This window comes from Schistocerca americana, chromosome 9, assembly GCF_021461395.2.
Source record: "Schistocerca americana isolate TAMUIC-IGC-003095 chromosome 9, iqSchAmer2.1, whole genome shotgun sequence".
NCBI lineage: Eukaryota > Metazoa > Arthropoda > Insecta > Orthoptera > Acrididae > Schistocerca > Schistocerca americana.
This window is the reverse complement of record NC_060127.1, coordinates 158,874,006-159,143,790: the sequence shown is the minus strand read 5'-3', so window position 1 is coordinate 159,143,790 and position 269,785 is coordinate 158,874,006. Positions and strand designations below refer to the sequence as shown.

At 44.0% G+C, this 269,785-nt stretch overlaps 1 protein-coding gene and 1 pseudogene across 1 annotated transcript; both read left to right on the top strand.

Annotated features, from left to right (window-relative positions):
- Window positions 1-5,535: 5,535 nt before the first annotated feature.
- On the top strand, window positions 5,536-5,653 carry LOC124551584 (annotated as a pseudogene).
- A 97,772-nt stretch (window positions 5,654-103,425) lies between these two features.
- LOC124550768 (organic solute transporter alpha-like protein) lies at window positions 103,426-236,545 on the top strand. The gene is made up of 6 exons (XM_047125492.1): window positions 103,426-103,592; window positions 155,979-156,130; window positions 192,545-192,786; window positions 211,338-211,434; window positions 231,285-231,531; window positions 235,357-236,545. Exons 1-6 carry the CDS (start codon window positions 103,445-103,447, stop codon window positions 235,602-235,604), a joined length of 1,134 nt encoding a protein of 377 aa, XP_046981448.1. The 5' UTR covers window positions 103,426-103,444; the 3' UTR covers window positions 235,605-236,545.
- Window positions 236,546-269,785: the final 33,240 nt, after the last annotated feature.

Here is a 269,785-nt window from a genome sequence, read left to right as displayed (position 1 = left end):
ATTTAATTTAGATCGGCTGATGGCCACATCGAAAATCTAAGGCAGAAGGCCTAACCAAGGAATTGAGCTACAGGAGTTCTTCTGGAGGTTTCACTTCTTTAGAAAATTTTTTTTATCTTCAATATAAATAGGCTGAAAGCCTTAGCTTAAATTTTTCCCGCAGAACTTGGCTGAAGGCCTCACATTAATCAAGAACAGTGTTACGGCTTAAGGACGAGACAAAGATTCTCAAAGTTCAATCTAACTAGGCTGAAAACTCGGCTGAAGGCCGCATATCAACAAAACAATTTAACATGTTAAGGCCTAGGAAGAAGAACTTTCAGTTTGAAAAGGTTGAAGGCCTTATCTTAAAATACTTCCTGTAAAACTCGGCTCAGGGCGCCTATTAACTATCTTATGACTTAAGGGCAAGACAAGGACTTGGAATGTTTAATTTAAGAGAGATTAAAGCTCGGCTGAAGGCCACACAGCATGCAGAAAACGATTTTACGGTTTAAGGCCTAAAAGGAAGAGCTTCTAAATTTCAACTAAAATAGGCTAAAGGCTTTATGCTAAAATATTGCACATAAAACACGGCTGAATGCCACATACGAAACCAAAACAATCTCACTGCTTAAAGTCCAGACAAAGAAATTTCCTATTTTTAATTTAAGCTGGAAAACTCGGTTGAAGGCCACATACGAACTAGAAAATATTTCCTACGGCTTAACACCTAGACATAATTTATCAACTTTCGATTTGAATAGGCTGAAAACTCGGCTGCAGGCCTAGGCACAAGGAAATTTCAGTTTTAATTTTGAAAGGCTGAAACTCGGCTGAAGGCCACAAACCCAACAAAAAACCATTTCTTTACGGCTTAAGGCCTAAGAAGAAAAGGCTTTTAATTTTAATAAGCTAAAACTCGGCTGAAGGCCACACAGAGTACTTAAGACTAAAAAGGAAATCACTATGTAAAACACAAGGAGCGGAGCTCAGACGGTTCCAAGGATCGGCCTGGGAAGGTAACACTAACGCACGTTTATGTGTGACAGGCAGACAGACCGACAACCTCTTAATCGGAAGGCAACCCAACCGAAAGCTAGCCGACAGATCAGTTCTGCCCAGCAAAACAACAACGAGATGTCAATAGCACAACGTTCTGGATACTCGTGTCCAATCCAGCCAAGTCAGAATAAACGCCCAAAACTACCAGCAACACCTCAGCTGTCGAACTACACGCCGTGCTGGACAGCAACAACACGAAGAGGAAAATACACTGCCGGAAACTACGTCAACGACCAGAGCAGGTAACCGGAACGTCAACGGTCGCAAGGCAGAAGAAACCGCTGGTACACTTCATTAATGAAGGAATAAATTAAATTAAGTTGAACACCTCACAGGAAGACGGCTTCAATTCTAGCCGACTTCAATGCACACATTGTTCTACTATTTTGTCTAAAACTGACGTGATGAGACTGTGGTAGTGTACAATTAATGTAGGTTAATTCTTACAAAGAAGAAAACAGCAACCAGCCACTTTAATACAGCTATTTATTTAGGTAAATAGCACCGTTACCGGTTTCGAACTGGCGAGTTCATCATCAGACGGCTGTTCACATGATTTTCAAGATCCACTTTACATTATCGTCCGTTTTCGATTTTTATTATTCCACTGTGGCGACGTATTTTTGGTGTGTTGTTGCCCTACGGTAGAAAAACAGTGTTAGAAGCGCACTGTGTGAAAATAATTAACCTCCAAACGATGAAATACAGCGTAAATAAATATGTAAGGTTAAGTGGTTATGGTACTTACGTCGGAAATTCCGCGCGATTTTGTTGCGAAGTTGCAGGATTGTATTTTCCGCATGTTCCTAAATATATCCAGCACTTACGATACTTGTGTATCACTAAAGTGTGCAAAGCGCCACACACATACACACACACACACACACACACACACACACACACTCACACCAAAAAGAATTTGCCACATGTGAAGTTCTCACAGAGATTGCAGATTTACAAACACAACTGTGTCAGAGACGTTCTCTCTCAGAGACATCACAATATACATGTTGCTTTGATTTCACAGAATGACTGTTTTTAAAGAGTAACATAACTTAATGAAAAGTAAAACATAAAGATAAACCTTACATTATGAGTGTATAATATTACAAATGAAGTTGGCAGATGTAGTAACCAGATTGTGTGAATGCTACTTATACGGTAGTTTGTAAATACTGTGCTATATACAAGGAGCAACATAGAGGTGAGATAAAATGAATAATATGACAGTAACAATTGTATTAATATCTATCTATGGTGCACTGAAATTTTGAATCAAGTATAGCAGCAGTAACTTTTTTTCCAAGAATCAAGGTAGTATTACAAGTACATTACAAGTATTTATATTACAAAGAATACCATATTCAGTGAGCATCAATTACAAATAAACTGGGAAAATGTAATGCCCAGTTGTATGAATGTTACTTATATGGTATTGTGTAAATATAGTACAATAAACAGGTGACAACATTTACTTGAGATACATGAAAATGTGACAGTAGTAATAATATAAATGTAGTATGGTACACCACACATTGTTGCTTGCGGGAATCTCCCAGAAAGCGACAACCAGGATCAAACGAAGAGATGCGATAGCAGTTGAAGCTTGATAGTAGGTTGACATGGGTGACACACTCTCCTTTAGCGTCCAGGATCGGTTGGTGACGAACTTCGTAACTCTCGCAAGAAGCGCCTCACATTTCCAACCGCGCGTGCACGCCGCCACAGTGTGCGATTTGTGGTTTTACCAGTGGGGGGGGGATGTCTTAGGGGGTTAGTGTAATTACATACGAGGCCTGTTCAGAAAGTAAGCTCCGATTGATTGCCAAATTGAAACCACAGTGAACATCAGAAATGTTTTACTTGTAACAATTAGCTACACCTTTCAGCTACTTCTCTACGTAGTCGCCGTTCTGACTTAGACTTTTGTCATAGCGTTGTACCAACTTTTCAATAGCCTCATCATAGAAGGCAGCCACCAGTGCTTTCCGCCAATTCTCCACGCTGGCCTACACCTCGTTGTCTGTGTCAAAATGTTGTCTTCAAAGACAGCGGTTCATGTGACCAGAGATGAAACTCAGGGGGAGACAATTGCGGACTGTATTGTGGGTAATCTAACATTTCCATTTGAAAACGATGCAGGAGCATCTTCATTGCCCCTGCAGAATGCGGCTGAGAATTGTCGTGAAGACGAAACAGCACGACAGTTATGTAATGTTAGCTGCATAGCTTCAGGCGAAATTTCTCACCAGTCCCTCGTACTTGGTGGCAGACACTATTTTCTAGACATCTTTACGCACTCACTGCGAGCTCATAAATGAGAAGAGCGACGTGATGCTAACTGGGGTTATACCAGAGACACTACCCAACACATCTGTGCAAAGCTTTATCGGATTTTCATAGTCGTTTCCATTTTGCGACCGATCGGAGCTTACTTTCTGAACGCCCCTCGTATATTACTAGCTTGGACCGTGGCGTTACCCATGGTTAAACAGTTATTTATAAATAGATGTTAATGCCGCAACTCACTATCAGAAAAGCCATCCCTTGTTATATCTTTAAAAGTACATTATAGGTAAAGCTTATTTACAAAATCATCTACGTACAGGTATACGACGGGAATTCAAAATGTAAAGGCACATTTGTGAAAAGCTGTACTTATTTTGATGATAGAAAACTGAAACATGCGTTATTTTTCTACGTAACCTCCCTGGACTTCAATGCAGTTTTACCGACATTTTACGAGTCTTTTTTTTTTTTTAATTTCATCAGAAAATACTTTTTTCGGTTGCACCTGTAACCAATTTTGCACCGCAGCAATGACGTCTTCACCACTTTCAAATCTTCTTCCCTGTAGTGCTTCCGTTAAGGGTCCAAACATGTGAAAATCACTTTGAGCCAGGTCTGTACTGTATGGTGGATGTTCCAGCACCTCGAATCTCAACTCCTTTATTGCGTCGGCTGTCCGTTTGGAAGAATGTGGGCGAGCGTTATCTTGCTGCACGATGACACCTCATCACAGTTTTCCACGACGTTTGGATCTGGTTACATGTTTTGGTTTCGTACGCAACGTATCACATCCACCATACAATACAGACCTGGCTCTAAAGCCTCGTTTACGCTGGGGCGACGTCTTGCAACACTGTGGCATGCTACGGAAATGTGGCGTGCGTCGTCTTGTAGGATGCTACAACAGGCAACGTCTTGCGGCGTATGTCGCATGCGGTACGTTAATTTATACCAAAGCAACAGAATTTGTGCCACACGTGTGTCGGTCTTGCAGTATAAAGGATGATAAAGTATCGCAGCGGCGGCCTACTTGGTACTTGGTACTTGCACATGCAGCTAACAACGGAAATGAAAACCAAAGGGAAAGATAACGATGTTGGAAGAGAAGAGTATTTAAAGAAGGTCCACGAAATAGTATCCTAGGAACTAGAGGCGCCATACCGTTGCCAAAAGGTGGCCTAAAGGTAAATGTTCGCACAGGTACCGGGCCGGTTACCACCCTGTGTCAGGGCCTGGGGTGGGACTTTCAGCCCCCAGCTCACCCAACTCTGCGGTATGACTGCTGCTTGATGACCGCCACACTACTTCCCTCGCAAGCTCCAAAGTAAACGGATGACGCACCTTAGACGAAAGCAACAATGACAAAATGAGAATGATGATTCAGTTCTAAATGTTTTGAAATGCTTAACTACTACATAACACTATTTCAAAATTAATTAGCAAACATATTAATAGTAAGACTGTATTAAAAACTTTCAGTGTTTGGCTCCACAAATTTAAATTATATGTAAAGTTTTACTCCAGTGCGTGGGAAATAAACATCCCAGGTTGGGATGCATAAACTAAAATCAGAGGAGGGGATGGTCTGATGCAGACCGGGGGGGGGGGGGGGGGGGAATCCCCCCCCATCCCCCCCTGCAAATCGCACACTGCGCCGCCAGCGGCTCCGGCCTGACCATGCACCACGGAGGCTTCCTCGCTGCTCTGCCCCAACCGACCGACACCCTCACACATGGAAACGGTCAAAAGATCAAATACACATCAGCCAATGAGACGACCGACCGTACGACCAACCAATGGTCGCTCCTGCTCCTTTCGTCACACAGTGCCTCTGTATGACCCCAACGGTCGGCAAGTACTGTCTGTCAGCACCTCACTCGCGCTCTATCCCCGACTCTGCTCTGTGTCCGAGGCCGCTCCTGCTCCAACTGACCTCCAGACACATGACGACCCGGAAATACTATCGATCGCTCCAGAGAGCAGTGCACTTATCGATAAGTGCTGCTGCTGCCACTCACGGGCAAGTAGGGCAGAAGTCACTGACGCCAGTAAATGGAATAAGAAAACGAGGCAGCGGTAACGTAAAAGAAGATAACAAACAATAAATGGCACGAACACGAGCCGCGCACGGCTCAGTGTTAACCGTGATTCCTATCCGGGACATTTTCAAATACTGATTTTGCATTTATCTTCCTTATCTGTGGCAACTGCCATGCCGCAGTGGATACACCGGTTCCCGTCAGATCACCGAAGTTAAGCGCTGTCGGGCGTGGCCGACACTTGGATGGGTGACCATCTGGGTCACCATGTGCTGTTGCAATTTTTCAGGGTGCACTCAGCCTCGTGTTGCCAATTGAGGAGCTACTCGACCGAACAGTAGCGCCTCCGGTCAAAGGAAACCATCATAACGACCGGGAGAGCGGTGTGCTGATCACACGCCCCTCCTATCCGCTTCCTCACCTGAGGATGACACGGCGGTCGGATGGTCCCGACGGGCCACTTGTGGCCTGAAGACGAAGTGCTTCCATACCTGTGCCTTGTTAACTTTGTCTTTATTCATATCCTTATGATGCTAAATCGAAACTTTTCGTTTTATGCATCTTGTTGAAAGATAACGTCATGGAGACCTTGAAAATATCGCACAACCACTGGTCTTAACAGCATATCGAATGTCGCTGATTTTTGTGGTCAGTTTTTTGAGGTTTGAATGTTTGTGCTATGTTTCACTTACGGAACGATATGAGGCTTTTTATCGTCCTACAGTGTGTTGCCGTGGTAAGGATAGGGTCATATGAAGCTTACAAGGTATGGCGCTTGAGAAATGGACGTTCTGCGGTAGTGGTATCACATGAATGAAGTTTCATGTACCGGAGACTGAGGCAAAACAACAAGGTTAATCATTAAACATTTGTAATCAATTCATTACTGTTGTCTCTATTTGTGTGTTTTAATTGAATGGTAGCAAAAATCTAGAAGCATCCACGTCTATTTGACCGACAGACGTCACATATGGGAAAGTTAAAGAGATTTTCGGAGAAAGAGGAGCACCTGTATGAACGTGAAAAGGACAGATGGCAAACCAGTACTGATCAAGGGGGGAAAAGCTGAATGGTGGAAAGGATAAATGGAAAGGCTATGCCAAAGAAATGAACTTGAAGACTCTGTTATGGGAAGAGAAGAGAAAGTAAATGAGGTCCATTTTGGAGATATGATACAGGAATAAAAATTTGCCAAAACACTGAAAGATCTCATTCGATACAAGACCACTGGAGTAGACGTCATTATCTCAGAATTGTTTTAACCATTGGCAGGTCCAGTTTTGACAGAAGTATTGCACTTACTATGCGAGATACATGAGACAGTTAGAATATCCTGAAGCCCTAAGAAGAACTTAATGATTCCAAATACAAACAAGACAGATGCCGGCTGGTGTGAATATACCAAACTATCAATATTATTAGTACCGCTGCAAAACACTGAAACGCATTACGAGGGCTATCCGGAAAGTAAGCAACGATAGGTCGCGAAATGGAAACAACAGTGTTTTATTTGCAACAGTTAGCTACAACTTCCAGCTACTTATCTCCATAGTCGCCGGTCCGACTTAGTCTGTCGTAGCGTTGTACCAACTTTCCAGTACCCTCGTTATAGGAGGCCATCGCCAGTGCTTTCCGCCAATTCTCTACGCTGGCCTACAGCTTGATGTCTGTTCCAAAATGTTGTCTTCATAGCCAGCGGTTCATGTGAGCAGAGATGAAAGTCAGAGGGAGACAATTACGGGCTGTATTGTGGTTAGTCGAACATTTTCAATTGAAAACGATGCAGGAGCATCTTCATTGCCCTTGCAGAATGCGGCTGAGAATTGTTTTGAAGAAGAAAACGTACGACACTTATGTAATGTTGGCTGCATAGCTTCAGGCGAAATTTCTCACCAGGCCCTCGTACTTGGCGTGAGACACTGTTGTTCTGGGTATCTCTATGTGCTTCCTGTGTGCCCAGAACTAAAAAGAACGACGCAACGCGATCGACGGGCGTACTAGAGACACTGCCCAACACACCTGTGCAAAACTTCATCGTATTTTCACTGTGGTTTCCATTTCGCGACCGATCGTTTCTTACTTCCCGAATAACCCTCATATTTGCAGAATAATGGAAAGATGGGTAGAAGCGGACGTCAGAGAAGATTAATATGCGTTCCGAATAAATGTAGAAATATTCTCGAAGCAATACTGACCCTTCGACTTACCTTAGAACGTAAGTTGTAAATCTGCTTTTATAGCAATTGGAGGTTTAAAGGAAGCTTTAGATAATTTTGACTGGAATACACTCTTTGAAATTATGAAAGATAGCAGAATAAAATACAGGCAGCGGAAATTTGTAATTACAAGTCCTTATTTGTACATACTCTAGGGACTGATAGATGAGCGGATATGGAACAAAAAAGGTCTAGTGAACTTATGATCGGAAATGCATGGTTTCCATGCTAGAGACCATTTATTCAATCATAGATTGTTGCAGAGACAGCGGTCTAATACGCGCTGTACCATCCAGCAACAGTTACTGTATGCATGGTTTTCTCCTAGAGGGTGATACTGTTCCTCATACGTAATGCCCTACCGCCCTCTCCTGCCGTAATAATTGGTAATGCTGTGTCCGGTTCATTTCTCTTTTTGCCACGCCTTGTAGTCGATGTGATACGGTGTTGTACACAATTTCTCTGTTTTAGAATCGAGAGCTTGCCAACTTGGTGTTTACTTACGGAAAGGAAAGCAGCAATGGGAGGCGGGCAGCAAGGTTGTATCAGGAGACCTATCCCCGCCGACAGCAACCGCAGCATTTAATGTTTGCAACAGTGTTCCACCGTTTGTCTGAGACATGGTCGTTTAAGGAAGTAGGAAAACATGAAGGACATATTCGAAATTTTCGGACACCAGACTTGAATGAAAATGTGATTAACACTGTGGAAGACGACCGCCGTGTCAATTCCAGGCAGTTGATGTGGAACGTTCTCCGTGACAACTGTTACTAACGTTATCAGTTACAGCGCGTGCAGGACTTACTAGTGGTAGACTTTCTATTATCAGGACAATTTTATCACTGGTTTCCGGGATTTGCGACATTCATCCTATTCATAGATGAGGACTCCTCTTAGCGGAGTGTATCTTCCACTTTCATAACAGTCTTCTGTGGGATAGTATGCAGAAACCCCATGGTATGGTGACAGCTAATAGTCAACATCGCTACAGTCGGAATGTGTGGGTCGGGATAATTGGCGATCTTATTTTGCGACCAGTCTTGCTTCCACATCGGCGTTTCTTGCGGGTGACTTTGCCTCCCCAGCTGGAAGAAGTGCCATTGATGATTCGATGGGTTATGTTCTAACATTCTGCGTGGTGTCTGTTTGTTTTAAGTCGTGTCTCCCTACCACTTTTGCGCAACGACGCTCCGAACGTGTTTTTTTTAGCGAATTGACTAGTTTAGTTTGAACCTGGGACCTGTTGCTGGTAAGGAGACGCCAGACCACACATGACATGTAGAGTTCAGAAGAGTTCAGTCAGACTAGCGGTGATATAATGAAATACTTAATGATTTCAGCGTCAGCTCCACTGCACTCCCTGGAAAAGAATACCAACTAAATTTAGTGGAAGGGGTTCAATGCTTTCCTATTTTTAGTTAGCTGGTAAAATAACGTATAAAAAGCAGTTAAGTTTACCATTGGAAATTTTATTCTACTCACAAAACATTGTTTATAAATTGCACTATTGATAAAAGGAAATATTTTATTACAGGATGATAAAAAGCAACTACGTTCAACAAAAATGTGAAAGAATATTCCCTGAATGGGTTTCCAAGTTCTACAATGGATTGAAGGATGACCTATGCTATGTCACATCTATAATCTAGGTTTAAATTAAGTTTCATAAAAAATAAAACTGTCAAAATGGTCTACAGTGAACTTCAATTATCTTTAATTACTTATTTAACTTGTCATAAATTACAGTGGCTGATGTGGCTTCTCAGTAATTGTTTAACAGAAAAATCATCGCATTTCAAATTTTAACTTCAATTAGCAAATGTGAATACCATGAGCTTTAATTGACGATCGACACTAGTATTACGCAAAAAGGGGATGTAACAGATGAGACTTCTGCAGTTCCGTGTGAAGCCTTATGCACTCTTATGTGGCATCGCGGTCGTTCATTACCTTGTCGGTTAGGCAGCGTCAGGGGGCGGCGGGCGGCGCAGCTCCACGCACCTCACCGTCTCGGTAGAACCTCGCTTTAACTTCTCTTTACTACAATTTACTGAAGTTGGTTTAAGAAGAAGGTATCTGGCTGTGTTTTCAACTGACCAATCAGGGTCTCAATGTTAACCTTAAGCTCCGCTTACAAAAATTCTGTCTATCCAATGAGAAACGTTATACTTTTCATGCTGGGGCAATGTTTTTAATGTTTGCGACGGCAACGTAACAGAGACGCGAAAAAGTCTCACACTAAAACTTGCAGCTGGTGTGGCCCCTTTAGTGTTATCGTAAGATCTATACTGTTCTTCTGGAGGGCTCTAGCTTTTAACATGGGCTGGGGGGTGGTCCAGGTGGTTAGCTGGCGACGTGGGTGTCCGTCCCTTATTGTAGGGCCTTCTAGCTTAACAGTGTTCTGCTCTCGGCTTCTGTTCTCGTTTCTCCCCTCGGAACTGCGTCTGTTTCACGGTGGGAAGGTATGACATGCATTTACGCGTTCTTGTGTTAGTTTGTGGTATTCCATTTGCTCACTCTTTGATCATATATTTCTGTTTGCTGATGACACCAGCTTGATAGTGAAGAATCTTGTGTGTAATATTGAAACAGTAACAAATAAAGTAGTTCATGAAATAAGTTCGTGGCTTATGGGAAATAATTTGATGCTAAATCACAGTAAGACTCAGTTTTTATAGTTTCTAACTCACAATTCAACAAGAACCGATATTTTCATCAGACAGAATAGGCATATTATAAGCGAGACGGAACAGTTCAAGTTCCTAGGCGTTCGGATAGATAGTAAGCTGTTGTGGAAAGCCCATGTCCAGGATCTTGTTCAGAAGCTAAATGCTGCTTTATTTACCATTAAAACAGTATCTGAAATAAGTGACACTTCAACACGAAAAGTAGTCTACTTCGCATATTTTCATACGCTTATGTCGTATGGTATTATTTTTTGGGGTAGTTCTTCTGATTCAAAAAGGGTATTTTTGGCTCAAAAACGGGCTGTTCGAGCTATAAGTGGTGTAAGTTCGAGAACCTCTTGTCGACCCCTATTCAAAAATCTGGGAATTCTGACATTGCCCTCACAGTATATATTTTCTTTAATGTCGTTTGTTGTTAGCAATATTAGCCTATTCCCAAGAGTTAGCAGCTTTCACTCAGTTAATACTAGGCAGAAATCAAATCTGCATGTAGAATGCACTTCCTTCACTCTTTTGCAGAAAGGAGTGCAGTATTCTGCTGCATCCATTTTCAATAAGCTACCACAAGAACTCAAAAATCTTAGCAGTAGCCCAAACACTTTTAAGTCTAAACTGAAGAGTTTCCTCATGGCTCACTCCATCTATTCTGTCGAGGAGCTCCTGGAAGAGCTAAAAAATTAAGCAAATTCCAGTGTTACATTGTTGATTTTCTTCATTTAAACTTACGACTTGTCATCTGAATATGTTTTTTTATATTTCATTTTATCTGTTTCTAATATCGTGTTATAATTTCATGTATTGACTCGTTCCATGCAAATGGAGGCTTCTCCTTAATTTGGTCCCACGGAACAATAAATAAATAAATAAATATTACTTTGGTTAATGTCAGTATTTATTCGGAGCTATGTGACATACTGCCGGATTTGCTATCATGTCAGGGTTTTCATGAAAGGTGTTGGATTTGCCTGACACCATACAATATGGCTGCCACATGATGGAGCTCCAGCCCACATCGCCGTTAACGTCCAGACGCATCTCAATCGTGTCTTCCCTGGTGGACGGGTTGGACGAGGGGGTCCAGTTGCACGGCCTGCTCGTTCACCGAATCTCAACGCGTGTGATTTCTGGTTATGGGACCATCTCAAAAGCATCGTGTATGCAGAGCGCACTCCAGATGTGGAGACACTGGAGCAGCGAACTCGTGTTGCCTTTGACACTGTTGTGATTCAGCCTGGCTAATATGAACGTTGAGGCAGCAAGGGTTGCTTTGAGGTACATGGGAACCATTCTCAACACATACTGTGACTCTGGCTGCAAGGTACGTGAGCCGTGAATCGACTAGTGCTACACCTTGTGTTTAGATTGTTTTGGTTTTCCTTTTATTCCCCTGACATGTTTGTTTGATATGTTGTCTGTCATTAAGTGGCTGCTTGGTTGTCTTTGCTATCGATATCTGCGTTTTTGCTTCCGGGAAACTGCTTTGGAGGAAGTGAGATCTTTGACCGGTGGTAACCTCGTGTGGTGGCGCGGAAGTAGGGGCGTTGCGCGCAGGGAGAGTGGTGGACACGGGAGGGAGTGTGGCTCTCCAGCGCGAAGCAGGCGTGGTCGGTTGTACCGAGTCGCCACGTGATGTATGTCGGTTGTGTGTAACGAGCTGGTCGAGTTGACGGAAGAGCTCCCCACGGGTTGGTTGTATACAGAATCGCCCCACGAGTAGTCGCTGTTCATTTCGCCTTGGTGGGACGTCAACAAGCTTCTTTAAATCCTCCGTTTCAACACTGGAGTTTAAAAGGAGACACCTAACATGAAGGAGCGGTCACTACCTGTCAACGTTGCAAAGAAGACGCGAACTCCGGTGACAGAGCGTGTTGCCGCGTGACCGTGGCGTGTTGGGTACGTTGGCAACGCGTGTGGATCCTTGCCATCGGAGGTCGTGTACTGCCTGTTGGAGCTTAATTGCAAGTTAAGTTCGTGGAAGGTTTAATCATTAAGTAATAATTTTGTGTAACCAGCGTCTCTTCTGCCTTGTGGCCGCCGGCGATCGGGTTTCCTGTCCCCGGCACCGGTGTAATTGAAGACAGTGATCTTTCCTCCTCCTCTCGTTACTGTCCGATGGGAGGTGTGTGGTGTCACCGCCAGACACCACATTTGCTAGGTGGTAGTTTTAAATCGACCGCGGTCCATTAGTACATGTCGGACCCGCGTGTCGCCACTGTGTGATCGCAGACCGAGCGCCACCACAAGGCAGGTCTCGAGATTCGGACTAGCACTCGCCCCAGTTGTACGGACGACGTAGCTAGCGATGCACACTGACGAAGCCTCGCTCATTCGCAGAGCAGATAGTTAGAATAGCCTTCAGCTAAGTCAATGGCTACGACCTAGCAAGGCGCCATTAGTAACATTGCATGTATCTAAAGAGTCTCACTTGTATCGCCACAATCTCCAGATGTACCACAAGGATGGATTAAAGTTAAGTATTCCAGCAGCTACGTACTTTTCTTTATAGCATTCATTACGTATCCTGTTTCAGACCTCACGCCATCCTGCTTTATCTTAGCGCGTGCCTTTCGGCTTCCTCTCATTGTGTCTAGGCTGTCTTGTCTAGACACAACAAGGTGTAGTTTTGGCAGTCTAATTGTTTCGCTATTCTGTCGCGAGTTATGAGTAAATTCAGGCTTCTTGTTGGTTGATCATGTGGTCGCTCATTCAAGACTGTGTGATGTAATGTTTCCTTGCACGAGGTTAGCTCTAATTCTGTCAGCAAGTTCAGCCACCTTATAACAAGTTTTCGCTGGCTAAAAGTCGTTGCAGTGACCAGCCTGAGAGTGGCAATTCTGTTTACGGGCGTATTTAAATTGAGTATTCTGCCTAGCCTGAGCATCCCTGAGTGGGTGATTTGTGGCCGCCTTACACGGGTCCGTCACATCTGTTATGTTCTAATGATATTCCAGGACACTTTTGTTTAAATTTTTTTTAATTCCTCCAAGTTTGTAAATTCCTTTTATTGCCATTAATCGTGTGTTAGCTGAGACCTGTTTAATCTTTTTTATGGTGGTTTTGTTAGCTTCACTACCTCACCGTACCTTATTAACAAAGTTCTGTATTTACTTTAGTAGCCTGTTTACTAATGTTCTTTAAATTTTTTAAATTGTTGTGTTGCTATAAATTATTTGATTGTCGTTAGCGGCGTGTTTACAAAGCTGTTTATTGCCGTACTGCTAGTTTCTGTAAGACACGAATAAAACATTTGTGAAAATCTCAACTCGACAGTAAACTACTAGAAATTTGGCCCCGTTTCCCAACTTGTGGTGTGGCTTGTAGTAACCGTAACCATTGTGTGTGTCAATACGGTGCATATTAGACCACAGTCTCTGTAGCAAAATATGACTTCATTAGACCTGTTTTGTTTCGTATCCTCTCATCGATCAATCCCTAGAAGCTCTACACGATGGAAGACGAAAGCCAAGTACGAAAGCGAAATGTGGACGCCAAACAGTTCGGACAGGAAGGAAATAGAAGTTTGTGAAATGTGCTGCTACAGAACAATGATGAAGATAGTTTGGGGAGATCTGATAACTGATAAGGATGTACTGTATCGAATTGGGGAAACAAGAAATTCATGGCACAACGTAATTAAAAGAAGGGATCTGTTGATAGGAGACATTTTGACGCATCAAGGGTTCGTCAGTTTTGTAATGGAGGTACCTGTGAGGCGTTAAAATTGTAGAGGAGGACAGTAAGCTGGTTCAAGTGGGTACAGTGTGCGATAGGAACGAAGAGATGAAGACGGTAGAGTGGGGAGCGTAAGATAAAACGAAGAAGAAACAGTTTTCTGATTTTTTATCTTTATTTCTGCGTAATCAGTATTTAAAAGATAATTGTCGTCTTTCCCCGATGTCGAGGCAAGTTGTCTGTAACCATGGGGGAAGATGACAATACTCATAAATATACAATGCGTTTTTATTTTTGAGAAATATAAAACGATACATTAATTAGCTGAACATTAATATTTCTCATTGAATAGTAAGTAATGAAAGGATTTTTATTTTGAACTGTGTTAAAACTAAAAAACAGCGTTGTTTATTTATTAGGTTGAGGAATGAGTTCGTAGAATTTTTGTTTTGCATGTTGGTATTCCAGTTTTTACGGGTTTATGTTTAGATTGCTATTTTTTATTTGTAGTTCACTATTGCTATCTGAATTTGTATATTCTCACTTTGTCTTTGGGGATAGCGAGCGGAGCGGTGGACGCTAGAAAATTATGTGCCATGTATTGAAATGGGAACCTTTCTGACATATTCTTCGGTTTGAGTTCAGTAGAGGGATTACAGCAATAGAGGGAACGAGCAACATTTGCGCCGAGAATCCGGATTATTGCATTGGACAGAGAATGGCAAGAAAATGGTTTTATCGTTTTAAGGAGGGTTGTTTTGGCACTAGTGACTCTCCACGTTCGGAAAGACTTTCGGTTTGATGAAGATCGTTCAAGCGCATTAATCCACAATGACCACCCACACGCCAGTGTCCTCGAGAATTGGGAAACGTGATGAACTGTGATCAGTCTACCATCGTGCGACAGCTGCATGTAATCGGAAGGTTCAAAAATCGGGTGTAAGTATAGCATTGTAGGGGTCGCCACCGGCGCCAACCTTGTGTGAATGCTCTGAAAAGCTAATCATTTGCATATGACAGCATCTTCTTCCTGTCGGTTAAATTTCGCATCTGTAGCACGCCATCTTCGTGGTGTAGCAATTTTAATGGCCAGTAGTGTATCTGCACTTGCTCATCGTCAATAGGTTCGTGAAGGACACCGACCTTTCCTATCCTGCATCGTTACTGGTGACGAGAAATGGTGTCTTTATGCTAACTCAAGGAATAGAAATGAATGGTTGAGCCAAAACTATGCAACAACTGCCCGCACAAAGATCTTCACCCATACGCAGACATAATGTTATGCATGGAACAGCGACGGTGTGGCGTACTGTGGATCGCTTCCGCGATGTGTAACAATCAGGTCTGACATTTACTGTCATCAGCTGAGACGTCTTGCAGACGCAGTCCAATAATAACGACCAGGAAGACTGAGTGAAGTGACGCTACTCCTCGATACTCCACGATAACGCCCGCCCGCATACTGTTAGACTGACAAAAAACACTGTACAGGAGTTGGGTTGGAAAGTCATACCCCAGCCACCTTATTCACCAGATTTCGCGCGTTCAAGATTTTTACGTTTTCCGCTCTTTATGGAACACATACTGCCTACAGGAAAATTAGAGAGACCTTTGGAGAAAAGAGAACCACTTGTATGAATATCAAGAGCTCAGATGGAAACCCAGTTCTAAGGAAAGAAGGGAAAGCAGAGAGGTGCAAGGAGTATATAGAGGGTCTATACAAGGGCGATGTGCTTGAGGACAATATTAAGGAAATGGAAGAGGATGTAGATGAAGATAAAATGGGAGATACGATACTGCGTGAAGAGTCTGACAGAGCACTGAAAGACCTGAGTAGAAACAAGGCCCCGGGAGTAGACAATATTCCATTAGAACTACTGACGGCCTTTGGAGAAGCAGTCCTGACAAAACTCTACCACCTGGTGAGCAAGATGTATGAGACAGGCGAAATACCCTCAGACTTCAAGAAGAATATAATAATTCCAATCCCAAAGAAAGCAGGTGTTGACAGATGTGAAAATTACTGAACAATCAGTTTAATAAGTCACGGAAGCAAAATACTAACGCGAATTCATTACAGACGAATGGAAAATCTGGTAGAAGCCGACCTCGGGGAAGATCAGTATGGATTCCGCAGAAATATTGGAACACGTTTGGCAATACTGACCCTACGACTTATCTTAGAAGCTAGATTAAGGAAAGGAAAACCTACGTTTCCAGCATTTGTAGGCTTAGAGAAAGCTTTTGACAATGTTGACTGGAATACTCTTTTTCAAATTCTGAAAGTGGCAGGGGTAAAATACAGGGAGTGAAAGGCTATTTACAATTTGTACAGAATCCAGATGGCAGTTATAAGAGTCGAGGGACATGAAGGGGAAGCAGTGGTTGGGAAGGGATTGAGTCGGGGTTGTAGCCTCTCCCCGATGTTATTCAATCTGTATATTCAGCAAGCAGGAAAGGAAACAAAAGAAAAATTCGGATTTGGAATTAAAATCCATGGAGAAGAAAAAAAAAACTTAGAATTACAATGTCATCGGCGAACCTCAGTCAGAGACAGCAAAGGACTTGGAAGAGCAGTTGAACGGAATGGCCAGTGTCTTGAAAGGAGGATATAAGATGAACATCATCAAAAGCAAAACGAGGATAATGGAATGTAGTCGAATTAAGTCAGGTGATGCTGGGGGAATTAGATTAGGAAATGAGACACTTAAAGTAGTAAAGGAGTTTTGCTATTTGGGGAGCAAAATAACTGATGATGGTAGAAGTATAGAGGATATAAAATGTAGACTGGCAATGACAAGGAAAGCGTTTCTGAAGAAGAGAAATTTGTTAACAGCGAGTATAGATTTGTCAGAAAGTATTTGTATGGCGTGTAGCCATGTATGGAAGTGAAACATGGACGATAAATAGTTTGCACAAGAAGAGAATAGAAGCTTTCGAAATGTGTTGCTATAGAAGAATGCTGTGAGATTAGATGGGTAGATCACATAACTAATGAGGAGGTATTGAATAGAATTGGGGAGAAGAGGAGTTTGTGGCACAACTTGACTAGAAGAAGGGATCGGTTGGTAGGACATGTTCTGAGGCATCAAAGGATAACCAATTTAGTATTGGAGGGCAGCGTGGAGGGTAAAAATCGTAGAGGGAGACACTTAAAGTAGTAAAGGAGTTCTGCTGTTTGGGGAGCAAAATAAGTGATGATGCTCGAAGTAGAAAGGATCTAAAAAGTAGACTGACAATGGCAAGGAAAGCATTTCTGAAGAAGAGAAATTTGTTGACATCGAGTATAGATTTAAGTGTCAGGAAGTCGTTTCGAAAAGTATTTGTATGGAGTGTAGCCATGTATGGAAGTGAAACATGGACGATAAATAGTTTGGACAAGAAGAGAATAGAAGCTTTCGAAATGTGGTGCTACAGAAGAATGCTGAAGATTAGATGGGTAGATCACATAACTAATGAGGAGGTATTGAATAGTATTGGGGAGAAGAGGAGTTTGTGGCACAACTAGACTAGAAGAAGGGATCGGTTGGTAGGACATGTTCTGAGACATCGAGGGATCACAAATTTAGTATTGGAGGGCAGCGTGGAGGGTAAAAATCGCAGAGGGAGACCAAGAGATGAATACACTAAACAGATTCAGAAGGATGTAGGTTGCAGTAGGTACTGGGAGATGAGAAGCTTGTACAGGATAGAGTAGCATGGAGAGCTGCATCAAACCAGTCTCAGGACTGAAGAGCACAACAACAACATGGAACAACCTTCAAGGACTTCCCTCTCCGGATGAAAATGCCCTTCGAACATGGCTCGACGAGTTCTTTGCCTCAAAACCACACTATTTCTACAGTCGCGGAATAGAAAAGTTGCCTCAGCGTTGGAAGACAATTGTAAATAGTGAAGGAGAATGTATTATTGATGAGGAAATATTCTGTTACGTTTATCTGTTGTGTTTATTAAAATTATGGAATGCACTGCGAACGTATGCACCAACCCAATATTTAAAAAAAAATGTTAGGCCCAGTGATCTAGCTGTAAAGAGCGTGCGTGGAACCGAGAGTTTGCCGAATCGTATCCTGCCCGGATGACAGAAATTTTGTTTGCCGTTAGTCTGGCCTTCACTTCTTAACAGTGTGAATACGGAAGGACTCGTGATTCGGATTCCATATTAGATTGTGGGCCCCTTTCTCCTGTACGAATGCTGTTGTAGGTCAGGGGCAAGTCACCGAAGCGGCGTACAATCTAAAGGTGACGGTGTTGGGTTTGGGGGGCGCTCAGCTGCGCAGTCATCAGCACCCGTACAAAGTCCCAATTTTTTCACAGTCCAATTTTTTACTCAGTCCAATCTGGCCACTGTCACGAATGATGATGAAATGATGAGGACAACACAAACACCCAGTCCCCGGTCAGAGAAAATCCCCATACCGGACGAAAATCGAACCAGGGACCCCGTGATCCAGAGGCAGCAGCGCTATCCGCTACATCTACATCTACATACATACTCCGCAATCCACCATACGGTGCGTGGCGGAGGGTACCTCGTACCACAACTAGCATCTTCTCTCCCAGTTCCACTCCCAAACAGAACGAGGGAAAAATGACTGCCTATATGCCTCTGTACGAGCCCTAATCTCTCTTATCTTATCTTTGTGGTCTTTCCGCGAAATGTAAGTTGGCGGCAGTAAAATTTTACTGCAGCCAGCCTCAAATGCTGGTTCTCTAAATTTCCTCAGTAGCGATTCACGAAAAGAACGCCTCCTGTCCTCTAGAGACTCCCACCCGAGATCATGAAGCATTTCCGTAACACTCGCGTGATGATCAAACCTACCAGTAACAGATCTAGCAGCCCGCCTCTGAATTGCTTCTATGTCCTCCCTCAATCCGACCTGATAGGGATCCCAAACGCTCGAGCAGTACTCAAGAATAGCTAGTATTAGTGTTTCATAAGCGGTCTCCTTTACAGATGAACCACATCTTCCCAAAATTGTACCAATGAACCGAAGACGACTATCCGCCTTCCCCACAACAGCCATTACATGCTTGTCCCACTTCATATCGCTCTGCAATGTTACGCCCAAATATTTAATTGACGTGGCTGTGTCAAGCGCTACACTGCTAATGGAGTATTCAAACATTACAGGATTCTTTTTCCTAATCATCTGCATTAATTTACATTTATCTATATTTAGAGTTAGCAGCCATTCTTTACACCAATCACAAATCCTGTCCAAGTCATCTTGTGTCCTCCTACAGTCACTCAACGACGACACCTTCCCGTACACCACAGCATCACCAGCAAACAGCCGCACATTGCTATCCACCCCATCCAAAAGATCATTTATGTAGATAGAAAAGAACAGCGGACCTACCACACTTCCCTGGGGCACTCCAGATGATACCGTCACCTCCGATGAACACTCACCATCGAGGACAACGTACTGGGTTCTATTACGTAAGAAGTCTTCCAGCCACTCACATACTTGGGAACCAATCCCATATGCTCGTACGTTAGGATTCTGCAGTGACTAGACCACGAGCTGCGAACTACAATCTAAAGACCTGCACTCGGCCATTGAACCACACCTAATTATTATTATTTACAAAATTCACATAAACTTGTCTGCTTCAAAGTTGGAGCGATGCTCGTGCCTGCCACCACGTGTGACGTTTCCCGGAGTCTGTCCAGTCTTCTGGTGGAGGGTCGGCCTACCTCTCACCACGTGCAGGGCGCTGCTCTGTGCTTCCTTTGAGAGTTTCCACACTGGGACTTCCTCATCAATACTGTAACACCGCCTTGGCTCTCTCTTTGTCTGTCTGAACATACTAATCTCCAAAACTACTACACGAATTTTCATGAGGTTTCCACATGTAACTTGATTACGGCTTGGTACTACGTATAGGCTTTATTTCATCAAAACAGGATTATGGAAAAAAATCGTGATTTTAAGGGGGGTAGGACGTGAAATGGGCCGACTTGGAGCAGGAGAGGCACCACAGGACATTTTAATTTACACTGTCTATACTTTTGCAAATAAATTCATAAAACTTTGTTAGTGTGACCAGGAAGGATTCAGGATTCAAACTCATAGCAGAGGAAGTTCAAAAACATAACAAAACAATTTTTTTACATGTGAAATTTCATCATTTTTTCACTTGGTATTGGCTGCATTTGTTGCTATAGGTACACTTTTCTTCATATGTAAGAGAGATTCTTCGATGAATTTTACACAGCATGCAAACCATACTTACAGGTGTATGAAACTCTAGAATCTCCCAAATCTGTTAAAAACTGTGGTATAAATTGAGATAATTAACTATAAAATTCGAGTTTTCACTAAACACGAAGTTTAAAACGTAACAGCCCATTCATTTTTCCATAGATTAAATAAATTCTAGAGTTTCATACACCTGTAAGTATGGTTTGTAAGCTGTGCAAAATTCATCGAAGAATCCCTCTTACTTATGAAGGAAAGTGTACCTATAGCAACAAATGCAGCCAACAGTAAGTGAAAAAAATCATGAAATCTCACATTTAAAAAATATTATTGTTTCGTGTTTTTGAACTTCCACGGCTATGAGTGTGAATTCTGAATCCTCCCTGGACATGCTGACAAAGTGTTATGAATTTATTTGAAAAAGTATTGTCAGTGCATATTAAAATGTCCTGTGGTGCCTCTCCTTCTCGAAGTCGGCCCGTTTGACGTCCTACCCCCCTTAAGCTTCATTTAAAATCGTCTGCTCAGGTTACTACTTGAGACGATTAATTGTTATGGCGTAGAACACTAAAGAACAAATAGATGGTGCTGTTAGTTTTTTAGTACGTTAAACAATCAATAGATGGCACCGATAGATTAAAAACACCGACAGATTAAAAACCACTAGAAAGCCAAGATCGACAAAAATATTTTTTTTTTTACTCAAGACAATCAGTTTCAACAGTCTTAGCTGTCATCTTCAGGTTTTAACATTTTTATTTTACTCTGAAACCCATGCACAAGATGTCAACTTTGGAAAAACGTTGCGAACTTAAGCACCAAGCCAATATTTACAACCGAGAGTTTGCGGAATCGAACCCTGGTCGGACGACAGAAATTTTGAGTCTACCTTTAATCTGGCCTTCACATCTAAACAGTGCGAATGTACCTTGTACACCGTTTTAAGTGGATTTGCACTGTTTGGGATCTGTTCGGCACAAGTAAACAGATTTCTGTTGCGTACCATATTTATATCATGCAACAAGCATCTGTGAGCAACATGTATGTGGACATGTCCTTCTGGACAAGGTGCTCTGTGTTTTCAAATATTTCACCGATGACTAACGATAATAATACGCTGCATTTTATCCACTTGACGTCTTTGGCATGAGGTTTAGCGTAAAATGATCATGGTTTACCATAAGAAAATGTTTATGGCCTGAAGATGATAGCTAAGATGATCTTGAATAAAAAATATTTTGAACGATCTTGGCTTTTGAACGGTTTTTAACAATTAAAATAGATCGCCTTTAATATTCTCATAATGAGAAATCCAATCAGTGGCAAATCTATTTTGGGGCGTTTAAGTCATTGACAGAATTAAGGCTGCATTTTATCTTTGCGAATACAAACTAACAACAAACTCTCTTGGCTAGGATATCCCAGTTATTGATCCCGCTTTGGGTTTAAAAATCTTAACGACATTGCTTTGCTTCTTTCGACATGTTGTATTTATGTTGTTTTATCGGAAAGACCACTTTATTCAATTTGTTTTCTGATACGAGTGCCTACTCATTACTTTTGATTTCGTCTTGTTTACGTACAAAAATGCGTAGAAATCAGTCAAGTATTTCTGAATAAGCCATAATGGCTAAAGAGGTGAAGACTATGCAGCCTCAAGAATCCAGTGAGTCCCAGAAATATTTACCCTTGACTCTTTCTTTGGAAACTTCGCCCGAAAGCAAGATGCGACATAACTCCGACTGAGAGCGTCATGTGTTATCTCGCTTCTCAGAAACCTTCATTAACAGAGGCTCCAAGTACTTTGTCTCCAACGTAATATCATAAAAGTGGAAGTTGTTGCGAGAAATGGGTAGACGAGCGAATTTTTATAGCCGTTTCGCTTTAAACGTGCACAATTCGCGGTAGGCTCACCGTACGACATGATGATAAACAAAGCGCAAGGCCATATGCTGTGTGTGGCGTGCTCGGACGTTAGTGTCAGTAGCTTTTTTCACAGCCAGTTCTAGGTGGCTCTCTCACATGTACGTGAAGCAAACAAATTCTTCGTTCATGTCCCCAGTCATACTGCCTCAAACTTGCGCACAAAAAAGCTTTAAAAATAAATTCCATTCATACCAATTCTCAGGCACAGGTATAAATAAATGGGCGGGGGCGACGCCGGGTTTCTGAGCTACTAAACCAATATACACTATGTGATCAAAACTATCCGGACACCCCCAAAAACATACGTTTTTCTTATTAAGTGCATTGTGCTGCCACCTCCTGCCAGGTACTCCATATCAGCGACCTCAGTGGTCATTAGACATCGTGAGAGAGCAGAATGGCGCGCTCCCCGCAATCCACAGACTTCGAACGTGTTCAGGTGATTGGGTGTCACTTGTGGCAAACGTCTGTACGCGAGATTTCCACACTCCTTAACATCCCTAGGTACGCTGTTTCCGATGTGATAGTGAAGTGGAAACGCGAAGGGACACGTAAAGCACAAAAGCGTACAGGCCGACCTCGTCTGTTGACTGACAGAGGCCGCTGACAGTTGAAGAGGGTCGTAATGTGTAATAGGCAGACATCTAACCAGACCATCACACAGGAATTCCAAACTGCATCAGGATCCACTGCAATTACTATGACAGTTAGGCGAGAGGTGAGAAAACTTGGATTTCATGGTCGAGCGGCTGCTCATAAGCCACACATCAAGCCAGTAAATGCCAAACGACGCCTCGCTTGGCATAAGGAACGTAAACACTGGACGATTGAACAGTAGAAAAGTGTTGTGTGGAGTGACGAATCACGGCACACAATGTGGCGATCCGATGGCAGGGTGTGGGTATGAACGTCGTCAGCCAGCGTGTGTAGTGCCAACAGTAAAATTCGGAGGCGGTGGTGTTATGGTGTGGTCGTATTTTTCGTGGAGGGGCTTGTACCCCTTGTTTTGCGTGGAACTATTACCGAACAGGCCTACCCTGATGTTTGAAGCATCTTCTTTCTTCCCACTGTTCGAGAGCAATTCGGGGATGGCGATTGCATCTATCAACACGATCGAGCACCTGTTCATAATGCACAGCCTGGGGCGGAGTGGTTACACGACAATAACATCCCTGTAATGGACTGACCTGCACAGAGTCCTGACCTGAATCCTATAGAACACCTTTGGGATGTTTTGGAACGCCGACTTCGTGTGAGGCCTCACCGACCGACATCGATATCTCTCCTCAGTGCAGCACTCCGTGAAGAATGGGCTGCCATTCCCCAAGAAACCTTCCAGCACCTGGGAGAATGGAAGCTGTCATCATGGGTGGACCAACACCATATGAAGGGAGCCACAAACTTGTAACTCATTTTCAGCGACGTATCCGGATACTTTTGATCACATAGTGTATATTCCATAGATAAGCTTGTTGAAGCATTTGTATCTTTCGTGCTGTGACTGAACCTCTTTTTCACTACAAAATCATACGCATTAACCACAAGGGGGTCATAGAGTTCGACTGATCATTCTTGACCCCATCAACTACGTTGTCGATTGACGGTGCCTTGAAGTAAGCAGTGGTCCACAGCTGCTCAACAGGTGACGACGCCATAAATTACCCGGATCATCCACATACATACTCCGCAAGCCACCGTACGAGGCGTGGCGGAGGGTACTCTGTACCACAAATAGTCGCTTCCTTTCCTGTTCCACTCACAGACAGAGCGAAGGGAAAACCACTGTCCGTATGCCTCCGTATGAGCCTTAATTTCTGGCATCTTATCTCTGTGGTCCCTACGCAAAACGTATGCTGGCGGCAGTAGGATCGTTCTGCAGTCAGCTTCAAAGACCGGTTCTCTAAACTTTCTCAGTAGTCTTCGAAATGAATGCCTTCTTCTGTCCTGGGATTCCCACTTGAGCTCCCAAAGCATATCTGTAAGAGTTGCATGCTGATCGAACCTACCGGAAACAAACCTAGCAGTTCACCTCTGAATTGCTTCAGTGTCTTCCTTCAATCTGACCTGGTGCGGATCCCACACACCTGAGCAGTACTCAAGAATAGGTCGCACTAGCGTCCTATATCCGGTCTTCTTTACAGATGAACCACACTTTCTCAACATTCTCCCCATAAACCGAAGTCGACCACTCGCCTTCTCTACAACAATCCTCACATACTCATTCTATTTCATATTGATTCGCAGCGTTATGCCCAGATGTTAAAACAACAGAACTGCGTCAAGCACGACACTACTAATGCCGTATCCGAACATTACGGGTTTGCTTTTCCTACTCATCCACGTTAACTTACATTTTTCTATATTAGGAGCCAGCTGCTATTCATCATATCAACTGTAAATTTTGTCTAGTGTAACTGGGTTTCCTCTTTTGATACTAGTCAATTGTCAGGATGAGCATTACTGCAAAGGGCATTTGATTCTAAAGCATTATGTCACGGTGAAAAAACACTAAATAAATTAGTTTTTCTCTCAACAACATGTGGGCAGGGTGGGTTCTTCCTTAGCTCGGGTATGAGGTAGAATGAAACAGCATTTTTACAAAAGATAACTTTTATTGAAAGTTTTGTACAACGGTTTCCTTACTGGATTGTTCTGGCTGGGAGAGCGGCAGCTGTGTCGTCTGCGAAGCCTTCTGCTGCGGCAGCGGCGGCGTCAGATTACGCGTGGCGGTGTGTATCTCGTGTCACTGTTTCGCCCGGTTGACTGGAGACGCACCTCGTGAGGTGTCCCGTTTAATTATTGAGAACAAAGTCGTGAATCGGACGGTGATACCTTCGATGTGGCGTCCCAGTGTTTCTCTTCTCTATGCGGCCGCATCTGTCCGTGCTGTGCGTCGGCCAGCGGAGCGGCGAGGCGGGGGAAGGCCAGCATCCCAGACTCGAACAACGGACTCCCGCTTGCCAGTCTTCGGCTGTCAGATCTTCATCCCAGCTCACAGATGACTGCTGATGTGAGGCCGTCTCCTTCCCATCCTCACGAGTCACCCGGGTACGTAAAAATCAGTCTTCAAATACCTTCTAGCTTCTGTCTTCTGGCGGCGAGGCTGTTGCTTTCTATTCAATTACAGCGGCAGACTTGGTGCTTCTGTGTACGATGTAGTCTCTTCCTGCATGACGATCTTCAGCACCTAAACTGAACTGAAAACTACTACTCCTCTCGGGCCCACTGCGTCTCACGTATTTATTCACTTCAGTTCACTGGAGGTGAACGACTTCAGGGCCATTGCCTCTCCTGTCACATTGAAAAGCTTCTCGAAGAGTTTTTTTAACGTCGATCATTGGCTCTTGGAATGTAGGCGAGGGCCTTTGATCACATGTAATAGTTGAGAAACACGTGAGCCGTTCGGGCGATGCCCTGACGGCTGGATCGACAGCTTCCGCTTATGTGGGGAGGGCGATGGCTTCTCCTCAACGTGCTGACTTCACGGTCATTGCCTCTGCTGCTCTGCCCACTGTTTGCCAGTATTAAACTAAACTAAGTTTATCATTTATTTTCTAATTTCTTCACATTGATTTCACTAATTTATTTACCTATCTTAAGTACCACTCAACACTAGGCCATCTTGTATCTACAGTCACTTAACTTCGACGCTTTCCTGTAGACCACAGCATCATCAGCGAACAACAAGAGATTTCTGTCCGCTCTGTCTATCATTTATGCGTATAGAAAATAGCAACTCTCCTGTCACACTTCCCTGGACACTCCTGATGTTATCCCCGTCTCCGATGAATACTCGTGGATCTATTACTTAAGACAAACCATCCTGTTGGACGAACATCCGCAACTGAGCATTGTACAAGAGGTTGATGAACCGTGGTACTACCCAATTCTTTAGAAAATCAAAATCACATTCTCACGACAGTTATTTAAAGGAAATAGGAAGCCCGGGATCACTGGTGATGGACAAGCTTGTGATTCTTTTACAATTTTAATTTGACTCAAAACAGACTTTATTATAAACTTCAATTCGGACATTTTCCCTCTTACTGATGCAATAAGCAAATCTTCACTTCAATCGAATTACATAAACAGGAATAAGAATTATATTTTGCGTCTGGAACCAAAATCATAGATAGTAGGCACGGTGAAAAAAATGGTTCAAATGGGTCTGAGCACTATGGGACTTAATATCTGAGGTCATCAGTTCCCTAGAACTTAGAACTGGTTAAACCTAACTAACCTAAGGACATCACACACATCAATACCCGAGGCAGGATTCGAACCTGCGACCGTAGCGGTCGCGCGGTTCCAGACTGAAGCTCCTACAACCGCCGGCATAGGCAGACTGAATAATCAATGATAAACGATCGTTCTTGTTTAACGATATCTCAGAAGACTAGTAACACTGTACACTTCCAACCCAAAGTTACACAACCACATAATACAACAACATCATAAATAACAAAGAGATCTTAAAGCTTGATAAAACTGAACTGCCCACATAAATGTCCACAGTGAAACATGCTTATACTAAAAATATAAAGTGGGCCAACCAAGGTAGCAAAACTTGCACACAGAAATAATAACAAGTCGCACGTTCATTAAAGATACACAGATGATTAACATAAGCTTAAATAAGGAGGGATAGTAGTAACTCAACCAATAAGATGACTTACAGAAACGCCAATACTAACATGGTGGCCTCTCTTAACTAACGGACATAATGGCTCAGAATGATTCCCAAATTGCACTTAACTTTAGAGAACACCGTTAGCGCCCATAGCAATGTTTGGAAGCAATAACGCTGAGGCTGGCAGCCAATACCAGCGTTCACTCCCCACGGCTTGTGCACAGGGTCAGATAACAGGCGGTATGTATTTATATATAATTCGACCGGCCCCACAATGAGGGTCCTGACAAGAATCCATAGCCGCGCCGACGCCATGGAACGAACAGTCTTAACAAATGGCCTGCGGCCTGCAGCACGAATAGATTGCAATGAAAACAAGGTCAGATTATAGCCACACTGGAATATACAATAAGGACGCTCACAAATTCTTATGGAACAATACTCTAACATTACCTGTCTCCCAGTAAATTAGCAGGAAACGTAGAGATCGCTTCCAGTTGCATTAAGGCACTTTCAACATTAAATAAACATACCAAATGCTGAATGAAATTTTCACTCTGCAGCGGAGTGTGCGCTGATATGAAACTTCCTGGCAGATTAAAACTGTGTGCCGGACCGAGACTCGAACTCGGGACCTTTGCCTTTCGCGGGCAAGTGCTCCACCAACTGAGCTACGGAAGTACGACTCACGCCCCGCCCTCACAGCTCTACTTCCGTCAGTACCTCGTCTCCTACTTTCCAAAATTTACAGAAGCTCTCCTGCGAACCTTGCAGAACTAGCACTCCTGGAAGAAAGGATATAGCGGAGACATGGCTTAGCCACAGCCTGGGGGATGTGCTAGTTCTGGAAGGTTCGCAGGAGAGCTTCTGTAAAGCTTGGAAGGTAGGAGACGAGGTACTGGCAGAAGTAAAGCTGTGAGGACGGGGCGTGAGTCGTGCTTGGGTAGCTCAGTTGGTAGAGCACTTGCCTGCTAAAGGCAAAGGTCCCGAGTTCGAGTCTCGGTCGGGCACACAGTTTTAATCTGCCAGGAAATTTCATACCAAATGCTCCCGTGACAAATGATTAAACCATTAACTCTACGGCTGCCGGGAGCGTACACAACCGCAACCAGTCCCAAAGCTGACAATATGTCCTGAAACAAGTTAAAATTTGTATGAAAACCACTTAAAACACACACTCCACAGATGATGAGAAACGAAATGAGGATCATCAGCCTCCTTAAAATAGCCACTGTGGAACCAAGTTCAGAACCATCTCTGGTAGCTACCCGTGCCGCAATAAGTTTCATCAATCTTCTTAGTTAAACACAGAATAAAAGCCATACGTAACTTGGGGCTTGCAAATTACGAGCTGGGAACCTGTTCAGAGTGAGACGGCGAACCCACCACAGTTCTGCACGTCAAGGCGCCCAGTGATCGGCACCGTACATCCGGCGTGCGCCAAAAGACGAGGGGCGGCGAGCACGGCGAGGCCCACGCACCACGGTTAAGCCGTCGGCACACGGGCCGTGCTGTCGAACGTTAACGTTGAGCGTGCCAAGTTCAACGTGCTGCTGAACGCTCAGAAATTATGTGACTTGTGCATACGATACACGGGCTCCAACATGATATACGCGATCGCAACGCACTCCAGCGGCAGTTTGAGGGATGTTTCTAGTACGTAAATCACACTGTTTACTCAAAGGGCGCTCGTATAATTCCCACGTTAGCTGTATTAAAACGCACATTTCCTCCATCGTCCACGAAAAGGAAAGTACGATGTCCAATCAATAAGGACACAGGCTTATAAAAGTTCCATTACAAACATTGCGGTACGAATTTGGAATACTTCTCCGCATAAGATAAACATATTTCATCATTCCCACATTTTAGTAAAACTCCAAGGTCACTCTTACTTGATCACTGTTCCTACCCGGTAGCAGAATCTTTGTAACATATGAATTACGAGGGGTAGAAAAAAAAGGAGCAAAATATCTTTATACAAGTAGCGCAAGCTGCCCTGGAGGTTAAGCCAATCGAACACAGTCACCCCTCAAAAAAAAAGGTGTACTCATATTTACATAACATCAAATATTATAGCTTCTACTTATATTAAACTAATAATAAATTATCAGACGCTAATAAAAACGCGAATGTTAGGAAAAATAATGTGGAAGTGCTAAGAAGCGAACCACCGCCCCAACTAAAACTCAGTACTGGACCAAGACGCTATTCATTACGCTTTTCTTTTTTACATTTTTTTGGGGAAAAAAGGAAAAACCGGGTTTCGAACTTTTTTTTTTGTTAGTACAATTTTTTTTGAACTAAAAACAAAAAAAAAACAAAATAAACCTAAGTGCCACCGCCACTTTTCATCCTATAACAAAAAAAAAAAAAATCTGGTCCACTTCGGGCGTTGGCTCCTGACTATACCTACTCCAGAGAGCTGCCTATATACCCGGGGAAATATGGGAAATCAAGGTTAGGGCTATCCTTACAAACATAACAAAATCTTCCTTTTTCTGAATTTTATTTTTATTTTTATTGTTTTTATTTTCATTTTTATTTTCTATTTTCCTTTCTTTTTTTTTCTTTTTGTTGTGTAATTGATCAGAAGCCTTCTGCACCCCGCTGGTAGTATGTTGAGTCACGTCTTCTCGAAATTGATGTGTTCCGTTTAATTGTTCAGAAATGTTCATTGGTTCAAACAGGAAACCTTCTTCTCTCTTGGCTTAACACATTCCAGCTGCGAGGCGGGTCGTGGAAAGCACTCCCAAGGAAGTTCGAGAAAAATTGTCTGTATTTTGCGTGACGGACAACGACATAATGACGGCCATTGAGGTATGTCCAAAAATCGAGTACAGAGTCGACAGTGTGTTCAAATAGGTAGTGAATGGCATGTCCGCGAATCCAATTCACAGCCTTGGTCATTGTCCGAGGAAAATAGTCACGTTCCGGAAACAATAACGAAAGGGGAGTAATCCGATCCGGAATGTCCCGCGTTAGAAAAGCCACAATACGACGAACCGAGTGCCAAACCTCCGCCGCCGGTCCGCAAACAAACCGATGTTCGTCATTGTCTGGCACTCAAACGTGGAACATAGAGGTGATCGGGCGAGGTGCATATGATGAAGGCGAAATTGGTTCATTTGCTTACCATTGACAGTTAGGTACCAGACAGATTGAACATTCGTGTCAAGGTAACAGGCGAACACTGCGCGCCATACATGACGCCAGTCAACTTGGGGGGAACTTTTGTTCAATCGGGTTAGGTGGACGACCTAATTGGAGGACATTGTATACCGCCTTTGTCTTGAGTAAAAGTTGTCTTGGTAAGGTGAGGCGTAGATAACTGAGTTCAAGAAAGAAGTATCGCATATAATGGAACTGCGGCGGAACATCCGAGATCATCACTGTGGCTGACAGTGAGACCGGCGAATATGCCGACAGGAGGAGACCAGTGAGGCTCGTTGGGCAACGTGTCCATACCGTCATCTGGGAGCTGACAAATAGGGCGCGAGCTCTACCCGGCACGTGAAACAGACCTACCCTACCTCGTTCACAGGGAAGAGTAAGGGTTGCATAGTTAACTCTGAACAACAGCGCAGAGCTGACGAAAGATGCCATCGCTGCCAACATGCGACACGCCACAGTAAGCGGGAAAGGTAGAACTTGTGCTACATGGGGAACTCGGGATGCGATGTATATATTTACATATCGAGCTCGTTGGAGAATATCTAGGGATCGAATGCGATGGTCCATAAGACCTGCTCTGATCATTAAAAGGAGGCATCGGCAGTTGATGGTGGCTGAACGCTGGAGATCAGATGAAAAATCTATTCCCAAACAGCGAATGGTATCAACGGTGGTGAGAGGTGTAACGCTCTTCACGGGAAGTCCCGTGCCAATGAACATAACTTATAACTTACGTACGTTTAAAGAGCTACCTGATGCCTCACCATAAGTCGCTACCCACGTCAAAACAGCTCGAACCTCGTCAAAGCTCGAGCCTCGTCGGCATTACGTAAACAGATGACTACATCGTCAGCATAGGCCGTGCAACAGAATCGGTAGCGATCTATGGACAACCCTACCAAACGTTGTCTTAGTCCACATATCAAGGATTCGAAGGAAAAGGCGTACAAAATCGCTGATAGAGGGCAACCTTGACGTACGGATCGACCTATTTTCATCGGAGGAGTGAGTCTGCCATTGTACATAATCCTGGATGAAGCAGCCCGCAGAAGGCGCATCACTACCGTGATAACGGCGACTGGGAAACCCATACGGTGGAGAACGGCCGTAAGGAACGAATGGTCAACCCTATCAAAAGCTTGACTAAAGTCCAAAGACGCAAGTGCCCCAGGCAGGCGTTGTGCCTGGGTAACGGGGATCATATCCCTGCAGCGGCATAAAGCCGTGCGGATATTATTATCCCCTCCCAAAGATGCTTGGTCTGGCGACACAACATATCGGGCAACGTTTTTAAGTTGTGCCGCCAAAAGGCGAGTGCCACCATGCGGTTTATGTACAGGAATAATAATTCCTTCCATGAAAGCGTCCGGCACAGGTACTTTCGGAGACATCAGTTCCCGACAGATGGAGGAGAAGGTGGACTCTAACAAATCGCGGAAGGTGCTATAAAATTCGAGGGGAAGACCGTCGGGTCCTGGGGAGCGATTGATGGTTCCTGCGCGGATCGCATCGCGGACTTCATCATCAGTCACCTCTGACATCAAGTCAATCGCCGCATCTCCTGGGATACCACCGAAGTTGTGGGCGTGAAGCACATTCCCTATTGCAGATTGGGTTACGTAGTGACGCCCTTCTTGGTCTGTTAGGACGTGAATCAATTTTTGGCGTCAATTTTGGCGTTCTTGGATGATATGGTACATCGACGGATGAGGCATGCGATCAGCAGTACGAGATCGTACTATCGCTCCTTCCAAATGCCTCCGCATGAGATTGGAGATTTGTGCCTTAGCATGGTTCATCCTTGTATGGCGCTCAGGGGAGGCTGGCATCGTGGAGCATTCTCGTAGGATCCTGTAGTAAAAGTCCATAGTGCTCTTCCTCCAGGCTACAACATCTTTGCCATACCGGATCAAAGTTTTTAGAAGAGCAGGTTTTGCACACTGGATCCACCAGGATATGGTAGACGGATACGTGGGACGGCGTATATTACATGTGATCCAAGTGTCTTCTATTAGAAGTCGACAGTCAGGTGAATTAAGAAGTGTCGTGTTCAGCTTCCATAAACCACGTCCATGCCATACTGCGTGTCTTGTGAGAATAACATCACAGAAGTAAGCCTCATGATCTGAGAAAGCAACAGGCCAGATTTCAGCCTGTCGAGCATGTTGAATTAGGGATCGCGAGATGTAGATGCGATCCAGTCGGCTAGAGGAGTGCGCAGTGTAGTACGTAAAGCCCAAAAGATCACCGTGAACATGTCTCCACGTGTCATGGAGACACGTGACGACTGTTTCCAGAGCTCTGCATGGTGAGTGACGCGGCAATTGATCCTGAGGTCGCTGGGTGCAGTTGAAGTCACCACCCATGACCCAGTCATCGTGTAGTCCCATAAAAAGGGGTGTAACTTCATCCGCGAAGAAGGCATTGCGTTCACGACGGTAGCTGGAGCCCGACGGCGCATAAATGTTGACGTTGGGGAGGCATAGGACATCTTCGGCAGGAAGACCTTCTCGTAAGATGATGGCAACACCACTACCGGTGTCCGAAGCGGGAGAAAGATGCGCCGTGAAGCCGTGTGGTGGTGAAAAATCAGCGACATGCACCTCCTGAAAAAGCGCAATATCTATGTCCGCATCATAAATCATATCGCGGAACAGCGCTAGTTTGTGGGGCGCACGAATGGTCGCGAGGTTAATCGTTGCGACACGATAATGCTGGTGTTGGAGTCCCACAGGCACAGGTGGGGCTCCTTTTTCAGGAGCGAGAGGTCGTCGATCTTGCCGGTCCGCTGAAGAGGCTGCTATTGTGGAGAGTTTGCGGGTGCGGGCGCAACCGATGGGGGCGCCCCATCATCAGCACCGTCCACCCGAGTCCCTTCGATCTCCACGTCGTCTGCCCAGGAGACTGATACTGCGGTAGGGCATCGGCTGTGCACATCATCCACGTGGAGAGGAGACGTAGTTTTCGGCTCAGCGGATAGGCTCTCTTCAACGTCGACCTGTGGGGGCGACGGCGCCAGTAAGGAGGGGTGTTCGTTGCCAGTGGTCGCCTGTGGCAGGTCGTTCGCATCAGACTTTTGGTCATCAAAGAACGGTTTGTCGCCCATCTTCGGGTCTGCATCCCTGGTATCCATCCGTAGAATGGATTCATCAGGGGGTGTACGGCTACGTTTCTTTCTCTTTCGTGTCGACCCTTGTTTTCGAACATGTCGTTCAGAGGCTGATTGCAGGTGGCTTTCGTCTGACTCCGGACCAGTCTGAAGGAAAGCAGAAGTAGGTACCACTCCCGAATCAACGACCATCTCAGTAGCATTTTCAGTCACAGTGCTGCGAAGATTCGGCAGGTCAGGATCTGGCGTCTGTGGCACCTCAGAAGGAATCTCAGTAGCGGTTGCATCTACCTGATCAGACGACGTCAACGGAGCCGGAAGACCCTGTGTAGAGGTGCTACCTTCCTGGGCAACCTTGGCATATGTGACAGGGATCTGAGTGATCACCGCTGGGGACGCTTCCTCGCCGACCGGCATCTGGATCAGGCGGCGTCGCATGCAGGCGGATCTGACATGGCCTTCTTGTCCACAACCCGCACATGTTCGGGGTTGGCTGTCGTACATGACAATGGCTCGCACCGTGCCAATTGACAGGTATGACGGTATATGTTTTTTCAGTTCGGTTTTGACCTGACGCACACCATTAGGGACATGGTAGGTCGTGAAGGTTTGCCATTTTCCTCTACGTAACCGATGACGTTACCGTATGGTTGTAACGCAGAGACAACTTCGTCCTTCGGCACTTCAAAAGGTAGTTCAAACACCCTAATCGTGCGTTGACCGTACTCTATTACTCTAGACAAACGACATGCCGTTTGTGTGTAATGATATTCTATTAACCCATGCTAGAAACGTTAATAGTAGATAATTATGTTACTAATTGAAATTTAATTATAAAAAATTGTACCAAGAACAATGCGTTTTGGGTGGATCTTCCGTGTGTCGGTGCCTTCAAATAGCCTACTCTCATAACACGCAAGTTACAATAATTCTTTTAGCACGAATATGATGTTTCTCATTATTTTATTGGTACGAATCACACAACTAACAAGGCGTTTTGCAGTGATTCTCAATTTTCTGGTGCTCAGAAACGGCATATATACATACAGGCTTGAAATGAATGCCAATATGGCGCCTCACAACTCTGTACCGAAGGGAGACGGCGTGTGTGTGACGTAGGTGGCGTTGTGCCATCTCATTGGTCAACGCTCAGACGCACGCTCAGAATATCTGACTTGCTAGATATTGCTCTGCACGTTCGGAAAGACTCCCGAACATGCTATTCCACGCTATGACGTCAGAAACTCGGCACGCTCAACGCTCGACGTTTGGATGCACGGTCCGTGTGCTGATGGCTTTAGGGACGCGGGCTTGTTTTCAACACAAGTTGGCTCGTTGAACGCCGACCGGAGACTCCCTCGTAACAAGTTCACCCCGAAACCCGGCAGGGGGAGCAGTAAAAGATAGAAAGACAGCCGAATATCGAAATCAGCGATGCAAGTCGAACAGCCCAACGCCAGCCACCACAGCTCAGTTGAACGCTTGAGTTGTAAAGTTCTTTTATTATCACACGACCGGTTTCGGTCTCTTATAATTCCATCTTCAGGTTTCGTAACTTGGTGCTGTGTCCCCCGAGGACCGCGGTGGACCTGTACTAGGCGCGGCGTGCTACTTATGAGCGCAGGACTCCCTGTTCGTCGGTCATAGGTATCACACCGAGCCTAGTACAGGTCCACCGGGACACAGCACCAAGCTACGACACCTGAAGATGGGCTTATAAGAGCCCGAAACCGGTCGCGTGATAGTGAAAGAACTTTACAGGTGAAGTGGTATATTCTACCTATGGTATTACTTAAGAAGTCTTCGAGCCGGTCACATATCTGGGAGACTATTCCGTATGCACGTATGAACCGTGGTAAAAATTTGCTGTTTTGAAGAGCGCGCCGCAGCGCGTAGTGTGAAGGAGTCGCCCTCCGTTTCTGGCGGTGGCGCCGCTGTGGCAATCGCAGCTTTGGTGTCTCCTTCTGGTGTGAAAGGGGAAAGGTTGCTTGTTCACGCGCATTTAAGGGATGCTATGAGCTCGTCAGTGAGAGTCAGTCAGTCAGAGGCAGTTGGTCAGCCAGGGCAGTCTGTCAGTCTGCTCAGTTGGTCAGCCAAGTTAGTCTGGGTCTGTCTGTCGTCCGCATTGGAGAGGCGTTTAGCGTCTGTCGGTCGTCCGGAGTGCTAGTATGTGTTAGGCCGCCAGTCTGCTCGAGTTTTCTCGGCACTGGCGGTTGGATCGATCGGTTGGTCGATCGCGCACTGGGACACAAGATGACTCGTCCGCCTGGAGCGTCAGGGCATGTGAGGTCGCCACGTCAGTCCAGTGGGCCGCGGCGTATAGTGAAGCGTAGTGGCTTCGTGCCCGACACGAGAGCGAAAGGAGTCAACCCACGACATCGGTCTGGCCGGGGCGAGCTGCGACGCCGTGAGACGGGAGATCGGCGCGCCTTCCTGGGTCCGTTGAAGCGGCTGGCAGCGGACGGTTCGGGAGATCGTTTTGGGGTGCTACGCCAGGTCTTCGCCAGAAATCGCAGTTTATTAGAAGTTAAGTGGTTGGAGATATGTTATTTCAGTTAGTTGTTAAATTTTGCTTTTCTTGGTCAGTCTCTCGTCCCCAGCTTGCTCGTCTGTCTCCCGGCCGCATTTGTTAGGCATTTAGTGTCTGTCTGTCTGTCTGTCTGTCTGTCGGTCTGCCGTACGTTAATAGCTGCCTCTGTCATGTTTGTCGGATTCGGTGTTAACGAATTTATAGAAATAAGGTAATAGCCGAATTCCTGACATACGTTTTCATCTTGCCTATCATCTTGCAAGGCGGTATATGTGTAATGTAAAGCATGTTGTACACTTAATGAAAGTCTGATTCCATGGGTAATTTTTATAAAGTTGCCACCCTTCCACCGTAAGAGCCCTTTTTAGAACAAATTGCACTTTTGGTGGCAAATAATTTCTTAGTGTGAGTGTTTGTACCATTTCCGCTCCTCTTAAGGGGTGCATAGTTAATGTGTTTGTGTGAGTTGTTAAAATTTTTTACTTTAAAGTAATCTGGTGTGCTGCAGATTTGCACCAGTGTACTCTTTCAGAGGTTGTTGTCAGCGGCCGTGACCACTGCCGTGTTGAAAGGGAGCAGGGAAGCTTCTCAGCCCGGAGGCTCATACTGTAACAAAAAAAAATTGTTATTATGTCTCTGAATAATTGTAACTGGATATTTAGAGGGTGATTTCTGATTGTAATTTTAAATCCGTTTTTGAAAAGACTTTTAGGAATAAAATTCACATTTATTAAAGGTAATTTTATTTTTCGTCAGTTACTTCCTGGCAACTACTTCCACGCTCACCTAGTGTGATTAAATGTGTTAATGTTCTTGTTGAATCGCTAGCAAATAAAGTAAATTCGTTAAGAAAAGATTTTGAAATATAAAATCACGGTTCAATGTACCTTCGTTAGCAGTCTGCAGTGGGATGCCGTGTCGAATGCTTTTCAGAAATCTAGAACTATGGAATCTCTCTGTTGTCCTTCACCCGTATTTCGCAGTATATCATGCGAGAAAAGAGTAAACTGAGTTTCGCACGAGTGATGCTTCTAAAGCCGTTCTGGTTCGTGGACATGAGCTTTTCGGTCTCTATGAAATTTATTATATTCGAGCTCAGAATACGCTCTACAATTCGGCAGCAAACCGATGTTACGGATGTTGGTCTGTAATTTTGCTGGTCTGTAATTTTACCTTTCTTATATACAAGAGTCCCAAGCGCTTTTTTTCCCAGTCGCTTAGCACTTTGCGCTGGTCGAGAAATTCGCGATAAAAGCGAACTAAGAGGTCAGTGACGTAGAGTACTCCTTGTAAAGCCGAATCGGGATTCCATCGGGACCTGGCGACTTGTTTCCAATTATTTGAGTCGTTTCTGTGGGGTCTTGCCCACTCGTCGCTAATAGGGCGCTTAAGGCATGCAGCGTTCTCGGAATGTTATACAACAGTTCAAACAAATAACATTAGTAGTGAGCCCTGGCGCTCGTTACTGGCGCGCCAGTCTCTTGGATGTCCATTATCGTTCCTTCGATGTTTCTTATCTTTGCTTGTCTTGTTGTTTTCGGCATTCGCGGGGCGAGCGGCAGTTTACGTTTGCTCGGGCTACCTGCTGAGACGCCGCGAGGTACGAGGTGGAAGCAACCACGTATACGTGGAGTTGGTTGTACGCGGTCTGCCGGTTCGGCATGGAGGATATGTGTTGGCTGCCTGCATGTCTGCTCTCCTGATTTTGCTCGCCGTGCCTTGCGACCTCCTAGCTTGGGTTGCTGCCCGGTGTATCCTACACGAGCCATACCGGACGTCCAGCAGAAGCCAGCAGAAGTTAAGCAGCCTTGCGTTTCTTTAAAGAAAAGGAGCAAACGTATAAGACCTTTTGTGACCAATTTTGGTGGCCTCTCAAGTGTGGCCTTCGCGTTTACACTGCCTTTGGGGAGAGCTAATTCTTTTACATTTAAATAGTTGGGGTTCCCTGTCCTTTATAATCTTTTGGGGTTTTATTTGAATTTTCTCTTTCGGGTTCCTTCCTTGTGCTTAGTTAAATGTTTACTTGTATAGCGGGAAGTGACTCCTGGTTAAAAGTCGAAGAAGGTGTTTTATGTTACTGCCGCCCCCGGTATTCGTCTTTTCAATGAAGTGTTGTCATCACTTCGAGCGACCTGGTGTCAGTCCTCGTTAATTATGCTGGTTTATGCGTACTTAATTTTGAATTGGCCATTTAAATTAATATTTTGGGGCGTAGTATAACACTAAGGCAACCTCATTGTATACCACCTTGTGCCCCGGTCTAGTACCTTAATTTTCAGTGGCACGAGTTAGCTCCACTACCGGTTTTACTGATGTGCTCTCTTCAAAATCTTGTCTTGTGTAAGTCTGCCCCATGTGTGTCTGGGAACACAGAGATGAGCTTTAGTGTGACTTCAGTGCTAGTCAGTTAATGGAATCTTCATTTAGGCTTGGCTTCCACTGAAGAGTTTGAGTGGAGCGTAGTGTGTTTGATTTGTTTTTCTTTTAATTACTTTAAGTTTGTTTATTTAATGGGGAGCAAGACTTTTAAAGCCTGTTGGTATAACTCCCCTAGTTGCGGGGTGTTGCTAATTCGTTCCAAATGGCCTACTACTTATTCAATGGTAAGGCTGTTGATTAGTTGGTTACTGTGAGTACAAATTCACGCTATTTATTTGTTACCGAAATTGTTGAAGTGTCTGAGTCGTGATTCAATCACTAGCTACGTGTTTGAGCTAAATTGATATAAACCTTACATTGATTCCTTAAAATTTATTGCCAGCAGAAACCCCTTAAGAGAGCTAAATTATGTCACTGCTTACGTTAACCTTACTGGGAGCAATATTTCATGTAGATAAATTTTGTCTTAAAATGTGTATTTCTCTGATCTAATAAACGAGTGATAAAAGGAAAAAGCAAAGTGTCCTGGTCCTTCGTATTGTGTCCGGTTGGTAACACGTATCAAGAAGTTTTATTTCTGGAAAGCAGATTGACAATACTTAACTTTGATTACAGCAAATGTCGCTATCGAGAGGTGACATGAGAACGGTAAAGTTCTTGCCATACACACAGTCCAAGTAAGCAGTTGATGCGGATCACGACAATCTGACGGCGTAGCACAAATGCCCGTTGCAGACTGGGTCGATCTGAGCGGCTGAGGCTAACAGGAGCCTCGCTTGTAATCACTTCTTCCAGGTGTCGCTTTTGGGGCGGTGCCGTCCAATTCCGCGCACCACTGGCCGATGTACGAGGGTAATCCCAAAAGTAAGGTCTCCTATTTTTTATAAGTACATAGACCTGTTTATTTCTACAATGGTTTACAGCAGTTTGCAGGTTGAACATTTAGCTATTTTTCGACATAGTCACCATTTCTGTCGATGCATGTTTGTAGACGCTGTGGCAGTTTTTATATGCCCATGCCGCCATGCCGCTCAGAAAGTTATGAACCTCTTCTTTCACCTCGCCGTCGGAGCTGAATCGCTGGGACCACAGTTAACGCTGACATGTACTGTGAGACTCTGAAAAAACTCAAACGGGCAAACCAGAACCGGAGAAGAGGAATGTAGAGCAAGGAGGAGGAGGATATTGGTGTTTAACGTCCCGTGGACAACGAGGTCATTAGAGACGGAGCACAAGCTCGGATTAGGGAAGGATGGGGAAGGAAGGCAGCTGCGCCCTCTCAAAGGAACCATCCCGGCATTTGCCTGGAGTGATCTAGGAAAATCACGGAAAACCTAAATCAGGATGGCCGGACGCGGGATTGAACCGTCGTCCCCCCGAATGCGAGTCCAGTGTGCTAACCACTGCGCCACCTCACTCGGTGTGTAGAGCAAGGGTGTACATTTTCTCTATGACAACGCTCGCCCACACATCTCTCGGCAAACCGTTGCTCTCCTGCAACAGTTTCAGAGGAACGTAATCACCCACCCACCCTGTAGTCCTGACGTGGCGCCCAGTGACCATCTCCTGTTCCCTAGGTTAAAAGAACATTTGGCCAGAAAACGATTCAGCTCCGACAGCGAGGTGAAAGAAGAGGTTCATAACGTTCTGAACAGCGTGGCGGCGAGCTGGTATGACAATGGCATAAAAAAACTGCCACAGTGTCTACAAAAATGCATCGACAGAAATGGTGATTATGTCGAAAAATAACTAAATGTTCAAGCTGTAAACTCATGTAAACCAATGCAGAAATAAACAGGTCTATGTTCTTATAAAAAAAAGAGACCTTACTTTTGGGATTACCCTCTTATCCTCACTGCCTTCTCTATTCTTGCGTACTGCATCTTCGTTCCGGCGCTTGTGGTTACGCCAGAACAGTTTCTCTACGTCAGGAACGCTCATTACTGTGTCATCCATAAGGGACACTGTACGATCTACATCTACATATATACTCCACAATCCTCCATACTGTGCGTGGCGGAGGGTACCTCGTACCACAACTAGCATCTTCTCTCCCTGTTCCACTCCCAAACAGAACGAGGGAAAAATGACTGCCTACATGCCTCTGTACGAGCCCTAATCTCTCTTATCTTTTCTTTGTGGTCTTTCTGCCAAATGTAAGTTGGCGGCAGTAAACTTGTACTGCAGTCAGCCTCAAATGCTGGTTCTCTAAATTTCCTCAGTAGCGATTCACGAAAAGAACGCCTCCTTTCCTCCAGAGATTCCCACCTGAGTTCCTGAAGCATTTCCGTAACACTCGCGTGATGATCAAACCTACCAGTAACAAATCTAGCAGCCCGCCTCTGAATTTCTTCTATGTCCCCCCTCAATCCGACCTGAAAGGGATCCCAAACGCTCGAGCAGTACTCAAGAATAGATCGTATTACTGTTTTATAAGCGGTCTCCTTTACAGATAAACCACATCTTCCCAAAATTGTACCAATGAACCGAAGACGACTATCCGCCTTCCCCACAACTGCCGTTACATGCTTGTCCCACTTCATATCGCTCCGCAATGTTACGCCCAAATATTTAATCGACGTGACTGTGTCAAGCGCTACACAACTAATGGGGTATTCATACATTACGGGATTCTTTTTCCTCTTCATCTGCATTAATTTACATTTATTTATATTTAGAGTTAGCTACCGTTCCTTACACCAATCACAAGTCACCTTGTATCCTCCTACAGTCACTCAATGAGGACACCTTTCCGTACACCACAGCATCATCAGCAAACAGCCGCACATTGCTATCCACCCCATGCAAAAGATCATTTAAGTACACTCCTGGAAATTGAAATAAGAACACCGTGAATTCATTGTCCCAGGAAGGGGAAACTTTATTGACACATTCCTGGGGTCAGATACATCACATGATCACACTGACAGAACCACAGGCACATAGACACAGGCAACAGAGCATGCACAATGTCGGCACTAGTACAGTGTATATCCACCTTTCGCAGCAATGCAGGCTGCTGTTCTCCCATGGAGACGATCGTAGAGATGCTGGATGTAGTGCTGTGGAACGGCTTGCGATGCCATTTCCACCTGGCGCCTCAGTTGGACCAGCGTTCGTGCGGGACGTGCAGACCGCGTGAGACGACGCTTCATCCAGTCCCAAACATGCTCAATGGGGGACAGATTCGGAGATCTTGCTGGCCAGGGTAGTTGACTTACACCTTCTAGAGCACGTTGGGTGGCACGGGATACATGCGGACGTGCATTGTCCTGTTGGAACAGCAAGTTCCCTTGCCGGTCTAGGAATGGTAGAACGATGGGTTCGATGACGGTTTGGATGTACCGTGCACTATTCAGTGTCCCCTCGACGATCACCAGTGGTGTACGGCCAGTGTAGGAGATCGCTCCCCACACCATGATGCCGGGTGTTGGTCCTGTGTGCCTCGGTCGTATGCAGTCCTGATTGTGGCGCTCACCTGCACGGCGCCAAACACGCATACGACCATCATTGGCACCAAGGCAGAAGCGACTCTCATCGCTGAAGGCGACACGTCTCCATTCGTCCCTCCATTCACGCCTGTCGCGACACCACTGGAGGCGGGCTGCACGATGTTAAGGCGTGAGCGGAAGACGGCCTAACGGTGTGCGGGACCGTAGCCCAGCTTCATGGAGACGGTTGCGAATGGTCCTCGCCGATACCCCAGGAGCAACAGTGTCCCTAATTTGCTGGGAAGTGGCGGTGCGGTCCCCTACGGCACTGCGTAGGATCCTACGGTCTTGGCGTGCATCCGTGCGTCGCTGCGGTCCGGTCCCAGGTCGACGGGCACGTGCACCTTCCGCCGACCACTGGCGACAACATCGATGTACTGTGGAGACCTCACGCCCCACGTGTTGAGCAATTCGGCGGTACGTCCACCCGGCCTCCCGCATGCCCACTATACGCCCTCGCTCAAAGTCCGTCAACTGCACATACAGTTCACGTCCACGCTGTCGCGGCATGCTACCAGTGTTGAAGACTGCGATGGAGCTCCGTATGCCACGGCAAACTGGCTGACACTGACGGCGGCGGCGCACAAATGCTGCGCAGCTAGCGCCATTCGACGGCCAACACCGCGGTTCCTGGTGTGTCCGCTGTGCCGTGCGTGTGATCATTGCTTGTACAGCCCTCTCGCAGTGTCCGGAGCAAGTATGGTGGGTCTGACACACCGGTGTCAATGTGTTCTTTTTTCCATTTCCAGGAGTGTAGATAGAAAACAACAGCGGACCTACCAAACTTCCCTGGGGCACTCCAGATGATACCCTCACCTCCGATGAACACTCACCATCGAGGACAAACGACAGACGTTTGTATGATTATCCTGCGTGAACGATTCAAACGTGGAATTTAAAACTTCGGCCTTCGTTTTGCTATCTTCTAATGCCAGGCCACACAGGTAAATGAATGATTGGATGAAAGCCTTAGACCCGCTTAGAGATTTTACGCAGAGCCAGAATTTTCTCGTGGTCTCGGCCAGACTTTTAGCCAAGGTATGATGCTGGTAACTTGTATGTTTGTAAAGGCTTCGTCGCTAGTGCTATGGAGGCCCGACTGCCACTGCTTTTAGATACTTCGAGCTTATGGGTTCATGAAACGGCTCCTGGTGCATTACACCACTAACCAGGAAAGTACTTGGACTCGAACAAACGCAAATACACCAAAATCGTGTGAGAAATAATGTAAAGGTCTCTTATTGCACTACTGATACTCCCGCATCTGCAAAACTCTGCAGTCGTCCGTTAGAGGCCTCTGTGTATGCCATGCCGCATTGCACGCTGACCTGCCGGTACGCCAGTCGGGACCAGTAGGGACGGTGCAGTGTGCCTCTGAAGTTGCGTTTTGTGACATTATTTTTGTATTGAAGCGTCAGATGGCTCGGCGATTGGTAATCAGTCGTGCTAATGTATTGCGATTGGTTGAGATGAAGTTACGAAGAACCCTTGTTCGTGAAGATGGTATTGGTGTAGAAGACGAATATTCGCATGCAGAAATATGAGCATAAGTTAGAAACAGATACTGTCGTAACACTAACACATAATGATGATGATAGGGATGATAATGACGAACAACTCATTGCAGACGGCAGTGCTACGGCAAGTGCGGGAAGAGGCGATGGAAGCAGTGACAGTGAATACCAACCGTCTCCCAAGAAGAAGGTTAAAGTTGCAAGTATCATCACGGCGTTTGATGACAACACACCGGAGAACATGTACGATGATTATTACGTAAGAGGTTTCGACACATACGACAAGCTTCTGAAAAGATACCCTAAACTGAAGTGTAAAAGCAATATATAAAACATACTGGATTACGTGGCAAAGAAAAGAGAAGGGAATACAGTTTTCAAAGGAAATCGAACACTGCTGTTCAAGACCATCAAGGAGCGTGCAATGGCGAAATTCGATGAAGCGCGAGAATGCGGTTCCGCCGTTCATTATTGGCATTTACAACATTGGGCGCTGGACGTAGCCTGAAATCTCGGGTGTACAAACTTTACAGCTTCACTAGGATTTATTACTAATTTGAAAAAGGAGTTTAGGATAACGTCACGCCGAATCAGTATGCTCCAAGCACGAAAAGATAAGGATGACGAAGAAGAGCTGATTGAAAGAGCTCAAACGTTTGTTGCTGACGTCAATGAGCATATCACGGGAGAAAACATCGATATTAGTTCTGTATGGAACTGTGATCAGAGTCAGTTCAACTATGAACTTTCTTGTGACAGAACACTATCCATGAAAGGGGAGAGAAACACTATCGCGATGTTGCAATCAGTTAACTGTGCAACACATAGTTACACTATCGATGTTGCTATATCAATGGACGGTTGATTCGCAGACAAACTCTATATATGCTTCCAAGAATCCAGTGGAAGGTTTGGACCCCGCGTGTCAAGGGAAACAGATACGCGGTGCCCTCCAAATGTCTTCGTCGATGCAAGTGTGAGTGGGAAGATAACGAAACAACATCTGAAGACATTTTTTCTGTCAGTTTTGAATCCTCATTTGTCAAGAAAGTCATTAGTGCTTTGTGACTTCTGGTCTGGACATAAGGATGAACGAGTACTACTGGAAGTATCTGGAGGAAAACATGTAGATTTAAAAATCATTCCGCCTAAAACTACAAAATATGCACAGCCTCTGGATGTGTATTTCTTCAGGCAATATAAAATATATGCCAAGAGAATAACAGACTTCATTAAACTACGTTCCAGTAATATTCAGCTGAAATTGCACGACAGATTCTTTATCATGCATATGCATTCTGTCATTTACAATCAGTTATCTGCGGGAGTATACAGACCAATGCTTCGTTACGCGTGGCAGAACGCCGGCTTCGATATTGGTGAACCAGTGAACAACTTCAAAAGTGTCATTGACGTGGCGTTCAACACTCATATTATAGAATGTGCAAATACGCCATGCGATCAACTTGCATTTCTCCACTGTGCAGTCATTCGTATTGCTCGGAGCATTTTATTGACATTCCGCATTCACATTTATAGTTATGATTGCTGCATTGCATATGGCGTCTACAATTACATCTACAGTGATATCTAGAGCATGACTGCAGAGTTTTGCAGAAAAACGACACCCACCAGCACATTCAGAGGTACATAATGGTCCTGTAACCCAACGTTCATACAGGTCTGTTTGTTCGAGCACCAGTACTTCCCTGGTAAGACCATTTCTCCTGCCACTACTGCACAGCTGTGCGCCAAGGTCAGGCAATAGGACAGGAGAACGATTTTACCACACTCTAACAAATCAGTAAAAAAGGTCTCCCTGTCACTATTGCATAGCTAAGCCGCAGGGCCAGATAACAGGATAGGAGAAGGAAGATTCTACAACACTCCAACGAATTAGTAACAGAATCATACAAATATCTTAAAAAGGTTTACTTATCTTTGCGAGTAGCTGAATGATTAAGTCAGAAACACTGCTTGTAATATAACACAGAAAAGGTTCTCAATGGCTAAGTGCAAATAAACGTAGATAAACTTCACCTTACGTAGCAAATACAATTACAACTGTCTGTTCACTTCTAAGAGTTCACTAAACGACGTTCCCTGTCTAAGACAGCCCTGGACGCTGATCTGTAACCTAGTGGGCGAGGGCCGGTCTTCTATCTTCCGAGTAGGCTTCTGTCCGTTGTTGTCCAGTCATTGGCGGAATGTAATCGGCCGGAAATTGGCCGAGGCGAAGTCGATATCTTCATCCTCAGCGCCGCCCGAGGCGCTTGCAACACCTCCGTTTTTATCCCGACCTGATCTGATCGAATAGCAGCCCAATATTTATTATTAACATGACTGTGAACCTAATGGGGCTGGTAATCGGAATTGACTGGTACGGAAGTTGTTACTTTCCAGTTCGTCAAGTTCAATACTATAATACTGAAAGTATGGTAATAAGGAACACCAACACAGTTTTACTAATTACGAACTTTTATTCTTCTCAAAAGACAAAAAGGAGACAGCCACTGCCTTTGTCAAACATATCTAATTACGGCTAATCTCAGCACAGGCTTTCTTCATTTGGCATTATCGTCACACGCTAATCCATCACTGCATCCAACACTGCAGTCCAAGGTTAGGCCGGCGCGGTAGACGCGAAACTAAATATCTGCACTAGTAACGTCACTGATCACTTTTATAAAGACACTTCATCACTTTCTCGGTATTTATTTATTATTTAGGGGTCTAACCACAGCGATGGTGACACCCCTCTCGGTTGAAAACTCTGTATTCCAATAATGACCTCCACACACACACCATTCCCGCCAACCACTCTGGCGCATCTCGACACTCGCTCTCGCAACACGTCACAATCGATTGTTCGCCCTATCGACCTGTGCCGAGTGCAAAGTTATAGTAAGGGCCTACGGACCCCTTACACGCTGGTGGAACACGCGCAAGTAGTGAGTCTCTACTGCACTGGCACCAGCTCTCATCTTTGTGCTTGTGGTGTTTTTGCCCTGGCTGTGTCTTGTTCGGACGATAAAATGCTTCGCGCATGGATCTTTTCACAGACGCACGACTCCCTACTAATCTTTGCCTGTCGTCATTTGCGCGTCCCCTTTGGAACCGAGAGTGCAACGGCCTTTGTTTGGTCAGCATTTTTCGAATTTCGTTATTAAACCACGGTGGGTCTTTTCCGCCGATAAACCACTTGCTTGGCACATTTCCCTAGTCGGCTCCGTTAGAGCTCTTTGATTACGGGAGAAGATTAAGAGTTATAAAACTTGGAAGAATAGTGACTATGGAATGTACGTTGTCTAAGAAAAACACATATAGCAATGAATAGCCAAATAAATTCAACGGACGAAATATCAGTGACTCTCTTAAAGAAGCAGCCTGGACGTCTTGGGGTGCTGTATGAGGTGTAGAGTCGACCTGTCACACTTACCAATGACGTGGCAGCGACGCGAAGCGTACGAGGGTGGACCCAAAAGAAACCGGTCTCTGAGGACGCTGCCACTCGTGGACGTAGTGCAGGGTTCTCACGCTAGATGGTGTCAGTAGAGACCTTCATGAAACAGCTGTGCAGACGGCGTCAGTGTAGAGCTGAACGTGCAAGTGTGGTATTTTGTTTCTCTGACTGTTGGCGGGTTACCTCTGCGAAGTCGTTATGGCAACTTTAAAAGAACAAAGAGTGTGTGTGAAATTTTGTTTCCTGCTTAAAAAAAACTACAATGGAGATACACCAAATGCTCCAGTAAGGTTTGCAGGAGGACGCTATGAGCCGCACACAGGTTTTCGAGTGGTTTGGGTGAGATGTGTGTTGAAGACCAAGCTCGTTCTGGACACCCTTCAACATCGCGAAATGAAAACAATTTAAAGTCCGCCAGAAGACCAACGAGGATCGTTGCCAAACGATAGACCAAATTTCATCAGAGACAGGAATCAGTTGGAGCTCGTGCCCGCAGATTGTGAGTGAGGATTTGAACATGAGACGTGTTGCTGCTAAATTTGTTCTGCGCCTTCTCACACAGGAGCAAAAAACCATCCGCATGAATGTGTGTCAGGACTTGAAAACAGCGATTGCACGTGATCCAAACTTCTTGAACAAAGTCATTACAGGGGATGAGAGTTGGTGTTACGGGTATGATCCAGAAACCAAGCAAGCGTAAAGCTAGTGGAGGACTACCAACTCTCCCAGACCAGAAAAAGCAAGGCAAGTGAGGTCAAATTTGGAGACGATGATCATTGTCTCTTTTGATGTTCGTGGAATTGTGCATCGGGAATTCGTACCCCCTGGCCAGACTGTTAATCAGCACTTTTACTTGGATGTTTTAAGGCGTCTGCGAGAGGACGTGTGCAGGAAACGCCCAGAACTTTGGCGATCAGGTGACTGGTTTCTGCATCACGACGACGCTCCAGCACACACGGCCTTACGAGTGACCCACTATTTGGCATCTCAGAGGTGGTCTGTCGTTCCCTACGCTCCGTATTCGCCGGACCTAGCTTCGTGCGACTTTTTCCTATTTCCACGAATGAAAAAAACGGTAAAAGGGGAGCGTTATGACGATCTGGAGGCGGTAAAAACAGCTTCGCAAAGGGTGTAAAGTGTCAGGCAAATCCAACACCTTCCATGAAAACCCTGACATGATATGCAAATCCGGCAGTATGTTACATAGCTCCGAATAAATCCTGACATTAAATTAACCAAAGTAATAAGATCAACGAGTGAGCAAATGGAATACCACAGACTAACACAAGAACGCCTAAATGCCTGTCATACCTTCCCACCGTGAAACAGACGCAGTTCCGAGGGAAGAAACGAGAACAGAAGCCGAGAGCAGAACCGTGTTAAGCTAGAAGGCCCTACGATAAGGGACGGACACCCACGACGCCAGCTAACCACCAGGACCACCCCCCAGCCCATGTTAAAAGATACAGCCCTCCAGAAGAATATATCTTACGATAACACTAAAAGGGCTACACCAGCTGCAAGTTTCAGCGTGAGACTTTTTCGCGTCTCTGTTACGTTGCAAACGTTAAAAACATTGCCCCACCACGAAAAGTATAACGTTTCTCATTGGATAGACAGAATTTTTGTAGGCGGAGCTTAAGGTTAACATTGAGACCCTGATTGGTCAGATGAAAACACAGCCAGATAGTTTTCTTTTAAACCAACTTCGGTAAATTGTAGTAAGGAGAAGTTAGGGGGTAGTTGCTTCAGAGACGGCGAGGTGCATGGAGCTGTGCCGCCCGCCGCCCCCTGACGAACACTGACAAGGTAATGAACGCACGTGATGCCGCATTTTTGAGCGCATAAGGCTTCACTCAGAACTGCAGAAGTCTCATCTGCTGCATCCCCTTTACGTAATACTAGCGTCGATCGTCAATTGAAGCTCATGGTATTCACATTTGCTATATAAGTTAAAATCTGAAACGCAATGATTTTTCTATTATATAATTATTGAGAAGCCACATCAGCCACTGCAATTTACGACAAGTTAGATAAGTAATTAAAGATAATTGAGGGTCACTGTAGAGCATTGATAGATTTCTCTTTTGTGAAACTTAATTTAAACCTAGATTATAGATATGATATGGCATAGGTCATCCTTCGATCCATTGTAGATCTTGGAAACCCACTCAGGGAATATTCGTTCACATTTTTGTTGAACGCAGTTGGTTTTTATCGTCCTGTATTAAAATATTTCTCTTTATCAATAGTGCAATTTATGAACAATGTTTTGTGAGTAGAATAAAATTTCCAATGGTAAACTTAACTGCTTTTTCGACGTTATTTTACCAGCTAACTAAAAATAGGAAAGCCTTGAACCCCTTCCACTAAACTTAGTTAGTATTAAGATTCTTTTACAGGGAGTGCAGTGGAGCTGACACTGAAATCATTAAGTATTTGGTTATATCATCGCTAGTCTCACTGAACTCTTCTGAACTCTACAGGTCATGTGTGGTCTGGCGTCTCCTTACCAGCAACAGGTCCCAGGTTCAAACCAGTCAATTCCCTAAAAAACACGCTCAGAGCGTCGTTGCGCGAAAGTGGTAGGGAGACACGACACCACGCAGAATGTTAGAAGGGCACTGGACAATATCAAATTTGAAGAGCTCCAAACATGCTTCCAACAGTGGGAAAAGAGGCTTGACAAGTGCATCGCATGTAATGGAGAGTATTTTGAAGGTGACTGAAGTAGTTTTGTAAAAAGGTTCATCAATAAATTTTTTGTGACAACAATACGGTTTCTTTTGGGTGCCCCCTCGTATGCGACAGTCAGTTATATGGAACCAACCCACGTGGACGCGTGACAAAAGAGCAGAAAGTACTTATCCACTCAGTGACCAAAATACCTGTAGCTGCCGAATGGGACGACTGAAATCAGTATCCCGTGGAATACGCCCTCTGCACAATTCATTCGATCATTCCCTCATCAGTTTACTACATCCAGCTTATAGATCTCCCGTTTGTACTCGCAATGTAGGACATGCACTGCTTGACAATTGCTAAGGAGCAACTGTCAGCTGCTGCTACAGAACAACCGACAACTGCTATGGAACATCCCACCAGTGTTACTAAAAGGAAATATAGAGAACAGGACGTGTTAACTGTTTCGACGTTTTTGCACCAACGCTCGGTATGCATTCGACACTTCATGCAGTACCGTGTTTGATGAATTTCGCTGTCGAACTGATTAGTGCGACATTCCGCGTGGTACTATAACATTCTTTGTTTATGGTTCATTTAAATTTTTATAATATTTTGCTTTAAAATTTTCACATATTGATACTATATTTTCTGTATATGTAAAGTGTGTTATACTGGAGTTAGAAGTTCTTCGCATTGTCTGTAAGTAATGTATGTAAAATACTATGTAAATTGTTTACTGGGTTAAATAATTTTCTGATGACGTTTTGTAGTTAAAATATTTGTGTGTATAAACTGTTCATGTTGATGTAAATTTAACTATTGTATGAAATCGTCACACTTAGGAACACTGTGAGAAATAGGTGTTACGTAAAAGCCAGTGTGCTTTTATTTGAAACGGACGTGGCTGTGGGGAGTGGAAAAGGTGACAATGTCGAGATGGAGCGCTACAAGCACGGGAAGTAAGTCACACACTCAGTAGCTAGCAGTGATTGGGGCAACACCTTTGTGGAGCAGGAGAAGCTTTGCCTGCAAATTTCCACAAAAATGCCTCGGATGAAGACTGCAAACGGCTTACGGCATAGCTGCGACTTGTTGGGGAACTGTACGTAAAATTGAACGACGCCAGAAACTGAGCCCATACATCATGATGCATGCAGGCCGTTCTGTCGGTAGTGTAGCCGCCATGATGGTTCGCCACTCCCAAGCCTACAACCACCAGATAATATTTTTTTTGTATTTTTTCTTTTGTACGGCGTGAACTATTAATTTAAACTGTGTTTTAGTAACCATTCTTAAACTTTAAAGAAACTGTTTCACCTTGTTGCCTATATAGAGTTCCTTCCTGGTGTTTGATTAATCCGAGTATCCTGTTTTACAGACTTAGACATTATGGTGCTAGGAGCCGTTACCCAGGCTGCTCCATCTCTACAACTGCCCCTCAGATACCCTTACAGCAGCCACGAACACTTCATCTCCCGCATGTGGGAGAATGGTACTGGCCACCATAGGTTGCCGAAGGCCCCCTGAAATATTCACGACACCCATGACCAGCGTTGCTGGTGTTAGTATTCCAGATTCCCGAAAAACGCAGGAGAAATTTTCCGATACCCCACGAATTCTCCACATAATACGATATTTGAGATTTTTCCGATACTCGTCTTCAATAAATTACTGATTACAGCATTTCATGCTCATAATATGCTCATATGCTTCATAAATTAAAGTATTTACGAGATAAAACAGAAATTCAAGTAATTCGAAAGACCACAAAAAGTTTTTTATGTGGCGTAATGCTTTGCCCTAGACATGCGCTCAGCAGCTTTTCTCGCAGGCCCTCAGCCATTGTTATGTCCAGTCTCGCTTAAGTAATATCTGTAGGTAAAAGAGTATTTATCTACCCTGTTTATATGATATTGCTTGAAATCTTCTCTGTGAAACTCATTCTGAGGTCCTGAAAATCATTAGACTCAACACCAGCAACAAACTCACCAACCATCAAATTATCGGTGCAACAGCTACGATATAAATTGTAAGACGTTAAATTTCCACATAATGACAATCCCCAAAAATCCCTAATCGAGCTGAAATTCCTCACAGTTTGGGAAATTCCCCACGAATTGGCAAAGCTGCCCATGACATACTTTGATGTGGCTGAGTCGACAACAATGTGCACCTTGTTGATCGCGTCCTATGTGGGCCAAGCCTTCCGGAAAACTTACTGCCAATCACTCATGCCGCACAAATCTCTGTGTCTCATCAGTCTGTCTCTTAGCAACTTCTCGAAGGTCTTGCTCAGGAAATTGAGAAGACATATTGGCCAGTACGATTTTGGCATCCTTGTCGGGGCCTTTCTTTATTCTCACTACTTCTGCTACTTTCCAGTTAGTCGGAATGTAGCCACTCCGACAGGTCTTGTGACGCCAAATATTGGAGGACTTCTGCCGGAATTCCGTCCAGACTGACCGCTTTCAGTCTTGCGAAAGTATAAACCGCCCCGTCGAGCTCCTTGAGAAAGGGTATATGTTAGCACCATTTTGATACTCAGGTTCCACGCCTCCCTGATGGCACCCTGCTCTTCTTCTGGATTTTCATATGGTGACAACTTCTGCAACAAAAAGGACAGTGTGACAACAAGTTGAGCACCACAGACTGCCAACACGGTGAACATTGTTGCGGCATCTCTTAGACGCTGCAGCGGAGACAGGTGGTGCGTGCAAATACAGCACTGGACACATCGCTGGCACTGCATTGTCTTATCAGACGAGTCTCGCTTCTACACACAGCAACACAATACACATATCAGAACGTGTACGCTCCAACAGTGCTTAATTTCAGAACATTTAAGTGCCACAACATACTTCCTCAACAACACAACCCTTCGCCACCTTCCCTTTCCCCCCCCCCCCCCCCCCCCCCCACACACACACACACACACACACACGAGCACACACACACTTACCCATAGATAAAAGTCACAGGTTCAAAGTTTTGAATATTTGTGGTAAAACTTGCAAAGAGCTATTTTTTACAAAATACTGTTCTGAAATTCAGGTTTGTGGAAGATAACCCCTTATAATCAAAACAATAAAACCACAAGATTTAAAATAAACAACAGCTGCTGCCGTCTGTCCCCGTACCACTGTCATATTCAGCTCGATACAATGCGGCAGAGGTCGGTTGTCTTCGAAAATATGACGTCATGCATTTAACTGCAGTCAGCCGCAACGTTCAAACAACTACGTTCTAGCTGCTCAGTTAATTGTAGCTGCTCAATGAACGTGTGTCCCGTACATAGGTGCATGCAAGGAAGGGGGGGGGGGGGCTGGTGTGTGTGTGTGTGTGTGTGGGTGTGTGTGTGTGTGTGTGTGTGTGTGTGTGTGTGTGTGTGATTTCCTAAGGCACCAAACTGCTGAGGTCATCGGTCCCTAGACTTACACACTACTTAAACTAACTTATGCTAAGAACGACACACACACCCATGCCCAAGGGAGGACTCGAACCTCTGGCGGGAGGGGCCGCACACCTGTGACATGGCGCCTCAAACCGGTCGGTGGGAGGGGGGTAGGTAAACTGGACGGAATATATCTTCCTGATATCTGAGAAAACGCTTTTTATTCATTATCCAATTCTCTCACTTTATAGCAATGGTTATCAGCGACTCAGCTGCACACTAGGCTAATTACTGCTATAGTGTGCGTCATTTACAACGGCGGCCGAGTTTAGGTTCGTTCTGCGCATCTGACATCACAAAACGCAGTCAGCCAATGAACAGAGAACCACGTTGCCAGAGGTAGACTGCAATGCAGAGCACGGACGAGTGTCTTCAGTTTCAGAAATGTTCAGTCATAAATAAAGTAATTGAACAAACGCAATGTCTTGATAGCAGACTTTCTAGTACAGAAAGTTAGGAAAAAGCATTCTTTATACAAATTGCTTCATATTCTATTAATTAATTAAACCAAACAAGCAATAAGCGGCGTAATTCAGACGATAGCAAGGAAAGATGTTTGTATTATTCTCACAAACCGCTTTTTCGCAATAAAGAACAGCGGTAATTGTTTATTTTGTGCTGTACTTCGACGAAACGTGAATAATTCTTAGTCAGACCAACAGTGTTTATCGGTATTTGGCGTGATGTTTTAGAGTCCTCCACGATTTCTGTTGAATGACAAGCTGCGTTAGCATAATGGTTCAGACGTTTGGCTGCTATATCATAGGTTCTGAGTTCAAACCTTGATCTGTGCTCAATATTTTCTTTATTTAAAAACAATATCGAAGTGTCTTACTTCATGAATTTTTTTCGTTTGAATGTAATTTTTTGAAATTTCTAGTGCTTTGTCTCTTCATTATAATCATAATAAGTTTCCGGTTTTTCTAATTTTGACTCCCAATATTTCTTATCACAGCAATTAGAAACAATGAAAAGGCACACATACAATATTCATGTTATCTGTTCTGTTTGTATATCTGCTCTTCCGCAGTCGCTGTTTTACTATTCATATTGAGATATATTCTTTTGTGACAGTATTAAAAGTATTATTTAGAGCAGAATATCGGCTCGTATGTTGCCGAGCTTCTTGATTGTCTGACTCAGTTCTTTGCTTCACTGCTTTGGCAACATCGTATTCAATGTTTTCGTCGACTGATCTATGTTTTGGCAAGTATTTGTTGTCCGTTGTGACAAACACAAATTGTTTGCACACTGCACCTCACTGACAATATATTTTAGTTTCTATGTTTTATTACGTCCACAATCACTTTTGTGTACTTCGCCAACTTTGGTTTAATCAGAACGTTTTAGAAAAAAGCGAAATGACTCTGGTACAAATAAAAGTTTTATTACAGTCGCTGAAGATGGAATATTTCCCAATATTACATACGACACCTATCTCGTACTTAAATTAAATGAGACATTGTTATACAGTAAATTTTATAGGAAATTTAGGTATTTTGTTAACATTTCATTCTCAACATTGTGGCAACTAAAATCGACCATACGGAAAGTATACACTATGGACTTTTACCTCTGCAAACTCTTCAAAATTTCGTGCAATGGTTTACTACATTTAATGCTGTACAATAACTGCGTTGAACATCGAAACAAAATTAAGTCATTTATGGGGGGAAGGTATCAGTCAAGAAGATGTGTAAAAATCAAATTTTTGGGATAAATAGTTTTTGTGAAATCGAATGATAAAGTGTGTCAAAGCAGTCGAAACACCATGTGTCTGCACAGGCGAGCAGTGCAATGATGACAAAATCGCGCACATCGCGGAATGCGGGAAGCACGTCTCTGTAGCAGCGAAAGGGTTAATGCGGCCGTGGTGGCTTTACTTAATAAACTGTGCGCTCCCCCCTAAACGTAAGCTTGCGAACTATACTATACTATGGCGCTGCTTCTATTGGCGCGTGCGTCGTGTGCAACTGGCAACGTAGCAATCTCCCGCGTCTGGGCGGGCATGCGCGAGCCGCCAAGATAAAAGAATTGAACTATAGTCCGACGGAAAATACTGTGACTTTAGCAATAACTATATACATATATACTAGATTTTTTTCCTTGCATCTCTGTAAGATGAGAAAATTCCAGAAATTAGAGCTAATACAGCAATGGTGGGCGATAACCTCCGGCGTAAGAAGTCACGCTTGTTCTGCAACGGTCTTGTCAAAATGGGAGGAAGAGGGGACAGAGGTTCAGGGCACTCTCTTGCCCTTTCAGAGGCTGAGTTCCGCAATAAATTTCAGCTAGTAAGAGGGGAAACTACCCCTACAGGCGGGAGAAACAGCAATGATCAATGGTATGAGGATGCAGAAGGCAATGGAGATCACTGCATTAAAGACCCCCCCCCTGCGGGTCCGGGGATTAGAATAGGCCCGAGGTATTCCTGCCTGTCTTAAGAGGCGACTAAAAGGAGTCCCACCCCCTCAAGGGGGTCGTTAGCGCCTGCGTCCGGAGACGGACGGTTCCACGACCTCTATTTGCGGTCATTTTGCTTTTTCACTTCTCGTTTCTTCCTTCCTTTGTTTGGTTCCTTTCTTTGCTCTTTTCCACCTCACTGTCTTCCTTACTCTTTCCCTTGTCTTCTTCTCCTTGCCTTCTCATTGCCTTCTTCTCCTTGGTTCTCCTTGCCTTCTCATTGCCTTCTTCTCATTGCCTTCTTCTCCTTGCCTTCTCATTACCTTCTTCTCCTTGCCTTCTCTGGTCTCCGCCTCGGCGTTTGAGACAGTCTGTCCTCTCTCTCCTTCTCTCTCTTCTTTTTCCTCTTCTTCCTTCCTCCCTGTGCGTGCCTGAAGGCCGACCCACGCGTTCGCACGCATAGCCGGTGACGGGGTAACGCGTAATTCCCCGCCCTGGGTAGACATGTAAGGCCCGGGGAGGGGTGATTGGCTGAGCTGATACCTTCTGACCATGCCGATTGGTCCCTCCGTCTGTTTCTCGGGAGGTGTGACCTGAGGTGTAAACATTCACCTAAGGCGGGAGTGCCCTCTGAGAGGGTCCCCACAAGGAAGGAGCGCGCCATCGGAGACGCTGGCAATCATGGGGGATTCCTCCGCAATGGCTTTCACTCCATCTGTCTCGACTTCTGCCCAAAAACGGAAACGTGACCAGCCACCAGTGACAAAAGTACTACCGCCTGCCCCACAGTTCCTCGTCGTTTCTCGATCTGAGGACGGAAAGGATTTTTCCTCTGTCAACCCTTTCGTTATCCAGAAGGGTGTAGATGCCATAGCCGGATCTGTCAAATCTTGTACCAGGTTGCGTAACGGTACCTTATTACTAGAAACTGAGAGCGCCTTTCAGGCACAAAAACTGCTTCGGGCCACACTCCTGTACATGTTCCCTGTGCGGGTGGAGGCTCACCGAACTTTGAATTCGTCTTGTGGTGCGGTCTATACTAGCTCCCTCGACAGATTGACTGACGAGGAGATTCAATCATTCCTCGCTGAGCAGGGCGTGACGGCTGTCCATAGGGTCATGAAGAAGGTCAACAATGACCTTGTACCGACCCGGACACTTCTCTTGACCTTCGATAGTGTTAAGCTGCCATCGCGCATCAAGGCGGGCTACGAGGTTATTTCTGTTCGCCCCTATGTCCCAACACCTACGCGCTGCTACCAGTGTCAGCGTTTCAATCACACTCGACAGTCTTGTTCCAATGCGGCTAAATGTGTCACTTGTGGCAGGGATGCCCATGAGGGTGACTGTCCACCTCTGTCTCCTCGTTGTGTGAACTGTCAGGGTGACCATACCGCATCCTCCCGCGACTGTCCTGTCTATAAGGAAGAACGCTGTATCCAAGAAATTCGGGTCAAAGAGAAAGTGTCCACCTCGGCTGCTCGCAAGCTGTTGGCTAGTAGGAAACCCACGCTGCTCCCAGTGGGGAAATACAGTACTGTCCTCGCCTCTCCTCGGACTACCAGGGAGGTGGCAACCCAGACATGCGATCTGCCCTTCAGCACCACGGTCGTCCGTTCGGACAGTGCTAAGATCGCCCGGTCAACGTCTCCTCTTCCTCCCGTCACCCCTCAGCCACAAGCACCTTCATCAGCTTCCGCCAAGACGAAGACCCAGAAGTCCAATGCACGGGCCTTCAAGAAGGAACCGTCCCGTGCAGACTTCCTACGTACCTCGACCTCCCAGCCTTCGACCGGTCCTTCCACCAAACGTCCTTCCAAGAAGGCTCATAGGAAGCACAGTTCTCCTTCTCCGCCACGGCGCATTTATTCTCCCGCGCCACCCAGCGGTTGCCGCCCCAGGCCGTCATCCGTTTCGCCTGGCCGCACCGCTGGTAGCCGAACATCTGGCCGTTCACCGGCGGAGGAAGCTCCCCCTCCCGGTCATCTTCCCAAGATGGCCGATGAACCTATAGACCCAATGGACGATGACTGTCCGCCTACTGATAGCGGCGGCAGTGCTCGCTCGTAGCCAGGCCCTCAGCGGCCTTCGAGGTGACCTCTTCTTTCGTCTTTCTTTTCTTCTTACGATGGCACTTATTCACTGGAATATTCGCAGCATTCGCTCCAACCGAGAGGACTTGAAGTTGCTGCTCCGCTTGCACCGTCCGCTCGTCGTAGCCCTCCAGAAAACGAAGCTACGCCCATGCGATCAAATTGCCTTGGCACACTACACCTCTGTGCGTTTTGACCTACCCCCTGTGGTAGGTATCCCGGCCCATGGAGGGGTTATGTTGCTGGTCCGGGATGATATTTACTACGATCCCATCACGTTGCACACCGGCCTGCAGGCGGTAGCCATCCGCATTACTCTCCCCACTTTTACATTTTCCATTTGTACCATTTACACTCCATCGTCATCTGCCGTTACCAGGGCAGACATGATGCAACTTACTGCTCAGCTACCTGCACCATTTTTGTTAACTGGAGACTTCAATGCCCACCATCCCCTTTGGGGCTCTCCAGCATCCTGCCCGAGGGGCTCCCTGTTAGCAGACCTTTTCAACCAGCTCAATCTTGTCTGCCTCAATACTGGCTCCCCTACTTTTCTTTCGGACACATCTCACACCTATTCCCATTTAGACCTCTCTATATGTACTCCCCAACTTGCACGCCGGTTTGAGTGGTATGCACTTTCTGATACATATTCGAGCGACCACTTCCCGTGTGTTATACATCTCCTGCAGCATACCCCCTCTCCGTGCTCCTCTAGTTGGACCATCTCCAAGGCAGACTGGGGGCTCTTCTCTTCCAGGGCGACCTTTCAGGATAAAACCTTCACAAGCTGCGATCGTCAGGTCGCACACCTCACGGACGTCATTCTCGCTGCTGCTGAATATTCCATCCCTCACCCTACTTCTTCTCCACGTCGCGTACCGGTCCCCTGGTGGACTGCAGCATGTAGAGACGCTTTACGTGCTCGTCGACGTGCTTTACGCACCTTTAAACGCCACCCTACAGTGGCGAATTGTATCAATTATAAACGATTACGTGCTCAGTGTCGTCGTGTTATTAAAGAAAGCAAGAAAGCCAGCTGGGCTGCTTTCACAAGCACCTTCAACAGTTTTACTCCTTCTTCTGTTGTCTGGGGTAGCCTGCGCCAGCTATCTGGCACTAAGGTCCACTCACCAGTTTCTGGCTTGACGGTCGCGAATGACGTCCTTGTGGCCCCTGAGGATGTCTCCAATGCCTTCGGCCGCTTTTTCGCCGAGGTTTAGAGCTCCGCTCATTACCACCCTGCCTTCCTCCCCCGCAAACAGGCAGAGGAGGCTAGGCCACCTAACTTCCGCTCCTCGAATCGTGAAAGTTATAATGCCCCATTCACCATGCGGGAACTCGAAAACGCACTTGGCCGATCACGGTCCTCCGCTCCAGGGCCTGATTCTATTCATATTCAGATGCTGAAGAACCTTTCTCCTGCGGGTAAAGGTTTTCTTCTTCGTACTTACAATCGCATCTGGATTGAGGGACATGTTCCCGCATGCTGGCGCGAGTCTATTGTTGTCCCGATTCCTAAGCCGGGCAAGGACAAGCATTTGCCTTCCAGTTATCGACCCATCTCGCTTACCAGCTGTGTCTGTAGTGATGGAGCGAATGGTTAACTCTCGATCGGTTTGGCTGCTCGAGTCTCGACGCCTACTTACCAATGTACAATGTGGATTTCGTAGGCGCCGCTCTGCTGTCGACCATCTGGTTACCTTTTCGACCTTCATTATGAATAACTTCTTGCGGAAGCGCCCGACCGCGGCTGTGTTCTTTGATTTGGAGAAGGCTTACGACACCTGTTGGAGGGCGGGCATTCTCCGCACCATGCATACATGGGGCCTTCGCGGTCGCCTCCCTCTTTTCATTCGTTCTTTTTTAATGGATCGACAGTTCAGGGTACGTGTGGGTTCTGTCCTGTCAGACACCTTTCACCAGGAGAATGGGGTGCCACAGGGCTCAGTTTTGAGCGTCGCTCTCTTCGACATAGCGATCAATCCAATAATGGATTGCCTCCCAGCTGATGTATTCGTAGACGATTTTACCATCTATTGCAGTTCGCTGCGTATGTGTTTCCTGGAGCGCTGTCTTCAGCGTTCTCTTGACCGTCTTTACTCCTGGAGTGGCGCCAATGGCTTCCGTTTCTCTGCCGAGAAGACGGTCTGTATTAACTTCTGGCGCTACAAAGAGTTTCTCCCACCGTCCTTACGACTCGGTCCCGTTGCTCTCCCATTCGTGGAGACAACAAAATTTTTAGGTCTCACATTTGACAGGAAACTTAGTTGGTCTCCACATGTGTCATATTTGGCTGCTCGTTGTACCTGTTCTCTAAATGTCCTCCGTGTTCTCAGTGGTATGTCGTGGGGAGCGGATCGAACCGTCCTGCTTCGTCTATATCGGTCGATCGTCCGCTCCAAGCTGGATTATGGGAGCTTCGTATACTCCTCTGCATGGCCATCCATCTTACGCCGCCTCAACTCCATACAACATCGGGGTTTACGACTTGTGATCGGAGCGTTTTATACTAGTCCCGTCGAGAGTCTTCATGCTGACGCTGGTGAGTTGCCACTCACCTACCGGCGCGATATACTGCTTTGTCGGTATGCCTGTCGGCTACTGGCAATGCCCGACCACCCGTCTTATCGTTCCTTTTTTGATGACTCTCTCGACAGTCAATACGGGTTGTATGTCTCTGCCCTGCTACCCCCTGGAGTTCGCTTTCGTCGCCTCCTTCAACGCCTTAATTTTTCACTCCCTGCAACCTTTCGAGTGGGCGAGAGCCACACGCCACCTTGGCTCCAGGCTCAGGTTCGCGTCCACCTTGACCTCTGCTCGCTCCCTAAGGAGGTTACCCCAGTTCAGTCTACCACTCCCGTTTTGTCGAACTTCGTTCGAAGTTCCTTAATATGACCTTCATTTATACAGATGGCTCTAAGACCAATGACGGGGTTGGATGTTCCTTTATTGTCGGGGCACACAGTTTCAAATACCGGCTCCATGGCCATTGTTCGGTCATCACAGCTGAGCTCTTTGCCCTCTACCAGGCTATCCTTTACATCTGCCGCCACCGACATTCTGCATATGTCATCTGCTCCGATTCCCTGAGCGCTATCCAGAGCCTCAGTGATCCGTACCCGGTTCACCCTTTCGTGCACCGGATCCAACGCTCTCTTCAGCAGCTGGTGGACGTCGGTTCTCCGGTTAGCTTTATGTGGGTTCCTGGCCATGTCGGTATCCCTGGGAACGAAGCTGCAGATGCCGCGGCCAAGGCTGCGGTCCTCCAGCCTCGGACAGCATCTTGTTGTGTCCCTTCGTCAGATTGTAGCAGGGTAATTTGTCGGCGCATTTTATCGCAGTGGCATGCCGATTGGGCTGCACTTACAGACAACAAACTTCGGGCCCTGAAACCTCTTCCCGTGGCTTGGACGTCCTCCTCACGCCCTTCTCGGCGGGAGGAGGTCGTTTTGGCCCGGTTACGAATTGGCCACTGCCGGTTCAGCCATCGCCATCTGCTGACGGCTGCGCCGGCGCCGTTCTGCCCCTGTGGGCAATTGCTGACGGTCTGCCATATTTTAACGGTCTGTCCGGATTTTAACACCCTGCGTCTTGATCTTGGCCTGCCATGCACTGTAGAAGCCATTTTAGCGGATGACCCACGAGCAGCTGCTCGCGTTCTTCATTTTATCAATTTGACAACCCTCTCAAAGGACATTTGATTCTGCTGTTTTCCTTTTTTAATCCTATGCCTGTCTGTCTGTCTTTTATCGTGTTTTCCGTTTCGTTGCTGTTTTAAACTTGTGACTCGCGGTGCATTCCTCACGTAGTCTGGGCGCTAATGACCGTTGAAGTTGTGCGCCCTAAAACCACAAAAAAAAACTGCATTAAAGACACGTAATGTGTATCCATAGGACATGTGGCGTGTAACTGAAAAAACGTCTATTGGCAAAAGATGAGGACTAGTCTCCCATTCGGATTGCTGGGAAGAGGCTGCCAAGGAGGGGGTGACCACGAGAAAAAGATCGAATAACCGACGAAAGGATAAAGTTCTGCGAGTGGTGGCGTGGAATGCCGGAAGTCTGACAAGGCAGGGAAGCTAGAAAATCTTGAGCGTTGGCAATACTCTCTTAGGATTTAAAGGTTGGCTACAGCGCGCATACACAAGCTCTGGAATCTAAGATATTGTTGTCGCGCTTCGCAGCGCACCGATTAACTAGTGGCAGTTTTTGAAGCCAGTGTAGGGGCCCACCTGCTGTGGTGTGCACGTGTTTTGGGCGACGGGTCGTCGCCGAACTGCCGTACTGCCGTGTCCGCCAGCAGCGACACAGTATTGAGTTGATATTTTTTATAATTTGCAGCGCGCTTATTCATTTAAAGAAAAGGGTTTGTGTATGCGCGTAGCAGCAGACGGTAATTCTGATAATGATAGGAGTTGGATTCTTAACAGTAGCCATTGTTAGGCGAATAGATTAACTATTGATTTCTGTCATTGATTTCTTTTGTAATTGTCAGGGAATTGTTTCACTATGCATATAACTGAGAAGTAATTCAGTCTCTCTCAAGAGTTTGATTAATTTGTAATATTACTTTAATGCCACTGGGGCAGATTTACATACGAAGCGATGTTCAAAGAGCTTCTAGCGTTTTGTTAATGGAATGAGAAAGAATCGCTTTCAAAATATAGTTTTTTTTTTAAAAAAGGGAATCACGTGTTTGGGTTATCATTTATCGAGTTTAGATTTGACCAAACCCTTTCTCTTGAGTTATATGTAGTTGTAGTAAGCAGCAGCAGCCGCAGCAACAGCAGCAGCCGCCATACAGAACATGCATTGCACTCAGCATGAATAATAGGTTTTTTATGTTTTTGTTAAATAATGGAATGCAGCAGATCAAGCAGTGGCAGCAGAAAGTAAGCTATTTGTTGCGCACAGGACCAATCAAAAAAAAGTAAAGTTTAGGCGATCCCTGTAATAGTAAAGTTAACAATAGTACAAGCACGAGATTTTCAGTGGAAAACACGAGATAAGAAGAAAGGGCTCGTGACGTTCAATCTGAAAAGGGAAATGCTAAGGCTCAGTTTAGATGTGGTAGGGATAAGTGAAGTAAAATGGAAAGAAGACAAAGATTTCTGGTCATATGAGTGTAGGGTAATATCAACAGCAGCAGAATGTGGTATAGCTGGAGTAGGATTAGTTATGAATAGGAAGGTAGTGCGGAGAGTGTGTTTCAGTGAACAGTTCAGTGATAGGCTTGTTCTCACCAGTATAGACAGCAGATCAACACCGACGACGACAGTTCAGGTATACATGCCGAAGTCGCCAGAAAAAGACGATGAGGTAGAGCAAGTATATGAGGATATTGAATGGGTAATTCAATACATAGAGAGAAATGAAGTCCTACTAGTTATGAAGGATTGGAATGCGGTTGTAGGGGAAGGAGTAGATCAAAGGGTTACGGAAGAAAACGGGCTTGGTAATAGGTATGCGAGAGCGGAAAAGTTAATAGAGTTCTGCAATAATTTTCAGCTAGTAAGAGGAACAGTCTATTCAACAATAGCAAGAGGAGGAGGTATACTTGGAAAAGGCCGGAAGGTATGAGAAGATTTCAGTTAGGTTATATTAAGGTCAGACAGAGATTCCGAAACCAGATATTGGCGAACCTATGAGCAGATGTAGACTCCGATCGCAGTTTAGTTATGAAGAACAGTAGGCTGAAATTTAAGACACTACTTGGGAAGAACCAATACGCAAAGAAGTGGAATGTAGAAGTATTAAGGGATGAAGAGACGCCTGAAGTTCTGTGAGGCTATAGAAACTGCGACGAGGAATAGCTCAGTAGGCAGTTCAGTTGAAGTGGAATGGATACATCTAAAACCGGCAATCACGGAAGTTGGAAATAAAAACAAAGGAACAAATACGAGAACTGCGAACAAGCAATGGGTAATAGAAGAAATACTTCAGTTGATCGATGAAAGAAGGAAGTACAAAAATGTTTAGAGAATTCAGGAATACAAAGTCACATACGAATGAAACAAACAGGAAGTGCAGGGAAGCTAAGGCGAAATGGCTGCTTGAAAAATGTGAAGAAATCGAAAAATAAATGATTATCGGAAGGACTCACTCAGCATCTAGAAAACTGAAAAAACCCTTAGGGGAAATTAAAGGCAAGGGTCGTAACATTAAGAGAGCTGTGGGGGTTCCATTGCTAAAAGCAGAGGAAGGAGGCGGATAGGTGGAAAGAATGCACTGAAGGCCTCTACGAAGGTAAGACTTATCTGATGGCCTGATAGAAAAAGAAACAGGAGTAGATATAGAACAGATAAAGGATCCAGTATTAAAATCAGAATTTATGAGGGGAAGTCAGAGTAAAGGGACTTTTGAGAAAAGGAATATTTATACTGTTGTTGTTGTTGTTGTTGTGGTCTTCAGTCCTGAGACTGGTTTGATGCAGCTCTCCATGCTACTCTATCCTGTGCAAGCTTCTTCATCTCCCAGTACCTACTGCAACCTACATCCTTCTGAATCTGCTTAGTGTATTCATCTCTTGGTCTCCATCTACGATTTTTACCCTCCACGCTGCCCTCCAATACTAAATTGGTGATCCCTCGACGTCTCAGAACATGTCCTACCAACCGATCCCTTCTTCTAGTCAAGTTGTGCCACAAACTCCTCTTCTCCCCAATTCTATTCAATACCTCCTCATTAGTTATGTGATCTACCCATCGAATCTTCAGCATTCTTCTGTAGCACCAAATTTCGAAAGCTTCTATTTTCATCTTGTCTCAACTATTTATCGTCCACGTTTCACTTCCATACATGGCTACACTCCATACAAATACTTTCAGAAACTTCCCGACATTTAAATCTATAACAAATTTTTCTTCTGCAGAAACGCTTTCCTTGCCGTTGCCAGTCTACATTTTATATCCTCTCTACTTCGACCATCATCAGTTATTTTGCTCCCAAAATAGCAACATTCCTTTACTACTTAAAGTGTCTCATTACCTAATCTAATTCCCTCAGCATCACCCGACTTAATTCGACTACTTTCCATTATCCTCGTTTTGTTTTTGTTGATGTTCATCTTATATCCTCCTTTCAAGACACTATCCACTCCGTTCAACTGCTCTTCCAAGTCCTTTGCTGTCCCTGACAGAATTACAATGTCATCGGCGAACCTGAAAGTTTTCATTTCTTCTCCATGGATTTTAATACCTACTCCGAATTTTTCCTTTGTTTCCTTTACTGCTTGCTCAATATACAGATTGGATAACATTGGGATATGCTACAACCCTGTCTCACTCCCTTCCCAACCACTGCTTCCCTTTCATACCCCTCGACTCTTATAACTGCCGTCTGCTTTCTTTACAAATTGTAAATAGCCTTTTGCTCCCTGTATTTTACTCCTGCCACCTAGAGAAGTTGAAAAGAGAGTATTCCAATCAACATTGTCAAAAGCTTTCTCTAAGTCTACAAATGCTAGAAACGTAGGTTTGCCTTTCCTTAATCTTTCTTCTAAAATAAGTCGTAGGGTCAGCATTCCCTCACGTGTTCCAACATTTCTACGGAATCCAAACTGATCTTCCCCGGGGTCGGCTTCTATCAGTTTCTCCATTTGTCTGTAAAGAATTCGCGTTAGTACTTTGCAGCTGTGACATATTAAACTGGTAGTTCGGTAATTTTCACATCTGCCAACACCTGCTTTCTTTGGGATTGGAATTATTATATTTATATTTGTATTTATTCTAATGTTAGAAAACTGAAACACGCATTACTTTTCTCTATAACCTCCCTCACCTCAACGCATTTTGTCCATCGTTTCACAAGTTTTTTGATTCCGTCGGAAAAAAAGTTTTTTGATTGCATCTGTAACGAATTTTGCACCACATCAATGGCTTCTGCATCGGTTGCGAATCTTCCTCACCTTAGTGTTTCCTTCAATGTTCCAAACGTATGGAAATCGCCTGGGCCCAGGTCAGTGTTCCACCAATTCGGTTCGCAAATCATTTATTTTTTCCGCCGTCCATTTGGCAGAATGTGGCCTAGCCTTATCTTGATGCAGGATGACACCTTATCGCAGTTTTCCGCGACATGGATCTGATTGCAGGTTTCTTTTTAGTTCGCAACACATCTCAATGGTTCTCACTGTCCACAGTTTCGTCTCTTGGGACGAAACTAACGGCTACCACGCCTTCCAGGTCCTAGAACAGTGTCAGCATAATCTTACCAGCTGATGGTTGACGTTTAAACTTGTGGTGACGATGGGTGTTTCCAAACCAACCTTACTTTCCCGTTCGTGATGATGCAACCTTTATTACGTCTACAGTAACGAATTGCTGTAAAAATCCATCTTCCTCAAAACCGTAATGGGCCAAACGGTTACAAGAGATGTCTATCCTTGGTGCCTTATGCTACGCTGGCAATTCTTCCGGTACGCACCTTGCACATGCTTTCCGAAAATTTATCGTCTCGTGTAAGATGGAATACGCTGAACCGTAACCGATATGTGAAGTATTGGCGATTTCGTCCACTGTGACTCGTCTGTTTTTCCATCACCATATCAACGACTTCCACATGTATTTAATTATTGCTATTTTGTACTCAATAGAACGTTATTTATAATGATCAAAGGCAAGAGTTTTGTATTATTACTGATAAGTGCGAAGGTTGTTGATGAATAACAGAAACATATTTATATATACTCGACGAAGGACTGAAGTTATGTTTCATATTTTTTTTTCATTTTTTTAATTTAACCTTTTTTTAGAAGCTTGTATATATTGTAGCGCTACTTGATAAACCTGTATTGGATTATTTTTATTTTTGCTATAAATTTCCTCTGTTTCACGTTACAAATCAACAATTTTCGAATAAAACCAGAGTTAAACATGCTCAATTTCATTGTTGGTATAAATACCGTTTATGTTTAAGTAACAGACAGGAGGATAACTGTGTAGAAGACAAACGTTCCGTAGGTTACGCAGCCCTTTATATATCCTTTGTTTATAGATGGTTCACTGATTCCGGTTTCTAGAGGAATCTAAAAAACACTGATCGCATACGAAAATAAAGCGATCGAAAGAAGGTAACGCCCGATATGTGTGCAAAACACCTAACGTACGGGGAACGTGGGTATGATCTTAACTAACCAAAGCTACTAGGAAAAGTACCGTAGTCTACTTCTGATAGTCGATAGACTTGTGCAAACGAGGAAACCGATCCTGAGGGAAATACTTAGAAAAATCTGGAATTCATTATATTCCCTGCTGCAGTGAGGATCACTTATTTCTAGCTGCATATCGGGCCTCATGAACCATGGACTTTGCCGTTGGTGGGGAGGCTTGCGTGCCTCAGCGATACAGATAGCCGTACCGTAGGCGCAACCACAACGGAGGGGTATCTGTTGAGAGGCCAGACAAACGTGTGGTTCCTGAAAAGGGGCAGCAGCCTTTTCAGTAGTTGCAGGGGCAACAGACTGACTGATCTGGCCTTGTAACACTAACCAAAACGGCCTTGCTGTGCTGGTACTGCGAACGGCTGAAAGCAAGGGGAAACTACAGCCGTAATTTTTCCCGAGGGCATGCAGCTTTACTGTATGGTTAAATGATGGCGTCCTCTTGGGTAAAATATTCCGGAGGTAGAATAGTTCCCCATTCGGATCTCCGGGCGGGGACTACTCAAGAGGATGTCGTTATCAGGAGAGAGAAAACCGGCGTTCTACAGATCGGAGCGTGGAATGTCAGATCCCTTAATCGGGCTGGTGGGTTAGAAAATTTAAAAAGGGAAATGGATAGGTTAAAGTTAAATATAGAGGGAATTGGTGAAGTTCACTGGCAGGAGGAACAATACTTGGTCAGGCGAATACAGCGCTATAAATACAAAATCAAATAGGGGTAATGCAGGAGTAGGTTTAATAATGAATAAAAAAGTAGGAGTGCGGGTAAGCTACTACAAACAGCATAGTGAACGAATTATTGTGGCCAGGATAGACACGAAGCCCACGCCTACTACAGTAGTACAAGTTTATATGCCAACTAGCTCTGCAGATGAAGAAATTGAAGAAATGTATGATCAAAGAAATTATTCAGATACTGAAGGGAGACGAAAATTTAAGTCATGGGTGACTGGAATTCGAGAGTAGGAAAAGGGAGAGAAGGAAACGTAGTAGGTGAATATGGATTGGGGGTAAGAAATGAAAGAGGAAGCCGCCTGGTAGAATTTTGCACATAGCACAACTTAACCATAGCTAACACTTGGTTCAAGAATGATAAAAGAAGGTTGTAGACATGGAAGAAGCCTGGAGATACTGTCAGGTTTCAGACAGATTATATAATGGTAAGACAGGGATTTAGGAACCAGGTTTTAAATTGTAAGACATTTCCAGGGCCAGATGTGGACTCTGACCACAATCTATTGGTTATGAACTGTAGATTAAAACTGAACAAACTGCAAAAAGGTGGGAATCTAAGGAGATGGGACCTGGATAAACTGATTAAACAAGAGATTGTACAGAGTTTCATGGAGAGCATAAAGGAACAATTGACAGGAATAGGGGAAAGAAATACAGTAGAAGAAGAATGGGTAGCTTTGAGGGATGAAGTAGTGAAGGCAGCAGCGGATCAAGTAGGTAAAAAGACAAGGGCTAATAGAAATCCTTGGGTAACAGAAGAGATACTGAATTTAACTGATGAAAGGAGAGAATATAAGAATGCAGTAAATGAAACAGGCAAAAAGGAATACAAACGTCTCAAAAATGAGATCGACAGAAAGTGCAAAATGGCTAAGCAGGGATGGCTAGAGGACAAAAGTAAGGATGTAGAGGCTTCCCTCACTAGAGGTGTGATAGATACTGCCTACAGGAAAATTAAGGAGTCCTTTGGAGAAAAGAGAACGACTTGTATGAATATCAAGAGCTCAGATGGAAACCCAGTTCTAAGCAAAGAAGGGAAGCAGAAAGGTGGAAGGAGTATATAGAGGGTCTATACAAGGGCTATTTTCTTGAGGACAATATTATGGAAATGGAAGAGGATGTAGATGAATATGAAATGGGAGATATGATACTGCGTGAAGAGTTTGACAGAGCACTGAAAGACCTGTCGAAACAAGGCCCCAGGAGTAGACAACATTCCATTAGAACTACCGACAGCCTTCGGAGAGCCAGTCCTGACAAAACTCTACCATCTGGTGAGCAAGATGTATGAGACAGGCGAAACACCCTCAGACTTCAAGAAGAATTCCAATCCCAAAGAAAGCAGGTGTTGAAAGATATGAAAATTACCGAACTATCAGTTTAATAAGTCACGGCTGCAAAATACTAACGCGAATTCTTTACAGACGAATGGAAAAACTGGTAGAAGCCGACCTCGGGAAAGATCAGTTTGGATTCCGTAGAAATATTAGACCACGTGAGGCAATACTGACCTTACGACTTATCTTAGAAGAAAGATTAAGAAAAGGCAAACCTACGTTTCTATCATTTGTAGACTTAGAGAAAGCTTTTGACAATGTTGACTGGAACACTCTCTTTCAAATTCTGAAGGTGGCAGGGGTAAAATGCAAGGAGCGAAAGGCTATTTACAATTTGTACAGAAACCAGATGCCAGTTATAAGAGTCGAGGGACATGAAATGGAAGCAGTGGTTGGGAAGGGAGCGAGACAGGGTTGTAGCCTCTCCCCGATGTTATTCAATCTGTATATTGAGCAAGCAGTAAAGGAAACAAAAGGAAAGTTCGGAGTAGGCATTAAAATCCATCGAGGAGAAATGAAAACTTTCAGGTTCGCCGATGACATTGTAGTTCTGTCAGAGACAGCAACGGACTTGGAAGAGGAGTTGAACGGAATGGACAGTGTCTTGAAAGGAGGGTATAAGATGAACATCAACAAAAGCAAAACGAGGATAATGGAATGTAGTCGAATAAAGTCGGGTGATGCTGAGGGAATTAGATTTGGAAATGACACACTTAAAGTAGTAAACGAGTTTTGCTATTTGGGGAGCAAAATAACTGATGATGGTCGAAGTAGAGAGAATATAAAATGTAGACTGGCAATGGCAAGAAAAGCGTTTCTGAAGAAGAGAAATTTGTTAACATCGAGTATAGATTTAAGTGTCAGGAGGTCGTTTCTGAAAGTATTTGTATGGAGTGTAGCGATGTATGGAAGTGAAACATGGACGATAAATAGTTTGGACAAGAAGAGAATAGAAGCTTTAGAAATGTGGTGCTACAGAAGAATGCTAAAGATTAGATGGGTAGATCACATAACTAATGAGGAGGTATCGAATAGAATTGCGGAGAAGAGGAGTTTGTGGCACAACTTGACTAGAAGAAGGGATCGGTTGGTAGGACATGTTCTGAGGCATCAAGGCATCACAAATTTAGCATTGGAGGGCAGTGTGGAGGGTAAAAATCGTAGAGGGAGACCAAGAGATGAATACACTAAACAGATTCAGAAGGATGTACGCTGCAGTACGTATTGGGAGATGAAGAAGCCTGCACAGGATAGAGTAGCATGGAGAGCTGCATCAAACCAGTCTCAGGACTGAAGACCACTACAACAACAACATCTGCGGGTATTGCATAGTGAAATAGTTTTCATTTCCCTTTCAGTTGCGCTAAAAATTCTGATTTATGTCCCAAAATGACTGAGGCTCCATTTTCAGAAACATAAACGAATAATTCTCCGCAAGAAACCAAAGTTTTCTACATTATCTTCAATGCCGCTAAGAATGTTACATCCAGCTGAGTTGCCTACAGTTTCACAGGGGGCTAAAGAATATGCAGCAGACTCTTTAATCAGATTTTACGAGCTGCTCAGAACATTGTCGTATGATTTTCATGTCTGATAACGGCAAGATGCGAATGTGATCTGATGGGGACGGAAATATTACTGCTGCAACTACCCAGTACTGTTTTATTAAATCGCTATTCGTGAAATGGCTCTAAGACCTTGGCAAAATTAGTGCAACTATACGACTTCGCTTTGAGTTTTGTACTTGGTCAGGTCCTTGCCACTTTTGATTTCTGTATTCTCTAAAAACTGAACTTACTGCCGTGTGCCGCAAGTCTCTAGAGGAACGGAAGGTTCCAAATTATTGGGAAACAGCACAGGTAGTCCCGGTCTTCAAGAAGGGTCGTCGAGCAGATTCGCAAAACTATAAACCTATATCTCTGACGTCGATCTGTTGTAGAATTTTAGAACATGTTTTTTGCTCACGTATCATGTAGTTTCTGGAAACCCAGAATCTATTCTGTAGGAATCAACATGGATTCCGGAAACAGCGATCGTGTGAGACCCAACTCGCTTTATTTGTTCATGAGACCCGGAAAATATTAGATACAGGCTCCCAGGTAGATGCCATTTTCCTTCCGGAAGGCGTTCGATACAGTTCCGCACTGTCGCCTGATAAACAAAGTTAGAGCCTGTAGAATATCAGACCAGCTGTGTGGCTGGATTGAAGAGTTTTTGGCAAACAGAACACAGCGTGTTGTTCTCAATGGAGAGACGTCTACAGACGTTAAAATAACCTCTGGTGTGCCACAGGGGAGTGTTATGAAACCATTGCTTTTCACAATATATGTAAATGACCTAGTAGATAGTGTCGGAAGTTCCATGCGGCTTTTCGCGGATGATGCTGTAGTATACAGAGAAGTTGCAGCATTAGAAAACTGTAGCGAAATGCAGGAAGATCTGCAGCGGATAGGCACTTGGTGCAGGGAGTGGCAACTGACCCTTAACATAGACAAATGTAATGTATTGCGAATACATAGAAAGAAGGATCCTTTATTGTATGATTATATGATAGCGGAGCAAATACTGGTAGCAGTTACTTCTGTAAAATATCTGGGAGTATGCGTGCGGAACGATTTGAAGTGGAATGATCATACAAAATTAATTGTTACAAAACACTTGTTCGACCTATACTTGAGTATTGCTCGTCAGTGTGGGATCCGTACCAGGTCAGGTTGACGGAGGAGATAGAGGAGATCTAAAGAAGAGCGGCGCATTTCGTCACAGGGTTATTTGGTAAGCGTGATAGCGTTACGGAGATGTTTAGCAAACTCAAGTGGCAGACTCTGCAAGAGAGGCGGTCTGCATCGCGGTGTAGCTTGCTGTCCAGATTTCAAGAGGGTGCGTTTCTTGATGAGGTATCGAATATATTTTTTCCCCCCTACTTACCTCCCGAGGAGATCACGAATGTAAAATTAGAGAGATTCGAGCGCGCACGGAGGCTTTCGGGCAGTCGTTCTTCCCGCGAACCATACGCGACTGGAACAGGAAAGGGAGGTAATGACAGTGGCACGTAAAGTGCCCTCCGCCACACACCGTTTGGTGGCTTGCAGAGTTTTAATGTAGATGTAGATGTAGACTGACAGAATTCAGTGTCAACACTAAAATGTTTAACATAACCACCTTTTTTGTGTAAAAAGATGAAATTCATCGCTCTGCGATTTGAAATGCCGAGACACTGTCGGTATTATACAATGCCGACTCGTCATTCGTGCTACTAGAGGGTACGGTTGGCACCGGGCCAACGAGAGCCGAGGGTCTCCCAGTGTGTCACAGCACTTGACTGATACTGCGTGTTGTCTCTGGAAGGGAGGCAGTTATTACTTCAGACGAGTGTGACAATACAGTTTTGTAATACAGGCTGACAATTATTGAACTATGTGAAACAAAATTGTCATAACTTCTGAATGGTTTGCGCTAGGACTTCCAGACTGCACGGTTGACCGCGGGGCATGATGGGAATTAGTATGCGCGTGTGGTTTGGTTTAGCGACGAAGCCCACTTTCATTTCGATGGAAGAGCGATTTGGGGACCGCATTCTGGCTCTGGGGAACCCAGAGGCCACTGAAATGGGCCTCGATAGGCCGCGATATGAACACATACGACTTCTTTTTGTGGGGCTCTATTAAAGGCGAGGTGAACAGCAATAACCCCAAAACCATTGCTAAGCAGAAAACAGGTATTCTGGAGGTCATCAACATCATCGATGTTATGACACTTCAGCGGGTCGTACAGAATTTTGCTATTCGTCTGCGCCACATCATAGGCAAAGATGGCAGCCATATCGAACATCTCATAAAGTTAACCTGAACACCTGCAGTGACGTTTATTTGTTGAATAAAGTGTGTCCACGCCGTAGTTTGTAACTAATTTATGTTTTTACCCATATACTTGAACAATTGTCACCCAGTACATGCTAGCTCTCGACAGCAGACGACGAAGTTAAGACCTTCAGTGACATTGATTTCCTGCGAGCCCTCCCCGAACCTGAGCATCTGTATTGTGTTGCGGGCCAGGCGACTAGTGTGACGTCACAAGTTCGTTGCAGGGCCCATATTTCTCGTGAGCCCCACGCTGTCAAAATTGATACTCCCCTATTTCGCAGCTGGCGCTTCTCCCATGTTGTCGTAACCACGTGGCGTGCACGCATCATGCTCACTACCCGGTACGCTGCTCGAGTCCGCAGCTCCTGGCCTAGTGCCTAGGGTTGCTGCCACTGGATCACAAGAGTCCTGGATTCGATTCCCGGCCGGGTGAAGATTTTCTCCACCTGGTGAATGGTTGTTTCTGTTGTCCTCATCATTCTGTCATCATTCAGGAACATGGTGAGAGTCAACAGTGTAAGGAATGGGAATTTGTACAGGCACTGATAACCATGGTGTCGAGCACCGCACAAATCAAAAAGTCATCACCAAATACTCTGTGACATCTTGGTTTTCGCAGGACAGAGCGGATCAGGATTATAGTTGTGGAAAGGGGCCAAGATCAGTTACTGTTAGTTGCAGAAACACACAACCTTTATTTGCTAAAAACACTTAATCAGAGGTCGCACAGGATTAGCCGAGCAGCCTGAGGCGCTGCAGTCATGGACTGTGCGGCTGGTCCCGGCGGAGGTTCGAGTCCTCCCTCGAGCATGGGTGTGTGTGTTTGTCCTTAGGATAATTTAGGTTAAGTAGTGTGTAAGCTTAGGGACTGATGACCTTAGCAGTTAAGTCCCATAAGATTTCACACACATTTCAACATTTTTTGAACTTGCAATTTGAGCAATCAGAAACAATATGGATCAAGGCACAAATACAAGTTATTAAAGACATCTTAACGAATACACATGGCTGAAGGCCTTAGTTACCAAACTTTTACATAATACACGGCTGAAGGCCAGATCTTAAAATATTTCACATAAAGGTCGGCTGAAGGCCATATACTGAACATAGAACCATTCAAGGCTTAAGGCCTGGATGACAAAATTACAGACACAGGAAAATTCTCAAGGTTTTTAACAAAAGATTTTTCAAATTTTAATTTACGACAGCTGAAGGCCTTATGTTGAAATATTTTACGTAGAAGTTCGGCTGAAGGCCGCATACTGAACATTAAAACAAACTAAATTAATACCCGCACAGTATTTGAGAATAAAAGAAAATCACAATCCAAAACAACAGCGCAGCGGTGCTCAGAAGTACTCGAAGGGTCGAGCTGCGGAAGTAACTCTAACATAAGTTTAGGTGAGACAGGCGGCCAAGCGTAATACTAAATAAACGGATTGCAACCCGACTCAGGGACGGCTGAAGGACCGACCAACAACCTAATCAATTCCCTACTGCCGACCAACGGCACGTCAACTGAATATGTCAGTGAGCGCGAAGATACCAGCAACACTACGTCTTCAAATATGGGCATCGAAATACAGCCAAGGCACAACCACCACTGAAAAATATGAAAAACGACAAGGCTGTAGAACTACACGCCATGCTGGACAGCATCAAAACGGCGAGGAAACTACAGACGCTATTCTCGGTTGCAACCGACCTACTGGCTATTCCAGTACGCAGACAGCATTGATCTGCTCAGTGGAAATCACAGAAGCTATAGACGGTTCCACGTAAACACTTGCACCAAGAACTCTACAATCCTAAAACCAATCACCTTGGAACAGGGAGAAATGACAAGTCGACACACAAGTTTGCATAAGCGGTCCGCGAGCAAACACACGTCATCCGATGAGACGACCGACCGAACGACCAACCAAGGTCGTCCCCATTCAACTTATGTGTGTCGGCAATGGTCGGGCGAGACACGGCTGTCTGGAACTCACTGCAGCTCCATCCCGACTTGGTGTCCGTTCGGAACTCAGAGACACAGCGACCCGGGCACACTGGTTCGGACCCAACCATACAGTAGGAATACTTGCCCATTGGGCACCCGAGATCTCTGCACGAGGAAGGAACTGACCCACTTCCGGCAAGATGACCAACTGACGAGGCCCAGGAACGGTCAAAAGACCAAATACATGTCACCCAATGAGACGACCAACTGGCCGTCATTCCCACTTCAATCTCCTTCCGTTGGACAGTTTATGTGTGCGTGGCCAGCGGTCGGCGAGTACAAGCTGCAATCCTTCGCCCTTCCTGTCAACTACGTCCGTCTGATCGGGTCCTTTCTTTCCCAACGTCCTTCCTATGTCACCATCCATAACACGGATTACTACACCTTCTTCCCCTCTGCCGGTGTACCCCAAAGTTCCATCCTCTCCCCTATTCTGTACCTTTTGTATTCGGCGGACATACCGCCATCTTCACCCCCCATCAACCTTCTCCAGTGCGCTGATGACACCGCCTTCCTTGCCCTCACCCCCACCCTGCAGCGCTCCCAACACCTACTCCAATCCCATCTTGATCGGTTCACCACTTGGTGCAACCAGTGGTTGCTTAAGGTCAATCCTTCCAAAACCCAGCCCCCTCCCCCTCCCCCCCTGCAGTTCCGGGGGTAAGAATAGGCCCGAGGTATTCCTTCCTGTCGTAAGAGGCGACTAAAAGGAGTCCCTCCCCCTCCAGGGGGTAGTTAGCGCCTGCGTCCGGAGACGGACGGTTCCACGACCTCTATTTGCAGTCATTTTGCTTTTTCACTTCTCGTTTCTTCCTTCCTTTGGTTGGTTCCTTTCTTTGCTCTTCTCCACCTCACTGTCTTCCTTACTCTTTCCCTTGTCTTCTTCTCCTTGCCTTCTCATTGCCTTCTTCTCCTTGCCTTCTCATTGCCTTCTTCTCCTTGCCTTCTCTGGTCTCCGCCTCGGCGTTTGAGACAGTCTGTCCTCTCTCTCCCTCTCTCTCTTCTTTTTCCTCTTCTTCCTTCCTCCCTGTGCGCGCCTGAAGGCCGACTCACGCGTTCGCACGCGTAGCCGGTGACGGGGTAACGCGTAATTCCCCGCCCTGGGTAGACATGTAAGGCACGCACGTACCCCCTGGTAAAGGCCAGGTCCAGGGAGGGGTGATTGCCTGAGCTGATACCTTCTGACCATGCCGATTGGTCCCTCCGTCTGTTTCTCGGGAGGTGTGACCTGAGGTGTAAACATTCACCCAAGGCGGGAGTGCCCTCTGAGAGGGTCCCCACAAGGAAGGAGCGCGCCATCGGAGACGCTGGCAATCATGAGGGATTCCTCCGCAATGGATTTCACTCCATCTCTCTCGACTTCTGCCCAAAAACGGAAACTTGACCAGCCACCAGTGACAAAAGTACTACCACCTGCCCCACAGTTCCTCGTCGTTTCTCGATCTGAGGACGGAAAGGATTTTTCCTCTGTCAACCCTTTCGTTATCCAGAAGGGCATAGATGCCATAGCCGGATCTGTCAAATCTTGTACCAGGTTGCGTAACGGTACCTTATTACTAGAAACTGAGAGCGCCTTTCAGGCACAAAAACTGCTTCGGGCCGCACTCCTGTACACGTTCCCTGTCCGGGTGGAGGCTCACCGAACTTTGAATTCGTCTTGTGGTGTGGTCTATACTAGATACCTCGACGGATTGACTGACGAGGAGATTCAATCATTCCTCGCTGAGCAGGGCGTGACGGCTGTCCATAGGGTCATGAAAAAGGTCAACAATGACCTTGTACCAACCTGGACTCTTTTCTTGACCTTTGATAGTGTTAAGCTGCCATCGCGCATCAAGGCAGGCTACGAGGTTATTTCTCTTCGCCCCTATGTCCCGACACCTACGCACTGCTACCAGTGTCAGCGTTTCAATCACACTCGACAGTCTTGTTCTAATGTGGCTAAATGTGTCACTTGTGGCAGGGATGCCCATGATGGTGACTGTCCACCTCCGTCTCCTCGTTGTGTGAACTGTCAGGGTGACCATGCCGCATCCTCCCGCGACTGTCCTGTCTATAAGGAAGAACGCTGTATCCAAGAAATTCGGGTCAAAGAGAAAGTGTCCACCTCAGCTGCTCGCAAGCTATTGGCTAGTAGGAAGCCCACGCTGCTCCCAGCGGGGAAATACAGTACTGTCCTCGCCTCTCCTCGGACAACCAGGGAGGTGGCAACCCAGACATGTGATCGGACCTTCAGCACCACGGTCGTCCGTTCGGACAGTGCTAAGATCGCGCGGTCAACGTCTCCTCTTCCTCCCATCACCCCACAGACACCAGCCCCTTCATCAGCTTCTGCTAAGACGAAGACCCCGAAGTCAGATGCATGAGCCTTCAAGAAGGAATCGTCCCGTGCAGACTTCCTACGTACCTCGACCTCCCAGCCTTCGACCGGTACTACCACCAAACGACCTTCCAAGAAGGCTCATAGGAAGCACAGTTCTCCTTCTCCGCCACGGCGCATTTCTTCTCCTGCGCCACCCAGCGGTTGCCGCCCCAGGCCGTCATCCGTTTCGCCTGGCCGCACCGCTGGTAGCCGAACATCTGGCCGTTCACCGGCGGAGGAAGCTCCCCCTCCCGGCCATCTTCCCAAGATGGCCGATGAACCTATAGACCCCATGGACGATGACTGTCCGCCTACTGATAGCGGCGGCAGTGCTCGCTCGAAGCCAGCCCCTCAGCGGCCTTCGAGGTGACCCCTTCTTTCATCTTCCTTTTCTTCTTACGATGGCACTTATTCACTGGAATATTCGCAGCATTCGCTCCAACCGAGAGGACTTGAAATTGCTGCTCCACTTGCACCGTCCGCTCGTCGTAGCCCTCCAGGAAACGAAGCTACGCCCATGCGATCAAATTGCCTTGGCACACTACACCTCTGTGCGTTTTGACCTACCCCCTGGGGTAGGTATCCCGGCTCATGGAGGGGTTATGTTGCTGGTCCGGGATGAAATTTACTACGATCCCATCACGTTGCACACCGGCCTGCAGGCAGTTGCCATCCGCATTACTCTCCCCACTTTTACATTTTCCATTTGTACCGTTTACACTCCATCGTCGTCTGCCGTTACCAGGGCAGGCATGATGCAACTTATTGCTCAGCTACCTGCACCATTTTTGTTAACTGGAGACTTCAATGCCCACCATCCCCTTTGGGGCTCTCCAGCATCCTGCCCGAGGGGCTCCCTGTTAGCAGACCTTTTCAACCAGCTCAATCTTGTCTGCCTCAATACTGGCGCCCCTACTTTTCTTTCGGACACATCTCACACCTATTCCCATTTAGACCTCTCTATATGTACTCCCCAACTTGCACGCCGGTTTGAGTGGTATGCACTTTCTGATACATATTCGAGCGACCACTTCCCATGTGTTATCCATCTCACTGCTGCTGAATATTCCATCCCTCACCCTACTTCTTCTCCACGTCGCGTACCGGTCCCCTGGTGGACCGCAGCATGTAGAGACGCTTTACGTGCTCGTCGACGTGCTTCACGCACCTTTAAACGCCACCCTACAGTGGCGAATTGTATCAATTATAAAAGATTACGTGCACAGTGTCGTCGTATTATTAAAGAAAGCAAGAAAGCCAGCTGGGCTGCTTTCACAAGCACCTTCAACAGTTTTACTCCTTCTTCTGTTGTCTGGGGTAGCCTGCGCCGGCTATCTGGCAGTAACGTCCACTCACCAGTTTCTGGCTTGACGGTCGCGAATGACGTCCTTGTAGCCCCTGAGGCTGTCTCCAATGCCTTCGGCCGCTTTTTCGCAGAGGTTTCGAGCTCCGCTCATTACCACCCTGCCTTCCTCCCCCGCAAACAGGCAGAGGAGGCTAGGCCACCTAACTTCCGCTCTTGGAATCGTGAAAGTTATAGTGCCCCATTCACCATGCGGGAACTCGAAAACGCACTTGGCCGATCACGGTCCTCCGCTCCAGGGCCTGATTCTATTCACATTTAGATGCTGAAGAACCTTTCTCCTGCGGGTAAAGGTTTTCTTTTTCGTACTTACAATCGCATCTGGATTGAGGGACATGTTCCCGCATGCTGGCGCGAGTCTATTGTTGTCCCGTTTCCTAAGCCGGGGAAGGACAGGCACTTGCCTTCCAGTTATCGACCCATCTCGCTTACCAGCTGTGTCTGTAAAGTGATGGAGCGAATGGTTAACTCTCGATTGGTTTGGCTGCTCGAGTCTCGACGCCTACTTACCAATGTACAATGTGGATTTCGTAAGCGCCGCTCTGCCGTTGACCATCTGGTTACCTTGTCGACCTTCATTATGAATAACTTCTTGCGGAAGCGCCCGACCGCAGCTGTGTTCTTTGGTTTGGAGAAGGCTTACGACACCTGTTGGAGGGCGGGCATTCTCCGCACCATGCATACATGGGGCCTTCGCGGTCGCCTCCCTCTTTTTATTCGTTCCTTTTTAATGGATCGACAGTTCAGGGTACGTGTGGGTTCTGTCCTGTCAGACACTTTCGCCAGGAGAATGGGGTGCCACAGGGCTCAGTTTTGAGCGTCGCTCTCTTCGCCATAGCGATCAATCCAATAATGGATTGCCTCCCAGCTGATGTATCCAGCTCCCTTTTCGTGGACGATTTTACCATCTATTGCAGCGCGCAGCGTACGTGTTTCCTGGAGCGCTGTCTTCATCGTTCACTTGACCGTCTTTACTCCTGGAGTGTCGCCAATGGCTTCCGTTTTTCTGCCGAGAAGACGGTCTGTATTAACTTCTGGCGCTACAAAGAGTTTCTCCCACCGTCCTTACGACTCGGTCCCGTTGCTCTCCCATTCGTGGAGACAACAAAATTTTTAGGTCTTACATTTGACAGGAAACTTAGTTGGTCTCCACATGTGTCATATTTGGCTGCCCGTTGTACCCGTTCTCTAAATGTCCTCCGTGTTCTCAGTGGTATGTTGTGGGGAGCGGATCGAACCATCCTACTTCACCTATATCGGTCGATTGTCCGCTTCAAGCTGGATTATGGGAGCTTCGTATACTCCTCTGCACGGCCATCCATCTTACGCCGCCTCAACTCCATACAACATCGGGGTTTACGACTTGCGATCGGAGCGTTTTATACCAGTCCCGTCGAGAGTCTTCATGCTGACGCTGGTGAGTTGCCACTCACCTACCGGCGCGATATACTGCTTTGTCGGTATGCCTGTCGGCTACTGGCAATGCCCGACCACCCGTCTTATCGTTCCTTTTTTGATGACTCTCTCGACCGTCAATACGGGTTGTATGTCTCTGCCCTGCTACCCCCTGGAGTTCGCTTTCGTCGCCTCCTTCAACACCTTAATTTTTCACTCCCTGCAACCTTTCGAGTGGGCGAGAGCCACACGCCACCTTGGCTCCAGGCTCAGGTTCGCGTCCACCTTGACCTCTGCTCGCTCCCTAAGGAGGTTACCCCAGTTCAGTCTACCACTCCCGTTTTGTCGAACTTCGTTCGAAGTTCCTTAATATGACCTTCATTTATACAGATGGCTCTAAGACCAATGACGGGGTCAGGTGTTCTTTTATTGTCGGGGCACAAAGTTTCAAATACCGGCTCCATGGCCATTGTTCGGTCTTCACAGCTGAGCTCTTTGCCCTCTACCAGGCTGTTCTTTACATCTGCCACCACCGACATTCTGCATATGTCATCTGCTCCGATTCCCTGAGCGCTATCCAGAGCCTCAGTGATCCATACCCGGCTCACCCTTTCGTGCACTGGATCCAACGCTCTCTTCAGCAGCTGGTGGACGTCGGTTCTCCGGTTAGCTTTATGTGGGTTCCTGGCCATGTCGGTATCCCTGGGAACGAAGCTGCAGATGCCGCGGCCAAGGCTGCAGTCCTCCAGCCTCGGACAGCTTCTTGTTGTGTCCCTTCGTCAGATTGTAGCAGGGTCATTTGTCGGCGCATTTTATCGCTGTGGCATGCTGATTGGGCTGCACTTACAGACAACAAGCTTCAGGCCTTGAAATCTCTTCCCGTGGCTTGGACATCCTCCTCACGCCCTTCTCGGCGGGGGGAGGTAGGTTTGGCCCGGTTACGAATTGGACACTACCGGTTCAGCCATCGCCATCTGCTGACGGCAGCGCCTGTGCCGTTCTGCCCATGTGGTCAATTGCTGACAGTCCGCCACATTTTAACGTCCTGTCGAGATTTTAACACACTGCGTCTTGATCTTGGCCTGCCATGTACTCTAGAAGCCATTTTAGCGGATGACCCACGAGCAACTGCTCGCGTTCTTCATTTTATCAATTTGACAACCCTCTCTAAGGACATTTGATTATGCTGTTTTCTTTTTTAATCCTATGCCTGTCAGTCTGTCTTTTATCGTGTTTTCCGTTTCGTTGCTGCTTTAAACTTGTGACTCGCGGTGCATTCCTAATGTAGTCTGGGCGCTAATGACCGTTGAAGTTGTGCGCCCTAAAACCACAAAAAAAAAACCAGGCGATCATTGTAGGCAAAACCACCCGTTCCTTCCGCCTCCTCGACTTCCATGTCACCATCTATGGCCGTCCTATCACCCTCACCCCCACCCTTAAGTACCTTAGCGTCACCCTTGACCGTCGCCTCTCCTGGACTCCACATCTCCGGACAATCCAAGCCAAGGCACGCTCCCAACTCCATCTCCTGAAACTCCTTTCTGGCCGTACATGGGGTCTGACCCCTTCACCATCCTCCACACCTATAAATCCCTCACCCGCCATATCCTCTGCTTCGCCCATCGTGCCTGGATCTCCGCCCCTCCTACCTTCTACAAATCCCTTCAAATCCTCGAACGCCATGCTCTACGCCTCACCTATCACATCCATCTCCCCTCCCCCACACGGATATTGTATGACCTTGTCCCGTTCCCCCACCTCCTCCTTTTCCTCGAACGGATACGGATCCTCTACACCTCCTGTAAACTAGATCCCCCTCACCTGTTTGTCTCTCACATCCTCTCCCACCCCCGTCCACTGCCGGGTCTGTATTTCCATGTCCCACCTGCTCTCCATCTCTCCATACCAAGGTGGCTTTCGCCAGCTCCCCCTCCCTGATGATGCCCTCCTCCCCTCCATCTACCCCTCCTACCAACTTTGATCCTCCCTCCCTCTTCCTGTGTTTGTTTCTATGGGCACCCTCTCTCCCTTCTCTCCCCCTTCCCTCCCTCCTCCCTTTCTCCCCGCTCTTCCCCCGGGCTTCCCCTGCCTCCATACCTCCTACCATCTCCTCTGCCATTGGCATCTTTGCTCTCCCCCCTCCCTCCCCCACCCCCCTCTTCCCCTCTCGGCAGGTCACCGGACTCACACACGTTGAGTGGACCTTTGCGCGCCATAGATCATCGCCATCAGTTTTTCGTGTGTGTGCCGTCATGTTTGTGATTCGGTGTTTTTCGCCGCCCACGCTCCTTCGTTCACCTGTGTTGTCTAAATCATCAGTGTTTGTGCGCAGTGCCGACAGTTTTCTCGTTTTTCGTCGAGTGTGAACGGCTTCATGTTCTTTAATTACTGTATCTACTGATTTTTAACCACCATTATGTTACTTGTATGTCCTCATTGGTTTTTTCACTTATTGTACTGCTTGTGGCTGAAGAGCGGAGTAAAATTAACCGCTGCCAGCCCACCTTGTATGAGGTGCAAAATGACAATAAAGGAAAAAAAAAAGTCGGCGAGTACTGGCTGTCCGCGCCTCACTGGCGCTCCGTCCCCCGACTGACTTCCCGACAGACGACGACCTGTAAATACGGTTGCTCCAGAGATTCTACGACAGTGCACTTATCGATAAGCGCTGCTGCTGCTACCACTCACGGTCGAGCAAACCAGCAACTTAGTGACGCAAAAGAAATTGAATGAGAAAGAGGCGACAGAACCATAAAAAATAAGATGACGAGCAATAAACGGCATGACCCGAGCCGTGCGCGGCTGACTTTGCTCGATTTATGAGTGAGCAGCCCTGAGCGCTCACGCTCAAAATCTGCGAGCTTTTAATCTAAGTGGTACAGTGCAGTACAGTACAGTACAGTATAGACGGTAACTGAAAGTAATACATAATGAGACGAATAGAGATGACACGTTCATTCAAATACTCACTGAACTCACCACGACTTATGGTGGTTTTCTGCACGTTACAAGAGGCTCAGCACGGTTGTTAAAAGAATGTGTGATCACTATGGATGGTACTGAATGCTCTGCAAGCTGCTCCTGAGGAGTTCCTGAGGAGTTGTTGTTGTAGAGCGTTCCAATCTTCCACCAGCGCAGTTGCTGGATGGTCGTCGGTGCGTGTGTCTCCCCAGTGTATCCCATACATGTTAGAGGCGATTCAACACGAGTCGTGAAAAGATGCAAGTTGTACAGTTGCGATAACGCAGACCAGTGAGTTTATCTAGTTCAAATTCTTGGAGGTCAGCACGCCCATGCAGTATTATGCCTCCTCACACCGTAACATCCAGACCACGAAACTGATCACGTTCGGCAGTGTTCCTGGGCGCATTATGTGTTGTCACCTGTCGTCGTTTGAGTACACGTCCAAAATTGTAGAACGCCGTCGTTTTAGTGGTTCCAGGTGTTATTGTATGGAGAATCATTACGTCGCATTGGCGTATTGATCTTCAAATTTTGTGAGTACGGTACACCCATTGGGCAACGTTATTGTTTTGTTTGTTTTTGTTGTGGTCTTCAATCCTGAGACTGGTTTGATGCAGCTCTCCATGCTCCTCTATCCTGTGCAAACTTCTTCATTTCTCAGTACCTACTGCAAACTACATCCTTCTGAATCTGCTTTATGTAATCATCTCTTGGTCTCCCTTTACGATTTTTACTCTCCACGCTTCCCTCCAGTACTAAATTGGTGATCCCTTGATGCATCAGAACATGTCCTACCAACCGGTCCCTTCTTCTTGTCAAGTTGTGCCACAAACTCCTCTTCTCCACAATTCTCTTCAATAGCTCCTCATTAGTTATGTGATCTACCCATCTAATCTTCAGCATTCTTCTGTAGCACCACATTTCGAAAGCTTCTATTCTCTTCTTGTCCAAACTATTTATCGTCCATGTTTCACTTCCATACATGGCTACACTCCATACAAATACTTTCAGAAACGACTTCCTGAGACTTAAATCTATACTCGATGTTAACAAATTTCTCTTCTTCAGAAACGCTTTCCTTGCCATTGCCAGTCTACATTTTATATTCTCTCTACTTCGACCATCATCAGTTATTTTGCTCCCCAAATAGCAAAACTCGTTTACTACTTTAAGTGTGTCATTTCCTAATCTAATTCCCTGAGCATCACCCGACTTAATTCGACTACATTCAATTATCCTCGTTTTGCTTTTGTTGATGTTCATCTTATACCCTCCTTTCAAGACACTGTCCATTCCGTTCAGCTGCTCTTCCAAGTCCTTTGCTGTCTCTGACAGAATTACAATGTCATCGGCGAACCTCAAAGTTTTTATTTCTTCTCCATAGATTTTAATTATTCCGAATTTTCCTTTAGTTTCCTTTACTGCTTGTCAATGTACAGATTGAATAGCATCGGGGAGCGGCTACAACCCTGTCTCACTCCCTTCCCAACCACTGCTTCCCTTTCATTCCCCTCGACTCTCATAACTGCCTTCTGGTTTCTGTACAAATTGTAAATAGCCTTTCGCTCCCTGTATTTTACGCTTGCTACCGTTAGAATTTGAAAGAGAGTATTCCAGTCAACATTGTCAAAAGCTTTCTCTAAGGCTACAAATCCTAGAAACGTGGGTTTGCCTTTCCTTAATCTTTCTTCTAAGATAGCAACGTTATTATGACACTGTATTGCTTCCCCGCGGGAGTCTTTTCAGGGCTGCAGTCGGACCTGACTACGTTTTCACGGATGAGAGTGAACGACCGCATCGGACGGCGTTGGTGAAGGAGCTCTCGTAACAAGAGGATATTCGGACAGTGGACTAACCGACTTAAATCTCATCGAGCGCACGCAGGACGCATTGGGGAGTCGTCCGGCAGTTGTCAGCCTCGGCGGTAGAGGAATGAAATCCACTGCCACAAGAGTTCCTTACCAAACGTGTGGGAAAAAGGTGGGAATTTAAGGAGATGGGACGTGGATATACTGACAGAACCAGAGGTTGTAGACAGTTTCAGGGAGAGCATTAGGGAACGATTGACAAGAATGAGGGAAAGGAATACAGTAGAAGAAGAATGGGTAGCTTTGAGAGATGAAATAGTAAAGGCAGCAGAGGATCAAGTAGGTAAAAAGACGAAAGGTAATAGAAATCCTTGGGCAACGGAAGAGCTACTGAATTTAACTGATGAAAGGAGAAAATACACTCCTGGAAATGGAAAAAAGAACACATTGACACCGGTGTGTCAGACCCACCATACTTGCTCCGGACACTGCGAGAGGGCTGTACAAGCAATGATCACACGCCCGGCACAGCGGACACACCAGGAACCGCGGTGTTGGCCGTCGAATGGCGCTAGCTGTGCAGCATCTGTGCACCGCCGCCGTCAGTGTCAGCCAGTTTGCCGTGGCATACGGAGCTCCATCGCAGTCTTTAACACTGGTAGCATGCCGCGACAGCGTGGACGTGAACCGTATGTGCAGTTGACGGACTTTGAGCGAGGGCGTATAGTGGGCATGCGGGAGGCCGGGTGGACGTACCGCCGAATTGCTCAACACGTGGGGCGTGAGGTCTCCACAGTACATCGATGTTGTCGCCAGTGGTCAGCGGAAGGTGCACGTGCCCGTCGACCTGGGACCGGACCGCAGCGACGCACGGATGCACGCCAAGACCGTAGGATCCTACGTAGTGCCGTAGGGGACCGCACCGCCACTTCCCAGCAAATTAGGGACACTGTTGCTCCTGGGGTATCGGCGAGGACCATTCGCAACCGTCTCCATGAAGCTGGGCTACGGTCCCGCACACCGTTAGGCCGTCTTCCGCTCACGCCTTAACATCGTGCAGCCCGCCTCCAGTGGTGTCGCGACAGGCGTGAATGGAGGGACGAATGGAGACGTGTCGTCTTCAGTGATGAGAGTCGCTTCTGCCTTGGTGCCAATGATGGTCGTATGCGTGTTTGGCGCCGTGCAGGTGAGCGCCACAATCAGGACTGCATACGACCGAGGCACACAGGGCCAACACCCGCCATCATGGTGTGGGGAGCGATCTCCTACACTGTCCGTACACCACTGGTGATCGTCGAGGGGACACTGAATAGTGCACGGTACATCCAAACCGTCATCGAACCCATCGTTCTACCGTTCCTAGACCGGCAAGGGAACTTGCTGTTCCAACAGGACAATGCACGTCCGCATGTATCCCGTGCTACCCAACGTGCTCTAGAAGGTGTAAGTCAACTACCCTGGCCAGCAAGATCTCCGGATATGTCCCCCATTGAGCATGTTTGGGACTGGATGAAGCGTCGTCTCACGCGGTCTGCACGTCCAGCACGAACGCTGGTCCAACTGAGGCGCCAGGTGGAAATGGCATGGCAAGCCGTTCCACAGGACTACATCCAGCATCTCTACGATCGTCTCCATGGGAGAATAGCAGCCTGCATTGCTGCGAAAGGTGGATATACACTGTACTAGTGCCGACATTGTGCATGCTCTGTTGCCTGTGTCTATGTGCCTGTGGTTCTGTCAGTGTGATCATGTGATGTATCTGATCCCAGGAATGTGTCAATAAAGTTTCCCCTTCCTGGGACAATGAATTCACGGTGTTCTTATTTCAATTTCCAGGAGTGTATAAAAATGCAGTAAATGAAGCAGACCAAAAGGAATACAAGCGTCTCAAAAATGAGATCGACAGGAAGTGCAAAATGACTAAGCTGGGATGGCTAGAGGACAAATGTAAGGATTTAGAGGCGTAAGATAGATACTGCCTACAGGAAAATTAAAGAGACCTTTGGAGAAAAGAGAACCACTTGCATGAATATCAAGAACTCAGATGGAAACCCAGTTCTAAGCAATGAGGGGAAAGCAGAAAGGTGGAAGGAGTATATAGAGGATTATACAAGAGCGATGTTCTTAAGAACGATATTATAGAAATGGAAGAGAAAGTAGATGAAGATGAAATGGGAGATATGATACTGCGTGAAGAGTTTGACAGAGCACTGAAAGACCTAAGTCGAAACAAGGCCCCGGGACAACATTCCATTAGAACTACTGACACCCTTCGGAGACCCAGTCCTGACAAAACTCTATCATCTGGTGAGCAAGATCTATGAGACAGACGAAATACCCTCAGACATCAAGAACACTACAGTAATTCTAATCCCAAATATAGCAGGTGTTGACACATGTGAAAATTACCGAACTTCCAGTGTAATTAGCCACGACTGCAAAATACTAACACGAATTCTTTACAGACAAATGGAAAAACTGGTAAAAGCCGACATCGGGGATGATCAGTTTGGATTCCGTAGAAATGTTGGAGCACGTGAGACAATACTGACTCTACGACTTATCTTAGAAGAAAGATTAAGGAAAGGCAAACCTACGTTTCTAGCATTTGTAGACTTAGAGAAAGCTTTTGACAATGTTGATTGGAATACTCTCTTTCAAATTCTGAGGGTGGCATGAGTAAAATACAGGGAGCGAAAGGCTATTTACAATTTTTACAGAAACCAGATGGCAGTTATAAGACTCGAGGGGCATGAAAGGGAAGCAGTGGTTGGGAAGGGAGTGAGACAAGGTTGTAACAGCAAAGGACTTGGAAGAGCAGCTGAACGGAACGGACAGTGTCTTTAAAGGAGGGTATAAGATGAACATCAACAAAAGCAAAACGCGGATAATGGAATGTAGTCAAATTAAGTCGGGTGATGCTGAGGGAATTAGATTAGGAAATGAGACACTTAAAGTAGTAAATTAGTTTTGCTGTTTGGGGAGCAAAATTACAGATGATGGTCGAAGTAAAGAGGATATAAAATGTAGACTGGGAATGGCAAGGAAAGCGTTTCTGAAGAAGAGAAATTTGTTAACATCGAGTATAGATTTAAGTGTCAGGAAACCGTTTCTGAAAGTGTTTGTATGGAGTGTAGCCATGTATGGAAGTGAAACGTGGACGATAAATAGTTTGGACAGGAAGGGAATAGAAGCTTTCAAAATGTGGTGCTACAGAAGAATGCTGAAGATTAGATGGGTAGATCACATAACTAATGAGGAGGTATTGAATAGAATTGGGGAGAAGAGAAATTTGTGGCACAACTTGACTAGAAGAAGGGATCGGTTGGTAGGGCATATTCTGAGGCATCATGGGATCACCAATTTAGTATTGGAGGGCAGCGTGGTGGGTAAAAATCGCAGACCAAGATATGAATACACTAAACAGATTCAGAAGGATGTAGGTTGCAGTAGGTACTGGGAGATGAAGCTTGCACAGGATAGAGCAGCATGGAGAGCAGTATCAAACCGGTCTCTGGACTGAAGACCACAACAACAACAACAATCGTGTGTAGAGCACGGGAGCTCGTTACAGGCCATGAAAGCCGCCCGTCGTGACGTCACACCATATTAAGAAACCTGTCCTGCTTTTTGTAAAGTCCAGGTAACCATCATGAACGGCGATGAATTCAGTGCAGTTATTGTCTTTGAATAAACGTCTCATTTTTGTTGGTCCCATTGTGTTTCGCGTTCAGCCGCCTCCTGTACTCGTACTGCAGCAGCTCTTTCTCTGTATGGTGCATGTTTCCTCCTACTGTGTTACTTGGCACTGACGCATATTGCGGAAGTGACTTCCGTCCCGAAGTTTTGCACACTGATGTATTTCGAACGTGTTAAGGCTGCGGGCGTTCCCCATATTCAAGGCCGCTGTGATGTTGACTTTCAACAAGATAACGCAAAACCGGATGTTTCCCGTGCTACCCTGGCCTACTTGCAAACTGCACTGTACTGTACGCGTAGTAGTTCCTTCTCTAGATTGTTGCACAGATGACAAAATGGTAGATATCGAAATAGACGACAGAGGGATAGAGAAACAATTAAAATTTCTGAAAAGAGGAAAGGCCGCCGGACCTGATGGGATACCAGTTCGATTTTACACAGAGTACGCGAAGGAACTTGCCCCCCTTCTTGCAGCGGTGTACCGTAGATCTCTAGAAGAGCGTAGCGTTCCAAAGGATTGGAAAAGGGCACAGGTCATCCCCGTTTTCAAGAAGGGACGTCGAACAGATGTGCAGAACTATAGACCTATATCTCTAACGTCGATCAGTTGTAGAATTTTGGAACACGTTTTATGTTAGAGTAGTATGACTTTTCTGTAGGCTAGAAATCTACTCTGTAGGAACCAGCATGGTTTCGAAAAAGACGGTCGTGTGAAACCCAGCTCGCGATATTCGTCCACGAGACTCAGAAGGCCATAGACACGGGTTCACAGGCAGATGCCGTGTTTCTTGACTTCCGCAAGACGTTCGATACAGTTCCCCACAATCGTTTAATGAACAAAGTAAGAGCATATGGACTATCAGACTAATTGTGTGATTGAATTGAAGAGTCCCATGATAACAGAACGCAGCATGTCATTCTCAATGGAGAGAAGGCTTCCGAAGTAAGAGTGATTTCAGGTGTACCGCAGGGGAGTGTCATAGGACCGTTGCTATTCACAATATACACAAATGACCTTGTGGATGACATCGGAAGTTCACTGAGGCTTTTTGCAGATGATGCTGTGGTGTATCGAGAGGTTGTAACAATGGAAAATTGTACTGAAATGCAGGAGGATCTGCAACGAATTGACGCATGGTGCAGGGAATGGCAATTGAATCTCAATGTAGAGAAGTGTAATGTGCTGCGAATACATAGAAAGGAAGATCCCTTATCATTTAGCTACAAAATAGCAGGTCAGCAACTGGAAGCAGTTAATTCCATAAATTATCTGGGAGTACACATTAGGAGTGATTTAAAATGGAATTATCATATAAAGTTGATCGTCGGTAAAGCAGATGCCAGACAGATTCATTGGAGGAATCCTAAGGAGATGCAATCCGAAAACAAAGGAAGTAGGTTACAGTACGCTTGTTCGCCCACTGCTTGAATACTGCTCAGCAGTGTGGGATCCGTACCAGATAGGGCTGATAGAAGAGACAGAGAAGATCCAACGGAGAGCAGCGCGCTTCGTTACAGGATCATTTAGTAATCGCGAAAGCGTTACGGAGATGATAGACAAACTCCAGTGGAAGACTCTGCAGGAGAGACGCTCAGTAGCGCGGTACGGGCTTTTGTTAAAGTTTCGAGAACATACTTTCACCGAAAAGGCAAGCAGTACATTGCTCCTTCCTACGTATGTCTCGCGAAGAAACCATGAGGGTAAAATCAGAGAGATTAGAGCCCACACAGAAGCATACCGACAATCCTTCTTTCCACGAACAATACGAGACTGGAATAGAAGGGAGAACCGATAGAGGTACTCAGTGTACCCTCCGCCACACACCGTCAGGCGGCTTGCGGAGTATGTATGTAGATGTAGATGTAGCAAAGTATGCAGAATTGGTTTTTTCTGTGTCTTTCCTGTTATTGCAGATTTAATGGCCAGAAGTGCATTTTCTAGCGCATTCTTTGTCGATCCCGACGCGAAGCGAGACTTAGGGTATCACCTCCCATGCAAAGATAAGAAGCGAGCAGCTGACTTGGTGGGACGGTCGATATCAACCACAGTGATCACCGACAAGCCCGGGTGTGGTGGCCTGCTTATCTCGCCGCCGGCAGAGCAAGTGCTGATAGCCAAGTGGAGGCGGCGGTGTCGCGAGCTATCAGTCAGCAGAGAGCGAGATTAGCGGACGGGTCGACTCCCGGGTCTGTTACTGGGTCAGTACCAACCCTAGCGTTCTCTATCACTGCAGACCTTCCTGTTGTGAGTACAAAGCGCCGGATTATCAACGCACGCATTTGTATTTAGTGTAATCTTGTTCATGTTGAACTTTCAGCTATAAAATTGAACTGTTTAATGCTATAGTACATGGAAATATTGGAAAACTAGCAGAGAAACTCGGGATTCTCACGTATTTATTTACAGCTGTGCTTCCACGCCAGTAACATGCAGTGATTGGCCTTGTGCGTATCGTTTATCGCTGAACTATGCCGTATAATGATATAATATTGTAGGCCCATTCAGCGGCATATGTGGATACTGTTTGCAAGTGTAGTTACCAGCAATAAAGTAATAAATTACAACCTCATGCACCATGCGGCAGTTTTTCACGCATCTAATGGTTTATGGCGTTGTATCTCCTGAACTACATGTTGCACAATGCTATAATTTTGCAGTTCCATTCAGTGCTATATGTGCATCTTAATCTGTAAAAATCTACCTCAAAAACAATTGGTAGTAAAAAAGTAATACACTACTGGCCATTAAAATTGCAGCACCAAGAAGAAATGCAGATGATAAACGGGTATTCATTGGACAAATATATTATACTAGAACTGGCATGTGATTACATTTTCACGCAATTTGGGTGCATAGATCCTCAGAAATCAGTACCCAGAACAACCACCTCTGGCCGTAATAACGGCCTTGACGCGCCTGGGCATTGAGTCAAACAGAGCTTGGATGGCGTGTACAGGTACATCTGCCCATGCAGCTTCAACACGATACCACAGTTCATCGAGAGTAGTCACTGGCGTATTGTGACGAGCCAGTTGCTCGGCCACCATTGACCAGACGTTTCCAGATGGTGAGAGATCTGGAGAATGTGCTGGCCAGGGCAGCAGTCGAACATTTTGTGTATCCAGAAAGGCCCGTACAGGAATTGCAACATGCGGTCGTGCATTATCCTGCTGAATTGTAGGGTTTCGCAGGGATCGAATGAACGATAGAGCCACGGGTCGTAACATATCTGAAATGTAACGTCCACTGTTCAAAGTGCCGTCAATGCGAACAAGAGGTGACCAAGACGTGTAACCAATGGCACCCCATACCATCACGCGGGTGATACGCCAGTATGGCGATGACGAATACACGCTTCCAATGTGTGATCACGGCAATGTCGCCAAACACGGATGCGACCATCACGATGATGTAAACAGAACCTCGATTCATCCGAAAAAATGACGTTTTGCCATTCGTTCACCCATGTTCGTCGTTGAGTACACCATCGCAGGCGCTCCTGTCTGTGATGCAGCGTCAAGGGTAACCGCAGCCACGGTCTCCGAGCTGATATTCCATGCTGCTGCAAACTTCGTCGAAGTGTTCTTGTAGATGGATGTTGTCTTGCAAACGTCTCCATCTGTTGACTCAGGGATTGAGACGTGGCTGCACGGTCCGTTACAGCCATGCGGATAAGATGGCTGTCATCTCGACTGCTAGTGATACGAGGCCTTTGGGATCCAGCACGGCGTTCCGTATTACCTTCCTGAACCTACCATGTTCTGCCAACCGTCATTGGATCTCGACCAACGCGAGCAGCAATGTCGCCATACGGTAAACCGCAATCGTAATAGGCTACAATCCGACCTTTATCAAAATCGGAAACGTGATGGCACGCATTTCTCCTTCTTACACAAGGCATATCAACAACGTTTCACCAGGTAACGCCGGACAACTGCTGTTTGTGTATGAGAAATCGGTTGGAAACTTTCCTCATGTCGGCACCTAGTAGGTGTCGCCACCGGCGCCAACCTTGTGTGAATGCTCTGAAAAGCTAATCATTTGCGTATCACAGCATCTTCTTCCTGTCGGTTAAATTTCGCGTCTGTAGCACGTCATCTTCATGGTGTAGCAATTTTAATGGCCAGTAGTGTACCAAAACACAACTCATGCCTCATGTGGTACTTTTATTGCAAGAACTCTCTTAAAAGCAGTAAGCGATAAACATTTTCCTTTCACAGTTTTATAGGAGTTGTCAGAATGAAGAAAATGTCGTAAAGCTGTGAAATTATGTGTGAAGTTTTTTGCAAGTCGCTTAGTGCTGTGATTCTGAAATATTGGATGAATATAGTCTAGAAATTCACACGTCATGAGGTACGGTTATCACCCCCACCCCCAGCCCTTCGATAGGTAGGTTTGCTCTTATCCCCACAGCGATTATTGCATGACAGTAAGGTACCACGTTTGGCTGCAATAGGTCCAGTGGTTTAGGAGGAACTGTGAAACATACATACACATACACACACACACACACACACACACACACACACACACACACATACATACGTCCATTTTTATAATACGTAATGATAACAAACAGTGCAATTTTCTTTATACTACAGACTGCAGATATCCTTCATTGGATTGCATGCATTTTTGACTACGAACTAACACTTCATGCCCGCATCTCGTGGTCGTGCGGTAGCGTTCTCGCTTCCCACGCCCAGGTTCCCGGGTTCGATTCCCGGCGGGGTCAGGGATTTTCTCTGCCTCGTGATGGCTGGGTGTTGTGTGCTGTCCTTAGGTTAATTAGGTTTAAGTAGTTCTAAGTTCTAGGGGACTGATGACCAAACATGTTAAGTCCCATAGTGCTCAGAGCCAACACTTCATCCATAAATTTTGCTTGTCCTGATATCATTTCAATTTCATTTCTTATGGCTGCTTTCATTTGTTTAGTTAATTGACGTGGACTTTTCACTTTTAATAACACCATACAAAATATGGAGTAATTAAGTCTGGGGAATCGGGAGGCCATCCAGTGTCGCCAAACCTCGAATTGGTGATTGGTAAATTTCTTTTGCAATAAATACCTTATTTAATAACTGTCCTGTTTGTTGAACCATCTTGCGCAAACAACGTTTCAAAAAATTGCTCTTCCGATGCCGTAGCTCAGGAATGAAAACTTCTGTAATCATTTTTGTTCAATGACCGCCATTAACAGTTACAGCAACACCATTTTCGGTCTCAAAAAGAATATGTGCCTTTAAACCAGGAGCCTGATACTGCGCACCGTACAGTAACTTTTGGACTGTGTGGAAGACGTTCGTGAGTCCAATAGGGGTTTTGTTCAGTCCATAATCACACTTTGTGTTTATTCAAGTAACCGTACAAATCGAATGTGCTTCATCGTTCATAATGAGCCTTCCTCCAAATTAAATCGAATCATGGTGTTCAAATGGTTCAAATGGATCTAAGCACTGCAGGACTTAACATCTTGTAAATGTACAGTACCCTTACGTAGTATCGATTATGCTGGATTTATCATAATATCCGACCCTTGTCCCTGTGACAGAGTTCCGGAGCGGGTCGTCACCGAAACTTTGCTTTGTTTAACTGTTCAGAATCTCGCTGATTGCGATCGCGGCTTCTTGCACGTTCTGGCGATCGATACTGTCCTCTGTCTCTGTCATTGTGTGGCCGGTTCGGCGGATGATTTGACCTGAATCCGTCTTGTACATTGTATTCGTTTCTCCTGTGTCTATCGTCGTCTCGGCGATCAAATACTTTCGGTCGTTCGTAACTTGGGACTCCTTCCCGCGCTGGGCCGTTATGACGATTCGGGTAATTGTTACTACTGTGTCGCTCACGTTGATCGCGTTCGGCATTGAGCAATTCCGTTCGGTCAATTAGCAAACACACTTGCTCCATTGTTAACCGTGGTGTGAGCGCTAACTTCTCACGCACCAAAAATGGCAATTTCTGGATTAATATAAGCATTGGCTCTTCTTCTTTAACCGGATCGTCCAAGTATGCGTTGTCGTTCAAGTACCTTTGCATAAACTCACGCGTTGTACCGTGATGTCTTGCATAATTTGGCGGTGTGAGAATTTTTTATTTTACGTCCCACAGTTTTTCTTTCGACCAAATTTTTTTTTTTAAATGCTGTTTCAAATACTTCATACTTGGTGTAATTGTCGGATACACTTATACCCCAAATATGTGCCTCACCCTTCATGTGACTGGCGCAAGTATCAATTTTAGCACGTTCCGTATAATGCCTCGGAAACGCATGTTTCAATTGTCTAATGAACGCAACTGCGTGGGTGCCTTGTTTCGGTTCATATTCATGAAATTTTCGACTGCTCAGTCCATTGTCAACAATTACTTGTGGCAAACCAACAATATTGTTATCTGGTTCACGTAATACTGCATTAATTTCATCGCGCAAAATTTCTTTATTAATTCCATTTGACAATGTGTCGTTGTTCGTTACCCTTTGTCGTATCTCATGCAGCTCATCACTTAGTTCATCACATCGCGTTTGTACGCCGGTAACCAACTTAATTATCGACTCTTTGTTGGTTTTACAAGAACTTTTAATTTTGACGATTTCGTCATCTTGAGCCTTAACTTTGTCATTAACTTTGCAAATAAAATCTTCCGTTTGCCTACACCGTCCGTTAACTTGATTTATAAGATATGTAATTTCACTGCCAATGGCCTCATGTTTGTCTTTCTTTTTGGAGCTCATCATGCTTTTGTTCAAATGAGCTGGTGAGTTCCGGTCGCAAATTGCTAATCGCATTAGTTAGTGTCTGATAATCATTTTTGATTTCCTGATGGAACTTTCTTGTTTCCTCATAAAATTTTCTTATTTCCTCACGCACCTTTTTATTTTCCTCATGAAAGGCTCTTGTTTCTACACGCGTCTCTCTATTTTCTTCATGAAAGGCTTTTATTTCTACACGCACCTGTCTATTTTCCTCATGAACATTTTTGATTGCTTCTAACAATTGAGATATACAATCTTTACTGACAATAGCAGTTTCTGTTTGCTGGATAACCATCGGTGTTGAACTTCTGTTAGGCAAATCAAAACTGAGAATACCACTGTCCTCTGTCGAATTAACTGTAGTGTTTTCCATCACATTAATTTGTTCTCCGTCAACCACGTTATTGTCCTCCCTCGTTTTTAGTAACACTACCGTTTTGTTCTGAATTAGCCATATTAACACTGTTCAAAACAATCACTATTCGTTATAACTTATGCTTGCTGTAAATTGAAAAGTTCACTCGCAACTTAAGTCAGTAACACTATTGATTATTCCTATTCCTGTTCACTCCTACACAACGTTGAGTTCACTTAACTTCGAAGCGCTGATATGCTGAAATGCTGCGGACTCACCATTTGCTTTCTTCCTTGTCATGAGACTCATTGTTGTCCACTTCCGTTATAGTGAAAACTACTAAATGATAACATCTCCTTTCTTAAATGCTGGAAATTATTAATTAAATCACTCAATTTATAAACATTTATGAACATCAAACACTGTGTGCCATTCTGCCACTCATCTCCGGCCTCGCTACCGAGCAACCTCTCCCTCTAGCCTCTCACACCCGACTTCCACTCGCGGATTCCAACACTCGACTACTGCTTACCCACTCGCACATTGTTGACTGCACTACAGTCTTTGCTTAAACCATGTATGATCTCTGCATAGTGCATAATCGATACTACGTTAGGGTACTGTACCCTTACAATTTGAGATCATCAGTCCCCTAAACGTAGAACTACTTACACTTAAATAACCTAAGGACATCACACACATCCATGCCCGAGGCAGGATTCGAACCTGCGACCGTAGCAGCAACGCGATTCCGGTCTGAAGCGCCTAGAAAGGCTCGGTCACCGCGGCCGGTTGAATTATGGTGTCTCAGAGCGCCAGACGAATTTGAAAATCAACTTTGCGATAGCTTAAATTTATAGGCAAACAAGTGATCTTGCTCACTGTTTCTCTATTGACAGACGTTTCTTGAGACAACCTATTTGCAGATTTCTTTGGACTGCTTGTGATCGCTTGTTCAAGTCCGTCGGAATGCACAAAGGACATGAATGGACGCACGTGATCAGGCAGGATGCTTACGAACATGTGACCTGTCACAGTCGTATCTACATGTGTCAGGGGTCCCATATCACTCCAGCTGCAGACGCCCCACTCCATTACAGAACCTCCACCAGCTTGAAACGTCCCATGGTGACAAGCAGGGTCCACGGATACAGACGTCCAACCGCTCGATGCAATTTGGAACGAGACTCGTCCGACCAGGCAACATGTTCCCAGCCATCAACAGTCCAACGTCGATGTTCACGGGCCAAAGCTAGGTGTAAAGCTTTGTGTCATGCAGTCATGAACGGTATACGAGAGGCCCTACCGCTCCGAAAGCCCATATCGATGATGTTTCGTTTAATGGCCCGCATACTGACACTTATTGATGGCCCAGCATTAAAATCTGCAGCAATGTTTGCGGAAGGGTTGCACTTCTGTCACGTTCAACGATTCTCTTCAGACGTCGTTGGTCCCGTTCTTGCAGGGTTTTTTCCGGCTGCAGCGATGTCGGAGATTTGATGTTTTACCGGATTCCTGGTATTCACGGTACGCTCGTGAAATGGTCGTACGGGAAAATCCCCACTCCATCGCTATCTCGGAAATGCTCTGTCCCATCACTCGTGCGCTACGTTCAAACCCACATAAATCTTGATAACCTGCCATTGTAGCAGCAGTAACTGATCTAACAACTGCGCCAGCCACTTGTTGTCTTATATAGGCGCTGCCGACCGCAGCGCCGTATTCTTCCTGTTTACATATAACTGTATTTGAAAACGCATGCCTGTGCGAGTATCTTTGGCGCTTCAGTGTATATGTGTATGCGGTGTCTGCGCTTTCGGACATCACATATACATATATGTAATTAGTATCTAACTCTTATAGGTAGCGGTGAAATGGGGATAATGGGTAAAGGCAATGTATTAGTAGTGTCTGGCTAAGTTATGAATTTGGGGTTGACAGGAGGTGTAATACGGGTATTCCGTGCTGTTGCAATGACCACTGTGTCTGGATGATGCAGTTGGCCAGTGCTCCTGTCGAGTAAGCAGGAGACCTGGGTTCGAATTTTGGGCCATCGATTAAAATCAATGCCCGCTTGCAGCCAATTACTGTGTGTGACACTCTTCTGTAGTTGGAGTTGCTACTATTTTGTCATTGTCGAAAGTTAGTATGCCTGTAATTTGTTTTACTGTGGGGCACTTAGTAGGTGTGAAGTCTTAGAGCTGCTAGGATAATATTCTAGGTTTAATATGAGGCAGTCACTGTTGGCAGTTGATTCCATGAGAGTGGCCAAAGAAAAACAGAGGGTTCTTGAGGCAACTATAGACCCCGGAGTAACAAGAAATGAAGAGAGAAGATGACAAGGCTATACAACTGGAGTGTATTACAAACAACAGAGATGGTTCATAGGTGAAATGTAACTCTGAATCGGGTTTCTCAAGAATTAAATTTTCTGGCACGTTTATTTTATGCACGAAAAAATTTATTTGAACTACAGGACTGAAGTGTTTGGGAATTTCTGGAAGAAAGCTGACTACAGACACTAACGTACTAAATATATACTGATTACTTACAAAAACTAACAGTAATTTTGATTATCAAATATAAAGCCACGCAAGGTAGCCACGCGGTCGAGGCGCCTTGCCATGGTTCGCACGGCTCCCCCTGTCGGAGGTTCGAGTCCTCTCTCGGGCATGGGTGTGTGTTGTCCTTAGATTAAGTTAGCTTAAGTAGTGTGTAAGATTAGGGGTCGAAGACCTCAGCAGTTTGGTCCCATAGGAACTTACCACAAATTTCCAAATTTCCAATGAAATAAAAACACTTCTACAGTAAAATCTTGTACCTGAAATGACATTACTGCAGTCTACTTTGTAGATAGACATGTTGTTTATAGGTGCCTAAAGTTTCAAGCATCTAACTAAGACAGTTGCTCAATGAAGAGATTCCGAGTATAGACCAGCATATAAAATGTAATTTACCTATACTTATAAAAAAACTGTAATATAGTTAGCATAAAAAATACTTTAATAAATTGTATATCAAAATGTTCAGCAGGAAACACTCCTACAGTTTTCACCCTACTAAGAGTTTAAGTTTTTTTAATTAGAGCCCTGTAAACTTTATGAAAATTGTTAGTATTCTTCCAGGTGTATGGGCCTCGGACGCCACTGTGAAATGCCCTGTAAGTCAAGGGCCATACCTAGTTTTGTGAAACAGTGATATAAACAGCCGTATCTTTTGATTGCATTGACGTAGAAGCTTAACTCTTTTACATCAACAAATAGCAAGTTTTTTGACGAAGTCTGTGCAAGATCAGGTAACGCTCCATTCAGAGGCTGTTGCACGCAGCGGCTGTTATGTCGACTTGTAAATAAGAGACTTCAGCTATCAGTCGTACTTTTTAAATTTTATTGGCAGTTCTAGGTTTCAGCTAGAAACTAACCATTCTCAATGCAATATCATTTTTGATCAATGCATGTAATGCCTGTTGGTCGGGCTTCATCCACAGTTCATTGAATACTACTGTTGTATGCATTGATCAAAAATGATAGTGCATTGAGAATGGCTAGTTTATAGCTGAAATCTTTGCAAGATGTCGTAGAAGATATAGCTATTATTTTACTGTCCTGTGTTGAGAATACCATCCCTGTGAGTGGAGTTCCTCAAAAAATGGCACCGCAGATGATTAGTAAATGGAATATGTATAAGAAAATAGTTTCTTCAGTTTTAGGGTTCCTGACCTCGATTACTAAGAACGGACGCGTTTCATAGTATCGCTTCATTGTCCGTCTGCCCGTCTGACTGCCTGCGTGTCCAAAGACCCCTTTTTCTGAGGAAAGGATAGAGGTATCGAAATGAAACGTATGTGACACACCAAGGTCTACGGTCTCTTGCAGATGTAAAAGAGTTAAGCCTCTACGTCAATGCAATCAAAAGATAAGGCCATTTACATCACATATTCTGACACGCGCCATATCACTCATCAAAACCTATAGGGTACTTCCCATTGACCTACAATTACGAAATTCTGCAAGAAGTGAAGTTTTACAGTAAAAGTAAATAAACAATTGTTAATTTTTATTTGTATCACTCGAAACAAATATTTTTTTCTCATGCTGTCCAACTGTTCGTTTGTTAAGACCCCTATCTCTCGGGAACGGGTAGACGTGTGACGTTCAACATCATCTCACATATCAAAGTTTATGGTCTCTTAGTGGTGTACAAAATTCAAGCGTAGACGTCAGTGTACTCAAAAAGATACGGCCATTTATGTCAAGCACTTGTCAGCATCAATATCGATAGTAGGTAAGAATCGTCGACATTCTTGGTTTCGGGGACCGATGAATTATCTTCAATTATAATTAATTTTGCATAGAATCCTCGGTGCGAGAGTCCTGTTCGCACTTACCTGTATTTTGTTTTAATCACATATGGCAGTATGCAAATGATGGTGAACTAAGGAGCTTTATTGATTATAGAGTGTAGGCATTCCAGTTAAGATTCTTATCTCAAAAATACACACATCAAAAAAACTTTTGCCTCACCTCGGTTCCGAGAGTTCCGGAACCTGTACAGATAATTGGAATAGAGATCAAGATAAACATCATTTCCGCCCTTTTCACTGCTCGCGAAAATCACACATTGCATGTTGTACCACCATACAGAGGGATCTTCAGAGCCGGTGGTCCAGACTGCTGTAGACACCGGTACCTCTAATACCCAGTAGCATGTCCTCTTGCATTGATGCATGCCTCTATTCGTCGTGGCATACTGTCCACAAGTTCATCAGAGCACTGTTGGTCCAAATTGTCCCACTCCACAACGGCGATTCGGCGTAGATACCTCACAATGCTTGGTGGGACACGTCGTCCATAAACAGCCCTTTTCAATCTATCCCAGGCGTGTTCGATAGGGTTCATATCTGGAGAACATGCTGGCCACTGTAACTGACCGGTGTCGTTATCCTGAAGCAAGTCTTTCACAAGATGTGCACAATGGGGGCGCGAATTGTCGTCCATCAAGACGAATGCCTCAGCAATACGCTGCCCATATGGTTGCACTATCGGTCGGATGAAGGCATTCACGTATCGTACAGCCGTTAAGGCGTCTTCCATGACCACCAGCGGCTTACGTCGTCCCCACACAATGCCAACTAAAACATCAGGGAACCTCGACCTTGCTGCACTCGCTGGACACTGTGTCTAAGGCGTTCAGCCTGATCAGGTTGCCTCCAAACACCTCTCCGACGATTGACTGATTGAAGGCATATGCGACACTCATCGGTGAAGAGAACTTTATGTCAATCCTGAGCGGTCCATTCGGCATGTTGTTGGGCCCATCTGTACCGTGCTCCATGGTGTCTTGGTAGCAAAGATGGACCTCGCCATGGACGAGAAGTGAAGTCGTGCATCATGCAGCCTACTGCGCACAGTTTGAGTCGTAACACGACGTCCTGTGGCCGCACGAGAAGCAATATTCAACATGGTGGCGTTGCTGTCAGGATTCGTCCGAGCCATACTCCGTAGGTAGCGGTCATCCACTGGAGTAGTCGCCCTTGGGCGGCCTGAGCGAGGCATGTCATCGAACAGTTCCTGTCTCTCTGTATCTCCTCGATGTCCCAACAGCATCGCTTTGGTTCACTCCAAGACGCCTGGACAATTCACATGTTGAGAGCGCTACCTGGTACAAAATAACAATGGGGACTCAATCGAACCGCAGTATTGACCGTCTAGGCATAGTTGAACTACAGACAACACGAGCCATGTACCTCCTTCCTGGTGGAATGACTGGAACTGATCGGCTGTCGCACCCCCTCCGTCTAATAGGCGCTCCCCATGCATGGTTGTTTACATCTTTGGGTGGGTTTAGTGACATCTCTGAACAGTCAAAGGGACTGTGTCTGTGATAAAATATCCACAGTTAACGTCTGTCTTCAGGAGTTCTGGGAACTGGGGTGATGGAAAACTTTTTTTGATGTGTGTAACTGGACACCACTGTGTAAAGTGAAAGTGACCACCAGATGCCACTACAGGCAGTCCAGCCAGTATAAAAGGAGCCGGATAGTACACTGTTATCAGTAGAGACGCAGTAACAGCAGACTGGGTTGGTCAGGAGACTTCAGTGACTTTGAATGAGGGCTAATCATTGGATGTCACACGGGTAACAAATCCATCAGGGACATTTGAACACTTATAAGCTGCCCAAGTTGTCTTTGGTGATGTAAATGTGAAGTGGTAACGTCAAGGAACAACCGCAGGTAAAACGAGACTGGGCACAGATCATGTATTGACGGACAGGCAACGCTGAGCATTGTGGAGCAATGTTGTGAAAAAATCGCATGAAATCAGCAGGAGGATTCAGTTGTGAGTTCCAAAATATTACTGGAAGTTCAGCAAGCACAATGACTGTGCGAAGGGATTGTGTGCAATGGCCGCGCAGCTCCTCATGAGCCACACATTTCTGGAGACAGTGCTAAGTGACACTTGAGGTGGTGTGAAGAGTGACGGTACTGGATAGTTCAAATGGCTCTGGGCACTATGGAACAACATCTGAGGTCATCAGACCCCTAGAACTTAGGACTACTTAAACCTAACTAACCTAAGGACATCACACACATCCATGCCCGAGACAGGATTCGAACCTGCGAACGTAGCAGTCTCGCGGTTCCGGACTGAAGCGCCTAGAACCGCTCGGCCACAACAGCCGTCGACGGTACTGGACAGTGGATGATTGGGAACGAGTGATCTGGAGCGATGAGTCATGCTAGACCTTGTGGCAATCTGGAGTAAGCGTTTGGGTTTGGGAAATGCCTGGAGAAAGTATCCTGCCAACAAAGAAATTTGGAGGAGGTGAAATTACGGTGTGGGCGTGTTTTTAGTTGCTGGTGTGCAGTCTCTTTATTGCGCCTAAGAAAACCCTAAATGTAGCAGGATATCAATATACTTTTACAACATTGTTTACAACAGAGAAGCGGTCTGGAGACGATGACTGTTTGTATAAGCAATGCAATGCACCATGTCATAAAGCAGCATATGTGGGGCAGTGGTTTGTTGACTCTTAACAATCCTGAAATTGACTGGTCTGTCCAGAGTCCCAGCCTGAACCGAATGGAACACAGTTGGGGTTACTCACAACGTCGACTTAGCTCCACCACTCTAGGTCCAGCATGAGTATCTTCTCAGATTTAGGCTCTTGAGAAAGAATGAGATACCATTTTTCCACAGACCTTCAGCTACCCAAGTCTAAGTGTGCCAAATATAGATCAAGCCATCATAAACTGTGGGCACACCCCATATTGATCTCCAATGTCAGATGTCCAGACATTTTGGATCAAGTAGTGTATCTGCAGTCTGAAATTTCTATAGAAGTTGTAGGAAAGTTCTGGTGGAATGCAAATGTTTCTGGATCAATGGAGACCACTCACCGAAAAGCAAAAGCGCTGTGTTGTGAATAAGCACACTAAAAAAAAAAAAAAAAAACAGGAAAAATGGAGAAGTTGTTAGCTTTCGGAGAAGTCCTCTCTCGAAATAAGGTAAAATACACACACGCACACGCACACGCACACGCACGCACGCACACACACACAAATGCATTCACACAGACATACAAACTCACGTGTAGCTATGGCTATGCCTCTACATGGTTCATAGGCTTGTGTAAGCGTGTGTGAGTGCGTGCGATTGCATGTGTGTGTGTGTGTGTGTGTGTGTGTCTATTTTACTCTAGTTCGAAAAAGTATTACTCCGAAAGCTAGCAAGTTTTCTTTCTTTTTGCGTAGGCCTATCGATTGCTCAACGCGTCTGCTTCTTTGGTGAGTGGTTTCCTTTAATCCAAACGTATTTGCAATCTTAATGTTATACATTTCTTGACTTTCGTGGTTTGGGTAGGCTACTTTTATAACTTGTTTAGTTCTAACAGAAGTACTGAATTTGACGTCAAAATTTTATGATAATTCATTTGCCTTGCATTTTGGTGCATATCATGAAATTTTCGGATTGGTGATTCGATGCTCATAGTTTGTTTTCATCGATTTTACGAATGAGAATTTTTGCCGTGTTCTGTAAGACCTATGATTTTTTTTAGCTTATAAGTATGTCTTATCTCGCAGGTTACCGTCTTCACATTTTCGTGTTCCATCACATTTCGCACATAGTTATTACTACCTAGTGCTAGTGCTTCGATGTCCAATAAATTTTTTGTCGAAATAATCGATGATCTTCTAAAATTAGTGTGTTTGCTTCTTGTTACAGACACGACCAAATGAAGGAAACGGCTCAGAGCAGAAGACTGATATCTGGTACCGCTGCCTCATTTTTCGAGCGTTAAGACATGTGACTTAAGTGAACGGCTCAACACGCGGATGTATTTGGAAGCAGAAAGTAGGAAATGATACGGCTTGGAGGAGTATCTCAGAGAATACTGGAATAATACGTTTGCTGGTTGCAGACAACAGTCCATTCAGTGGCAAAGTCTGGCTCTCTGAACTCGCTGATCTCCAGCAGATCCATCAGTGCCCAGTCATATGCTGGATATTCGTGACTCATAGATTCATCCGTACTGGTGGTGCGAACTGGGAAACGTACCGTCAGTTTGAGGTCTCCCCACGGTAAGGAACGATAGCAGAGGTGTGCTGATATCCTGACAGAGTCGGTACCGACGGAACCCAAAATGCAGTACACGATACCCGAGCGTGGAGACCTGAGGACGGAGATTGAGTCGCTCTTCGCCAGCTTCACCAGGGACGTCGACCTCATCACGGTCAACGTCACCGACTGCACCAACGTCGAGATACCGTCCACACACCAGTACTACGCCAGTGAGTACACTCGTGATGCGGTTACACATCGGTCTCTGAAGAAGTTCGTTTGTACTTTGCTGTGCTTACAAGTGATCCCTTCATTTAATAATCTGTCCTTGGTGAGAGACCAAAGTTATGTACCGGGTGATCAAAAAGTCGGTATAAATTTGAAAACTTAATAAATCACAGAATAATGTAGATAGGGAGGTAAAAATTGACACACATGCTTGGAATGACATGGGGTTTTATTAGAAGAAAAAGAAAAAAAAAACAAAGTTCACAAAATGTCCGACAGATGGCGCTGGACAGCAAAACGTCAGTGACTGCTACCGTGACGGGTGAGAGGCACGCCGATGTATTACAGAATCTCATCATCCCCAGCCTGACTGATAAACACCTGCTGGAACGTACGATGTTTATGCAGGATGGCGCTCCACCCCATATTGCTAGACGCGTGAAAGATCTCTTGCGCGGGTCGTTTGGTCATGATCGTGTGCTCAGCCGCCACTTTCGTCATGCTTGGCCTCCCAGGTCCCCAGACCTCAGTCCGTGCGATTATTGGCTTTGGGTTTACCTGAAGTCGCAAGTGTATCGTGATCGATCGAAGGGATGCTGAAAGACAACATCCGACGCCAATGCCTCACCATAACTCCGGACATGCTTTACAGTGCTGTTCACAACATTATTCCTCGACTACAGCTATTGTTGAGGAATGATGGTGGACATATTGAGCATTTCCTGTAAAAAACATCATCTTTGCTTTGTCTTACTTTGTTATGCCAATTATTGCTATTCTGGTCAGATGAAGCGCCATCTGTTGGACATTTTTTGATCGTTTGTATTTTTTTGGTTCTAATGAAACCCCATGTCATGTGTGTCAATTTGTACCTCTCTAGCTACGTTATCCCGTGATATATTCAGTTTTCAAATTTATACTGACTTTTTGATCACCCAGTATAACTTTTTGAAAGAAATTTCCACCAGTTCACTGGAAACTGCTAACCACTTTTTTCTCCCATACATGATTTATAGCCAGGCTGAAGGATCACAAAATGTCCAGCCTGCTTAAATGCCACGCCACCCCGAAGTAACGTGTATCATTTTGGCAGGTCGGACATTTCAACTTGAGAACGGCTATGAAGTCGAAATCACGGTTGTGCTAAGTAAATGACCAGTCATTAATTATTTATGTGTCCGCCCCCGGTAGCTGAGTGGTCAGCGCGACGGACTGTCAATCCTAAGGGGCCGGGTTCGATTCCCGACTGGGTCGGAGATTTTCTCCGCTTAGGGACTGGGTGTTGTGTTGTCCTAATCATCATCATTTCATCCCCATTGACGCGCAAGTTGCCGAAGTGGCGTCAAATCGAAAGACTTGTACCCAGCGAACGGTCTACCCTACGGGACAGGCCTTAGTCACACGACATTTACATTTATAATAATTTATATGGCAGAAGGCTCTTTATAAAAATTCCGTTTACTAACGCGGTCTGGAGTTAATGTCTGTGACCACTAGGAAATAAACTTCCGAAAATCGCTTGCAAAAGCTATTTCTTCAAGTTCTTTGGTGGAAACACCATCAAGCAAGTCGACTTCCACAAGTTCCGCCTACTTCCGGAAGTAGCTTCCACAAGGTGGTGAAAACATTTTCTCTCATTTCTTTAACGTCAGTACCGCCATTAGACTCTTGTTTATTTGTAGTGTTACATTTCGTCTTTCACAATCATGATTTCGGCTTCAGAGTGCCATTATCAAGTGTTTTAAGTGTTATAATGGCACTTTGAAGCCGAAATCATGATTGTGAAAGGTTAAATGTAACACTGTAAATAAACAGCAGTCTAATGGCGGTACTGACTTTAAAGAAATATATTATGACTGTGGCCCCACAGTATGAAAAAGTTGTTAAGTTTCTTTCATTATGCCGCAAGTACCTACTGATCTTTCCAGGTGCTAGTTCGATGTTATGGTCTTCAGTCGAAAGACTACTTTGATGCAACTCTCCATGCTATTCTATCCTGTGCAAGCCTCTCCATTTCTGATTAACTGCTATAACTTACAACCTTCTGAATCTGCTTACTATAATCATCTCTCGGTCTCCGTCTACGATTTTTACCTCCTACGCTCCCCTACAATACTAAATTTTATTGTCATTTGACGATAGCAAAGAAATGCAGAGAAATATTTGGAAAAAAATTTCCACTTGACGTTATGAATAGCATTACTATATACTTATTTATTTATTTAAAATGATCTGATTAGGGCCAATAGGCCCTCTCTTACATCGGAACAGGGTTTCACACATGCAGTACCTTTCATACATCATATTTACCTAAAAAATAATATGACAAATTCTGTATTATTCAAAGGATTTGAGTGTTTATAATGAGTATGTGAGTAAATAATACAATAAACTAATAAAACCAATACTGACAGTACTTGTACTATTGTTGCTGCTGCAATTAATACTGGTAATAATAATAATAATAATAATAATAATAATAATAATAATATAATATAATAATGATAGTGGCAGATGAAAAAAGACTTCGTAAGGGTACAAAATAGATGATCTCTGGTATGGCGAGCTGGGAAATGAGGAATATCTGGTTGGACAGAAGGATGTACGAGGGTAACGTCAGTGCACAGGGACATTGGTAATCGTCGTTGCTTTAGTAGATATGTCAGTATCTTCTGAAGCTGGAGACGTTATTTAGTACTATAATATAATGCGCCTGGTTATTCCAGAGTTCTTCAAATTTTAGTCCTGTCTTCCTCAGTTACGTGTAATATTACGGTATATTGATAATTTTTACTTATGGACCCTCTGACAGAAACTGAATAAAACGCAATTTTAGTGCCATCCGCGTTTCGCCTCTATTTTCTGCAAGGCATCAGCAGTGGCCTGGAATATGTACGTATGTTAGCTATTTAATTTACATTTTTGTCACTGTGCCTATAGGTTATAAACAGTTCTGGTTGTTGGTATTTGCTATTAAGTAATAATGTTTTGAACTGTACTTACAGGATGCGTGGACAATTTCTTACATATTACGCTCCCGTTGCATTTTTGGTGTTGTTCTTCTACTTATGAATGCCAATTTGCGGTTTTTTTCCCACATACCACAGCACTATGAACTGAACGCTTGTTTCAATGAAATGTTTTGGTTTCTGTTGCCGACTGTCAAATGTTTTCACCAAAGATCGAATGTTATTGCCAAACTTTCGAGTGTAATTATTGAAGTATCTGTGATGTGTTCGTGTACGCATTTCTGTGTGTCTGTGTATTTTGGTGTGATATAATTTTTTTGTGCTGTGTGTGTGTGTGTGTATCCACACCATCCGGACACACACACACACACACACACACAGCACAAAAAAATTATATCACACCAAAATACACAGACACACAGAAATGCGTACACGAACACATCACAGATACTTCAATAATTACTCTCGAAAGTTTGGCAATAACATTCGATCTTTGGTAAAAACATTTGACAGTCGGCAACAGAAACCGAAACATTGCATTAAAACAAGCGTTCAGTTCATAGTGTTGTGGTATGTGCGGAAAAAAAACGCAAATTCGTATTCATAAGAAGAAGAACAACACCAAAAATGCAACATGAGCAAAATTGTCCACGCAACCTGTAAGTACAGTTCAAAACATTACTACTCAATAGGAAATACCAACCGCCAAACGTTTATAACCTATAGACACTGTTGTGGCGTAACAAGACAGCTACGCCACACTGAAGTAGCCGAAAGGCACGCGTAATCTCACGTAGGCTAGATAGAGGTCTGAAACAGGATACGTAATGAATGGTAGCAAGAAAAGTACGTAGCTGCTTTAATACTTAACTTTTAATCCTTCATGTGAATACAGCATTCCTTGATGATACAAGTGAGACTCTATCTTAAAATGGTTAATGGCGCCTTGCTAGGTCGTAGCCATGGACTTAGCTGAAGGCTGTTCTAACTGTCTCTCGGCAAATGAGAGAAAGGCTTCGTCAGTGTAGTCGCTAGCAAAGTCGTCGTACAACTGGGGCGAGTGCTATCCCGTATCTCGAGACCTGCCTTGTGGTGGCGCTCGGTCTGCGATCACACAGTGGCGACACGCGGGTCCGACATGTACTAAATGGACCGCGGCCGATTTAAACTACCACCTAGCAAGTGTGGTGTCTGGCGGTGACACCACAGACACAGTGACAAAAATCTAAATTAAGTAGCTAACATATGTACATACTCCTGACCACTGACTATGCCTTGCAGAAAATAAAGGCGAAACGCGTATGCCACTAAAATTGTGTTTTATTCAGTTGCTGTCAGACGGTCCATAAGTAAAAATTATCAATATATCGTAATATTCCAGAGTTCTGCTACTGAGAAAGACTTCGAGAGAGCGGCTGAATGGTGGAGTGCGACAGAAAGGATTTTGCTATGATAGGAACAGTTGTTTCTGCCGTTTTGTTCAGACAATAGCGTTAAGGTCGAGAAGAGTGGTATGACTAGACGAAACAACAATCGTCTGGCTATAACTGCGGGGTCTTTGCTCTGGGAAATGGCTCATTAAACTACAACATATTAAATACTACTTCGCTTTATTATATGAATGAATAAAAAGATTTACTTAACAAGCCTTTGCCACAGGACTGCTTCATAATTTACAATTGTCACTGACTATTAAAGTATCACTTGATGCACTAATGAACAAACCGTTGTCTTGAAGTTCAATGTTCAACATTTATAAAAGTGCATTTCGGTTTGAGATTTGATTAACGCTTTAATCCTAATCTATGCTGTTGACTGCTTCCACTGAAGTCACGAACTTGGACAGAGCGCTTCCCTGCTCGGCTCTATATCGACCTCCGTGTGAGGGCGCTGCTGTGCTGAGAGAGAGAGAGAGAGAGAGCGAGTGGGGGGGGGGGGGGGGGGGCGGGGGCGTCTTCTTCAGCCTCTCCCATTCGTCGTTGTGGATTGCAGCGAGACGTTTTTAGTGTCTGTGGTATCTGTGTGCGTTGCAGACGTTGCTGTGGCACCAGAATATCTGGACGACACCACAGAGCGATATGAGAGACAGCAAACGTTGACATGACAGTAAAGAAGACGGATGGTACGGAAATCTCTGAACTTATCTGCACGCAGCCAGGATAGCTGCGCATACGATGGTGAAATATGATCAAAGGATCGGATATCTTAGATATACCAAACACAGGCATTCATAACCAGCTCCAGACGCCATGAGTTATCCTGAGAGCGGTTCTAGGCGCTTCAGTCGCGACTGCTACGGTCGCAGGTTCGAATCCTGCCTCGGGCATGGATGTGTGTGATGTCCTTAGGTTAGTTACGTTTAAGTAGTTCTAAGGTCTAGGGGACTAATGACCTCAGATGTTAAGTCCCATAGTGCTGAGAGCCATTTCAACCATTTTTTTTTTTTTAAGACACTTGTGGCTAAGAAGTGGTTGAAGATATCTGTTATAGTGGGAAGTAGTGGGTCAATAATAAGCTTCATCATTTAGAATGTGATGCCATCTTGTCCAGTAGATCTGATATGCTTGATGACTTGGTTGGCGGTATTGCAAATCACAAACATCTTGTGGCTACTGTACGGCAGCTTGTTTTAAACAGTAGTTTCACTGACAACATGACTCGTGCATATTATGTTACTTATATGTATTTGACGATGCTGGTGCTGATTCCGCATTTAACATTTGACGATGCCACTATGGCTGCAGTGCATTAGGACTTTGTTTTTATGAGACAGGTACGCCTCTTCATATTTAAAGCGCACAAATGTAAATTTTGTCATTACTACTTTTCAATATGCTCTATGTATTGTTCTTAAGCTGTATACGGTTTGCGAGTGTATTTGTATTTTTCCCATTTTTGCTGCAGATCTGATGATGGTCATTAAAGACCGAAACCGGTAATCTGCTAAACAAAAAAGATTGTGACCATAGACGTAAATTAAAGGAAACTTATAACATATACGGGTCACTGCGTTTTTTCGCGACGATGTCGCAGCTTGTGCAACATTATTGTTATTCGTCATTTATCCCCGCCACTCTGGCTCCCCGGAGTAGGGACTACTAGGTCTTTTGGAGTTTTCGCTCTCTTTCTAACCCTTGTGAGCCTATTGACGTTGCTGTTATCAGGGCTGGTATCAAGCTGGCTTTATACGCTAGTACGTGTCTGTTGGTTACAAAGTTCTACAGATGGCAACCCACCATAGCGTCTAGACGACATATGACGTTACACGTTAATTCCTCGAAGAATAACTAACGCCCTGAGACCGGGTCTGGGGGCGTCTGCATTTTCGCAGGGCTCTCCCCTTACTGTTTACTTCACATAACAATATCTTCCTAGTTTCGCCTGCCATCAGCATCGTCCCTGCGTCCGCGCCTTGGAGCGCCTGTCCTCCTTTCTCACAGCTTCAAGATAACACTACAGTAGCAAGGAATAATCAATGTATTGTCCACCCCAGCTGAGTGGTCAGCGCGACATAATGTTAATCTTAAGGGCCCGGGTTTGATTCCCGGCTGGGTCGGAGATTTTCTCCGCTCAGGGACTGGGTATTGTGTTGTCCTAATCGTCATCATTTCATCCCCATCGACGCGCAAGTCGTTGAAGTGACGTCAAATCGAAAGACTTGCACCAGGCGAACGGTCTACCCGACGGGAGGCCCTAGTCAGACGACTTTTACATTTATCAATATATTACACCTTGTGTGTGAGGAATATTTCCTGAATGTTGGCCTGTGAATTTTTGTTACACCCTGTATATGTAGATGTAGCTGTAGCTATTGGTAACCAGAAGTAAAATCGTTCTATGGAAGTTCGGGAGAACTGCTGAATGTCAGGAACACCCTGCCATTATATTTCTGCACAATATTATGCCCCTTTTTAGGTTTATATTGGAGAATCCTAGTGTGGGTCGTTCGCTTTACCATTTTAGAGTGAGGAATTCGTCAGGATGGTGGGGAGAGGGAGTCCCAGTTGGGAACGTTTCAGACGGAATTACAGTTCCAGCATTTGCCTCACGTCCAAACGAAACGTACTGAAAACCTTAGAACCACGGGATAAGATATATTTTGAATTTAATTCTCGACGAATTTGTTCCAGACAAAAAAATTAGCTCACGAGACAAAAAATTAGTCATCCTCATGAGACATACGCTAATATCTGTAACACCGCCTCTGGCCCTGACATCTTTCTCAGTTTAGGAAGCAGGAGAATCGCCAAGTACACTACTGGCCATTAAAATTGCTACATCAAGAAGAAATGCAGATGAACGGGTATTCATTGGACAAATATATTATACTAGAACTGCATGTGATTACATTTTCACGCAATTTTCGTGCATAGATCCTGAGAAATCTGTACCCATAACAACCACCCCTGGCCGTAATAACGGCCTCGATACGCCTGGGCATTGAGTCAAACAGAGGTTGGATGGCGTGTACACGTACAGCTGCCCATGCAGCTTCAACACGATACCACAGTTCATCAAGAGTAGTGGCTGGCGTATTGTGAGAGCCAGTTGCTCGGCCACTATTGACCAGACGTTTTCAATTGGTGAGAGATCTGGAGAATGTGCTGGATAGGGCAGCAGTCGAGTATTTTCTGTATCGAGAAAGGCCCGTACAGGACCTGCAACATGCGGTCGCGCATTATCCTGCTGAACTGTAGGGTTTCGCAGAGATCGAATGAAGGGTAGAAACACGGGCCGTAACACATCTGAAATGTAACGCCCACTGTTCAAAGTGCCGTCAATGCGAACGAGAGGTGACCAAGACGTGTAACCAATGGCACCCCATACCATCACGCAGGGTGATATGACAGTATGGCGATGACGAATACACGCTTCCAATGTGCGTTCACCGAGATGTCTCCAAACACGGATGCGACCATCATGATGCTCTAAACAGAACCTGGATTCATCCGAAAAATTGACGTTTTGCCATTCCTGAACCCAGGTTCGTCGTTGAGTAAACCATCGCAGCCGCTCCTGTCTGTGATGCAGCGTCAAGGGTAACCGCAGTCATGGTCTCCGAGCTGATAGTCCCTGCTGCTGTAAACGTCGTCGAACTGTTCGTGTAGATGGTTGTTGTCTTGCAAACGTCCCCATCTGTTGACTCAAGGATCGAGAAGTGGCTGCACGATCCGTTACAGCCATGCAGATAAGATGCCTGTCATCTCGACTGCTAGTGATACGAGGCCGCTGGGATCCAGCACGGCGTTCCGTATTACCCTTCTGAACCCACCGATTCCATATTCTGCTAACAGTCATTGGATCTCGACCAACGCGAGCAGCAATGTCGCGATACGATAAACCGCAATCGCGATAGGCTACAATCCGACTTTTATCAAAGTCAGAAACGCGATACTAAGCATTTCTCCTCCTTACACGAGACATCACAACAACGTTTCATCAGGCAACACCGGTCAACTGCTGTTTGTGTACGAGAAATCCATTGGAAACTTTCCTCATGTCAACATGTTGTATATGTCGCCACCGGCGCCAACCTTGTGTGAATGCTATGAAAAGCTAACCATTTGCATATGACAGCATCTTCTTCCTGTCGGTTAAAATTCGCGTCTGTAGCACGTCATCTTCGTGGTGTAACAATTTTAATGGCCAGTAGTGTATCCTCATGTATGCCAATTCCAGCTGTAGACAAACCAGAAGATATACTATCCAGGGTCATCCACCTGGCAGAAGTCTGGTAACGACCCACTGCAGCGCGGACCGCCGTGACACACGCAGGAAGAGACTCAGAGAGGTTCTGGAACGCACCGACAGACACGGATGCGGAGCCAGCGCTGTGACCAGCTGCGCTGGGTTTCTCGCTTGAGGATCCGTGGCGCGAACAGTCCGATCGAGGTCGTCCCACAGATTCTAGATTGCATTTAAACCCGGGTAGTTTGGCGGCCAGCGAAGTACGTTAAACTCGTATTGGTGCTCTTCAACCACGCGTGTACACTGCGAGCTGTGTGACATGTTGCATTGTGCTGCTGGTAGATACCATAGACTGGACGAAAAACAAACCGCATGTAGAGCTGCATATGGCCCGCGAGCATAACTGTGCTGTTCCGTTTTGCTTTTCAGAATGACGAGATGACCCTGAGACTGTCACGAAAAAACTGCGCAGACCGTGACGCACCCTGCCCTGCCCTGGACTTTCTAACGATGGGTGCAAGATGTTTGCTTTCAGATGTTTCACGCTATACGTACCAATGACTTTCTGTTTCATACAGCATAAAATGTGATTCATTTGAAATGGCCATATGTCGCCACTCAGCGCTCGTTCATTTGCAGTATTGGCGTGAAAATTTCAGCATTCGTCAGCGAAGAACAACAGTCTACCCGACGGGAGGCCCTGGTCACAGAAAATTTATTTATTTAGCAGTCACCAGGTGCTGCTGTGGAGGCCCATTCGCAATAGTCGTCGGTAAGATCCGACCTCGGGGAAGATCGGTTTGGATTCCGTAGAAGTGTTGGAACACGTGAGGCAACACTGACCCTACTACTTACCTTAGAAGAAAGATTAAGAAAAGGCAAACCTACGTTTCTAGCATTTGTAGACCTAGAGAAAGCTTTTGACAATGTTGACTGGTATACTCTCTCTAAAATTGTAAAGGTGGCAGGGGTAAAATACAGGGAGCGAAAGGCTATTTACAATTTGTACAGAAACCAGATGGCAGTTGTAAGAGTCGAGGGGCATGAAAGGGAAGCAGTGGTTGGGAAGGGAGTGAGACAGGGTTGTAGCCTCTCCCCGATGCTATTCAATCTGTATATTGAGCAAGCAGTAAAGGAAACAAAAGAAGTTCGGAGTAGGCATTAAAATCCATGGAGAAGAAATGAAACTTTGAGGTTCGCCGATGACATTGTAATTCTGTCAGAGACAGCAAAGGACTTGGAAGAGTAGTTGAACGGAATGGACATTGTCTTGAAAGGAGGATATAAGATGAACATCAACAAAAGCAAAACGAGGAATGTTGTCGAATTAAGTCGGGTGATGCTGAGGGAATTAGATTAGGAAATGAGACACTTAAAGTAATAAAGGAATTTTGCTATTTGGGGAACAAAATAACTGATGATGATCGAAGTACCACATAAAATGTAGACTGACAATGGCAAGAAAAGCGTTTCTGAAGAAGAGAAATTTGTTAACATCGAGTATAGATTTAAGTGTCAAGAAGTCGTTACTGAAAGTATTTGTATGGAGTGTGGCCATCTATGGAAGTGAAACGTGGACGAAAAATAATCTAGACAAGAAAAGAATAGAAGCCTTTGAAATGTGGTGCTACAGAACAATGCTGAAGATTGGATGGGTAGATCACATAACTAATGAGGAGGTATTGAATAGAATTGGGGAGAAGAGGAGTTTGTGGCACAACTTGACAAGAAGAAGGGATCGGTTGGTAGGACATGTTCTGAGGCATCAAAGGATCACCAATTTAGTATTGAAGGGCAGCGTGGAGGGTAAAAATCGTAGAGGGAGACCAAGAGATGAATACACTCAGCAGATTCAGAGGCATGTAGGCGGCAGTAGGTACTGGGAGATGAAGAAGCTTGCACAGGATAGAGTAGCATGGAAAGCTGCATCAACCCAGTCTCAGGACTGATGACCACAACAACAACAACAAGGTCCAGGCTAGGGGAGGGAGCGTCACGGTCTGCGGAATATTTCGTGAAATTCCCAGGGTGATCTTGTCATTCGTTAAGGAGACACTATTGGTAGCCGCTTGCATCATTTGGATAGCCACATGCCATCAGTTCCCATGTGTGACAACAAACAAAGGGCAAAATCACAGCCTTGTAGTCTGTCTTGGGACATCGTTTGATGTACATTTTTAATGTGCCAGAGATACTAGTATAAACTGCGCCACAAAATCTTTTGAACTGTTGACCACTGTAGTACCGGCTGCAGAATTTGACGGAAGTGCTTGTACGAGGGGGGACCCAAAAGAAACCGGATTGTTGTCAAAAAATTTTATTGATGAACCCTTTCACAAAATTACTTCAGTCACCTTCAAAATACTCTCCATTGCATGTGATGCACTTGTCAAGTCTCTTTTCCCACTGTTGGAAGCATGTTTGGAACTCTTAAAGTTTGATATTGTCCAGTGCCCTTTGCGAAGCTGTTTTTACCGCCTCCACATCGTCATAACGCTCCCCTTTTAGCGTTTTTTTCATTCGTAGAAATAGGAAAAAGTCTCACGGGGCTAGGTCCGGCGAATACGGAGCGTGGGGAACGACAGACCACCTCTGAGATGCCAAATAGTGGGTCACTCGTAAGGCCGTGTGTGCTGGAGCGTCGTCGTGATGCAGAAACCAGTCACCTGATCGCCAAAGTTCCGGGTGTCTCCTACTCACATTCTCTCGCAGACGCCTTGAAACATCCAAGTAAAAGTGCTGGTTAACAGTCTGGCCAGGGGGTACGAATTTCCGATGCACAATTCCACGAACATCAAAAAAGACAATGATCATCGTCTTCACATTTGACCTCACTTGCCTTCCTTTTTTTTGGTCTGGGAGAGTTGGGAGTCCTCCACTGGCTTGATGCTTGCTTGGTTTCTGGGTCATACCCATAACACCAACTCTCATCCCCTGTAACAACCTTGTTCAAGAAGTTTGAATCACGTGCAATCTCTGTTTTCAAGTCCTGACACACATTCAGGTGGATGGTTTTTTGCTCCTGTGTGAGAAAGCGAGGAACTAATTTAGCAGCAACACGTCTCATGTGCAAATCCTCACTCAAAATCCGCTGGCACGAGCTCCAACTGATTCCTGTCTCTGCTGAAATTTGGTCGATCGTTTGGCCACGATCCCCGTTGATCTTTTGGCGAACCTTTTCAATGTTCTCCTCATTTCGCGATGTTGAAGGGGGTCCAGAACGAGCTCGGTCTTCAACACACATCTCACCACGTTTAAAGCGCCCAAACCACTCGAAAACCTGTGCGCGGCTCATAGCGTCCTCTTGGAATGCTTCCTGAAGCATTTGGTGTGTCTCCCTTGCAGTTTTTTTAAGCAGGAAACAAAATTTCACACACACTCTTTGTTCTTTTAAAGTTGCTATAACGGCTTCGCAGAGGTAACCCGCCAACAGTCAGAGAAACACAATACCACACTTGCACGTTCAGCCCTACACTGACGCCGTGTGCACAGCTGTTTCATGGAGGTCTCTACTAACACCATCTAGTGTGAGAACCCTGCACTACGTCTACGAGTGGCAGCACCCTCGGAGTCCGGTTTCTTTTGGGTCCACCCTCGTAAGGTGCCAGAATAAATGAAGGTCAATTTCGCGTCTTACATAAGAGTTTTATACATCATAATGGGAAGGTGAATATGGCACATAACTTGCTTCGGCGGTAATGAGCAATTTGCATATAAGTATGTAATGCAAAAGGGTTGTCACTCAATTGACGGTATTAACACACCGTTCCTAAATAATGCATGTCAATGAGCAGAAGGTACCTCTCCTTCCCGACCCCACCGAACACCTGATCCTTAGACCCTTGTTCCCTGGCCTTACCATCACCTGCGCCACCATCTATGTCCGCCCTAACGCCCCTATTCCAATTTTCCTCTCCCACATTCACCGCACCTTCTCCTCCTACGTGATCGCCGCCGACCTCAACACCCATAGTCGTTCCGCCACCCAGTTATGGCGGTGGCATCGGTTCCTCTCCTCCCTCCAAGGCGACCTCATCCCCATTCCCCAGCACACCCGCCCTGAATCCCACTCCTGATGTCGTCCTCTCCTCCCCTAACCTCCTTGGCCGCATAGCGGTGGATGTCCTGGACCCCATTGGTAGTGACCATCTCCCTGTCCTCCTCACCATTTCAGACGGTCGCCGCCCCTGCCCCGACCCTCGTAATAAACTTCCCCCTATGTATGTCCATGACTATTCCCGTGCCGACTGGAATGCCTACCGGGATATCCTATCTACCCAGGTCAATGGCCATCCCTTCACCAACCGCCACCCTGATGATATTACCGATGCCGCCTCCTTTCTCCAGCACACCTTGTCTGAGGCCGTGGAGGCCCACGTCTCTTCTATCGCCATCCACCCCCACCGTCCTACCTTACCCCCACAGGCCGTCCTCCTCCGTGAATCCCGCCGTCTCTACCGTGCCTTCCTCCACATGCGTGATCTGGACACACTACGACGCCACCAGCAACTCCAGAGACACATCCATAACTTGCTCGTGGCTAAGAAACGCCAGGACTGGCGACAGACATGCAACCATTTAAATGCTACACTTCCTATAAACTCGTCCAAGTTCTGGTCAGCCTTCCACCGCCTTACCAGATCTAACCCCCCCCCCCCTACTCTCCTCTCCTTCATGATAACCAACCCTTCCCTGACAACCTTAGTAAGGCCAATCACTTTGCCTCCTACCTCTCTGATGTCTTTACCATCCCCGACGATCCGCAGTTCGATTACTCCCTCTTCCCAGATGTCTGCGATCGAACTGACACCTCTGTCCCTCCCCTCGCACCTGGTTTCCAGTACTTGGACAACATTGCACACACCGAACTCAATGCCTCTATCACTACACAGGATCTCATTGCTACTCTCCGCACGAAACGCAACACCGCTCCTGGTCACGATTGTATCACCTGTCGCCACCTTCGTGAACCTCCTGCCTCTTTCCTCTCCACCATGGCCAGGCTCTACAATGTAGTCCTGTCCACCGGCTACTGCCCCGACCTGAGGAAAACCTCCCAAATCCTGATGTTCCTTAAACCCTAGTAAACCGCTGTCCGCTGTCTCCTCCTTCCATCCCATCAGCCTTACCTCAGTCTTCAACAAGGTCCTGGAATCCATCTTAACCCGATGCATCCATCACCATCTCCGCCAGCACCGCCTCCTTCCCGTTACCCAGTGTGGCTTTCGGCTGTCATTCTCTTCCGATGATCTTCTCCTTCACCTCACTCATCTCCTCTCAGAACTGCTTAATTCCCATCGCTCCCCTATCTTCATCTCCCTTGTCCTTGAACAAGCCTATGACTACGTATGGCATTCCGGTCTCCTCTTCAAGCTCCAAACCTTCGCCCTTCCTATTAACTACATCCATCTGATCAGCTCCTTTCTTTCCCAACGTCCTTCCTACGTCACCATCCACAACACGGATTCCTACACCATTTTCCCCTCCACCGGTGTGTCCCAAGGTTCCGTCCTCTCCCCTCTTCTGTGCCTTTTGTATACGGCGGACATGCCGCCGCCTTCACCCCCCATCCACCTTCTCCAGTACGCCGATGACACCGCCTTTCTTGCCCTCGCCCCCACCCTGCAGCGCTCCCTTCTCCAATCCCATCTTGACTGGTTCACCACTTGGTGCAACCAGTGATTGCTGAAGGTCAATCCTTCTAAAACCCAGGCGATCATTGTAGGCAAAACCACCCCTTCCTTCCGCCTCCTCGATTTCTATATCACCATCTATGGCTGTTCTATCGCCTTAAGTACCTTGGCGTCACCCTCGACCGACACCTCTCTTGGACCCCCCATCTCGGGACAATCCAAGCCAAGGCACGCTCCCGGCTCTGTCTCCTCAAGCTCCTTTCTGGCCGTACATGGGGTCTGGACCCCTCCACCATCCTCAAAAATCCCTCATCTGCCCTATGCTACGCCCACCCTGCCTGGATCTCCGCCCCTCCTACCTTTTACAAATCCCTTCAAATCCTTGAACGCCATGCACTCTGCCTCACCTATCGTATCCGTCTCCCTCCCCCACGTGGATCCTGTACGACCTTATTCCGTTTCCCCACCTCTTCCTCTTCCTCGAATGGATACAGATGCTATACACCTCCTGTAAACCAGATGCCCCTCACCCACTTGTCTCTCACATCCTCTCCCACACCCGTCCACTGCCGCACCTGTATTTCCACATTCCACCTGCTCTCCATCTCTCCACTCTCCTTACCCTCTCCCGAGGTGACTTCCGCCAGCTCCCCCTTCCTCACGATGCCCTCCTCCCCTCCATTTACCCCTCCTATCAACTTTGGTCCTCCCCTCCCACTTCCTGTGTTTTTTCCTTCGGGCATCCTCTCTCCCTTCTCTCCCCCTTCCTTTCTCCCCACTCCTCCCCCGGGCTTCCCCTACCCCCTTACCTTCATTCCTTCCCCCATCCCCTCTGCCATTGGCATCTTTGTTCTCCCCTCTGACCCCCCACCCCCTCCTTCCCCTCTCGGCAGGTCCGCGGACTCGCACACATTACGTGGACATTCGCGCGCCGGAGATCATCGCCAGCAGTTTCTCGTGTGTGTGCCATCATGTTTGTGTTTAGTGTTCTCCGCCGTCACTGTGCCGCCGAAGTCGTCAGTGTTTGATCGCCGTGCCGACAGTTTTTAGTGTTTTTTTTCGTCGAGTGTGAACGGCTTCGTATTCTTTGTTTCTGTGTCTACTGTTTTTTGCCCGCCACTTTGTTCAATATCTTATGTGTCTTCTTTGTATTTTCATTTGTCAAACTTGTGGCTGAAGAGCGGCGTGGTATGCTGCTGCTAGCCCCCCTTCTGTAAAGGTGTTAAATAACAATAAAGGAAGGAAGAGCAGAAGGTGAAACAAGCAGCGAGAGGAAACGTTTTGTTTGGAAGCCAGTGCGGGCAGACGCAGAGGCCGCACCACGAAAATCGCTTAGCGGGGGCGTACCGCGGCGGGAGTCAGTGACTGGACAGGTGATGCATACTACAAAGCAAGTAACGGGCCACCAGAAGTAGGACAGAAAGAAGCTTTAGAAAACTGCGTTTCAGAATTCCAAATGGATACAAGCAAAACCAGTGGCGCAGTTGATCATGTGAACAGCAAGTGGTACACATGTGAGCGGGCGCAAAACGTCCGATTGGCGGAAACTAACTGGGAAAGAGTGAACTGCCGAGATTTCGATACAGTTGAATGGTAGGGTCCTTACGATTGGCAGAGAGAGTTTCCACAAAATAAGAGGAACGCTCCTATTGGTCAAAAAAAGCCGTGACGTGGAGAACGAAAGAACCCAGGTGGGGAGAGAGTTCGGCGACGAGAAAGACAAAAGCGAAATTTTCGGGGACGCTTCTCTGAACTGGCGTCAAGTGCAGAATGGGCCGCATAACGCTATGTACGACGCAGAGGAGAAATTTGAATGAACTCTCCGTTCACTGTGGCTGACATTCAGCTAGATATTAGCTGATGCGTCGTTGAGCTCCCACCGTGGAGAAACGAACCAGCCAGTTAGTTAAGTGTCCTTGCGAGGACTGAGAGGGCATTTCAATACGCATGCTGCTTCACCCGTCCGCGCGCATATCGCCATATTCCAAGACTATGGATGAGTACATGTTTTCTCACATATCAAGAATCATGGTAGAGTTTCTGCTGGAAAAATCACCAAAGGCTTATTTAGTTTTTATAAGAATTTTAGTGGATAAGAGTAGCCATGCAGAGGGCAGCTCACTGCAGCTAAGGTAAATACCGCGAGCTGTGGCGTAAACTTGTTGGTTCACCAGCTTGCATCTACTGTAAACTCGAGCGACCTTTGGTAATCTTTTGCTCAACTTGTCACAAAACTAACCATCCTCCGTAGACTTGGTTATCATCCTAGATAGTACCGAACTTTGAACTGGAATAGGATGATTTATCGTAGTACTGGCCAACATCATGACGTAGTCGGAAGAATAATTTAACTATAAAAATACAGCGACCAGCCACTTTTTTAATGCGTTTTATTTATGCCAATATGCATTTCGGGTTTGCACCCATCTTCAGCTGGAAAAATTACGTGTATCTACAGTTTCTACAGTGGTACAATATCGACAGCAGTTTGGATGCTGCAGCTGACCTGTCCAAAAGCAACGATTCCAATCATTTACTTCAATTTCGCCAGTTTAAAGTTTCACGCTATCAGTTGCTCATTTTACTTACATTCTCCTCTCCTTGTTTTTTCTTGGCTTTTCTTCTTTTTTGTAACAACGCAAACACTTTTTGTCCCGTATTTTACACAGGCGCACTGCGTTATCCGCCATGTTGTCGACTGACAGTTTTTGTTGACATACAAGCAGTTTATCTATGGACAGAGTTATATTTTACGAAAGTTTTGAGGTTCTAGATAAGCTACTGCTTACTAAACATTGACTTGGGTGATAGAAGTATTCTAAGTACGATGTATACAATTTTTTTTTGGGGGGGGGGGGGGTCGGGGGTGGTTACTTAGTCAGTATTGAAGATAATAAACTACTAACATAACACATTTATACAAAGCAATAATTCATACATTTACAATATAATAAAGATAGAATTAAGATTTTTATGTTGTATACTATTACATGCATTTGTTGGGTTTATATTAAATTATGTTATTTTTTGATTGTGCTTAGTAAGTGGTTTGATAAGTAGAGTGTGGAAGTTTTTCAGAAATATTCGGTTTGATAACTCTGTTTGGTCGTTAACTATGTCAGAAGGGGATGCATGTTTATGTGAATAAATTTCGATTTATTCTAGGAGGTTCATTCTTTTTCCTTTGTAGGCTAGGTGGAGAACTTCTACCTTATGGGATATGTCTGTTACTTGATGTTCTTCTTCTGCTACATGTTGGGCAAATGTGGATTTATTTAAGTTTTTTAAACGAAGAGCATCCATGTGTTCTCGAAACCGTATGTTGAAGTTTCTCCCTGTTTGGCCTATGTATGTTTATGGACATGAGTTGCAGTTAAGTTTGTATATTCCTGATTGATCGTACGGTTTGGTATTATTTTTAATATTATGGATAGCTTTGTCCTTTATTTTATTATTTGTATAGTAGCTGATTCTGATATCTGTTCCTCGGAGCAGGTTTGCTATTTTATATGACAGCTTTCCTACAAATGGCAAGCTTACATATTATTCTTTTGGCTTTGTTGTCGTTTTCTTTAATGCTTTTAGTTAACTTCTAGTTAAAATTTACCATTGTGGGGTTTAGGATTATTTCACTTTCTGAGGACACTTTCTGAGATTGTCAGATTGTAAACTGGGTAAATTCATGTATTCCTGTGATAAGATTGCAACATTAAACCAAAGTTATTTACAGCTTACGCAGTTGTTGTTCTGACCTCCAAACCTTACATGCTGCATGGTCGGCTTCAGCAACTTCAACAAAAATTGGCATGTGAATGGACTGCCTGACTCTTCCTGCTGAACCGATTAATGCACCTGGTTCTTCAGATTTCTTGATCACATTCTTCAATCCATTTATTGACAGCTGTTTCTGTCGGCAATATTCCCGTAATGCAGAGCTGCTATTGCTGCCGTTCTGAAAAAACAGCAGTGCTCCGTCTTTCTTCTAAATAGTCGTTGCATTTCGTACGCAAAACTTCAACTTTCGCGAAACTTTACACCAATAGTCAACACACAAATGAGATCAACACGCGTCCACAAACGACAGTCAACATATTGACTTAATTTTATCCATTGTTTTTCAGTGTTTCGTCCGCGACTGTTTTACTTTCGTAAAAAGAAGAACAAACCGCCTTGAGTCACAAGTTGCGTTTATTTACTACACTATGCATTTCGAGCCCTGGAGGCGGTGCTTTTTAGTGATTTACATCCGGTTTTTTAGTTGTTTGCCTGTTGATATTACATTTTTGTGTTACAACATGGTATATTGTAGATATATGTTTAACAGCGTTAATAATATGAAAATAACTTACAGTTTAACATTGTATGATGTCTGCTTCTGTTGTGCAGTTGGTATACACAATACACATCTTTAATTTTGCAGTACATACTGGGATATATACATAGTCATACACTTTTTCGCACATTGTAGTAGCAGAACGTAAACATGTCAAAGATTCTCGTTCATACAGATGTTCTAAATATAATCGATTTTCTTGTTTCACAGAAGATAATATGATATAGTAGTATTAGTACACAGTTATTATTAAAATAATTATCTGGCACCATGTTGTAGGTTGTCAGCTGTTTGTACCATTATAGATTTGATTCCTCAGGAAAAACATAAACTTTTAAAGGTGAAGAAAAAATTGTGGCTGTTAAACTCTGTTTGTTCATTCAACAAGTTTTCGGAATATTTTTCTTTGTGTAGCATTATTTCTAACTGTTCTAGTAGATTAAGTTTTTACTGTTGGGTTCTGTGTGAAGTACAGTTTGGCTGTTGTGAATGTCGTCAAGTCTGTGTTTATTAATATACATGTGGTTAGCTATTGTAGATTTTTGAAAATGGTTTAGTCGAAAGGCGTCGGTGTGTTCTTTATACCGTGTGTGGAAGGTTCTTCCAGTTTTTACTATGTAAAATGCAGGGAAAATGTTAGATTGTAATTAATTTATTCCACTGTGTTGTGCTATTGGCTTGTTTGTGTTCACTGTGTGAGGTACATGGTATCCAACTTTGCTGTTTCAGGAGAAAAACTGGAAGAACCTTCCACACACGATATAAAGAACACACCGACGCCTTTCGACTAAACCATTTTGAAACATCTACAATAGGTAACCACATGTATATTAATAAACACAGACTTGACGACATCCACAACAGCCTGTCTGTACTTCACACAGAACACAACAGTAAAAAACTTAATGTACTAGAACAGTTAGAAATAATGCTGTTGTTGTTGTTGTGGTCTTCAGTCCTGAGACTGGTTTGATGCAGCTCTCCATGCTACTCTATCCTATGCAGGCTTCTTCATCTCCCAGTACCTACTGCAACCTACATCCTTCTGAATCTGCTTAGTGTATTCATGCTACACTAAAGAAAAATATTCCGAAAACTTGTTGAATGAACAAACAGAGTTTAAAAGCTACAATTTTTTCTACACCTTTAAAAGTTTATTTTTTCATGAGGAATCAAATCTACAATAGTACAAACAGCTGACAACCTACAACATGGTGCCAGATAATTATTTTAATAATACCTGTATACTAATAATACTATATCATATTATCTTCTGTGAAACAAGAAAATCGATTATATTTAGAAGTAGAACATCTGTATGATCGAGAATCTCTGGCATGTTTACGTTCTGCTACTACAATGTGCGAAAAAAGTGTGTGACTATGTATATATCACATTATGTACTGCAAAATTAAAGATGTATGTTGTGTATACCAACTGCACAACAGAAGCAGACATCATACAATGTTAAACTGTAAGTTATTTTCATATTATTAGCGCTGTTAAACTTATATCTACAATATACCATGTTGTAACACAAAAATGTAATATCAACAGGCAAACAACTAAAAAACCTGATGTAAATCACTAAAAAGCACCGCCTCCAGGGCTCGAAATGCATAGTGCAGTAAATAAACGCAACTTGTGACTGAAGGCGGTTTGTTCTTCATTTTACAACATATAGACGTTGAAAAAGTAAACATTTCACAATCTGACTTCTTACAGCGCCATATTTCCACCTGCTGGTAGAAGTGAACTATTATTCTTTCAGCATACTCCGCGAGCGCAACTATTAGTGAACGTTCGTGGTACTATCTTCCAATGGTCACGTACTATCTTCTTAAACGCAATAATAATAATTAAAAAGCCTCTCTGTCCTCGGTAACTCAGAGACAAGCCAGTCCATTCAGGTTACCGGTGTGGTGAAGGCTGTAATCCTCCCTCAGATGTGCCGAAGTTTAGTTGCAATTTCCCAGTGAACCTTTCCGATGATATAAATGACTGTTTTTATCGGCGGATGTACACCCTACAGGAAAAGTCTTTGTAAAGATGTTGTATCTTCCGTTGTGGTAGTATATTTCAATCAAACAAAGATTAAAACTGTGTGCCGGACCTAGACTCGAACTCGGGACCTTTGCCTTTCGCGGGAAAGTGATCCACATCCCCCAGGCTGTGGCTATGCCATCTCTCCGCAATGTCCTTTCTTTCAGGAGTGCTAGTTCTGCAAGGTTCGCAGGAGAGCTTCTGTAAAGTTTGGAAGGTAGGAGACGAGATACTGTCGGAAGTAAAGCTGTGAGGACAGGGCGTGAGTCGTGCTTGGGTAGCTCAGTTGGTAGAGCACTTGCCCGCGAAAGGCAAAGGTCCCGAGTTCGAGTCTCGGTCCGGCACACAGTTTTAATCTGCCAGGAAGCTTCATATCAGCTCACACTCCGCTGCAGAGTGAAAATCTCATTCTGGAATCAAACAAAGGTATTTCGCTCACAACACACAACAAGAAATTTAGTAATTTTTTAGCATGGTTTATGTTCACTGATGTAAAGAATTATGTTCCACTGCTTGCTTCACCCGGTTAGGGGCAGGTTTTCTTTTTTTCTTTTTTTTTTTTCTAAAGTAGCCTCTATCCTTCCTAAAGTTGCAATCTATCTCCACAGAAAATTTAATCGAAATCGGTTCAGTGGTTTAGTCATGAAACCGTAACCTACAGTGTCCCTTCAGCGTTTAGCAATATTAGTATGGAAGTATGAATTAAGTGCTTTGTGGATTGTATAAGCATTGTACTCTAGCTGCTATACAGGCTGTGCTCGCATATCAGTAAAAAGAAATGGAATGTGCTTACGGATTTATTTGCCGGAAGACCTTGTTTAGGATGTTAGGCCACTTGATGTATGTCTTTTATTTGACGGTACTTCGACAACTTGCGCGTCAATGATGATAAAATGATTATGAGGAAAACACACACACAACTAGTCCCGAGCGGCAAATACCCTACCTGGCTGGGAAACGAACCGGGGACCGCATGATCGATCGTCAGCAGATGCTATCTACAACATCACGAGCTATTGATACGTATCATCACATTTGTTATTATCAGTTATGTTCACAGCACTGAGATAAATTGTGGACTTTCTAAAGTGATTAATCAGCGCTAAACTGACGAAAAGAGAAAATAAAAAACTAATTCGGTGCAGCATAAATTTTATAATATTTTCAGGATACCGTGCTCCTTGATAGTTGGAAAATGTCTTTATTAACGCCTTGAGCTGCTAATAAAATCTTTATTTGAACAACCAGTTTCGGTCGACTGAGCATCATCATGCACTTAAAAGAGCTTACAGCATAGTATTAGGCGAATAAAAATTATTGATTTCGTTCTTTGACACTTTCAGCGGGGGAAGGGGGGGGGGCAGACATACGATCTGTTGATTTATAACATGTGTGGACAAAAATCCTACGTCAGGATCGCAAATTTTCTTTACTGATTACCGGTTTCGGCTCGCTACCGTGCGATCTTCACATCTAAAAATAGAGAAAACTGCGTAGAAAAACGCCTATATAAGACAACAAATGTCTGGCGCAGTTTTTATATGACTTATGCTGCTACAATGGCAGGTTATCGAGATTTAAGTGAGTTTGAACGTAGTGTTATAGTCGGCGCACGAGGAATGGGGTACAGAATCTCCAAGATGTTGAGAAGTGGTGATTATCCGGTACGACCGTTTCAAGAGTGTACCGCGAATATCAGGAATCCGGTAAAACGCCAAATCTCCGACATCGCTGCGCCGTAAAAAGATCCTGCAAGAACGGGACCAACGACGACTGCAGACAATCGTTCAATATGACAGAAGAGCAACACTTCCCCAAATTGCTGCAGATTTCAATGCTGGGCGATCAATAAGTGTCAGCGTGCGAACAGTTCCACGAAATATCATAGATATGGGCTTTCGGAGCAGAAGGCCCACTCGTGTAGCCTTGATGACTGCACGACAGAAAGCTTTACACCTCGCCTGGGCCCCCGTAAACAGCGACACTAGACTGTTGTTGATTACTGTAAACATATTTGGCTGCAATTTAATTGAATAAAAAAAAAATTACTGGAAACATGTTACCTGGTCAGACGATCCTCGTTTCAAATTGTATCGAGTGGGTGGACGGGTATGGAGACAACCTCATGAATCCATATAAGTATATCGTTCTGGCAATACCGGCCATGACCTTCTTCTTCAGTGAGGATGCTCACATATTCCCCGAACTCTTCCACGAGTAATGAGTGTGTTGGGGTAGGACATCACGAATGTAGTGTGTGTACGTACAAGGCGAGAATGTGGGTTATGCAGGAGGCGTGTGCAAGATAATCCCTGCGGTCTCACTGTCCTCTGTGTCCTCGGTGGCTGCCATGTAAGCAGGAGATCCTGGGTTCGAGTCCCGGTCGGGGCACACATTTTCACCTGTCCCTGTTGATATATATCAACGCCCGTCAACAGCTGAAGGTATTAATATAATTCTAATTTCATGAATCCATGGACGCTGCATGTCAGCAGGGGACTGTTCAAGCTGTGGACGCTCTGTATTAATGTGGGGTGTGAGCAGTTGGAGTGATATGATACGTCTGGATACGGCTCTGAGAGGTGACACGTACGTAAGCATCCTCTCTGATCACCTGCATCCATTCATGTCCATTGGGCATTCCGACGGTCTTGGGCAATTCCAGCAGGACAATGCGACACCCCACACGTCCAGAATCGCTACAGAATGGCTCCAGGAACACTCTCCTGAGTTTAAATATTTCCACCAAACTCCCCAGACATGAGCATTATGGAGCATATCTGGGATGCCTTACAACGTGCTGTTCATAAGAGATCTCCACCCCCTCGTACTGTTTCGGATTCATGGACAGCTCTGCAGGATTCATGGTGTCAGTTCCCTCTAGCACTATTCCAGACATTAGTCGAGTCCATGTCACGTCGTGCTGCGCTACTTCTGCGTGCTCGCTGGGGCTCTACACGATATTAGGCAGGTGTACCTGTTTCTTGGGCTCTTCAGTGTATAAACTGTGCTAGGGAATGTAGTCTTTCATGTTACATAAGCAATTGGTCTTAACACTGTGTAACATGAAAGCGTGCACTACGTAGCACTGTTCATGTTCAAATGGGTTCAAATGGCTCTGAGTACTATGGGACTTAACATCTTAGGTCATCAGTCCCCTAGAACTTAGAACTACTTAAACTGAACTAACCCAAAGACATCACACACATCCATGCCCGAGGCAGGATTCGAACCTGCGACCGTAGCAGTCCCGAGGTTCCGGACTGCAGCGCCTAGAACCGCATGACCACTGCGGCCGGCACTGTTCATGTACTGGTAATGTAATGCATATTAGGAAGTGACAAATATTTTATATTATTATCAGACGTCACTTATTTTATATTCGCCTAATATGATGTTGCAAATGCTTTCAATAACCAGGTGATGTTCAGTCGACTGTAACTAGATGTTTAGATAAGGACTGTCTCAGCAGATCAAGGTGATAGTCATGAGATTTACGTATTTTTATAATGTTTCTAAATGCAATAACATTAGCTCCTGTCACAAGTGTGCCTATTGCCCGCAGGAGTGCTTGCACATCACAATCAAATATAGCCTCACAAAAAGGCTCCCACGTTCCACGTGTAAAGACACGATGTATGTCGTACAGCATTAAAGTGACGCCATCGTTGTGTGTCTTCAAGGGCTCTCAGAAGCTACAAGGAAGCTCTGCGACCAACTTGTGACTAATATTAGTACGGAAGTATGAATTATATATGTTGAGGGTTGTATAAGCTTTTGTTCTTTGCGGTTTCCAGTGCAAAGTATGTCCTCTAATGACGTGATTATTATGAATATCAGCCAGCTAGAATGCTCTTTACATGGTTTATATTTTATAAATCTCTCACGATGAACACATTTCGATATGTTGCCATCATGAGATGCTCTGTAAATACATAAGTGAGTGATGGTCTTAATACAACGGCCTGCAACTGTGATCTTGTTGGATCGGTCGTATTTTATGGAATTATGATGTGAAATGTGTTTTGCGATTTCTATCTAAAATTAGAGCACTTTTGAGTTCCGTTAAGGATGATCTTGGACTGCGTAAGGCGGGTGTATATCGTATTCCTTGTAGCTGCGGCATGGCATATACTGGGCAAACTATGAGGACCGTGGAGGACCGATGTACTGAGCATAAACGGCACACACCATTACAGTAGCCAAGTAGATCTGCTATTGCAGAACATTGCTTGGATACTGGTCACCCCATGTTATAGAATAACACCGAGATATTGGCATGCACGTACAGCTTGGGACAGTGTTATTAGGGAGGCAGGAGAGCTTCTGTAAAGTCTGGAAAGTAGGAAATGAGGTACTGGCAGAAGTGAAGCTGTGAGGACGGGGCGTGAGTCGTGATTGGATAGCTCAGCTGGTAGAGCACTTTCCCGCGAAAGGCAAAGGTCCCGAGTTCGAGTCTCGGTCCGGCACACAGTTTTAATCTGCCAGGAAGTTTCAGCGAGCAACCTCGTTGACAGGGATGGAGGTTTCTGTTTAAACTCTGTTTGGAATCCGGCTCTCTCCCTTGTCAAAACACAGAGGGACAGAGTCAATGCTACCTCACCTGCGAATTCGTAGTCTCATATCAATAGCTCTGACTCTGGACATCTTTGGTGGCACTAGTGTTCAGTGTGTGTGTTATCTTTCTTGCTTCAGTCCGAGAACCGAGGTTTTAAATTTGCATGTACGCCGCCTGTCCGTTGCAGTTTGCCTTGAAAATGGCGGGGTGTTCTCCCGCCGAAATATCGGCGGTCGCTGAAAGTGTTACCTGGCTGAATTCCCGGAAGTTATTTGAAAGTTGTATACGCCAGGAGAATCTCTGGTCTCACACTTGATAATACGTTCATTTGGTGATTTTACCTTACATGTAATATCGTTGCTGCTATATCCGGTCTTTCTTTAAAACTGTTAGTTTCTCCTTAGATGTACGTTGGACACGTATATCCGACTTTAGTCGGTTTTTACGTATGCTATTTTCTCTCGAGAGCTTGGATGACAGTGTATCAACGATATTAGATGTTTACATAGTTACCATTATAAGTAAGTGATGTGTGGAAATTTGGCTATCTTTTTATTATTTAGTGTTCTAATTATGATTTTTCCTGGAATTTCTTTCAGTGCTAGTTGAAATGGAAATGAGCGTTTGGCGTCATTGGCCGGGAGGCCCCTTACGGGGCAGGTCCGGCCGCCTTGGTGCAGGTCTTATTACTTTCGACGCCACATTGGGCGACCTGCGCGCTGGATGGGGATGAAATGATGAAGACAACACAACACCCAGACCCTGATCGGAGGAAATCCCCGACCCAGTCGGGAATCGAATCCAGGCCCGTAGACGGCCGAAGTGGCCGTGCGGTTCTAGACGCTGCAGTTTGGAACCGCGAGACCGCTACGGTCGCAGGTTAGAATCCTGCCTCGGGCATGGATGTGTGTGATGTCCTTAGATTTGTTAGGTTCAACTAGTTCTAAGTTCTAGGGGACTAATGACCTCAGAAGTTGACTCCCATAGTGCTCAGAGCCATTTTTGAACCAGGCCCGCAGGACGACAATCCGTCAGGATGACCACTCAGTTATCGGGGCGGACAGTTTTAGCTGAGATTTATATGTTATATTCTTATTTTCTCGTAATAATTTTGTTATTGTCTATGTTTGTGATGTTTCCTTGGTGTTATGTGTCTGTTGCATACTCTTCATGTTGTTATCGCTGTTGCTATGGATATGTACTGTTTAGTGCCTGTGATTTATTACTTTAACCGTTTCTGGCTTTATGATGTGAATTAAATATCCATAATAACAGCGACACAATATGAAAAGTATACAACAGACACATAACACCAAGGAAACATCACAAACATAGACAATAACAAAAGTATTACGAGAAAATAAGAATATAACATAAAACTCAACTAACTCTGAAACAAATTACAGGCAAAAACATAATTAGAACCAAACCTATAAAAACAATTAAAAAACAGCCGGATTACCACACATCACTTATTTATAACGGTAACTACATAAACATACAATATCGCTGATACACTGTTACAGAAGCTGTAGAGAGAAAAAGAGTTTACTTAAACACAGACTAAAATCACATATACGTCTCCATTGTGCGTCTAAGGAGAAACTAATAATTTAAAAAAAGACAGGACATGGCAGCAACGATATTACATGTAAGGTAAAAAACACCAAACGAATGTATTATAACTTTTCTTAGCATAGTTACAGATCATTATATTAACCATCACTTACTTACATATTTACATACCACCTGATGATAGCAACATGCCGAAATGGGCTCATCATTAGTGATTTATAAAATAAAAACCATGTAAGGAGCAGTGCAGCTGGCTGACATTCATAGCTTGGTATCGTGTTATGTAGAACACATCAAACTTTAAAAGAATTTTCAGAAATATAAGAAAGTTCAAAAGTCAAAGAGAAAAAAGATTTTTCAAAGAGTGACTATTGTTCCGTATTTGCGTTATACTGTTAAAATCAATAAATATCTTGTACTACAAACTTTCTACAATAGGCTCTACGTTTAACCTACGTCTATACCAAATTTCATCGAGATCGATTGAGCAGTTCAGTCGCGAAAGCGTAACAGAGTTACTTTCGCATGTATAATATTAGTATCGATTATTATCATCAACATCAAGGAGTTTAGCAAACTAGTCCGTATTATTAAGCACAAATCACATGATGAAGCACATGTGAAAACAGAATTTGAATTTCGAGACGCTTGAGGATAACTTACAGGAAAGTAAAAGCTTTCTGTTTGCTTTTGTTGCTAACGTTTATGTTCGTATTGTATTTACTCTGTTGTGAAGAAATGAGTATTGAAGTATTGGAGTTTTGTAACATTTGTACGTCATTTCTCACAGATTTATTTTGTCATGTCAACGTTTCTCCTCGCAGGTCTATTGTGTTTGGTTTAACCGTAGTATCACGAAACATCGTTGCAACTATTGATTAGTTAAATTTGGCATGATGTGTTAGATGTTTTATATGAAAGTTTGCGGAAACTGTGTATGGTTCAAATGGCTCTGTGCACTATAGGATTTAACATCTGAGGTCATCAGTCCCCTAGAACTTAGAACTACTTCATCCTAACGAACCTAAGGACATCACACACATCCAAGCCCGAGGCATGATTCGAACCTGCGACCGTAGGAGTCGCGCGGTTCCGGACTGAGCGCCTAGAACCGCTCGGCCACCGCGGGCGGCAAACTGTGTATACGTGTAACAAGATGGGCATTGCTGTACATAAAGGAATATAGCAAATAAAACTAAGCTTATGTTTCACCAACGATGCCCGTTTGTTCACCCAGAGAGGTATAAAGCGAGAACCAGTAAGAGTTTTAGAAAGTGCTTTGCCCCTCATCAGACATAGGACTCGTTTTAAACAAATGTATAACCATCAAATTCATTAATTTCCCACGTTCATCTACCGAACTGATCTGCGGTTGTAGATACAAATTCCATATCCATGTTACTAAAACGGAATAAAATTAAGACACTAGAGAAACTAGTTTCGAAATCGTTCTGACCACCTTATCCTGGGCCAGGATATTGCTTTGTTTCTCAACGAAATTATTTTAAAATATGAGACAATAGGAGATAATGAGATAATTACAGGGAAAGTATACAAGCTTTCACGTTTCGTAGTCACGGACAAAGGAGATTTTTCCCATATTGATGATAAAATCACGCAGTTTTCTGAGTATATCATCTTCATTTCCGGGAAAACTTTTCATTTTTACTCCTTTTTTTAGTCACCAATGTTCCGACTGGTCTGAGGCGGCCCGCACGAATTCCTTTCTTGTGCTCCTGTGCCAACCATCTCAGAGTCGCACTTGCAGCCGACGTCCTCAATTATATGCCGGATGTATTCCGATCTCCGTCTTTCTCTACGGTTTTTACCCTCTGCAGCTTCCTCTACTGCCATGGAAGTTATTCCATGATGTCTGAACCGAAGTCTTATCACAGTGTCCACTCTTCTTGTCAGTGGTTTCCAAGTATTGCTTTCCTCGCCCGTTCTGCGGAAAACCTTCTGATTTCTTACCTTATCAGTCCATCTACTTCTCAACATTCGTCTGTAGCACCACATTCTCTTCAGCTCTGGCTTTCCCACAGTCGATGTTTAGCTGTCATACAACGCTGTCCTCCAGACGTACGTTCTCAGAAATTTCTGTCTCAAATTAAGGCCTATGTTTGATACAAATTTCTCTTCGTCAGTTCAGAGATTAAACAAAATATGGATTTTTTTACAGTTCTCTAGCAGAAGAGCTGCCTGAGTGTTTTGCCTCTAAACAAAAGTATACCAGGTGTACCGGTATGAAATGAGCGTTTTTTTGTGAAAATGAAACACTAATTTTCAATTGAAAATTAAAAACATTTTGTTCAAAGTACTGACCATTGCTTTCTATACATTTTAACCACCTTCCTGGCAATTTGTTGACACCACGTCTTTTGAAGCAAACCAATCAGACACTCAGTTTTCGACTTCTTCGTAGGAATCGAAGTGTTCCTCAGCCAATGCGTGTCCCATTGATGAAAACAAATGGTAGACGGAAGGGGTCAACTCTGGTGAATATGGCGGGTGGGGTAGCAGCTCGCAGCCAAGTGTTTTGATTGTATCCTGAACCAGTTTTGCTTTGTGTGCAGGTGCATTGTCGTGTAAAAAGATTACTTTGCCATGTCTTCTGGCCCATTCTGGTCTTTTTTCGATCAATGCATAGTTCAAATCGATCATTTGTTGTCTATAGCGATTAGTATTCACAGTTTCACCGGGTTTTCGAAGCTCATGATACACCACACCTTTCTGATCCCAACAAACACACAGCATTGTCTTCTTGCCGAATCGATCTGGTTTTGCAGTCGATGTTGATGGTTGTCCCGGATTAACCCATGATTTTTCCCGTTTAGGATTCTTAAAATAAATCCATTTTTCATCACCAGTAGTAATTCGATGCAAAATTGAATTTCTTTCATGTCTTTGAAGCAAAACTTGACAAATGGTTTTTCGGTTTTCCATCTGTCTTTCATTCAATTCATGTGCCACCCATTTTCCACACTTTTGGATCTTTCTCATAGCTTTCAAGCGGTCAGAAATTGTTTGGTGTGCAACATTTAGCATTTCTGTCATTTGCTTCTGACTCGAAGTATCATCTTCATCCAATATTGCTTGCAATTGGGCGTCTTTGAACTTTTTTGGTGGTCTTTCACCTTCTTCATTTCTTACATCAAAATTATTATTTCTGAACCATTGAAACCATCTTTTGCATGTTGCTTCTGATAGAGCATGATCACCATATGCCTTGACAAGCATTCGATACGACTCTGCAGCCCTTTTTTTTAAATGAAAACAAAAAAATTAATGCTTTCCGCAAACCATCACTTTCTGGTACAAAATTCGACATTGTTAACACAATGAAAACATATGATGTTGTTTGTTCCATGACTTGACGTATACTAAATATATTTGACAGATGCCATACCAACCAAACAGAAAAAAATTAGGGCTCGTTCACAACAAATGTCCCCTATCGACACATTTCTATCCTAACGCTCATTTCATACCGGTACACCTGGTATTTTTCATTCTCCGCGCTACGCACGCTAAAGAGTAAAAATCATATTGATTCTAGGTCAAGTATTAAATGCCATGGCAATGCATCAATAGCAGACATCTTCTGATAAGCTATTCCCGGAATGACAACATAGTAAACATACTCACAGATAAGATTTGGAGCCATGAGAGATAGCGGTAATTCACTACACAGTCTTACCTACCATAACGCAAGTAATTTGCGTGATATTGTACACACGGTGTAATACACTGCTTCTTCTTTCATCGATTGCCAGCCACAAGTGCGAGAGATACACCAGTCTGCATTGAAATCCACGAAATGATTGAATTCACAGCAACGTGCACTGTCTGAGACGAAATGGGAAATATGTTTCTTGGAGAGCCATCATCCTGCCACTCCCGAATGCACTCACAAGCTGAAGTCGCTGCCTTTGATGTCAACGAGACATAATGGTTTTCACTCAGTTTTCTAGCACTCCGATTAGTGAAAGTTTTGTAGTACTCACTCTGTGGCCGCACAACACACACCTCCGCTAAGTCTGCAACCCATCTACAACGCAGTAGCTACTTTTTGGCTGCCTATCCAACACAGTCCCTAAGTTTGAATTCATTTGAGATATCCTTATGGACGTTTTTAAATTCACACAGAGCATACAGGGTGAAGCATTAACTATTGCCACCAAGAATAACTCCAAAAGTACACTACTGGCCATTAAAATTGCTACACCACGGGGATGACGTGTTACAGACGCGAAATTTAACCGACAGGAAGAAGATGCTGTGATATACAAATGATTACCTTTACAGAGCATTGACACAAGGTTGGCGCCGGTGGCGACACCTACAACGTGCTGACATGAAGATAGTTTCAAACCGATTTCTCATACACAAACAGCAGTTTACTGGCTTAGCCTGGTGGAACGTTGTTGTGATGCCTCGTGTAAAGAGGAGAAATGCGTACCATCGCGTTTCCGACTTTGATTATGGTAGGACTGTAGCCTATCGCGATTGCGGTTTACCGTGTCGCGACACTGCTGCTCGCCTTGGTCGATATATAATGACTGTTAGCAGAATATGGAATCGGTGGGTTCGGGAAGGTAGTACGGAACGCCGTGCTGGATCCCAACGGCCTCGTATCACTAGCAGTCGAGACGACAGGCATCTTATCCGCATGGCTGTAACGGATCGTGCAGCCCCGTCTCGATCCCTGAGTCAACAGATGGGGACGTTTGCAAGACAGCAACCATCTGCACGAACAGTTCGACGAAGTTTGCAACAGCATGGACTATCAGCTCGGAGACCATGGCTGCGGTTACCCTTGACGCTGCATCACAGACAGGAGCGCCTCCGATGGCGTACTCAATGACGAACCTGGGTGCACGAATGGCAAAACGTCATTTTTTCGGACGAATCCAGGTTCTGTTTAAAGCATCATGATGGTCGCATCCTTGTTTGGCGACATCGCGGTGAACGCACATTGGAAGCGTGTATTCGTCTTCGCCATACTGGCGTATCATCCGGCGTGATGGTATGGGGTGCCATTGGTTACACGTCTCTTGTTCGCGTTGACAGCACTTTGAACAGTGGACGCTACATTTCAGATGTGTTACGACCCGTGGCTCTACCCTTCATTCAATCCCTGCGAAACCCTACATTTCAGCAGGATAATGCACGACCGCATGTTGCAGGTCCTGTACGACCATTTCTGGATACAGAAAATGTTCGAGTGCTGCCCTGACCAGCACATTCTCCAGATCTCTCACCAATTGAAAACGTCTGGTCAATGGTGGCCGAGCAACTGGCTCGTCACAATACGCCAGTCACTACTGTTGATGAACTGTGGTATCGTGTTGAAGCTGCATGGAGCTCTGTTTGACTCAATGCCCAGGCGTATCAAGGCCGTTATTACGGCCAGAGGTGGTTGTTCTGGGTACTGATTTCTCATGATCTATGCACCCAAATTACGTGAAAATTTAATCACATGTCAGTTCTAGTACAATATATTTGTCCAATGAATACCCATTTATCATCTGCATTTCTTCTTGGTGTAGCAATTTTAATGGCCAGAAGTGTATGATATTAGCTGAAAAGTTTGTGGGAGGAAAGTTCCGTGGGACAACGGGGACTGTAATATGACGTTGGTTTTTTGTTGCAACGCGTGGTCGCGTCAGAGATATGAAGGTCAGTTTGGTTTTTTTTTTCTTTTTTTTTTTTTTTTTAATGTGGTGCTATAGTTTGGTACTTATTTTCTGATAGCAGCTATCGAGACAAATCCAATGATGTGCAACAGTAAGGTCTTTAACGGTCAACCAAGGTCAGAAAGGAGGCATGAACGTGCAATTGCAGAAGGTGTTCGAAGTGATGACCATTGATACCAATGCAGTGCGGTAATCTTCTTATCATGGATTGAGTGGTATTCCTCATCACTTCGGCATTTATCGAAGCACATACTATGACAATTCTCTCTCGCATATCGTCAGGTGTAGTTGGAACGTCTTTATAAAGAATGTCTTTTACAAATCCCAACAAGAAAAAATCCAGAGCCATCAAGTCTGGCGAACGACCCGGCTATCACACATCTCCTCTGTACTAATCCAACGATTTGGGAATTTTCTCTGCAAATCATTTCTAGCCAACAGCGAAAAATGTGCCGGACACCGATCGTGTTGATACCACAGTCTGTTGCTTGTTCCTGAATGTATTTCAAAAAATGGTTCAAATGGCTCTGAGCACTATGGGACTTAACAGCTATGGTCATCAGTCCATAGAACTAAGAACTACTTAAACCTAACTAACCTAAGGACATCACACAACATCCAGTCATCACGAGGCAGAGAAAATCCCTGACCCCGTCGGGAATCGAATCCGGAACCCGGGCGTGGGAAGCGAGAACGCTACCGCACGACCACGAGCTGCGGACTGAATGTATTTCTTCCAATAAAAGACCTAATGTTTCTTTCAGGAATGTAGTGTACTTCCTACCATTAAGATTCCCTTTCGATAAAATAGGGGCCTATAATTCTGTCCTCCAGAATCCCACACCATACATTCAGCGACCACGGTTTTTGGTGTGCCACTTGCCGCAGCCAACATGGATTTTCAGCTGCCTAATAACGAATGTTATGCAAATTAGCATTTCCATGGTTCGTGAATGTAGCCTCGTCAATAAAATCAAATTACTAAATGTGTCATCCATCTGAATGTGAAGTTGAGCCCAACGGCAGAGTTCAATGCGACGCATACAATCAGTTCCAGTTAATTCTTGATGGAGATTGATATGGTAAGGATGATTTTTATGGCGATGCAGAACACGAACAACACTACTCAGGCTCATGCCAGATTGCCTTGCGATTTGACGGGAACCAACACAAGGGTAAATGTTGATGGCGTTGAGACAGCAACCAGCCACAAATTTACTTTCAGTTCCTTTATTCAAAGGGTACCGTTACCGGTTTCGATCGTTATGATTCATCTTCAGACGGATTTCTTGCTTTCATTACAACGTTTTTTTACACATTAATTGTCCTAAAATATAAAAAATACGTAAGTATAAGCACGCCACACAGAGGGTTGCGTTACAGATTTTCGTTGGATGTGACTCACGTGACATGTCGGTTTGGAGTGTTTGTTTTCATTACATTCGTCCAACAGATGTTAATACATTCCCACTGCATTCTTATCGTTGCACACGTAAATTTTCCTCGCTGAACACTTTAGATTTGTCACAGAAAAGATTTCTAGCACACACCACACGTTTTGATACAATACAAAGTTCTTACAAACATATGAGTGACAAAGATGCTATGATACATCGAACATCAAGAAGATATCCCATGTTTGGAAAAAGATCATAAATTCACTTATGCAACTGGAACACCTTTTACACTAGTACAGAGAGACATTTATTTTGTGAGTTTTAGAGCGAATAGTGTTATATTAATTACAAAGTTGACCCTTTTTTTGTTTTGAGTACTGTATAAGGAAGACAGTACATTATTTATTTACATTTAGCATAATGAGAATTGTAGTAACATATAAATTTGCTACTTGATCTGCAGATAGGAATAGGAATATTAATTACTTTGGAGGGTCGAAAATAATTTTCAGAAATTTTTGAGGAAAGGAGTGTTAGCTATCTCGGTTTGTTCATTAAGGATATAGTCTGGGGTGCTGTTTTTGTGCGTGTGTGTGTGTGTGTGTGTGTGTGTGTGTGTGTGTGTGTGTGTGTGTGTGTGTGTGTGTATTTCTATTTCTTCTAATATATTCATAGTGGCTCGTTTTTCTGCTAAATGTAAAATTTTTAAGTTGTTCTCAATGTTTCTCACTGAATGGTTTTCTTCAGCAATATGGGCTGAAAATGTAGATTTGTCCAAGTTGCCAAGCCTTAAAGCATCAATGTGTTCTTTGTAACTAACTACAAAACTTCTGCCTGTCCATCCAATGTAGAATTTTGGGCATGTATCGCATTTTAGTTTGTATATGCCTGATTTACCGTAGGGACTCTTGAAGCTATTTACATCATGGATTACTTTTTGTTGTAATTTATTATTTGCGGAAAAGCTGATATTCTTATTTTTAAATAAATTTGCTATGTGGTATGATAGTGGGCCTGTGTATGGGAGAGCAGCATATTTGGCTTCTGTGGCACACTGATTTGGCTTGGAGTGCATATTGTGTGGATTGCTGTGAAGTGGATCTGTGGTTTTTGTCTGCATTTAGTTGTGGAGTTTCTCTATTAATATACTACAGGAAACGTGTAAATCTACAGGCCTGCAATTTGAGCACTTACGACGCTGCAGTTATTATGACTTTACAATCCTATTTTCTGTAATTTTCTATAATAACCTTTTCATTTTCATTTCATTAACAACCTATTTTCTATAATACATAAAATAATAATACCTACTGAATACCTACTTATGCACTCCAACCCCTCCTCCCTGTCTTTGCGGCTTAATTACAGCTCTTGTGACTATTTCTCGCAACCTCATATCCTTACTTCTCAATTCTTGCGTAAATCTTCTTCCAAATTTCTCCGTTGCGTATCCTCCTGCAGTTCACTTTTCCATCCTGCACATGGTCATCCTCTTACATGCCCATGCCATTTTCAACGCCGTTTATTGACCTCTTCGGTCACGTACGTGGAAGATTCATCCACTTCCTGATTTATTTGACAAAATGCATAACACTGTGCTGTCTGTGATAATGTTATTTATTCTGCTACTGGTTTCAGTTCTAAACCATCATCAACAGCAGAAAAATTATCACAGATGGGTTACTTGTCATACATGTTTTGACGTAAGTTACCAAACATGTGATACATCTATCATAATTTTTATGCCATTGATGATCGTTTACAAACGAAACCGGTAGCAGAATATACAACATTATCATAGACAGCAGAGTGGTATGGATTTTTTAAAATTATTATACATTTTGTAAAATTTTTACAAAGGATATAAAAAGTAGACTTGCAATGGCAAGGAAAGCGTGTCTGAAGCAGAGAAATTTCTTAACATCGAGTATATATATTTAAGTGTCAGGAAGTCTCTTCTAAAAGTATTTGTGTGGAGCGTAGCCGTGTATGGAAGTGAAACATGGACGGTAAATAGTCTAGACAGGAAGTGAATAGAAGCTTTCGAAATGTGGTGTTACACAAGAATGCCGAAGATTAGATGGGTAGTTCACGTAACTAATGAGGAGGTACTGAATATAATTGGGGAGAAGAAGATTTTGTGGCACAGTCTGACTGAAGGACGTGATCGGTTGGTAGGACACGCTATGAGGCTTGAAGGGAACACCAATTTAGAATTGGAAGGAAGCGTGGAGGGTAAAAATCGTAGGGGGAGAGCAAGACTAAACACGGTTGGCGGTGCGCGTGTTTGTTGCTGTTAGAAGTAGTTTAACTTGACGCGAAATTGAAGTAGATACTTCCTGTGAGTTAGAATGGGCAGAGGTCATTATTGGCAACTGGAATAAAATAATAATTGGATCCTTTTACCGACCTCCCAGTTCAGATGATACAGTTGCTGAAAGGTTCAAAGAAAACTTGAGTTTGATTTCAAACATGTACCCGACTCATACGAGAATATTTGGTAGTGACTTTAATGTACCCTCGATATGTTGGCGAAAATACATGTTTAATTCCGGAGGTACGCATAGAATATCATCCGAAATTGTGCCAAACGCATTCTCTGAAAATTATTTCGAGCAGTTAGTTCATGAGCCCACGCGAATAGTAAACGGTTGTGAAAACTCACTTGACCTCTTAGCAACAAATAATCCTGAGTTAATAACGAGTATCAAAACCGATATAGGGATTAGTGAACACAGGGTTGTCGTAGCGAGATTGAATATTGTAATCCTCGAAAAATAATCGAAAAATATACTTATTCAAAAAAGCAGATAAAAATTCACTTGGCGCCTTCCTGAGAGGCAATCTCAACTCATTCCAAGTTAATAATTTAAGAGTAGACCAGATGTGGCTTAAATTCAAAGAAATAGTATCTGCTGCAATTGAGAGATTTATACCAAATAAATTAAAAAAACGACGGAGCTGATCCTCCTTGGTACACAAAACGGGTTAGAACACGGTTGCAGAAACAACGAAACAATCATGCCAAATTTAAACGGACGCAAAATCCCCAAGATGGGCGATCCTTTACAGAAGCTCGAAACTTTAGCGCGGAGTTCAATGCGAGATGTTTGTAACAGCTTCCACAACTAAACTTTGCCTCGAAACCTGGCAGTAATTCTGGTCGTATGTGAAGTATGTTAGCGGGAAGAAACAATCAATGCCTTCTCTGCGCGATAGCAATGGAGATATTATGGAAGACAGTGCTGGCAAAGCAGAGTTACTTAACACAGCCTTCTGAAATGCCTTCACAAAAGAAGACGAAGTAAATATTCCAAAATTCGAATCGAGAACAGCTGCCAACATGACTACCGTAGAAGTAAACATCCTCGGAGTAGTGAAGCAACTCAAATCACTTAATAAAAGCAAGTCATCTGGTCCAGACTGTATACCAATTAGGTTCCTTTCGGAGTATGCTGATGCATTAGCTCCATACTTAACAATCATATACAACCGTTTGCTCTGCGAAAGATCCTTACCAAAAGACTGGGAAGTTGCACAGGTCACACCACTATTCAAGAAAGGTAGTAGGAGTAATCCACTAAATTACAGGCCCATATCGTTAACGTCGATATGCAGCAGGATTTTAGAAGATACATTGTTTCGAACATTATGAATTACATCAAAGGAAACAATTAGCTCTTTATTCACATGGAAGTGCTGAGAGCTATTGACAAGGGATTTCAGATCTATTCTGTATTCCTGGATTTCCGGAAGGCTTTTGACACCGTACCACACAAGCGGCTCGTAGTAAAATTGCGTGCTTATGAAATATCGTCTCAGTTATGTGACTGGATTTGCGATTTCTTGTCAGAGAGGTCATAGTTCTAGTAATTGATGGACAGTCATCGAGCAAAACAGAAGTGATTTCTGGCGTTCCCCAAGGTAGTGTCATAGGCCCTTTGCTGTTCCTTATCTATATAAACGATTTGGGAGACAATCTGAGCAGCCGTCATCGGTTGTTTTCAGATGACGCTGTCGTTCATAGACTTCATCAGAAGATCAAAACAAACTACAAAACGATTTAGAAGAAATATCGGAATGCTGCGAAAAGTGGCAGTTGACCTTAAATAACGAAAAGTGTGAGGTCATCCACATGAGTGCTAAAAGGAATTCGTTAAACTACGGTTACACTATAAATCTAAAAGCCGTAAATTCAACTAAATACCTAGGTATTAGAATTAAGAACAACTTAAATTGGAAAGAACACATAGAAAATGTTGTGGGGAAGGCTAACCGAAGGCTGCGTTTCAATGGCAGCACACTTAGAAAATGTAACAGACCTACTAAGGAGACTGCCTACATTACGCTTGTACGTCCTCTTTTAGAATACTGCTGTGCGGTGTGATATTCTTACCAGGTAGGACTGACGGAGTACATCGAAAAAGTTCAAAGAAGGGCAGCACTTTATGTATTATAGCGAAATATGGGAGAAAGTGTCACAGAAATGATACAGGATTTGGGCTGGAAATCATTAAAAGAAAGGCGATTTTGGATGCGACGGAATTTCACGCGAAATTCCAATCACCATCTTTCTCCTCCGAATGCGAAAATACACTCCTGGAAATTGAAATAAGAACACCGTGAATTCATTGTCCCAGGAAGGGGAAAGTTTATTGACACATTCCTGGGGTCAGATACATCACATGATCACACTGACAAAACCACAGGCACATAGACACAGGCAACAGAGCATGCACAATGTCGGCACTAGTACAGTGTATATCCACCTTTCGCAGCAATGCAGGCTGCTATTCTCCCATGGAGACGATTGTAGAGATGCTGGATGTAGTCCTGTGGAACGGCTTGCCATGCCATTTCCACCTGGCGCCTCAGTTGGACCAGCGTTCGTGCTGGACGTGCAGACCGCGTGAGACGACGCTTCATCCAGTCCCAAACATGCTCAATGGGGGACAGATCCGGAGATCTTGCTGGCCAGGGTAGTTGACTTACACCTTCTAGAGCACGTTGGGTGGCACGGGATACATGCGGACGTGCATTGTCCTGTTGGAACAGCAAGTTCCCTTGCCGGTCTAGGAATGGTAGAACGATGGGTTCGATGACGGTTTGGATGTACCGTGCACTATTCAGTGTCCCCTCGACGATCACCAGTGGTGTACGGCCAGTGTAGGAGATCGCTCCCCACACCATGATGCCGGGTGTTGGCCCTGTGTGCCTCGGTCGTATGCAGTCCTGATTGTGGCGCTCACCTGCACGGCGCCAAACACGCATACGACCATCATTGGCACCAAGGCAGAAGCAACTCTCATCGCTGAAGACGACACGTCTCCATTCGTCCCTCCATTCACGCCTGTCGCGACACCACTGGAGGTGGGCTGCACGATGTTGGGGCGTGAGCGGAAGACGGCCTAACGGTGTGCGGGACCGTAGCCCACCTTCATGGAGACGGTTGCGAATGGTCTTCGCCGATACCCCAGGAGCAACAGTGTCCCTATTTGCTGGGAAGTGGCGGTGCGGTCCCCTACGGCACTGCGTAGGATCCTACGGTCTTGGCGTGCATCCGTGCGTCGCTGCGGTCCGGTCCCAGGTCGACGGGCACGTGCACCTTCCGCCGACCACTGGCGACAACATCGATGTACTGTGGAGACCTCACGCCCCACGTGTTGAGCAATTCGGCGGTACGTTCACCCGGCCTCCCGCATGCCCACTATACGCCCTCGCTCAAAGTCCGTCAGCTGCACATACGGTTCACGTCCACGCTGTCGCGGCATGCTACCAGTGTTAAAGACTGCGATGGAGCTCCGTATGCCACGGCAAACTGGCTGACACTGACGGCGGCGGGTGCACAAATGCTGCGCAGCTAGCGCCATTCGACGGCCAACACCGCGGTTCCTGGTGTGTCCGCTGTGCCGTGCGTGTGATCATTGCTTGTACAGCCCTCTCGCAGTGTCCGGAGCAAGTATGGTGGGTCTGACACACCGGTGTCAATGTGTTCTTTTTTCCATTTCCAGGAGTGTATTTAGTTGACACCGACCTACATAGGACGGAACGATCACCACGATAATATAAGGGAAATCAGAGCTCTTACGGAAGGATATAGGTGTTCATTCTTTCCGCGCGCTATACGAGATTGGAATAACAGAGAATTGTGAAGGTGGTTCGATGAACCCTCTGCCAGGCACTTAAATGTGGTTTGCAGAGTATCCATGTAGATGTGAATTAATGAGATTCAGAAGGGTGTACGTTGCCGTAGTTACTTGGAGATGAAGAGGCTTGCACAGGATACAGTAGCATGGGGAGCTGAGCTGCATTGAACCAGTCTCTGGACTGAAAACCATAACAACAACAAAATATTTACACGCTGCTGACCAAGGCTTAAGATGTTCCTCTATTAGGGATCTTCTCTCGCCTTGAAACTTCACACTTTCTCCCCAAATATCCGTTCGCACTGCTTCAACCCTTCTCATATCCTGATTTGTCAGCTCCAAGGATTCCACTTCACATAAACAAATGCTACGTATTATTGATACATACAACCTTTTTTGTCTTTGTCTTGATTTTATCTGACCAAAGAATGGGATTCAGCTTACTGATTACTTGTTTAGCTGTTCTCTGTCATATTTTCGTTTCCCGGAATCCTGATCTGAAATTATAGCTCCCAGATATATATATATATATATATATATATATATATATATATATACTTGTAACATGTCTGAATAGTACTTTCATGTATGATAATGTCGTGATGTTTGCTTCTTATAGAGAGACATTTTGTTTGAGAAAAATGTATTGTTAGTACGGCCTTATTGTATGTTTCTACCAGACCGAGGAATGTTGAAAATTGTGCATCAAGAGCGGAGCATGGAATTGTAATTAAATTTATTAGACGGAATGATTGTAATGAGAGAATCACTTGATCCCAAAATCACGATATGTAAATATACGGTGAGTACATGTAGACAAAAACAGTGCAACATCAATAACGCCTGGACCTCCTTTTCTTGCAATGCATACAACAACACGGTCCGACATCAGGGTTGCCGTGATGCAGACTGGTCCACAAATCTTGAACAGCCACCTGTAAATCATGTACAGACTGACACGGCGGGCCGAGCGGTCTCAGGCGCTTCAGTCATGGACTGTGCGGCTGGTCCCGGCGGAGATTCGAGTCCTCCCTCGGTTGTGGGTTTGTCCTTAAGATAATTTAGGTTGAGTAGTGTGTAAGCTTACGGACTTACGACCTTAGCAGTTAAGTCCCATAAGACTTCACACTTTTTTTTTTTTTTTTTTACACGGCGGGATCTGGCGTTTCACCTGGTCCCACACATGATCTACAGGGGACAAGTCCAGGGAGCTAACGGGCCTTGGAGGAGTCGGAGCATGACATAGAGAGTCTTGAGGAACATGAGCTGTATACGGACGAGCATTATCTTGCTGGAAAAGTGTCCTTGGTCGAACATATAAGAAAAGTCGAACATAGGGTTGTAGAATGTCATCAACATAATGCTGGCCCATTAGGTTTCCACATACTACAATTACACTACTGGCGATTAAAATTGTTACACCACAAAGATGACGTGGTACAGACGAGAAATTTAACCGACAGGAAGAAGATGGTGCGATATGCAAATGATTAACTTTTCTGAGCATTCACACAAGGTTGGCGCCGGTGGCGACACCTACAACGTGCTGACATGAGGAAAGTTTCCAACCGATTTCTCATACACAAACAGCAGTTAACAGGCGTTGCCTCGTGAAACGTTGTTGTGATGCCTGGTGTAAGGACGAGAAATGCGTACCATCTCGTTTCCGACTTTGATAAAGGTAGGACTGTAGCCTATAGCGATTGCGGTTTATCGTATCGCGACACAGCTGCTCGCCTTGGTCGATATACAATGACTGTTAGCAGAATATGGAATCGGTGGGTTCGGGAAAGTAATACGGAACGCCGTGCTGGATCCCAACTGCCTCGTATCACTAGCAGTCGAGATGACACGCATCTTATCCGCATGGCTGTAACGGATCGTGCAGCCACGTCTCGATCCCTGAATCCACAGATGGGGACGTTTGCAAGACAACAAACATCTGCACGAACAGTTCGACGACGTTTGCAGCAGCATGGACTATCAGCTCGGAGAACATGGCTGCGGTTATCCTTGACGCTGCATCACAGATAGGAGTGCCTGTGCTGGTGTACTCAACGACGATCCTGGGTGCAAGAATGGCAAAACGTCATTTTTTCGGATGAATCCAGGTTCTGTTTAAAGCATCATGATGGTCGCATCCGTGTTTCGCGACATCGCTGTGAAAGCGCATTGGAAGCGTGTATTCGTCATCGCCATACTGGCGTATCACCCGGCGTGATGGTACGGGGTGCCATTAGTTACACGTCTTGATCAACTTTTGTTCGCACTGACGGCACATTGAACAGTGGACGTTACATTTAGGATGTGTTACGACCCGTGGCTCTACCCATCATTCGATCCCTGCGTAACCCTACATTTCAGCAGGATAATGCACGACCGCATGTTGCAGGTCCTGTACGGGCCTTTCTGGATACAGAAAGTGTTCGACTGCTGCCCTGGCCAGCACATTCTCCAGATCTCTCACCTACTGAAAACGTCTGGTCAATGGTGGCCGAGCAACTGGCTCGTCACAATACGCCAGTCACTACCCTTGATGAACTGTGGTGTCGTGTTTAAGTTGCATGGGCAGCTGTACCTGTACACGCCATCCAAGCTCTGTTTGACTCAATGCCCAGGCCTATCAGGGCCGCTATTACGGCCAGAGGTGGTTGTTCTGGCTACTGATTTCTCAGTATCTACGCACCCAAATTGCTTGAAAATGTAATCACATGTCACTTCTAGTATAATATATTTGTCCAATGAATACCCATTTATCATCTGCATTTCTTCTTGGTGTAGCAATTTTAATGGCCAGTAGTATAGAAGCAATGGCACCCTAGACCATTAGGCAAGATGTCTCGGTGTTAGCTGCAGTAAACGGAAAGGGTGTCTAGATTCCAAATTCGCACCCGCAAGGCGTCTAGAAATGGTTTGCGGATCACTCAACATCCGTAGATCTCCTTGTATCGTGGAGCGAGTCACTGCAGCATCCTTGATCGCTACACGATCCATCGATCCTCTCGCCTCGTCACCTTCCTGGTCGCTCCAGACCCGGTACGTCGCAAATTGGTGCCATCTGGTGTCCATTGCTGCCAACATCGTCTGATGAAACTGAACGATAGACCTGGTGAGACACACGACGTGTCGACTGGCCTAAATTCTGCACCTACTAACATGCCCCCGAGTCGGGATGTGATCGTCACGTGTGTGACTTGTCGACCATGTGCCTCTGCCCGATTGCAACGCCACTGCAGTGTCCGTGGGCATGCACACTGGCACCAAGCTTGGTTGATTTGCATATCGGATCTCACTGTACTTATTTGCAAAGTTCCACGTTTTTATGTTACTTCCCTCTGCATGCCCTGTTTTCAGTGTTTCTAATGTCGAACCCAATAGTTGAATGGTTAGCGTGTTGGCATGGCACGCACGGTTTCTCGTGTTGGATTCCCGACTGGGGTGGGAGATTTTCTCCCCTCAGGGACTGTGTGTTGTGCTGTCCAGTCCTCATCATCATTTCATCCCCACTGTCGACGCGCAGGTCGCCAAATGTGGCGTCGCACTCAGTTAGACCTGCACTTGGCGACCGAACTTCCCGCTTGAGAACTCCCGGCCACTGACGCCATACGAACGTTTCCATTTCCATTGTTTCTAATTGTACTTTATTCTTCATATACTCTATATCATAGTCATTGGGAGCCAATATTATTTGATTATTGACAAATGTGAAATGCAGTACATAATCCCCATCTATGTCTATCGTCCATAATAATTCCAATCCCAAAGTAGCAGGTGCTGACAGATGTGAAAATTACCGAACAATCAGTTTAATAAGTCTCAGCTGCAAAATACTAAAGCGAATTCTTTACAGACGAATGGAAAAACTGGTAGAAGCCGACCTCGGGGAAGATCAGTTTGGATTCCGTAGAAATATTGGAACACGTGACACAATACTGACCCTACGACTTATCTTAGAAGAAAGATTAAGGAAAGGCAAACATACGTTTCTAGCATTTGTATAGAGAAAACTTTTGACAATGTTTCCAGAATGAGATTTTCACTCTGCAGCGGAGTGTGCGCTGATATGAAACTTCCTGGCAGATTAAAACTGTGTGCCCGACCGAGACTCGAACTCGGGACCTTTGCCTTTCGCGGGCAAGTGCTCTACCAACTGAGCTACCGAAGCACGACTCACGCCCGGTACTCACAGCTTTACTTCTGCCAGTACCTCGTCTCCTACCTTCCAAACTTTACAGAAGCTCTCCTGCGAACAATGTTGATTGGAATACTCTCCTTCAAATTCTGAAGGTGGCAGGGGTAAAATACAGGGAGCGAAAGGCTATTTACAATTTGTACAGAAACCAGATGGCAGTTATAATAGTCGAGAGACATGAAAGGGAAGCAGTGGTTGGGGACGGAGTGAGACAGGGCTGTAGCCTCTGCCCGATGTTATTCAATCAGTATATTGAGCAAGCAGTAAAGGAAACAAAAGAAAAATTCGGAGCAGGTATTAAAATCCATGGAGAAGAAATTAAAAATTCGAGGTTCGCCGATGACATTGTAATTCTGTCAGAGACAGCAAAGGACCTGGAAGAGCAGTTGAACGGAAAGGGTAGTGTCTTGAAAGTAGGATATAAGATGAACATCAACAAAAGCAAAACTAGGATAATGGAATGTAGTCGAATTAAGTCGGGTGATGATGAGGGAATTAGATTAGGAAATGAGACACTTAAAGTAGTAAAGGAGTTTAGGTATTTGGGGAGCAAAATAACTGATGATGGTCGAAGTAGAGAGGATATAAAATGTAGAATGGCAATGGCAAGGAAAGCGTTTCTGAAGAAGAGAAATTTCTTAACATCGAGTATAGACTTAAGTGTCAGGAAGTCGTTTCTGAAAGTATTTGTATGGAGTGTAGCCATGTATGGAAGTGAAACATGGACGATAACTAGTTTGGACAAGAAGAGATTAGATGCTTTCGAAATGTGATGCTACAGAAGAATGCTGAAGATTAGATGGGTAGACCACATAACTAATGATGAAGTATTGAATAGAATTGGGGAGAAGAGGAGGTTGTGGCACAACTTGACTAGAAGAAGGGACCGGTTGGTAGGACATGTTCTGAGGCATCAAAGGATCACTAATTTAGTACTGGAGGGCAGCGTGGAGTGTAAAAATCGCAGAGGGAGACCAAGAAATGAAAACACTAAACAGATACAGAAAGATGTAGGGTGCAGTAGGTACTGGGAGATGAAGAAGGTTGCACAGGATAGGGTAGCATGGAGAGCTGCATCAAACCAGTCTCAGGACTGGGGACCACAACAACAATGAACATGTCTAGGCCAATATGGAGTGCAGTGACCAATTTTGGTCCGTGAGAGCAGCGGCACTTGCGTAGAGACGTCAGTGCTAACAGACAAGTGACACTGTGTGAGATAACCGCAGAAATAATAATCACAGAAATAAATGTGGGATTTACGACGAACGTATCGATAGGACAGTGTAACGGAATGTGTCGTTGACGGACTATGAGAGCAGACGAGCGACTCAAGTGCCTGCGTTAACAGCACGGCATCACCTGCAGCGCCTCTCCTGGGCTCGTGACCGTATTGGTTGATCCCAATACTGGCAACCCGTGGCCTGGTCAGGTAAGTCCCGTTTTCAGCTGGTAAGAGCTGATTGTAGGGTTCGAGTGTGGCGTAGACCCCGAAGAAGCCATGGAACCAAGTTTTCAACAATGCACTGTGCAAGCTGGTAGTGGCTTCATAATGGTTTGGGCTGTGTGTACGTGAACCGATCAGTGACTGAAAATGTTTATGTTTATGTTCGGCTGCTTGCAGACCATTTGCAGCCATTGGTGGCTTTCATTTTCACAAAACAACGATGATTAGATTAGATTAGTACTTGTTCCATAGATCATGAATACGACACTTCGTAATGATGTGGAATGTGTCAGATTAATAAACGGTGTCTGTACAAGATATTACATTACACAAAATATTACATGACACTTAATATTTTTAATTTTTTTTTGTGGTCTGTTCTCTTCCATGATGTTCCCCTTTTTTGATATCTATGTGCACCATAGTCTCTCCTTTATGTTATTTTGAACATCTTCTATTTTATGACATTTCTTGGGGAAATTACCCACTTACTATATCCAAAAATTCATCTAATGAGTAGAAGGAGTTGCCATTAAGAAATTCTTTTAATTTCCTTTTAAATGTTATATGGCTATATGTTAGACTTTTGATGTTATTAGGTAAGTGACCAAACACTTTCGTGGCAGCATAATTTACCCCCTTCTGAGCCAAAGTTAGATTTAACCTTGAGTGGTGAAGATCATCCTTTCTCCTAGTGTTGTACCCATGTACACTGCTATTACTTTTGAATTCGTTCGGATTGTTAATAACAAATTTCATAAGTGAATATATATATTGTGAGGCTACAGTGTAGATCTCTAGCTCCTTAAATAAGTGTCTACAGGATGATCTTGGATGAGCTCCAGCAATTATTCTGATTACACGCTTTTGTGCAATGAACGCTCTTTTACTCAATGATGAGTTACCCCAGAATATGATGCCATACGAAAGCAGAGAATGAAAATAGGCATGGTAAGCTAATTTACTCAGATGTATCTCGCCAAAATTTGCAATGACCCTAATAGCATAAGTAGCTGAACTCAAACGTTTCAGCAGATCGTCAGTGTCTTTTTTTCAGCTCAACACCTCATCAATGCATACACCTAGAAATTTTGAATTTTCTACCTTAGCTACCGATCTCTGATTGAAGTCTATATTTATTGATGGTGTCATTCCATTTACTGTGTGGAACTGTATATAATGTGTTTTGTCAAAGTTTAATTTTTGTGGGTGTTTATGGAAGTTTAATTTTTAATTTTTATGGATGATAATGCGCCATGCCAGCTGGCCGCAGTTGTTCGCGATTGGTTTGAAGGATAGTCTGGATAATTAGATGAAGATTTGGCCACCCAGATCTCCCGAAATGTAATGGAGAGGTTAGTTCGTGCACAAAATCCTGCACTGGCAGCTCTCGCAATTATAGACGGCTGTAGATGCAGCGTGGCTGAACATTTCTGCAGGAGACTTCCAACAACTCGTCCAGCCCACGCCACGTTGAGTTGCTGCACTGAGCCGGCGAAGAGGAGGCCCGACACCACATGAAGGTGTGTCCCACGACTTGTGTCACCTTAGCGCACAGCGCCCTTGTCTGACGCTTTTGGTTGGTCGCACTACTCGGAAGATTGCTTTTGCTCCTTTAATTATTGTCTCTAATTGCTCGTAAATATTTTTAACTGCAGCAACATATGTCCTGTTTCTTGTTCTCTCATCAAGATATTATCAAAATTTTTTATTGCTACGGTGCCTTATGCTTTTTGCAGATCTATGAAAATCATATGCGTTTCTCTTCACCTAGCTGAACTTTGATCACTTATCCTTTTTATTGCGAATATGTTATGAGGGGCATGAAAGGGAAGCAGTGGTTGGGAAGGAAGTGAGACAGAGTTGTAGCCTCTTCCCGATGTTATTCAATCTGCATATTGAGCAAGCAGTAAAGGAAACAAAAGAAAAATTCGAAGTAGGTATTAAAATCCATCGAGAAGAAATAAATACTTTGAGGTTCGCCGATGACATTGAAATTCTGTCAGAGACATCAAAGGACTTGGAAGAACAGTTGAACGGAATGGACAGTGTCTTCAAAGGAGGGTATAAGATGAACATCAACAAAAGGAAAACGAGTATGTAGTCGAATTAAGTCGGGTGATGATGAGGGAACTAGGTTAGGAAATGAGACACTTAAAGTAGTAAAGGAGTTTAGCTATTTGGGAAGCAAAATAATTGATCTGGGTCGAAGTAGAGACGATATAAAATGTAGACTCCCAATGTCAAGGAAAGCGTTTCTGAAGAAGAGAAATTTGTTAACATCGAGTATAGATTTAAGTGTCAGGAAGTCGTTTCTGAAGGTATTTGTATGGAGTGTAGCCATGTATGGAAGTGAAACATAGACGATAACTAGTTTGGACAAGAAGAGAATAGAAGCTTTCGAAATGTGGTGCTACAGAAGAATGCTGAAGATTTGATGGGTGGATCACGTAACTAATTAGGAGGTATTGAATAGAATAGGGGAGAAGAGGAGTTTGTGGCACAACTTGACAAGAAGAAGGGACCGGTTGGTAGGGCATGTTCTGAGGCATCAACGGATCACAAATTTAGCATTGGAGGGCAGCGTGGAGGGTAAAAATTGTAGAGGGAGGCCAAGAGATGAATACACTAAGCAGATTCAGAAGGATGTAGGTTGCAGTAAGTACTGGGAGATGAAGAAGCTTGCACGGGATAGAGTAGCATGGAGAGCTGCATCAAATCAGTATCTGGACTGAAGGCCACAACAACAACAACACGTTATCTACACTGGATTTCCTTTTAATATTACGATTACATTCACCAGACGTTCCTTTATAATTCCACCACACAGCTTCTCCACTAATGCGGTAATTCTAATGCACCTGTAGCACTGTTATCATTTAAAACCGCAACGCCAGAAAGAACAGAAAAATTGTGTGCAGGCGCTTAGCAACAGGAATACATTATTAAATTTGTGTGTGATCTATGGCTCTCCAGATGCGAAAAGCAGTTCAGTGCAGTCCCAACTGGCAGCAATAATAGCTCCAACTGGGTCGATGACTGATTCGAACAGAGCTTGGATGACAGATACGGCACGTTATTCCCTTCTGCTTCAATTCTGTGGCGAAGTTCACCGATCGCAGTCACTGGCGAACGGTTGACATGACAGTCTCTGCCTGGAAACCGTGACCATTTCGCTGAGATATGTAGAGACTGTGCTGGCGAGGGAAATAGTCGGAAATCCTCTGTATCGAGCTACGTCAGGGCAGAACAGACAATACGCGATCTTGTATCATCTTGTTGAAAGGTAACATCCTGGAGACTCTGTTGATAGAGCCCAGCCACTGGCTGTAATACGACAGAAATGTAATGGCTGCTGTCTGAATTACCAACTGCGCAAGCCAGAGGTGATCGTCTTTAGTACTCAGTGACACTCCATACCCTACCCCACCAGAAGACGTCGATTTTTTTTTCTTTATTGTACTTCAGTGCCCTATCTGGGGCGAGCTGGCAGCAGTATATACGCTGCTCTTCAGCCAAAAGACATTAATCATACAATAGAAGACATTCAAAATAACATAGAGACTATGGTGTACATAGATATAAAAAAGGGGAACATCGTGGAAGACAACAAAGGGGGGGGCACTGTATAAAGGAGATAAAAACCGTAAAAAATGAGCGCACACAAAACAAAACCACACATTGGATCATAAAAGTATCGACCGACGACCTAGCACATAACAATCGCTGACAATAACACTAAGTACGAGCACACAATTAAGATCACAGCTCTTGACGACAAGGGAGAACAGCACCAAACACAAGACTGACGTAGTACACTGAAGACGATGAGGAGAGAGGATCTGCCAAGGGGAATACAGACAAGGGAGGAGAGAAGAAGGAGGGGAGGAGGGGAAGAAGGGAGGGAGGGGACGAGATAGGGGAGAGACAGGCGCTGGGCGCGCTGTAGAGGGCCCGGGAGGAAAGGACGTGGGAGGGAAGCAGTCGAGGAGTGGGTGCAGAAACTCAGGGAGGGAAGGAGAAAAATCCACTCTGGGAGGACGACGGTTCAATCCCGTCTCCGGCCATCCTGATTTAGGTTTTCCGTGATTTCCCTAAATCGCTTCAGGCAAATGCCAGGATGGTTCCTTTGAAAGGGCACGGCCGATTTCCTTCCCCATCCTTCCCTCACCCGAGCTTGCGCTCCGTCTCTAATGACCTCGTTGTCGACGGGACGTTAAACACTAATATCCTCCTCCTCCTCCACTCTGGGAGAAGGAGGGGAGAGGAAAAAGGGGGCGCTGGGGAGGGGGAGAAAAAGGCCAGGTTACAGTTGGAAAGAAGGGTAGATGTCACGGCGAATTTCAACATCCAGAAGGAGCTGGAAATTGCCTTGATGAAGGAGATAAGGGGTGTGGAGGTGGAGAGAGGGAGAGATGCAGCGATAGAGACGCGGCAACGGACAGGGGATGGAGAGGAAGGAGGAAACGAGGGGGTGGAGGGGATCAAGCCTGCAGACAGTGTAAAGGATGCAGAGACATTGGAGGAAAATGAGGAGGTGGGGGAAGGGGATGAAGTCATACAGGAGCTGTGTGGGGGAAGGAAGTTGGAGCACATGGCGTTCAAGTATTTGGAGGGCCTTGTAAAAGCGGGTGGGTGCGGAGATCCAGGCAACTCTGGCATAAAAGTGGATAGGACGGATGAGAGATTCGTAGGTGCGGAGGATGGTGGAAAGATGCAATCCTCATGTCTGGCCAGACAGGAGTATCAGGAGGTGGAGGTGAGAATGGGCTTTCTGCTGGATGGTCAGGAGGTGAGGGGTACAGGTGAGCTGATGGTAAAGGGTGAGGCCACGGTATCTCAGGGTGGGGATGAGCTGGATGGAGCGACCATAAATGCTGAGGGAGAAATCATGGAGATGGAAGGAGCGGGTGGTGTGGCCTATGATAATTGCCTGGGTTTTGGAGACAAAGGAACCACTGGTTACACCAAGTGGCGAACTGGTCAAGGTGGGTTTGGAGGGTGTGTTGGGACCATTGAAGGGCGGGATAGAGAGCCAGGAAGGCGGTGTCATCAGTATATTGGAGAAGGTGGATTGGTGGGGATGGCTTGGGCATATTGGCAGTGTACAGGAGATAGAGGAGAGGGGAGAGGACGGAGCCCTGGGGGACGCCAGCAGTGGGATAAAAGATGCGGGAGTTGGTGTTGTGGAGGGTGATGTAGGAAGGATGGCGGGAGAGGAAGGAAGCGACTGACAAAATTGATAAGCAGAGCAGAGTTTAAAGAGGAGACCAGGATTCCATACGCAGTCATCAGCATTTTGGAGGTCGAGGGAAACAAAAATGGCGGAACGATGGGAGGTAAGCAGGAGGGAGAGATGGTGGACGAGGATAAGGAGTTGGTCTTTAGTGAAGAACGAGGGTCTGAAGCCACACTGGGTAAGGGGGAGGAGGTGGTGGTGATTAAGGTGCTGATGGATACAATGGGAGAGGATGGATTCGAAGACCTTACTGGCGGTGAGGTTCAAAATGGTTCAAATGGCTCTGAGCACTATGGGACTTAACATCTATGGTCATCAGTCCCCTAGAACTTAGAACTACTTAAACCTAACTAACCTAAGGACATCACACAACACCCAGCCATCACGAGGCAGAGAAAATCCCTAACCCCGCCGGGAATCGAACCCGGGAACCCAGGCGTGGGGGCGGTGAGGCATATGGAACGATAGGAAGAGGCGATGGATGGAGATTTGATGGGTTTGAGGAATTAGAGGATGCGGAAAGTCTTCCACATCACGAGGCAGAGAAAATCCCTAACCCCGCCGGGAATCGAACCCGGGAACCCAGGCGTGGGGGCGGTGAGGCATATGGAACGATAGGAAGAGGCGATGGATGGAGATTTGATGGGTTTGAGGAATTAGAGGATGCGGAAAGTCTTCCACAGGTCGGGGTAGAAGCCCTTAGAGAGGATGATGTTATAGAGACAGTCAGTAAGGAGAAGGGGCTTTCTCTATGGTGGCGGTAGGTGACACAGTCATGACCAGGGTCATGTCCGCCCCGGTAGCTGAGTGGTCAGCGTGACAGACTGTCAATCCTAAGGGCCCGGGTTCGATTCCCAGCTGGGTCGGAGATTTTCTCCGCTCAGGGACTGGGTGATGTGTTGTCCTAATCGTCATCATTTCATCTCCATCGACGTGCAGGTCGCCAAAGTGGCGTCAAATCGAAAGACCTGCACCAGGCGAACGGTCTACCCGATGGGAGGCCCTAGCCACACGACATTTCCATATACCAGGGTCATGTTGTTTTTGGACTGGCGGATTAATGTCGTGTGCTGTGATTGGAGTCAGAGGGGGGCAACTGCTCCAGGTACTGGAGACTAGGATCAAGTGGAGCGGCTGAGGTATCAGCGCGTTCCATGACAGTGGAGAAAAGAGAATAATCAACGGAGAAGACCTCGGTGGGAAGTAATTGGCTTTACTGAGGTTGTAGCGAAGGGGGCGGTCGTTATGGAGAAGGGGGTAAAGATATCGAGCAGCTGCATCGATGAAATATCGTGGGACTTACACAATTCGATCCGGCGGCAAAATCGAAACGTGTATTTGCAGCAGATCCGTCTGGAATGTCACATTAGCGTAGTTGTCGATGATGTGTTTTCAGTAGTCGGTGCCTTACCACCGACCCACTAGCTGTCTGCCCACATATCGACCACGGACCCCGTTTCCTCTGTTCACAGAGCCCCACGCGGCCATCATATCCGCCATCGTGATCTGCACGCTGGCCGTGACTGCGGTGTACGCCATCTACGGCAACACGATGCACTACGTGAGGCGACACGTCCCGCGTGTCCTCAGGGGGTACACTGCCTTCGTCATCTCCTTATACCCGGTGAGTACGCCGCAAATTTGCTTTGGTCGCCTACTTACTCTGTCTCCCTTCCCACTGTCTGGTTAAAAAGGAGCGAAACGAAATGAAACTGTACGCGCCTACAGGGTACAAAATTTCTAGTTGTTGCGGTGAATCGCAGCTTGCTCTATACGTAGAAAAAATTTTAGTTAATGCGGATGATTAAGAAAAACTGTCCCGTAGTGCTCGAATGCAGAACCAGTTATGTGCTGCTCGACACAGTCTATTTCGTTAAATACACTGATGAGCCAAAACGTTATGACCATCTGCTTAGTAGCTTGTTTGTCCGTATCTGGAACGAGATACTTACTTATTACGCCTATCAGGGATCCTAAAGTTTATGGGAAGGGTTTGTGGGGGTATGTGGCTTGGTTCAAATGGCTCTGAGCACTATGGGACAACATCTATGGACATCAGTCCCCTAGAACTTAGAGCTACTTAAACCTAACTAACCTAAGGACATCACACACATCCATGCCCGAGGCAGGATTCGAACCTGCGACCGTAGCGGTCACGCGATTCCAGACTGAAGCGGCTAGAACAGCACGGCCACACCGGCCGGCGGAGGTATGTGGCATTACATATCTACGCACAGGTCATGTAATTCAGGTAAATACGAGCCGGCCGCTGATTTGCGTACGTGGCGATGGCGCCCGATAGCCACCCATGGGTTGTTTGGGGGAAGAGACCAAACAGCGATGTCATCGGTGTCACCGGATTAGGGAAGGACGGGGAAGGAAATCGGCCGTGCCCTTTCAAAGGAACCATCCCAGCATTTGCCTGGAGCGATTTAGGGAAATCACGGAAAACCTAAATCGAGATGGCCGGACGTGGGACTGAACCATCGTCCTCCAGAATGTCAGTCCAGTGTGCTAACCACTGCGCCAACTCGCTTGGTCACCCAGAGGGCTTCATCAGGATCGACATCAGGTGAATTCGGTTGCCGAGATATCAACGTGAGATCACTGAAATGCTCCTCAACCCATTTGAGCACGGTTCTGGTTCCGAGATGCTTAGGAAGGGATAAAACTGGTGCGCAGCTGTCAGGGTGTCTTCGTTTACTGCCACAGGTCGCATGCAAGAGCAGCATAATGTACTGCTCCCACCACTCTGCGTTCTTGGCGCGCTGAACGTTTCGAGCCGCCGTTCACCTCGATGACGGCGTTTGTGGAGACGATCATCGACCTGCCGTAGGAAAAATGTGATTAGTACGCAGAGCTGACAAGTTCCCATTGGTCGACGGTCGAATACCGATGGTCCCGTTCCCACTGCGATGGTAATTGACGATTTTGTTGGTTCAGCAACGTACACTAGCAAACATCTGAGTTCATCTACATATACATCTACATTTATACTCCACAAGCCACCCAACGGTGTGTGGCGGAGGGCACTTTACCTCCCTTTTCTGTTCCAGTCGCGTATGGTTCGCGGGAAGAACGACTGTCGGAAAGCCTCCGTGCGCGCTCGAATCTCTCTAATTTTACATTCGTGATCTCCTCGGGAGGTATAAGTAGGGGGAAGCAATATACTCGATACCTCATCCAGAAACGCACCCTCTCGAAACCTGGACAGCAAGCTACACCGCGATGCAGAGCGCCTCTCTTGCAGAGTCTGCCACTTGAGTTTGCTAAACATCTCCGTAACGCTATCACGCTTACCAAATAACCCTGTGACGAAACGCGCCGCTCTTCTTTGGATCTTCTCTATCTCCTCCGTCAACCCGATCTGGTACGGATCCCACACTGAGGAGCAATACTCAAGTATAGGTCGAACGAGTATTTTGTAAGCCACCTCCTTTGTTGATGGACTACATTTTCTAAGGACTCTCCCAATGAATCTCAATCTGGTACCCTCCTTACCAATAATTAATTTTATATGATCATTCCACTTCAAATCGTTCCGCACGCATACTCCCAGATATTTTACAGAAGTAACTGCTACCAGTGTTTGTTCCGCTATCATATAATCATACAAAAAAGGATTCTTCTCTCTATGTATTCGCAATACATTACATTTGTCTATGTTAAGGGTCAGTAGCCACTCCCTGCACCAAGTGCCTATCTGCTGCAAATCTTCCTGCATTTCGCTACAATTTTCTAATGCTGCAACTTCTCTGTATATTACAGCATCATCCGCGAAAAGCCGCATGGAACTTCCGACACTATCTACTGGGTCATTTATATATATTGTGAAAAGCAATGGTCCCATAACACTCCCCTGTGCCACGCCAGAGGTTACTTTAACGTCTGTAGATGTCTCTCCATTGATAACAACATGCTGTGTTCTGTTTGCTAAAAACTCTTCAATCCAGCCACACAGCTGGTCTGATATTCCGTAGGCTCTTACTTTGTTTATCAGGCGACAGTGCGGAACTGTATCGAACGCCTTCCGGAAGTCAAGGAAAATGGCATCTACCTGGCAGCCTGTATCTAATATTTTCTGGGTCTCATGAACAAATAAAGCGAGTTGGTCTCACACGATCGCTGTTTCCGGAATCCATGTTCATTCCTAGAGATTAGATTCTGGGTTTCCAGAAACGACATGATACGCGAGCAAAAAACTTGTTCTAAAATTCTACAACAGATCGACGTCAGGAATATTGGTCTATAGTTCTGCGCATCTGCTCGACGACCCTTCTTGAAGACTGGGACTACCTGTGCTCTTTTCCAATCATTTGGAACCTTCCGTTCCTCTAGAGACCTGCGGTACACGGCTGTTAGAAGGGGGGAAAGTTCTTTCACGTACTCTGTGTAGAATCGAACGCCGAATTTAGTTCCGGAGCACTCAGATGTCGGTTTCTCTGACTCAAAATGGTACCTGGCGAGCGTGTGTGGCCTGTGCGGTGTAACTCCTCAACACCACCTGTCAATTTTAACCTATTTCACATCGGCACCGCATCATTAAGACTCCAGTGCACACGTTGAGCGACTTCCCTGGCTGACAAGCCTTCTGCGTGTAATGAGACCGACCGCGGTGATGCAGCGGTCAGCACACTGGGATTCGCATTCGGGAGGACGACGGTTCCAACCAGCGTCCAGCCATCGTGATTTATGTTCTTCATGATTTCCCTAAATCGCTTCAGGCAGATGCTGGGATGGTTCCTTCTCTAATCCCATTGGACCGATATGACCTCGCTGTTTCGTCCCCTTCCCCAGATCAACCAGAGAAACTTTCGAAATAAAGTGTCTAGTGGAGAAGAGCATATACAGGGTGTTACAAGAAGGTACGGCCAAACTTTCAGGAAACATTCCTCGCACACAAATAAAGGAAAGATATTACGTGGACATGTGTCCGGAAACGCTTAATTTCCGTGTTAGAGCTCATTTTAGTTTCGTCAATATGTACTGTACTTCCTCGATTCACCGCCAGTTGGCCCAATTGAAGGAAGGTAATGTTGACGTCGGAGCTTGTGTTGACATGCGACTCATTGCTCTACAGTACTAGCATCAAGCACATCCGTACGTAGCATCAACAGGTTAGTGTTCATCACGAACGTGGTTTTGCAGTCAGTGCAATGTTTACAAATGCGGAGTTTCCACATGCACATTTGATGTATGGATTAGCACGGGGCAATAGCCGTGGCGCGGTACGTTTGTATCGAGACAGATTTCCAGAACGAAGGTGTCCCGACAGGAAGACGTTCGAAGCAATTGATCGGCGTCTTAGGGAGCACGGAACATTCCAGCCTATGACTCGCGACTGGGCAAGACCTAGAACGACGAGGACACCTGCAATGGACGAGGCAATTCTTCGTGCAGTTGACGATATCCCTAATGTCAGCGTCAGAGAAGTTGCTGCTGTACAAGGTAACGTTGACCACGTAACTTTATGGAGAGTACTACGGGAGAACCAGTTGTTTCCGTACCATGTACAGCGTGTGACCACGTAACTTTATGGAGAGTACTACGGGAGAACCAGTTGTTTCCGTACCATGTACAGCGTGTGTAGGCACTATCAGCAGCTGATTGGCCTCCACGGGTACACTTCTGCGAATGGTTCATCCAACAATGTGTCAATCCTCATTTCAGTGCAAATGTTCTCTTTACGGATGAGGCTTCATTCCAACGTGATCAAATTGTAAATTTTCACAATCAACATGTGTGGGCTGACGAGAATCCGCACGCAATTGTGCAATCACGTCATCAACACAGATTTTCTGTGAACGTTTTGGCAGGCACCGTTGGTGATGTCTCGATTGAGCCCCATGTTATTCCACCTACGCGCAATGGAGCACGTTATCATGATTTCAAACGGGATTCTCTGCCTGCGCTGCTAGAACATGTGGCTTTACAAGTACGACACAACATGTGGTTCATGCACGATGGAGCTCCTGTACGTTTCAGTCGAAGTGTTCGTACGCTTCGGCGACCGATGGATTGGTAGAGGCGGACCAATTCCGTGGCCTCCACGCTCTCCTGACCTCAACCCTCTTGACTTTCATTTATGGGGGCATTTGAAAGCTCTTGTCTACGCAACCCCGGTACCAAATGTAGAGACTCTTCGTGCTCCTATTGTGGACGGCTGTGATACAATACGCCATTCTCCAGGGCTGCATCAGCGCATCAGGGATTCCATGCGACGGAGGGTGGATGCATGTTGAAGAGAAGTAATAAAATGAGCTCTAACATGGAAAGTAAGCGTTTCCGGACACATGTCCACATAACATATTTTCTTTCTTTGTGTGTGTGAGGAATGATTCCTGAAAGTTTGGCCGTACCTTTTTGTAACACCCTGTATAACTTACTATGAAAATGACAGCACTCTTTCTCTCAATATAAAGATGTTCATGTAATGTGTAACATACTTCATTATTAGTGCAGTTCACTCCACAATTGATCACTCACTTTGTGTTCTGCCTTACGGCATGAGCGTCTAGGGAAGTGATTCCAGTGGTGGTTTCCCGTTGCCTTCCACTGATGATGATGAAATGATAATGAGGACAACACAACACCCAGTCCCTGAGCGGAGAAAATCTCCGACCCAACCGGGAATCGAACCCTTGGTGTGACACACCGCCGCGCTGACCACTCAGCTATCGGGGCGGACGCACAACTGATGATGCTCACCAAATAAAAGCAGCTTATCAAGAAGTGTCAGTAATTTTAATAATTTAGTAACACAGTCGCTAGCATGCAAGGACGAGTTGTACTGTTTTAACTTGTTGGCTCTTGTAGCAGAAAATATAATCGGGAGGCACTCGTATGTTACGGCAGTGTGACAATTTACCGCTAGTAATGAACCAAATTCACATGCCACGTCTTTTTTTTTTCTAAGCAAAGCTCTTTGCGTAATAATTTCCGAAAAATAGTCTTATCAAAGTACAATGAAACCTCACTATTTCAAGGCTTTTAGGAGATGTTGGAAACTCATGTTTGCAAATAGCCGTATTACTCCAAAATTCATTACGCAACAGGTTTCAGTCGTTAACAGGCCATCTTCTGGTGTACTTTGAAATCTAAATCAACTGTGATACAACTCATTATCTTCATAAATCATTATGGCACAAGTGATCCTTTCCATTAGAGTCAAACACAAAAGCAGTTATAGCGTCTAGTAATTTCGTGGTGAGGCGCTAGACAAAACTAGACTTCACTAATTCGCGCTAATTATGGTGAGTCTCCGTCTGAATTATTGACAGAATTACGAAAATGTTTTCTAAAACAGGAAGGTATAATTACGATTATAACATTCATTGCATGCAGTGGTTAAATAAAACTAGATAAACTCTAATCTTATATGAAATAGTGTACAGTATATTTAATTTAAAAGAAACTGTTGTAATGATATCAGAATAATTCAGAATAGCGTTAGCCAAACTGAAGCTACAATACATATTCAAAAGTTACTGTCAACTAGTTTGATATAGGTACTATTACACATATACATAACTTATGTTTTCAAAAATGAAACTATGCCCTGTACTGGAAATCCATACGCTACATTTACTGTAGAATGGTACATAATTTACCAGTACGTACTTCGCTAGTTATTTGTCGCTTTCATCTGCATCTACAGTTGCATTATCTATTAATTTATTCATTAATTCACCTGTAGAGAATTTCGGTTGTATAGATGTAGTCAGGATGTTCACTAGTTCAATTACGCTTATACACAGAAAATATAATATAGCCAAAACGTAATTCAATCACACTTACATGAATAACCATCACCAACATACGCTTAACGTACGCTCATGAGGTAAACATATGAAATATAATCATTTGATGTCGACCCGAATCTACACAAGTTTCTCCACATTTTTATAATGGACAGATTTAGTATGTTTCATTCCTCGGTACATTATTCCATTTCGTTTTTCGTACCTCAATCGGTGAAAACGGAACCTTTATAGGATCCTTTTTTCAGGAACGAGAAGACGTATCATGTTGAAATTTATGTCACATACTAAGATCTACGACCCTTATGCAGTATAATAAACATTAGCTTCTAAGTCAATGAAGTCAAATGACACGGCCGTTTGTGCCATATATTCTGATACTCGCAAACTGGGACATTAAAAACTGTAGAGTACCTGCCGTTGATCTAAAATCATTACATTTTGCAAGAAGCAAGCTTTCACGATACAAGAAAGGAAAAAAAATTGTTAGTCTGTAATTATATCAGAGGAAAAGGTATTTCTTTTTCATTTGTTATCCGACTTCTGTCTTGAATTTAAAACATTTTCGATGGTCGTAGAATCCACGAGACCTATACCTCGCCTGTATGTATGTCGATAACAGGTAAAAATTGTCTAGATTCTCGATTCTCGGACTGCATGAACTGTCTATACACATAATTAGGTTTGTACGGCCCACACAGAGTACAAGCCCTACTCCCAGCTGGCCAATTTTTAAATATATACATATTACTATAGCAGGATCCAACTTGAAGAACCATTTTTCAGGAGCCACCGCTGATCATTAATTCGTCCTTTTTTCCTTATCTGGACAATCATCTAATTAAATCCATATTGATACTACCGAAGCCACAGACCTTTTTCTTGTTTCTGTTCTTATATAAAACTTTCTTGGATTCGTCTGCCTTCATCCTTCTCGCCTGCGCCGTAAACGTTGCCGTAACGGGTAACTTCTTGTTCCATGACGCAAGAGCTTATTCCTCGAAACAGCGATATCACCCGAACTACTTCTGATGTAATGCGATAAATGAATGAATGGTCTCTGATAGTCACAAGTTTAGGTATATGAGAACGCAAAGGTAAAAGTTTCTCAAACACAGCCGACACTTGCTCGCTAATTCAAATAAAAGATGGGAGTGACAGTTCGAAGTTACTGTTCAGTGTTACAGATTACCCGATTCCGAAAATAATTTAGATGCTTTAATTACATTCTCTGTAGGTGCTCTGCAGGAATAATGCTACATTATGCAAACAACCATCTTGTGAAACTGAACTAGCTCTGTTTGTCCACAACAGCCACGAACAAGTTAACTACCGGGCTGCACGTTTTAAGTATGTGTTACGTAGAGGTGCTATTCAATGAATCTCTGCCTAACTGAAAATATACTGAAGAGCCTAATAAACAGGTATAGGCACACGTATTTAAAAAGGGATATGTACACAGCCAGAATACGGCGCTGCATTCGGCATATGTAAATAGCCAGGTTACGGTGCTGTGGTCGGCACGCCTATACAGGATGTTACAAAAAGGTACGGCCAAACTTTCAGGAAACATTCCTCACACATAAAGAAAGAAAATATGTTATGTGGACATGTGTCCGGAAACGCTTACTTTCCATGTTAGAGCTCATTTTATTACTTCTCTTCAAATCACATTAATCATGGAAAGTAAACACACAGCAACAGAAAGTACCAGCGTGCTTCAAACACTTTGTTACAGGCAATGTTCAAAATGTCCTCCGTTAGCGAGGATACATGCATCCACCCTCCGTCGCATGGAATTCCTGATGCGCTGATGCAGCCCTGGAGAATGGCGTATTGTATCACAGCCGTCTACAATACGAGCACGAAGAGTCTCTACATTTGGTACCGGGGTTGCGTAGACAAGAGCTTTCAAATGCCCCCATAAATGAAAGTCAAGAGGGTTGAGGTCAGGAGAGCGTGGAGGCCATGGAATTGGTCCGCCTCCACCAATCCATCGGTCACCGAATCTGTTGTTGAGAAGCGTACTAACACTTCGACTGAAATGTACAGGAGCTCCATCGTGCATGAACCACATGTTGTGTCGTACTTGTAAAGGCACATGTTCTAGCAGCACAGGTAGAGTATCCCGTATGAAATCATGATAACGTGCTCCATTGAGCGTATGTGGAAGAACATGGGACTCAATCAAGACATCACCAACAATGCCTGCCCAAACGTTCACAGAAAATCTGTGTTGATGACGTGATTGCACAATTGCGTGCGGATTCTCGTCGGCACACACATGTCGATTGTGAAAAATCTACAATTTGATCACGTTGGAATGAAGCCTCATCCGTAAAGAGAACATTTGCACTGAAATGAGGATTGACACATTGTTGGATGAACCATTCGCAGAAGTGTACCTGTGGAGGCCAATCAGCTGCTGATAGTTCCTGCACACGCTGTACATGGTACGGAAACAACTGGTTCTCCCGTAGCACTCTCCATACAGTGACGTGGTCAACGTTACCTTGTACAGCAGCAACTTCTCTGACGCTGACATTAGGGATATCGTCAACTGCACGAAGAATTGCCTCGTCCATTGCAGGTGTCCTCGTCGTTCTAGGTCTTGCCCAGTCGCGAGTCATAGGCTGGAATGTTCCGTGCTCCCTAAGACGCCGATCAATTGCTTCGAACGTCTTCCTGTCGGGACACCTTCGTTCTGGAAATCTGTCTCGATACAAACGTACCGCGCCACGGCTATTGCCCCGTGCTAATCCATACATCAAATGTGCATGTGGAAACTCCGCATTTGTAAACATTGCACTGACTGCAAAACCACGTTCGTGATGAACACTAACCTGTTGATGCTACGTACTGATGTGCTTGATGCTAGTACTGTAGAGCAATGAGTCACATGCAAGCACCGAAGTCAACATTACCTTCCTTCAATTGGGCCAACTGGCGGTGAATCGAGGAAGTACAGTACATACGGACGAAACTAAAATTAGCTCTAACATGGAAATTACGCATTTCCGGACACATGTCCACATAACATCTTTTCTTTATTTGTGTGTGAGGAATGTTTCCTGAAAGTTTGGCCGTACCTTTTTGTGGCTGGGTCAGTTGGTAGATCGATTACTGCTGCTACAATGGCAGGTTATCAAGATTTAAGTGAGTTTGAACGTAGTGCAATAGTCGGCGCACGGGCGATGGGACACAGCATCTCCGAGGAAGCGACGAAGTGGGGATTTTCCCCTACGACTATTTCACTAGTGTACAATAAATATCAGGAATCAGATAAAACATCAAATCACCAACGTCGCTGTGGCCGGATAAAGATCCTGCAAGAACGGACCAACGACCACTGAAGAGAATCGTTCAACGTGACAAAAGTGCAACCCTTCTGAAAATTGCTGCAGATTTCAGTGCTGGGAACATCATCGATATGGGCTTTCGGAGCCGAAGGTCCATTCGTGTGCCCTTGACGACTGCACGATACAAAGCTTTACGCCTCGCCTGGGCGCGTCCACACTGACTCTGGATTGTTGATGACTGGAAACATGTTACCTGCGAGGATGAGTCTCGTTTCAAATTGTATTGAGCGGATGGACGTGTACGGTATGGAGGCAACCACGTGAATCACGGGACCCTGCATGTCAGTAGGGGCTGTTCAAGCTGTTCATTTTTGGAACACAACCTACGACCAGCTTAGAAGTGATGACACTTTCTGCGGGACCTGACCATCATTTTGCAGGACAATGCTCAACCACGTACAGTGCAAGCAGTTACTGATTTGTTTGACTGATGGGGCTGCTAAGTGCTATACCTTCTACAGCACTCCCATGACTTAATCCTTGGTGAGTTCAACTCGATTTCTAAACTGAAGGAAACACTTCACGGCATTCGCTTCAGTACTGCTACAAATTCGTCGGGCAATAGATCACACAGCTCGAACTGTCAACACTACTGGCACTGCTAAGAGTATCCTACGACTTCCACATCGCTGGCGACGGGTTATACACAGTGCTGGTGACTACTTTGAAGGTCAACAAAACTTTGAAACACGTATCTATCTTGTACGAGCTGTAAATAAATAGTTTCGTTATTAAAATTCCAACCCTCGTATATATACACTCCTGGAAATGGAAAAAAGAACACATTGACACCGGTGTGTCAGACCCACCATACTTGCTCCGGACACTGCGAGAGGGCTGTACAAGCAATGATCACACGCACGGCACAGCGGACACACCAGGAACCGCGGTGTTGGCCGTCGAATGGCGCTAGCTGCGCAGCATTTGTGCACCGCCGCCGTCAGTGTCAGCCAGTTTGCCGTGGCATACGGAGCTCCATCGCAGTCTTTAACACTGGTAGCATGCCGCGACAGCGTGGACGTGAACCGTATGTGCAGTTGACGGACTTTGAGCGAGGGCGTATAGTGGGCATGCGGGAGGCCGGGTGGACGTACCGCCGAATTGCTCAACACGTGGGGCGTGAGGTCTCCACAGTACATCGATGTTGTCGCCAGTGGTCGGCGGAAGGTGCACGTGCCCGTCGACCTGGGACCGGACCGCAGCGACGCACGGATGCACGCCAAGACCGTAGGATCCTACGCAGTGCCGTAGGGGACCGCATCGCCACTTTCCAGCAAATTAGGGACACTGTTGCTCCTGGGGTATCGGCGAGGACCATTCGCAACCGTCTCCATGAAGCTGGGCTACGGTCCCGCACACCGTTAGGCCGTCTTCCGCTCACGCCCCAACATCGTGCAGCCCGCCTCCAGTGGTGTCGCGACAGGCGTGAATGGAGGGACGAATGGAGACGTGTCGTCTTCAGCGATGAGAGTCGCTTCTGCATTGGTGCCAATGATGGTCGTATGCGTGTTTGGCGCCGTGCAGGTGAGCGCCACAATCAGGACTGCATACGACCGAGGCACACAGGGCCAACACCCGGCATCATGGTGTGGGGAGCGATCTCCTACACTGGCCGTACACCACTGGTGATCGTCGAGGGGACACTGAATAGTGCACGGTACATCCAAACCGTCATCGAACCCATCGTTCTACCATTCCTAGACCGGCAAGGGAACTTGCTGTTCCAACAGGACAATGCACGTCCGCATGTATCCCGTGCCACCCAACGTGCTCTAGAAGGTGTAAGTCAACTACCCTGGCCAGCAAAATCTCCAGATCTGTCCCCCATTGAGCATGTTTGGGACTGGATGAAGCGTCGTCTCACGCGGTCTGCACGTCCAGCACGAGCGCTGGTCCAACTGAGGCGCCAGGTGGAAATGGCATGGCAAGCCGTTCCACAGGACTACATCCAGCATCTCTACGATCGTCTCCATGGGAGAATAGCAGCCTGCATTGCTGCTAAAGGTGGATATACACTGTACTAGTGCCGACATTGTGCATGCTGTGTTGCCTGTGTCTATGTGCCTGTGGTTCTGTCAGTGTGATCATGTGATGTATCTGACCCCAGGAATGTGTCAATAAAGTTTCCCCTTCCTGGGACAATGAATTCACGGTGTTCTTATTTCAATTTCCAGGAGTGTATATGAGGTTTTGCATCACCTCGGTTCCGAGAGTTCCAGAACCTGTACAGAAAATTGGAACAGAGATCAACATGAACATCATTTCCGCCCTTTTTACTGCTCAAGAAAATCACACATTGGATGTTGTACCACCATACAACGACACCTTCAGAGGTGGTGATCCAGATAGCTGTACACACTGGTACCTCTAATAGCCAGTAGCACCTCTTGCGTTGATGCATGCCTGTATTCGTCGTGGCATACTATCCACAAGTTCATCAAGGCAATCTTGGTCCAGATTGCCCCACTCCTAAACGGCGATTCGGCGTAGATCCCTGAGTGGTTGATGGGTAACGTCGCCCATATACAGCTCTTTTCAATCTATCCCAGGCATATTCGATGGGGTTCATATCTGGAGAACATGCTGGCCACTCTAGTCGACCGATATCGTTATCCTGAAGGAAGTTATTCACACGACGTGCACAATGGAGGAGCGAATTGTCGTGCATGAAGACGAATGCGTCGCCAATGTGCTGCCGATATGGTTGCACTGTCGGCCGGAGGATGGCGTCCATGTATTGTACAGCCGTGGCGGTACCTCCCGTGGCCACCAGCGGCGTGCGTCGGCCCCACATAATGCCACTCCAAAACACCAGCGAACAGTCACCTTGCCGCACTCACTGGACAGTGTGTCTAAGGCGTTCAGCCTGATCGGTGGTGGTGGTGGTGTGTTGGGGCTTATGGGCGCTCAACATCGGGGTCATCAGCGCCCTGACACATTAAAAGGAACGAATGTGGACAGACCTAAGAAAACTAAAGCACACACTCAAAGAAAGCAGGAAAAGAAGGAAAATGCTACATTAGAAAGTAAAACCTAAGGAAAGGGGAAACATAGCAACAAGCATGTCACAGTAAATTGTTATTGGCTGGCCACTTACATAAAATATGGGCGAGCTTGTCACACAGTGAGCAAATTAAAATCCTCTCCCTAAAATCTTTGTAAAAACATTTGACAGGGCACAGAACTTTAAAACTTTAACCACATTCGTCCGAGTGTTGCCTAAAAGAGATGGCAGGTCCACTGGCAAGTCAGCCGCGACCCGCTGGTCAGAAAATAAAACGCAATCCAATAAAACGTGGCGCACAGTGACCTGGACGCCGCAAGCACCACACATTGGAGGGTCCTCTCGCCGGAGCAGGAAGCCGTGCGTCATAGGGCTGTGGCCTATTCGAAGCCGACTGAGGAGAACCTCGTCCCGTCGATGGGGCTGAAAGGAAGTACACCACACACGCGTTGTGGGCTTGACTATACGGAGCTTATTGTCAGTCACTTCCAGCCACTCATCCTCCCACCGACGCATGACCCGTGAGCTCAACAGCGAGGTGAGTGCGTGCAAGGGGATAGCACACTGAGATACTTGTGGGCCTCCTTGGCTGCGAGATCTGCCCTTTCATTCCCAGCAATGCCGACATGCCCCGGAACCCAGCAGAAAGCTACAACCTTCCCCAGTCGCTGTAGTCGGAGGAGGGCATCCTGGATGGTCTGGACAATTTTGTCTGCCGCATACAAACGTTGCAATGAGTGAAGGGCACTGAGTGAATCGGAACAGACAAGAAATTTAGGAGAGGAAGAATGTCTCATGTGCTCCAGTGCCCGCAAGATCGCAAACAAGCCTGATCGGGTTGCCTCCAAACACGTCTCTGACGATTGTGTGGATTAAGGCATATGCGACACTCATTGGTGAAGAGAACGCAATGCCAATCCTGAGCGGTTCATTCGGCATGTTGTTGGGCCCACGTGTACCGCGCTGCATGGTGTCATAGCTGCAAAGATGGACCTCGCCATGGGCGTCGGGAGTGAAGTTGCGAATCATGCAGCCTACTGCGCACAGTTTGAGTGGTAACAAACGTCCTGTGGCTGCACGGAAAGCACTAAACATGGTGGCGTTGCTGTCAGGGTTCCTCCGAGCCATAATCCGTAGGTAGCTGTCATCCACCGCAGTAGTAGCCCTTGGGTGGCCTGAGAGAGGCATGTCATCGACAGTTCCTCTCTCTCTCTCTCTCTCTGTATCTCCTCCATGTCCAAACAACATCGTTTTGATTTACTCTGAGACGCCTGGACATTTCCCATGTTGAGAGCCCTTTCTGGCACAAAGTAACAATGCGAACGCGATAGAAACCGCGGTATTGACCGTCTAGGCATGGTTGAACTACAGACAACACGAGCCGTGTACCTCCTTCCTGGTGGAATGACTGGAACTGAACGGCTGTCGGACCCCTTCCGTCTAATAGGCGCTGCTCATGCATGGTTGTTTACATCTTTGGGCGCGTTTAGTGACATCTCTGAACAGACAAAGGGACTGTGTCTGTGATACAATATCGACAGTCAACGTCTGTCTTCAGAAGTACTGGGAACCGGGGTGATGCAAAACTTTTTCATATATATGAAAAAAAAAAAGTTTTGACGTCATATTAAGTGAATATTTTAATATTGATACGTCCCCTTAGAAAAATTTATGAATGACTGTGCTGATAAACCTCTTACATTATTTGATTTTCAAACAGCTGAACAGAACTGAACGTACTCAGACATTTCGCTCTTTGCCTATTCTGATCAACACTAAACTGTATGAAACGTCCCGCTAGAACAATTTTACATGACTGTGCTTAAACTGACATACAATATTTTTAGCGCAACGCAATGTGACTTTCAAAAATCCCTACAAAAGAATGGTCCTGACTAACATTAACCTATACGTTCCACAAATCACTTACCTAGCAAAAATCTTGGTTACTCGAACTACTGCAATACAGCGAGCGCCACTACTGCCAGCTACATAAAAGATTCAAACTACGGAAGGCACTAACTACTGATAGGCATAGTTAGCAAATGAAAGATTTTAATAGAGAACAAACAATGTATTTACCTTAATAGTGTTGAAAAATCATAATATACATAGCAGTTCATGACATCCAGTCTTACAAATTTCAAAACACCGCCATTTCTCTCCCCACATCCACCACTGCTGGCGACTCACCTCCAACTGCGCAACGCTACGAGCTGTTAACATCCAGCTGCCCAACACTACAATAGCAGACAACAATGCAAACTAGCCACAGACTGCACACAGCACAGCCAGTGATTTTCATACAGAGCGCTACGTAACGTTGCCAATAAGAAAACGTAAACAGCCTACTTACATAGCCCCCATGCTCCCCACAAAAAATTTTACAAATTGTTTTGGGCAGTGGCCAATAATGATTTGATAAAATTTTTCATAATTACAGTAACAAAGATGTGAAATGCACGCACTTATTGATACAATGTTGGTCAAAAGCTAAAATTTTCTCACAGCCCATAAAGACAGTCCTGATCATCCATCACAGTAAAATTACAGTGTTTTTTTTTCTCAAAATCTCAGCAGTAAAAGAAAATGCACACGGAAGTAGTGGATTTCCATGCAGTCTTGAAGAAGTAGTGTTGTCCTTCCAACGGAAAGACAGTGCTGACTCTCGACATGCAGACAGGTAATGGTCCACAACAGAGCAAACCCACCACAGTCGAAGTTTTGAAGAATATTGGTAGGTAGGTCGTCACAGAGCAGACACACTGTAGTCCTGGTAGAGATTACGGTATTGGTGGGCCACCAGAGGTGCAGACCCACTGTAGTCCTTGTAGAAATAATGGTATTGGTGGGCCATCAAAGATGCAGCCCCACTGTAGTCCTTGTAGAGATGGCTAGCAGCTGTGCAGGTGCACAATCATCATTGAAGAGTCTTGCGGAGAATATAGCAAGTCCATAAACCACCACTTGTGCACTCACAAAGTTTTTATCTAATTGTCCTTAGAACCAGCAATGCTGTTAACCAGTCCCTTGCTGAATTATTAACACACGTGCAAACACTAACAGTCCCTGAAACTTCCTGGCAGATTAAAACTGTGTGCCCGACAGAGACTCGAACTCGGGACCTTTGCGTTTCGCGGGCAAGTGCTCTACCATCTGAGCTACCGAAGCACGACTCACGCCCGGTCCTCACAGCATTACTTCTGCCAGTATCTCATCTCCTACCTTCCAAACTTTACAGAAGCTCTCCTACAGAACTTGCAGAACTAGCACTCCTGAAAGAAAGGATACTGCGGAGACATGGCTTAGCCACAGCCTGGGGGATGTTTCCAGAATGAGATTTTCACTCTGCAGCGGAGTGTGCGCTGATATGAAACTCCCTGGCAGATTAAAACTGTGTGCCCGACCGAGACTCGAACTCGGGACCTTTGCCTTTCGCGGGCAAGTGCTCTACCATCTGAGCTACCGAAGCACGACTCACGCCCGGTACTCACAGCACTTGCCTGCGAAAGGCATAGGTCTCTCCCTATAGCTTACCCCTACTTTTTTCAGAATCTCGAACAGCTTGCACCATTTTATATTGTCAAACGCTTTTTCCAGGTCGACAAATCCTATGAAAGTGTCTTGATTTTTCTTTAGCCTTGCTTCCATTATTAGCCGTAACGTCAGAATTGCCTCTCTCGTCCCTTTGCTTTTCCTAAAGCCAAACTGATCGTCACCTAGCGCATTCTCAATTTTCTTTTCCATTCTTCTGTATATTATTCTTGTAAGCCGCTTCGATGCATGAGCTGTTAAGCTGATTGTGCGATAATTCTCGCACTTGTCAGCTCTTGCCATCTTCGGAATTATGTGGATGATGCTTTTTCGAAAGTCAGATGGTATATCGCCAGACTCATATATTCTACACACCAACGTGAATAGTCGTTTTGTTGCCACATCCCCCAATGTTTTTAGAAATTCTGATGGAATGTTATCTATCCCTTCTGCCTTATTTGACCGTTAAGTCCTCCAAAGCTCTTTTAAATTCCGATTCTAATACTGGATCCCCTATCTCTTTTAAATCGACTCCTGTTTCTTCTTCTATCACATCAGACAAATCTTCACCCTCATAGAGGCTTTCAATGTATTCTTTCCACCTATTCGCTCTCTCCTCTGCATTTAACAGTGGAATTCCCGTTGCACTCTTAATGTTACCACTGTTGCTTTTAATGTCACCAAAGGTTGTTTTGACTTTCCTGTATGCTGGGTCTGTCATTCCGACAATCACCGAGCGAGGTGGCGCAGTGGTTAGCACACTGAACTCGCATTCGAGAGGACGACGGTTCAATCCCGTCTCCAGCCATCCTGATTTAGGTTTTCCGTGATTTCCCTAAATCGTTTCAGGCACATGCCGGGATGGTTCCTCTGAAAGGGCACGGCCGAATTCCTTCCCAATCCTTCCCTACCCCAAGCTTGCGCTCCGTCTCTCTCTCTCTCTCTCTCTATATATATATATATATATATATATATATATATATATCAGTTCATGATATCCAATATTCCAAATTTACTCTTTCTGATGGACACACGTCCAGATCGGCCGGTCTCAAGATTCTGCCACTTCTCTCCCCACATCCACCACTGCTGGCGGCTCACCTCCAACTGTGCAATGCTACGCGCTGTTCACATCCAACTGCCCAACACTACAACAATGTCAACCAGCCATAGACTGCACACAGCACAGTCAGTGATTTTCATACAAAGCGCCACGTGACGTTACCAACATAAAAACCTAAACAGCCTGCTTAGAATATGGCGTCAAATATGTTTGAGATACTGCCGCATTATGCACGAAGTTTTAGTATATTTATTCTTTACCACTAAGAAACAGCCGAGTCAACTGAACTAAATCCCTAACATCTGGCAGGGTTTTTGACAGGTTTCAAATGCGAAGTGCAAACGACTGTAGACGAAATCAATAGCCGTCCATAGAGATGTGAAGAGGCGTTGGCGGAGAAATGCTTATAAAATCTCGTTGCAGACGCGAGAATCTGTTGCTTCCAGCGTACAGAAACCGTCCGGTATTATCTCATACCGAACCTATCACAGGAGTACATGTGAGGCTTTGTTTCTAATAGAATACTGGCAAAACGAACACCCGCACATAGCCGGATTTGTCAGCTGGTATTGTACATAAAACAGAAACAATAACTTGGCAGAAAACCTGGAAGCACGCCGTTAATGAGTCACGCCAACAAAACTTGAGAGACAGTACATTATCATGCTCAAGGGGGGATTCTGGGTCCACTCTCTGAAGAGCACGCGTCCTCTTGTAGGACAGGCACCCGTTCTCTCTGTCGCGAGGAGAAACATCTTTCTTCAAATTCTTGATATCGCCAGGTGGAGCACTTGTGATTCTCACATCTCTCACGTTACAAGTGGCGATAAGCGCGCAAGTAATGTAGAGCTTTGAGCATCGATAAGCGATATCACGTGGCTCAATGACGTACTTTTCAATAGATGATGAAACTTTGTAACAATCAGATGTGTGACTAAGAACGCCTACTTGTTGGCAAGCGAGGACTGTCTACTCAGTTACGTTACGACTTGAAACGTCCCTTAGAAAAATTTGTGAATGACTGTGCTGATAAACCTCTTACATTATTTGATTTTCAAACAGCTGAGCAGAACTGAACGTACTCAGACATTTCGCTCTTTACCTACTCTGATCAACACTAAACTGACACACAATATTTTTACCGCAACGCAATCTGACTTTCAATAATCCCTACAAAAGAATGGCCCTAACTAACATTAACCTATACCTTTCACAAATCACTTACCTCACAAAAATCTTCGTTACTCGAACTACTGCAATACAGCGAGCGCCATTACAGACAGCTAAATAAAAGATTCAAACTACTGAAGGCACTAACTACTGATAGGCATAGTTAACAAATGAAAGATTTTGATAGAGAACAAACAACGTATTTACCTTAATAGTGTTCAAAAGTCATAATATATATAGCAGTTCATGGCATCCAGTCTTAAAAATTTACTGTCTCTGACGGACACACACCCAGATCATCCGCTCTCAAAACTCCGCCATTTCTCTCTCCACATCCACCACTGCTGGCAGCTCACCTCCAACTGCGCAACACTATGCGCTGTCAACAGCAAACTGTCCAACTCTACAATAGCGACTATTTCAACAATGCCCACCAGCCATAGACTGCACACAGCACAACCAGTGATTTTCATACAGAGCGCTAGGTGACATTACCAACATAAAAACCTAATCAGCCTTCTGTTGTGTACATAGTTCCGCATAGTCAGCGCGTACACAACTTTCCCACTAGAGCGCGCCCCGCTAAGCACAACAGCGCAGGCGCAGCGCTCGTCCGTCTCCGCACTACGAGATGGCGCTGCCTTATGGAGGACCAAATTCTGCTTCCGCCGATCCGCGTATTAATATGTAACGCAGCCAATAAGATTGCTGCTAACGTAGAACCTTTTCTCCTCGCGGATCACACTCGCGCAGTGATACCTGAACACGCGAGTTATTATAATGAGTGTACAGACATCCGATTAGTCAGTCTGCATTTGTCTGCACCAGTCTGCATTTGTCTGCACCAGTCTATAGTCAAGTTTCAGTCTGCGCCTAATAAGATTACCATATTCCTGTACATAGCCATGAAGATAAATGAACAGACATTTTGTCAAGTGTCAGAGATATGTGAGAATAAGATTAACGTACCAAGACCAAAGGAATCCAGATTGTCAATTGTAAACAGCATCCAGAATCAAGTTACGTAATGTCTATGCTTGTTATTATTTTAATAAATGTGTGTGAAAATTAATCAAGTTCTGTTTAAAGTTGGTCACCGTCAATCTGCTACTCTAAGTGACCAAGTGGCATTTCTATCGTCTGACCTAACGGCAGAAGATAAACGTGCCCCGATAAGACCACGAGACATATTGCTGACACTCGCCTACTTCGTTAGAGCGACAAGTCAAATAATCTGATGGTGTGTGTACCGAAGGTCTTACAGTACGCACACCACACCTTCTTATAGACTGTACGATTTGGATACCATAGACAGTATGACTAAGATATTCTGGTGAACAAAATAAAAGTATATGGAATTGGCGCCCCAAATTACACAGGGGAAAGGATTTAAATAAACGGATGTCAGAGACAAGCAGAAAAAATTGATTATTTATTCAAGAGAAATAGTTACACAAATTGAGCAACTCAAGAATGCGTTGTTCCAACTCTGGCTCTTATGCAACCAGTATTCGGCTTGGCACTGATGGATACAGTGGTTGGATGCCCTTCTGAGGGATTGGTGATAAATTCTGTCCAATAGGTGAATTAGGATCCCGGATTGATTGGAGGGCCCTGCCCATAATGCTTCAAATGTTCTCATGTGGGGAGAGGTCCGGTAACCTTGCTGTCCAAGATCGAGTTTGCCAACGACAAAGACAAACAGTAGAAACTCTAGCCGCGTGCGGGCGGCCATTGTGTTGCTGAAATACACGTCCAAGATGGGCTGCCATGAAGGCCAGCAAAACTGTCAAAGAGGTCCCCAGCGGTGCGACTGACTTTTGAAGCTATCTATACGGTGATGCAGGTTGAGGTCCCAGGTATCACACACTACAGGCATTCACTCTGGTGGGCTCTCGATTGAGAGTAATTTACGAAAGAAAAATTCGGAATTTGGTGTGATACTTTATAGTGTTAAAAATTGTGCTACTTAGTCTGGTTGTGTGGTGTAATGGATAAACTAACAGCTCTATCGTCAGCAGACTGTCAGTTTGGATCTCGTCTCAAGTACATTTAAAAAAAAATTTTAAATCGTTATCTAAATTACTTCGATTATTATTTTTATTTAATGAATTGATTTGAATGTAATTTTTTAAATTCCTTTCCTTTGTCACATACTTTTAATAATAGTATCAAGTTCTTCATTTCCTCTCATTTTTCTTTCTGTTTCTCCGGTTTAAATCTTGGTTCAGGTCTTTTTAATTAATTTTATGTATACTGACAGCCTTGGGAGAGCCAGTCCTGACAAAACTCTACTGTCTGGTGAGCAACATGTATGAGACAGGCGAAATACCCTCAGACTTCAAGAAGAATATAATAATTCCAATGCCAAAGAAAGCAGGTGTTGACAGATGTTAAAATTACCGAACTATCAGTTTAATAAGTCACAGCTGCAAAATACTAACGCGAATTCTTTACAGACAAATGGAAAAACTGGTAGAAGCCGACCTCGGGGAAATTCAGTTTGGATTCCTTAGAAATGTTGGAACATGTGAGGCAATACTTACCCTACGACTTATCTTAGAAGAGAGATTAAGGAAAGGCAAACCTACGTTTCTAGCATTTGTAGACTTAGAGAAAGCTTTTGACAATGTTGACTGGAATACTCTCTTTCAAATTCTGAAGGTCGCAGGGTAAAATACAGGGAGCGAAAGGCTATTTACAAAATGTACAGAAAGCAGATGGCAGTCATATGAGTCGAGGGGTATGAAAGGGAAGCAGTGGTTGGGAAGGGAGTGAGACAGGGCTGTAGCCTCTCCCCAATGCTATTCAATCTGTATATTGAGCAAGCAGTAAAGGAAACAAAAGAAAAATTCGGGGTAGGTATTAAAATCCATGGAGAGGAAATAAGAACTTTGAGGTTCGCCGATGACATTGTAATTCTGTCAGAGACAGCAGAGGACTTGAAAGAGCAGTTGAACGGAATGGGCAGTGTCTTGAAAGGAGGATATAAGATGAACATCAACAAAAGCAAAACGAGGATAATGGAATGTAGTCGAATTAAGTCGGGTGATGCTGAGAGAATTAGATTAGGAAATGAGACACTTAAAGTAGTAAAGGAGTTTTGCTATTTGGGGAGCAAAATAACTGATGATGGTAGTAGAGAGGATATGAAATGTAGACTGACAATGGCAAGGAAAGCGTTTCTGAAGAAGAGAAATTTTTAACATCGAGTATTGATTTAAGTGTCAGGAAGACGTTTCTGAAAGTATTTGTATGGAGTGTAGCCATTTATGGAAGTGAAACATGGACGATAAATAGTTTGTGCAAGAAGAGAGTAGAAGCTTTCTAAATGTGGTGCTACAGAAGAATGCTGAAGATTAGATGGGTAGATCACATAACTAATGCGGAGGTATTGAATAGGATTGGGGAGAAGAGGAGTTTGTTGCACAACTTGACTAGAAGAAGGGATCGGTTGGTTGGCCAAGTTCTAAGGCATCAAGGGATTACCAATTTAGTGCTGGAGGGCAGCGTGGAGTGTAAAAATCCTAGAGGGAGACAAAGAGATGAATACACTAAGCAGATTCAGAAGGATGTAGGCTGCAGCAGGTACTAGGAGATGAAGAAGCTTGCACAGGGTAGAGTACCATGGAGAGCTGCATCAAACCAGTCTCAGGGCTGAAGACCACAACAACAAAAACTTCATACTACTTGGTCTTACTAAAGATAATGTTTTCGTAGTGGTATTTTTAACGTCACTCACGAACTTGAATCAGCTTACGATTTGTAATGAATTGTTTCTGAACACGAGAAACAGCAAGCCGCGAATTTGTCAGAGTAGGTGATACTAGTTGCTCCAAAAATCATAAACTGTCTAGAGTCCTTTAAGTACGGTTGTACATAAAGTCTGGGAACACTTTCTATTATTTATTCCACAAGAACTAAACATTGTAAAGATGCCATCGTTTTTGTATTCTGAAGAGAAATTCTGAATTTTTTTTTTACAAACATTCGGTAGGCGAACCATGAGTGACCCGGCTGACGTCAATACGGTAATCGAATTCTTCCCATACGCGTCCCAGCATGTCATCGTCGACTGTGGCAGTCGCTTCCCTTATTCTCTCTCGGAGCTTTGCTAAACCACATGGTAGAGGCGGTACATACACCAGATCTTTAATGTGTCCCCACAGAAAAAAGTCACACGAAGTGAGAACTGCTGATGGGGAGGCCATTTCGTGAAACAGCTGCCCCCTTCTGCAGCATGGCCGATCCATCGATGCGGCAGCTCCGTGTCCAGGTACCCACGAACTTCACGATTAAAATCTTGCTGAAAGATGAACTGAAAGTCCGATTGCATTTGAGGCATCAGCCATTGCTGCAACATGTCCAAGTAGGAATATCCAGCGACAGTGCTCTCGGCGGAGAAGAATGGCCGTACAGTTTTCGACACGACAAGGCACAAAAAACATTTACATTCGGGAAATCACGCTCAAATTCAATGCATTCGTAATGATGCTTTGTACCCCTGATTCAACAACTACGCCTGTTCACTTTCCCATTAGTGTGAAAAGTGGCTTCACCGCTAAAAATTAAGCGATCAACAATGCCATCCCCATCCTCATTCAATTGTTGCAACTGCGAACGAAACTCAAAACGCTTGTCTTCGTCGTCGTCATTGAGCTTCTGCACTAGCTCCAATCTGAATGCTTTGATAGACAGCTTCCGTCGGAGGACTTTCCACGCTGTCATTGGAGCCATTTCGAGTTCACGGGATGCACGGCGCACCGATTTCTTCGGACTCCTTATAAATGTCTCCCGTACGCGCTCCATGTTCACTTCACTCACACTGGGACGTCCGCTTCTTGTTGCCGGACACAAACAACCCGTCTTTACGAATTTGTTGTGCCAGTGGTAAATGGCCTTCCTTGTTGGTGGCTTCTTACCGTACTCGATTCTAAACATCCGTTGAACAGCTGTAGCACACTTGTTTTTGTCGAACCCCAACACACAGAAAGCTCGCTCCGCACCATATTTGCGACTGTCGCTAACTATCGGCAAATTACCAAACTACGCTGGCGGTATACATGATAAAAAAAAAAAGACTTTCAGGGATTCTCTTCAAATTTACATATGTACGTTTGGTTCTTGTTCATCATGGAATCCTTCCATTTTCAATACTTTTCCCGAATCGCTTCTCTGTTATTTTTATCTTCTGTTTTTAGATTGTTGCTTTCTAAACCCTTTTTTACTTCGTTGACACAGTTTGTCGTGGACTACTTACCCCACAAACATTTGAAAATCTTATTAGGTTTTCTACGTCTTGCATTCGAAATAAATGTCCATAAAACATGTCTTCTTTTTCTTGTTGTTGTTGTTGTGGTCTTCAGTCCTGAGACTGGTTTGATGCAGCTCTCCATGCTACTCTATCCTGTGCAAGCTTTTTCATCTCCCAGTACCTACTGCAACCTACATCCTTCTGAATCTGCTTAGTGTATTCATCTCTTGGTCTCCCTCTACGATTTTTATCCTCCACGCTGCCCTCCAATACTAAATTGGTGATCCCTTGATGCCTCAGAACATGTCCTACCAACCGATCCCTTCTTCTGGTCAAGTTGTGCCACAAACTTCTCTTCTCCCCAATCCTATTCAATACTTCCTCATTAGTTATGTGATCTACCCATCTAATCTTCAGCATTCTTCTGTAGCACCACATTTTGAAAGCTTCTATTCTCTCCTTGTCCAAACTATTTATCGTCCGTGTTTCACTTCCATACATGGCTACACTCCATACAAATACTTTCAGAAATGACTTCCTGACACTTAAATCTATACTCGATGTTAACAAATTTCTCTTCTTCAGAAACGCTTTCCTTGCCATTGCCAGTATCATTTTATATCCTCTCTACTTCGACAATCATCAGTTATTTTGCTCCCCAAATAGCAAAACTCCTTTACTACTTTAAGTGTCTCATTTCCTAATCTAATTCCCTCAGCATCACTCGACTTAATTAGACTACATTCCATTATCCTTGTTTTGCTTTTGTTGATGTTCATCTTATACCCTCCTTTCAAGACACTGTCCATTCCATTCAACTGCTCTTCCAAGTCCTTTGCTGTCTCTGACAGAATTACAATGTCATCGGCGAACCTCAATGTTTTTATTTCTTCTCCATGAATTTTAATACCTACTCCGAATTTTTCTTTTGTTTCCTTTACTGCTTGCTCAATATACAGATTGAACAACATCGGGGAGAGGCTACAACTCTGTCTTACTCCCTTCCCAACCACTGCTTCCCTTTCATGTCCCTCGACTCTTATAACTGCCATGTGGTTTCTGTACAAATTGTAAATAGCCTTTCGCTACCTGTATTTTACCCCTGCCACCTTTAGAATTTGAAAGAGAGTATTCCAGTCAACATTGTCAAAAGCTTTCTCTAAGTCTACAAATGCTAGAAACGTAGGTTTGCCTTTCCTTACTCTTTCTTCTAAGATAAGTCGTAAGGTCAGTATTTCCTCACGTGTTCCAGTGTTTCTATGGAATCCAAACTGATCTTCCCCGAGGTTGGCTTCTACTAGTTTTTCCATTCGTCTGTAAAGAATTCGTGTTAGTATTTTGCAGCTGTGACTTATTAAACTGATAGTTCGGTAATTATCACATCTGTCAACACCTGCTTTCTTTGGGATTGGAATTATTATATTCTTCTTGAAGTCTGAGGGTATTTCGCCTGTTTCATACATCTTGCTCACCAGATGGTAGAGTTTTGTCAGGACTGGCTCTCCCAAGGCCGTCAGTAGTTCCAATGGAATGTTGTCTACCTTTTTCTTATTACGTTTGAAATATTTTCTACATTTTAAGGTATTTCAGCATTACTTCGTAATTTTCAACCTTCTGCTTTGTTCTGTGGTCCTAGTACATTCCTTATAATTCGCCGTTCTAGTACTTCTAATTGATCTAAATTATAGTTTAATGCCAGGCATTTGCTTTCATATAGGCATTCTGGCTTCACTACTGTGTTGTAATGCCTTATTTTTGCATTTTTCGATCGACACTTTTTATTGCAGAGGCCTTTGTGATACCATATGCTCCCCCCACTTTATGCAACCTTTCCTGTATTGCAGATTTTTCCAAAGCATTTTCTTAGACTATCTCCCATAGGCATTTGAATATTGTTACCCTCTCTATTTGGCCAATATCTGTTTTCAGGAATTTTGGAGCGTCCTTAAGATTTCGTTTATCTTTTCTGCGGAAATTCTTAAGCCAGTTCTTCTGGCCATTTCTTCCTGGAGATTTATTTGTGTTATAGCAGATGCCACATTTTCGTAAACTATAGCAAAATCATCTGTAAATGCAAGATTGTTGATTTCAATCTTTTTGCTTCGTCTTCCTAACCAAATGTTCGCTCTGTTTCCTCTAGCACACTATAAAAAATAATTGTGTATAGGCTGTCACCTTGTCGTACGCCTGTTTTTATTTTGAAAGGCTGCGAAATTTGTCCCAGAAATTTTACTGTACAGACTGTATTTCACGTATTAACTTCGCCAGTTTAGACTATTCCAAATACTCGAATTATTTTATGTATAACTTATCTGTCAACAGAATCAAAAGCCTGTTTGAAATCCACAAACATAGCTACAATGTCCTTTGAATTAAGCACTCTGTGGTGAATTACTGACTTAGGATTAAATATTTGTTCTGAGTATGACCTTCCCTTCCTAAAACCACCTTATATTCAAGATTAAATATTTGTTCTGAGTATGACCTTCCCTTCCTAAAACCACCTTATATTCACTTAAATGACTGTTAGTGTTGTTTCTATTAATAAAATATTGGAAAATACTTTATACCCTACTTAAGGGATCCCTCTGTAGTTGTTTATATCCTATTTATTACCTTTTTTGTGGAGTGGGTGTAACAAGGCAACTTTCCATTATTCTTTTCTTTCAAGAGTAAATTTAGCTTTGTAAGAGTGGAACTGTCAAACTACTGTCAGATCGTAATTAACATTTTATTTTCAACATCTTCACATCATTTACCATCTTAGTAAAGCAGTTACAGTTACAGAACAGTCCACTAACGACGTAATATGGACGTCACTTGAACTTGGAAGTGGTAATAAAGCCGAAGGAGTGTGTTGTAGGCAAGGATTATTCTGCTGGTTCCAAAGAGGGTAAATTCACCTCATTTGCATATCTTAAATTCAAAATTTGTTATTGAAACATGTTTACTGCATAAGAAACTCGTTAATGTATCGCAGTCATTGCACATGTTATTAAAATTCACTAAATACAACAAATTTTAGAAATCGACTGAGAGAATCAAGAACCCTAAGGGTTTTCGGCAAGGCCGTTGTTTTGGAGATGTAGCAAACGCAAGCATCACCTTCGTTGGATGCAGAACCGTTTTTAATCCATATTTAAATCCATACTTCGCAAGCCACCCTACGGTATGTGGCGGAGGGTACTTTGCGTAATATTGTCTCTTCCCCCTTTTCCTGTTCCAGTAGCAAACTGCTCGAACACGGGACTCTGTTCATGCCCCTTATACACTCCTGGAAATTGAAATAAGAACACCGTGAATTCATTGTCCCAGGAAGGGGAAACTTTATTGACACATTCCTGGGGTCAGATACATCACATGATCACACTGACAGAACCACAGGCACATAGACACAGGCAACACAGCATGCACAATGTCGGCACTAGTACAGTGTATATCCACCTTTCGCAGCAATGCAGGCTGCTATTCTCCCATGGAGACGATCGTAGAGATGCTGGATGTAGTCCTGTGGAACGGCTTGCCATGCCATTTCCACCTGGCGCCTCAGTTGGACCAGCGTTCGTGCTGGACGTGCAGACCGCGTGAGACGACGCTTCATCCAGTCCCAAACATGCTCAATGGGGGACAGATCCGGAGATCTTGCTGGCCAGGGTAGTTGACTTACACCTTCTAGAGCACGTTGGGTGGCAAGGGATACATGCGGACGTGCATTGTCCTGTTGGAACAGCAAGTTCCCTTGCCGGTCTAGGAATGGTAGAACGATGGGTTCGATGACGGTTTGGATGTACCGTGCACTATTCAGTGTCCCCTCGACGATCACCAGTGGTGTACGGCCAGTGTAGGAGATCGCTCCCCACACCATGATGCCGGGTGTTGGCCCTGTGTGCCTCGGTCGTATGCAGTCCTGATTGTGGCGCTCACCTGCACGGCGCCAAACACGCATACGACCATCATTGGCACCAAGGCAGAAGCGACTCTCATCGCTGAAGACGACACGTCTCCATTCGTCCCTCCACTCACGCCTATCGCGACACCACTGGAGGAGGGCTGCACGATGTTGGGGCGTGAGCGGAAGACGGCCTAACGGTGTGCGGGACCGTAGCCCAGCTTCATGGAGACAGTTGCGAATGGTCCTCGCCGATACCCCAGGAGCAACAGTGTCCCTAATTTGCTGGGAAGTGGCGGTGCGGTCCCCTACGGCACTGCGTAGGATCCTACAGTCTTGGCGTGCATCCGTGCGTCGCTGCGGTCCGGTCCCAGGTCGACGGGCACGTGCATCTTCCGCCGACCACTGGCGACAACATCGATGTACTGTGGAGACCTCACGCCCCACGTGTTGAGCAATTCGGCGGTACGTCCACCCGGCCTCCCGCATGCCCACTATACGCCCTCGCTCAAAGTCCGTCAACTGCACATACGGTTCACGTCCACGCTGTCGCGGCATGCTACCAGTGTTAAAGACTGCGATGGAGCTCCGTATGCCACGGCAAACTGGCTGACACTGACGGCGGCGGTGCACAAATGCTGCGCAGCTAGCGCCATTCGACGGCCAACACCGCGGTTCCTGGTGTGTCCGCTGTGCCGTGCGTGTGATCATTGCTTGTACAGCCCTCTCGCAGTGTCCGGAGCAAGTATGGTGGGTCTGACACACCGGTGTCAATGTGTTCTTTTTTCCATTTCCAGGAGTGTATATCCTACCACGCCGATTCACATGACTCAACACAGTGTACGCTTTTTAACGATGAAATTCACCAACAGCTGTGCAGTTGAGGTTTTAATTTACTTTATTTTTGCTACCAGTTCCGGCATTCCATGTGCCATCTTCAGGCCCCATATGCATCTCTAAAAAATAAACAATATTGGCATACTGGGCCATATTTTCCTGGATGTTGTTAATTCTAAACTATATCCCAAGTGCTTCCTTCAAAGACTTGAGCCACTTGGGATACGGTTTAGAATTCATGACAAGCAGGAGCATATAGTCCAGTATGCCAATAGTGTTTATTTTTGAGACATGCAAGTGGGGCCTGAAGATGGCATAATTTAATGCTGAAACTGCTAGCAAAAATCGAATAAAGTAACATCTCAATGGCACGGCTGTAGGCAAATTTCATTGTTAAATACTTGACCAGCCGTTGTCTCATGCCCACAATGGATCAACAGAGATGGCTACACTCCGATGGTAGTTCTACCTGCCACAGGGAATGTCAAGTCTAATCAGTCACACATCCATTGTTTTGTATGTGTACGAGGCACACTGAAATGCAATGAAGCACCAAAGAAATTGATATAAGCAAGCGTGTTCAAATACAGAAATATGTAAACAGGTAGAATATGGCGCTGCGGTCGGCAACGCCTATATACAGGGTGTCCCACTCAAACCTCCCTGATTTCAAACCCAGGAAAAAAACACAGTAGATACAACAATGAAAAATGCACCACATTGTAGAGCATCTCAAAGAATTTATCTATTTATCATCAATACACTTCTACATGTGAACCATTTGTAGCACTAAGAATATCGAGTGTACATTCAATTTCTTGCCAAGTTCTTTGTAACATTTCCTCTGTTGTTGTTGCAGTCGCATTAGAGATATGATGTCGCAACGTAGGAATATCGTCCACTTTGGCCGCATACGCGCGGTCCTTTACGAATCTCCACATGTAGAAATCAAGCGGCGTAATGTCGGGTGAACTGGCGGCCAGACAATGGGTCCTCCACGTCCGATCCAACGATTGGGAAATTTCCTATCCAGGAACTAGCGAACAGCCCTTGACCAATATGGCGGAGCTCCATCTTGCTGAAAAATGATGTTGGGTTTAAAATCTTATATCTGAGGGTACAAAAACTGTTCCAACATCTAATGGTGCACTAACCCATTCACTGCTTGTTCCACAAAGAAGAACGGTCCAACAATCCTGTCGTGCATTAGCCCGCACCAGACGTTCAGTTTAGGGCTATCACGAACATGTTCAATGACAACGTGCGGATTTTGCGAACCCCAAATCCGAACATTATGCCCATTAACCCTTTCTGATAGATGAAAGGTTTCCTCATTTAAGAATAAACATCTTTCCAGGTAGCTGACATCCATATCAATAAGCTGCAGCATATCTGCAGCAAATTGTACCAGAAACTTCCTATACTATTCCGTAATTGTTTTCACATCAGGTGGATCACATTCATACTCACGACGATAATTTCTTTCCACAGGAATCGGCGATTTTGTTCCTGCAAACCACACTACTGCTTGTGCGCACTGCTGTGGAGTCCCCCTTTTCACTTCATGCGACCATGCTGCACTCTGGCGGCGATACTTGGCACTTCTGACGCGGAAATACTAATTCTTTGAGAGGCTCTACAATGTGGTGCATTTTTCATTGTCGTATCTACTGTGGTTTTTCTCTCCTGGGTCCCTGAAATCAGTGAGGTTTGAGTGGAACACCCTGTAAGACGACAAGTGTCTGGCGCAGTTGTTAGATCGGTTACTGCTGCTGCAATGGTAGGTTATGAAGATTTAAATGAGTTTGTACGTGGTATTATATTCGTCGCACAAGCGGTGGGACACAGTATCACCGAGGTAACGATGAAGTGGGGATTTTCCCATACGACCTTTTCACGAATATCAGGAACCTGGTAAAACATTAAATCTCTGAAACTGCTGCGGCCAGAAAAAGATCCTGCACGAATGGGACCAACGACGACTGAAGAGGATCGTTCAGTGAGACAGAAGTGTAACCCTTTCGCAAATTGCTGCAGACTTCAATGCTGGGTCATCAACAAGTGTCAGCTTGCAAACCATTCAACGAAGTATCATCGACATGGGCTTTCGGAGGCGAAGGCGCAGTCATGTACCCTTAATAACTTCATAACACAAAGTCTTACACCTCGCAGGGTCCATGGATTCGTGAGGTTGTCTCCATACCCGTACACGTCCATCCGCTTGGTACAATTTGAAACGAGACTCGTCCGACCAGGCAACATGTTTCCGGTCATCAACAGTCCAATGTCGGTGGACCTGTCAACACCAACATTGGACTGTTGATGACTGGAAATATGTTGCCTGGTTGGACGAGTCTCGTTTTAAATTGTATCGAGCAGATGGACGTGTACGGGTATGGAGACAACCTCACGAATGCATGTTAGCAGGGAACTGTTCAGCTTGGTGGAGTCTCTGTAATGATGTGGGGCGTGTGAAGTTGGAGTGATGTGGGACCCTTGATACGTCTAGATACGTATGCATCCTGTCTGATCACCTGCATCCATTCATGTCCATTGTGCATTCCGACGGACTTGAACAATTCCAGCAGGACAATGCGACACCTCAAACGTTCAGAATTGCTATGTAGTGGCTCCGGGAACACTCTTCTAAGTTCACTTCCGCTGGCCGCCAAAGTCTCCAGACATGAAAATTATATGTAGGATTTCTTGCAACATTCTGTTCGGAAGAGATCTCCACCCTCTAGTACTCTTAAGCCGTCGGCACACGGACCGTGCTGTCGAACGTTAACGTTGAGCATGCCAAGTTCAACATGCTGCCGAACGCTCAGGAACGATGCGACTCGTGCACACGGTACGTGGGCCCCAACGTGGTATACGCGATCGCAACGAACTCCAGCGGCAGCTGAGGGAGGTTTCTAGTTCGTAAATCACACTGTTTACTCAACGGGCGCGCGTAAAATTCCCACGTTAGCTCCATTAAAACGCACATTTCCTCCATCGTCCACGAGAAGGAAAGTACCATGTCCAATCAATAAGAACACAGGCTTATAAAAGTTCCATTACAAACAGTGCGTTACAAATTTGGAATATTTCTCCACATAAGATAAACATTATTTCATCATTTCCACATTTTAGTACAACCCCAAGGTCAGTCTTACTTGATCACTGTTCCTACCCAGTAGCATAATCTCTGCAACATGTGAATTACGAAGCGTAAAAGAAAAAGGAGCAAAATATCTTTATACTAGTAGCGCAAGCTGTCCTGTAATTAAGCCAATCGAACAAAGTCACCCCTCAAAAAAAGGTGAACTTATATTTACATGTCATCAAATATTATAGCATATACTTATGTTAAACTAATAATAAAGTATCAGAACTAAATAAAAACGTGAATATTAGGGAAAAAAATTGTGAGTGTTACGACGCGAACCACCGCCCTAACCAAAATTCATTCATGGACAGAGACGCTACCCATTACGCTTCTTTGTTTGATTTTTTTCCTCCAATTTATTTATCATAACATTCCACAGTAGTGCATAATTTTCAACTGACATTTAAAAGTAATAATACAAACTAAAATTAATTACAGGTTCCTTGACATTTTAGAAAAAAAGTCCAAGTCTAAACCAGATAGTGATGTTCGTCACTTGATCGTATTTGTTTTTGTTGTTCAAAGATCAAATTGTCTCTCGTTTCTTCATGTTCTGAATCGCATTCTCGAAAATGGAGTTCACATGGCTGTTCTTCTGAGGAAGTTGCCGTATGTATCATAATAATTCTTCATGCGTAGTAGCTTGTGATGCTGGTCGGAGATGTACGTCCAAAAATCTCCTTCGCTCCTTTCTTTACTGGACAGCGTGTAAAATACCGTTCCAGGTGGGGTATAGTTCTTCTTCCGGGTATAAAAGGCTCGATGGCGTTATCAAATACGGCGGTTTTCTCTACATAGTTGCTAATTTTTTTCTGATTGACAACCATATATTATTTGCATTTCCACAGACAAATTGATGTTCACCCGTGTAAGTCAGGTTGCAAGTGCTACACAAAGGGGAATCAGCCAGATGAATGGGATGTAGTCTAGAGTTCGTTGGAAATTTTCTATTCACAAAATAGTACCACAATGACCGCACTTTTGTTGGTGAATGCGAGTGGTGTATATTCTTCCAGATATCATGCCAAGAGTGACCCACGTACTTTTGTTCTATGATGTTCTTGGTCCGAAAGCTCATTAAGTTTTGGTATATTTTCTTGACTTTGATGACATCTTTCTCGGGTGTTTCCAGTCTAATGTAGCTATATTCTACGAAGAAATGTTTTAGGTGGTAAAGTTCATTTGGGATGTGGTGAACGTCTATTGGGGCGTCCTGGCTGGCCGGCGTTATTTCATTTAACAGAAATGCGCCAACACTGTCTACTGACGGCTTCCACAGTTTATATGTTTTACAGACGCACAATGCTTGTGCTTTATTGTACACGTCTGTGAGATTCAATCCACCGTTGTCAGTCGGTAGAGTCAACGTTTGGTACTGGATTTTGAAGATTACGCTAAACCAACAACAGGCTGATACACCTTAAAATATGGTTTTACCTCTATCTATGGCTCAGTGGTTAGACACTGGACTCGCATTCGGAGGACGACGGTTCAATCCCGCGTCCGGCCATCCTGATTTAGGTTTTCCGTGATTTCCCTAAATCGCTCCAGGCAAATGCCGGGATGGTTCCTTTCAAAGGGCACGGCCGACTTCCTTCCCCGTCCTTCCCTAATCCGATGAGACCGATGACCTCGCTGTCTGGTCTCCTTCCCCAAAACAACCAACCAACCAACCTCTATCTACAGGCTTTACTCGTAGATAACTATGTTATTAATTGAAATTTAATTATAAGAAATTGTAGGAATTCGGGTGGATCATCAGTGTGTCGCTGCCTTCAAATAGCCTACTCTCATAATATGCTCATTACAATAATTCTTTTGCCATGAATATGATGTTTCTTGTTAATTAATTGGAACGAACCACACAACTAACAACGGGTTTTCCAGTGATTCTCAATTTGCTGGTGCTCAGAAACTGCATATATACATATAGGCGCCGGCCGCGGTGGTCTAGTGGTTCTAGGCGCTCATACATGGACATTGGCGTCATTTGGACCGCAGCTGCAACACGGCGAACGGAAACCCGAGGCCACTGTTGGATCACCTGCTGCACTAGCTGCGCGTTGCCCTCTGTGGTTGCCGTACGCGGTTGCCCTACCTTTCCAGCATGTTCATCCGTCACGTTCCCAGTCTGTTGAAATTTTTCAAACAGATCCTTTATTGTATCGCTTTTCGGTCCTTTGGTTACATTTAACCTCCGTTGAAAACTTCGTCTCGTTGCAACAACACTGTGTTCTAGGCGGTGGAATTCCAACACCAGAAAAATCCTCTGTTCTAAGGAATAAACCATGTTGTCTACAGCACACTCGCACGTTGTGAACAGCACACGCTTACAGCAGAAAGACGACGTACAGAATGGCGCACCCACAGACTGCGTTGTCTTCTATATCTTTCACATCACTTGCAGCGTCATCTGTTGTTGAAAATTGTAACTACTGTAATTTCGAAAGTTTGTCCGCCTGAAAATGTACTGTTGTCCCAAGCATATTGCAACAAACGGCGTATTTCTATCGCTGCTCGTTTAGTTTTTATTGTCGTTTCAAATATACCGGTCATTTTTGAAACACCCTGTACATATAGGCTTGAAATGAATGCCAATACGGCACCTCACAACTCTGTACTGAAGGGGGACGGCGTGCGTGTGACGTAGGTGGCGTTGTGCCCTCTCATTGGTGAACGCTCAGACACACGCTCAGAATATCTGACATGCCAGATATTGCTCCCGAGCGTGCTATTCCAAGCTATGACGTCAGAAACTCGGCACGCTCAACACTCAACGTTCGGATGCACGGTCCGTGTGCCGACGGCTTTAGGGATTTGTGGGCAGCTCTGCAGGATTCATGGTGTCAGCTCCCTCCAGCACTACTTTAGACATTAGTCCAGTCCATGCCACGTCGTGTTGCAGCACTTCTGCGTGCTCGCCGGGACCCTACACAGTATTAGGCAGGTGTACTAGTTTCTTTGGCTCTTCAGTGTATGACCGTGCCTGCTGGATGCTTCACCTTCTTTGTCACGCAGTGTATGTGAATTGAGGTTAGTTTGTGTGGAACCGCATCCAGTATCTTCCAAGTGCCCGTGTTCCATGACCCACTGGTGGTTGTGCCGTTTGTAACATCATGGATTAAGGATCGACCTGCGGCAGCAATCGCACAACTTGCGTACGGGCCGCTAGACGTCGCCGCGAGCGCTAAGAGTGCAATGCGGTCGCAGGCGCGCGTGTTGCGTACGGGCCGCGAGGTGCCGCCACGAGCGCAAGCGTATATTAAGTGCCGACGGTGTTCGGCCAGATCTCATTTTGTTGGCATCTCATTTTTGCCTATTCTCTTATTTGCTTAGTTGCTTAGCTCTTATTCGTTTATGGCTCATGTTATTGTGCTCTCTTTCAGCCATTCTGATTGTTTTGATTTACTCCCAATTGAGAAGTGCTCATATTTTGGCATTTCACTTTTGCATATTTCTCATTTTGCTAATAGTATGCTCCTTAGCTTTTTACAGTTGAATTGATTAACATAGTCTCATGTACTGTTTGTTCATTTCAGCCTGTTCATATTATGATGTTCTTTAAATACTGTAATAATTATCGGAAGCATTTCTTCCCTTAAACTTGTGTAAAGTATTCTCGATGTAGGATTTGTTCTGTGACACAGGTGTAAGGTTTTGAATACAAATTATATACGAAACTGCGCTTTAAAAGTAATTTGTTTTTTCAGTTGTACTACATCAGACGAGAATTTCGTGATTTGAGGGAGAAATTTGAGGGGCGAACCCATGGAAATAGACTTAAGTGATCACCTTTAAAAATAAAAAATTGTGTGACACTGAAAGACATGACACTGTAGGCACCGTGTTACAAAGAGATACGGCCAAACTTTCAGGAAACATTCCTCACACACAAAGAAAGAAAATATGTTATGTGGACATGTGTCCGGAAACGCTTACTTTCCATGTTAGAGCTCATTTTATTACTTCTCTTCAAATCACATTAATCACGGAATGGAAACACACAGCAACAGAACGTACGAGCGTGACTTCAAACACTTTGTTACAGGAAATGTTCAAAATGTCCTCCGTTAGCGAGGATACATGCATCCACCCTCCGTCGCATGGAATCCCCGATGCGCTGATGCAGCCCTGGAGAATGACGTACTGTATCACAGCCGTCCGCAATACGAGCACGAAGATGGTTGGTTGGTTGGTTGGTTGTTTGGGAAAGGAGACCAGACAGCGTGGTCATCGGTCTCATCGGATTAGGGAAGGAAGTCGGCCGTGCCCTTTCAGAGGAACCATCCCGGCATTTGCCTGGAATGATTTAGGGAAATCACGGAAAACCTCAATCAGGATGGCCGGACGCGGGATTGAACCGTCGTCCTCCCGAATGCAAGTCCAGTAACCACTGCGCCACCCCGCTCAGTCGAGCACGAAGAGTCTCTACATTTGGTACCGGGGTTGCGAAGACAAGAGCTTTCAAATGCCCCCATAAATGAAAGTCAAGAGGGTTGAGGTCAGGAGAGCGTGGAGGCCATGGAATTGGTCCGCCTCTACCAATCCATCGGTCACCGAATCTGTTGTTGAGAAGCGTACCAACACTTCGAGTGAAATGTGCAGGAGCTCCATCGTGCATGAACCACATGTTGTGTCGTACTTGTAAAGGCACATGTTCTAGCAGCACAGGTAGAGTATCCCGTATGAAATCATGATAATGTGCTCCATTGAGCGTAGGTGGAAGAACATGGGGCCCAATCAAGACATCACCAACAATGCCTGCCCAAACGTTCACAGAAAATCTGTGTTGATGCCGTGATTGCACAATTGCGTGCGGATTCTCGTCAGCCCACACATGTTGATTCTCAAAATTTACAGTTTTATCATCAGAATCGAGGAAGTACAGTACGTACTGACGATACTAAAATGAGCTTTAACATGGAAATTAAGCGTTTCCGGACACATGTCCACATAACATCTTTTCTTTATTTGTGTGTGAGGAATGTTTCCTATATATATACGTCACACGTTGCAGGTGTCGGCCACCATCACGTACCTGGCAGTGCTGGTTCCCCGCGCACACTTCCTGGTGCAGGTGGTGACGCAGGGCATGTTCGTGGTGTGCCTGTACCAGATGTTCTCGCTGTTGGTGGCCTACCTGGGCGGCGAGGAGGAGTTGTCCGCGCGGCTGTCCACAGCCACCATACAGCCAGTCACGGGGCCCTGCTGCTGTTTCCCGTGCTGCCGCTACTGCTGCAAGCCCATCCCCGTCACCAGGTGAGTGCACAGGGATGCACTATCTGTATCGGGCACCCATACCTAATGCCGAATTGGCCGCTAGATGCCATTAGAGTAGGGGGGATCAGTAGAGATGCAGTAGCAGGAGGAAGGGTGGGTTAGGAGAGCTCAGTGACTTTGAATGTCGACTTGTCATTGGATGCCCAAATCGACTGTTGATGAGGTACATCTACATCTATATTTATACTCCGCAAGCCATCCGACGGTGTGTAACGGAGGGCACTTTACGTGCCACAGTCATTAGCTCCCTTTTCTGTTCCAGTCGCGTATGGTTCGCGGGAAGAACGACTGCCGGAAAGCCTCCGTGCGCGCTCGAATCTCTCTAATTTTACATTCGTGATCTCCTCGGGAGGTATAAGTAGGAGAAAGCAGTATATTCGATACCTCATCCAGAAACGCACCCTCTCGAAACCTGGACAGCAAGCTACACCGCGATGCAGAGCGCCTCTCTTGCAGAGTCTGCCACTTGAGTTTGCTAAACATCTCCGTAACGCTGTCACGGTTACCAAACAACCCTGTGACGAAACGCGCGGCTCTTCTTTGGATCTTCTTTATCTCCTCCGTCAACCCGATCTGGTACGGATCCCACACTGATGAGCGATACTCAAGTATAGGTCGAACGAGTGTTTTGTAAGCCACCTCCTTTGTTGATAGACTACATTTTCTAAGGACTATCCCAATGAATCTCGACCTGGTACCCGCCTTACCAACAATTAATTTTATATGATCATTCCACTTCAAATCGTTCTGCACGCGTACTCCCAGATATTTTACAGAAGTAACTGCTACCAGTGTTTGTTCGATTATCATATAATCATACAATAAAGGATCCTTCTTTCTATGTATTCGCAATACATTACATTTGTCTATGTTAAGGGTCAGTTGCCACTTGCTGCACCAAGTGCCTATCCGCTGCAGACCTTCCTGCATTTTCTAATGCTGCAACTTCTCTGTGTACTACAGCATCATCCGCAAAAAGCCGCATGGAACTTCCGACACTATCTACTAGGTCATATATATATATATATATATTGTGAGAAGCAATGGTCGCATAACACTCCCCCGTGGCACGCCAGAGGTTACTTTAAGGTCTGTAGACGTCTCTCCATTGAGAACAACATGCTGTGTTCTGTTTGGAAAAAACTCTTCAGTCCAGTCACACAGCTGGTCTGATATTCCGTAGGCTCTTACTTCGTTTCTTAGGCGACAGTGCAGAACTGTATCGATCGCCTTCCGGAAGCCAAGGAAAATAGCATCTACCTGGGAGCCTGTATCTAATATTTTCTGGGTCTCATGAACAAATAAAGCGAGTTGGCTCTTACATGATCGCTGTTTCCGGAGTCCATGTTGATTCCTACAGATTAGATTCTGGGTTTCCAGAAACGACATGATACGCGAGCAAAAAACATGTTCTGACATTCTACAACAGATCGACGTCAGCGATATAGGTCTATAGTTTTGCGCGTCTCCTCGACGACCCTTCTTGAAGACTGGGACTACCTGTGCTCTTTTCCAATCATTTGGAACCTTCCGTTCCTCTAGAGACTTGCCGAACACGGCTGTTAGAAGGGGGGCAATTTCTTTCGCTTACTCTGTGTAGAATCGAATTGGTATTCTTTCAGGTCCAGTGGACTTTCCTCTGTTGAGTGATTCCCGTTGCTTTTCTATTCCTTGGACACTTATTTCGATGTCAGCCATTTTTTCCTTTGTGCGAGGATTTAGAGAAGGAACTGCAGTGCGGTCTTCCTCTGTGAAACAGCTTTGGAAAAAGGTGTTTAGTATTTCAGCTTTACGCGTGTCATCCTCTGTTTCAATGCCATCATCATCCCAGAGTGTCTGGAGGCGGTAAAAACAGCTTCGCAAAGGGCACTGGACAATATCAAACTTGAAGAGTTCCAAACAGGCTTGAGAAGTGCATCGCTTGTAATGGAGAGTATTTTGAAGGTGACTGAAGTAATTTTGTAAAAAGGTTCATCAATAAATTTTTTATGACAACAATACGGTTTTTTTTGGGTCCCCCCTCGTATCTCAGCCAGCGTCAGTAGTATCGTTGGTGTGTGCGTTACGTGTTGACGTGAACTTTTTAAGTTTAGTTCCTTTGTTCGTTTGTTTCGTTTTCGTCACTGTTATAATGCTAACCATTGCAGAACGTATGTTTTTAGTCGAACAAGTGTTCAAAGCTGGCAGTAAATACACAGTTTCAGTTCGCCCCAAACATTTAACTCAGTTTTCCCGGAGACAACACTTCCACATCGCGAAACTGTGCCAGATTTGATTAACAAATCTCAAAGTACGGGTTCAGTGACAGATGAACCAAGAAGCGATCGTCCTAGCGTTTTGTCTGAGGATAAACTAGTCGATATTTCCGAAAAAATGTCCGTGAGTCCGAACAAGTCAGTAAGAAAACTCGCCCAGGAAATCGATGTTGGTTGTGGAACGGCCCACACAGCTGTAAGGAGAAAGTTAGAACTTTTCCCGTACAAAGTGACAGTCGTGCAAGAACTGAAAAATACTGATCATGGCAAGAGACTGCATTATTGTCGATGGTTGAAAAATTTCGTTCAACAAAATGCAAGGGATATTCTTAATGAAACGTTTTTCACTGATGAGGCGTGGTTTCATTTATCCGGGTGGATGAACTCGCAAAATTCTCGTATGTGGAGTATTGCAAATCCACTGTGTATTCATGAGAAACCATTTCATTTTGTGAAAATAGGAGTATGGATTGCAATTTCTAGACGTCGGATTGTGGGTCCCATATTTTTCAACGAAATAATAAACGCACAACGATACTGCAGTGATATTCTGTACCCACTCATAGGAGAACATGTATTAAGTGAAATACTGAACGGTTATTTTCAACATGATGGTGCAACCGCGCATACAGCTCGCGTTTCGATGTCACTGCTTGCTGATGTTTTTGGTGATCGCATAATTTCACAGGGACTTTGGCCTCCACGATCGCCTGACCTAAAACCACCTGACTTTTTCTTCTGGGGTGCAGCGAAAGCAACTGTCTATAAAAACCGTCCAAAATCCACCGATGAATTGAAAATTGCAATATCCACGTTCACTGCTTCTGATACAGGAGAAATGTCTTAGCTTGTGTTTGGAAACATGATTAGACGAATTGAATTGTGTATTCAACAACATTTAATGCAAAAATTTGTAAGTAAAAATGAATATTCAATAAATTAATAACTTGTATTTCATTAAGTTTCATTTCGTTGTATACGGCACTGCGGAGAGACTTTTTGAACACCCTGTAGTTCGTGGCTGCTTAAGCATCAGCACCAGTTGCAGTGACTGAGGCATCCACAGCGGATCAGGTGCAATCGCCCTCACCCAGATGGGTAACGATGCATCGGTAAGAGTATACTTTTTCATCATTCGTCCCTCTATGTAATATAGCACTTTTACTTCTCAGAATGAGATTTTCACTCTGCAGCGGAGTGTGCGCTGATATGAAACTTCCTGGCAGATTAAAACTGTGTGCCGGACCGAGACTCGAACTCGGGACCTTTGCCTTTCACTGGCAAGTACTCTACCAACTGAGCTACCCAAGCACGAATCACGCCCCGTCCTGACAGCTTTACTTCTGCCAGTATCTCGTCTCCTACCTTCCAAACTTTGCAGAAGCTCTCCTGCGAAACTTGCAGAACTAGCACTAGACCCGAGTTCGAGTCTCGGTCCGGCACGCAGTTTTAATCTGCCAGGAAGTTTCACTTTTACTTTTGTTAGTACAGCGCAAACTCTGATGATAGCCTGTAATTAAACATCTGAAACTCGTCAGAAGTTAACATCGACTGCCATCGAGAATGTTTTTGATTAATTTTATAACAGTTGGCCCCTGTGGCCCGAATTCATGATGAACTAAGGTAAAAATCGTAGAGGGAGACCAAGAAATGAACACACTAAACAGATTCAGAAGGTTGTAGGTTGCAGTAGGTACTGGGAGATGAAGAAGCTTGCGCAGGATAGAGTAGCATGGAGAGCTGCATCAAACCAGTCTGAGGACTGAAGACCACAACAACAACAACAACATAATTCTTCAGAGTCGAAGAAAACTATCAGCTTGGCTCATATATTTGACCTGACATGACGAGGTTCTTTTTGTTGTGACTTGACAAGACAGCCAAGCCACTAGGATGAAGCCGAAAGGCACGCGTTTAAGCTCACGCAGGCTGGCGTGAGGTCTGGAACAGGTAAAGTAATTATACTAGCAAAAAAAGCACGTAGCTGCTGGAAAACTTTAATCCATAATTGGCGAACATCGCTTGTGACAGTACATGTTTTACAGCATCAATAGTGACTGGTAATGGCGCCTTGCTAGGTAGTAGCAAATGACGTAGCTGAAGGCTATGCTAACTATCGTCTCGGCAAATGAGAGCGTAATTTGTCAGTGAACCATCGCTAGCAAAGTCGGCTGTACAACTGGGGCGAGTGCTAGGAAGTCTCTCTAGACCTGCCGTGTGGCGGCGTTCGGTCTGCAATCACTGGCAGTGGCGACACGCGGGTCCGACGTATACTAACGGACCGCGGCCGATTTAAAGGCTACCACCTAGCAAGTGTGGTGTCTGGCGGTGACACCACACTTTTGATAGTGGAGAACCTTTCCAGACACAATGTGAAGACTGAAACATGGTCTCAACATCATGACCGTAAACCCACGTCTCATCACCAGTTACGATTCTCTTAAGGAAGATCTCTTTCTTATTTGCGCGATACAAAAGCACTACACAGATTGCGAGGCGAAGATCTTTCTGGTCTTGACTCAAAAGCCGTCGGACGAAGTTGGCCGCAAGATGCTGTGGCAGGATTTCATTACGTGACCCAACTGAAATGTTGCATTTTTATGCAGTCTCTCGGACAGTCAGTCCTCGATTGGCAAGCACAATTTCGTGGACGTTTCTGACATGAACGTCGTCGGTAGACGTCGAAGGGCGTCTTGAACGAGGGTCGTCTTTAACTTCCGTGCTGCCATTTTTAAACCATGTGAACCATTCGTAACACCGAGTACGGCGTAACCATAGTCACCATACGCTTTCTGCATCATTTGGTGCGTCTCTGTGACGGTTTTCTTCAGTTTCACTCAAAACTTAATGCAGAGGCGTTGTTCCTCTGACTCTGCTATCTCGAAATTCACAAACTGTGCGACACAACGTTCTAGAGTTGTGGCGATTCGTGAATGAGTCGTTCATTTGAACGACTCTAAATAAAGAATCGAATCGTGATACAGACGAATCGTCGTTCAAAAGAATCGTAAGAACGATTGCGTGTTTCCGAGTCGTGACGATTCCAAGTTGCAACGATTCATCAATTCTTATAGTTCAATTCTTTTGTCTTGGCAGCTCGCGTATGCCCGCCAAGGCGCAGGAGATTGCTGCGTTGCCAAGTTGCAGCGCCATAGTATAGTATAGTTCCCAAACTTACGTTTAGGGGGGAGCGCGCAGTTTATGAAGTGGTGGCTTACCGCATTAACCGCTTACCGCTTACCGCATTAACCCCTTCGCTGCTACAGAGACGTGCTCCCCGCATTCCACGCTGTGCGCGATTTTGTCATCACTGCACTGCTCGCCTGTGCAGACACATGGTGTTCTGACTGCTTTGACACACTTATCATTCGATTTCACAAAAACTATTTTGCCCAAAATTTTGATTTCTACACATCTTCTTGACTGATACCTTCCTCCCATAAATGAATTAATTTTGTTTCGTTGTTCAACGCAGTTATTGTGCAGCATGTAGTAAACCATTGCGCGAAATTTTGAAGAGTTTGCAGAGGTAAAAGTCCACAGCGTATACTTTCCGTGTGGTCGATTTTAGTTGCCACAAGAAATTTCAAAAAATTACATTCAAACGAATAAAATTCATGAAGTAAGACACTTCGATATTGTTTCTAAATAAAGAAAATATTAAGCACCAAGCAAGGTTTGAACTCAGAACCCTTTGCCAATCAGCCAAATACCTTAACCATTACGCTAATGCAGCTCCTCATTTTAACGAATTACTAGAGAACTTTAAAGAGTCACTCAAAATACCGACAAACACTGTTGGTATGATTATGAATTACTCACGTTTCGTCGAAGTACAATAGGAAATAAACAATTACCGCTGTTCTTTATTGCGAAAAAGCAGTTAGTGAGAATGAATTTCCTTGCTCTCACTTGAAATCGGAGGCTTATTGCTTGTTTGGTTTAATTAATTGATAGAATATGAAGCAATTGGTATAAAGAATGCTTTTTCCAAACTTTCTTTTATAGAAAGTCTGCTATCAAGACATTGCTTTTGTTCAATTACTTTATTTATGACTGAAGACACTCGTCAGTGCTCTGCACTGCAGTCAAGCTCTGGCAACGTCATTCTCTGTTCATTGGCTGACTGTGTTTCGTGACGTCAGATGCGCAGAACGAACCTAAACTCGGTCGCCGTCGTAAATGACGCGCACTTTAGTACGGTATGCTTCAAAGGCAACTTCCGAATCATGCCGAGTCGTGCCGAATGATTACGACCGCCAGATGGCAGTCAAGTGGAGGATGCGTGTGAACAAAGGAAACTCGTAACGAACAAATGAAGTTCGTGGGCTGTAATATTACTCGTGAAAACTAAGGTGACACTTGGCGGTGTCGTCTTCTCACGTAAATAGTAGTGACAGCGGCAAGTTCTCAGACAAATTAAAAGCAAAATACCTATGCTTTATATTTAGAAGAAATGAAAGTTAAGGTAAATTTGCTTAGTGGGAGGGCTGTCAGCTACGTTATGAATTACAAGGGTGATGTGGACTTGGAAAGACATCTTAGCACAGAAAAACATAGGATGATATGAGCCGAACCACGTCTGCTTCACTGCTAGATTTTGTTACTATAAAACAGATGTCTGTAGTTAGAAACATTCAAGCCACTCAAACGAATTGGCATACCACGTAATTTTGCACCACCTTTCGCACAAATCGACTCCTCTTTCCTGGCATACTGAAATAAAACAATAGATGCAATCAAATCAAACGTGACCATCAATTAAGGCATTACACGTATAAATCGATAATCACACTCGTAACGTCATATACATGTTTCCTTATAAATAAACTATTTCTGGTATATCTTATCATGAGACAGTTCGATTCTAACCTCATTGACAATTTCAGACATGTCCTGCCATCTGTGAGTAAGATGTAGAATTTTTTGCATTCCGTAAGAATTGTGCCATCGTAGACTAGAATGAATCGTGAAAGAATCGTGAACGATCGATTCGCTGAGATTGAATCGTATGAATCGAATCGGGAAAAAGAATCGTGTTGCTCAAGTCTACAACGCTCTACTCAATACAGCACGGGACAATGACAGACATACAACAATGAAACTTCTGGCGGTTACACATTAAACACAGGCGTGTGCAGGGAGGCCAACCGCATTTTGCTCCAACACACCCTTGGCGCGAAATTACGAATTTTTTGAACAGACCTCGTATTAAGCGGAAATGTGAAGGAGGAGCCACAGTTAAAGCGATACCAGGAAAACTTCATGTACTGATAGAACGAGACCATGGAGCATTGCAGAATGGAGCTGTTAAAACCGCATGAAATCAGCAGAACGCGTCTCTCGTTAAGTTTCAATGTGCTACCAGTAACCAAACTGTTCAAATGGCTCCGAGCACTATGCGACTTAACTTCTGAGGTCATCAGTCGCCTAGAACTCAGAACTAATTAAACCTAACTAACCTAAGGACTTCACACTCATCCATGCCCGAGGCAGGATTCGAACTTGCGACTGTAGCGGTCACGCGGTTCCAGACTGAAGCGCCTAGAACCTCACGGCCACACCGGCCGGCAACGAAACTGTCACAATGATACCGAGTTAAAAAGAATAGGATACGACGGTCGACTTGTCCCTCATAAGCCAGGTATTTCTGTAGTCAATGCCAAGTAATGCTACGTGACATCCGCCCCCGGTTGCTGAGTGGTCAGCGCAACAGAATGTCAGTCGTAAAGGCCCGGGTTCGATTGCCGGCTGGGTCGGAGATTTTCTCTGGTTAGGGAATGGGTGTTGTGTTGTCCTAATCAACATCATTTCATCCCCATCGGCGCGCAAACCGCCGAAGTGGCGTCCAATGGAAAGGCTTGCACCCGGCGAACGGTCTACCCGACGGGAGGCCCTAGTCACACGACATTTACGATGCTAGGCGACGCTACTGAACAATAGAAACGAGTGATGTGGAGTGATGAATAATGCTACACCCTGTCCCAATGCGATGGTAGTGTTTGGGTTGTCGAATGTCTGGAGAGCGTTACTTGCCATCAGGTGTAGCGTCTGCAATGAAATATAAAGGGGGTGGTGTTACGGCGTAGGGGTGTCTCTCGTATTTAGGATGCAGTTCTGTCATTGCACTTAAGCAAAGGTTAAATGCGAAAGAAGAGGACGATATTTTACAGTACTGTGTACCGGAATTAAATAATAATTGGATCCTTTTACCGACCTCCCAATCCAGATGACACAGTCGCTGAAAGGTACAAAGAAAACTTTAGTTTCATTTCAAACACGTACCCGAATCATACGATTATAGTTGGTGGTGACTTAAATTTACCCTCGATATATTGGCGAAAATACATGTTTCATTCCGGAGGTACGCATAAAACATCATCCTAAATTGTGCTAAATACATTCTCTGAAAATTATTTCGAGCAGTTACATGAGACCACGCGAATAGTAAACGATTGTGAAAACACACTTGACCTCTTAGCAACAAATAATCCTCAGTTGACAACGAGCATCAAAACGGATACAGGGATTAGTGAACACAGGGTTGTCGTAGCGAGGTTGAATATTGGAATCCCCAGATCCTCCAAAAATAAGCTAAAAATATACCTATTCAAAAAAGCAGATAAAAATTCACTTGACGCCTTCCTGAGAGACAATCTCCACTCATTCCAAATCAATAATTTAAGTGTAGACCAGATGTGGCTTGAATTCAAAGACAGTATCGGCAGCAATTGAGAGATTTATACCAAATAACTTAACAAACGACGGAGCTGATCCTCCTTGGTACACAAAACTGGTCAGAACACTGTTGCAGAAACAACGAAACAAACATGCCAGATTTAAACAAATGCAAAATCCCCAAGATTGGCAAATTTTTACAGAAGCTAGAAATTTAGTGCGGACTTCAATGCGAGATGTTTATAACACCTTCCACAATTAAACTTTGTCTCGTAACCTGGCAGAAAACCCAAAAAGATTCTGGTCGTATGTGAAGTATGTTAGTGGCAAGAAACAATCAATGCCTTCTTTGCGCGATAGCAATGGAGATACTATCGAAGACAAAGCTGCCAAAGCAGCGGTACTAAACACAGCCTTCAGAAATGCTTCATAAAAGAAGACGAAGTAAATATTCCAGAATTTGAATCAAGAACAGCTGCCAGCATGAGTAACTCAGAAGTAAATATCCTCGGAGCAGTGAAGCATCTTAAATCACTTAACAAAAGTAAGTCTTCTGGTCCAGACTGTATACCAATTAGGTTCCTTTCAGAGTATGCTGATGCATTAGCTCCATACTTAACAATCATATACAACCGTTCGCTCGACGAAAGATCCCTACACAAAGACTGGAAACTTGCAAAGGTCACACTAATATTCAAGAATGGTAGTAGAAGTAATCCACTTAATTACAGGCCCACATCGTTAACGTCGATATGCGGCAGGATTCTGGAACATATACTGTGTGAGAAAGTTACGAATTACCTCGAAGAAAACGGACTATTGACACACGGTCAACATGGGTTTAGAAAACATCATTCTTGTGAAACACAACCAGCTCTTTATTCGCATGAAGTGCTGAGTGCTATTGATAAGGGATTTCAGATCGATTCCGTATTTCTGGATTTCCGGAAGGCTTTTGACACTGTACCACACAAGCGGCTTGTAGTGAAATTGCGTGCTTATGGAATATCGTCTCAGTTATTGGACTCGATTCGTGATATCCTGTCATAGAGGTCACAGTTCGCAGTAATTGACGGAAAGTCATCGAGTAAAACAAGAGTGATTTTTGGCGTTTCCCAAGAAAATGTTACAGGCCCTTTGCTGTTCCTTATCTATATAAACGATTTGGGAGACAATCTGAGCAGCCGTCTTCGGTTGTTTGCAGATGACGCTGTCGTTTATCGACTAATAAAGTCATCAGAAGACCAAAACAAATTGCAAAACGATTTCGAAAAGATATCTGAATGGTGCGAAAATTGGCAGTTGATCCTAAATAACGAAAAGCGTGAGGTCATTCAAGTAAGTGCTAAAAGGAATCTGTTGAAGTTTGGTTACTCTATAAATCAGTCAAATCCAAAGGCCGTAATTCAACTAAATACCTAGGAATTACAATTACGAACGTTACACTATAAATCAGTCAAATCTAAAGGCCGTAATTCAACTAAATACCTAGGAATTACAATTACGAACATGTTAAATTGGAAGGAACACACAGACTGCGTTTTATTGGCAGGGCACTTAGGAAATGTACCAGATCTACTAAGGAGACTGCCTACAGTACGCTTGTCCGTCCTCTCTCAGAATACTGCTGCGCGGTGTGGGATCCTTACCAGGTAGGACTGACGGAGTACATCGAAAAAGTTCAAAGAAGGGCAGCACGTTACGTATTATCGCGAAATATGGGAGAGCGTCACTGAAATTATACAGGGTTTGGGCTCGACATCATTAAAACAAAGGCGTTTTTCGTTGCGACGGAACCTTCTCATGAAATTCCAATCACCAACTTTCTCTTCCGAATGCGAAAATATTTTGTTGACACCGACCTACATAGGGAGAAACTATCACCATGATAAAATAAAGGAAATCGGAGCTCGTACGGAAAGATATAGGTGATCGTTCTTTCCGCGCGCTATACGAGATTACAATAATAGAGAATTGTGAAGGTAGTTCGAGGAACCCTCTGCCAGGCAGTTTAATGTGATTTGCAGAGTGTCGATGTAGATGTAGATGCAGATGCATACAACTGAGGAGCAGGTCAGAGACGATGACTGTATCATAAGGCAGCATCTGTGAGGCAATGGATTGTGATCAGTGACATTCCTGAAATGAACTGTCCTGGCCAGATCTCCGACCTCAGCCCAAAGAAACACTTTTGGATCGGGTTAGAACGTCGACTTCATTCCAGACGCCAGTGTTCAACATCACTACCTTCTTCAGGGAGAATTAGCTCCACAGACATTGAGACGCCTCACGGAAAGTAATACCAGCGGAGTGCAAGCAACCATAAACGCAAAGGGTGGACACTCCCTGTATTCACATCCACTAATAGGTGTCCGGATACTGTTGATCAGATAATGTAATTTACCAGAGTCTTTCTTTAATACCATATTTTACGGACTACAAGACACACCTTTTTCTTCGAAAACTTTCCTCCAAAATTCGGCTGCGTGATTTAAAATTCCCGCCAGTCTTAAAAAGGCCCTATGTTGGATGGCGCGGGAAACCTGTCTCTAGCTACATCTACATCTACATACATACTCCGCTAGTCATCCAGCGGTGTGTGGCGGAGGGCACAATTCGCGCCAAAGTCATATTCCCCTCCTCTCTTCCACTCGCGGATCGCGCTAGGGAAAAACGACTGTCTGAACGCCTCAGTACGAGCTCTAATTTCCCTTATCTCTGAATGGTGATCATTGCGCGATTTGAAACTTGTTGGTAATGATATATCCTCCACATCCTCGGTGAAGATCGGATTTCCGAATTTAGTGAGCAGCCCCTTCCGTTTAGCGCGTCGTCTATCTGCAAGTGTGTCCCACTTCAAACTTTCTATGGGATTTGTAACGCTCTCGCGGTGGCTAAATGTATCAGTCACGAATCTTGCCGCTCTTCTTTGGACCTTTTCAATCTCTTGAATCAGACCCAACTAGTAAGGGTCCCACACAGACGGACAATTAAGACTGGACGAACTAACGTATTGTAAGTTATTTCCTTTGTTGAAGGACTCCATCGCTTCGGGATTCTACCAATCCACCGTAATCTAGAGTTCGCCTTACCCGTTACTTGTGTAATCTGATCATTCCATTTGAGATCACTTCGAATAGTCACACCCAGATACTTGACGGATGTTAGCGCTTCCGACGACTGGACATTTATTTTGCACTCGTACATTAATGGGGATATTCGCCATGTTATACACAGTAGGTTACACTTATACTAATATTGAGAGATAACTGCCGGTCACTACACCACGCATTTATTTTCTGCAAATCGTCATTGATTTGCTCACAACGTTCGTGTGATACTACTTTCCTGTAGGCTACAGCATCATCGGCAAACAGCCTAATGCCGCTGTCAATACCATCAACCAGATTGTTTATGTAAATCGTAAAAAAAACACCAGATGTTACACTTGTTTCTGTTGAAGTCTCCCCATTGAGGACGACATGCTGCTCTCTGTCCGTTAGAAAACTTTTATCCAGCCGCGTATGTCATCGGATAGGCCGTAAGCGCGCACTTTTTTGAGCAAGCGGCAGTGCGAAACTGAGTCGAACACCTTTCGAAAGTCGAGGTATATCGCATGAACCTGGCAGCCGGAATCCAGAGCCAGTTGTATATCATGCACAAAGAGGGCCAGCTGTGTCTCGCATGACCACTACTTCCTAAAACCGTGCTGATTTCTGCAGATGTCCAGAAAAGTCATTACGTCTGAACACAAAATATGTTCCATGATTCTACAACAAATCAATGTTAGTGAAATTGGTCGGTAATTATGTGCATCCGATTTTCTGCGCTTTTTATGGATTGCTAGGACCTGGGCCTTCTTCCAGTCCCGTGAAACTATGTGGCAACAATGGATTCAACAGGCAGCAGCAGTATTGGACTGTATCAAAATTGGGACTCTGTACGGGCGCTGATGACTGCGCAGTTGAGCGCCTCACAAACCAACCATCATTATCATCATTACTGTCCCCCTCCCGCCCGTCATAACAAACCCAGAACGCAGTCTAGCCTATGGTCCGTCACTGCAGTCTACGGTACCAGTGAACTTCAACTGGTAGTGATTTGTGTCATCAGTAACGGTTCAATATTCTTGTTAGCAGCTAGTTCGACAATGAACTGTGGCAGCCCAAAGAACGAGGGACTGATGTACCAGGACAAGTACTGAAACTATGAAATAGTGCATTGATAATAGCTAAGCACTATCTGAGGTGTGGGATTGATCTGAGACGTTGTTATTCTGCGCAATGGATTAATCTGAGCTGTTCCCTTTACCCTGTGGCTCCTGCAAGATGCAATTTCCACTTCCACACTACTACAGAAGTCCGACAGACGCTCCTAACGTTCTAAAGAGAAATGCTTGAAAAACTTTCAGCAATAAATATCTTCTGGAGTCGTCCGCTGTAAGGAAATGACACAAAAATTCACAAAATTTCTTATGTAACTAGTGGAATACTTGGGTACTGGAGTAGTGCTAGTTCGTGTAAGAAAAACATGAAACTAACGAAAGTTATTATTTATTTTGCAAAAATTCTGAGAAATCAGAATGACACTTTTAGTTATGAATTAAACAAGTTATATCCTGGTTCTTTTCGGAATGTGAAGTTACCTCTCAAGGATAAGATTCGCTAATGAAATTTCTACACAAAGTTTAAGATGCTTGTTGCCTTGGCAGAATGGCTGAGAGGCACGCCTACTCAACTTGAATAATTATCCTTTAGAATGTTGCTAGGTACGGTTGAGGCTGTCACGTGTGAAATGCAGTGAAGTGTACTGTTGTGGAGAAAATATGGGGCTCGCAGTAGCTGTAGCGCACAATACCGTAAGCGGTGATGACTGTTGTCTGTGCCGCTCGCTGCTGACAAATAAGATAACTCTCGTTCTATCTGGATTAACCTTCGCCAATCAAACTCTCCCTACACCTTGATGAAGTCAAGGATTCCTATTCGCCCCTAGTCTAACTTTTGGCGTGGTACACTGGTCAGATAACCAGTCCACCGTGATGCCACTCAAAATTCGCTTGCAGGCGTTTAACTATAACTCTGTCCGTTCACACCGCACAATAAGTGTGTCGGCCAACACAGTGAACAATGCTTAATCGCAAGGACTCAATACAGAGTAGCCCTTTGATTCACTCTCGACAGAGGTGCTCTCCCAGTGAAGTACTGAGGAGAGACTTGTTCCTCGCTCTTTCGAGTACACGTCCGAGTGCGCACACTCTCATTACTTGTTCTCGCTCCAAGAGCAACAACGGAACCGCCTCTCCACGCCAGACGTGAAGGAGTATATCTTTCGGTCTCTTCCATTATTCCTTCAGCTCAAGGCGTCAGAATTATCGTCTGCCAATCAGCATTGCTCTTCTAAAATGGGTGAATGACGTTTCGTTTAAGGCGACCACTCCAGAAACTTGTAGCTTTGACGTTTGGCGTTTGCTGTCTCCCTGCAAAAGTCTCTGAAACTGCGTGCTATGTGTAAAGAATGTGTAGGCTGGCCACTCCCACACAATGTAGCGGAATTTGCTTATAAGCTGAACACGGGGTCATTCCCCCTTTTCACTCGGCCCCCATGCTGTCCGCTCCACGGGTGGTCACCAGCCAACATAGGCTGGGTCGTCCTCTGAAGGGACTGGCATCCCGTTGTGCGGCCTCTCTCCCGAACTAAAAGCTCCTGTGACCGTCGTGTCTGGAATGTATGTGTGCACACCAGCCTCGAGTATTTCAACCACGGTGCGCTCACTTGTCAATTGCATATCGTTTACATAAATTCATACCACATTGATTTTATCTTATCAAGTTCGGGTTCGAATGAAGCATCTCGATGTGCGGAATATGATTGCGACGGCGGAACGTGTAAGCAATGAAGGTCAGGAGACTGCGACATCTGACAACTAGCCGAAATCTAGATTTGCTTTCATAAAATCTGAAAGAAAAGGGAGACTGGTTGCTGTGCTCCATCATTTTGAAATGAATTACTATCTCTACTACAAGAAAAAATCTTAGAGGGAAATCAAAAGATGAATGCAGTAAGCAGTTCAGAAGTATATAGGTTGCAGTAGCTACTCGGAGACGAAGAGGCTTGCACAGGACAGAGTAGCACTGAAAACCAAATCAAGAACAGTGTTTATGCGGATATTGCAGTCCAACACTTTGGAAAATTATTCCGTAGATCTTCAACATTAGATGACCTTAGTTTCCTGGCCACTGTTAAGTTAATCCTGTAGTTGTTTAATGGCATTTAAATCAGGTGACTAACTTGGCTAAATTATATTCTTACATTCCACACGCATTTATCTTTTCTATTTACATATCCTCTGCACAATTTAGAAGCATGTTCTGATCATTGTCCTGCTGCAGAAAAAATCCAAGCCCAGTGTGGGGTGCATACTGTAAGACCTTCAGTACACACACCATCAGATTATTTGACTTGTCGCTCTAACAAAGTAGGCGAGTGTCAGCAATATGTCTCTTGGTCTTATCGTGGCCTGTTTATCTTCTGTTGTTAGGTCAGACGATAGAAATGCCACTTGCACACTTAGAGTAGCAGATTGACAGTGACCAACTTTAAACAGAACTTGATTAATTTTCACACACATTTATTAAAATAATAACAAGTATAAAAATTACTTAACTTGGTTCTGGATGCTATTTACAATTGACAATCTGAAGTTCCTTTCGTATTGGTACGTTAATTTTATTCTCACATATATTTCTGATACTTGACCAAAGTGTCTATACATTTATCTTCATGGCTATGTACAGCAATATGGTATTCGTATGAGACCCAGACTGAAACTTGACTATAGACTGGTGCAGACAAATGCAGACTGGTGCAGACAAATGCAGACTGACTAATCGGAGGTCTGTGCACTCGTTGTAATACCTCACGCATTCATGTATCACTGCACGAGTGTGATCCACGAGGAGAAAAGGTTCTATGTTAGCAACAATCTCATTGGCTGTGTTACATATTAATAAGCGGATCGGCGGAAGCAGAATTTGGTCCGTCTCTATGGCAGCGCCATCTCGTAGTGCGGAGAAGGACGAGCGCTGCGCCTGCGCTGTTGTGCTTAGCGGGGCGCGCTCTAGTGGGAAAGTTGTGTACGCGCTGACTACGCGGAACTATGTACACAACACCCAGTAACTCTCTTCTCAAATGGGACTGCGTTATTGATCGGTACCCTGTGATATCTTTCCTTCTTTCATGTTCCAGTAATTCTCACTAGATCACCCACTTTATCACGCACAAAACATTCACACACCGCAACCGACCCTCCACCGTTCTTAATCGTTGGCCTCACACCCTGACACTCCATACATTCCCCACAAAGTCGACGAACAATCATTCAACTATGGCTTCCAAATACTTCAGACTTATATTCGCCAGAGAATAGTACCTTGGACCATTGCTGCAAGCTCCACCTTTTATGTTGGTATTCCCACTGCAATCATTTCACCTTAGTCTGTTTGCACAATAAGGGTTTTTTGGCCGCTATGTGGTCCTTTAAACCTCGCTCGCGAAGACGGTGTTAAACTGCTGAGACAGAGATTGAGACTGCCCGTGTACTATTTACTTCCTCGCGAATTTCAGATGTAGTACAATTCCTCTGGCATTTACTCTTTACATACATGAACTGATTTGCCTTGTAAGATGTTGGGCTCTTGCAGATGGCGACACACTTGCTTTGGCATCAATTTGCTTGAACCGCTGCAATGTATACACCACTGTAGACTGGACTACACCAAATGTTGTCCTACTCGAACAGCCTTGCTGATGGAGAGCTACAATCACAGCATGTTCTTCAATTCCAGTCTCCTGCTACTGTCCCAATAGGAGGTAACACGGTATGTACCTGACTAGATGTACAAACACAATCTACCGTAAACTAATGCAAACTGGTTGCTACACATATAGCTGAAGGACTAAGGCCTATCCGAATGGATCCTCTTCAGCATTGCTTTACGCAAACAACCAGTCAAATATTGGGTGATCAAAAAGTCAGTATAAATTTTAAAACTTGATAAATCATGGAATAATGTAGATAGAGAGGTAAAAGTTGGAATGACATGGGGTTTTATTAGAACAAAAAAAAGTCCACAAAATGTCCGACAGATCTCTTGCGCGCGTCCTTTGGTGATGATCGCGTGCTCAGCCGCCACTTTCGTCATTCTTGGCCTCCCAGGTAGCCAGACCTCAGTCCGTGCGATTATTGGCTTTGGGGTATCGTGTATCGTGATCCACCGACATCTCTAGGGATGCTGAAAGACAACATCCGACGACAATGCCTCACCGTAACTCCGGACATGCTTTGCAGTGTAGTTCACAACATTATTCCTCGACTACAGCTATTGTTGAGGAATGATGGTGGACATATGGAGCATTTCCTGTCAAGAACATCATCTTTGCATTGTCTTACTGTTGTGTTGGCAGAAGAGCCAACACCGTGTTACTAGTGGAGGCCGAAATGCACGCGTTTTAGCTCATGCAGGCTGGCGTGAGGAAGGAAGGCCTATACTGACGTGAGGTCTGGAACATGAGAAGGAATTACAATTCAGAAAGTAGACGGAATTAGTTTGATAACTTTAATCCATTAATGATGAACGTCGGTCTTGACGGTACATGATTCACAATATTATCTGTTCAGGATACATCGTAACTGAATACGGCGCCTTGCTAGGTCGTAGCAATTGATGTAGCTGAAGGCTATGCTAAACTGTCGTCTCTGCAAATGAGAGCGTATGTAGACAGTGAACCATCGCTAGCAAAGTCGGCTGTACCACTGGGGCGAGTGCTAGGGAGTCTCTCTAGACTAAGACCTGCCGTGTGGCGGCGCTCGGTCTGCAATCACTGATAGTGCCGACACGCAGGTCCGACGTATACTAACGGACTGCGGCCGATTTAAGGGCTACCACCTAACAAGTGTGGTGTCTGGCGGTGACACCACACTTACTTTGTTATGCTAATTATTGCTATTCTGATCAGATGAAGCGCCATCTGTCGGACATTTTTTGAACTTTTGTGTTTTTCGGTTCTAATAAAACCCCATGTCATTCCAAGTATGTGTGTCAATTTGTACTCCTCTATCTACATTATTCCGTGATTTATTCAGTTTTCAAATTTATACTGACTTTTTGATCACCCGGTACATAACAGCCGCGCGGAGTGGCCGAGCGGTTTGAGGCGCTCTGTGACGAACTGCGCGGCCCCTCCCGCCGGAGGTTCGAGTCCTCCCTGGGGCATGGAAGTGTGTGTTGTTCTTAGCATAAGTTAGTTTACGTAGTGTGTAAGACTAGGGACCGATGACCTCAACAGTTTGGTCCCTTCGGAATTCAGACACATATAACATTTTTTTGAAATACAAAACAGGGGCGCTTAGTCTTTATATGTTTATGCTCGGTTTGTTATCAGAATGGGGGCGTGATGGAATATTCAAAACGAAATCCTTGCTTTAAACACAAATCCTTAGTTATGATAGGTGATCGAAAACTTTTGAACGCTACTCTACTTGTTTGCTGCTGACCGATGGAGAACAGCAAATGTCACCTGATCGTCATTCTGTTTCAGGAAAAGTGTGTCGCGACTACGTCTGCTGGTGTTCCAGCTGCCCTTGGTGCAGTGGCTGCTGTACGTCATCATTTTCGTCATGGTTGCTGAGGACAAGGTGAGCAAAGCTCTTCAGTACCTACTGGGAGTTCAAGCACACTGATGGAAATGAGTGTTACACCACGATGCACCAGTCCGATGTTCATCAAACTTTCTGGAAATGTTCTTTGTGTAACTGGTATCAAATGATTAAACTTACATTCGATTTGGGAATAGGGTCCAAAATCAAGCGCGTGAATCATAAAGGCACTATTCCAGTCGTTGAGGGATCGAAGAAGACAGCCTTCGATTGTCATCTTTCTTGCCGTGGCTAAAACCCTCGCTGTCTCAGTTCGTGAAGGCTGCTGTATATGTCTTCCAATCACGTGCCAGGTTTACTACACTACTGGCCATTAAAATTGCTACACCACGAAGATGACGTGCTACAGACGCGAAATTTAACCGACAGGAAGAAGATGCTGTGATATGCAAATGATTAGCTTTTCAGATCATTCACACAAGGTTGGCGCCGGTGGTGACACCTACAACGTGCTGACATGAGGAAAGTTTCCAACCGATTTCTCATACACAAACAGCAGTTGACCGTCGTAGTACGGTGAAACGTTGTTGTGATGCCTCGTGTAAGGAGGAGAAATGCGTACCATCACGTTTCCGACTTTGATAAAGGTCGGATTGTAGCCTATCGCGATTGCGGTTTAGCATATCGCGACTTGCTGCTCGCATTGGTCGAGATCCAATGATTGTTAGCAGAATATGGAATCGGCGGGTTCAGGAGGGTAATACGGAACGTCGTGCTGGATCCCAACGGCCTCGTATCACTAGCAGTCGAGATGACAGGCATCTTATCCGCATGGCTGTAATGGATCGTGCAGCCAAGTCTCGATCCCTGAGTCAACAGATGGGGATGTTTGCAAGACAACAACCATACGCTCTAACAGTTCGACGACGTTTGCAGCAGCATGGACTATCAGCTCGGAGACCATGGCTGCGGTTACCCTAGACGCTGCATCACAGACAGGAGCGCCTGCGATAGTGTACTCAACGACGAAACTGGGTGCACGAATGGCAAAACGTCATTTTTTCGGATGAATCCAGGCTCTGTTTACAGCATCATGATGGTCGCCTCCGTGTTTGGCGACATCGCGGTGAACGCACATTGGAAGCTTGTATTCGTCATCGCCATACTGGCGTATCATCCGGCGTGATGGTATGGGGTGCCATTGGTTACACATCTCGGTCACCTCTTGTTCGCACTGACGGCACTTTGAACAGTGGACGTTACATTTCAGATGTATTACGACCCGTGGCTCTACCCTTCATTCGATCATTGCGAAACCCTACATTTCAGAAGGATAATGCACGATTGCATGTTTCAGGTCCTGTACGGGCCTTTCTGGATACAGAAAATGTTCGACTGCCGCCCTGGCCAGCACATTCTCCAGATCTCTCACCAACTGAAAACGTCTGGTCAATGGTGGCCGAGCAACTAGTTCGTCACAATACGCCAGTCAATACTTTTGATGATCTGTGGTATCGTATTGAAGCTGGACGGACAGCTGTACCTGTACACGCCATCCAAGCTCTGTTTGATTCAGTGCCCAGGCGTATCAAGGCCGTTATTACGGCCAGAGGTAGTTGTTCTGGGTACTGATTTCTCAGGATCTATGCACCCAAATTGCGTGAAAATATAATCACATGTCAGTTCTAGTATAATATATTTGTCCAATGAATACCCATTTATCATCTGCGTTTCTTCTTGGTGTAGCAATTTTAATGGCCAGTAGTGTATATACGTGACAGACCGGTCAGGCCAATCAAGGACCCGTACATTCTTCAAGGCAACTGTTTTTTGAACCGCAGCGGGGTCTTGCGTTATCTTGGGATTATGACGTTAGGTACCCTGGCCATGAAAGGTATCACAACAGCGTTTATCATTCTTGCCACGTAAAGGCGAGCATTCAGCCTCCCTTCAACAATCACAAAATCAGCCCTATTGTCATATCCAGTAGCTCGCCACACCATTCCAGGAGTTGGAGAGGGGTGGGCCTCGAGAATCGTAACTTCGTGTGAGAACTGTGGTAGGGAAAGTGAATGGTCGACTTCGGTTTATTGGGAAGATTTTAGGAAAGAGTGCAGAAGCGACCGGACACAGGGCGCTGGTGCGACCTATTCTTGAGTACTGATCGAGGGTTTGGGATCGGTACCAGGTCGGATTAAAGAAATTCGTTGAAACAGTTTAGGGGCGGGTTGCTTCTGAAGACATCGTTATTTGCGATAGATATATATTTATCTTGTTTTTTCCCTTTTTCCGTCTGTTCATATGTCTTTGATGTTGTAGCGCATTTTTCGTTTGTCCTGTAATACAGAGATAAAAGTTGTTTTCTAGATGTAATATGTAACGGGAAATTATTTCTCTTTTGTAAGTAGATAAATATGTTTAGAGTTTATTGATTGTGGAAAGCTATAATTTTTTTTGTTTATCGTTTACTGTAATAAGTTTGGTAGAAAATAGTTGTGTAAAGATATATGTAATTTACTTTGATGTTTTATAAACTGTGGGCGAGAGTATTGAGAGAGCAATATCGATAGTCGATCCAACAAAGCGGGTGTGTTGTTGGGTAGCTAGAGAGGCGGACACATGTTTTACTGTGGGTGTCGTGACTTTTACGAGCTGGTGAAGATTGTGTTTAGTGGCAAGCGATGTACGTTTTTAATGACTGTTTTATACCAGGACGTGATATGATAATAGAGAGTGTAGAAACTGGGCGAAGTAAATACTGAGACTGTGCCGTGAGACGAAGTAACTATGACAATGCAACCGAGAAGCCGGCCGCGGTGGTCTAGCGGTTCTAGGCGCTCAGTCCGGAGCCGCGCGACTGCTACGGTCGCAGGTCCGAATCCTGCCTCGGGCATGGATGTGTGTGATGTCCTTAGGTTAGTTAGGTTTAAGTAGTTCTAAGTTCTAGGGGACTGATGACCATAGATGTTAAGTCCCATAGTGCTCAGAGCCATTTTTGCAACCGAGAATGGACGGTATTGTAGCTCTGTGTCTGTGAATTGAACTGCGCTTGTATTTTGACTGTGTTTTCGTACACTCAAGTACTTTGAACTTACGTATTTATTCGAGTTTCGATGAACTATCGGACGTCTATAATCAGTAACAGTCGCTCTGAACTTATGCGAACTGTCTATTGTGTGTGAGTACATTACCCGCCCAGGACGGTTTTTCGCGATCGCGGCACTTATAATACGAATTGACTTTCTACAGAATTCGCGGTCGGCAAGTTTTATAAACTGTGTGTAGCAGAAGTAAACTTAAATTGTGTGCGCCAGAAACATTAAAACTGTGCACATACGGCCTTCTGTAACAACAATTACATCGACCAGCCTGTGGCCTGCAAAACGCCACTGTAATCAGATTTGAAGCTTAATGAATACCACCGCCCGCCCGACTACGAGGAAAAATCATCAGCTGCAATCACACGACCGTGGGAGCAGATCTCAGCGTTTCACCAGGACCAGCCAGCTGCCGTCGATATCGCGAACCTCGTCACAACACACAAGATAAGGTTTAAAAGCAGCGCTCTCCTCTCAAAGACTCAAAATTATTGCAAACAATTTTAATTTGTAATTTGTTTTCCTTTTGGCTGACATTCACATAACGTTTGTCTTCCTTAGCATAAAAGTGTTCTCCACGAAGTGGTGTGTTCTATGTAGACATTGTTGACTTTCGTTAGCAGTAGCCATTTCCCTTTTAATTATTTCCATTTTTTTTAATTTCATTCCGCTGCCGCTGCATGTATATTTTTTATAACTTTTGGAGGGTGTGTGTCTAACTTCGTGTGCCATAACATTTACCAGAAGTATTGTAATGTTTTGCTACTTGGACAAGGGCGCCCTCCATTAATTTCTTAAACGTCGACCAATGACAGTGAAGCTCGCTTGCTATTGGAGCTACCATTCTATAGTGGGTAATTCAAAGGTGGGTAGCTGTCAACCACACGGGTTGTGATTACTTTGAATGAGAGACGTGTAAAATTGTGGGTTCATCACTCAACTTTGGTATTCTTTTGTTTATTGATGTTAGAAGCAAATTTTTCTGCCAGTGTCATTAAATCTTATTTAATATGGTTATTCTATGCTAAATTGGGATAAATGCACGGTCAGATATTGTGTTGGGAAGTAAAATTTGGAGAAACGTCTGTTTAGATACCACTTGATTTTGACTGCATTAAGTCACAGCTGCAAAATACTAACGCGAATTCTTTACAGACGAATGGAAAAAGTGGTAGAAGCAGACCTCGGGGAAGATCAGTTTGGATTCCGTACAAATGTTGAAACACGAGAGGCAATACTGACCCTACGACTTACCTTAGAAGAAAGATTGAGGAAAGGCAAACCTACGTTTCTAGCATTTGTAGACTTAGAGAAAGGTTTTGACAATGTTGACTGGAATACTTTGGTTCAAATTCTGAAGGTGGCAGGGGTAAAATACAGGGAGCGTAAAGCTATTTACAATTTGTACAGAAAGCAGATGGCAGTTATAAGAGTCGAGGGACATGAAAGGGAAGCAGTGGTTGGGAAGGGAGTGAGACAGGGTTGTAGCCTCTCCCCGATGGTATTCAATCTGTATATTGAGCAAGCAGTAAAGGAAACGAAAGAAAAGTTCGGAGTAGGCATTAAATTCCATGGAGAAGGAATAAAAACTTTGAGGTTCGCCGATGGCATTGTAATTCTGTCAGAGGCAGCAAAGGACTTGGAAGAGCAGTTGAACGGAATGGACAGTGTCTTCAAAGGAGGATATAAGATGAACATCAACAAAAGCAAAACAAGGATAATGGAATGTAGTCTAATTAAGTCGGGTGATGCTGAGGGAATTAGATTAGGAAATGAGACACTTAAAGTCGTAAAGGAGTTTTTCTATTTGGGTAGCAAAATAACTGATGATGGTCGAAGTAGAGAGGATATAAAATGTAGACTGGCAATGGCGAGGAAAACGTTTCTGAAGAAGAGGAATTTGTTAACATCGAGTATTGATTTAAGCGTCAGGAAGTCGTTTCTGAAAGTATTTGTATGGAGTGTAGCCATGTATGGAAGTGAAACATGGACGGTAAATAGTTTGGACAAGAAGAGAATAGAAGCTTTCGAAATGTGGTGCTACAGAAGAATGCTGTAGATTAGATGGGTAGATCACATAACTAATGAGGAAGTATTGAATAGGATTGGGGAGAAAAGAAGTTTGTGGCACAACTTGACCAAAAGAAGGTATCGGTTGGTAGGACATGTTCTGAGGCATCAAGGGATCACATATTTAGTACTGGAGGGCAGCAATGAGGGTAAAAATCGTCGAGGGAGACCAAGAGATGAATACACTAAGCAGATTCAGTAGGATGTAGGCGGCAGTAGGTACTGGGAGATGAAGAAGCTTGCACAGGATAGAGTAGCATGGAGAGGTGCATCAAACCAGTCTCAGGACTGAAGACCACAACAACAACAACGACAGTTAACACGATACTTTGCGGGTATTTTGGCGATACTTAGTGACACGGTAGAATCGCAGTCGTCACATGCTATATTTGTTACCAGTAGATTCGAACAACACGTGTCTTGCCGACGCTTCGGGAACTCAAATTGCAAACCATGGATGGAACGCGACGCTCTTTTCGAGAGACACTACTGAGAAAATATAGAGAACCTACATTTGAAGCTCACTGCCGAACGATTCTACTGCCGCCGTTGTACAATGCATGTAATGGCCACGAGGATAAGGGACGAGAAATTGGAGGTAATACGGAGGCATATAGGCAGGCGCTATTCCCTGCCGTAATTTGCGAGTGAAACAGGATTACTATAGGTACAGGGTACACCCCACCACGCACCGCACTGTGGCTTGCGAGTATCTATGTAGATGCAGAGGTACACATATCAAAAACAGTTTTGCATCACTGCAGTTCTCTGAAGACAGACGTTGACTGTGGATATTGTATCTCAGACACAGTCCCTTTGACTGTTCAGAGATTGTAACCTCCCCCTCACTTATCGACCTTAATGACAGTAAAAATTAAACCGCGTATACCTAATGGAATTTTGGGAAAAGCAATCGTCACCGAAGTTAATATGTCGGTAAAGAGGGAGGAAAGGGTTACATCTAAATGAAAGAAAAAATACAAATGAAACTGGTGGAAATTAATTTTGAAAAAGGCTAAAATTAATAAAGAAAGTAAATTTGCGGACGTTACGTTAACAATTAACTGGTGTTAATTAGATATTTGAGATTTGGGGAAAATTACGGTCGCCAGTCCTATGGACAACTACTATAATAACTGAAAAAGAAAGGTTATTGCACATATAATTAGCACTACAAGTGTGGCAACTGAAGGTTGACACGTGTTGTGTGATAACTGAATGTTTGTCAGAATTAATAAATTTCGCTAGACTCTGACTTAATTTAGCAAGAGAATTAATAAAACCGGAAAATTGAAAGTTAATTTAGTGACTGAAATTAATAGTGAACTTTGTTTCTGAAGCACTACGAAATTCAATAAAATAAGGTTAGTCTTGGGCTACCTCAAAAATCATTTCAAAAGCTACTTGAATCTATGCAATTTAGAAATAAGAGATTTAACTTTGAACTTGAATTAAATGATTCTGAACAATTAACAATAGTAAAATTTAGTACGTACCAAGCTGAGCTGCAGTCACAGGTAAGCTAAAATATGCTAACAAAAACTCGCACTCTTAATTTGTGTTTGTGTAATCTAAATATTGTAGCCAGTTATGAATACCTTAACTGAACTTTGAAATTAAAGCAGTGAAATCGAATGATATTACTTCAATGCTGGCGTTTGAATTTCAACGGCACTCGAGTTCATCTCGGAAAAGGAAGGGACCTTGCTTGCTAATGCAATTGGGACAATGAGCAACAAAGGTACATGCTAAGTTGCTGTATTTTAGTGATGCTAATGGAATAGTTCGGAAAGCTGAGGTCTGCCATACAGTTCTAAAACTTTACGTGCTTTCAGTCTTCCTTGTTGGTTGATTGAAGGTTTGAAGTCGTCGATCGAGGAGGTGGCGACAATCACTTAAGTCGGTTCAAAATGGTTCAAATGGCTCTGAGCACTATGGGACTAAACTGCTGTGGTCATCAGTCCCCTAGAACTTAGAACTACTTAAACCTAACTAACCTAAGGACATCACACACATCCATGCCCGAGGCAGTGTTCGAACCTGCGACCGTAGTGGTCACGCGCTTCCAGACTGAAGCGCCTAGAACCGCACGGCCACATCGGCCGGCTCACTTATGTCGGCCGTAGCTGTTGCAGAAGCTAGATGTTGGCGCACCTTCTTCTCGACACGGTCACCAGGCGAAACGGGCTTTCAATGTGTGCCAGCTAATGTTTTCCATCCGCGTCACTGTGCCGGAAACTATCGTAGGAAGTCGAGTGCAATTACATGCTGCCAAACCCTGAAAGCGCGGCAACTCGCGGGAGCGTCACACAACACACCTGCTCCACCGCCCTACTCCAGCCAGACTCTGTTCTGCCCGCTCTCCACGCGGCAGAGTTAACCCTACCAAAGATCTTAAACACTTTGTTTCTCCACACGACCTATCGACGTAATCGTTCGATAGCATAGTTTTCCTTAGGCAAGACCCAGCGTAAAAATACAAATAGTATTTACAAAACAAACCAATTATACATCGACATAAATGCATATATATACAAATAGTAGAACAATTACAATATAAAAAGACACAGAAGTGTCATATCTTCAGGTAACAAAATATGGAAAAAAAATTATAGTACAATAGATGGAAATAGGAGGATATGCATATCCGGCGTTACAAGATGTCACTAAACGCGCCCAAAGATGTAAACAACCATGCATGAGCAGCATCTATTACACGGAGGGTGTCCAACAGCCGATCAGTTCCAGTCATTCCACCAGGAAGGTGTATGTCACAGCAAGGGATCTTGACTTCTAATATGATGTAGTACACAAGACTGTGTGGGGTGAGACCAGGTGTACGTGTTGGGCACGAAACAGGACCCCCCTGCTTGTTCACTTTACATGGAATGTCTGATACAGATGTTCTCGAACCCTCAGTCCAAAGTCCTCCATCATGTTACAACCATATCCGTTGGCGAATAACAAGCGGAATATGTTGCAGGACTGCCTACCAGCAAAAGTGCCGGTACAGTTATTCCACTACCAGAGTTATCAGAACGATTATCGCTTATAACTTTCGGCTCGATCATTTCCGGATCATGGTCCCTTGTGTGAAATTCTTCTCTGAAAGTTTGTGACATCATGACGGAGTCCACCTGTATCAACTGTAATCAGTCGATTCACAAATAGTCTGCCCTTTTTCCAGTGCTCACGCATGTGTTAGTCTAACGTAGAACTAACGCACAATAGCTGCTATATATACTTTTAGTTAGGAAACATATTATGCCCTTCTAGCTGTAACATAAAATGCAATACGATGGTTGTTTGATAAGCCTAGTAAAAAACCAAGAAAAAATGTTTGCTTCGAAAACAACTCACCTTACTTCTCCACTTAGTCTCCCTTTCTTTAAAGTCAGTCCCGCCATTACACTCTTGTTTATTTACAGTGTTACATTGACACTTACACAATCACGATTTCGGCTTCAAAGTGCCATTATCAAGTGTTTTTAGTGTTATACAGTGCCCAAGATGGCATACTATCGTATTTAAAATGCACTATTAGACATGTTGTCTAAGAGTACACTTGGTCCAGCGATCTTCCAGCTTCATCCCATCGGAAAAAAAGATTTTGTTAAACTATGCAACATACTCTTTGACTGCAACTATCACTTCGTCATTAGATCGAAATTTATTCCCAGCAAGCCAGAGTATTAAGTTAGGCAGGTGACGCCTGTATTTAAGGAGGGTAGAAGGACGGATCCTCAAATTTACAGACCAATATCCTTAACATCGATTTGTTGCAGGATTCTCGAACATATCCTCATTTCGAATATAATGAATTTCCTTGAGACAGAGAAGTTGCTGACCATGTATCAGCACTGCTATAGAAAGCATCGCTCATGCGAAATGCAACTCGCCCTTTTTTCACATGATATCTTGCGAACCATGAATGAAGGGAGTCAGACGAATGCTATATTCCTTGACTTCCGGAAAGCGTTTGACTCGGTGCCCCACTGCAGGCTCCTAACTAAGGTACGAGCATATGGGATTGGTTCCCAAATATGTGAGTGGCTCGAAGACTTCTTAAGTAATAGAACCCAGTACGTTGTCCTCGATGGTGAGTGTTCATCGGAGGTGAGGGTATCATCTGGACTGCCCCAAGGAAGTGTGGTAGGTCCGCTGTTGTTTTCTACCTACATAAATGATCTTTTCGATAGGGTGGATAGCAATGTGCCACTGTTTGCTGATGATGCTGTGGTGTACGGGAAGGTGTCGTCGTTGTGTGACTGTAGGAGGATACAAGATGACTTGGACAGGATTTGTGATTGATGTAAAGAATGGCAGCTAACTCTAAATGTAGATAAATGTAAATTAATGCAGATGAATAGTAAAAAGAATCCTGTAATGTTTGAATACTCCATTAGTATAGTGTAGCGCTTGACACAGTCTCGTCGTCCGCAGCTCGTAATCGTGCGGTAGCGTTCTCGCTTCCCACGCCCGGGTTCCCGGGTTCGATTCCCGGCGGGGTCAGGGATTTTCTCTGCCTCGTGATGACTGGGTGTTGTGTGATGCCCTTAGGTTAGTTAGGTTTAAGTAGTTCTAAGTTCTAGGGGACTGATGACCATAGATGTTAAGTCCCATAGTGTTCAGAGCCACAGTCACGTCGATTAAATATTTGCGCGTAACATTGCAGAGCGATATGAAGTGGGACATGCATGTAATGGCAGTTGTGGGGAAGGTGGATAGTCGTCTTCGGTTCATTGGTAGAATTTTGGGAAGATGTGGTTCATCTGTAAAGGAGACCGCTTATAAAACACTAATACGACCTATTCTTGGGTACTGCTCGAGCGTTTGGGATCCCTATCAGGTCGTATTGAGGGAGGACATAGGAGAAATTCAGAGGCGGGCTGCTAGATTTGTTACTGGTAGGTTTGATCATCACGCGAGTGTTACGGAAATGCTTCAGCAACTCGGGTGGGAGTCTCTAGACGAAAGGGGGCGTTCTTTTCGTGAATCGCTACTGAGGAAATTTAGAGAACCAGCATTTGAGGCTGACTGCAGTACAGTTTTACTGCCGCCAACTTACATTTCGCGGAAAGACCACAAAGATAAGATAAGAGAGATTAGGGCTCGTACAGAGGCATATAGGCAGTCATTTTTCCCTCGTTCTGTTTGAGAGTGGAACAGGGAGAGAAGATGCCAGTTGTGGTACGAGGTACCCTCCGCCACGCACCGTATGGTGGATTGCGGAGTATGTATGTAGATGTAGATGTAGATGTAAAGGAAGAAGTCACTTTGACTACATCTAGTGAGTAAGGTGGCTGAGAAAACAATTCAAAGCCCAGTTCATACAGTATCGCCGTTGTTATCGCTGATGTGTGGGATGGTGCATTATCCTGGTGAAAGGGCACTTCTTTGCATACCAACTTTGGTCTTTTTTCAGCCAAAGCAATCTTATAACGATCCAGCAATGAAGTATATAGGGTCCAATTTTCGTTCTTCCATTTTCCAAGTAATCTATGAGGATTATTCCTTGGAAATCGCAGCAAACAGTGGCCATCACGTTACCAGCGGACAAAATTGTTTCTGCCTTCTTCAGTGCACTTTCACCAGTCTTTGGCCAATTCTTTGAGTGTAGTTTTGAATCTGTTGTGTTATGATGGATCCAGGTTTCAACAACAGTCGCAAATCGGTGCAAAAAGTTTTGCTGAGACCTACAGTCTCACCAATCTCACAAATTTTTGTTCGGCGATCTTTCATTATACTATCATGGATTTTGTCGGTGGTTTCCTTGGTGCTGACGTCAATTGGTGTTTGTACGACTGCATTTAAATTCATTAATCTAAAAATACATAGTCTTCACGATAGAGCAGGGCCCGCGTGAACTTCATCCAACTCTATTTTGATTTATGTCGCAGTCCAACCCTCAAAATGAGAATGTTTATAACAGCACGAAACTCGGTTTTCTCCATTTTCAACAGTCGACACACTGACCGATTCAGACGGCTGTCAACAATGAACAGTACGCTATACCTTGTTGAAATTCTTTATACCATCCTTGGACTAATCAAGCTTACCAACCTTGAAGGTGCGGCTTAAGCCCCTCTCACATGGAGCAAGGTTCGCCGCAAGTTAGCGAGATGGCGTGCATGCCTGCCGGCTTGCAGGGAAAGGAGCCGGCTATCTTCCATGCCGAAGCTCTCCCACGGTGCAAGATCGGCAGCTAGTTGTGTTGTGATCGGCTGCATGTTGTATCGAACGAAGATGGCTGCTTCAGGTACAGATGTTCAGAGCAAACTGGTGTTATTAGCTGTTTTGGTGCTAAACGATGCAGAAATGCATGCTAATGAGAGAAGAAGAAAGAAAGAATGGACGAAAAACTGGATTAACTGGAGAAACGCTGGAAAAGGTGTGCTGTCCATGCTTCATAAAGAGTTGAGGTTAGTTCGCATAACAACTACTTTTGTTTGAAAAGTATCACCATTTCATTACTGTTTGACTTTATAAATATACCAATAATGACTGTTATATACGACTTTATTTTATAGCATAGAAGATCGTACATCCTTAGCAAATTTTGTACGAATGGGTGTATTGGTATTTGAAGAACTGCTTTGTATGGTTTCGCCTCTGATTCAGAAGAAAGCTACATCATAATCCATTACCATTCAAGATTATGTGCTTTCAAAAATCGGGTGAATATTCAGCGTAATATTTCTAGGAAATAGTCTTAAATGGGTCCTATTTTTGCAAGTAGTAAGTTTCTACGTTCAACAAAAAATTCATAGTTTTGTACTTACGTCGTTCATCCCAGTGCCACTGCTTTTCGATGATTTTACTTTGGCGTACTCCACTTTAAATGGAGTACGTAAATTGTGCATTTTGCTATAGCACTCCTTGCTCGTCGTGTATGGTCGAACAAGACACACGGCATTTGCAGCTCTTTCGAGTGCCTCTGCGCGCAAGTGTTTATTATAATAGTTTGCGCTTTTCACGACGTACAGACACTGTTCTTCCCTATAAGTACATAGCAATGCTTCCATCGCTTCCCTGGACCACTGCAGTGCCATTACTTGATAATTATAAGAACTTCCTACCGCATGACGGCAACATAACATGTCTCCTCCTACCAGCAAACACGACTTCACTTATACAGCCCATGGATCAGGGAATCATCGATAACATAAACGTCGTTATAGAAAAATATTTATCGAAAGTTTGCTCTCATCTGATGAATCAACATCTGTAAAACAGTTTTGGAGATCTTACAGTATTAAAGATGCCATTTTCAATGTTGCCAGTGCATGGAGTGATTTGTCAGTGTCAAATCTCAAGAACGGCTGGAATAAACTTTGGCCTCAACCTAGAGGTGAAGAATCGGAGGAACCAGAGTGTGTGACAGTTGACGACATGGTCAATTTGTGCAATAACACAAAATTTGTGCAAAAACAAATCAGCACAAATTTGACGTCAGAAGAAGTATAAGAGTGGTTAGAGTGTGACAAAGTGGACGGGGGTTTTCAAATTTTGAGTGATGACGAAATTTTTGCCAGCGTAAGTGCCACCAAAGAAGAAGAAGAAGAAGGGGCTGATGAAGACGAGTGTTCAAACCATGAAGAAAAACAAACTATTAGCAATTCAGAGGCCGAAACAATGCTGCCCAAGTGTATAGAATGGTTTGAAAGTCAAGAAGAGGCTAATGCAACGCAGGCACTACTGCTCCGAAAAATACGAAATATTGCCGCGGTGAAAGCTCGAACATCAAAAAGGCAGAAGAAATTGACTGACTATTTCCAAGCTAGATAAACTATTTCACCTGTAAGCTTATAGTACAGTACAGTACAGTACAGTACGTATTTTGCAACTTTTGTAGCTACTGTACGGATGTTTTTATCGTGTAATAAATAGTTTTATTTGCTATTACAATCGTGTTTAATTCGTTTTCGCTCCGAAATATTATTACATTACTGTGAGAGAGATATGTGTCTATACATAAAATAATTGATTGAGGTTATGTTTTGGAGGAATACAGTGTTTCTGTTATCCGTCTATTCGCTCAGCCGTCACGACCACGGTCCCGAAGATGAAGGTTAATCGAGTTTCCACTGTATCGTGTACGGACAGAGACCGCCTGCATACAGATTTAACTGAGTGCTCCTAATTCGGAACTGTTCCTCGAATAGTGCATCAAGACACAAGATTAGTTTTCTTCCGTCTTTAGTTCAGAGAGCATTAGTTACTTTGTGTTCATAGAACTGTAGTCAACGCAGGACAGATAGGCTAAACCGGCATTCCACAACTGCTGCAACCAGCGTTCCTAAAGTTGACTAATGTATTTTACTGTTCACTATTCGTTGTTGCTTCTTTGCGCGTTTGCTGCCGCAGAACCCACACGTCCGTCCTATCAGGACAACTTTATTAGTCTGTTTCAGTGGCAACAGGATTTTCATCAAAGTGGACGCCCCAAGTCCACAACAGAAGGCACAACAAAAATGTTGCATTCTTTCACGGAAATGTACTTACCAACCACCCTCGTATATACACTGCAATTACGACACTCTAAGTTCAATTATTTATTTTTACTTCGTACATTAGTTTTCGTGTCTAAGAAATCTGCCTTTCTAGCTTAAATGCATAACTCCCACACATAATATCTACATCTACATCATACTCCGCAAGCCACCTAATGGTGTGTGGCGGAGGGTAGTTTCGGTACCACTATCTGCTCCCTCCTACCCTGTTCCAATCGCGAACATTGCGTGCGAAGAATGATTGTCGGTGAGCAAGGTCCGTGTGCCGACGACTTTAGAAAGTATCACATTAATCTGCTGACATGGCTGCGCAGTGACCACTAGCCAGTAATGAGATGCTACAGCGGGCTGAACGAAAGTACGAATTTCGGAATCTGTTTAAGACCTAGCACTTACCACCACAGCCGCATTGACTTTAGAGCCAAGCTTGGAACCGTAGGGAAAGGTACGCGTTTAAACTCACGCAGGCTGGAACAGGACAAGGAATTGAGACTAGCAAAAAAACGTACGTAGCTTCTGGCATACTTAACTTTAATCCATAATTGGTGAACATCGCTCTTGACGGTACATATTTTACAGCATCAGTAGTAACTGGTAACGGCGCCTTGCTAGGTCGTAGCAAATGACGTAGCTGAAGGCTATGCTGACTATCGTCTTGGCAAATGAGAGCGTAATTTGTCAGTGAACCATCGCTAGCAAAGTCGGCTGTACAACTGTACAACTCTAGACCTGCCGTGTGGCGGCGCTCGGTCTGCAATCACTGATAGTGGCGACACGTGGGTCCGATGTATACTAACGGACCGCGGCCGATTTAAAGGCTACCTTCGTTTACATAAAATAATACATACTCATGTCTGCTTTACTAGTACGACATAACTGAAAGTAAGCTGTCAGCTGTCAGTCCAGCTTTAATAATTTTCTTTTACAATGTGTAGGTGGGTAAATTAACTACACATCAAAGTGTCATACAATCTGTGTGGGAACTAAAGATATATTTGAAAAAAATCCGTCACAGGAGCAGAGAAATTGCGTGCTAGAATTAGAAGCCTTCTATTAGAAACGGGGGCAGCTACATTAATATGTTCAGAGATTGTCGAATCATCTTAAGTGAAAAGAAACAAGATAATTTTTATCAAAACCTTTACGACATAGTGCACATCATTGCCCTGAAGATCTTTACAGTCGAAAAAGATGACTGGTTTTTGATCAGCCACCAACTGATAGGGACGCCAAGGTTCATGCATAGAATCAATCAACACTTATTCGAGAAACAGAACTTCTGAGCCGGTGCAGGCAACCATTAACAGATGAGAGTGAAACGAATATAAGACTCAACTATTCATTAAATACATATTAACCCATTTAAAATATAAATTTCGCATGCAAATGTATCTGAAAATTAAAAAAAACTAAAGTTCATTACTAGTAAATGCTGATAATTTTACGCATATTTCGGTCATTCAACTTACTACGGAAAACGACTGGAAGAAGTTGTCCATGAAACTCGTGCTGAATGGTTTTTTGGTTAAATAGTTTCTCTCACAATAGAAATCAGTTTTAGAGGTGTGTGCGTTTTGATTGAAACCATTTTGGATAAAGATCTCTTACACAGAGTGTTACAAAAAGGTACGGCCAAACTTTCAGGAAACATTCCTCACACACAAAGAAAGAAAATATGTTATGTGGACATGTGTCCGGAAACGCTTACTTTCCATGCTAGAGCTCATTTTATTACTTCTCTTCAAATCACATTAATCATGGAATGGAAACACACAGCAACAGAACGTACCAGCGTGACTCCAAACACTTTGTCACAGGAAATGTTCAAAATGTCCTCCGTTAGCGAGGATACATGCATCCACCCTCCATCGCATGGAATCCCTGATGCGCTGATGCAGCCATGGAGAATGGCGTATTGTATCACAGCCGTCCACAATACGAGCACGAAGAGTCGCTACATTTGGTACCGGGGTTGCGTAGACAAGAGCTTTCAAATGCCCCCATAAATGAAAGTCAAGAGGGTTGAGGTCAGGAGAGCGTGGAGGCCACGTAATTGGTCAGCCTCTACCAATCCATCGGTCACCGAATCTGTTGTTGAGAAGCGTACGAACACTTCGACTGAAATGTGCAGGAGCTCCATCGTGCATGAACCACATGTTGTGTCGTACTTGTAAAGGCACATGTTCTAGCAGCACAGGTAGAGTATCCCATATGAAATCATGATAACGTGCTCCACTGAGCGTAGGTGGAAGAACATAGGGTCCAGTCAAGACACACCAACAATGCCTGCCCAAACGCTCACAGAAAATCTGTGTTGATGACGTGATTGCACAATTGCATGCGGATTCTCGTCAGCTCACACATGTTGATTGTGAAAATTTACAATTTGATCACGTTGGAATGAAGCCTCATCCGTAAAGAGAACATTTGCACTGAAATGAGGATTGACATATTGTTGGATGAACCATTTGCAGAAGTGTATCCGTGGAGGCCAATCAGCTGCTGATAGTGCCTGCACACGCTGTACATGGTACGGAAACAACTGGTTCTCCTGTAGCACTCTCCATACAGTGACGTGGTCAACGTTACCTTGTACAGCAGCAACTTCTCTGACGCTGACATTAGGGTTATCGTCCACTGCACGAAGAATTGCCTCGTCCATTGCAGGTGTCCTCGTCGTTCTAGGTCTTCCCCAGTCGCGAGTCATAGGCTGGAATGTTACGTGCTCCCTAAGACGCCGAACAATTGCTTCGGACGTCTTCCTGTCGGGACACCTTCGTTCTGGAAATCTGTCTCGATACAAACGTACCGCGCCACGGCTATTGCCCCGTGCTAATCCATACATCAAATGGGCATTTGCCAACTCCGCATTTGTAAGCATTGCACTGACTGCAAAACTACGTTCGTGATGAACACTAACCTGTTGATGCTACGTACTGATGTGCTTGATGCTAGTACTGTAGAGCAATGAGTCGCATGTCAACACAAGCACCGAAGTCAACATTACCTTCCTTCAATTGGGCCAACTGGCAGTGAATCGAGGAAGTACAGTACATACTGACGAAACTAAAATGAGCTCTAACATGGAAATTAAGCGTTTCCGGACACATGTCCACATAACATCTTTTCTTTATTTGTGTGTGAGGAATGTTTCCTGAAAGTTTGGCCGTACCTTTTTGTAACACCCTGTATGTACCCTGCACGTCCAAGATGTATGAGATGACTATATAGACAGTTTTTTATCCAACTGCGAACTCTCATCTCGAAGAAGCATCTCATAGAGTTTCCGTGCTACAGTAGGATCCTTAGTGCAATGGAGAAAACCATTTATGTATTGGAAAAGTTTATGCTCTTTCATGACATTGTATTACGACTACAAGAAGAGGCTGCAGGTTGTTATATTTGTATTGTCCTTACCGTTATGTAATTCGAAGAGTGATCTTGTGCTGCTTCACAAGTCAAAGCACCGTATTTCGATTTCAGTATTCTTTCAAAATTTTGTGCACGATGAATCACCTAAAGCTTGCGGCGCAGATATTCCCGAAATGGAAAATGCTATTGATGTGTGGATTTCACAGAATGGATTGGTAGTTAGGGACTCGTATTGTTAGTCAATCAACAGATTGTAATAATACTTAGAAAGTGAGGTTTTTTGCCAACATACACTTTTTAAGTAAAACAATGCCTATTAACATTAATAAACTAAAATTAGGGCAAATGAAACTGTTATTGATGCTTGTTGCAGGAGTCTAGTGCGAAACGTATACGAGATATAGTATTTTGAAAAGTTTTCGCAACTACACTTGCTTGTGCCATTCAATCTGCGTAGTTGCTAGATGCGAAGTTGTTATGTTTGTATACAATATACTTGAGAGTTCCTAGAGCGCATCGCGATATGCTTGTCAGTTAATGTGTGACATTCCAACCAGTTAGTCTTGAGTGGACAATAGGATTTACCAATACAGAAAACGCCGACATGCTCATGCTGTATGGAGAATGTAGGAAGAATGCAGATCGTTCTTGTACGGTGTACGCTGCAAGATATTCCAATAGACGTCAACCATCTCGGCAATTAATCAACCAGCTACTTGAAAGTACTAGTGTAACAGAAGCAAACAGGTGACGGCAGATAAGGCGGAACTCAACGTCCTTGCCGCTGTAGCAGTTGATCGACACGTTAGCTCCCGAGAAATCGCACGAAGTAGTGATGAGAGTCAGACAAGTGTCCTAAGCTTTCTCCACTGGTATAGGTTCCACCCCTATCGCAACTCTACCGATCAAGATCTGCATGGAAACGATTATGAGAATCGTGTTAAATTGCTCCAGATGTACCACGTATCTTGTTTACTGACGAAGCCATATTTGCTAGTCATGGCCAGACAGACCGCCGAAACATGCACTATTGGGCTGTTGACAAACCCCGTTGGCTTCGTCAGATGGAATGTCAGTTTCCATATAGTGTAAACGTGTGGTGTGGGATAGTGAACCAGCAGCTCATAGGCCCGTTTCTCATAGACGGAACAATGAACGCGCTCAAGTATCGCAGCCTCCTAAGAGACCATCTTCAACATATGCTAGAAGACGTTCCTCTGTAGACCAGGAGGAACCTGTGGCAGCAACGTAATGGCTGTCCAACCCATAGTGCTCGAAGTAATGCAGCATGTCTTCACGAGTTGTTTCCCAATCGTTGGACTGGATGCAGAGCACCTGAACCTTGGCCAGCCCGTTCCCTGGATTTGATGCCTGTAGAATTTTCCTTTGGGGAAAGCTGAAAGACGCTGTCTACGAGGACATACGAACTACACCCGGTTGTATGCAACAAAGTATTACAGTAGCCTGCTCGGACATCTGCACTGAAATGCTAGCATGTGTGTCGCAGTCGTTCCATACCAGAGTGGAAGCGTGTATTCCCAGTGCTGGTGGTCATTTTGAACACAACCTGTGATAGTCAGTTGTCTCGTTACTGGTCAGAATGCACATTATTACGCTGTGCACTTGTGTTGTTCTTTAGTGTGTGCTACCACAAATATTGTGCGCGCCCGGCTAGCCGCACTGTCTAACGCACTGCTTCCCGAGCGGGAAGGCGTACCGGTCTCCGGCACGAATCCTCTCAGCGGATTGGTGTCGATGTCCGGTGTGCTGGCCAGCCTGTGTATGGTTTTTAAGGCAATTTTCCATCTACCTTGGCGAATGCGGGCTGGTTCCCCTCATTCCGCCCCAGTTACACTATCTCGGCGATTGCTGCGCAAACACTTTCTCCACATACGTGTACACCACAATTACTCTACCACGCAGACATTTGGGGTTACACTCGTCTGGTATGAGACGTTCCAGCGGAGGTCCACTAGGGACCGAACCACACAGTAACCCTGGGTTCGGTGTGGGGCAGCGGTGGGGTAGGTGGACTGCTGTAGCCTATTTTGGGATTGTGTCCCACTGAGGGCTACGGTGGGACGAAGCCTAGGTCCCTGGTTTAATACATATATACATAGATGAGGATCCTTACATGAAGTATTTGGTATCACGCTTTTCACAGTATAGCAGATGTTAAAATACGGCTTTCAATGCTCTGTGTTGTGTCTAGTAGCATTCTGTATGAGATATATAAAATGGTAACACACCCAATTCACATCTCATTTAAATACAATTAACAGAAATCTTTAATTACTGGTAAAGTATCTTATTGGTATCATCGATTTCACGAAATGTACAGAAAAATTAATGATTTCATTTGTGTAGCTATCTGACAACAATCACATAGAAATGTTAATGTTAAAATCATTTCAGTCATTAAATAGGAAATCAATGGTCAAAATTAGATTATTTCATAAAATGTGAAACTTAATGTTTTCGGTAGACATCTGGCTAACTGGTGCACTGAAAGTTAGTTTCACTCAAAGAGATTTTCTTTCTATAAAAACTCAAATCGGATTTCTCATGTTATATGATTACCAGCTCTGGAACTTTCTAGACTGCGCGGCTAGCCGGGCGGGCAAGGGTCGCCATAGCATGTGCTTTCAGAAACTCAAAATGACTTGTAGGAAACTCGTCTTAACCTTGTGGCAACAAGACGCTATGACTCGGCTGACAACCCAGGAAGATTTCATCAATGAAATTCTGTGAGGAAGTCTTCATTCGCGTACAATGTATGAAGCGTTTTAAAACGTTGACAGAGCTCGTTCAGCACGCTCCTCCGGCCTTGTTGCAGGAGACGTACACCAAAGCGCTCCCGTACCTGCAGCCGCTCTTCGTGGGCTCCATGATGCTGGCCGTGTGGGGCACCAACATGACGATCCGCGTGCTCAACACCATCCTGAGCGACTTCAAGGCGACGGCCAAGTTCATGTCCCTGCAGCTCATCGTCATCCTGGACGTGCTGCAGACCTCGATAGCGAATCTCATAGCCAAGAACGTGCCCTGCACCGTCCCGCTGACGCCCACTATGTGGGCCAACTGTGAGTACCACCTGTAGCCACTCCTTTGGGCACTGAAAGGGTAAGTTTGGGATGACCGTCAACGTTATCTCTGTTTGTATCAGGCAATGTCCTGACTGACTGGCTTACTCACTCTCTGACTCATCATCGACTAACCCAACCCGCTGAGGACAGAAACTTTTAATTTTGAGAAGGTGTGGATCTTCCATTGTAGGCGTCATTTACGGTGAAAGTTTTTGAAATTCCGTCTCTGAGGGAATGAAATAGGGGATGAAAGGCTTTCTGAAAAATGTCGTTATTGAGGCAGTTTCGAAGCTAGACCTATGAAAACTATTGTTTGGTTTCTCAGTCAGAAATAAAGAAATACGTGTTTCAATATTTTTGGAAATTTAACCCCTGTGGGGGTGAAATAGTCGCCGAAATTTTTTTTAAATAAATCATTATTAAGAACTACTAAAGCTCCATCTATGAAAACTGGTATTCGACTTCTCAGTTGCAATTTAAAAATATACGTATTTCAGTGTTTTGAAAAATTCAAGCCCTAAGGGGGTGAAATAGAGGAAGAAATATTTTATGAAATATTTCATTATGAAATCAGTCTTAAAGCTGAATGTATGAGAATTTTATTGTAGCTTTGCAGTTGGAAAAATTACATCTTTCACTGTTTTTGGAAATTCAGCCCCAGAGGGGGGTGAAATAGGACCAAACTCAATCACTGAGACATCATAGCATAGCCCAAACCGCTAAGTATAGAAACTTGAAATTTCGAGAGGGTGTAGATCTTGTATTGTGGGCATCGTTTAAGAAGGGGTTGTCGAAATTCCTCTCCTAAGGCGATGAAACAGAGGATGAAAGGCTTTTTTGAAAATATGTTTCTATTAAGGCAATTTTGAAGCTATAAGTACAAAAATTGGTATTTGATTTCTCAGTCAGAAATACAAAAATACGTGCTTCAACAGTGTTTGATATTTGAACATTAAGGAATAAAATAGTGGGTGAAATCTTTTTTAGAAAATAAATCAATATTAAACAACTTCTAACGCACTTTTAAAGTTACATCTATGAAAATTGATATTTGACTCCTCAGTTAAATTCAACTCCTAAGTGGGGTTAAAAAGAGGAAAAAAATTGTAGGAAAATATTTAGCCAAAACTTTTAAAGATAAATATACGAAAATTGTTATTTCACTTCTCTGTTAGATAGAAAGAAATATCTGATAGGGGATGAAAGTTTATATGAAGATATCACCAAAAGAACTGATTAACAAAGACTTCAGACTCCGATAATAGAACAGCTATTTGGGCCGCAGTACATTCGGAAAAGATCATGCTTCTACTGCCTTAATTAGCATGAACAGTTTAGAAGTTGTTGCAATTTTTAAACAGCATAAAAATTCGATTAGAGGAAACAAAACAAAAAAAAAAAAATGTCCGTGCAGACTGCGAGCGAAGCAGGAGGCGCTAAGCTAGTTGTGTATAAACTGAGGATGATTATAGGTAGAGTCATAGCAAACAATGGTTTCCAGTATTCCCCTGATCCCCATGGTATGGACCAACTGTGTACCAGATGTAGCCATTCATTTGTGCATTGAAAGGGTAACCTTTGGGATGGTGAGTGTGGTCATTCTGGATAAACTGAAGATGATGACAGCCAAGTTTATAACCAGGAACGTGCCCTGCGCTGTTCCACAGACCCACACACTATGCACCAATGTTGAGAATCAGCTGAACGCGTTTATTTGAACATGGAAATGGTGAGCTTTGGGGTGTTCAGTCAGGTCATTCTGGATGACTGAACATGATGATAGCCAAGCTCATAGCCGACAACAAGCCCTTCACCATTCGGCTGACACACACGTTATGAGGCAACTGTATCAGCAATAGCCATTTGTTTGGATATGGACAATGAGGTCACTGTGGGTGAACCAAGATGATGATGGTCAAGCACATAGCAAACAACATGACCTGGAACATTCTCATTTTTCCTCAGCCTCCCCGTCTCTCTGACACAATCCTATGTGGGTCAAATGCATGTGCATTAGCAGAAATTTATCCAAGAGATACAAGATTCCAAAACTGCCATTATAGATATATCTGATTTGAGAATTCTGAAGGTGAGTCATGCCACTCTTCTAAATATTACAGGACATACATAAAACTTACTGTATCTCAAAGGTGTGATAGGTCCCCTCTCAATATTTCTCTGAAACTAGATTACTTTGATACTAACATGCAAACACATCTATTATTAACAATACCATTAGATGCAGCTTACTCAACACAAATGTATGAAAGATAAGACATGATGTGACTACAGTTTTTTACTGTGACATGAAAAACAGAAGTGAGTAACATTTTTTATATGTTCTTGATTTTAATTTTTGTAATCTTGATGTTACTCTCTTTTGATATTGTTTTACTATCAGGTAGCTTGAAAATGCTGAAGAGACGAAATTAACAAATAGCAAAGTCATGCAATCAAGTGTTTATTTCAAAACATAGAAACAGCCTACCCAGGACAATGACTTCCCTCAAGATATTTTTAGGGTATTAATACGGTAATGGATATTACCTTTTTGAGTTACTAATCCTAAATCACAACATTTCGTATCAATTGAATCAGTAAATGAAACTAGAAAATATTCACAATTATTTACTAATGATGTCAGGTTGAAAGTGAAGTTGGAAAAATTGGGAAAAAAGGGTGAAATTCGTGTTGGATACTAACAATTAACACTAAAAGGAAATACCACTGAGTAATACTCCTCAAAGCTGAAATACAAGAAATAGGTTTAAAATCCTTATTTGAATTTGAAGCCATCTGTGACGGTATCTGTTTACAAAGCTTCACACCTGATCATGCCAATGGATTTCTGGCATTATTTTCATGTCTCCAATGTGTTCTGAAACAACTCGACCTTAAGAAAAGTGTTTTGGAGCTTCTTTTCTGTGTCGATTGCATAATGTGCATCGCAGGCCCAACATATGACTAAATGGATGTCAAAAACTTCCCAAAATTATCTTCACATTAGCCGGTAGAACTGACTCTTTAACAGCCTAGCACTGAAACTAGACTTTCTTCACCTCCTCATTTTAACACCATCTCATGCAGCCATGCGAACTCGTTTGCCGAATTGGTAACACTCTATGAGTGCATGCTGCACTGTGTTGAACCTATAGAGATTGATAAGTCGTCAACTTCTGGAGAGAACATCTTTCTGACCTTAAAATATCACATGTTTTCTCACCCATCTGTCATATTTGGGTATACAGATGAAGCGTGACTGAAGAAACAAGCAGTATAATACGAAAACATCGCCATTCTGGACACCATTCCAGTCCTCCAGACATTGCTGGGAATCGAACCTGGGTCCTCTGCATGGCGGCCAACTATGTTGACCACTCGACTGCGGAGGCACAGTATAATATGGTCATTTCTTTCAGCTACTACGTTACCCCTAACATATAAAACTGAAGAGGAGGCATCTGCTCTCTCTAGCCCCTCGCACCACCCCTGTTTGTAAACACCTATGGCCGAATGTATCAAATATTCTTTGGAATATGTGTCATGTAGGCTCTGAGGTCACTCTGAGAGTGTTTCAGAGATAGCCAAAAATGCATACAGCAAAATTTTGCTGATTCTCACTTTGTGGGTCAACGTCAAACATCAATTTAGGTATCCATTGGGCATGGGAGAGGTGTAAGCTCTGGAGTAATGAGTGATCTCATTCTCAGTGTGCTACAGTTAATGACAAAATTTGCATTTTAGAAATTTTTGGATTTCACCTTTTGCATGTTCAGTGCATTTTGATGACCTGTTGCTAATGTGAGCACCCTTATGTGGCAGTGATTGTGTCGACACTGGTGCTTGTGGAGATGGTGCCACTGAGTCTTTGGGCCCGTTCGTTCTACTGCCGTCCCACGCCACCCATTACAGCGCTTGTGGATCGCCATGGGAACACGTCCAGTGGTCCAGAATCTAATGGGCACATCGAGCCCACACCCATGTACAGGAGCTGTGTCATCCTGACTGAGGACTTGCCGCCTGTTCGCAGCGTGAGCATGGATGGGGTCGACTCATCATCCACGGCCTAGATACTTCCAGTGACCAATCTGTTATTGGTTTCATCGTCAACGATGGTGAGGCAGACGAGTGATCAGTCCCAAAGGGCAAAAGTTCCAGTGTTCTAAGTGTAACATAAAAACTGTGATTTTGTCCAATGTTGGGGAACAATTGTACACTTCAGTGTGCAGTGCACTCTGACAGAAACATTATTACTCCTTGAGAATCATTCTAATTATGTTAATAAACTGAAATGTGACCGTCAGCATTGCATTAGCATTTCAAAACAAATAAGAGATTAGATGCACTGCCTACAATTAATCATAATGCAAAAATATCAGCGATGATCCTTTTTGTCATGCTGATCACTTGTGATAGGACTAATAATTTTATTATTGTTATTATTATTATTATTATCCAATCTAATTTCAAACTAGTGTGACTGTGTATGTACATCTGTGTCAGTGTATATATGAAAAAAGATTGTGAATCTTAATAGGCAACATATCCAGCAACAGAGGTGGTCTTGAAGATGTTGCTGATGGAGAAGGATCCACTGAGGCTTTTGGGCCAGTCCTATTAGTGTCACTGGATGCACACTGCATGTAGCTTTCCAGGTTCCATGGAGCATGTCAAGATTTTAGCTATATGCTGCAGGAGATGCATCGTCCTAACCAATTACCTGCCATCCTAATTGACTCACAACACGTAGGGAATTGACTGGCCATCCATAGTCTAGCTTTCTCGAGAAATTGTAGGTTTGCTGGTTTGATCATCAACTATCTTGTGTCATGTGGAAGAAGAGTAAAGTGTCCCAATGGGCAAAGGTTGCGGTACTCTGAAGGTTGCTTAAAAACTGTGATTTCGTCCATTACTGTAGAACAGTTGAATACTTCACATTGTAGTATGTACTTGTAGCAATGTTTTTACTTACTGAGAACTACCTTTATTAGTTGATAAATTAAAATGTGTAACTGAGTGTTTCAATAAAGAAATAACAGAAGATTCTCAAGCTGCATCGAATTGTGATGAACATAAATTATGAACAACCATTATTTTCATACTGATTATGTCTGTTTGTGATAGACTAATAATTTTCATTTACTATTACTCAATCTGACTGGGTGTAATGGTGGTCTAGTTGGTGGAGTACTGTAGATGCTGCCTTCAATCTTGCGTAGGAGTGGGGATTTTTCCTCGCTCCATTCCCTCCAGAATGGTTCCAGGTCCAATGATCTGCTACCAAACTCAGTATAGGTATCATTCCTGGTACTAAAAGATGCTGGGATGATGGGCTCTCCATCCTCCACATCCACTCCCCCCCTCCCACTCTATCCCATAGTGCTCCAGCAAACCCATTCATGGGTTGAACGCCACATACTTTACTTTCACCACTCTAACTGCAAATCATTACGACTGCATATCTATGTGTCACTGTGAAAGTGGACAAAATTTGAAGATTTTTCATAGGCAACAAAAGTTGTTCCATGATGTGTTCACTGTATTTTCCCTATACATTGCTTGTGTAGTCCACATTGCATGACAGCAGTAGTCTTGGCAGTATCGGTGCTTTAAATGTTTGTATTGCAGCTGTGTGATTTGGTCCCCTCCCTCCACTAATATTCAATGCAACCCTGCACAGTGGTCTCGACTTTCTCATAGTCGCATACTACAGGAGATGTGTGATTCTATCCAAAGGCCTGCCATATGTGTGGGTGCTTAACATGTACAGGGGTAACTCATCTCCACGACCTAACCTCTTCCATGGATTGTTGTCCTATTGGCTTAATCATCAATGTTCCTTTGCCAGCAGAGTAAACATTTCCACTGGACAAAGGTCCCAGTACTGCATATATTGTTCAAAAACTGTTCATAGACAACTTAAGTCTTACCTCTTATTCTAGTCCTCTCGCCTCCTTCATAAAATTCTCTTTTAATCCCCTTGTATCACAGTGTCGGTCTTGACGATGTAGTTGGTGGAGGTGGTTCCACTGAGCCTGTGGGTCTTTTCCTTTTACTGACATCCAACACAGCCCATGACAGTGCTGTTGAAGCACCATGGAAACACCATAGTGAGCCGCCCAAACTCCACCATGCATGTCAAGCCCACAGCCAGTGACTATTGGAGGTGCATCATCCAAACCAAGGTCTTGACTTCTGTGTGAACTCTCAGCATGTACTGGGTCTACAGACAGTCCACAACCTAACCTCTTCTAGGAACGTTCGTGTGCCGCCAGAGTATCAGTCCCATTAAGTAAAGTTAAGTACTGTAAATTGTTTAAAATTGTGGTTTTGTCCACTTTTGCGAAGCAACGAGACACTTCAGATTGTAATGCACATCTGTGGTAAAGTTTTTTCTCATTCAGCGCCATTTCTATTAGCGAATCAATTCAAATATGGAGTAAAGTGCGACTATTATATTTCAATACAGAAATGGGATGAGACGGGACAGTTGCCAGGAACTGGAATGGAGCTATACAAAAACAATAATTTTGTTTTTGATAGCTATTTCCTGGTCTTCTTGCTGCGCCGGATTAGTTTGTATACTCAAGATTTCAACGATTTATTCTATCATCATTGTCAAGAGTCAACAGTCGGTATACCAGTTGGTTAAAATTAAAGTGCAGCTATTCATGGAGGTCCAGTGTGGGCTGTAATTATCGCGTAGCATCGATATTTTGTAAATATAGTAACACGTTAATGCGGAAATAGTTGGCGCTGGAAAAAATTAGTTCGACCACTGGCCCCCCAGGTGCAAATCTGGCACTGTACGACATCTCATCAACGTCTCTGGTGCTCATATTGAGCAAATTATGTAAGCAGCAATTGATAATAAAGTCAATATTATGCCTTCTTCCCTTGTTTGACGTCTTCTGCCCACATGCTGTTCTTAATCTATTACATATGGAAATATTACTATACGTATTTCTTGCATTCACAGCGACAGATTTGCACCTGGTGGACAAACCTGTAACGAATTTTTTCCAGCACATATCGGTTCCGCATTAACGCATTAGAATACCTGCCAAGTTTCACTGTCATACGATAATTACAGCTAAAATTGGACAGCTGTGAATAGCTGCACTCGAATTGATTATAACCGCCTGATAGTGGGTCCTGTCATTATAAAGTTGTCTGAGCATACAGACTAATTTGACGGAGTAAGAAAAGAGAGAAACATTTATCTAAGAATGTCACCATATAAAACTACATTCTCAGACAGTTTTCCTGTCACACTGATTATATCTGTTTCTGATTTGTCTAATAAATTTTACCATCAGAGATCCAATTGCAAATCAGTGTGTCTGTATATTTAAATAGTGGGGTGTATATAAAAAATTGAGATTTTTTTACAGTATTAAGTAACATGTTCACACAAGTTTCGTAACATATTCCTCACATAACGCCCCTGAGTGTCAGTGGTGGTCTCAATGTCGACGATGGTGACTACGGCGCCATGGAAGCGTTTGTCGCAAAGGTTGTGTCACTCAACGTGCAACACGCTGACTTCATCTCCCCAGTGCTGCTGAATGCTGAGAAACAATCCGACTTGTGCATATGGCACATGTGCCTCAGTGTGGTACACACGACTGCAGTGCGCTCCAGTGTAAATTCACGGAGCGAACTACACAGCACATGAGAGTTCTCGAAATGGACAAAGAACTGCAGCGTTCTCCAGCACAGGATGTCGGCTGCATCTGGCTCTCAAATGAAGCAGTTTTTGTACGAAAATCGAAGGGAATAAAATTCCTCTGTTATCTCTATTGAAACGCAAATTTTCTTTCTTGTCCATACGTTGGTCATTTCGTTCTGTCTGCAGTATACATAAATAAAAACATCGATATCTACACTCCTGGAAATGGAAAAAAGAACACATTGACACCGGTGTGTCAGACCCACCATACTTGCTCCGGACACTGCGAGAGGGCTCTACAAGCAATGATCACACACACGGCACAGCGGACACACCAGGAACCGCGGTGTTGGCCGTCGAATGGCGCTAGCTGCGCAGCATTTGTGCACCGCCGCCGTCAGTGTCAGCCAGTTTGCCGTGGCATACGGAGCTCCATCGCAGTCTTTAACACTGGTAGCATGCCGCGACAGCGTGGACGTGAACCGTATGTGCAGTTGACGGACTTTGAGCGAGGGCGTATAGTGGGCATGCGGGAGGCCGGGTGGACGTACCGCCGAATTGCTCAACACGTGGGGCGTGAGGTCTCCACAGTACATCGATGTTGTCGCCAGTGGTCGGCGGAAGGTGCACGTGCCCGTCGACCTGGGACCGGACCGCAGCGACGCACGGATGCACGCCAAGACCGTAGGATCCTACGCAGTGCCGTAGGGAACCGCACCGCCACTTCCCAGCAAATTAGGGACACTGTTGCTCCTGGGGTATCGGCGAGGACCATTCGCAACCGTCTCCATGAAGCTGGGCTACGGTCCCGCACACCGTTAGGCCGTCTTCCGCTCACGCCCCAACATCGTGCAGCCCGCCTCCAGTGGTGTCGCGACAGGCGTGAATGGAGGGACGAATGGAGACGTGTCGTCTTCAGCGATGAGAGTCGCTTCTGCCTTGGTGCCAATGATGGTCGTATGCGTGTTTGGCGCCGTGCAGGTGAGCGCCACAATCAGGACTGCATATGACCGAGGCACACAGGGCCAACACCCGGCATCATGGTGTGGGGAGCGATCTCCTACACTGGCCGTACACCACTGGTGATCGTCGAGGGGACACTGAATAGTGCACGGTACATCCAAACCGTCATCGAACCCATCGTTCTACCATTCCTAGACCGGCAAGGGAACTTGCTGTACCAACAGGACAATGCACGTCCGCATGTATCCCGTGCCACCCAACGTGCTCTAGAAGGTGTAAGTCAACTACCCTGGCCAGCAAGATCTCCAGATCTGTCCCCCATAGAGCATGTTTGGGACTGGATGAAGCGTCGTCTCACGCGGTCTGCACGTCCAGCACGAACGCTGGTCCAACTGAGGTGCCAGGTGGAAATGGCATGGCAAGCCGTTCCACAGGACTACATCCAGCATCTCTACGATCGTCTCCATGGGAGAATAGCAGCCTGCATTGCTGCGAAAGGTGGATATACACTGTACTAGTGCCGACATTGTGCATGCTCTGTTGCCTGTGTCTATGTGCCTGTGGTTCTGTCAGTGTGATCATGTGATGTATCTGACCCCAGGAATGTGTCAATAAAGTTTCCCCTTCCTGGGACAATGAATTCACGGTGTTCTTATTTCAATTTCCAGGAGTGTATAAACGTATTGCCAGGCAAAAACAATGTTCCATGACCAGCCACTAAGGACATAATCTTACACAAGTTCCATTACAAATAGTGCGACACAAATTTATAATAGTATTCCACATAAGATAAATATTATTTCATCATTCTCACTTTTTAGTGGAAAGCTAAGGTCATTCTGACTTCATCACTATTTTTATTCAGGAACAGAATTCTTAGGCTTGAAACAAGAAAGTGAAAAATATCTTATTGTAACTTGTGCAAGACCGCTTGTAGATAAAGCCTATCGAAGAAAACTTACTCGTTCACATTACAACGAATATTACTCAGCATACTTCTGATGAATTAATAAGGTTCCAGAAACTTTTAGAAAACATGGAGGTGAATAAAAAAAATTAGAATTAGCAAGTATAATAAATCAATATAATAATATATGGAATTACAAAGAAAAAAATTATAAGTGTAACGGTTATTAGGTAGTACTTTTAACGTGATAGTCCAAGGCTATGTTGAGTTGTCTATCTTGCGATGTCGCACTCACACAGTCCGCTATCCGTAAATAATGTAAAGTTCGGGTTTTTACCTTTTATTCTTCTGGTGATTTCTTATAAGGTCTATTATACCGCCACTCCTTTCAATTGTTATTCCCGTATTAGCAATAAAGGAGACGAATACTTTTGCTAAGTCTAATTGGTTCAGAACTGACATTTATTACAGTAATTGGTGATGAGTTAATTCATAAACCTGGGCATATTCCACACTGTGTACTTTACACGTAGATTACACAAAATACAGCTTCATCTTCTTATAGAAATCAAAAGGTGTGAACCACTCACATCCTTAACGTTAAAACACAAGGAGTGATCACCTCGAAGAGGTAACAAAAAAGGAGCTTAAAGCTTCATTTTCTATTTTTCAGTCATGGTTCTCTGACGACTTGTGTGATAATATTGTGTTGAAAGGGTACAGTACCGCCCGACATTGGAAATAGGTACAACATTCTTCGTTATTCTTGTCAGAACAACACATTTTTTCTAATAATAACTCAATTTCAATTAATACAGCAAAGCCGGATACCAGTGTGGGAAAGAATGACAATTTATTTATTTAATTGATCACATGTGCACTCCCACAAAATAAATCCCTACATCCAGTTTGGTGAGATCTGTGGAATGAATGTATGAATGTATGGTTGTCTGCTAACCGCAGATAGTGAATGTGAATATATGATCATCTTTGAGACGGTACTTGGGTCACCTTTGGTGGGACCAAAGAGATAAAATTTACCTCAGCTTTGAGTGCCTGAAATGTGGCTGACCAATACGGTAGCAAGGTGCTCCCCCACTTTGGCAGAGGTGCGAGAGGACCTGAAGAACGGCCATATTTCAGCACTCTGCCACTGGATCTAGTGTTGGTAAGACCTGTCTTAGGCGTGCTCCGTAAGGACAAAAGAGTGGAGACTTGGTATGCATGTGAAATACTGAAGAGTAGTTTAGAATAATAATTTCTCTATTTCAGGGACTTTTGTGGGGAGAATTAAATGTCAGGCAGGTAATATTAAGGGAATCGTAGTAATCTTCGGAAGTGACCAACGGTCACAATGAAACCACGTGTAGCAATAAGTTGAAATACTTCCGATTGGTTAAGTTAAGCTGAATTACTAGCGTGAGTACAATAAGTTGGAAATATTTAAGAAATGGCGTGTGCAGGACTTGAAATTAGAGACGAGTACTTCCACGTGGTGAGTACTGTGTGAGTCTCAATCTGTGTATGAGACAAAGGATAAAGAGAAGTACTCGTCCATGGTATCAGTTGAGGACTCGCGTGTGTGATGAATATGTTCTTAATATTACTTTGCGTGTTATGTTTCCGTGTGACGCTTGATTCAAACTATAATACTCTGAGAGAGAAGCAAGGTGAGTCAGCCGTCTATCCAGCAACGCCACTTGGCTTGCATTGCACAGGAAGACGTGTGTATATCGTCCAGAGTTCGTAGTAGGAAAGAAAAGTTACGAAGTGGGGCAGTGTCTTGTGGAACTGGGACGAATACTAATTGAAGTGGGAAAGCTGAAAGTGATGGGATTATAATGTTGTGACTATTCCTATGTTGTATTCCATGTTGCAGTGTGGCGTATGTCATGTTATTTAAGTATGTGTGGTTTGCATGGGAGTGTAGCAAGGTAGTTTCCGAGGTAGTGGGTTATGCATGTTCCTTTTGTACCGCTCGGTCTGGAGGAAAGTTTCGTGATGATGGTTGTGAGAGTCGAAGTGTGAGATACAGCAAAAGATCCTCCATCCTATCCAGAAAGTGCACTGTAGCGTTAAAGAATTACGAGACCATGAGATAGAGAATCACCAATGTAAAGCCATGCCCTCTGGACGGAATTTCTCTTGTGTTATTGTTGTAGGTTATAGAATTTGTGTGTTTAGGTTATAGAATTTATCGGAATAAGTAAGATAGTGAAAAGAAAAAGATTTGTGGCCTTTTCCTTCGAATTGTATGTTGCCATGATATCCAGAATTTATAATGTGTGCGCCATTCATATTCAGTGCGATGGCCACGTGTTGATCAATGCCGTTAAATAAAAAAGAAAATGTGGTATTGCCAGTGCGTAGTGAACAGTCAGAGTTGTGTAAATTACTAATAGTCAGACGTGCGTTTCCGTTGCGTAATATTCGTACAGAAGAATAATTTGTAACTTAATTGTGAGTACTAGAGTTCATGTTAATCAATAAATAAGAATGAATCCACTCTCTTGGCAGACCACTCATCTTGCAGTCCTGACTGCTTGATGCCACAGTATGAGCAAGGCATGCGGGTGCCTCTCATAATTTCGACCCTGCCAGGATTTTGCTGTTAGGGTTTGCTGTTAAGATTGTTTTTTGATGGAATATATTGTGATAGCGCTAAGAAGTAAAATTTTTTTGTTTGCAATTTCTTCTGGATTGGTGAGGATCTTTTATTATTTTTTTTAATTAATTGCCATATCGTCCAAGGCTGGAAGATAGTTGTATAATTTTTTTTTGCGTAATGTCCATAGTAACTAAGTCACAGTCGAAAACTGTAGTCACCATGGAGGAGAGTGATTCTGGGGTGAACGTAGCAGTGGAACAAGAAGTAGGTGTCGACCTTGGGTTAATGAGCGAGAACGGCAAACACTCAGACGGGGCTGAATTGGTCAGCAGACCGCGGCTAGGTGATCCTTTAAGCGGCGGGCTTTGTCCACAGTCGGGGGCTTTTCCCGACGACGCGGGCGAGCCGGGACTTGGTCAGGTATGCAGTGAAAGTGTAGCTACCCTTAGCAAAGCCACGGTTTCTCAGGCGAACGAGGTGAGCGCATCGAAAGTAGCAAATGACAATGTGCTACTGCAGTTTTTACAGAGGATGGCTCTGAGCACTATGGGACTTAACATCTGTGGTCATCAGTCCCCTAGAACTTAGAACTACTTAAACCTAACTAACCTAAGGACATCACACACATCCATGCCCGAGGCAGGATTCGAACCTGCGACTGTAGCAGTCGCGCGGTACCGGACTGAGCCCCTTAACCGCGAGACCACCGCAGCCGGCTACAGAGGATGGATAGAGATAATAAAGAGAGAGACTGGGAGAATAAGGAAAGATTGGAAGCGATGGATAAAGATAGTAAAGAAAGATTGGAAGCGATGGATAAAGATCGTAAGGAAAGATTGGAGGCAATGGATAAGGGAAATGAAGAGGCAATGAGGAAGCTACACACAGTTATCAATGAGCGTCTGTCTGCAGTTAATAATCGGTTAGATGAGGGGGAGAAGAATCTGGGTGCGTTGAAGCAAGTATGTGACGCCATGAAAGAAAAAGCCAATAATTTGGAGGTACAAATAAGTGCAATAGAGAATGATATTACAGAACATAGGGATGTGTTGCCAGATGAGCGAATTAAAGAAATAGTGGAGGACTTACTTGCAGATAAACAAAGGGCACTAGACAGCATGGAAGCTCAAGTCACCCGGCAGGAACTGGCGCTAAATAAACACAGGGATGAAGTTGCGGAGGTAGTGGTCAGAATGAATACGATTAGCGCAGATGTAGAAAAGATCAGTATAAGAAGCGAAGCAGTCTCTGACAGTATGCAGCGAGAGGTTCATGCCGACCAGGAGGAGATACAATCACTATTACAGTTTAAAGAGGCACAATTAGAAATAAATAGGAAACATAGGGAAGAACTAGCACAGTTGCAATTAGCGTGCAGTAGCGAAGGTGAAACACCACCAGGTAGATTGCAGGGGGAGAGTGAGATAAATTCAAAAAACGAAAATAGGCAGAAAGAGGAAGACGAACTCAGAGAGTTAGAAGAACGGTTGTGTCGGATAAAACAGGTGTCAAACCCAACTGGGTATAGTCCAAGGTCGTAAAACATAAATGCGGAAGAAGAATGTAGGAGGCACTTCGTGTCGGTACAAATGTACACTTGTTTTCCGGATCCTGATAATTACCAACATCCATGCCTGTGGCTGTCTCAATTTCAAGATTCATTACCTTCATCGTGGGGACCGCTCCTCAAAATGAAGTTTGTGTGTAATCATTTGAGGGACGAGGCTAGAGCGAAAATGCAGGAAGTTATTAAAGACCGTAGTAGCTACAAGATATTTTGTGACAAGTTTTTTAATGAATTCTGGTCGAAAAGTAGGCAGGACCAGGTTAAGCAAAGCATACTGATGATGCCAAATTGTAACGAAGGTGGTATAAGAGATCCAGTGGTGTGCTATCAGGAAATGCTGAGACGAAATAGGTATTTGGATGTGCCACACGAAACTGGGGAGCTCATTAGGATCTGTATAACAAAGTTGCCAGTGAGATTGCGCAGAGATATAGTGATAGCAGGCAGAGGCTTAGACGATTCCGCGTCATTTCAGCACTTGTTACAGGAACTGGGTAATGAGAGCAACATTGTGAACGGAGACACGACTCATAGGTCAGACAGAGTCGAGGACTGGAACGGCAGAAACTATCAGAATGACAGGAGAGCATGGAATCAGAGAAATGACGGAAATGGAAGATGGCGAGGAAATAGGGGGCAGAATTCATGGGGATATCGACCGGCAAACCGGCAAAATAGAAGATGGGACAGAGGTGGAAGAAGAAGGGAAAATGAAAATGATGGGCGAAGAGAGGATAGGCAGTCATTGGGTTCACGACAGGACAATCACTGTCACAATGACGGAGGGACAAGGAGGTGACTACATGATAGACGGGTACAAACCAGGACTATTAATGATGTAAATATTAGGTATATCGATTACGGAAAACTAAGGGAGAATCTGTTAGAGGAGGTAGGAGATGTGGGGAGTGAAGTCCACCCAATAATTAGCGTAGAAATAAATAATATAATCGTACCTTGTGTCATCGACACAGGCAGTGTAATGAGTGTTTTGAGGGAAGATGTGTTTAAGTGTTGTAGTCTTACAAAACCATGGCCAACGTTGCCATTGCAAAGGACAACAGTGAGAGGGGCAATTACAGGAAGGGGAATTGAGGTGAAGTTACAAGCGCAGGTAGACTTTGTGTGCCAGGCGAAGAGGTTTAGTACAGTGTTCATGATTGTGTCATCTCTAACTGTTGAAGGGATATTAGGCGTAAATTTTTTGAACCACTATAAAGCAGTCGTTAACATGAGAAATGGTTCGATGGAGTTGAAACGAGATTCGGAGGAAATTACATTAAGATTCGACGACTGCTTATGTGCTAAAGATAACGCACACTTACCATAATGTCTCGCGGTAAAGTCCGGTAGACAGGCACAGAATAAGGGGTTCGAACAAGATGTAAGGGGTCCGTAGGCCCTTACTATAAGTTTTGCGACAGCACAGGTCGACAGGACAAACAATCGATAGTGTGTGTCGGGTTGCGAGAGCGAGAGCGAGTGTTGAGTCAGTAGAGTGTAGTACGCGCTGCGGGCCGAGCCGGGTGGAGGTCTGTTGCTGGAATGCAAGACCGTACCGACAAAGGGAGTGGCCATCGCCGTGGTTTAACCCCTTTGTGTTAGAAATATACGGGAAAGGGAAAAAGTATAGTTACTAGAGTGATTCAGTGATATTTCAGTGCCGACATTTGTATTTTCGCGTCTACCGCGCCGGCATTATTTGGATAGCAGTGTTCGATTGCAGTGTTGGTTTACAGTGATTAAAATTTGCGTGTGATGATAATGAACAACGAAGAGGCCTGTGCTGAGGTTAGCCGTTATTAATTCTGTACGACGAAGGCAGTGGCTGTCTCCTTCCTTTTGGTGTTTTTGTGATGAATATAGTTCGTTGATTAATGAAGCTGTGTTGTTGTTCTTCTTGGCACCAGTCATTCATTATTACAGCATTCGAGAAGGACAAAATGGAATGTAACAACTCCGTAGCAGTCCAATCCGATTGCCAGCCCCATTAGGTACACGGTCACATTAATTAGTATCTATTTTGGGCTGCTATCAGATCCCGATCGAGCGGGATAAGTCAGTAAAATAAGCTGTAGTGTTACACCCTTGGCTTACCGTGAAAGGACAAGTGCAATTTTCAGACGAATCGCAAAGAACAATAGGTAATTTTATCTTATTTAACGCGAAGAAAATATTTTCCAATGTTGAATCGGGACAGAGCATAAACTTTATAATCGCGACAAGAAACAGTGCATTTTGAACAATACGAAGTAATAGCACCTTACGATTGTGACTAAACTTTTTTTCTTGCCATATTAGATGAAAATAATAGTGTCAACAAACTGTGTTATAATGCGCAAATGCGTAAATCCGCGCGAAAAACTGTGAAAAGTGAACACCAAAGAAGAACATGTGTGAACATTAAAATAGCAAAACGAGCCAAGAATTCGTAACGAAAGATTTAAAGAAGTGTTTAGTGGTAATATTGTGACTGAAATTGCTCTTTGAATAGTGAAAATCGGGCAACTTCACGTGGACCCATAAACCGTTATGCAGACGACAATGTATTGTGGCGACGCAATTATTGAGTGACGTCACGCAGACACGTGTAGCAGTTGCGCCAAAGAGTTTCAATCTGCGAGGTGATTTCACACGTCATCCCAACTACCTGTGCAAAGAGTAGTTCAAGCACAGACGCACTACACCGAGCGCCGTCCCGACATCTAGCAGCCGAACTACAAACTATGCCCGCCTGCAGCGCCACGGAGCGGCCGGCTGAGAACTACGACGTCCCACCACAGGGAGACCTCACGCGGTTCCGGCGGCAGTACAGCGCCACGCCCACTTCAAACGTCAAAACATCGCGACTCGTGGTAACGTCGGTTGGTGAGTGGAGACGACTGGTTGACATAACATTAAATTGCAATGTGCAATTTTTGCGGTAAATAAACGTTTGTAAACTGAATTGCGTGTTAGGAAAAGTGCCCAATTGCAGTAATTTCCGAAAAGTTTGCGAAAAATACTCTGAATTGAGCATACTTATTTATGCATACTGCGCTGTCTAAATGATAATTATACAGATATGCTTATTGTTTTTGGGGGATTTTATATGTATAGATTTTATGAATGGTATGATTTATCTTATTTAAAACATTTTCTGTGTATGTGAAAATTGATATTTGAAGTGATTAGGTTTTGAGAGTTGTTATGTTCGATGCTCTTGCACATTGTATCAATTTAGGGATTAACTGAAAATACTTCAGGTACGATTAGTTTCATGGTAATTAGGAGTGTTTTGGGTTACTAGAGGTTATTCTATATTACTTCCTGTGTGTTAAAAAATAAACAAACATGTCTACTGAAGATAAGCAGGTTTGTAAGGCAGTAGTTGAAAGGAAAGGGATTGGACAGGAAGACCGAGATGATTCGGGTATCAGTGATTATGGAGTGTCATTAGATAGCCCAGTAGCACATTCAACTAGTTATCCCGAGACACCGAGACAAACGACGAGAGATAAGCCAATTTCAGAGGATGCAGATATACGGTCGATGTTAGCAGAGTTGCTAAAGGGGACCAAATCATTAGAGAAGAGTTCACAAGAAACAAGAGAATCACTAAAAAAATTACAAGAAAATCACGCATCGTTAGAGAAGCGTTTACAAGAAAGTAACGCATCGTTAGAGAAAAGTTTACAAGAAACTATAGCACAAGAGATCAAAACATCGCAAATGAAGATGGAATGTAATCTGAAGAAGGAAATGCAGGAGTTACAAGAACGACTGAAGATGGACATCGACGAGAGAGAGAGGAGGCTACAGAAGAGCATAGACCAAGTCCAGGGAGACGTGGAGAAGGTGGAAGGAAAGTTAACAAAAAAGATAGAAGACGATATTGAAGAAACGAAAGCCGAATTGGGAGAACGAATCAACGAAGTGGAAACAAATTGCAATCATCGAATCGCCGAGGTGACGCAGATGCAGAGACAATGCAATGATGCGATTAAGGGGATAGGAAATAGGCAAAACCAACTGGCTATCAATCTGAGAATTGCTATAGCCGCGCAACGAGAAGAGGATAACAAGAGAGTGCAGCAATTGGAGAGCAAGACAGAAGAAATTGATAAACGAATTAGCAATGCCACTTTAACCGTTGGGGGGAGGTAAGGTCGTTACCTTGATGAACAGTGATAATCGGTACATCCAAAATAATACAGGGCAGAAATTTAGACCGAAAGGAGGGTTGCATCCAATGATATTTATGAAGTGGTTAAAAGGAGTTTTCCCAGCACATCTTAAAGATTCAGACAAGATTCAATTTGCAATAGATAGAATGGAAGGTGAGGCCTTCACTTGGGGAGTCAGGAAGAAGGAAGGGACTACTAGTTATGATCAGTTTGAAGAGGAATTCTTGAAGAAATACTGGTCCAAAAGTCATCAGTGTGCAGCAATTGAGGACCTACTCCACCGCAAGTCACTTAATACATGGAGAGGAACGTTGAGAGAGTTTGCCGAACATTTGTGGGAATTGAACGAGACCTTGGAACAACCCCTGAGTGATGACGTAATGATATCAGCAATAAAAAGAAGAATGAGCCGGAGAATGCAGGAAACTGTATCCGGGAGCTTAATTAAAGATAGGGAGGCCTTGATGGAAATACTGGATCAATTGGAATCTGTTCGATCACAGGAACACAATCAAGCTAATGATCAGAACCAAGATGGACATAGTTACCATCGAATTCGTTTTAATGACCCACCAAATTACAGAGGTAGAGGTGGGGGTAATGGACGTAGGAACCATGGCAATGGTCAACAGTTTCACCACAATCATGGGAGAGATGATGATGATGATAATGACAGGAATTGTGAGAGAAGAGGTGAAAGACAAAGGGATCAAGACGTACGAATTGAAGAAAGTTAGGTGTAGGGAGCTAGCAACTCTTTTGCTGGTATACCAAGTGGCGACTGGTACACTCCCAGCTGGGTGAGACTTTATTTCTAATTTCAAGTGTCACTCCTCTACCATCTTTCTCTATCCTTAGGTTAAGAAAGTTAGTGTGTAGTAGTTAGAATAGGTAGTGGTTGTTCAAATGATAGTTAGGAATCTTGTAGCAAATTTATAGTTCACTCATATATGGAGAAGTAGTTAAGGTGTAGGGAGCTAGCAACTCTTTTGCTGGTATACCAAGTGGCGACTGGTACACTCCCAGCTGGGTGAGACTTTATTTCTAATTTCAAGTGTCACTCCTCTACCATCTTTCTCTATCCTTAGGTTAAGAAAGTTAGTGAATAGTAGTTAGGATTTGTAGTGGTCATCCAAGTAATTCAGTCAGGGACCATGTAGTAAATTTGTAGTAGTTGCTGTTGATGTAGAGTGTGAGATGTCAGAGAATCAATAATAAAAGCTCAGTTTACTGTGAGTAAATAACCAAAATTAATAATGCCAGAAGGAATAAAATGAGAACCATATCAGGAAGCGAATGTTTATATAATGTCGTGGTAAGCTAATTGGTTAAACAAGAATTTGGGTAATCTTATAGAGTTGTTTTATGAGGCATGAAAAAGTCAAACTGTTGTAAGAAAATTGAAGTAATGTATCAGCTTGTAAGTAGATGAACATATAAAGAAACAAATACACAAGGAGATAGTTGTTCGAATAAATGATGTGAAATATGATGAATGGAGAGGCTAAGGAGCCTGAAGTAGTATTTTTATGTGGTTATTGCAGCGAATATGGAGAGTTGATGTAGGTTGAAGATATATATGCAGTTGAAGTTGCTGTTAAGTTGAGGGAGTTATGTCGTAATGATGTGTATTGAGTATGAGATATTTGAAGTATTGAATTATATGGAGAATTGATGTAGGTTGAAGATATATATTTATTTACAGTCGAAGTTGATGTTAAGTTATGTGTAATGAAGAATATGGAGTATGAGATGTTTGAAATATTGAAGTATGTCATTTAGCACATGAGCAACATCTGTTTGCAAGTTATTTGTAGGTATACATGTTTATCTGAAGTATGCTGATAAAACAAAGTGTAACTAATGATTAATTAGTAATTCATGTATGCAATTAGCTATCAGAGTCAATTATGGTTATACGTAGGTCAAGCTTTAGAAGCAGGATTCTGGCACTGAGTAATGAATGACAAATATCCATATAGTGGATTTGAATTAGTGTGAATATAACAGGAAATATTGTACCTCTCATCTAAGCTTTCTTGATAACAATTCACATATGGCAGTAATGTTTGGCAAAATAAAATGATCAGTAGTTTAAAATTTTTCATTGGGTGACCACATTAGTTGTAGTGTTGCAAATAGTTATGTAAGACATGGTTAGCGGTACAATGTAGCATTTAAATTTATGGAATCTGTAATGAATAAGTTGTGAATTTCTTCCTTAACTTTTATGTGTGTTGGCCAAGTGAATTATGAATTAGAGTGATAGTAGTATGGACGGCACGAACCCCACTGAAAGGACGGCACACCAAAGGGGTAGCTGGCATTCAACTAGTTTCTTTTCTTGTGTTTGCTATAGCAAGTTATAACAGATATGTAGTTAATGACTCGTACAAACCTTTGAAAGTGAAAAGTTTTTGGAAATTTTTGGTAAGATGAGTTTATAAAAAAATATTTACCACGCTATGTTAAGTAAGTAGAATTGATGTTGTGTGTTATTTGGACAATGCCATATTTTTGAGATGTAATAAGTTTTTGTAGAATATTATTGTAGAGGCAGCCCACTACCGGAGTCAAAGATTTTCTTGGTGATTGTAATTTCATTACTTACTTGCACTGTGTGTTTTGTTCATATGTAGTGATGTCTAATTCCCTAACCGATTCTTTTACGCCTGTGGCTTCAAAGAAGTTTTCGAGGGCCGGGATGTAAGGGGTCCGTAGGCCCTTACTATAAGTTTTGCGACAGCACAGGTCGACAGGACAAACAATCGATAGTGTGTGTCGGGTTGCGAGAGCGAGAGCGAGTGTTGAGTCAGTAGAGTGTGGTACGCGCTGCGGGCCGAGCCGGGTGGAGGTCTGTTGCTGGAATGCAAGACCGTACCGACAAAGGGAGTGGCCATCGCCGTGGTTTAACCCCTTTGTGTTAGAAATATACGGGAAAGTGAAAAATATAGTTACTAGAGTGATTCAGTGACATTTCAGTGCCGACATTTGTATTTTCGCGTCTACCGCGCTGGCATTATTTGGATTGCAGTGTTGGATTGCAGTGTTGGTTCACAGTGATTAAAATTTGCGTGTGACGATAATGAACAACGAAGGGGCCTGTGCTGAGGTTAGCCGTTATTAATTCTGTACGACGAAGGCAGTGGCTGTCTCCTTCCTTTTGGTGTTTTTGTGATGAATATAGTTCGTTGATTAATGAAGCTGTGTTGTTGTTCTTCTTGGCACCAGTCATTCATTATTACAGCATTCGAGAAGGACAAAATGGAATGTAACAACTCCGTAGCAGTCCAATCCCGTTGCCAGCCCCATTAGGTACACAGTCACATTAATTAGTATCTATTTTGGGCTGCTATCAGATCCCGATCGAGCGGGATAAGTCAGTAAAATAAACCGGAGTGTTACAAAGAGAAGGAGGAAATTCATAAATGTTTGGAGGAGGAGATCAAGGAGAAAATATGTCATTTACGAGGGACCACGGTCTACGGCGAATTGCAGAAAATTTTATACGAGAACAGGAAGGTATTTAAACATGATGCGGGTACAATAAGAAATTTTGTGTATAGATTCAAAGTCAAGCCCCATAAACAGTTTAGGGCCCAAGTGTACCCAATACCTGTTGTGTACAAAGAAAGGGTAGAAGCTGAGATCGAAAGCATGCTACAACAAGGGATTATCGAACCAGCATCCAGTCCGTACAACAGCCCTTTAGTTTGTGTTGAAAAAAAGGATGGGTCAATTAGATTAGTTTTGGACGCAAGAAGGATTAATAAGATAATAGAGCAAGAGACAGATCGGCCACTGACACTTGACGAATTGCTACAAAAGTTTCACGGGATCAGAGTTCTCAGCTCAGTTGATTTGAGAATGAGTTTCTGGCAGGTGAAGTTAGATAGGGGGTGTAGAAAATACACTGCTTTCTTGTGCTTCGGGAAATCGTATCAATTCCGGAAACTACCATTTGGGATAAATGTATCATCCGTGGCATTTATCAGAGCGCTAAATACTGTCATTCCTAATGAAATAAAAGATAAGGTAACACAGTACGTGGATGATGTCCTGATAGCAGAAAGAAACTGGGTGGACCACAATAGAACTTTAAGCATATTGCTCGGTGCATTGGAGAGACATGAGGTAACCGTGAATTTGGGAAAGTCAGAATTTGGACGAAAAGAAATCGAGTTTCTAGGTCACATTGTGACACCAGAGGGAATAAGAACAAATCCAGACAAACTCGAAGCAATCAGAGATTTTCCGGTGCCAAGAACAAAACGTCAGCTACGGGGTCATTTAGGATTAATCAATTTTTACAGGAGGTTTATTAAGATTGGGGGTGCAGCGACACCCACACTATGTCAGCTGACTGGAAAGAAAACGGTATGGAATTGGGACCCTGTCGCGCAGGAAGAGTATGAGGCGTTAAAGAAGGCACTGCTATCGGCACCTCTTCTCGGGCATCCAGACCTAGGGAAAGAGTTTTGTATGGCCACAGACAGTTCCCATAGTGGACTTGGGGTAACATTGTTCCAAGAGCAAGAGCAAGGAGGAGAAGTAATACAACAAGCTATTGCATTTGCGAGCCGAGTGCTTAGCAAAGCTGAGAGAAATTACACGGTAACTGAGCTTGAATCTTTGGCAATAGTAGGGGGTTTTAGTAAGTTTAGATACTATTTGTATGGGAGGCATACTAAAATCTATACTGACCACAAGTCACTACAGTTTCTGATGTTGGCCAAACTTAACCATAGACGACTCGCTAGGTGGGCACTCTATTTACAGGAGTTTCAGTTTACGGTCATGTATATTCCTGGGCCACAGAATATAGTGGCAGATGCGTTGTCAAGGAAGCCAGTAGGTCATGGTCAATGCTTTGATGAGGAGGTAAACGAGAACAGATATGACATATTGTATATGCAGGGCGTGCCGTTCGAGAAATACATAGGGGCGGTACTCACAAATATCGCGAAAGAGCAGGATAAAGACGCATCATGGAGAATGGTGAAGGACAGAGTTAGAGCGAACTTAGATGCCAATATAGCGCGCTTTTATACAATTCAGAACGGGGTCCTTTTCTACCGTAGAAATCCGAACACACAGGACTGGGTGTTGTGTATACCAAATGAAATAGTCAAGAAGCTGATCTGGTACACGCACCTAAGTTACAGGCATTACGGGGCAAGGAAATGCTGTAAGAAGTTAAGGGAATCAGTTTATTTCATTAGTATGGAGAGGAGGATCAAGAACGTGCTTGGTAGTTGCAAATTGTGCCAGAAGGCAAAATCGTTAACTATCTCATGCAAAGCACCGCTTTTTCCGATAGTGCCAGGTAGATTGAGGGAATTCGGAGCAACAGATTTGTTTGGCCCGCTACCTAAGTCAGTGCAAGGATATAGATATGTTTTAGTAGCAGTGGAATTGGTGTCAAAGTATTTGACTTGTACCGCATTGAAACGTGCGACGGGAAGGACAGTAGCAGCAGCGATCGTTAAAAACTTTTTGCGAGAAGTAGGAACTGTAGAAAAGTTCATAGCTGACAATGGACCACAATATAGATCCAGACAATGGCTAACCACACTGAAGAGAAGAAGGATAAAACCGGTGTTCATATCCCGATACCACGCTGCAAGTAACCCCAGTGAAAGAGTGGTAAAAGAACTGGGAAAGTTGTGTAAGATCTACTGCCATAGGCAACATAGAAGTTGGAGTATTTTTCTCAAAGATTTTCAGGACATCCTCCATGAACTACCACATGGAGCAACTGGTATATCACCAATTACGGTACTAAAGAATGAACCACCACCAGATCGAGTCAGGGAGCTGGTAGATTTTCCGCGATCAGGAAAGCAGAGGCACACAGAAATTGTCAAGGTTGCGATAGAGCGTATTAAGAAAGCAGCTAAGGATAGGCAGGAGAAGCAGAAAGGAAAGATCCGTAAGATCGAATTGGCAGTAGGAGACAAGGTTCTAATTAAAACTCATCCATTATCAAAGAAGCACAGATTCCTAACTAGCAAATTCTTTACGGTGTATAGTGGACCATTCAGAGTGAGGTGGATTGTCCATGAAAATGCTGTACTGATTGAGACGATCAACGGAAAATAATCTAGTGGGCTTCATCACATTTCTAACATCAAATTATGGAAAAGTTAAGGACAGATCGAAAGTAGGCAATTTATGGTAGATAGTCAGTGTATTTATTTTTGGTGTGTAACGTTGTGCAGGGTCAAATCGAACATAAGAATTTTCAGGCGGGATGTCAGGACGTATGACGGAATAGACTGGTCGAATGAGTCATGAACAGGAGTCGACAGAGTGGTGCATGTACGTATTTTTTGTCATATGAATAAGGATCAAGCAGAAACGACGTGATGATTAATGAGTGGATAAAGGTGGTAGATAGAGAAACGACGTGATAAATAGTAGTGGATAAAGGTAATATATAAGGAGAGAAGCGACCTGGAGCAGTGTGATTAATAGAGAGAGATTCGACGTGATGAAACAGTGGTAAATAAAGGTGAGTAGAATTGAATAATGTGCAGATGTCTTAGATGTATGTTACAGAGAGGCCTGTGTATGCTGCAATCGAGACTGATGCGAATGGCGAAGGAAGACCAGGAAATGATGGAGTAATGGACGGACGGAGAGCCGAAATACGAATGAAGAGATGAGGACGGCTGCACAACGTGAAGGGACATAAAGGGAGTATGAGATTCAGATGATGAACGTTGTGGAATACTGACGTAAGATGTAATATAAGTGTAAATCTAATTCTTACCATAACATTTGCAATATTAAAAAAAATAACTTTTGTTGTTGTTGAAGCCTGATACCAATGTAACTAATCAAAATGGTACCAAGAATGTGTACAGTTATTTTGCAGGATGAATAATTTGTGTATTTTTTGTTCTTAGATGAACTGTCGCAATTCTAAAGTGATATTTACCAAGATGAATAATCGGTAAAGTGAATGCAGAGGTAAGCCGATGGAGAGAGGTGCCAGTGCGAAAGGACGAATTCGGAGACTGGAATGCTATCTCCGAAACAACTCCATGTGTTATGTGGTTGAGTATAAGGGAGCAAAGGTATGGTATGTTGACGTGAGTGTGGTGGTGTTAAGGTTAGCTGACTTCTAGACCTATTCTGTTAGTGTATTAATGGATTGAATGAGAAGGAAAATGTGATGTCTGGCGAGTGAGAGTCGTAGAGTATTGTGATCAATGCGCACACTCCTGTAAAGGGGATGCTACCGATCCATAACTAAAACATTATTGCACTTTATCGTTTGATTTGGATGAACCTCGATGGCAGGTCAGGATATGACGTCATGTGGATGGTACATACATGTCCTAGAAATGTTGTTATATACTGTATAATAAAAAGGTAAAATATATAAAGAGATACTAATTTCAGTCTGTCACAAGCACAAAGGTGCATTGTATGTTGTAGATTTAGAGTCATCAGTTTCTAAAATATTTATTGTGTTAGGATGTTAAAGTAGTTTGCTATTTAACAACATGTGGTAGGTAATTGTGAGCTGTGTAGATTATTTCTTATTTTTTTGTTAGAACACTTTCAAGGGGTATTAATTTCAGTCTGTCACAAGCACAAAGGTTCATTGTATATTGTAGTTTTAGAATCAACAGTCTCTAATATTTTCACTGTGATAGGATGTTAGAGTAGTCTACTATTTGATATTGTAATTATGAGCTGTATAGATTGTTTCTTATTCCTTTTTTTTTTTTTTTTTTTTTTTTTTGACACTTTCATGTTTTGAATGAGGGACGACAGGTACAATCAATAGCACAAGTGTGGGCTGTATTTAGAAAAGAGATAAATGTTGATGTTGTATGTGAAGAAAACTAGGGTGTGTGATTTTATGTTATTTTAGAACAAAGATTCTTTTATTACCAATGTATCTAATAGATCATACATGTAATCAATGAGTATTTAAATACTGTAAGAATATCCTTTTGTCTATAATGTTGTGAGCTGCACGGAAGGGTCTGACTGATTGGGTGTCGTAGCGCTGAGGTGCCCATGCAGAATGCGCCCGTATCTAGGCAAAAACAAAGCAGGGAGGCCAAGCTGACGTCGCGACAGAGCTGCGGCGCTCCCCACTCCACTGTCGGTCGGGGTACACTCCACGCGCCCGCTACAACTGGTCAACGGCCTGGAGCGACACGCACCTACCACTGGCTGCCATTCATAAGTTCCGCCACCCTTACGACTGGAGACAGTCACCCGCAGAGGCAACAGCGGGTGGTTTCTTCTGCTGAATGGCTCGTGCGGTGGTGGCGCGACGGCAGAATGAGCGACGCGCGGCAGAGTCCGGCGGGCATTTTTTAACAGCAACTATTAACTAGTACTGGACTGTGGAGCCGTGAAACAAGATGACTGCTCGTATGTCTCCATAAGGTGGAAAGTGAAGGACTGGTGTTTCCACGTTGTGAGTGGTGGAAAAGATTTTGTCTTTAGCAGACAGGACAATTGTTTTGTTTTGTCTTGACCACTGAATGGTGGGATCCATAAACATTTGGCAGTGACTTGTTAAGAGTGCTTTGTGAATTGCATGTGGGACGCTTGGTATACTTAAAGAGGACAGTTGTCGTTTGGTGACTAATTATTGTATGAATGCAAGAAACCAAAGTGGGACATTGACATTTGCATTTGTAATAGGAGACATTTCTTTAATTGGTGCGGGAATAAATGCTATTTGTTGGAACTTAAGTCTTTTAATTACACCATGAACTGAAAGGGCAGGACCGTGGATAATAGTAGTTGCAGGGCCATTTCTGGACGACCAGATTCGTGTGGATGGTACTGTAATGTGCGCGTAGGGCACACAATACTCATTAAAGCCTGTACTATGGTAAGTGAGTGGGGTCCACCTTACGAGACAGGATTTTCGTATAGATATTGACCGCGTGTACCTGAATGGTGGCAAATCAGACTTACACCCACTCTGTACTAACAATGATCCGTCAAGTAAGTTCAAAATGCAATTACACGTCAGTATGTACCAAAAGCAACACTGAAGATGCTACCAATTTGATAATAATACGGTCGCCAGCCTAATTAGGCATTAACTGAGTTTCTTCCCTGTACAAGTTGATGTATATTCATGCAAAACAACAAGTAGTAACACTGCATAATATAGTAGAATTTTATAACCAGAAAATCTATTGAACTGATAGTTTCACGTTCTGTACTGATATGAAAAAAATCATGAATACATAACAATGCACTATAATGTATACTACAAGGCTCTATACTGTCTATTGATCTGATTAAAATAGGGCATAGGTTACCCTAGGAATAGCACTTTCGAGCCACACACAAAATGTCAAATTTGATAATGATAAAACACTGAAAAATTTTGACTTATATATTGACTTTAACTTTTGCTGGTCAAACCAATGTGGAACACTTCAGAATTCAAATGAATAAAAAGGGGGGGGGACCCTGAAACTGTTATGATCACTATATTAAAAAAAATTGATTACTGAAATTATCATGCATTCAAGATTTCCAGTATATGAGTTACTACTCTTCTTATCTTATTTACTTCACATTTAAATACCTTTATATCTGTCTCGAAATAATTAAACTTCATTACTATATCAATATTAAAGTTATCTTTCAACTTCGTTAGACCTTTGTTATTCATTTACTGGTTCATTAACAAAACAGTTCTTTAAACACCATTCTAACATAGCTAGGTCTGCAAGTAATTATTATTAACACAAAATTTAATTTTTCATTTTGGGACACTCGGATTGCACAACATTTGGAAAGGGCCCTGCCTAGGTTAGTTGTGAGGATAATTAAATGAGGGGAAAGTTCTGGTAAAATTTAGGTTATTATTGAACAGTTCACTCTATGGTCCATACGAATACAGTACTAAAAGTTTCAACCTGCTTGTATCGATGCGGCGGTTGGCGAACGGCAAGATGGCTAGGCACAGAGCACACATACAACCACAGCTAGGGCTCTTGATGTATCGGCACTTTAATTCTTCTTAGCGTCACAATACTTTTCCATTTAGTGCCTATGGAATATTGCCGTGCTGTATGGGCGTAGAAACAGCATACCCGAGGCTCAGTGAAACTACATCTTCCAGGAGAACCTCCTCGCTCCAGAAGGTGTTGCACAGACCAACGCCAAACTCCAACTACTACTGCTGAGCCCGTTGTGCCGTGCAGGGCCCGTGTGCATTTTCCCACACTTGCCTGCCATCCACCTTTTACCGCTCCCTTACAGACAGGGTATTCGCCCAAGGTTTTGCATTCTACATATCCTAACACATTGCCTACGTGTGGACCAGACGCACAGTTACAATTTTAAACATCTTACAAGAGTTTCAACGTTTCTTACGTTTCAATTCTGTTACAATATCGCTTGACATTTGACATAAACATTAATATTCACATTGAAACTCGTTTACAGTTTTCCTAACACAATGACATGAAACAAAAAATAAATGAAATGAGAACATCAATTACACTAGTTTACCGAAATATCAGATGGAAAAAAAATTACTTATATGTACAATAGTACAGCGTCGTTGTTGTTACACATGCCCCTGTTTCCAATAAAGTTCACTAAGTGCAAATTTGATGGGAACACTAAACTTTATATTTATACAGGTGTTCTGAATCTTTGCGTGAATGTGCCATCATAAAAGTTCATATCATAAAACTTCCTTTCACTCGCTTCATATAGGTCTATACTTTTTAATATATCGAGAACATTTACCTATCATTTACTTAAGTGCCTTTGGCACAGTCCAACCTCCTATCACAACATGATTTAAATAGCAAATTACTTATCATTATTAAATTTCTCAGAGAAGTAAAATCAAAATCTGGAACACTAACACTTAACTACAAAGCAGATACAAATACCTATATACACTATAAAACAATTTGTTGCTGCTTGCATTAATGGCAGTCAATTTCCTTATTTACTAATAAACACACAATACTATTTAGAAAAATTACTACACATATTTGCTGCCTATTATTCAGATTTGGGCAGTCCATTTCGCATCATTTTATCACATCACCTGTACCACACTTACAATTCTCCTTTGACTATTTATCTGCCCCCTTTGGTGTTTGGCAGTCCTTTATATTATGACTCATATACTGCCCACTTTGATTTTTGGCAGTCTCATCTTTTATTTGGCTTGCAGCATTTGCTTTTTCTTTTCAGCCCTTTTTTCCATACACCTTTACATTTATAGTACATTTGGTAATCTGAAACTTACATAAGTGCATTAGCACACTGACAATGGTATACACACATTTACAAAGATTTATTACATTTAGAATAAAATAGTTTCAGCATAAGATACAGCACATTTACTGCCAATTGCTTTCTGATTGTACTTAGGTCACTCACTCCCAGGAACATACAGTTTCAGGTCCACAACGTTTCTTACACCTAAAGGTCTCTTGGATTTTGGGTAGATCAGGTAGTAAGCATTATCGTGCTGAATGTTCTGTGTTATATACGGTCCATTATAAATATATTTAAATTTGGAAATTTCATGGTTCAGTTCACTAGATTTTTCGTGGGTTTTTAAAAGAACATAATCCCCAATTTTAAATTTTGAAACTTTCAGGTTTTTATCATGTCTTTTAGATCTAGATTCAGCTCTTTGCTTTGCCCTTTTTCTGACTAATTCTTTCTTTTGACTCAACCCAAGCTTATACAAGGTGGAAACTCTAGTTTTTCCTCAATTAAACTTTTACTTCTGCTGCCTACCAAAATTTCTTCCGGTGGGAACCCAGTAGATTCCTGATGTAAGGTGTTCATGACATTCTCAAAGTCCGATATAAATCTGCCCCAGGCTCTAAATCATGTTCCTTCCTGTTTTTTTTCCACAATGCACCTTGGTCGACTGTGACATAGTCCCAAGATACGTTCCTGACCTGTGAACCATTTATATCTGGTGGCTTTTTCGGTTCCGGAAGTTCAAAGTCATGAAATACTTGAACTCTTTGTAACATTGACACTGAGTCGTCCGGTGGCTCCTTTTTCCTGTGTTCAGTCTCAACATCTGGGTTTTGTTTTGAAACTTCGTCATCAGTATGTACATTATCGCAATTAGCTGTATTCCCATTATTTTCACTAGTTCCGAAATACTCGTCATCTGAACTATCGTCAGAATCCGACCATTCTGGATCGCTTTCAGGTTCTAACATAAAAGCTTTTCTGAGACAGGCACTAAGTTCTTCATTTTTGTCAGGCTTTGATTTTAACTCAATATCCTCTTTTGGCAAAACGACCTCATTATCAGCTTTACTCACATCCACTGTTACTTCATATTTAGTGTAATCCTCGTGGACTTCAATTACTCTTAGGTAATTAACTGCCCCTTCCCCACGGTGCCTTTCGGTAACAGCTTGTACTGTTGGCGGATCATTAACAGAAGTAACTTCCTCGTCAATGCTTAGGATTTCATCCTCCAATTCCTTCCTATCTTTAACCATCGTCCTATCGGCAGCACGCGTACTTTGCGCGGCGCTATTTACTCTCTCCTCTTCAAATTCGGGCCACGTCACCTTATCGACGTCCCTACTATTTACTTTTTCACTAATTAACCTCATTGCCTCATATTCCTTCTTAAAATCCTCCCACTCACATTGCTTTAGGCCCTTGTACAGATCGTCGATCTGCACACGCCAATCAGTTACTTCCGCTAATTCATTCTCGCCATTTATTTCATTGCTAACACTGCTAACCGCACCTCTCTGTGTATCCACTATTTCCTTCGCCACGGAATTACCACTCGTAATGCATTCACCAGCTCTTATGGCAATGTTTGTACCTGATTCTGCCGCCTTGCTAGCGGCTTCTCTCTGGACAGCTGTTCTGCTAGGCTGGGCCGTTGCCCTCTGATGTTCCACTCGCCTGTTAACATGTAGCGCTCGGCGTTGCGAAGATGACTCATTCGCGCTCGCACCTGACACTTGTTTCGCAACAACACGTTGCGTCGTTCCACGCCTGTCTCTATGCTGTCTCATAACTTGACTGTCAGTCCGGTAATGTTTCTTAAATCGGGGCCGGTATGTTTTGTCCACTTCCGTTTGGCCCGCAACGTTCGCGGAAATCAGTTTCCTGCATCGTTATTATCTTGCACGGTGTATCCTCTACCGCGACCTGGATAACCCCCTCTTCCTCTTCCTCTGCCTCTACCTCTCTGTATCATGTTGACGCGAAACCCATCGCCGTAATTTCTCTCGTCATTATTGCGGTTATTCCTGTTACTAAAATTCTGATAATTGGCACGACTTTTGCACCAGTGATCTTCGTCTTCGACCCTTTCGAGAAACGCTTGGAAGCTGCGATGATTGCTTCCCACATATCTCTTCGAATCTTCTGGAAGCTTTTTATATAGCTCCCATACGATTTCAGAATCGGATCTTCTCCCTCTTAAATGTGTCAACTTTCGGTACCAATATTCGCAGAAATCTTTCAATGAATTGCTGCCCCTGTTATCCTGAAGTTTGGCCATGATAAACTCACGCCACAAATGATCCTGTTTTTGTTTGGACCAATATTCTTCCATAAACTTTTGTTTAAACTCTTCGAACATCATTAGTTCGGTATTCAAGTTAATTCCCCAGCGCTTAGCGTCACCTGCTAAGGCGCTAATTACTACGTTTATCTTCTCCTGACCAGACAAGTGTTCAGGAAACATCCTCTCGCAATTTTTGATGAAATCCAACGCATGCCATCCGTTATGTTTTTTGGCGGGATCGAAGCGCTCCTCATCTTCCAACAGCTTCGTAAGTGGAGTGCCATTACAGACAACACCAGGCCTATCTTTGATTTTACTCTCGAGATCGAAAATTTTGCCTTGAATTTTCTATGTATTTTGTTCACACTTTTGTACACATCCAGCAACTTTTTCGCCTAAATTCCTTTCAGTATCTGAAACTGCCTTTTTCAACTGTGATATTCCACACTGGCATTCGTTTACGATCTCAGTTTTAAGACTGAAAACTTTTTCGTCTACTTTTATTTCAACTAGAGGCTCTACTTTCTCTTGGATGTTGAGAATTTCAACATCAAACCTAGTGTTAATGTTGTCAATTTCCCCCTGCATAGTATTCATATTTTTATTAATTGTGTCAATTTCAGACTTCATAGTATTTACTACAGGGCTTAAATTACCCACTTTTTGTTCTACCTGTTCTATTTGTTTACTAATTTTAATTACTTGTTCTTCGACCTGTGCTTTAAGCTGACCAATTTGTGTTTTAAGCTGCTCGTCAACGTTTGTTTTAAGCTGATCATTCTGTGTTTTGAGCTGCTCGTCAACGTGTGTTTTAAGCTGATCATTCTGTGTTTTGAGCTGCTCACTCTGTACTGCAATTTGCTTGGTTAATCGTTCAAATAAGTCGTTCATGCTTAATATTTTCACACTGTTTTGTTCTACGGAATCGGTGTATTCCGATCCTATTTCAAAATTTTCTTTCGGTTCTTTCTTTATCTGTGGTGAATCAAACATGTCAGTGGATTCGTTCACGTACCAACTATCATCTACAAAGTCATCCTCTACTTCTTGTTTTATTCCTTGTAGTGTTCGAGCCAATCTCGACATTTCAATTTGTTCGTTAACATGTTCGTGGTATTGTATGTACATCAATTGTCTGCCGCTAACGCCATCTGTTATCTGGCCGCGTAAACTCCTGTCATTGCCAGCCGCATTTTCCATTACGCTCGGCACATCTACTGTGTCTACGTTCTTGTCCATACTGAACGCAAATGACACCTCACTACCGTACTTGACGTTCACTGCTATATTCTTTACTGAATAATATTGCATTTCGTGCCACTGAACATCCACTGTTCGGTATTCACATTAATTTGTAACCGACAACAACTGGATGTCCTGTCACCGGGAGCCACTTGTAATGTGCGCGTGGGGCACACAATACTCATTAAAGCCTGTACTATGGTAAGTGAGTAGGGTTCACCTTACGAGACAGGATTTTCGTATAGATATTGACTGCGTGTACCTGAATGGTGGCAAATCAGACTTACACCCACTCTGTACTAACAATGATCCGTCAAGTAAGTTCAAAATGCAATTACACTTCAGTATGTACCAAAAGCAACACTGAAGATGCTACCAATTTGATAATAATACGGTCGCCAGCCTAATTAGGCATTAACTGAGTTTCTTCCCTGTACAAGTTGATGTATATTCATGCAAAACAACAAGTAGTAACACTGCATAATATAGTAGAATTTTAGCACCAGAAAATCTATTGAACTGATAGTTTCACATTCTGTACTGATATGAAAAAAATTATGAATACGTAACACTGCACTATAATGTATACTACAAGGCTCTATACTGTCTATTGATCTGATTAAAATAGGGCATAGGTTACCCTAGGAATAGCACTTTCGAGCCACACACAAAATGTCAATTTTGATAAACATAAAACACTGATAAATTTTGACTTATATATTGACTTTAACTTTTGCTGGTCAAACCAATGTGGAACACTTCAGAATTCAAATGAATAAAAAAGGGGGGGGGGACCCTGAAACTGTTATGATCACTATATTAAAAAAAATGATTACTGAAATTATCATGTGTTCAAGATTTCCAGTATATGAGTTACTACTCTTTTTATCTTATTTACTTCTCATTTAAATACCTTTACATCTGTCTCGAAATAATTACACTTCATTATATTAAAGTTATCTTTCAGCTTTGTTAGGCCTTCATTATTCATTTACTGGCTCATTAACAAAACAGTTCTTTAAACACCATTCTAACATAACTAGGTCTGCAAGTAATTATTATTAACACAAAATTTAATTTTTCATTTTGGGACACTCGGATTGCACAACATTTGGAAAGGATCCTGCCTAGGTTAGTTGTGAGGATAATTAAATGAGGGGAAAGTTCTGGTAAAATTTAGGTTATTAGTGAACAGTTCACTCTATGGTCCATACGAATACAGTACTAAAAGTTTCAACCTGCTTGTATCGATGCGGCGGTTGGCGGGCGGCAAGATGGCTAGGCACAGAGCACACATACAACCACAGCGAGGGCTCTCGATGTATCGGCACTTTAATTCTTCTTAGCGTCACAATACTTTTCCATTTAGTGCCTATGAAATATTGCCATGCTGTATGGGCGATGGAAGAGCATACCCGAGGCTCAGTGAAACTACGTCTTCCAGGAGAGCCTCCTCACTCCAAAACGTGTTGCTCAGACCAATGCCAAACTCCAACTACTACTGCTGAGCCCGTTGTGCAGTGCAGTGCCCACGTGCATTTTCCCGTGCTCACCTGCCATCCACCTTTTATCGCTCCCTTACAGACAGGGTATTCACCCGAGGTTTTGCATTCTATATATCCTAACACATTGCCTACGTATGGACCAGACGCACAGTTACAATTTTAAGGGGCTCCGGAACGCCCTATACTTGCAATGTTAAAATAACGCTTATAAATTACATCTTTCTTCACAAAGTATTTGAGGTAGGAAGTTGAACTTTTTACAGATTATTTATTGGAATATGGGCTACAACTTAACACAGGGATTTTACAAAATTTTAGTTCAGTTATTAAAGATGATTTTTTTTCAATTGTAATGAAAATTCACAACATTTTTTTGCAATTTATTTTTTGCAATTTTTTATTTATATATTCAAAAATATACAGTTTTTTGGAAAAAGGCTGTGTTAAATTATGCAGAAGGTACTGTGTAACATTTACTGAAAGTTTGAAACAAATATCTTTGGAAGATCCTTAGAAAACACGTAATTAATATGAGAAAATAAAAGTTTTGGGAATCGACCGACAAAGATTGGATTAGCTTTTTAGTGCATTCCAGGTCCATAGGATGGATTATCTTCATCCTCTGCAAACTCCTCCTCCAGCTTCCTCTTGTTCCTCCTCCTGTTTACTCTTGCTTGTATTTCTAGACTCTTTAAAGGCCTGTCTGCTGCCCGAAGGTGTTCCTTGTCTAAAGCAAGCATCGCTCATACCATGTTAGAACCTATCTTCATTCCCATATTTCTAAATACCTTGCACCTTACAATGTTGCCATCATTGAAAGTCGCAACAGCATCATACACACCAAAGTGAAGTGTTTCTATTCCAACAAATACAGTCTTGGGGATTCTCGACCATATAACACTATTTACACTTTCATTGGGGTTTTGAGTTTTTCCGTGATTACACTTTTTCAACAGTTCAGGTGCTGCTAAATCTTTGAAAATAGGTTTTATCACCTCCATTATTGCATGAGGCAGACTATGCTTATGAGTGTACACTTCACCAGTTAGCAATCCTTTGTTATATTTACACCAACTGTCTTCTTCTTTGGGACACAAGCTATGTTGGGGATTTTCATCGGTTGAAGAAGTATAAAAAAAAAGAGCCCAAACAGCCTTCTTCATTTCGTCGACACTTTGTGTATTTTGCCTAATAGCCATTCCATAATAGTTCTGTATTTTGTCAATTACACTGTCAGTTAACCTTCCCTTCCCATCCAACCCTTTACCATCACTGAGTTTTTGTTTTTTGTACGAAGCTTTCAGTCGCCGAAGTCTTGTTCCCATTCGCTTCTGTACGTGTCCAATACACTCAAATTTCTGCACTACAACATCATCACCATAGGGCTTCAGTCCTTGAACATGTTTGAAACTTTTAGAATCACCGTCACCAAGGTAATTAACATATCGCACTTTATCACACGCCTCAGAACGCTGGAATATACTGGCAACACCACCCACTTCCATTCCTCCACTACTGCCACTACAGTTAGCTTTGCAATTATTTTCATGTGTACCTTTATATTTTTGTGGACACCTACAATACTTTGATATTACTGCTACATCTAAAACTTTTCCTGTATACATACAGGTGGCAGATACTACACCATGAAGAGATGTGTGTTCCCATTTATGCCAGGTACCATCGAACGCTGCAGTCAAATCTCTGTTACCATTATTTTTCATTACTGCCTCTTCCACAGCGTTCTTCATAGATTGTATACAGACATCTTCTACTTTAGACCCTATTAATTTATTATAGGTCGTAAACTTGGTTGGGGGATTTGGAAGATTCATGATGCCACAGAAAATTGCACCTGCAGTAGCACCCTTACCAACTGAACGCAAGGAATAAACAAACCTAATGTTGTGTTCGTAGATTTTGCTACCATTTTCTTCAGTTGCAGTTATTGCAACACTGTTCCAAAAGGTGGTCATGTATGAACACTTATCACATTTCAGTTGTATTTCACTAGCAAGTCCTACGTGCTTTATTATGGAGAGTTCCAGAACAGCTTCACTACAATGAATACATCTTACACAGTTTGAAAAAATTCCTTTGAGAACCGACATATCAAATATTTCATTCACATCCGATTCGCCCATAAAACATTCATAGTTTTCACTCATTGAACCAAGCTTCTTCTGTGAAGTATTTTCTTTCCCACTTTGACTGCTATGGGCAGGTGTACTTGAGAGGTTAGGTTCACTCACTTGGTTATCATCTTTATTGTTTACAGTAATAACACATACCTTTGGCTTTCCAACATTTCTCCTTTTCTTAAAAGCCTTCAGAGGATTTCTAATAACTTTACTTTTACTCATTATTATACTTCAACAAAACAGAGACTCAAGAAACAGAATTAATTACGAATATTTTCGAGATAACGACAGAGTAAATAAACATGAAACAATCGACAATCACACCAGCGATATGTATTGAACCATCACAGGTTAGCCACAACACATACTTTATCTCACATCACTAAAATGTACCTGATGAACATGGACGTTAATAATAACACCATTTGATAGCAGTTTAACAGCGCCACAGTGTGTCACGCCCATGTAGAACACATTTCAAAAAAAATTTAAAAATAGTTGTAGTCTTCGGAATTGAATAAATTATATATCTATTAAAAGGTAATAGTCTGCAGATTCAGAAAACGCAAAAAAGTAAAAATTGAACTTTTCATGATTTTGAGCCTTTCTGGAGCCCCTTAAACATCTTACAACAGTTTCAACGTTTATTACATTTCAATTCTGTTACAATATTGCTTGACATTTGACATAAACATTAATATTCACATTGAAACTCGTTTACAGTTTTCCTAACACAATGACACGAAACAAAAAAGAAATGAAATCAGAACATCAATTACACTAGTTTACCGAAACATCAGATGGAAAAAATATTTACTTATATGTACAATAGTACAGCGTCGTTGTTGTTACAGTACTCTGAGATTGCCTATGACATTTGTGTTTAATGTGAGATACACTTTACTGTTCAGTGTGTGTTCAAAATGCTGATTTGAGTGACTTAAAGACTTTCGTCCGGGTAACCGTGGGAGAGCTTTGACACCGAGACAGTGTTTCTAGGAAAACTATCAGCAACTTTTTGACCCCAAGAAAATCACAGAATGAAATGATTCCGTGTGACTTGCAAGATAGGGAATAATGTATTTGTACTTGTAATTGTGTAATTTTTTTATATGTTTCATTCCTGAAGGGACAGCAAGTGTAATTGTATTTCATTAACATTTGTGTTTAGAATAGTTAGTGTTTTTTTTGTTTGTTCTGGGTTATCAAGTTCACGTAGCATGTTTATTAGAATATTTGGTACAAGGATGCTTTAATTATTAGCCAGTGTCGCAATACTAACGTAGCGGCTCTTGTTGCATTGGTCAGTAAGGTTGTCACAGTGGACAAGAGTTTGCATTGCACAACAAATATCGGAATTAACTGATGCATTTTGACGTCGTGGACAGTAATGATCTTGTTGGTGTGTTGACTGAAGCCACTTATTTGCATTATCACAGTGGTGATATTTCACATTAAAGGGGTAACGAAGGCTAGTCGAAATGCAAGTTCTTGTCGTCTAAAATGTGTAGCAACAGAGAAATGAGCCGTAGAGTAAGATACGACTGCTACTGGTGGATTCAAGCACTTATTGCTAACTATTTACTGCGTGTTTTGATCAAAGTTGATGGACTGACTAGCTCAGCAGCAGGTATTTGTACTGGTGGACAAGGATAAGGTTAAACTCACAGTCGAGTAGTTATGGCAATTGCTTAAGTGATGATAGTTAATGAGGTATGACATGATGTCTTAGATGAACTATACAACGTAACCAGTATGTAACTCGTGGTATATTTCATTGTTTTTCTTCTCAGTTTTATTTCTCTGTAGGTTTGATGTATATTTTAGAGTAATGGTATGGAGCCTGACATTCTACATGTAACTAGTGTACGCAATTTTTTTTCTTTTGTTGATTTTGTTTTGTATTTAGACATTGCCGTGTAAAGACTGTTACAACGCAATTTATGAATGCC

Excerpts from the sequence above, each read along its gene's own strand:
- LOC124550768 (XM_047125492.1), top strand. The coding sequence starts at position 103,445 with ATGCAGTACACGATACCCGAGCGTGGAGACCTGAGGACGGAGATTGAG. Across the intron at positions 156,131-192,544 it reads TCGTCATCTCCTTATACCCG|GTGTCGGCCACCATCACGTA; the intron begins GTGAGTACGCCG and ends CACACGTTGCAG. Across the intron at positions 231,532-235,356 it reads GCCCACTATGTGGGCCAACT|TGATTGTGTCGACACTGGTG; the intron begins GTGAGTACCACC and ends CTTATGTGGCAG.